A 288,358-nucleotide genomic window follows, 5' to 3' on the forward strand; every position below is an offset into this window, starting at 1 on the left:
TAAGTATTTGAACACACTGCTATATTGCAAGTTCTCCCACATAGAAATCATGTAGGGGTCGAGAGTTTTCTCTTATTATTATGTCTCTCACAGTAGACATGCACTGAGGATGAAAATTTCAGAACCCCTGCATGATTTCTAAGTGGGAGAACTTGCAATATAGCAGGGTGTTCCAAAACTTGTTTTCTTCACTGTCGGTTTGGTGTTTTAAATTTCTTTACTGGCCGTCAGCTATTTTCAGATACTATAAGTCTGCATCCAGCTTGTTTCCAGCCTTACCTTCTTCTTCTTTTGAATTTAATCCATAGGTTATATAAAGTTGAGTTACCTGTCTTATCATCCTTCATGTTGAGACTCATGTTCGTCTATGGCTCAATATAGCAGCCCAATTTTACAGGTTCTTTGGAAGGATTGTTTGGTCATACATAGATGTCATCTTTCAGTGTGGCACCATTTTTCTTCCACATTTCTTGTTCTGCTTTTAGACTCTGTTGTTGCATTTCATTTAGTATGCCTTTTTCTAGATTTGTAATTGTGTCAATTATCTTGGTTTGAGTTTTTCCCAATGCAGCTTCCTTTGATATTCTAGCAGCGAAAGCATTTCCCAATTAAATTATTTCTATGTTGGATGTGTATGTGGCACATTTGCATACAACAACACTTTTTGGCAGTTGTATTGCATTTAGTAATTCACCCAACAATTTTGCATATGTTACTTCTTTGTCTGTGGATAAAATAATTCCTTTATTTTCCAAGTACTGCCCAAAACATGCACCATTGCAAAGGCATATTGGCTTTCTGTATAAATCGTTAATTTTTTTTCCTTTCATTATTTTACATCCCTCAGTTAGTGCTACTTACTTCTTTTTTTTTTTTGCATTTTTTTCTGCCAGTTCTTGACAATCATGTTTTGTTCTATCTTACGGAAGTGGCAACAATGTTGCTGGGGTTAGAGGAAAAACAACACTCGATTGTAACATATTGTTATAATGTGATTGTGATAGCAGCATTACCATGCTGGCAATAGAAATGTCACGTTTGTCTGCATGAGCAGTGCCGAGACTGCATAAGGAACACGCAGCACCAGAGAGTGGAACAAAGCAATTGGTGCACTAGCCTCCACAGCCATTGATTGCGCTATGACTGCTCTCACAGAATGAAGTGCACACGCTACACGGGCTAATTTGGAGGATAGATAAAATATTGGTTTCATTTCATCCCCATGTCTTTGGGTCAAAACCGAGATCATAAAATGACCTTTACAATCAACCATTTGAGAAATAACCATATCATAATTTGGCAAAGCCAAGACAGTGATTCTCACTAATACTTGCTTTATGTCGCAAAATATTTTCAGCTTTGGCTGGCAATTTCAACAATTATGTAATTTTTAAGTCTTCCTCATCCATCATTTTGTGTAATGGAGTTGTTATTTTTGCATAATTTGGTACGCAAATTCAGCAGTCATTTGTCAGTCCCAAAAATGACTATTTGTTTCTTTGCAGTTTTGGAGCTTGTAGAATCACCATTTTTCCGTTTTATTTTTTATATTTTTATAATTTATTTTTTCCACACTTTTATGTACAGAGAAAGAAAGGAAGAAAAAAGAAAAGAAAAAAGGGAGAAACAAAGAAAAAATACAATTAATTTACATTCATTAACAGTGGCATAATAATACCGTTATAAATGACAGAATAGGAGGGTTTCTCTCATCTCCAATTATCTGATCTAGTCGGTCATCCTCAACCAAGTTCATACCTGGAAATGAGCAAAGAAATTAACCTTAAAGGAAAAATATACCAATAATCATAGTAGTCAAAAAAGAAGAAAAATGATACTGTACCACCTCAAAGCACCTTACAACAAATGTTCCAAAAACTATGTACAATGATTTACATATTTGCTTCAAGTAAGAAAAAAAAATGTTAGGTTTCAAATTTTCTTGGTATTGGAACCCTTGACACCTGTTCTGACTACAAGACAAGATGCAATAATGAGTTTTTTAAAAAACAACACGCTAAGAAAAAGGAAAGATAATAATAACGACAATAACAATAGCAATAAGTGGTGGGAACCAATGAACAAAATTAAGATAAACTTGATTTCATGTTATATAGAAACATCTTTTGATGTTATGGCATTTTTTGTCCAGGTCTCATTGTTGCCTCAAGATGAAAGTTAACTTCTCCATTTTAAAGATATCTTGAACCACTTTATTCCAATCCTCAACTGTGGTAGTATTCTTGATCAAGCATTTCCTTGTAATAGCTTTTTTGCTGGGTGGTGATAAAATACTGTATATATATTAATTTTCTGGACCCTTAATAGTGTCTTGTCTTAATCCCAAGCATAAGGTTTCAAATTTTAAAGGAATCCTGACTTTCATAATCATCTCCACATTTAGTTGAATGTCTTTCCAGTATTTTAAAGTGATTGGACAGTCCCAGAACACATGAAAATGTGTCATCTTATTCTCTCCATAATCTCTCCAGTAAGAGGTACTTGCATCCGGCGAGATCCTCAGAGCTGGAACTTTAAAAAAATCTAACTACATGTTTCCACCCAAATTCTCTCCAGGATAGAACGGAAGACCTTTTCCTCTGGTTGGAGATTATCTTTTCTCCAAGTTTCCAATTGCAGTTTAACGTTACTTTCCTTTTCCCATTTCTCTTTTATATTATGGAATCATCACCGTCTAATTCCTGTAATAGTCTATAAATCTTTGATATGTGTCCACTCCCTGGGTCTGACTTATAAACAAGAAGGAATATCTGAACTACACACAGATTAGTTTGAGATTCTTCTTTTTTCCATTATTTTCTCTAGGTAATGTCATTGCAAAAATCACAAAAGTCTTGATTGGTATATCTAAACTGATTCTTTAGTTCTTGGAATTGTCTAAGTGCACCCCTTCATAAAGATCACTGTGTATGATGAGCCCCTTTTCTGCCCATTATTTGAATCTTATGTCAAACCCGTTGGGTAGAAAATCTGAAGCACATCCGATCCATTTTGTTATCCAATATGGTTTCTTATGCTTGTTTTCATTAATTATTCTATGCAAAATCTTGATGGACACTTTTATTAATGGGTTGGTGTCTTTTAAAAACTTAACCAGGCCTGTGTCCCCTATAATTGCTTGTAATGGAATATCACTTGATATCATAGAAGAAGAAGAGGAGGAAACCGGATCCGTCATCAGAAGAAAAAGAGGAATGCACAGAGCCTACAACTGAGTGCAGGGACTTTGAATGTTGGAACTATGACAGGAAAAGCTCAGGAGTTGTTTGACATGATGAGGAGGAGAAAGGTTGATATGCTGTGCATCCAAGAGAGCAGGTGGAAAGACAGGAAGGCTAGAAGTTTAGAAGCAGGGTTTAAATTATTCTACCACGGAGTAGATGGGAAGAGAAATGTAGTAGGGGTTATTTTGACGGAAGTGCTGGCTAAGAATGTCTTGCAGGTGAAAAGACTATCAGATAGAGTGATAAGACTAAAATTTGAAAAAGGGGGTTTTGTATATTTTGGTTAGCGGCTATGCCCCACAGGTAGGATGTAACCTAGAGTTGAAAGAGAAATTCTGGAAGGAACTAGATGAAGTAGTTCTGAGCATCCCAGACAGACAGCGAGAGAGTTGTGATTGGTGCAGATTGTAATGGACATATTGGTAAAGGAAACAGGAGCGATGAAGAAGTGATGGGTAAGTACGGCATCCAGGAAAAGAACCTTGAGGGACAGATGGTGGTGGACTTTGCAAAAAGGATGGACATGGCTGTAGTGAACACTTATTTCCAGAAGAGGGAGGAACATATAGTGACCTACAAGAGCCAAGGTAGAAGCACGCAGGTGGAATATATTTTGTGCAGACGATGTAATCTGAAGGAGGTTACTGATTGTAAAGTAGTGGTAGGGGAGAGTGTAGCTCAACAGCATAGGATGGTGGCGTGTAGGATGACTCTGGTGGTGGGTAGGAAGATTAAGAAGACAAAGGTAGACCAGAGAACCATGTAGTAGAAGCTGAGAAAGGAAGAATGTTGTGCGGCGTTTCGGAAAGAGGTGAGACCGGCTCTCGATGGACAGCAGAAGCTCCTGGTAGACTGGACTACAACAGCCAAGGTAATCAGAGAGACAGGCAGGAGAGTACTTGGTGTGTCTTTTGGTAGGAAAGGGGAGAAGGAGACTTGGTGGTGGAACCCCAAAATACAGGGAGTCATACAAGGAAAGAGATGAGCGAAGAAAAAGTGGGACACTGAGAGGACTGAGGAGAGGTGAAAGGAGTACATCGAGATCTGACGTAGGGCAAAGGTAGAGGTGGCAAAGGCTAAACAAGAGGCATATGAAGACATGTAAACCAGGTTGGACACGAAAGAAGGAGAAAAGGATCTCTACAGGTTGGCCACACAGAGGAAAAGAGATGGGGAGGATGTGCAGCAGGTAAGGGTTATTAAGGGTATAGATGGAAATGTGTTGACTGGTGCCAGTAGTGTGCTAAATAGATGGAAAGAATACTTTGAGATGTTGATGAATGAATGAATGAGAGAGAAGGAAGAGTTGAAGAGTCAAGTGTGAAGGACCAGGAAGTGGCAATGATTCGTAAAGGGGAAGTCAGAAAGGCACTACAAAGGATGAAAAATGGAAAGGCAGTTGGTCCTGATGACATACTGGTGGAGGTATGGAAGCAATTTGGAGAGATCGCTGTGGAGTTATTATTACTTATTACTTATTGAACAGAATACTAGCGGGTGAAAAGATGCCTGAAGAATTGAGGAAAAGTGTTCTATTTCCCATTTTTAAGAACAAAGGCGATGTTCAGAGCTGTGGGAATTATAGAGGGATAAAGTTGATGAGCCACAGAATGAAGTTATGGGAAAGAGTAATGGAGGCTAGACTCAGGACAGAAGTAAGTATCTGCGAGCAACAGTATGGTTTCATGCCTAGAAAGAGTACGACAGACACATTATTTGCCTTGAGGATGCTAGTGGAAAAGTACAGAGAAGGTCAGAAAGAGCTACATTGTGTCTTTGTGGATCTAGAGAAAGCCTATGACAGAGTACCAAGAGAGAAACTGTGGTACTGCATGCGTGAGTCTGGTGTGGCAGAGAAGTATGTTAAAATAGTAAAGGACATGTATGATGGCAGCAGAACCATGGTGAGGTGTGCCTTAGGTGTGACAGAAGAATTTAAGGTGGAGGTGGGACTGCATCAGGTATCAGATCTGAGCCCCTTCCTGTTTGCAGTGGTAATGGATAGGCTGACGGATGAGATTAGACTGGAATCCCCTTGGACCATGATGTTCACAAATGATATTGTGATATGCAGTGAAAGCAGGGAGCATGCAGAGGAACAATTAGAAAAATGGAGACATGCACTGGAAAGGAGAGGAACGAAGATTAGCCGAAGTAAAACAGAATATATGTGCATGAATGAGAGGTGGAGGGGGAAGAGTGAGGCTAAAGGGAGAAGACATCGCGAGGGTGGAGGACTTCAAATATTTAGGGTCAACAATCCAGAGCAACGGTGAGTGTGGTAAGGAAATGAAGAAACGGGACCAAGCAGGATGGAACAGCTGGCGGAAGGTGTCTGGTGTGTTATCTGACAGAAGAGTCTCTGCTAGGATGAAGGGCAAAGTTTACAAAACAGTGGTGAGGCCGGCCATGATGTATGGATTAGAGACGGTGGCACTGAAGAAACAACAGGAAGCAGAACTGGAGGTAGCAGAAATGAAGATGTTGAGGTTCTCGCTCGGAGTGAGCAGGTCGGATAGGATTAGAAATGAGCTCATTAGAGGGACAGCCAAAGTTGGATGTTTTGGAGACAAGATTCGAAAGAGCAGACTTCGATGGTTTGGACATGTTCAGAGGCAAGAGAGTGAGTATATTGGTGGAAGGGTGCTGAGGATGGAGCTGCCAGGCAAAAGAGCGAGAGGAAGACCAAAGAGAAGGTTTATGGATGTGGTGAGGGAAGACATGAGGGCAGTTGGGGTTAGAGCGGAAGATGTAGAAGATGGACTAAGATGGAAAAAGATGACATGCTGTGGCGACCCCTAACGAGACAAGCCAAAAGGAAAAGAAGAAGAAAAAGATTATACATTCCATATCTTTCCATTTTGCTTTGGAGAAAGGGTTACAAATGTCGACTGAAGTTCGTAATTTTTAATGTTTGGGAGAGCAAGGTCTTTTGATACAACTGGAGAGTCTTATAACGAATTCTTGATCCCTTGCTTTGCCAAATAAATCTTGATATGAAGTTGTCTAATTCTCAAAATGTCCCTTTTGGGATCTTAACTGGTATATTTTGGAGCAGAGAGAGTAATCTAGGTAGCACGTTATTTTTATTGTTCCACCCTCTGTCCTAATCCTTAAAAAGGAATCAGATTCCATCTGGTAAAATGGGATTTAATTTTAGAGATTAAGGGGTCGTAGTTCCCTGAGTTGGTTTCCAGACCCCGTTCTGGTAACAACAAATCGAGGAGGTGGAGGTGGGCTTCGCAAATAGGGTGGAATTGGTAGTGGTGAACACTTATTTCCAGAAGAGACAGGAACATAGAGTGACCTAGAAGAGTGGAGGTAGAAGCATGCATGTGGATTATATTTTGTGCAGACTGTAATCTAAAGGAGGTTACCGACTGTAAGGTAGTGGTGGGGGAGAGTGTAGCTCGACAGCATAGGATGCTGGTGTGTAGGATGACTCTGCTAGTGGGTCGGAAGACTAAGAAGACAAAGATAGACCAGAAAATCAGGTGGTGGAAGTTGAGAAAGGAAGAATGTTGTGTGGCTTTTCGGAAAGAGGTGAGACAGGCTCTAGATGGACAGGAAGAGCTCCCAGAAGACTGGAATACTACTGCCAAGGTATTCAGAGAGGCAGGCAGGAGAGTACTTGGGGTGTCTTCTGGTAGGAAAGAGGAGAAGGAGACTTGGTGGTGGAACCCCAAAATACAGGGAGTCATCCAAGGAAAGAGATGAGCGAAGAAGGCGTGGGACACGGAGAGGACTGAGGAGAGGCGAAAGGAAAACATTGAGATGCGTCGTAGGGCAAAGGTGGAGGTGGCGAAGGCTAGACAAGAGGCATAAGACGACATGTACACCAGGTTAGATACAAAAGAAGGAGAAAAGGATCTCTACAGGTTGGCCAGAGGGATAGAAATGGGAAGGATGTGCAGCAAGTAAAGGTGATTACGGATCATGATGGAAATATGTTGACTGGTGCCAGTAGTGTGCTAAGTAGATGGAAAGAGTACTTTGAGAAGTTAATGAATGAAGAAAGGTAAGGGGGAAGTTAGAAAGGCACTGAACAGAATGAAAAATGGAAAGACAGTTAGTCCCGATGACATACCAATGGAGGTATGGAAGCAATTTTGTCAGGTGGCTGTGGAGTTTTTGACTAACTTATTTAATTGAATAAAAGCGGGAGAGAAGATGCCAGAAGAATGGAGGAAAAGTGTGCTAGTCCCCATTTTTAACAACAAAGGCGATCTGTGGAAACTAAAGATGATGAGCCCCACAGTGAAGTTAGACTCAGGACAGAAGTACGGTAAGTATCTGCGAGCAACAGTATGGTTTCATGCCTAGAAAGAGTACCACAGATGCATTATTTGCCTTGAGAATCCTCATGGAAACGTACAAAGAAGGTCAGAAGGAGCTACATTGCGTTTTTGTAGACCGAGAGAAAGCCTTTGACCAAGTACCAAGAGAGGAACTGTGGTACTGCATGTGCAAGTCTGGTGTGGCGGAGAGATATGTTGGAATAGTACAGGACATGTATGAGGGCAGCAGAACGGCGGTGAGATGTGCCATAGGTGTATCAGAAGGATTTAAGGTGGAGGTGGGACTGCATCAGGGATCCGCGCCGACTCCCTTCCTGTTTGCGGTAGGAATGGAGAAGGCTGACAAATCCGGTTAGATTGGAATCCCCTAGGACCATGATGGTGGAATTCCCTTAGACCATGATGTTTGCAGATGATATTGTGATCTGCAGCGAAAGCAGCGAACAGGCGGAAGAACAAGTAGAAAGATGGAGGTACATACTGAAAAGGAGAGGAAGTAAAACAGAATATATGTGCGTGAATGAAAGAGGCGGAGGAGGAAGAGTGAAGCTCCAGGGAGAAGAGATTGCGAGGGTGGACGACTTCAAATACTTGGGGTCAACAATACAGAGCCATGGTGAGTGTGGTAAGGAAGTGAAGAAACAGGTCCAAGCGGGATGGAACTGCTGGCGAAAGGTGTCTGGTGTTGTATGTGACAGAAGAGTGTCCGATAGGATGAAGGGCAAAGTTTATAAAACAGTTTATAAAACATCCATGATCTACGGATTAGAGACGGTTATACTGAAGAGACTATAGGAAGCAAAACTGGAGGTAGCAGAAATGAAGATGCTGAGGTTCTCGCTTGGTGTGAGCAGGTTGGATAGGATTAGAAATGATCTCATTTGAGGGATAGCAAAAATTGAATGTTTTGGGGAAAAGGTTCGAGAGAGCAGACTACAATGGTTTGGACATGTTTAGAGGCGAGAGAGTGAGTATACTGGTAGAAGAATGCTGAGGATGGAGCTGCTAGGCAAAAGAGCGAGAGGAAGACCAAAGAAAAGGTTGATAGATGTTGTGAGGGAGGACATGAGGACAGTGGGTGTTCGAGAGCAGGATTCACAAGATAGGCTTAGATGGAAAAAGATGACATGCTGTGGCGACCCCTAACGGGACAAGCCGAAAGAAAAAGAAGAATAAGAAAATAATAAAGTACAGGTACAAGTTCTCAAGGCATCCGGACAACATCAGCGTCGGTCCACTGTCTATCTGGACTTCGTAGAAACGTGGATCATCTTCCTCCTGCACATGTCCAGTTTGCTTCCATGTGACTGGAACAGTCTCTGAGATCCTCAAAATCTCCAGGCTTCAGAATGGGCAGATGTTTCGCTGTTCGATCATGCCACTGTCTCTGTTTCGCCTTTTGGTCCTCCTTTGCCCTTCTGATTCTGGATGCATCTTTGGGTGTCAGCAGGTCTTCATTTATGGGCAGGTCAGAGCGGATGCGCCTACCCATCAGCATTTGTGCGGGCGAAGGGCCGGCCCATTTGGAAAGGTGCACTCCAGTTGATTAGTGGACTCTTTTGGAAGTAAGTAATTGGTCTGTGACTTTTTTAACAGGTTTTTATAGAGCTTTCTGCCAAACCGTTACATTTGGGATATGCTGGACTCGACGTGGTGTGTTTAAATCCCCATTCATTGACAAAAGCAGCAAACTCACAGCTCGAAAACTGAGGCTCATTGTCTGAAAACACTTCACACGGGACTCTGTGGGTAGGTAGCTTATAACTGCTTTGCTCGATGTGGACTGCAGTATTCCAACTTCAGGAAAGTTTCAGAAATAGTCAGTGACCACTATGTAACGCTTTCCCTCCCAGTCAAACAGATCTTTTCGGACTTTGTAGTCATGTCAGTGGGGCACTGGAAGGGTCATCAGGGGCTCTGCTTGTTGTTTTGGTCTGTAGGTGCGGCATAGTTCACATGATACCGTTGGTGGGCTAATGTCTTGGTTTATTCTCGGCCACCACATTACCTCTCTCGCCCTCTGTTTGCATTTTACTTCTCCAAGGTGGTCTTCATGTATTTTTTTCAACATCTGTTTACGTAGAGAGAGAGGAATAACAGGTTTACTTCCTTTTATTGTGTCATCCACCACTGTGAGCTCATTTCTACAATTCCAATAGTCTTGTATTTTGACAGGGCAATATTTTTTATTCCCACGCCATCATTTCAGTAATGTACTCTTAAATTCTTTCATTGTTACATCTGAGATGGTCTCGCTTTGTATTTGCTCTCTTCTGTCTTCGGTTACAGGCAGAGACGTCACAATCCTGTCCACATATGCCTGTATTTCTGCACTTTCCTACTTGGCTGCACTTTCGTTCTTATCCACTGCTCTGGACAGAGTGTAGGCTGTGTACATGTACTTACCTTGAGTGTACACCATCTGATTAGCATGCTCTTGATCCTTACAGGACATTTAATAATTTGTTCATAATGGACACCAAAGGTTTTTGATCAGTTTCCACTTCGAACATCTGACCATAAACGTACTGATCGAAATGCTCACATGTATATAAACTTGCCAACAACTCTTTTTCGATTTGAGTGTACTTGGACTCGGCGCTCGTCAAGGCTCAGCATGGTAACAGGTAATCACTGATCTTCATTTTGCTGCAGCACCACACCTGCCAAGCCGTATTGCGATGCACCCGCCGAAATCCTGTTGCTCTTCTTTGGGTTGTGGAACTTCAACACTGGTTCCTTTGTCAGTGTCTCTTTCAGTTTTAGGAACTATCCAAGCTCGTGAGACCAGATCCATATCTTCTTTTGCTCAAGCAGACTCCTAAGAGGTGCTGACTTGGTTGACAGTTGTGGGACAAAAACTTGCTAGGTAGGTGACAATCCCCTTGCTAGGTATGTGACCATGCCCAGAAACCATCTGACCTCGTCTTTGCCATTTGGTCTCTCCATGTTGTTGATGGCTGAGATTTTTCTAGGGTCAGGTTTCACCCCTCTTTACTCACAAGATCTCAGACAAAGGTAAGTGATTTTACTGCAAACTCACATTTGTCTATGTTAAACTTCAGTTTTGTCTCCCTTGTTTTGTCCAACAGTTGTCTCAATCTTATGTCATGTTCTTCTCGAGTTGAGCCCCAAACAATGATGTGATCCGTCATCGTCTCTATTTCAGGAAAGTGTTCAAAAATCATGTGTGTGATGTTGTAGTAGAACTCAGGTGCCAACACAATACCGTATGGCAAATGAAAAAATCTAAACCTTCCCTCTGAAGTGTTGAATGTGCACAATCGGGAACTCTCATTAATCCTCATCTGCCAGAATCCTGATGAAGCATCTAATTTACTGAACCATTTAGCTCCAGCAAATTGTGCCAAGATTTCTTCTCTGGTTGGCAACTGAAAATGTTCTCTTTTGATAGCTTTATTTAGATCCCTTGAATCTAGGCATATTCTCAGGGCACCTGTTCTCTTTTGTAGAACAACGACCCATTCCGTTGGCTCATTGACTTTCTTGATGACTTCTACTTTTTCCATGCATGCCAGTTTGCTTTTCAGTTTTTCTCACAATGCAAATGGAATTTTTCTGCAAGGATGCACAACTGGAAGCAGACTTTTATCGACATTTATTTTATGGAGACATCCAAGTCCTTCGAAACAGTCTTCGTATTCCTCCATGTGTGAATCATGAACAGTTGCAGAGTGTGATGATGTCACCACAAACACTCTTTTGACAAGATTGAGCTCTATGCAAGCACTGACACTCAGGATTGGGTGTACACTCATATCCACGATCAATAGTTGTGCTCTTATCTTTCAAATTTTGTGTTTGAAGGTTGCAATACTTATTTTTTTCCTTTCGGCTTTTCACGTTTAGGGGTCGCCACAGCGTGTCATCTTTTTCCATCTAGGCCTATCTTGTGCATCCTCCTCTCTAACACCCACTGTCTTCATGCAGTACCACAGTTCCTCTCTTGGTACTCTGATAGGCTTTCTCTAGGTCTACAATGACACAATGTAGCTCCTTCTGACCTTCTCTATACTTTTCCACGAGCATCCCCAAGCAAATAAATCAACTGTGGTACTCTCTCTAGGCATGAAACCATACTGTTGCTCGCAGATACTTCTGACCTGAGTCTAGCCTCCACTAATCTTTCCCATAACTTCATTGTGTGACTCATCATCTTTATTCTTCTACAGTTTCCACGGCTTTTGTTCTTAAAAATGGGGACACACTTTACCGCCATTCTTCTGGCATTTTCTCTACTGCTAGTATTCTATTGAATAAGCAGGTCAAAAATTCCACAGCCACCTCTCCAAATTGCTTCCATACCTCCACTGGTATGTCATCAGGACCAACTGTCTTTCCATTTTGCTACAATCTCCCTCACCACTACCATACAGTCAGTAACCTCCTTCAAACGACATCGTCTGCACAAAATATAATCCACCTGCGTGCTTCTACATCACCTCTTGTAGGTCACTGTATATTCCTGTCTCTTCTGGAAATAAGTGTTCACCACTGCCAATTCCATCCGTTTTGCATCGACTACCATCTGACCCTCAAAGTTCCTTTGCTGGATGCCGTACTTACGCATCACTTCTTCGTCGCCCCTGTTTCCTTCGCCAACATGTCCATTGAACTCTCTCTCTGACTGGGATGCATAGGACTACTTCGTCTAGTTGTCGCCACGACAGGTACCAACCACCTTACGGCCACGGGTTCGGCCGACCGCCTTAGCTATGGAGGCGCGGAACATCGTCGACTCGGACTCAATGCCCACCGCCTCCCCCAGAACGTGAGCAAAGTTCCTTTGGAGGTCGGAGTTGAAATTCCTTCTGACAGGGGTATCTGCCAGCCATTCCCAGCAGACCCTCAGAATACGTTTGGGCCTGGCACGTCGGACCGGCATCTTCCCCCACCATCATAGCCAACTTGTCAAGAGCAAGGCTGAACCACTGCCAAGAGGGGCGTGGCCTGTCCACTCTTGGCGGTGCCACTTCTGGCACTCATCACAGCTGTTGCGCATTCGGCACTCTAATTGACCATGTATTTAAGTTTGGAGTTTTGTCACTGGCAGTTTCCAGTTCGTTGCCTTGTGTTGTGTTCACTGCCAGTAAGATTCTCCACCATTGAGAGTAATTGTACTGTTGAGCTATCCTTGTCACAGCGATTCTGTGCCATTTTGTTAATCACGTCCCATTATGCTCATTAGCTTGCCCCAAAGTCATCAGACCTTGCTTTACATCTTTTGGATCCTGCCTAGCCGAGTGTACCTGTACCTCTGCCTTGTTTTGGACTGCTTTTGGAAATCTACCAGGTTTCGAAATGAAACCACGCCTCACATCATGGCCTCGTCTTGAAGTCCAACATTTGGTTCCGTCCCCGCACAGTTGGTTCGTGATAGAATGACACTGGCCAGAACAGAACCCATGAGGAAAGGTGAGGCATCGCCGGGCACGACATCGAGGACGACCCTGCCCAAATTGAATTGCCTGAATCGATATGATCGGCTGCCTGATTCCAACTCGGACAATGACTTTGAATTTACTGTCTCAGTGATCTGTCCCAGCCAGTTTGTGTTGCCGCCCCACGCTTCCAGCCCCCGTGTGCCTTCGTCTCGTCCCTCACATTGCTCAATAACCAAGCCACAGTCAATTTCCGCCTGCACCTCGTCGGCAACTACCCAGCCCCTGTGTGAACCTGTGAAGAACGGTTTGTTTGACTGGCACTTGCGGCCAGTGACGTGATTTGATGATTTAGGTGCATGAGCTCTATAGAGGAATAAATTTGGTGAGCCACAAAATGGCGTTATGGGAAAGAATAGTGGAGGCTAGACTCGGGGCAGAAGTGTCTGCGAGCAACACTATGGTTTCATCCCGAGAAAGAGTACCCCAGATCCATTATTTGCCTTGAGGGATGCAAGTGGAAAAGTACAGAGAAGGTCAGAGGGAGATTGTGTCTTTGTGGATCTTGAGAAAGCTTATGGCAGAGTACCAAGAGAGGAACTGTGGTACTGCATGCGTGAGTCTGGTATGTCGGAAAAATGTTAGAATGGTACAGGATATGTATGAGGGCAGCAGTTAAGTGGTGAGGTGTGCAGTAGGTGTGACAGAATAATTTAAGGTGGAGGTGGGACTGCATCAGGTATCAGATCTGAGCCCCTTCCTGTTTGCAGTGGTAATGGATAGGCTGACGGATGAGATTAGACTGGAATCCCCTTGGACCATGATGTTCACAAATGATATTGTGATATGCAGTGAAAGCAGGGAGCATGCAGAGGAACAATTAGAAAAATGGAGACATGCACTGGAAAGGAGAGGAACGAAGATTAGCCGAAGTAAAACAGAATATATGTGCATGAATGAGAGGTGGAGGGGGAAGAGTGAGGCTAAAGGGAGAAGACATCGCGAGGGTGGAGGACTTCAAATATTTAGGGTCAACAATCCAGAGCAACGGTGAGTGTGGTAAGGAAATGAAGAAACGGGACCAAGCAGGATGGAACAGCTGGCGGAAGGTGTCTGGTGTGTTATCTGACAGAAGAGTCTCTGCTAGGATGAAGGGCAAAGTTTACAAAACAGTGGTGAGGCCGGCCATGATGTATGGATTAGAGACGGTGGCACTGAAGAAACAACAGGAAGCAGAACTGGAGGTAGCAGAAATGAAGATGTTGAGGTTCTCGCTCGGAGTGAGCAGGTCGGATAGGATTAGAAATGAGCTCATTAGAGGGACAGCCAAAGTTGGATGTTTTGGAGACAAGATTCGAAAGAGCAGACTTCGATGGTTTGGACATGTTCAGAGGCAAGAGAGTGAGTATATTGGTGGAAGGGTGCTGAGGATGGAGCTGCCAGGCAAAAGAGCGAGAGGAAGACCAAAGCCCGCTCGTCTTTATTGTGGTAATGGATAGGGTTAGATGAGGTTAAACTGGAATCCCATTGGACCATGATGTTCACAGATTATATTGTGAAAGCAGGGTGCAGGAGGAGGGACAATTAGAAAGATGGAAGCATGCACTAGAAAAGAGACGAATGAAGATTAGCCGACGTAAAACAAAATAAATGTGCATGAATTAGAGGAGTTGAGGGGGAAGAGTAAGGCTCCAGGTAGAAAAGATATCAAGGGTGGACAACTTCAAATACTTGCGGTCACCATTCCAGAGCAATGGTGAATGTGGTAAGGAAGTGAAGAAATGGGTCCAAGCAGGTTGGAACAGCCAGCGGAAGGTATCTTATGTGACAGAAGAGTCTCTGTTAGGATGAAGGGCAAAGTTAATAAATCACTGGCCTGGCATAATGTACAGATTAGAAACTGTGGCATTGAAGACACAACAGAAAGCAGAAATGGAGGCAGCAGAAATGAAGATGTTGAGTTTCTCGCAAGGAGTGAACAAGTTGGATAGGATTAGAAATAAGCTCTTTAGTGGAACAGCCGCTGTTGGATGTTTTTGAGACAAAGTTTGAGAGAGCAGACTTCGATGGTTTGGACGCGTCCAGAGGTGAGAGAGTGAGTTTATTGGTCGAAAGGTGTTGAGGATGGAGCTGCCAGGCAAAAGAGCGAAAGGAAGACCAAAGAGAAGGTTGATGGATGTTGTCAAGAAAGGCATGAGGGCAGTTGGTGTTCGAGAGGATGATGCAGGCTTAGATGGGAAAAGATTGCACATTGTGGTGACCCCTCATGGTACATGCTGAAAGGAAAAGAAGATACTCTGTGGTCTTGAGGCCGACAACACGTGGTTTGCATCACGTGACATACGCGTTGTCCCACTCAGCACCTCTGCATAGCCTGCTGCACACTCGTCAAAATTATTTTGTTGCGCAGTGAGCGCTGTGGAGCTGATCTCTCGTGATTGGACCATTGAGTCACATGCTGTACTGACATACTAACTATTCCGCCCAGCTCCTGATACCACCTCCCTCACCGCCGACTTGATCCCTTTTTGCAAGGCCTCGGGGGTTGACGAGATTCGCCCAGAGTTCATAGTCAGAATCGGCTTTAATGCCCAAGTGTGTATAAACACACAAGGAACTTTTGTCAGGCAGTCCGTGCTGCCCTGGTACGACAGAGCAAAGAACAAGAGACATTTCTGTTTATAGGAACTATTCCTTATAAGTCATACAAGATGCAAATCTTCATTTAGAACAGGTGAAGAGATAAGTATGATAACGTCATACATTCTGTTAAGCTTGTACAAAGTGCCTTTATCTGTTCGCTGTTCTGGACAATGTTGTGGTGCTGTCCTGGTTGACACGCCTCTGCAATATTGCATGGACATAGGGGACAGTGTTTCTGGATTGGCACGCTGGGGTGGTGGTCCTCCTTCTTAAGAAAGGGGACCGGACGGTGTGATCCAACTACAAGGGGGACCACACTCCAGCCTCCCTAGTAAGGTCTGTTCGGTAGTGCTGGAGAGGTGGGTCCGTGGGGAAGTCGAATATCAGATTCAGGAGAATAAATGTGGTTTTCATCCTGGTCGCAGAAGAGTGAACCAGCTTTACATCTTCGGCAGGATCCTTGAGGGTGCATGGGAGTTTGCCCAACCAGTTTACTTGTTTTGTGGACTCAGAGAAGAAGAAACAGTGTTCCTTGGGGAGTCCCGTCCGGGGTCCTTCGGCGTATGGGGCACCAAACCCCCTGATAAGTCGGACTCGTTTCCAGTGAGAGTTGGACTCCACCAAGGCTGCCCTTTCGTCACTAATTTTGTTCAGAACTGTGATGGACAGAATCTTTCGGCGTAGCCAAGGCGCAGAGGGGGTCCAATTTGGTATCCTCAGCATTGCTTCTCTGCTCTTTGCAGATGATGTGGTTCTGTTGGCTTCATCAAGCCATGATCACTACCGCTCACTGAAGCGGTTCTCAGCCTGCCTAGTGTAATGTGGCAGGGAGTAGAATCAGCACCTTCAAATATGAGACCATGGTCCTCATTCGAAAGAGGGTGCCGTGCCCTCTCTGGGTCGGAGATGTGATCCTGCACCAAGTGGAGGAGTGCAATTATCTTGGCGTCTGGTTCATGAGTGAGGGAAGATCGACAAGCGCATCGGTGCAACGTCTGCAGTGATCAGTGTATCAGTCTGTTGTGGTAAAGCAGGAGCTAAGTTAAAAGATGAAGCTCTCAATTTACCAGTCAATATACGTTCCTACCCTCACCTATGGTCATGAGCTGTGTGTCATGACCGAAAGAACAAGATCCTGGATACAAGCGGCCAAAATGAATTTCCTCTGCAGGGTGTCCATGCGCTCCCTAAGAGATAGGGTGAGAAGCTCGGTCATCCAGCAGAGGCTCAGTGTCGAGCCGCTGCTCCTCGCCATGAAAGGAGCAAGATTAGGTTTCTGGGGCATCTGATTTGGATGCCTCCCAGACGCCTCCCAGGTGAGGTGTTCCATGCACGTCGCAATGGAAAGAGACCCCGGGGATGACTCAGGACATGCTGGAGAGATTACGTCTCTTGGCTGTCTTGGGAGCGCCTTGGGATCCCCCTGGACAGCGATGAGAATTTTCCGCCGATCGGTGGATTTCCGACCTTTGCACACCAAAATGACCATTCTCGAGATAAGCTCAAATCCGTTGAGAAAATTTCAGGGGGGTAGGGTATCGTCCGCCTGCCTCTCAGTGGTGGGCTCCGAGCTGCAAATTCAGCTTAGTGCGAGCACAAGCACGACTATCATATGGCGTTCTAACTTGCTCGGTAGTCTAAATATTTGCGTTTTGCGACATAAACATTAAAATTTGTTTGCGGCAGATTACTCGATTGGACAACAGACTTATACAGTATAACGATCCAATCGTCTTGGTGGTTAATCGAGTTTCACCATTGCCATGTACATGTGTTCTCGGTTCTCAGAAATCGCAGTGTAACTTGTTAGTTAGCCAAGTAATGGCACATGGGACTTAGCGCAAATTGAGCGACAGTGTGTTAAAAGTTTTACGATGGCGAAAGTGTTGGAAAAAAAGGATGAATATCGAGCAAGGGCAATTGACAAGGATGCTGGAATCAAAAACTGTTTCAGACGGGCATGGCTTGAAAAAAGGACCGAAAACGGTATCAACGTCTCACCGAACACATACAAAAAGTGGACATTCCCGGCAAAGTGCTGTGCACTCGGTGTTCTGATAGGAGCAAAAAATATCAACAACCCCTCTCCCCCAATCGACAGACATTTTCAGTGTTTTTCCAAATTGGTCATTCTCATCCCTGCACCGGAAGAGCTGTATGTAGTGGCTGGGGAAAGTGAAGTCTCCGCATCCCTGGTAAAGCTACTGACCCTGCGACCCGACTAAAAGCGGTAGAAGATGGATGGATGGACAGTTCGGGGTCTACCCCCCTTGAGAGGAATCCGGAATACCCAGAGAAAACCCACAAAGCCACTGGGGGGATATTGCAAGCGCCACACAGGAAAGCTAGAGCACATCTGGCTCACAGTTATGAGGACAGGTGTTTAAATCCCAGCCCTGTCTGTGTGGAGTTTGCGTGTTCTCTCCTTGCTTGCATGGTACACCGGTTTCCTCCCACATCCCAAAAACGTGCATGATAGGTTGATTGAAAACTTAAATTGTCTGTAGACGTTTATGTCTGTGCGCGATTGTTTTTTTTGTTTGCGATTGGCTGGTGACCGGTTCAGGGTATATTCCGCCTCTCACCCAAAGATAGCTGAGATAAACTCCAGCATGCCTGCAACCCTTGTGAAGATTGATACATAAAATGGATGGATGAATCGTTTGTTTCAGAGGATATTTAAATCGTTATTTTGGTCTTCACCGCTGATGATAAATATTTTATCCATTTCATTGATTTGAGCCAGTGTTGCTCTGGACTTATTCAAATAAAAGAATTAAGTCAATTGAGACAATTTGTATTGAGACATTAATGACGTATTGCACTGGGACTTCATATCAACAGATACTGAAATTCGCTAAGATTACACAAAAAATTATGATCGGTCCCCTCACAATAAATTCTGCAATCAACTGTCAATTACTATGCCATAATCCTACCTCATACACAAGCATACAAAGTATATGTGTATATGTTATTGTTATGCTAAGCTTTGATTCAAAGTTGAAAAGTTTAATTTCGAAATATCTCATCAGATGTCTGACACAGCAACAGAAGATGAGATACAATATCTTCAAGGCCAACTGAGAATAAAGGAGGAGCAAGTCCAGCAAGCTGCCCATGCTGGCTTGGATCTGCTTAATCAGTTAACAGAAACGGAAACCAGGCATGAGGAACAGAGACTGGAGATGACGTTTGTGTTGGAGGTGTGTCATTTTAACTCTATCCAGTCATTTTCTCCTGTTTATACATTTCGACCCCAGTGAGCTGAAGCCGATCCCAGTTGACTAGGTTGGAGAAGTAGGGTACACCATATTTAATCACACACATTCAATGCATCTAAAAAATTTTCAGGGTGCAATTTTTTATGTCGCATACCTTGGTTGAAATAAAAACATTTATTTGGAAAGATATATGAAGAAAGGTAAACGCCTGCCTTCGCTTCCAGGTTATGGCCCCATTTACTCTTAAATGTGAAAATCAAACTAATTTGTCTCACAGAGGGGCACCACATCACCTTTTATATGTATAGAATTTAGCACTAAGCTGTGACATACGTTTTATCAGTCTCATCGTAAGGTTGGACAGAGACTTACTTAAATTCAAAACCCACAAACACAACCAAGAGTGGAATCTTACAGAATAGTAATTGAAATCTACAAGGGATCTAGAGGAAAACATAAAGAGGACGAAAATCATACTGATATAGGTCAAGGCAGGAAAAAAATCTAGGCACATATGATAGGACATTGTGTGCTGTTAGGCTAAAAATGTGAATGTGACCTTTTAATGGGTTGAATCAGAGTGAGAGATATTTGGGATTTTGTGTGAAACTAGTAATTTACCTCAGATTAAGAAGGCACTAATCTTTACTCTCTACACAGTCATGGCATCGGCCATCATTTTAGCATTTTATGCTGATCGTTTTTGTCACAATTCACTGATCTGGTCAATGATGTCATTGATGGCCTCGACAAGACAATTACTCCACGTTGCCAATGTGAAAGGTATAGTTGAATCCAAAAGCTAGTTTATGTTTAGCCTTGTCCTACATCTTTTGACATAGTGCTGACGACCCAAAAAGTTATGGGGGGGCTGGCTGTGTAGGATAGCAAGGCAAAACTAGTTTTTACCTTATCGTACCTCTACATACGAACGTCTCTAGTAATGACAAATTCAGGTTACAAAAAGCTTTCTTGGAAAAATATTCTCTAGTTATAAAAGAAAATTGAGTATACGAAAGGAAAAAATAGGCACTGGATTCGCAGCCCCCAAGTTCCACAGAACGTAAACATCCTGTATCTTGGTGTGTGTGGCATGATAGAACTGCTCTCCCATTGGCTATCGCCGTAGCATCTTCCTGGCATCCCATTGGCAAGGAGGGACGTCAATCTTGACCCATGATGCTTTTTGTTTCCCTTGGGCTTTCGACTGTCACCGAATCACGCCAGAGCTTTCATACGCTTTCACACCCTAGTGCACATTGGGAAAGTACAACTTTTTCATGAGTTTTTGGTTTGTGATTCTTGCAAGTATATTAATCTTTATTCACCATGGGCATCAATAAATTTTAGTGCAATTAAGTTGTCTGCGTGCGTACATTCATATGTAAGTTTTCTCTCTGTCTAACGTTTGCATCCTCTAGCCTCTCCCACATTGCCTTTTGCTCGGCACTCACCCTTCGCACAAAAAAATGAACATAGTTTTTATTATTTTAGACATAATGTATTTTTTTTTAGGGGGGAGGATGCTGGGGCTTGGAACGGATTAGGGTATTTACATGTAAATGCTTTTACTTAGGGGAAAATTCATGTTACGAAAAAAGTTCTGGAACAAATTAATTTCGTAAGTTGAGGTACCACTGTGCCGCATTCCATACACAAGGTAACTCATTGTGCTTTACATGACCTTCAAAGCATTTGAATACAAAAAAATAAAACATTTAAAAGAAGGAAAAAAAACAGAAACAAAAAAAGAAAAAAGTACAATTAAAAACAGTGTACAGTGCAAAGATATCAAAAAGTGGAAATACTCTCAAAATCAGGGGTGTCCAAACTTTTTGCAAAGAGGGCCAGATTTGGTAAGGTGAAAATGTGTGGGGGGCCGACTATTTAGCCTGACAGTCTTTGAACCATTAACATTAAATACAAATTAACTTTTTGGGATTTTTTTTAATTTAATTACAAATGGCATACTTTTATTTTTACATTTTTTTTTTACATTTAGGTTTTTACCGAAATCACAAACCACAAAAAATTAAGAAAACTATAAAGGATATCTAAGTTCATGTGAAACATTACGTATTATTCACTATTATATGCTCACTGTACGAAAAGTGCTGAAAACAAAACAATGATCACTGCATATTCAAACTGTGATTTTGACCATCACAAAAAAATTAATTAACTGAGATTTAAGAATTTATTCAACTCAGAGGACTTAAGGTCTTGCCTGCACTAATGTGAAGGGTGATACTGGGATCTTGACTGCAGTATGTAGTCCATGTCTGGCTCAAGAGCAGTGGTTTTGATGCGCAAGACGTCACGCAGGTGAGAGTCACTCAGTCTCGTCCTCATGCGGCTCTTGTTAATGTTCATAACGGAGAATGTCTTCTCGCACATGTATGTGGAGCCAAACAAGCTCAGCATTTTCTTAGCAAATGTCCGAATTGCTTGGAACCTGCCTTCATCCAGCTGGCGGTAGAAGTTGACAAGAGGGAGCTGTTGGTGCCGACTGCGATGCTCGGCGTCACACTGCAGCTCAATGAGCTCCAGTTGCAGGTGGTCTGGAGCGTCATCAGGGTCCACGGAGAAAGGAGAGGAGAAAAGCGTGATCTCCTTTTCAATAGCTGCAAAGTCCCGAAAGCGCTGCTGAAACTCCTCAACCAGAGATGAGATGTCTGCTGCATACTTTGTCATTTGCGCACTGATATTGATCTGTGGGAAACTGGTCACAATTTCCTGCAGCGACGGGAAATGTGCGGTATTGGGCTGCGCCTGTGACAGGTGTCTTTGGAAAAGTAGCAGCTTGGTCCGAAAGGCTTTGATGTGTGAATACAGTTGGCTTACCACTGCATTTTGCCCTTGAAGGCTTGTGTTCAGCGCATTCAGATGTCGCGTTATGTCAACTAAAAATCCCAAATCAGCCAGCCAAACAGGATCATTTAATTGTGGCATGGGTTGTCCCTTTTTAGTCAAGAATTGTCCAATTTCCTCCCTGAGAGAGAAGAAGCGCTGCAGCGCAGACCCCCGACTGAGCCACCTTACGTCGGTGTGATACAAAACATCTCCGTATTCAGCCTGGATGTCGAGAAGAAACTGTTGAAACTGGCGGTGGCACAGCGCTTTGGAGCGAATATAATTAATAGTCTTTATCACCGGTTTCATAACATGATCATATTTCATATATTTGGCACGGAGAACTTCTTGATGAATAATACTTCTTCTTTTCCTTTCGGCTTGTCCCGTTAGGGGTCGCCACAGCGTGTCATCTTTTGCCATCTTAGCCTATCTCCTGCATCTTCCTCTCTAACCCCAACTGCCCTCATGTCTTCCCTCACCACATCCATAAACCTTCTCTTTGGTCTTCCTCTCGCTCTTTTGCCTGGGAGCTCCATCCTCAGCATCCTTCTACCAATATACTCACTCTCTCGCCTCTGAACATGTCCAAACCATCGAAGTCTGCTCTCTCGAATCTTGTCTCCAAAACATCCAGCTTTGGCTGTCCCTCTAATGAGCTCATTTCTAATCCTATCCAACCTGGTCACTCCGAGCGAGAACCTCAACATCTTCATTTCTGCCACCTCCAGTTCAGCTTCCTGTTGTTTCTTCAGTGCCACTGTCTCTAATCCGTACATCATGGCCGGCCTCACCACTGTTTTGTAAACTTTGCCCTTCATCCTAGCAGACACTCTTCTGTCACATAACACACCAGACACCTTTCGCCAGCTGTTCCAACCTGCTTGGACGCGTTTCTTCACTTCCTTACCACAATCACCATTGCTTTGGATTATTGACCCTTAATATTTGAAGTCGTCCACCCTCGCGATCTCTTCTCCTTGTAGCCTCACTCTTCCCCCTTCACACAAATTCTGTCCATAAAAGTAATGAACAAAATCGGTGACAAACGGCAGCCTTGGCGGAGTCCAACTCTTACCGGAAATGAGTCCGACTTCTTCCCGGCAATCCGGACCAAACTCTGACAGCGGTCAGACACCGAACAGGTTGTATCAGGGGGTTCGGTACCCAATACTCCCGGAGAACCCCCCACGGGACTCCCTGAAGGTCATGGGCAAATCCCTTCTCCATATCCACAAAACACATGTAGACTGGTTGGGACAAATTCGATGCACCCTCGAGGATGCTGCCGAGGGTGTAGAGCTGGTCCACTGTTACATGGCCAGGACGAAAACCACATTTCTCCCCCTGAATCCGAGACTCGACTTCCTGACGGACCCTCCTCTCCACTATCTCCTGAGTAGATCTTATCAGGGAGGCTGAGGAGTGTCATCCATCTATAGTTGGAACATAGCCTCCGGTCACACTTCTTGAAAAGGGGGACCACCATCCCAGTCTGCCAATCCAGAGGCACCGTCCCCAATGTCCACGCGATGTTGCAGAGGCGTGTCAACCACGACAATCCCTTTAGGAACTCTGGGCGAAACTCATCCTGCTCTGTCACCAAGGAGCTTTTTAACCACCTCAGTGACCTCAACTCCAGAGATATAAGTGCCCGTCTCAGGGCACCCAGAATCGGCTTCCTTGTGGGAAGGCATGTTGATGGAATTGAGGAGGTCTTCGAAGTATTCTCCCAACCGACTCACAACACCCCGAGTTGAGGTCTGCAACGCCCCGTTCCACTATACACAGTGTTGGCGGTGCACTGCTTCCCCCTCCTGAGACGCCGGACGCTGGACCAGAATTTCCTTGAAGCCGTCCTGAAGTCGTTCTCCATAGCCTCACCGAACTCTTCCCACGCCGGGGTTTTGCAACAGCAACCACCGAAGCTGCATTCCACTTGGCCAGCGGCACTTATCAGCTGCCGCGGGCGTCCCACAGGCCAGAAATGTCCGATAGGACTCCTTCTTCAGCTAGACCGCATCCCTCATTGTTGGTGTCCACCATCGTGTTCGTGGGTTGTCGCCACGACAGGCACCAACCACCTTACAGCCACAGCTTCAGTCGGCTGCTTCGGCAATGGAGGTACGGAACATCGTCCACTCGGACTTAATGTTCCCCACCTCCTCCAGGATGTAAGCAAAGTTCTTTCGGAGGTGGGAGTTGAAATTCCTTCTGATAGGGGAATCTTCCAGCTGTTCCCAGCAGACCCTCAGAATACGCCTGGGTCTGCCACGTCGGACTGGCATCTTCCCCCACCATCGGAGCCAACTCACCACCAGATGGTGATTGGTTGACAGCTCCTCCCCGCTCTTCACCCAAGTGTCCAAGACATGCAGTTGCAAGTCCGATGACCACAAAGTCGACCATCGAACTGCGACCTAGGGTGTCCTGGTGCCAGGTGGACATGTGAACACCCTTTGCCTGAACAGTGTGTTTGTTATGGACAATCTGTGATGAGCACAGAAGCCCAGTAACAGAACACCACTCAAGTTCTGATCGGGGGGGCGTTCTTTCCAATCATGCCCCTCCAGGTTTCACTGTCATGCCCACGTAGGCAGCAGAACAATGGAGTTGCCAGAGGGGGCGATCTCCAGCACTCCCTCTAAGGATTCCAAAAAAGGTGGGTACTCTGCACTGCTTTTTGGTCCATAAGCACAAACAACAGTCAGAACACATCCCCCTGCCTGCATGTGGAGGGAGGCTACCCTCTCATCCACCAGGGTAAACCCCAATGTACAGGCACCAAGCTGGGGGTCAATAAGTATATCCACACCTGCCCGGCGTCTCTACCCGTGGGCAACTCCAGAGTGGAACAGAGTCCATCCCCTCTCAAGAGGAGAAGTGCCAGAGCCCAAGCTGTGCGTAAAGGCGAGTCCGACTATGTCTAGTCAGAACCTCTCGACCTTATGCACCAACTCGGGCTTCTTTACCGCCCAAGAGGTGACATTCCATGTCCCTAGAGCTAGTTTCTGTTGCCGGGGATCGGATCGCCTTTGGGCATCACCAAGCTCATATTGCACCCGACCCCTATGGCCCCTCTCACAGGTGGTGAGCCCATGGGAAGGACGACCGATGTTACCCTTTCAGACTGTGCCCAGCCAAGCCGCATGGGTGCAGGCCCAGACACCAGGTGCTCGCCTTCGAGCTCCACCTCCAGGCTTGGTTCCAGAGGGGGCCCTGGTGACCCGCGTCCGGGCAAGGGAAACCAAGATCCAATTTTTATAGTCATCATTGGAATTTTGGAGTCGTACTTTGTATGGACCCTCACCTGTTTCCCATGGATGACCCGACCAGGGGCATGAAGCCCCAGACAACTTAGCTCCTAGGCTCATCGGCACACACAAACCCCTGCACCACGATAAGGTGACGGCTCGAGGAAGGGGTATTCACAGCATTCGGTCCAAATTCAGCAGGATTTATTTATTGTACGATCGGATTGGCCGCAGCCTCCTCTTTTTCGCTGCCACCAGATCTGGGACCGGAAGCAGAAGTGGTGTGTTTCACTTTAACCATCATAATTAATTGTTATAATTATGTTCTTCTGTTCCTTTCGGCTTGTCCCGTTAGGGGTCACCACAGCGTGTCATCTTAAATGAACGCACGAATTTGGAAAATATATCATTACAATATTATGAAGTTCTATATATGTGTCAACGTATCTTTTAAACCTTCCTGGGCATGCTGCAAATGTTTAGATGATATTCATGTCTCTCAGGACCCAAAATATCCCAAGTATATAGATTTATCGCATCGTTTTCCATAACAACGTGTGTATGTTTACCGTGCTTGTTGTTCATGTGTGTATCAAAAAACTCTTTTCAACTGACGTCACACACCTTCCGATTTATAACGCGGACGCCATCTTGGTTTGGTGAATTCACGTAAACACATGTAACTAACCAGGAATCATTTCAGAAAGGCATATGAATGGCGGTGCACTGCTATGTTATTGATTGCTCAAAAGGGCGTTGTAAAGCGTCTTTCTTTCAACTGCCAGCTGTGATCAAGAACCAGTGCGAGAAAATGGAGCAGTGATCAACCAAACTGCGACAACTGTGGCTGTCTTGTATTCGCAGAGCTGATAGCAGCGAAGCACAATCCCGTGTGAGAATGCAATGCACCTCTCCAAAATCTGTATTTTCTGTTTCATGACGTGGTCTAAAACCGTCTTTAATAACAACGCGAGGCAGCTTTGAAAGCTCAGTACTCCTTCTCTTTAGTCACAGCTCTGCACATACCAATCCCGCGCTTCCGTATACGCTACTGGAACAAACCATTGAGCAGGGTGTGGACACTACCATTCCTAACACTGCCCTGACTGGAACCAATGTTGGATGCAGAGTGCGCAGTCTAGTTCTACGTCATTGGAACTGAGTGACAGAATGTTTCAACAGCTCCTTTTCATTTCTCAGTCGACTCGCTTGCCTTGCAGGGGCGGGCGGCAGCCAAGCAAAAGGAACATATCAGTCTATCAACTTTTTCTATTCTGTTCCTTCACTAAAAAGTACGGTGGCTTGGAAGTGCAAACACAAAAACCGTTGTTGTTTGAAAGAATCGTTCACGAACGTCACAAGATTCTTTGTCAAACGGCGATCACTTGTGGGGGTAAAGAAGAGAGTTGGTGGAAGCAGAAGTGAACAAACGTATTTTTAAAAGAATAAAATCTACTCAACACTTAAGAAATTAAGCTGTTTCGGTTTAAAATGAAAAGTTAATTTATTTAATTTGCTGCTGCGTTAATATACTCCGATCCACACGAGCACACTAGGTGGCGGTAATATATCCTGAGCGTTCGATCTCACCCACTAACAAACAAATATAATATTAATACTATAAATGAACTTTGTGAGTACAAGTGGCTCAGAAAATGGATGATAATAATGATACTACTACGACTCCTACTACTACTAATAATAATAAGAATCATAATAGAAGAAGAAGATGCCGAGGAGAAGGCTGAAGAGAAGAAGAGGGGAAAAAGAAGAAGGCTGAAGAACGCTGAAGAGTAGAAGAAGACGACGAAAGGGTGATTGAAGGCTTCATCGTCACAAGTTTATCGTGAGTTTAACTTGTTTTCTGTACATAATCGCCCCAAATTGAGACCGTAAGAGATAACCGGTAAACGCTGCAAATATTTTTTGACACATGTTGGTTTAGAACTTTCGAAGAATTTCCCTGGGTTATCATTTAAAGCGTTGCAACACAGAACCATGTAACTATCATACATTTTCTCTTGATCTGTGTTTTTTTTTTTCGTGGAACCAGAAGATTTTTTTTTTTTTTACTGGACGACACACGACGATTATAACGATAAATCGTAGTTTTCGCCGTGTCGTATTCTCGTTTAAATTTGTAATGCATTAACGACTGTCGTGTTCCGTTTTTGTCTGTGTACATAATACTTCATCAGACTTATTAAATATTCATCAGTTATCATTACCGCTTTTCCTAGGGTGGCGGACGTGCTACCGCCTGTTTTAGCTGATTTCGTCTATTACGCTACCTTCCATGTTTTGGGAAAGTAATCCGGAATACCCGGAGAAAAACGCAACGCGGGAGATTTGAACCTCGGTCATGAGAACTGTGTGGCAGACGTGCTAATCAATCATCGACCGTCCCGCCCTTAATAAATATGTGCATACATTTTCAAAGGCATGACACCATTATTATGAGACAGATCTTTTAAAGACAATTTTAAAGGTTTTAATATAATTTCCCTGTGAAAAAGTTGGGTGATTCTTACGAATGTCTAGCATGAAAAGTTTTAAAATGCCGTTGAAGAAAATTTAGCTTTTACCTTTTTTTTTTATACAAAGTTAATAGTCTGAACTACTTGTGTACATATTTTCTTGTATGTTTTAAACATTTCCTGTGTATTCTTTTTAAAAAAATTTCAAAGTCTGTGAAAAAAATCTCCTGACCGCAACATTCCATGCATCCATCCATTTTCTGAGGCGCTTATCCTCAAAAGGGTCGCGGGAGTCCTGGAGCCTTTGCCAGCTGTCATTGGGCAGGAGGCGGTGTACACGCTGAACTTGTTGCCAGCCAATCGCAGGGCACATAGAGACAGACAAGTCACATTCGCGATCACACCGAGGGGCAACTTAGAGTCTCCAATAAATGCACGTTTTAAGTTATGTGGGAGGAAACCGGAGTACCTGGAGAAAACCCATGCAGGCACGGGGGAGAACATGCAAACTCCACACAGGGGGTGGCTGGGATTTGAACCACAGACCTCAGAACTGTGAGGCCAACACTCTTCAGCTGCACCAGCGTAACATTGCATACATTCAATACATGGTAAAAATTTGATTTTTTTTTTTTTTGGGGACAATGTTAAAAGTATAGCCTTATTCAGGCCACTTTATACTTCATGATTGTACTACTGTCAACGCCCACATCGCATCAAGTTACATTACTGGAACATTGCATTACATTAAATAAATGGTTCAGAATGTGCAATTTTTTTTCTTGGGCAATGTCAAAGTATAGACTACTTATACTCTGTGGTCGGAATGCAGCACTATGGGGGCACAAGCCAGTGCAATCAGGAGGTCCGTTCCAAACCCGGATAAATGCAGAGGGTTGTGTCAGAAAGGGCATCCAGCCGAAAACTGTGCCAAACAAATCTGAGTGTTCATCTAAAGAATACTATATTGAATCGGTCGTGGCCTGGCTCAACAATGGCTGCCCCCGGCACCGTTAAGATGCAGGGCATCAGTGGAAATTCAGCTACTGTGGGTTGAACACAAGGAAGAGGAGGAAAGCGGATTCGTTGGCAGAAGAAGAGCCTACAACTGAATGAAGGGACATTGAATGTTGGGACTGTGACAAGATATATATAGTTCAGTTGTTTTACTATGGGAGTGGATTAAAAGACTTATGGAGTAGGAGTTATTTTAAAGGAAGAACTGGCTAAGAATGTCTTGGAGGTGAAAAAAGTATCAGATTGGGTGATGAGTGTGAACGCAAATGATCTCACCTAGGCGAAGATAGTTGTATATGTTCACCTGTACCATAAAATACATAACCTTTTCGATGTTTTTACTAAAAAATACAAGTGTTTACGAATTAAAGTCTGAAATTTTTGACCGAGTTTCTGGGGTCTAAAAACGCGTGTGTCTGACCTCTGACGGCACTACCGGTAGACACATCATACTGCAGATAGTTTCTCATTACAAGCACTGGCAGATCCATCGTGCTGTACAATGGACGGCCAGGTGGTCGCATATCTATTTACTAAATATATGGCGTTTGCATAATCTTAAAACAAGACCGAAAATTTGTATATACATTCAGGATATCGAAGCCTTTACTATTTATCAGTTTATGACTTACTAAACCAAACAAGAACTTCACAAATGCTTACTGGTCTTTGTTTCCAACATGAGCCATATCCTGCTCCCTGCGTGCTCGGCACTTCCTTCATGGTCAATCATTTTGTCTGCATTTGAACGAGTATGCTGTCTAATTGCCTCAAATTGATAACCTTTAATGCCTTTTATAAAACTCGTATTCTTCACCGTCTTCGTGGGACCCTTCAGAATAGTATTCATTGCTCAAAATACCGAAAAATTAATTGTCGTTCTTACAATGTATTCCAATGCTCGCCATTGTTGTCATCGGTTCTGATGTCACGTTCCTACTCGACTGTTTCTGCTTCGTTTTCGTCTTTTTCTGGCGAATCCAGCAATGTGCGCTAATTTTTTGCCGATAATCGTAAAATACAATTTATTTCCTTCATAACATATTTCAGATTCAAATTCTGCGGAAAAACACTTATTAACAAATTATATTATTATTAAATTATTTGAGCAAAAAGGTGCATAGAGGACCTTCCATGCACTTTAAGAAGACAAAGAGCAGAGAACTATGTATGGAAGCTGAGAAAGAAATGTGCGGCCTTTCGGAAAGAGGTGAGACAGGCTCTCGGACACGTGGTGCTCCCGGAAGACTGGACTACTACAGCCAAGGTGATCAGAGAGACAGGCAGGCGAGTACTTGGTGTGTCTTCTGGTTGGAAAGGGGAGAATGAGACTTGGTGGTGGAAACCCACAATACAGGAAGTCATACAAGAAAAGAGGTGAACGAAGAAGTGGGCCACGGAGAGGGCTGAGGAGAGGCGAAAGGAATACATTGAGATGTGATGTAGGGTAATGGGAGAGGTGGCAAAGGCTTAACAAGAGGCATATAACGACATGTACACCGGGTTGGACACAAAAGAATGAGAATAGGATCTCTACAGGTTGGCCAGACAGAGGGATAGAGATGGGAAGGATGTTCAGCAGGTAAGGGTGATTAAGGATCAAGATGGAAATGTGTTGACTGGTGGAAGTAGTGTGCTAAATAGATGGAAAGAATACTTTGAGAAGTTGAAGAAGAAAATGAGAGAAGGAAGAGTAGAAGAGGCAAATGTGAAGGACCAGGATTTGCCAATGATTAGTAAGGGGGAAGTTAGAAAAGCACTGAAGAGGATGAAAAACTGAAAGGCAGTTGGTCCTGCTGACATAGACATGGAGGTATGAAAACAATTTGGAGAGATGGCTGTGGAGGTTTTAACAGAATACTAGCGGGCGTGAAGATGCCTGAAGAATGGAGGAAAAGTGTGCTAGTTCCCATTTTTAAGAACAAAGGCGATTTGCAGAGCTGTGGGAACTCTTGAGCTTGTGCATGTGATGTCACCATTTTCACGGCGCCGGTCAAAAAGAGCTGCTCGACAGTCTGGGGGCGTTGAACCGGAGCAGAATATTAACAATGCCCGAACCAGAGCAGAATATTAACAATGGCCGAGACTTGTTGTGTTGTTGGTTGTTACAACAGACATGACAGAAAGAGGTCATTCTATAGAATACCAGCTGAAAAGACTAGAAAATATCGATGGATTTCGGCAATTAAACATGATGGATGGTGGCCAACCAAAATACGCACACGCCTGTTAATGATCACTTCATGTCAGGTAGGAATTATCCTTTTCAATCTCAAATTCCCAATCTCAAATTAAGTATTTATAATTAAGTTGTCTTATTTAAGAACAATGCACTTACACACACACACAAAAAAACCAACAATAGGCAGTCATCTCCAACGTACACAAAGCGTGTTGCGGCCACACGTTAATCTTTGGTAAACCTCTCCCCGACAAACTTATTTTTTTTTTTTCAAATATGCATTGTTCTCAAATTATTCCAATGCATATTAAAAAAAAAAAAAACCCTCTGTCATGGAGAGGTTTAACGTGTGGCCGCGACACGATTCGTGTACGGAGAAACCGAATCAGTCTTATTTTTTTTTTTAAGGCATTGTTCTCAAATGAGCCAACTTGGCATTATAAATACTTCTTGGGAAATGTATGGAGGAGCCGACGTGCTTCCCCTCATTTTTTTTTTTCCCCAATCATAGTTAATCAATGCGAGTTTGTGTATAACCAGGGGTTTTATATTTAAATATTGGTATTTGTTTTGAAAAAATCTGAGGGGCTCCATCACTTTGTGGGATTTATTCTTGACTGAGAACAGATCCAGCATGGAAGTATTTGTACGCATCCAGACTTTTCAACGGTTGCTAACTCTTCCATGTAAAACTCAGGGACTTACTCACCAGATACATGTGTAAATCCAGTTGTCCAAGACAAGCGAAAATGGGTTAACAGTCCAATTTCTTATCGGTGAAAACATCGACTTCGGCATTAAATATGGGTCCACTATGCCAAGTGTCTCATTTTTCCACATACCTTGGTTTATTATCACCTTCTAAATGTTTAACGCTATCTGACAAAACTCTGGGCGTTGTGCTATAATACGTATTTTCGCGTTGTCTCCAACCGACTAAGCATTGAAGAACGGTTTGTTTGACTGGCACTTGCGGCCAGTGACGTGATTTGATGATTTAGGTGCATGAGCTCTATAGAGGAATAAATTTGGTGAGCCACAAAATGGCGTTATGGGAAAGAATAGTGGAGGCTAGACTCGGGGCAGAAGTGTCTGCGAGCAACACTATGGTTTCATCCCGAGAAAGAGTACCCCAGATCCATTATTTGCCTTGAGGGATGCAAGTGGAAAAGTACAGAGAAGGTCAGAGGGAGATTGTGTCTTTGTGGATCTTGAGAAAGCTTATGGCAGAGTACCAAGAGAGGAACTGTGGTACTGCATGCGTGAGTCTGGTATGTCGGAAAAATGTTAGAATGGTACAGGATATGTATGAGGGCAGCAGTTAAGTGGTGAGGTGTGCAGTAGGTGTGACAGAATAATTTAAGGTGGAGGTGGGACTGCATCAGGGATCAGCTCTGAGCCCGCTCGTCTTTATTGTGGTAATGGATAGGGTTAGATGAGGTTAAACTGGAATCCCATTGGACCATGATGTTCACAGATTATATTGTGAAAGCAGGGTGCAGGAGGAGGGACAATTAGAAAGATGGAAGCATGCACTAGAAAAGAGACGAATGAAGATTAGCCGACGTAAAACAAAATAAATGTGCATGAATTAGAGGAGTTGAGGGGGAAGAGTAAGGCTCCAGGTAGAAAAGATATCAAGGGTGGACAACTTCAAATACTTGCGGTCACCATTCCAGAGCAATGGTGAATGTGGTAAGGAAGTGAAGAAATGGGTCCAAGCAGGTTGGAACAGCCAGCGGAAGGTATCTTATGTGACAGAAGAGTCTCTGTTAGGATGAAGGGCAAAGTTAATAAATCACTGGCCTGGCATAATGTACAGATTAGAAACTGTGGCATTGAAGACACAACAGAAAGCAGAAATGGAGGCAGCAGAAATGAAGATGTTGAGTTTCTCGCAAGGAGTGAACAAGTTGGATAGGATTAGAAATAAGCTCTTTAGTGGAACAGCCGCTGTTGGATGTTTTTGAGACAAAGTTTGAGAGAGCAGACTTCGATGGTTTGGACGCGTCCAGAGGTGAGAGAGTGAGTTTATTGGTCGAAAGGTGTTGAGGATGGAGCTGCCAGGCAAAAGAGCGAAAGGAAGACCAAAGAGAAGGTTGATGGATGTTGTCAAGAAAGGCATGAGGGCAGTTGGTGTTCGAGAGGATGATGCAGGCTTAGATGGGAAAAGATTGCACATTGTGGTGACCCCTCATGGTACATGCTGAAAGGAAAAGAAGATACTCTGTGGTCTTGAGGCCGACAACACGTGGTTTGCATCACGTGACATACGCGTTGTCCCACTCAGCACCTCTGCATAGCCTGCTGCACACTCGTCAAAATTATTTTGTTGCGCAGTGAGCGCTGTGGAGCTGATCTCTCGTGATTGGACCATTGAGTCACATGCTGTACTGACATACTAACTATTCCGCCCAGCTCCTGATACCACCTCCCTCACCGCCGACTTGATCCCTTTTTGCAAGGCCTCGGGGGTTGACGAGATTCGCCCAGAGTTCATAGTCAGAATCGGCTTTAATGCCCAAGTGTGTATAAACACACAAGGAACTTTTGTCAGGCAGTCCGTGCTGCCCTGGTACGACAGAGCAAAGAACAAGAGACATTTCTGTTTATAGGAACTATTCCTTATAAGTCATACAAGATGCAAATCTTCATTTAGAACAGGTGAAGAGATAAGTATGATAACGTCATACATTCTGTTAAGCTTGTACAAAGTGCCTTTATCTGTTCGCTGTTCTGGACAATGTTGTGGTGCTGTCCTGGTTGACACGCCTCTGCAATATTGCATGGACAAGGGGACAGTGTTTCTGGATTGGCACGCTGGGGTGGTGGTCCTCCTTCTTAAGAAAGGGGACCGGACGGTGTGATCCAACTACAAGGGGGACCACACTCCAGCCTCCCTAGTAAGGTCTGTTCGGTAGTGCTGGAGAGGTGGGTCCGTGGGGAAGTCGAATATCAGATTCAGGAGAATAAATGTGGTTTTCATCCTGGTCGCAGAAGAGTGAACCAGCTTTACATCTTCGGCAGGATCCTTGAGGGTGCATGGGAGTTTGCCCAACCAGTTTACTTGTTTTGTGGACTCAGAGAAGAAGAAACAGTGTTCCTTGGGGAGTCCCGTCCGGGGTCCTTCGGCGTATGGGGCACCAAACCCCCTGATAAGTCGGACTCGTTTCCAGTGAGAGTTGGACTCCACCAAGGCTGCCCTTTCGTCACTAATTTTGTTCAGAACTGTGATGGACAGAATCTTTCGGCGTAGCCAAGGCGCAGAGGGGGTCCAATTTGGTATCCTCAGCATTGCTTCTCTGCTCTTTGCAGATGATGTGGTTCTGTTGGCTTCATCAAGCCATGATCACTACCGCTCACTGAAGCGGTTCTCAGCCTGCCTAGTGTAATGTGGCAGGGAGTAGAATCAGCACCTTCAAATATGAGACCATGGTCCTCATTCGAAAGAGGGTGCCGTGCCCTCTCTGGGTCGGAGATGTGATCCTGCACCAAGTGGAGGAGTGCAATTATCTTGGCGTCTGGTTCATGAGTGAGGGAAGATCGACAAGCGCATCGGTGCAACGTCTGCAGTGATCAGTGTATCAGTCTGTTGTGGTAAAGCAGGAGCTAAGTTAAAAGATGAAGCTCTCAATTTACCAGTCAATATACGTTCCTACCCTCACCTATGGTCATGAGCTGTGTGTCATGACCGAAAGAACAAGATCCTGGATACAAGCGGCCAAAATGAATTTCCTCTGCAGGGTGTCCATGCGCTCCCTAAGAGATAGGGTGAGAAGCTCGGTCATCCAGCAGAGGCTCAGTGTCGAGCCGCTGCTCCTCGCCATGAAAGGAGCAAGATTAGGTTTCTGGGGCATCTGATTTGGATGCCTCCCAGACGCCTCCCAGGTGAGGTGTTCCATGCACGTCGCAATGGAAAGAGACCCCGGGGATGACTCAGGACATGCTGGAGAGATTACGTCTCTTGGCTGTCTTGGGAGCGCCTTGGGATCCCCCTGGACAGCGATGAGAATTTTCCGCCGATCGGTGGATTTCCGACCTTTGCACACCAAAATGACCATTCTCGAGATAAGCTCAAATCCGTTGAGAAAATTTCAGGGGGGTAGGGTATCGTCCGCCTGCCTCTCAGTGGTGGGCTCCGAGCTGCAAATTCAGCTTAGTGCGAGCACAAGCACGACTATCATATGGCGTTCTAACTTGCTCGGTAGTCTAAATATTTGCGTTTTGCGACATAAACATTAAAATTTGTTTGCGGCAGATTACTCGATTGGACAACAGACTTATACAGTATAACGATCCAATCGTCTTGGTGGTTAATCGAGTTTCACCATTGCCATGTACATGTGTTCTCGGTTCTCAGAAATCGCAGTGTAACTTGTTAGTTAGCCAAGTAATGGCACATGGGACTTAGCGCAAATTGAGCGACAGTGTGTTAAAAGTTTTACGATGGCGAAAGTGTTAGAAAAAAAGGATGAATATCGAGCAAGGGCAATTGACAAGGATGCTGGAATCAAAAACTGTTTCAGACGGGCATGGCTTGAAAAAAGGACCGAAAACGGTATCAACGTCTCACCGAACACATACAAAAAGTGGACATTCCCGGCAAAGTGCTGTGCACTCGGTGTTCTGATAGGAGCAAAAAATATCAACAACCCCTCTCCCCCAATCGACAGACATTTTCAGTGTTTTTCCAAATTGGTCATTCTCATCCCTGCACCGGAAGAGCTGTATGTAGTGGCTGGGGAAAGTGAAGTCTCCGCATCCCTGGTAAAGCTACTGACCCTGCGACCCGACTAAAAGCGGTAGAAGATGGATGGATGGACAGTTCGGGGTCTACCCCCCTTGAGAGGAATCCGGAATACCCAGAGAAAACCCACAAAGCCACTGGGGGGATATTGCAAGCGCCACACAGGAAAGCTAGAGCACATCTGGCTCACAGTTATGAGGACAGGTGTTTAAATCCCAGCCCTGTCTGTGTGGAGTTTGCGTGTTCTCTCCTTGCTTGCATGGTACACCGGTTTCCTCCCACATCCCAAAAACGTGCATGATAGGTTGATTGAAAACTTAAATTGTCTGTAGACGTTTATGTCTGTGCGCGATTGTTTTTTTTGTTTGCGATTGGCTGGTGACCGGTTCAGGGTATATTCCGCCTCTCACCCAAAGATAGCTGAGATAAACTCCAGCATGCCTGCAACCCTTGTGAAGATTGATACATAAAATGGATGGATGAATCGTTTGTTTCAGAGGATATTTAAATCGTTATTTTGGTCTTCACCGCTGATGATAAATATTTTATCCATTTCATTGATTTGAGCCAGTGTTGCTCTGGACTTATTCAAATAAAAGAATTAAGTCAATTGAGACAATTTGTATTGAGACATTAATGACGTATTGCACTGGGACTTCATATCAACAGATACTGAAATTCGCTAAGATTACACAAAAAATTATGATCGGTCCCCTCACAATAAATTCTGCAATCAACTGTCAATTACTATGCCATAATCCTACCTCATACACAAGCATACAAAGTATATGTGTATATGTTATTGTTATGCTAAGCTTTGATTCAAAGTTGAAAAGTTTAATTTCGAAATATCTCATCAGATGTCTGACACAGCAACAGAAGATGAGATACAATATCTTCAAGGCCAACTGAGAATAAAGGAGGAGCAAGTCCAGCAAGCTGCCCATGCTGGCTTGGATCTGCTTAATCAGTTAACAGAAACGGAAACCAGGCATGAGGAACAGAGACTGGAGATGACGTTTGTGTTGGAGGTGTGTCATTTTAACTCTATCCAGTCATTTTCTCCTGTTTATACATTTCGACCCCAGTGAGCTGAAGCCGATCCCAGTTGACTAGGTTGGAGAAGTAGGGTACACCATATTTAATCACACACATTCAATGCATCTAAAAAATTTTCAGGGTGCAATTTTTTATGTCGCATACCTTGGTTGAAATAAAAACATTTATTTGGAAAGATATATGAAGAAAGGTAAACGCCTGCCTTCGCTTCCAGGTTATGGCCCCATTTACTCTTAAATGTGAAAATCAAACTAATTTGTCTCACAGAGGGGCACCACATCACCTTTTATATGTATAGAATTTAGCACTAAGCTGTGACATACGTTTTATCAGTCTCATCGTAAGGTTGGACAGAGACTTACTTAAATTCAAAACCCACAAACACAACCAAGAGTGGAATCTTACAGAATAGTAATTGAAATCTACAAGGGATCTAGAGGAAAACATAAAGAGGACGAAAATCATACTGATATAGGTCAAGGCAGGAAAAAAATCTAGGCACATATGATAGGACATTGTGTGCTGTTAGGCTAAAAATGTGAATGTGACCTTTTAATGGGTTGAATCAGAGTGAGAGATATTTGGGATTTTGTGTGAAACTAGTAATTTACCTCAGATTAAGAAGGCACTAATCTTTACTCTCTACACAGTCATGGCATCGGCCATCATTTTAGCATTTTATGCTGATCGTTTTTGTCACAATTCACTGATCTGGTCAATGATGTCATTGATGGCCTCGACAAGACAATTACTCCACGTTGCCAATGTGAAAGGTATAGTTGAATCCAAAAGCTAGTTTATGTTTAGCCTTGTCCTACATCTTTTGACATAGTGCTGACGACCCAAAAAGTTATGGGGGGGCTGGCTGTGTAGGATAGCAAGGCAAAACTAGTTTTTACCTTATCGTACCTCTACATACGAACGTCTCTAGTAATGACAAATTCAGGTTACAAAAAGCTTTCTTGGAAAAATATTCTCTAGTTATAAAAGAAAATTGAGTATACGAAAGGAAAAAATAGGCACTGGATTCGCAGCCCCCAAGTTCCACAGAACGTAAACATCCTGTATCTTGGTGTGTGTGGCATGATAGAACTGCTCTCCCATTGGCTATCGCCGTAGCATCTTCCTGGCATCCCATTGGCAAGGAGGGACGTCAATCTTGACCCATGATGCTTTTTGTTTCCCTTGGGCTTTCGACTGTCACCGAATCACGCTAGAGCTTTCACACCCTAGTGCACATTGGGAAAGTACAACTTTTTCATGAGTTTTTGGTTTGTGATTCTTGCAAGTATATTAATCTTTATTCACCATGGGCATCAATAAATTTTAGTGCAATTAAGTTGTCTGCGTGCGTACATTCATATGTAAGTTTTCTCTCTGTCTAACGTTTGCATCCTCTAGCCTCTCCCACATTGCCTTTTGCTCGGCACTCACCCTTCGCACAAAAAAATGAACATAGTTTTTATTATTTTAGACATAATGTATTTTTTTTAGGGGGGAGGATGCTGGGGCTTGGAACGGATTAGGGTATTTACATGTAAATGCTTTTACTTAGGGGAAAATTCATGTTACGAAAAAAGTTCTGGAACAAATTAATTTCGTAAGTTGAGGTACCACTGTGCCGCATTCCATACACAAGGTAACTCATTGTGCTTTACATGACCTTCAAAGCATTTGAATACAAAAAAAAAACATTTAAAAGAAGGAAAAAAAACAGAAACAAAAAAAGAAAAAAGTACAATTAAAAACAGTGTACAGTGCAAAGATATCAAAAAGTGGAAATACTCTCAAAATCAGGGGTGTCCAAACTTTTTGCAAAGAGGGCCAGATTTGGTAAGGTGAAAATGTGTGGGGGGCCGACTATTTAGCCTGACAGTCTTTGAACCATTAATATTAAATACAAATTAACTTTTTGGGATTTTTTTTAATTTAATTACAAATGGCATACTTTTACTTTTACATTTTTTTTTTTACATTTAGGTTTTTACCGAAATCACAAACCACAAAAAATTAAGAAAACTATAAAGGATATCTAAGTTCATGTGAAACATTACGTATTATTCACTATTATATGCTCACTGTAGGAAAAGTGCTGAAAACAAAACAATGATCACTGCATATTCAAACTGTGATTTTGACCATCACAAAAAAAATAATTAACTGAGATTTAAGAATTTATTCAACTCAGAGGACTTAAGGTCTTGCCTGCACTAATGTGAAGGGTGATACTGGGATCTTGACTGCAGTATGTAGTCCATGTCTGGCTCAAGAGCAGTGGTTTTGATGCGCAAGACGTCACGCAGGTGAGAGTCACTCAGTCTCGTCCTCATGCGGCTCTTGTTAATGTTCATAACGGAGAATGTCTTCTCGCACATGTATGTGGAGCCAAACAAGCTCAGCATTTTCTTAGCAAATGTCCGAATTGCTTGGAACCTGCCTTCATCCAGCTGGCGGTAGAAGTTGACAAGAGGGAGCTGTTGGTGCCGACTGCGATGCTCGGCGTCACACTGCAGCTCAATGAGCTCCAGTTGCAGGTGGTCTGGAGCGTCATCAGGGTCCACGGAGAAAGGAGAGGAGAAAAGCGTGATCTCCTTTTCAATAGCTGCAAAGTCCCGAAAGCGCTGCTGAAACTCCTCAACCAGAGATGAGATGTCTGCCTATCCATTACCACTGCAAACAGGAAGGGGCTCAGAGCTGATCCCTGATGCAGTCCCACCTCCACCTTAAATTCCTCTGTTACACCTAAGGCACACCTCACTCATTGTTCTGCTGCCATCATACATGTCCTGTACTATTTTAACATACTTCTCTGCCACACCAGACTTACGCATGCAGTACCACAGTTCCTCTCTTGGTACTCTGTCATAGGCTTTCTCTAGGTCCACAAAGACGCAATGTAGCTACTTCTGACCTTCTCTGTACTTTTCCACGAGCATCCTCAAGGCAAATAATGCATCTGTGGTACTCTTTCTAGGCATGAAACCATACTGTTGCTCGCAGATACTTACTTCTGTCCTGAGTCTAGCCTCCACTACTCTTTCCCATAACTTCATTGTGTGGCTCATCAACTTTATTCCTCTATAGTTCCCACAGCTCTGAACATCCCCTTTGTTCTTAAAAATGGGAACTAGAACACTTTTCCTCCATTCTTCAGGCATCTTTTCGCCCGCTAGTATTCTGTTGAATAAGTTGGTCAAAAACTCCACAGCCATCTCTCCAAATTGCTTCCATACCTCTACCGGTATGTCATCAGGACCAACTGCCTTTCCAGTTTTCATCCTTTGTAGTGCCTTTCTGACTTCCCCCTTAGTAATCATTTCCACTTCCTGGTCCTTCACTCTTGCCTCTTCAACTCTTCCTTCTCTCATTTTCTTCATTCATCAACTTCTCAAAGTATTCTTTCCATCTATTTAGTACACTACCGGCACCAGTCAGCACATTTCCATCTCTATCCTTAATCACCCTGACCTGCTGCACATCCTTCCCATCTCTATCCCTCTGTCTGGCCAACCTGTAGAGATCCTTTTCTCCTTCTTTCGTGTCCAACCTGGTGTACATGTCTTCATATGCCTCTTGTTTAGCCTCTGCCACCTCTACCTTTGCCCTACGTCGCATCTCGATGTACTCCTTTCGCCTCTCCTCAGTCCTCTCAGTATCCCACTTCTTCTTCGCTAATCTCTTTCCTTATATGACTCCCTGTATTTTGGGGTTCCACCACCAAATCTCCTTCTCCCCTTTCCTACCAGATGACACACCAAGTACTCTCCTGCCTGTCTCTCTGATCACCTTGGCTGTCGTCGTCCAGTCTTCCGGGAGCTTCGGTTGTCCATCGAGAGCCTGTCTCACCTCTTTCCGGAAGGCCGCACAACATTCTTCCTTTCTCAGCTTCCACCACATGGTTCTCTGCTCTACCTTTGTCTTCTTAATCTTCCTACCCACCACCAGAGTCATCCTACACACTACCATCCTATGCTGTCGAGCTACACTCTCCCCTACCACTACTTTACAGTCAGTAACCTCCTTCAGATTACATTGTCTGTACAAAATATAATCTACCTGCGTGGTTCTACCTCCGCTCTTGTAGGTCACTATGTGTTCCTCCCTCTTCTGGAAATAAGTGTTCACTACAGCCATCTCCATCCTTTTTGCAAAGTCCACCACCATCTGCCCTTCAAAGTTCCTTTCCTGGATGCCGTACTTACCCATCACTTCTTCATCGCCCCTGTTTCCTTTACCAATATGTCCATTACAATCTGCACCAATCACAACTGTCTCGCTGTCTGGGATGCTCAGAACTACTTCATCTAGTTCCTTCCAGAATTTCTCTTTCAACTCCAGGTCACATCCTACCTGTGGTGCATAGCCGCTAACCACATTATACATAACACCCTCAATTTCAAATTTTAGTCTCATCACTCGATCTGATACTCTTTTCACCTCCAAGACATTCTTAGCCAGCTCTTCCTTTAAAATAACCCCTACTCCATTTCTCTTCCCATCTACTCCGTGGTAGAATAATTTAAACCCTGCTCCCAAACTTCTAGCCTTACTACTACCTTTCCACCTGCTCTCTTGGATGCACAGAATATCAACCTTTCTCCTAATCATCATGTCAACCAACTCCTGTGCTTTTCCTGTCATAGTCCCAACATTCAAAGTCCCTACACTCAGTTGTAGGCTCTGTGCATTCCTCTTTTTCTTCTGACGCTGGATCCGGTTTCCTCCTCTTCTTTGTCTTCGACCCACAGTAGCTGAATTTCCACCGACGCCCTGCAGGTTAGCAGTGCCGGGGGCGGGCGTTGTTAACCCGGGCCACGACCGATCCGGTATGGGATTCTTTAGATGAACGCTCATATTTGTTTGGCACAGTTTTTACGCCGGATGCCCTTCCTGACGCAACCCTCTGCATTTATCCGGGCTTGGGACCGGCCTACAGATTGCACTGGTTTGTGCCCCCATAGAGCTGCATTTCTTGATGAATAATACAGTGGAGTTTAATAGCGCTGCCTCCTTCTTCGCTGACTTTGTTACAGACAAGGCTTGATAATCCACTCCGCTCGCCAGCCATGGCAGGTGCGCCGTCCGTAATAATCCCGGTGACTTTATTCCACTGTAGTTTCATGTCATCTACGGTGGAACAAACAGAAACAAATAAATCCGTTCCTCTTGTTTGGCCCTTCAGACTCTGGAGGTCCAGAAGCTCTTCAGTCATGTTCATGTCATTGTCCACTCCTCTTAAAAAGATCAGTAACTGAGTGGTGTCGGACGCATCCGTGCTTTCATCGCACGCTAACGAGAAAAAGTCAAACTCAGTTCCTTTTGCCTCTAACTGTCTCTTTAATATCTAATGAAACGTCTTCAATTCTCCGTACCACAGTATTACGAGCCAGGCAAATATTGGCAAACTCTTGCTTCTTCGCGGGACAAATTTTCTCAACCATTTTCATTACACAGTCTTTAATAAATTCACCCTCTGTGAAAGGTTTGCAGTGCTTTGCAATCAGCGTTGCCACTTCGTAGCTTGCCTTTGTGGCATTTTCATTTGACTCACGGACTCTTGTGAAAAAGCTTTGCTGTGCCGTTAAAACAGCTTCCAGTTGCTTCACTTTTTCACCGCGTTTGTTCCCAGTTAGCTTGTCGTAGCTAGCATGTTTCGTCTGGTAGTGCCTCTTGATGTTGAATTCCTTGAAAACAGCCACAGTCTCTTGGCAAATTAGGCAGACACAGTTGTTTCGTATTTCAGTGAAAAAATACTCAAATTTCCACTTGTCCTGGAAGCGGCGGCCCTCGCAGTCAACTTTCCTTTTTTTGTTTACAGACGCCATGTTAGAAATGGGCTGGGCTGAAACGATCACGCAAGGTCAAGGGTCACGGCGGCCAGAGTGCGGCCACAGGGCTACTGCCATCTTCTGGTGAAATCAAAAATATGAAAAATAGCTTTTTGTACACATGTATTTTATACTGTGGTCAACAGTGCTGGCGGGCCGCATATTATTGATTTCATGATAGAGGCCGCGGGCCGGTAAAAATTTGTCCACGGGCCGCAATTGGCCCGGGGGCCGGACTTTGGACATGTCTGCTCAAAATAATGAGGGGAAAAAAGTGGTGCTCATTCGAGATAGATCTATGTGCCTGCACCACGCCTCTCCACCCCTGGAGTCGCCCAACCTCTTGAACCCCCAAGTACGAATGGTCATCGACTCGACAACAACATTGTCGATAAATGCCCATTGTGTAACATCACCCTCCAGGATACGCATCATCTCTTCAACTGTGCTCAAAAACCGCCCACGCTGATGGTGGAACATCTGTGGGGCGCCCCAACCGATCTGGCTACCTTTCTGGACCTTGATACAGAATAACGACTGTCGAACTTGGCGACAACGACAACAGGAAAAAGGTAGTTTTCAACCTGGATTTAAAAAATTCACACTTGGAGCTGATGTCACCTCTGTTGGCAATTTATTCTATTTAACTCCAGCATAATAGCTAAATGCTGCTTCACCATGTTTGCTTTGGACTCTACGCTCCACTATTTTACCAAAGTCTGTTGATCTTAGTGTCCGACTGGGTTTGTCTTCCATTATTAGCATTTCTTTCATGTATTCAGGACCTAAACCATTTAGTGATTTATAGACCAGGAGCAGAACTTTAAAATATATTCTAAAGCTGACTGGAAGCTAGTGTAAGGACTTTAGAATTGGAATTATGTGCTCTGACCTCTTTGTTCTAGCAGCAACCCGAGCTGCAGCATTCTGAAAGAGCTGGAGGTGTTTAATGCTCCTTTTGGGGAGTCCAGGGAGAAGACCATTAAAATCATCACATCTACTTGAGATAAAAGCATGAATGAGGTTTTCATGGTCTGCTTGACACACACGGTCCTTCACTCTAGATATGTTCTTCTTATGGTCAAAGGCAGTTTTTGTGAGTGATTTGACATACCTGTTGAAAGTCACGTCGGAATCTATCAAAACACCAAGGTTTCAGACCTCAGTCTTTCGTTTTTAAAGATAGTGAGTCCAGGTATTTACAAACAGAAATTCTTTACTTTATTGCCGAAAACAATGGACCTTCCCGACCTGTCAATCACTTGTACAATAATAGCCAATCAGATAGCCGCATTGTTTTAACCCCTGGTTTGACACGCCCCTCTCGCCGTAAACAAGCAATGCTGGTTGTCAATAGCATGTGCTTGGAAAAGTTAATGTTACAGAAGAAAATGGTCCTCAGATGTGCTTGGGGAATGTGTACTTCTGTATCTTGTCTCAGTTTCATTTAATTATCATCAGTGCTTTATACATTGCAGGAGAACAACTTTCACTTTGTTAGTGAATCACTGACGTGCATGAAGTGTGAATGAAGGGTTCATGATACGTAAATGCACGTCATGCAAGGGAAAGTCTATTTGCCCATTTGTATCACATCAGACTTTTAAGAGAGCATTGGGTTCGATTACGAACCAAGTCAAAGTTTTTCATCTGGTGACAACGGGACTGAGTTAATCACCATTTTTTAAATGCACTTGTAGAAAATCGAATCTAACTCACGTATGAAGGCTACAATGATGATATTACTCATGATCTTTCCAAGTAAAAATGACTCACCCTGCTTTACATGTGCAGTACAATTCCACTATTTTATACTGTTGCATTTCAATGTGAAGTTTGTGAGGCGTCAAACTTTTTTGCATCGATCACCAATGTTTCCCTGTAACTCTGACATTGCGTGCTGCTCCGTCCAAAATCTTAATTCCATGTATATATCCTTGCGTGAAATAGTTGAGACCTCTCCGTAGAACTGTCTTGAACAAGTCTGACGCATTTGGCAAAAACATACCGCAATATTATCTGGAATACGCGTTAGCGAATCAACTTCAAACCTGCTCTGTTCAGTCACCATTTTGGAAGCTTGTGGGACATGGCAAATGTAGCTAAGGGGGGTGGAGCACAAGATTGCCAGTCCGAAAGGTCCATTGTCTCAGTTTTGTTGTGGTTTTGTTGAAGAAAATGTTGGCTCAAAAACAAAAATTTGCTCTTTCACAATTGTGATGTGACAGTACAGCAACGAAATCTTCCATCACATCCTGTTTTTTAAAATCATTGGATCATTTATCTTGTCAACTCAAATGCGACTGGATAGACTTGTTACCGTGCTGACGAGAATGTGGCGAGATCAATCTGACTGTATTATAAAAAGAAAATGGGGAGAAATGTGTGCTGGTGGTCACCCATGCTTGGGAGAGGACTTCCATACAAAAAGCTTGATTGGGGTATTATGAAAGCTATTGTACATCAGTGATAAACACACACACGCTGGGATTGGTTCCAGAACTCCGTCACAGGAGTTGTAAGCACAGATATACTTGCCCACACGCATATTGACCATGACTGTACTACGGCACACTTTTGTACTTCTTTCATACTCTTCATATTATGCAATGCAGCCCTACTTTGGGCACAAACCAGTGCAAAATGTAGGCCAGTCCCAAACCTGGAAAAATGCATAGAGTTGCGTTAGGAAGGGCATCTGGCAAAAACTTTGCCAAACAAATATGAGTGTTCATATAAAGAATCCTTTACCGGATCTGTCATGGCCCGTTTAACAACGTCTGCCACGTTAACCTGCAGGACATTGGTGGAAATGCAGCTACTGTGGGTTGAAGACAAAGAAGAATAGGAGAGTGGATTCTTTGGCAGAAGGAAAAGAAGAAAGCACAGAGTCTTCAACTGTGTAAGGACTTTGAATGTTAGAACTATGACAGGAAAAGCTCTGGAGATGTTTGACATGATGATGAGGAGAAAGGTTGATATATTGTTCATCCAAGAGAGCAGGTGGAAAGACAGCAAGATTGTTATGTGGCTTCGACCTGAAAGTGAATTGGAAAGAACTAGAGTTAGTAGAAGTAGTTCTAAGCATCCCAGATAAAGAGCGAGTTGTGATTAGTCCAATGGATATGTTAGTGAAGGAAATAGGGGTGTAATCATAGTTATGTGTAAGTATGGCATCCAGGACAGGAATATCGAAGGACAGATGATGGTAGACTTTGCAAAAAGGATGGAAATGGCAGTAGTGAACACTTTTTTCCAGAAGAGAACATAGGGTGACCTACAAGAGCAGAGGTAGAAGGTTGATTGGATTTTGTTCAGACGATGTAATCTCAAAGAAGTGACTGACTGTAAAGTCGGGGAGGGGAGAGTTAAGCCAGACAACATAGGATGGTAGTGGGGAGTAAGATTAAGAAATCAAAGGTAGAGCAGAGAACCATGTGGCGGAAGCTGAGACCTTTCTCAAGAGTGCTGCGCAGCCTTTCCGAAAGAGGTGAGACAGGCTATCGGTGGACAGGGAGATACTGGAAGACTGAACTACTACAGCCAAGGTGATCTGAGAGACAGTCAGGATATTACTTGGTGCATCTTCTCTTAGGCAAGGGGAGAAGGAGAGTTGGTAGTTGAACCTCAAAGTACAGGAAGTCATACCAGGAAAGCGGTTTGCAAAGAAGAAGTGGAACACTGAGATGACCAAGGAGAGGAGAAAGGAATACATTGAGATGCAACGGGCAAAAGTAGAGGTGGGGAAATCCAAACGAAGTATATGAGGGTATGGAGGACCAGGTTGGACACTAAAGAAAACGAAAATGATCTCTACACAATGGCCAAAAAGAGGGATAAACTTGGAAAGGATATGCAGTAGTTTAGGGTGATTAAGCACCGAGATGAAAATGTTTTGACTGGTCCCAGTACTGAGCTAAATACAGTCACTGTGATTTGACGACCATGGTCATGCTCACGCACCATCGCGCTCGCAAATCTCCACAGTCAAGCATGAAAAATCACGCACGTAAAATTTGAGTAGAAAAAATAGACATTGAAAGATGTCGCTTATTTTGTGTCATCTTGACATTGATTTACGTTTTTATTTCATAAATGTGAACTAAACAAGCCTGCTCCTAAACAATCAGTATTCACCCAGAAACAGGAAATGCAAGTTAACCGTAGTGAACATGTCCCGAAGTGATGCCAAAAGCGCATGTTCCGAGCTGCTTCACGGACTGCAAGCAGATTTATGTGGAAAGTCCTCAACATAATGTGCCATGGCAAAGGAAATTCAGTTACACCAGGGGTGCTCAATGCGTCGATCGTGAGGCAGTTTTGGTTTGTGTGACTGCATGTCCAAAAAAAAAAAAAAAAAAAATACGTCGAGCGCATTCTGGCATGCCAGCCTCCTATTTACGGCAGTCGTGGGGATGCGTGCAGCCCCCCCAAACAATGCATGACGATTGCCGACAGGAACTTTGTTACAATGTATTGCTAGCTTCTTGCCATTAACCCCGATTATGTTGAACTAAACTTTCAGCATTTTCAAAACATTGCGGGTATAGACTGTTCGTGTTTGTTCCTTGACAGGGCAGTGAATTTAACTTTTCTTCAGATAAACCTTGTCAGATCGAGAATTTTTATTGATTAAATATTTTAAATACCGTTTTATCATTTTCTACTAATATCAGTTGAAATTGGAAATTAGCATTTCTGAGTTTGACATTTTTGTTTTCCATTTTAGTTACGTATTTGTTTATTTTATTTTTACTTTACAGTTATATTATTTATCCAGTAAGTTATTTTAAGGTCTTGAGATTCCTTCCCTAATCACACCCGCAACTTTTTCTGCGTGCCTGACTGACCACACCCGTACATTTTTCAAATGTGAGTGACTGTGAATAAATGGAAATTAAAATTTGAGAAGTGCATGAATGGAAAAAAGTGAGAAGGAAGAGTAGAAGAAACGGGTATGGTGGATCTCGAAGTTGCAATCATTAGAATCAGAATCATTTTTTGGCCAAGTCTGTAAAAACATACAAGGAATTTTTCCTCTGACAGTTGGTGTTGCCCTGGTACAACATTCAGAACAAAGAACAACAAAGCAACAAGAAAAAGACATTTTTGTTTGTAGGAACTTTTTCCTTATAAGACTCGTGCAAGATTTTTATTTAGAACAGGTAAGAGATAAGTGTGTCAACGTCCTACATTCTGTTAAGCTTGTGCAGAGTGCCTTTACCCGTTCACGGTTAACATAGACCAGTGCAATGACAATTGTGCAAAGGGAGCAGATTAAAGCAACTAACCATGCGATAGTCTACAAAATATATTACTAATACTAACAATAGCACAAGGCAGAAAATGGTATGTTCACTGATCGAGAATTTAATGACTTATTTGCCAGAGCGAAAAAAAGGTTTCGAATACTTGCTAGTTTTGACTTTCATTGATCTGTAGCACTTTCCCGACGAAAGGAGCTGGAATAGCTGGTGGCCACAATTTGGAGGATCCTGAAGGATCCTGCCTGCTCTGGAACTAGTTTGCGTTGCGTCCAAGTCCTCAAGAGTGGGTTGCGTGGTGCCAACAATCCGTTCAGTGGTTTTGATTGTCTGTTGCAATCGGACTTTGTTCTTTTTTGTGGCGGCCCCAAACCAGACTATGATGGATGCGATGGACTGGATGACCGCTGTGTAGAACTGTCTCAGCAGCTCTTGTGACAGGCCGTGCTTCCTCAGAAGCTGCAAGAAGTACAGTGCCTTGTGAAAGTACTCGGCCCCCTTGAACTTTTCAACCTTTCTCCACGTTTCACGCTTCAAACATGAAGATATATATATATATATATATATATATATATATATATATATATATATTTTGTCAAGAATCAGCGACAAGTGGGACACATTCGTGAAGTGGAACGGAATTTTTGGGCTATTTTAAACTTTTTAACAAATAAAAGCCTGAAAAGTGGGGCGTGCAAATGTTATTCGGCCCCCTCGCATTAATACTTTGTAGCGCCATCTTTTGCTGCAATTACAGCTGCAAGTCACTTGGGGTATGTCTCTGTTTTGCACATGGAGAGACTGTAATTCTTGCCCATTCTTCCTTTCAAAACAGCTTGAGCTGAGTGAGGTTGGATGGAGAGCGTGAACAGCAATCTTAAACTCTGCCCACAGATTCTCGATTGGATTCAGGTCTGGATTTTGACTTGGCCATTCTAACACCTGGATACGTTTATTTGTGAACCATTCCATTGTAGATTTGGCTTTATGTTTTGGATCATTGTCCTATTGGAAGCTAAATCTCCGTCCCAGTCTCAGGTCTTTTGCAGACTCCAGACTGTATTTGGCTCCATTCTTCTTCCCATCAATTTTAACCATCGTCAATGTCTCTGCTGAAGAAAAGAAGGCCCAAAACCATGAGGCTACCACCACCATTTTTGTCAGTGTGGATGGTGTGTTCAGGGTGATGAGCTGTGTTGCTTTTACGCCAAACATATTGTTGTGCTTTGAGGTCAAAAAGTTGGATTTTGGTTTCATCTGACCAGACCACCTTCTTAGACACATTTGGTCTGTCTCCCAGGTGCTTGTAGAAAACTTTAAATGGGACTTTTTATGGATATCTTTGAGAAATTGCTGTCTTTTTGCCACTCTTCTACAAAGGCTAGATTTGTGCAATGTACGGCTGATAGTTGTTCAGACTCTCCCACATCAGCTGTAGATCTCTGCAGTTCATCCAGAGTAATCATGGGCCTCTTGGCTGGATCTCTGATCACTCTTCTCCTTGTTCGAGGTGAAAGTTTAGAGGGAGGGCCACGTCATGGTCGATTTCCAGTGGTCTGATACTCCTTCCATTTCAATATGAATGCTTGCACAGTGCTCCTTGAGATCTTTTAAGGTTTGGAAATCTTTTTGTATAGAAATTCTGCTTTAAACCTCTCCACAACAGTATCTTACACCTGCCTGGTGTGTTCCTTGGTCTTCATGATGCTATCTGCACTTTAAACAGAACCCTGAGACTATCACAGAGCAGATGCATTTATACGGAGACTTGATTACACAAAAGTGGATTCTATTTATCATCAGTCAACATTGGATCATTCAGAGATTCTCTCTGAACTTCTGGAGTGAGTTCTCTGCACTGAAATTAAAGGGGCCGAATAATATTGCATGCCCCACTTTTCGGTTTTTTATTTGTTAAAAAAGGTTAAAATACCCAATAAAATTTGTTCCATTTTGCGATTGTGTTCCACTTGTTGATTATTGACAAAAAAATGAAAATTTCATATCTTCATGTTTGAAGCCTGAAATGTGGCGATAGGTTATAAAGTTCAAGGCGGCTGTATACTTTCACAAGACATTGTACATCCTTTGCTGGGCTTTTTTTGAGGATGGAGTTAATGTTCGTCTCCTACTTCAGGTCCTCTGAGGTCTCGACGGTTGACACAAAACATTTTTACAGCATCAGGGGCAGCTGTGGTGAAGGATGCCTCCCGAAGTCCACAATCATCTCTACAGTCTTTTGAGTGTTCAATGCCAGGTTGTGTTGACTGCATCAAATCTCCAGTCTCTTCATTTCCTGTTGATATGCAGACTCGTCGCAATCTTTGCTGAGGCCGATGACCGTGGTGTCATCAGATGTTTGACAGTCGGATGCCACGAGGTGCAGTCATTCATGTAGAGCGAGAAGAGCAGATGGGAGAGGACACAACCTTGGGGTCCACCGGTGCTGGTAGTGCGTGTGGATGGGGTGGTGTCCCCAAGCCTCACCTGCTGCGTCCTGCTCGTCAGGAAGTTGTAGTTAGACCGGGAGATGGCAGGCGAGATGCTGAGCTGGAGATGTTTGGAGGAGAGGAGTTCAGGAATGATGGTGTTAACCGCCAAGCTGAAGTCCATGAACAGGATCCTCGCATAGGTACCCTTGCTGTCAAGATGGTTCAAGGATGAAGTGCAGACCCATGTTGACGGCATCATCCGCAGAATTGTTAGCTCGATTGGCAAACTGTAGTGGGTCCAGATGAGGACCTGTGACCCTCTTGAGGTGGTCCAGCACAAGGCGTTCAAAGGACTTTGACTATAGATGTCAAGGCAATAGGCCTGTAGTCATTAAGACCTGAGACTGCTTCTTTTTTCGGGACCGATATAATGGTGGAGCATTTGAAGGAGGTTGGTACTTCACAAAGTTTTAGAGACCCATCGAAGATCTTTGGGAAGTCAGGACCAAGTTGGTCTGTGCAGAATTTGAGGCAGGATGGGGACACAAGGTCTGCGCCCGCTGCTTTGTTCTCTTTTGTTGTTTGAAAATCTGTCTGTCACTTTTCCTGGATGTTAAATTGTGGAGTGGAAGGTGGTATGGTTTGTGGTGCGGCTTGGTGGGTGCGTGGTGTGTAAATGTCAATTTCAAATCCGCAGTAAAGGCTATTTAGGATGTCGTCGGCTAGCCCGCTCTTGTATTCTACCGGGGGAGAACATCGCTTGTAATTAAGGAGCGATTGTAATCCGTTCCAAACTGATTTGGAGTCATTTGCGCTGAAATGTTTTCCATTTTAACTGCATAGTCCTTCTTTGCAATGTTAATTTATTTCGTGAGCTAGTTTCTAGTGCGATTGCAGAGGGCCCTGCCCCCAGTACGCTATGCAATCTCTTTAGACTGGTGGAGTTGCCGAAGTCTGGCTGAAAACCATGGCTTGTTGTTTCGTTAGGGGGCAAGTTAGGAAGGCACAAGAGAGGATGAATAATGGAAAGGCTGTTGGTCCTGATGACATACCCGTAAAGGTATTGAAACATTTTGGAGAAGTGGCTGTTGAATTTTTGACAGATTTGTGGGTGAGACGCTGTCTGAAGCAGTGTGCTAGTTCCCAGTTATAAGAACAAAGACAATGTGCAGAGCTGTGGGGACTAAAGAGAATGAATAAGAATCAGCTGGCCAAGTATTTAAGAACACACAATTTTTCTCTTGCACTCGGTGCCGGCCTGCTATGACATTAAGAACAAAATTGATGAGCCGCACAATGACGTTATGAGAGAGAGGACTGCAGGGCTAGACTCGGGACAGAAATAATAACAGTGAGGGATGCTGTCAAGCTGAAGAAGGAGTCATATCGGGAGTTTTTGGCCTGTAGGACTCCTGAAGCAGCTGATAGGTACCGGCTCGCCAAGCGGAATGCAGCTTCGTTGGTCACTGAGGCAAAAACCTGGGCATGAGAGGAGTTCGGTGAGGCCATGGAGAATTCACTGGCATCTCAGGAGGGGGAAGCAGTGCACTGTCAACACTGTGTCTAGTGAGGATGGGTCGCTGCTGACCTCAACTCGGGATGTTGTGAGGCGGTGGGGAGAATACGTCGAAGACCCCAATTTCAACAACATGCTTTCCCATGAGGAAGCTGAGTCTGGGTTCTCTGAGGCTGGGTCTTCTATATCTGGGGTTGAGGTAACCAAGGCGGTTAAAAAGCTAATTGGTGGCAGGTGGTAGATGAGGTTGGCCTGGAGTTGCGAAAGGCTCTGGATGTTGCGGGGCTGTCCTGTTTGACACGCTTCTGCAACATCGCATGGACATCGGGGACAGTGCCTCTGGATTTGTAGCCTGGGTTGATGGTCCCCCTTTTAAAGAAGGGGGACTGGAGGGTGTGTTCCAACTATAGAGGGATCACACTCCTCAGCCTCCCTGGTAAGGTCCATTCATGGATCCTGGAGAGGAAGGTCCATTGGGAAGTCAAATCTCGGATTCATGATCCTTCAACAGGATCCTTGAGGGTGCATGGGAGTTCGCCCAACCAGTCTACATGTGTTTTGTGGACTTGGAGAAGGCGTTCAACCATATCCCTAAGTGAGTCTTGTGGTGAGTTCTTCGGGAGTGTGGGGTATGGAACCCCCTGATACGGGCTGTTCGGTCCCTGTACGACCACTGTCAGAGTTTGGTCCACATTGCTAGCAATAAGTCGGACTTGTTTCCGGTGAGAGTTGGATTCTGGCAAGGCTGCCCTTTGTTACCGATTTAGTTCATAACTTTTATGGACATCGGAGGTATCAAGTGTGTCCGGTTTGGTGGCCTCAGCATCGCATCTGTGGTCTTTGCAGATGATTTGTTTCTGTTGGCTTCATCAAGCCATGATCTCCGAGTCTCACTGGAGCAGTTCGCAGCCGAGTATGAATCGGCTGGGATGATAATGAGCACCTCCAAATTTGGTTCTCAGTCGGAAATGGGTGGCATGCCCTCTCCGGGTCAGGGAAGAGATCCTGCCCCAAGTGGAAGAGTTCAAGTATCTTGGGTCTTGTTCACGAGTGAGGGGAAAAATGGAGCGGGAGATCAACAGATGGATTGGTGCAGCGTCTGCAGTGATGCGGACTTTATATCGGTCTGTTGTGGTAAAGAGGGAGCTAAGGCGAAGCTCTCAATTTACCAGTCCATCTACGTTCCAACCCTCACCTATGGGCACGAGCTGTAGGTCATGACAAAAAACAAGATCTCAGATACAAGCAGCCAAAACGAGTTTCCTCCGCATGGTCTCCGGGCTCTCCCTTCAAGATAGGGTGAAGGCTCTGTCATCTGCGAGGAGCTAACTGTCGAGCCGCTGCTCCTCTGCATTGAGAGAAGCCAACTGAGGTGGCTGGGGCATCTGATGCCTACCGGACGCCTCCCTGGTGAGGTGTTTTGGGCATGTCCCACCAGAAAGAGACCCCGGGGACGACCCAGGACACGCTGGAGAGACTATATCGCTCAGCTGGCCTGGGAATGCCTCGGGATCCCCCCCCAGTCAAGCCAGAAGAAGTGGCTGGGGAAAGGGAACTCTGTGTATCCCTGCTGAAGCTACTGTATTTACCCAGCGACCTGACCACAGAAGTGGTAGAAAATGGATGGATGGATGGATCAATGGATGGAAGGAAGGAACTAAAGCAGCCATTCAAATAGCTCCATGTGTGCCTGAGCCTTACACTTTGTGAATACATTCAGAATCACAGTTGAACGTGGCTTCTGTCTGAAAAGTTGGAAATGTTTTCACAGTCTTTGTGACACTTCTGCAAAGGGAGGGCTCCCGGCTGTCCATAGCTGGAGCCGAACTGATAGGATAAATTAGTGAGTCAGGCAATTACTGTCGAGCTAATTGTAAGTCATACTGACATCATCCTCTTCGTCCCTGTGCTGTTGCTGGAGGCATGACAGCTTTGTCTCCAGGACTGTTGGACTCTGTCTTGAGCTTGTAGAACTATTCCATCTCTTTGCAGCGGTCTGCTTTGAGCATTGTGGTGCGTTTGCTGAGCTGTTGCATGTCGCCGGGGGTTTGATGCAGTAGAAGAGTTGCTCACTGTTGCTTGCTTCAGCCCATAATTCAAGCAATTGGTCATTAGACGGTCGGTTGGCTAAGTCTACAAATTTAGCTCTTACGTGGGCAATTTCAGCATAAGTGTCTTGTAGTTTTTGTAGTATTTTGTTGAGCTCTGAAAGTTAGTTTGTTAGAAAGAGGGACCTTGGTTGATTTATCATCGTCACAGTTTAATTCACAATTGTGCAGCATCAGCTGCAGCTGTAAGATCGGCTGTCCGAGTCTTCACATCATCATGTTGCATTACACCATCCAGCCATGTTTAAATGTCCAGCAGTACCTGTCAATTGTGTAGTTAACCGGATTTGTTTCTGCTTTTCAGCTTCTAGTCTGACCTCCACTTGAGCGTCCTCTCTGTTTCTCCATTTGAGTTGCAACACCACAGAGGAAAGGAGATTTTTAACTTTTAAAGTTTTGCACTCGTCGTCACTCCCAAGTTGTGCGATGTTTTCAGTGAGGACTAGGCCAGCATTTTTGACTGATCATGCATAGCTCAGGACCAGGTCCCAGGTTAAATTACTGACAAGCTCTTCAAGTGTGTCAAAATTGTTGTATTGACTGGGACTTTTTGAATGTTTCCCCATGATTGCTTTGTGTGTGCATTGGCTATACTTGTAAGCTCGTTTGGGCAGTGCGTATAGAAGAAAATCAGGACAATATAAGCGTTGTCATTAATTGTGAAATACCATTTGCAAATTATGGTGTGAGGTTTCCATTTTTCTACTGCTTCTCCGGGTTGGGTCGTGTGGAAGTAGCTTCAGCAGGGATACCCAGACTTCCATTTCCCCGGTGGTGACCAATTGACCGCTCCGCCCCTATCTTTACTCGAGTGACCAAGACATACAGTCGCAGATGACATGACTACAAAGTCGATCCATCGAACTGCGGCGTAAGGTGTCCTGGTGCCTGGTGCACATGTGGACACCCTTATGCCTGAACATGGTGTTCGTTATGGACAATCCGTGACGAACACAGAACTCCAATAACAGAACACTCGGGTTGTGATTGGGGGGGGGGGTCTTCCTAAACACGCCCTTCCAGGTTTCACTGTCACTGACATGACCATTGAAGTCCCCCAGCAAAATGAAGGAGTCCCCAGAGGGAGTACTCTCTATCACTCCCCCTAAGCACCCCAAAAAGGGTGGGTACTCTGAACTGCTGTTTGGTGCATTAGTACAAACAACAGTCAGGACCCGTCCCCCTACCTGAAGGTGGAGGGAGGCTACCCTCTCATCCACCGGGGTAAACCTCAACATACAAGCCCCGAACTAAGGGGCAATGAGTATATCCACACGTGCTCGGCGTCTCTAACCTTGGGCAACTCCAGAGTATAAGAGTCCAACCCCTATATATATATCTATATATATATAGTCGGAACATCTTGACCTCACGCACAAACTCGGGCTCCTTTCCTGCCAAAGAGGTGGTATTCCATGGTCTTAGAGCTAGTTTCTGTACCCAGGGATTGGATCGTCAAGGTAGTGAGCCATGGGAAGGGGGCACCCATGTTACCTTTTCGGGCGATGCCCGGCCGAGCCCCACGGGTGCATCCCCGACCACCAGGTGCTCACCTTCAAACCCCACTTCCATGCCTGGCTCCAGAGCGGGGCCCCAGTGACCCGCGTCCGGGCAAAGGCCCCTAACCTAGGACCTTGCCATAGGTGACCCTACCAGGAGCGTGAAGCCCCAGACAACTTAGCTCCTGGGATCATCAAAACACACAAACTCATCCAGCACGATAAAGTGATAGAACGAAGAGGGGGTGAAGTTTAACACGTAACTTTAAAGATTTTCGAATGTGCAGAGAATTAAGTGTTGGTTATTTTAAACATGCTCACACTGAGGAGAGACAGAAGCAAAAATTATATTTTGAGTCAGTTACTTTTCAAAGTGAGAGCATCTCCAAGAAAAAGCACCATGTTTCTCTCTCCCAAGTTCTCTGGGGTGTTTGTCTTGACCTAAAAAAATCAGGAAAACCCTTCTACCAATGTTTAATGCGCACCACTAATTTCCTGCGATCATATGCTCAAGCTATTCGGAATGGCCTGTTTCTATTTTGGTAGGTTTGTACTTTTATTGTTTGTTCTTGTATTTTTAAAAAAATTGTCTGTACAACAATCATTCATAAAAATCTTTGTGCATGTGCTGATGTAGCAGTAATAATTATCTCTGGACAAGCCACAGGATTGGCTTGTCCTGGTCCCTGTAATTCTCAGAACAGAATCCCTCAACCAACTAAAATGAATGCTCAATGACGGCATAACATTTTATTAATGCCGTTGACAGGACAAGCCAAAAGAAGATAATGCGTATTACAGTCTTAAACTATTTAACACTGTTTATTTAAAAAAAAAAAGAATATTTGTGCATATTGCAGCTTATCCATTACATGACACATCCTTTGCCAGGACTTCAAAACAAGCATCTGACTCATCTCTAGTCTGAAAAATATCCATAGTAGCTTCCTTTGATGCATTGCTCTCGAACTCATCGATGACTTTTTGCGGTGCCTCCTGCATTGCATCATGAGCAGTGCTCCCACAGCCTGTCATCCTCTGTGCCATCCATGGCGTTTGTGAGGAAACATTTTTTGAAACCCAAGAGTTTTGGTTCTGCAGCACAGCCACTTGCCCTCTGTTTGACTACAAATTATAGAAGCTCTTCTCTCGCGTCAGGTCGCTATCAAAACGAGAGCTCAAACTACATAGGAGTGTAATGGGCACATTTAAAAAAAAAATAAATAAAAAAAAATAACAAAAAAGAGTACTTCACGTGTCCGCTCTCCCATTTTATTTTTTAAATGTGCCCAATGTGTAGGTTTCCAATGACGTTACCACAGTAACAGGATTCCCTTCGAGCAATGGGATGAATTAACGATGGAAAAAAAATTCACGCTTCACCTATCACCTGTGTTCTCTGAACTCTGTGACACACAAGATGGCATAATTGGAAAGCTATCTATACGCTTGTACTACGTAGTTTAAGATCACGTTGTTTTGAATGCGACGTGACACCTTAAGAGCTCTCGTTGTTTTGAAATGTCGCATTGCCCCCGGGTTGCCTAGTACGGCAGGAGTACTGACACTTTTCTTTTAAAACGGGCTGCATAACTACCCCTTGTAATCGACATTTTTTTTTTTATCTTAGTTGACATTAAATCAGACTCATGGACACCCATTTCTGATGTGTGGTGCAGTAGGATTAAATATGCTAAGCTAATAATCATAAAATTCCAAAATCCCAGGAAGCGGTCAGAGAGCTCAGGTTGGTGACACACATTACCATAATACATATAAATGTGCAACATAAGACATTGAATGAGTGTGTTTCTTTCGGCTATATATATATGTATATATATGTATATGTATATATATGTATATGTATATATATGTATATGTATATATGTATGTATATGTATATATATGTATATATATGTATATGTATATGTATATATGTATATGTATATATATGTATATGTATGTATATGTATATATATGTATATGTATATTATGTATATGTATATGTATGTATATGTATACGTATATACATATACATATATATATACATATATACATATACATTCATATATACATACATATAATGCAGCCCTATGGGGGCACAAACCAGTGCAATCTGTAGGCCGGTCCCAAGCCCGGATAAATGCAGAGGGTTGCGTCAGGAAGGGCATCCGGCGTAAAAACTGTGCCAAACAAATATGAGCGTTCATCTAAAGAATCCCATACCGGATCGGTCGTGGCCCGGGTTAACAACGCCCGCCCCCGGCACTGCTAACCTGCAGGGCGTCGGTGGAAATTCAGCTACTGTGGGTCGAAGACAAAGAAGAGGAGGAAACCGGATCCAGCGTCAGAAGAAAAAGAGGAATGCACAGAGCCTACAACTGAGTGTAGGGACTTTGAATGTTGGGACTATGACAGGAAAAGCACAGGAGTTGGTTGACATGATGATTAGGAGAAAGGTTGATATTCTGTGCATCCAAGAGAGCAGGTGGAAAGGTAGTAAGGCTAGAAGTTTGGGAGCAGGGTTTAAATTATTCTACCACGGAGTAGATGGGAAGAGAAATGGAGTAGGGGTTATTTTAAAGGAAGAGCTGGCTAAGAATGTCTTGGAGGTGAAAAGAGTATCAGATCGAGTGATGAGACTAAAATTTGAAATTGAGGGTGTTATGTATAATGTGGTTAGCGGCTATGCACCACAGGTAGGATGTGACCTAGAGTTGAAAGAGAAATTCTGGAAGGAACTAGATGAAGTAGTTCTGAGCATCCCAGACAGCGAGAGAGTTGTGATTGGTGCAGATTGTAATGGACATATTGGTAAAGGAAACAGGGGCGATGAAGAAGTGATGGGTAAGTACGGCATCCATGAAAGGAACTTTGAAGGGCAGATGGTGGTGGACTTTGCAAAAAGGATGGAGATGGCTGTAGTGAACACTTATTTCCAGAAGAGGGAGGAACATATAGTGACCTACAAGAGCGGAGGTAGAACCACGCAGGTAGATTATATTTTGTGCAGACGATGTAATCTGAAGGAGGTTACTGACTGTAAAGTAGTGGTAGGGGAGAGTGTAGCTCGACAGCATAGGATGGTAGTGTGTAGGATGACTCTGGTGGTGGGTAGGAAGATTAAGAAGACAAAGGTAGAGCAGAGAACCATGTGGTGGAAGCTGAGAAAGGAAGAATGTTGTGCGGCCTTCCGGAAAGAGGTGAGACAGGCTCTCGATGGACAACCGAAGCTCCCGGAAGACTGGACGACGACAGCCAAGGTGATCAGAGAGACAGGCAGGAGAGTACTTGGTGTGTCATCTGGTAGGAAAGGGGAGAAGGAGACTTGGTGGTGGAACCCCAAAATACAGGGAGTCATACAAGGAAAGAGATTAGCGAAGAAGAAGTGGGATACTGAGAGGACTGAGGAGAGGCGAAAGGAGTACATCGAGATGCGACGTAGGGCAAAGGTAGAGGTGGCAAAGGCTAAACAAGAGGCATATGAAGACATGTACACCAGGTTGGACACGAAAGAAGGAGAAAAGGATCTCTACAGGTTGGCCAGACAGAGGGATAGAGATGGGAAGGATGTGCAGCAGGTAAGGGTGATTAAGGATAGAGATGGAAATGTGTTGACTGGTGCCGGTAGTGTACTAAATAGATGGAAAGAATACTTTGAGAAGTTGATGAATGAAGAAAATGAGAGAGAAGGAAGAGTTGAAGAGGCAAGAGTGAAGGACCAGGAAGTGGAAATGATTATAAGGGGGAAGTCAGAAAGGCACTACAAAGGATGAAAAATGGAAAGGCAGTTGGTCCTGATGACATACCGGTAGAGGAATGGAAGGAATTTGGAGAGATGGCTGTGGAGTTTTTGACCAACTTATTCAACAGAATACTAGCAGACGAAAAGATGCCTGAAGAATGGAGGAAAAGTGTTCTAGTTCCCATTTTTAAGAACAAAGGGGATGTTCAGAGCTGTGGGAACTATAGAGGAATAAAGTTGATGAGCCACACAATGAAGTTATGGGAAAGAGTAGTGGAGGCTAGACTCAGGACAGAAGTAAGTATCTGCGAGCAACAGTATGGTTTCATGCCTAGAAAGAGTACCACAGATGCATTATTTGCCTTGAGGATGCTCGTGGAAAAGTACAGAGAAGGTCAGAAGGAGCTACATTGTGTCTTTGTGGATCTAGAGAAAGCCTATGACAGAGTACCAAGAGAGGAACTGTGGTACTGCATGCGTAAGTCTGGTGTGGCAGAGAAGTATGTTAAAATAGTACAGGACATGTATGATGAAACTGTGTTTCTCAGCGACAGCCCAGAAACCTGTCTGCTCCAGAGAAGATCTGTGTGGAGGAGTGGGCCAAAATCCCTCCTGCAGTGTGTGCAAACCTGGTGAACAACTACAGGAAATGTTTGACCTCTGTAATAGCAAACAAAGGCTAGTGTACCAAATAACAGTTTTCTCAGGTGTTCAAATACTTATTGGCAGCTGTATCACACAAATCGTTAAAAAAAATTATACATTGTGATTTGTGGCTATTTTTTTTATTATGTCTCTCACATTGGACATGCAGCTATGATGAAAATTTCAGACCCCTCCATGATTTCTTCGTGGGAGAACTTGCAATATAGCAGGGTGTTCAAATACTTGTTTTCTTCACTGGTGTGGTCTTGGTAGTCTGGAGGAGTCATTTTTTTCTCTTGTTGGTGCGTGACATTTAAAATAAATCTGGCTGAGGAAATGTATATGTGTGAGGAGGGAATGATTTTCATGTGTATGATGTAGCTCTTTCATTTTTGTAAAAAAAAACTTCACGATTGGCGACAGGAATGTTTGTTACAATGTATCACTAGCTTGTTGCCACGAACGCCATTGGGGTTATAGACCGACCGTTCATGTTTATTCCTTGACAGGCCAGTGGATTTAAGTTTGCTTCAGATAAAGTTTGTCAGATCAAGAATTTTTATTGATGAAAAATTTTAAATACCGTTTTTTATCATGTTCTACTAATATCAGTTGAAATTGGAACTTATCATTATCATTGAGTTTGAAATTTTTGTTTTCTATTTTAGTTATGAATTTGTGGGGTGGGGGGGGTGAAGCCCAAGGGAGAAGAGATAACGAGGGTAAATGACTTCAAAAACTTGGGGTCAACATTCCAAAGCAATAGTAAGTGTGGTAAGGATGTGAAGAAACTGGTCCAAACAGGTTGGAACAGCTGGCGGATGGTGTCTGGTGTGTTATGTGACGGATGATTCTCTGCTAGGATGAATGGCAAAGTTTATAAAATAATGGTGAGGCTGGCCATGATGTACAGAGTAGAGATTGTGGCACTGAATAGACAACAGGAAGCAGAGCTGGAGGTGGCAGAAATTTAGATGTTGAGGTTCTCGCTAGGAGTGAGCAAGTTGGATAGGATTAGAAATTAACTCATTAGAGGGACAGTCAAAATTGGAAAATGAGACACAATCGTGAAGTGTAACGAAATTATTGGATATTTTATACTTTTTTAACTCTCTCTGGACCAAATAAAATTTTGCAGAGAGAAAAATCTGATACTTTCAGAAAATTATACTCTGGACTTAAAATTTTCGATTATATTAATCCTGTTGCAAATTTGCAACCCCTGCCCGGAAAGGTTTAACAAATAAAAAAAACTGAAAAGTGGGACGCGCAAGATTGTCCGGCCCTTTTACTTTCAGTGCAGCAAACTCACTCCAGAAGTTCAGCGCAGATCTCTGAATAATCCAATGTTGACTAAGTTTATTTCGGCTTGTCCCGTTAGTGGTCGCCACAGCGCTCACATTTGTTTGGCAGTTTTTACACCGGATGCCACTTCCTGACGCAAGTTGGAGGCCCCAGTGAGATATGAACATGCGACTCCTGGTTTACCAACCAATGCTCTAACCACTGAGCCATGGGGCCTCAAACAGATAACTGGGCCATACAGGCATCGAACCCACGACCTTGGCATTATTAGCACCACGATTGAACCAGCTGAGCTAACCAGCCCAATGATGATAATGATGATGATAAATAGAACCCACCTGTGTTTAATCAAGTCTCCGTATGAATGCATCTGCTTTGTGATAGTCTCAGGGTTCTGTTTAAAGTGCAGAGAACATCATGAAGACCAAGAAACATACCAGGCACGTCCAAGTTGTTGTTGTGGAGAGGTTTAAAGCCAGATTTGTATACAAAAAAAAATCCCAAGCTTTAAACATCTCAAATGGCACTGTGGAAGCAATCTTATAGAAATGCAATGAGTATCAGACCACTGCGAATCTCCCAAGACCGGGGCGTCCCTCTAAACCTTCACCTTGAACAAGGAGAAGACTGATCAGAGAGGCAGCCAAGAGGCCCATGATCACTCTGGATGAACTGCAGAGATCTAAAGCTCAGGTGGGAGCGTCTGTCCATCTGACAACAATTAGTTGTACACTGCACAAATCTGGCCTTTATAGAAGAGTGGCAAGAAGAAACCCATTCTCAAAGATATCCATAAAAAGTCTCTTGAAGTTTGCCACAAGCCACCTGGGAGACACACCAAATGTTGTAGAAGGTGCTCTGGTCAGATGAAACCAAAATCCAACTTTTTGGCCACAATGCATAATGATGTTTGGTGTAAAAGCAACACAGCTCATCACCCTGAACACACCATCCCCACTTTCAAACATGGTGATGGCAGCCTCATGGTTTGGGGCTGCTTTTCTTCAGCAGGACAGGGAAGATGGTCAAAATTGATAGGAAGATGAATTGAGCTATTTACAGGACCATTCTGGAAGAACCTGTTGGAGTCTGCAAAAGACCCAAGACTGGGACGGAGATTTAGCTTCCAACAGGACAATGATCCAAAACATAAAGCCAAATACTTGCACAAGGCACTATACCATTTAAGGTTTTTTTTTTCAGGACACACAATTTCATCCCTGAAATCTGAATAAAGAGTATTTCCACTTTTTAATGATATTTCTTGCACTGTATGCTGTTTTTAAATTTTACTTTTGTACTGTAAATGTCACACAGTCCCACAGAACGAAGACCATAGACCAGTTATTTTTAACAATTACCTCTGTGTGCACTGTTTCACAAACAAATTCACGGTTCAATATTCAGTTCATGTCCACAAACAAAAATGTAATTTACAATTTCATTACTTTTATGACCATGCAAGTTGCTTTGTGGGACTCTTGGAATTCCTTACTCTTATGTAAAGGTTTTGTTTCAACGTAGTTTGTCTTTGTCTCCAATGCATGTCCAAGGATCTTAAGCAAGACAAGTATACGCTGCAGAGGGAAGTGGCGCTCAAGACCCGGCTAATTGAATCATTGCATTCAGAGGTCGACAGTTTGAAGAAACTACATCGACAGAAGATGGATGAGCAAAAGGAAAAACTAGAGAGGAGTCACTTCACCGCCATTACTGAACTAAACAACAAGGTACAATGAGTTCAACTATAAAATACAATTTAAGAATCATGACATTTAAAGAGAAGATAATACCATACTTTCTTTTGTATAATTTGCTCACAGATTTAATGCACGCCCTCAAAGTTGACTCCAGAAAACAAGACATTTTCCAGTCATGTACATTTGAGGACAAAAGTTTACACACACTGCAAAAACCCACATTTCATTTTTTGTCTCACTGTATAAAGTCAAATCAGACTAAACTTCTCCCGTCTAAAGTGTATTTAATGTCAATTTTTGAGCGCAAGTTATCTTACCTAAACGAAAATATATGTTTAACTGTACCATAAAATGCATATCTTGTTCGATGTTTCTACCGAAAAATATAAGTATTTATGAATTAAAGTCTGAGAAGTTTGACCTAGTTTCCCCTATCTGACAAATGCCCCCTTTCGTGATGGTTTACCTCTGACGTGACAACTAGGCGACCTGTTGTGTCACGCCCAGTCAGCAGTCTGTCATATACAGGTGAACATTTCATCCTGCACACTTTTACTGGTGGACTCATCGCTGAGATGGGTTTTAAATTTAAAAAAATCTTCCAACCTTGATCAGTGCCTACCATACAGCCACTTACGACACCTGAACAGATTGGTGTTGCTTAAAGGACCAAACAGGAACTTTATTCAGCCGCTGAACCTGGACCCGGTTTGACAAGTTCAGAAGCGCCCCCCCCTGCAGAAAGTACCAAAACTGTGAAGAGCTTTTTTGAAAAGACAAGGTGGGGAGGTATGTTCATAGTCTTTTATTTCCTGAAAACTTTAAACACTGTTGACATGGTTGATGAAAGCAGCATATGTCGATCTTGAAAAAAATGTTTTATGACAGCAAGTGGTTTGACCATTCTCAACTAGAAAAACAGAAAAATATTGTACCCAAACCTTTTTTTCTTATTTAACAACTTAATGAGTTTTGCCAAATGTAAAGAAACAATGCCCGTGACCCAACCCCAAACAAACAGTATCACAAGGAAGTACTGTATACAGTGAAGAAAATAATTATTTGAACACCTCGCTCGATTGCAAGTTATCCCACTTAGAAATCATGGAGGGGTTCTGAAATTTCTATCGTACGTACATGTCCACTGTGAAAGAGAGACAATCTAAAAAAAAAAAAAAAAAATCCAGAAATCACAATGTATGATTTTTTTTTTTAACAATTTATTTGTGTCATACAGCTGCAAATAAGTATTTGAACACCCTAGAAAAACAATGTTAATATTTGGTACAGTAGACTTTGTTTGCAATTACAGAGGTCAAACGTTTCCTAGTTGTTCTCTAGGTTTACACACATTGCAAGAGGGATTTTGGCTCACTCCTCCACACAGATCAGACAGGTTTCTGGGCTGTCGCTGAGAAGCATGAAGTTTCAGATCCCTCCAAAGAATTTCTATTGAGTTTAGGTCTGGAGACTGGTGAGGCCACACCAAAACCTTGATATAATTCTTACGGAGCCACTCCTTGGTTTTCCTGACTGTGTGCTTTGGGTCATTGTCATGTTGAGTGACCCAGTCACGACCCATCTTCAATGCTCTTACTGAGGGGAAGAAGTTGTTCCCCAAAATCTCACAGTACGTTGTTGCGGTCATCCTCTCCTTGATACAGTGCACTCGTCCTGTCCCTTGTGCAGAAAAACACCCCGAAAGCATGATGCTACCACCCCCATGCTTCACAGTAGGGATGGTGTTCTTTGGATAGAACTTATCATTCGTCTTCCTCCAAACACAGTTTGTGGAATTATGACCATAAAGTTCAATTTTGGTCTCATCTGACCACAAAACCTTCTCCCATGACTCCTCTGCATCATCCAAATGGTCCCTGGCAAACTTAAGACGGGTCTTGAGATGTGCTGATTGAAACTCAAAGTACAGGAAGTCAAGAAGTGGGACAACAAGAGGACCGAGAAGAGTAGAAAAGAATACAGATGCAATTGAGAGCAAAGTTAGAGGTAGCGAAGGCTAAACAAGGGGCTTATGAGGACATGTACTCCACGTTGGCCACAAAAAAAGGAGAAAAGGATCTCTACAGGTTGCCCAGACAAAGGGGGAGATGGGAATAATGTCTGCAGCAGGTTAGGGTGACTTAGGATAGAGATGGAAATGTATTGACTGGTGCCCTTTGTGTGGAAAATAGATGGAAATATTACTTTGAGATGTTGAATGAAAAAAAGAGAAAAAAGTACAAGTGTGGTGGACCAGAAAGTGGCAATTATTAGTACGGTCCAAGTAAGAAACTCACGAAAAAGGATAAAAATGGAAAGGCAGTTGGTCCTGATGATATACCTGTGGCGGTATGGAAGCTTTTTGGAGAGGTGGCTGTGGACTTTTTGACCAACTTGTTCAAATAAATACGAGAGAGCGAGAAGAGGCCTGAGGAATGGGGAAAAATGTTACCAGTTCCCATTTTTAAGAACAAAGGCGATTTGCAAAGGTGTGGGAACTAGAGAGGAATAAAGTTGATGAGTCACACAATGAAGTTATGGGAAAGATAAGTATAGAGGAGACTCAGGAGAGATGTATCTGTGAGCAACAGTATGGGTTCGTACCAAGAAAGAGTACCACAGATGCATTGTATGCCTTGAGGATGCAAGTGGAAAAGTACACAGAAGGTCAGAAGGTGCTCCATTGTGTCATTGTGGATCTAAAGAAAGACCCTAACAGCGTATCAAGAGAGGAACTATGGTACCCCATGAAGATATCTGGAGTGACAGAGAAGTGTGTTAGAATAGTCTAAAACGTATGAGGCACCAGAAAAGTGGTGTGCCGTTGTTGTGACAGAAGAATTTAAAGTGGAGTTAAGACTGCATCAGGGATCAGCTCTGAGCTCTGGCAATGAAGAGGGTGATATGATATTAGACTGGAATCCCCTTGGACCATAATGTTTCGCAGACGCCATTGTCATCTGCAGTGATAGTAGGGAGGAGGTGGAGGAACAACTAGAAAAGTGGAGGCATGCCCTGAAAGGGAGAGGAATGGAGATTAGCCAAAGTAAAACACAATATACAGTGAAGAAAATAAGTCTTTGAACACCTTGCTCTTTTGCAAGTTCTCCCTCTTAGAAATCGTCGAGGGGTCTGAAATGTTCATCGTAGGTGCATGTCCACTGTGAGAGACATAATTGAAAAAGAAATATCTAGAAATCACAATGTATGATTTTTTTTTAACAATTTATTTGTGTGATACAGCTGCAAATAAGTATTTGAACACCTGAGAAAACCAATATTAATATTTGGTACATTAGCCTTTGTTTGCAATTACAGAGGTTGAACGTTTCCTGTAGTTGTTGACAAGGTTTACACACACTGTAGGAGGGATTTTGGCCCGCTCCTCCATAAAGACACACAGATCTTCTTTCGATCAGACAGGTTTCTGGGCTGTCGCTGAGAAGCACGGAGTTTCAGCTCCCTCCAAAGATTTTCTATTGGGTTTCGGCCTAGAGACTGGCTAGGCCACGGCAGAACCTTGATATGCTTCTTACGGAGCCACTCCGTGGTTGTCCTGGCTTTGTGCTTTGGGTCATTTTTCATGTTGAAAGACCCAGCCACGACCCATCTTCAATGCTCTGACTGAGGGAAAGAGGTTGTTGCCAAAAATCTCACAATACACGGCCGCGGTCATCCTCTCCTTAATACAGTGCAGTCGTCCTGTCCCATGTGTAGCAAAACACCCCCAAAGCATGATACTACCACCCCCATGCTTCACAGCAGAGATGGTGTTCTTGGGATGGAACTTATCATTCGTCTTCTTCCAAACACAGTTTGTGGAATATGACCAAAAAGTTCAATTTTGGTCTCACCTGACCACAAAAATTTCTCCCATGACTCCTCTGCATCATCCAAATGGTCCCTGGCAAACTTAAGACGGGTCTTGAGATGTGCTGATTGAAGCTGGGGATGTATGATTTCAAACTATGGCGTCTTAGTGTATTGCCAACAGTCACTTTGGAAACGGTGGTCCCAGCTCTTTTTAGGTCATTGACCAAGTCCTGTAGTGTAGTCCTGGGCTGATTCCTCACTTTTCCAAGAATCATTGAGACCCCATGAGGTGATATCTTGCATGGGGCTCCACACTGATTGAGATTCACAGTCATGTTTAGGTTCTTCCATTTTTTAATGACTGCTCCAACAGTGGACCTTTTTTCACCAAGCTGCTTGGAAATTTCTTCGTACCCCTTTCCAGCAGTGTGGAGTTGTACAATTTTGTCTCTGGTGTCTTTGGACTATTCTTTGGTCCAGGCCATGTTACAAGTTTGAGTCTTACTGATTGTATGGAGTGGATAGGTGTATTTATCCAGCTAATGACCTCTCACAGGTGCATCTGATTCAGGATAATACATGGAGTGGAGGTGGACTTTAAAAACAGACTAACGTGTCTTTTAGGGTCAGAATTTTAGCTGATAGACAGATGTTCAAATACTTTTTTGCATCTGTACCACACAAATATTTTTTTCTTTTTAGATTATCTCTCTCACAGTGGATATACACTTAGATGAAAAATTCAGACCCCTCCATGATTTCTAATTGGATACTGGATATTGGACAATACTTGCAATATAGCAGGGTGTTCAAATACTTATTTTCTTCACTGTGTCTGGCTTTATACAAGTGCAGGCAAGTTTATGTTCTGATATGTGAAGGGTTTATAATTTTAATAAAATACTACGTAGAATTAAAACGAGCAGTATTACATACTAGTCACTCAGAATAGTTTAACTGCTAACTAATGTAAATTCTCTGAGCCGCAGATTTGATTGGATACTCCCTTGGGAAACTTGGTTGTCGAGTAACCAAAAACTGCGACAGTTCCCAGCATCAAGTGGATTTACAGTGCCCTCCATAATTATTGGCACCCCCGGTTTACATGTGTTAAAAGCCTTAAAATAAATTCAGTGTCTATTGCAGAAAAATACTGTCACACTGAAAATTTTCGGAAAATGTAACCTTCAACTCAAATGAATTGGAAGAAAATAAAAAAAATCTGACTAAAAAATAATTATCTTTCATTAAATCACCTGTTCCACAATTATTGGCACCCTTAACAATTCCCAGGAAATAAATGTAATTGAAGCATTTCTGTCATTTCTACAGTAGTTTACAACGTTTACCAGAGAATGTACGAACATTTAATTAGTAATTCATCACTTCTTGTTTCCCTGGGGTATAAATATGACATGACACAAGGCCATTTCTCTTATCCAGTCTTAAACATGGGAAAGACAAAGGAACACAGTATACAAGTAAGGCTGATGTGCGTCGACCTTCACAGGTCAGGCAGAGGCTACAAAAAGATTGCCACTCAACTGCAGCTGCCCATATCCACTGTGAGAGGAATAATTAAGAAGTTCAAAACAACTGGAACACTGGTAAACGAGCCTGGAGGAGGACCCAGGTTTATTTTGCCACCACGCAAAGTGAGGAGGATGGAAAGAGAAATCAAAAGATCTCCAAAGCTCACTTTTACAAAATTACAACATATGGTTGCATCCTTGGGTCCCAAAGTCTCCAAATCAACCATCAGGTGCTGTCTACATGCCAACAAGCTGTTTGAGAAGCATGCACGGAGAAAACCTTTCCTCACTCACAATCATAAACGCAAACGTCTGGAGTTCGTCAAGCGGTATTAGGGCTTCAACTGGGACCGTGTGATTTGGTCAGATGAGGCCCAAGATTGAGCTTTTTAGCAACAAACACTCTAAGTGGGTCCGGCCTTCCACGAAAGATGCGGATGCTGAAAAGCACCTCATACCCACTGTGAAGTATGGGGGTGGGTCAGTGATGCTGTGGGGCTGTTTCGCTTCCAAAGGTCTTGAGAACCTTGTTAGGTGCATGGCATCATGAATGCTTTGAAATACCAGGACATTTTAAATCAAAATCTGTTGCCCTCTGCCCGATAGCTGAAGATGGGTCGTCCATGGTTTCTTTGAGCAAGACAATGACCCTAAACCTATGTCCAAATCTACACAGAAATGGTTCACCAGACACAAAATCAAGCTCCTCCCATGGCCATCTCAGTCCCCAGACCTCAACCCCATTGAAAACCTGCGGGGTGAGCTGAAGAGGAGAGGACCCAGGTGTCTGAATGATTTAGAGAGATTCTGCAAAGAGGAATGGCTGAAGATCCCTCTTTCTGTCTTTTCCCATCTTGTGAAACATTCTAGGAGAAGATTAAGTGGTGTTTTGTTGGCAAAAGGGGGTTGTACAAACTATTAACACCAGGGGTGCTAATAATTGTGACACACATTATTTGATGTCAAATAATTTCTTTATGTGGGATTTTTTTCCCCACTGAATAAATGCACTTGTATTGAAGGTTGGATTTTTCTCTTTTTTTCCATTAAGGTCCCATATTATTTAGAAAAAAAAAAAATATTAGAAGGTAAAAAACACATCTTAACCAGGGGTGCCAATAATAGGTGTAGGTGGGAGAAAATAGTATTTGTAATACTTTGAATTAGATCAACCAATAAAACTCTTTCCTTTGTTACCATATTGTCATTAGGAGATTTTATCAACATATGCTGCTTTAAAACGTCATCCAAACACAAAGCAAGGGCTGATTAAAGTGAACTGTGCCCCCCAGGAGACCTGTTTTCACCTCATCAAAAATAATTTGTGCACCATGAAATAGATTGAAATAAAGCTGTGCTTTATCGCTACATTTTTTTCCCATCTTATCAACTTTTAACCTTATTTTTCTATATTTATTACAGATGTTGCAGGAAGCATCTTCTACACAAGAGGTTGACATCAAACTACCAGATGATGAATTTGGTACTTTCCAAAAGTTGCCAGAGTGATGACATACCTGATCATGAGAAAGGAACATGGATATCTTTCCTGAAGTGCCATACTCATTCCAAATGTATCAATGTAGCCATGCAAACTGGTTGATAAAAGTACCCAAAATGACAGTACCCCCACAGACAGTTGGAACGCAGACTGATCCCATTGGGTTTTTTTCATTTGGTGAAAATGCTTCTAGTACTCCCCGAAAGCAGAACCAGAATACTGCAATATCATTGTTTAGTCCAATAAAACCACTGGATCGAAGTGAAGATACAAACCTGAATGATGCAAAGGACACAGAATATCAACCTCTGAATATTTCATTACAGGATACAGAGAAGGAAGTTATGTATGACAAAACCGAAGCGGAAAAAGAAAAACCACCGCCGTTGGACCCTGTCACTGAAAGGAACTACATATTTTTGAGAAACATTTGTTGAATCTGTTTGATATATGTCCACTATGTACTTGCTAAAGTCAAGGTCACATCAAAAAAAAAAACCTGACTGTGGATATGGAACAATGATACGCATTAAACAGAAATGCACAAGCTGCTCCTTTTCCAGAACATGGGACAGTCAACTAATGTTGAACAAGATTCCAGTTGGTAACCTAATGTTGTCGGCAACCGTTCTATATTCTGGTTGTCAGATAAGTCCTATATTATGTATGCTGCAAATAATGAACGTTTTATCCAATAGCAGACAAACATTTCAGTGCAAATGTGATGAAACATCTATACAAAATGTAAGCATGCAGTTCAATAACAATGCTATGATTCTAGTTCTGTGGTGTATGTTTACGTCATATACTAATATGCATCAACATTTACACAAAGACAAACAAAATCAGGATGTTGACTATTTAAATCCTGTGTACTCTTGGCCTTCTGAATTAGGAAGGTGTCATGAATCTCAGACACACAGCAGGTTGGAAGTGTCACATGGTTATTTGTGCCAACAATTCCCCAACACCATCTCACAAGCTGCCTATAAGCAGTATGTCGCATTAACCTGAAAATAAGAAAATGTACTCATAAGACAATTTTCCAGAATGGGACTTTGTTTGAACAAGCATTGTTTGGACAAATGCTGCTAATCTTTATTTTGAAAAATATGAATATAAATGGCAAAAGTCTGCCTGATTAGGAGAACTATTAATAGTAATTATTTTTAAAATAGCTCCCACTCGGGTTGTGGAAAATCCAGTCAATGCTGATACTGTTGCCTGAATTGGAGAGATGCAACCTCAAGTACCCTTGCATTTAGACAGCTGGCAATAAATCCTGAGTGTTCTGTCATGCACTGCAGAGGATGGTCTGGATAATCTGCCATTTTTTGGTGAATATGTTGACTCTCACGGCAACAAAAACTTTATTCTGTTGTTTCGATGGGTATTTAGCATTTACACGCACACCTGTGGATATAATACAAAATAAAGTCTGTTTACATTCACAAACTTAAAAAAGAAGAATTCATGGTGTTGCGGAGGGGTCTGAGAACAAGTCCATGTTGATTATGATGTGAAAGAACATTTGCAGTTGCCATACAGCGAAGATCTGAGGATCAAATACGCTCACTGTGCACTGCGACCAAGATTAGCCAAAGTAAAACAGAATATATGTATGTGAATGAGATGGGTGGAGGGGGAAGAGTAAGGCTCCAGGGAGAAAAGATAGCGAGGGTGTTAGACTTGAAATATTTGGTCAACAATCCAGAGCAATGGTGAGTGTGGGAAGTGAAGAAACTGGTCTTAGCAACTTGGAACAGCTGGCAGAAGGTGACTGGTGTGTAATGTGACAGAAGAGTGTCTGCTAGGATGGAGTGCAAAGTTCATAAATTTGTGGTGAGGCCACCCATGCTGTACGGATTAGAGACGGTGGCACTGAAGAAACAACAGGAAGCAAAGCTGGGGGTGGCAGAAATGAAGACGTTGGGGTTCCCTCTGGGAGTGAGCAGGTTCGATAGAATAAGAAATGAGATCATTAGAGGGACAGACAAAGTTATATTTTTTGGAGACAATGTTTGAGAGAGCAGACTACGATGGTTTGGACATGTCCAGAGGCGAGAGAGTGAGTATATTGGTAGAAGGGTGCTGAGGTGGAGCTGCCAGGCAAAAAAGCAAGACGAAGACCAAAGAGAGTGTTGATGGATGTTGTGAGGGAAGACATGAGGGCAGTTTGTGTTAGAGCGAGAGATGCAGGAGATAGGCTTACATCGAAAAAGATGACGTGCTGTGGCGACCCCTCACGGGACAAGCCGAAAGGGGGGGGGGGGGACGATGACGATTGTGAAAATATGGTGGAAATAAAACAAGTTGTCGACGCCATGAACGGTGAACCGTGAATGTGCAAGAGCATACTGTACTCCCACAGACCGCGGCCAACAACGCCTGCATTGCAGCACGTGATCTACTCATTGCCCTGCACAGCACCTTTGCATAACCCATTTAATAGAAAAAGTTGCTTCACGTGAAAAGCTGTGGAACTCATCCCTCGAGATTGGCCCTTTTTAGTCACATGCTGTGATGACTTACTCACCGTGAATCCCGGCTCTTCGTATTACCTATGCTAATGCCTTTTCCATCTATTTTTCAGAATAATTAAAAGTATCATCTGGTCATTGAGATCCCATTTATTCAAGCAGACACGCTTCCATGGTCACCAGTTGCATTTTTCTTTGTTACGAAAAAGAAAGTAAAAACGGGTGTCGGAAATGACAAAAATGTGCTGAGGAAACCCAACCTTATGATATCTATCATATCCAGTGTTCCCTTGTTACTCGCTGGGGTTAGGTTCCTTACACCCCCCTGAACCCCAAAGCAACGAAATGCCGCGAATAATCGATGCAGTATTAAAATACCCACGTACAGTGAAGAAAATAGGTATTTTAACACCCTGATATATTGCAAGTTCTCCCACTTAGAAATCATGGAAGGTTGTGAAATTTTAATCGTAGGTCCATGTCCACTGTGAGAGAGTGAATCGAAAAAGAAAAATCCAGAACTCACAATGTATGATTTGTGTGATACACCTGCAAATAAGTGTTTGAAGACCTCTCTATCAGCGAGAATTCTGACCCCAAAGACCTGTTAGTCCGCCTTTAAAAGTCCACCTCCACTCCATGTATTATCCTGAATGAAATGCACCTGTGTGAGGTCATTAGCTGCATAAAGACACCTGTCCACTCCATACAATCAGTAAGACTTAAACTTGTAACATGGTCAAGACCAAAGAGGTGTCCAAAGACACCATAGACAAAATTGTACAACTCCACACGGCTCGAAAGGGCTATGGAGAAATTGCCAAGCAGCTTGGTAAAAAAAGATCCACTGTTGGAGCAATCATTAGACAATGGAAGAAGCTAAACATGACAGTCAATCTCAATTGGAGTAGAGCCCCATGCAAGATATCACTTCGTGGGGTCTCAATGATCCTTAGAAAGGTGAGGAATCAGCCCAGGACGACACGACAAGACTTGGTCAATGACCTAAAAAGAGCTGGGACCACCGTTTCCAAGGTGACTGTTGGCAATACACTAAGACGCCATAGTTTGAAATCATACATGGCACGGAAGGTTCCCCAGCTTCAATCAGCACATCTCAAGACCCGTCTTAAGTTTGCCAGGGACCATTTGGATGATGCAGAGGAGTCATGGGAGAAATTTTTGTGGTCAGATGAGACCAAAATTGAACTTTTTTCCATCCCAAGAACACCATCTCTACTGTGAAGCATGGGGGTGGTAGTATCATGCTTTGGGGGTGTTTTGCTGCACATGGGACAGGACGACTGCACTGTATTAAGGAGAGGATGACCGCGGCCGTGTCTTGTGAGATTTTTGGCAACAACCTCTTTCCCTCAGTCAGAGCATTGAAGATGGGTCGTGGCTGGGTCTTTCAACATGAAAAATGACCCAAAGCATAAAGCCAGGACAACCACGGAGTGGCTCCGTAAGAAGCATATCAAGGTTCTGCCGTGGCCTAGCCAGTCTCCAGGCCGAAATCCAATAGAAAATCTTTGGAGGGAGCTGAAACTCCGTGCTTCTCAGCGACAGCCCAGAAACCTGTCTGATCTAAAGATCTGTGTGTCTTTGTGGAGGAGCGGGCCAAAATCCCTCCTACAGTGTGTGTAAACCTTGTCAACAACTACAGGAAACGTTCAACCTCTGTAATTGCAAACAAAGGCTAATGTACCAAATATTAACATTGGTTTTCTCAGGTGTTCAAATACTTATTTGCAGCTGTATCACACAAATAAATTGTTAAAAAAAATCATACATTGTGATTTCTAGATATTTCTTTTTCAATTATGTCTCTCACAGTGGACATGCACCTACGATGAACATTTCAGACCCCTCCACGATTTCTAAGAGGGAGAACTTGCAAAAGAGCAAGGTGTTCAAAGACTTATTTTCTTCACTGTATATTGTGTTTTACTTTGGCTAATCTCCATTCCTCTCCCTTCCAGGGCATGCCTCCACTTTTCTAGTTGTTCCTCCACCTGCTCCCTACTATCACTGCAGATGACAATGGCGTCTGCGAAACATTATGGTCCAAGGGGATTCCAGTCTAATATCATATCACCCTCTTCATTGCCAGAGCTCAGAGCTGATCCCTGATGCAGTCTTAACTCCACTTTAAATTCTTCTGTCACAACAACGGCACACCACTTTTCTGGTGCCTCATATGTTTTAGACTATTCTAACACACTTCTCTGTCAGTCCAGATATCTTCATGGGGTACCACAGTTCCTCTCTTGACACGCTGTTTCTTACTTCGACCGTACTAATAATTGCCACTTTCTGGTCCACCACACTTGTACTTTTTTCTCTTTTTTTCATTCAACATCTCAAAGTAATATTTCCATCTATTTTCCACACAAAGGGCACCAGTCAATACATTTCCATCTCTATCCTAAGTCACCCTAACCTGCTGCAGACATTATTCCCATCTCCCCCTTTGTCTGGGCAACCTGTAGAGATCCTTTTCTCCTTTTTTTGTGGCCAACGTGGAGTAAGCCCCTTGTTTAGCCTTCGCTACCTCTAACTTTGCTCTCAATTGCATCTGTATTCTTTTCTACTCTTCTCGCTCCTCTTGTTGTCCCACTTCTTGACTTCCTGTACTTTGAGTTTCCACCACCAAGAATCCTTCTGCCCTCTCCTACCAGAAGATACACCAAGTAATCTCCTGCCTGTCTCTCTGAGCTCCTCTTGTATACCAATAACCTTTCTCACCTCTATCTGATTCCACAACATGGTTCTCTGCTCTCACTTTCTCTTCTTAAACTTCCAACCCACCACCAGAGGTATCACACTTACCACCATCCCATGCTGTCTAGCTACACTCTCCCTAAAACTACCACACAGTCAACAACAAAGTCTAATCCACCTGTATGTGTCTCCTTCCAATCTTCCAGGTCACCCTCTGTTCAATATTGCCATTTCCATCATTTTTGCAAAGTTTATCAGGATTTGTCTCTCAACATTCCTTTCTTGGATGCCGTACTTACCCGAAACGTCTTCATCACGCCTGCAACGTGGCCTGGACCAAAGAATTGTCCAAAGACACCAGAGACAAAATTGTACAACTCCACACGGCTCGAAAGGGCTACGGAGAAATTGGCAAGCAGCTTGGTTAAAAAAAAGATCCACCTTTGGAGCAATCATTAGAAAATGAAAGAAGCTAAACATGACAGTCATTCTCAATCGGAGTAGAGCCCCATGCAAGATATCACCTCGTGGGGTCTCAATGATCCTTAGAAAGGTGAGGAATCACCCCAGGACTATACGACATAACTTGGTCAATCACCTGAAAAGACCTGGGACCACAGTTTCCAAGGTGACTGTTGGTGATACACAAAGACATCATGGTTTGAAGTCATCCATGGCACGGATGGTTCCCCTGCTTGCATCAGCACATGTCAAGGCCCATCTTCAGTTTGCCAATCACCATTTGGATGATACAGAGGAGTCATGGGAGAAGGTTTTTGACACCAAAATGGAACGTTTTGGTCATAATTCCACTAACTTTGTTTGTAGTAAGACAACGGATAAGTTCCTTCCCAAGAACACAATTTTCTGTGAAGCATGGGGGTGGTTGCATCACTGCACTGTATTAAGGAGAGGATGACCTCAGCCTTGTGTTGTGAGAATTTGGGGAACAACCTCTTCCTCAGTCAGAGCATTGAAGATGGGTCGTGGCTGGGTCTTTCAACATGACAATGACCCAAAGCACAAAGCCAGGACAACCAAGGAGTGGCTCCAGTCTCCAGACCTAAACCCAATAGAAAATCTTTGGAGGGAGCAAAAGAATGACTGAAAAAATAATTGACACAAAGCATGCCCTTTTTATGATATATACATGCTCCCAGGATACTCACACTCGTACACACACACACACACACACACACACACACACACACACACACACACACACACAAACTACTATGTAATTTTTCACTAAACTGTGGTTGAAAACTTGCTGTAAGTTTCATGCATGTGTATAATATAAATCTTTACCCACCCCAAAACATCTTTGTCATGTGATCTGGAAGCATATTAACAGAGAGAAAGTTGGTGAGAATTAAGTTGAAGCCAGAAGTTTACATACACTGTGCGAAAACATTTAATTTTTTGTTTCACTGTCTTTCATCAAATCAGACTAAATCTCTCATGTTTTCAGGTCAGAAAGGATCAACAAAATTAATTATATATCCCTCCTCCCTGACCTGTTGCCTTATCGTGGTGGAGGGGTTTGTGTGTCCCAATGATTTTCGGAACTAAGGTTGTCGAGGGCTTCATGACCCTTGTAGGGCTCAACCTAGGCAAACAGGTCCTAGGTAGGGGACCAGACAAAGCACAGCTCCATAAACGCCTATGATGAATAAAAATAATGGATATAGGTTTCGCTTGCCCAGATGAGGGTCACCGGGGTCCCACTCTGGACTAAAGCCTGGCGGTGGGGCTCAGCCGGGCACAGCCCAATAATACGTGGGTTCCCCTTCCCATGGGCTCACTATGGGACAGGATATAGGGGTCGGGTGCCGTGTGAGCTGAAAAGTAGCCAGATGTGGGGACCTTGGCAATCTGATCCCTGGTCTCTTGGGAAGTGAATATCAGATTCAGGAACAGCAATGTGGTTTTCGTCCGAGCCATGGAAAAGTAGACCAGAGCATCACCCTCGGCAGGGTCCTCTCGGGTGCATCACAGTTTGCCCAACTAGTCTACCTATGTTTTGTGGACTTGGAGAAGGTGTTCGACCCTGTCTCTTGGGGGGAGTCATGTGAGGGGTCCTTCGGGAGTATAGGGTACAGAGTTTAGAAAGATGGGCTGTTGGCTCCCTGTACGACCGATGTCAGAGTTTGTTCTGCATTGCTGGCAGTAAGTCGGACGAGTTTCCGGTGACACTCGGACTCCGCCAAAGCTTCCCTTTGTCACAGATTCTGATCAGATCTTTTATGGTCAGAATCTCTAAGTGCAGCCGAGGCGTGGAGGCGATCTTGTTTGGCGCCCTCACTATTGCATCTCTGCTTTTTGCAGATGATGTGCTGCTTTTGGCTTTATCAAGCCGTTATCTCCAATTCTCACAGGAGCGCTCAGTGTGAAGCAGCAGGAATGAGAATCAGCACCTCTAACTGTGAGACCATTGTCCTTTGTCAGAAAAGAATGGTGTGCCCTCTCAAGGTCAGGCATGAGATCCTGCCCCAAGTGTAGGAGTTCAAATATCTCGGCGTCTTGTTTACAAGTAAGGGAAGAATTAACCAGGGATCGACAGGCTGATCGGTGCAGCATCTGCAATGTTGCAGACTTTGTATCGGTCCGATGTGGTAAAGAGGGAGCTAAGGGGACGCTCTCAATTTACCAATTGATCTTCGTTTCTACCCTCACCGATGGTGACGAGCTGTGGGTCGTGATCGAAACCCTTTACCTCTGTATCCAATACTTTACATATTTCTCAAAGAGACTCACAGAGTTGGAAATGATTGGTAGTATACTTTACACTGATTTGATCACTATTGGCCCATAATTAGCATTTTATGCTGATTGCTTTGTCATTTACCAATCATTGATTGCCTCCGTAAAAGATGTTCACTCTGTGTTGTCCTCATGTACAGGTTGTCAATCACGATCGGACTATGTAAGACAACTGCAATAAAATCCTATCCAGCGTTCTTTTATTGGCTGGGGTTGCATTCCTTACACCGCTGTGAATAATGGGTGCAGTATTAATACACACTGATTGTACTCTAAGGATGTATGTCAGCACGTGTTTCAGCGTGTATGTAAGCTACCATAGGATGGTGCTCACAAGGCAGTGAGGAGCAATTGCATTCTGCATCAGTAACAAGAAGAAACTTACATTGCCTTATATAGTGCCTGTGTAGGCAGGCCATTACTGATGACGTTGTACACACTCATGGTGTCACATCGAAACTAAAATTATCATACTGTGGCAAACAGAATAGCATAAGTAGTAAATAATAAAACAAAAGAATTACTCAAATTATCAACACAAAACATGCAGTTTGAATGCTGTTTACATTCTCCCACCATGCTTTGCAGCACAAAGAATTTCTTTAGTGGTGCACCAGGATGCCGCAAAGCAACAGTTCAGGCCATCTTCTCTTTGGTCCAGTTGAAACACTTCTTACGGCGGTCGACACAGCCCCAGAATTTGGCTTGACCTGAGGAACCAGATGTTCATGGATATTGTGGCTGCTTCTCAATGTGATGTTTTGTGAAGCTGTAACTCCCACCTCTTTTCACTCTTTCTGGACTTTGCTAGATTCTTGAATCTTCTCTGTTTGACACTCATCTGAAACTCATGGTCATTTCTTTTGCTGGTGCATCTTCTCCTGCCACATTTTGCCCTTCCACTAGACTTTCCATTGTCATGCTTGGACATAGCACTATGTGAACAGCCAGCCTTTTGAAAATCTTTTTGAATGGAATTATGGAAATAAATAACCTTTCTGCGGTGTTGCGAACGAACGAATGGTTAGAACGTCTAACTCACAGTTCTGAAGACTGGAGTTCAAATTTTGGCCCAGCCTGTGTGGAGTTTGCCTGTTCTCACTGTGGGTTTTCTATGGGCACTGTGGTTTTCTCCCACAACCTAAAAACATGCATGGTAGGTTAATTGAAGACTCTAAATTGCCTGTAGGGGTACATGTGAGTGTGACTGTTGTTTATTTATTTGTACCTTGCGATTGGCTGGCAACCAGTACAGTATGTACCCCGCCTTCTGCCCAAAGATAGCTGGGATAGGTTCCGGCACTCCAGCGAGCCTTGAGGATAAGTGGCTCAGATGATGGATGGATGGATGGATGGATGGATGGATGGATGGATGGATGGACGGATGAAGAGTGAACTTTTCCATGCTATTCAATTTTATTTTTTTTTGGAAAGGGTCTGTGTATGTATTTGTGTGCGAGTGTGTGTGCGAAAGAGATTGACTGTGATGTTCCTAGGTTTTGTGCACATTTACATTTTCAGAATTTTTTTCTTCAGAAATGTGAGCTAACATACCACATGTTCACATGGACATGAAAATAAATATTTTACCTCTGTATTTGTTGTGAGATGCCTGATTATCCCTAACTGGATAAATAGTGTCTTTGCCTCTTAATCTAATCTGATCTACAGTGAAGTGACATTTTTTTCCTCTTAAATTTGTTTGATTATTATTGTATTTGTTTTTGTAGATTATGCTTTTACAACCTACTCTGGATGAGTTACGGTTGGTTGAGAAACAACTGAAAGAAAAACTTGAATTCCAGACCAAAGTGATGAATAATAAGATGGAGGATCTTCGGGTTCTCAATGAAGACGTGCATAGTTCAACAACGTCAGAGTTACTGGATGTGCAGAAAATAGTTCTGGAGTTGGAGAATGTCAAGGTAAAGGAGAAATTTTGGCACTCTGCAGTTTCACATGTAGTGTATCTGGGGGTTCAACAAAAAAGTAAGTAATTTAGGAGAAAAGATGAATCCGGAAGCGATGCCTGTGTTACTTCTGGTTTAGCCTAATTTTAAGTTTATAATCATTAAAATCAAACTCATCTGTCTTGTAAGGGGCACCAAGTGACTGTTTATACGTATGCAATTTAGGGAAAGTTATGATAAACCTTTCTCTGAGTCTTGTAATCTCAAGGTTGGTAAATTTATATGAAATTTAGAGTTCTAAATGACAAGTTTACTTACTTTGAAGACATAAAATACAACTAAGAGGAGAGCTTTATAGTAAACTGTATTTGACAAGTGATCTAGAGTGAAACATGCAAAGGGGTCTAAACTAAAGTAAGAAAATAAATAATATTGGTTAAAAAAAGGAAAATAAGCAGACAAATAGGGAAATAGAACATTGTGTTCAGGAGTTGGTTGACATGATGATTGGGATAAAGGCTGATATATTGTGCATCCAAGAGAGCAGGTGAACAGGTACTAATGCTAGAAGTGTGGATGGAGTAGATGGGAACAGAAATGGAGTAGGGGTTATTTTAATGGAATACTCCGCTGAACGATGAAAAGCCTTAATACAATAGGTCATGTCATTATGTACTCTACTGTGAAAATTTGAGGTTAATCATTCAATGGTGTTTTGAGAAGATTTTCGTTGGCAATTACGAATATTCATGGACTCTGCCATTTTGGCGAGTCACAAGACTTAAAAAAACAGGAAGTGATGTATCCAGTGAGCAAACAAATAAATACACAATCAAGGGACAGCGCTGACTTCTCGGATTTATCCTCATCTGCTGAAGAAATGGCATCGGTTGATCGGGAAGACGGAGGAATACGGCCATACAGATTTCAACCTGTGGCTGTTAATAATGTATGAATATTTGGATGGATTTTTGGACGAGAATGACTTGAAGTTTGACTAACTGCAGGGGCAGAACAGTTGAAGATTGATTGTGTGGAACAATAATTATGGAAAATGACAAAGGTCGCTCAAAGAAAAAAACGAGGGGTACCGACGTTTTCAACAACAATGGACAGCCCTTGTGTAAAGGGAGGGTTCTGCTGTGTGTTTAAATTCACAGATGCAGGAAGTATGCCAGAGCATTCGTACTCAACGTTGAGAATCAAAATGTTGCCAACTTAGCATAAAGACAAGATAATCAAATGATTAAAAGACATGCCTTTTTTGGGAAGAACTGTTCACCATCGTACCAGCATGAAGGCAAAACAAATTGAATGCGATTAACGGATGGAAGTCTCAACGCCTGCGTAACGTATGAAATCACCAAAAGTCGTATAAATGGTAAGAAGTACTTTTGTCATCATTGGTTAGCAACATCATAACAATCTTATCTAATAGAATTCAGAGACTTATTGTACTCTTGAAGTGTTGGTCTTAAATGCGCAAATACACCTGTAGCCACTGGGTCCTTAAATTTTTCTTTATCTTACTGGACAAAATATACCACCCAGCCTCTGATTATTTCTATCCGAATGATTGCAAGATTTCACGATACAGTAGAGCATTTTCACGTGTCCGATGGTAGTGGTAATGCTTGTGATTCCACTACAAATCGGCCATGATTTCTTTGTTTATGAACAGAATACGTCACATCCGCGCAAGTAGTTCATGTGCCTTGCCAAAATGGCCGCACCCGTGAAAATTCATAATTGCTGATTAAAAACACCATTAAATGATATTGGATTAACCTCAAATTTTCAAGGTACAATACATATGCCATGACCTATCGGATTAAGGCTTTTAAATGTTCAGGAGATTATTCCTTTAAAGGAAGAGCTGGCTAAGAATGTCTTGGACGTGAAAAGAGTATGAGATCGAGTGTTGCGGCTGAAATTTGAAATTGAGGGTGTTATTTAAAATGTTATTAGAAAGACAGAGACATGCACTGGAAAGGAGAAGAATGAAGATTACCTCAAGTAAAATAGAATATATGTACGTGAACGAGAAGAGTAGAGGGGGGAAGAGTGAGGCCCAAGGGAGAAGAGATAGCGAGGGTGGATGACTTTAAATACTTAGGGTCAACAATCCAGAGCAATGGTGAGTGTGGTAAGGAAGTGAAGAAATGAGCCCAAGCAGGTTGGAACAGCTGGCGGAAGGTTTCTGTTGTGTTATGTGACAGAAGAGAGGATGAAGGGCAAAGTTTATAAAACAGCGGTGAGGCAAGCCATGACGTACAGATTAGAGACGGTGGCACTGAAGAGACACCAGGAAGCAAAACTGGAGGTGGCAGAATTGAAGATGTTGAGGTTCTCACGTGGAGTGAGCAGGTTGGATAGGATTAGAAATGAGCTCATTAGATGGACAGCCAAAGATTGATATTTTTGAGACAAGGTTAGAGAGAGCAGCCTTTGATGGTTTGGACATGTCCAGAGACGAGAGAGTGAATACATTGGGAGAAGGTTGCTGGGGTTGGCGCTGCCAGGCAAAAGAGTGAGAGGAAGACCAAAGAGAAGGTTGATGGATGTTGTGAGGGAAGACATGAGGGCAGTAGGTGTTAGAGGGGAGGATGTAGGACATAGGCTTAGATGGAAAAAGATGATACGCTGTGGCGATCCTTAACGGGATAAGCCGAAAGGAAAAGAGGAAGAAAAAGGTAATAGCTGCCCTGATCACTTTGTGTTGGCTCACGGATAGGCTGGAAAGCAGAGTCTCCACGCCCATGGCCCCAAGCCGTGTACCCGAAGAAAGAAAGGGCCAAGGGGGGGTCCAAGGCCAAGCTGACTGTTCAAGATGGGGGGCACAAGAGTTGGGGTTAAGTACCCGTGTCAGAGGACGAAAAGAATACATTCCTCAGCTTGTCTACAGAGTTGATGAAATTGGATGAAAATAATATATGAAAATAAAAGAACCAACTTGTTTCTGTTTACTCATAGGTCAAGCACATGGAATGGTTATACAGTAATCCCACGTTTTTCATGGTTAATTGGGACCAGAACCACCCGCGAAAAGTGAAAAACCACGAAGTAGTAGGGAATGTACTGGATATCTCGGTACGAGAAGGTTTAAAATAAGTAAACAGTATTTGTAATTTGCATACTTGTGACAAAAATTACAGCAGTACAAGTGTCTAATTTAACAATAAATTAAATATTTTTATTGCGGTACATATAGTCACGAACAAGGCCAACGCTTTATGTCTTCTCCGTAGCACCAAATCTCCGTGACAAACTGTTGCGACGTAACTTACGACGTGTTGCTGTTACATCACTTAAGTTTGAAGTAGTTTAAGGTCTATGTTATACTCTCTGTGAACGTCACGCTCCCTCTCCAACATGTCTATGTGTATTCTGGCAATGGCGGGAGTAGTAATAAAATGGTGCATCGACTCGCTGTTATGCACACAACACTTCCCGGCTCGTATTTACAGCGATGCACATGCACACCCCTCCAACCCACTACCACACCAACCAACCCCCCCCCCCCCCAAACACAAACATACAGACAACACCACACTGCTGCAGGGAATCGTGAGAGGCTGGCTGCTTGAAAAGTAGATCTTGGGGTAAAAACGTCTGGCCACCCATGGTGTATATTCTCTACATCTAAACCAACTCCTCAGAAAACAAACAAATCTCTGCGGTACATATAATGGGATTATTGTCTGTCATCAATATCACGCCCCTTTGCAACACGTCAAGTTCGCCCGTGTTTATTCTGGCTCAAACGCACTGGCTTGAACATTGTACATTATGCAATTTTTGATTTGTTCGTTTGTAAGTAATTTTCACAAAAATCGGCCACAAAATGCCAGATAGTGGACGTTCTCTGTTCGGTGAAACATATTCACGAGCAACGGGGGGGTCAGAACAGCAAACACTGCAGGCGTGGCAAACGCTGATCGGCTGTCAATTTTCTAGATGGGCTCATTGCAATTTGAGCAAGAGAGGAATTTCGATAACACTTTTCCAATTCAAAGATGTCTCTTGGTGAAATCTGTGGATAAACGCTGGCATTAAAAGTAACACTGAACCCTCATCTACTAACTTTTAATGTGTGCTCCCATTCCTATAATTTTGGGGAGAGTCTTCCTTTAAGGTCCATTGAAACTCTCCTTGTGGGAATCTCACACCAGTTTAGTCATTGTGTCACCTCAGTTTGCGGGAAGCATGTCTGGTTCATATACAAAATGGGTATGTATGTTATGTCAGATATGCTTGGTCCATATTATAGTTCTTGTTTTGCAGTTGGAGTTGGAACTAACAAAAAAGGAATCACAGTACAGAGAACAGCAGCTGCAATTGACTAATACCAGCTTACAGCACAATCTCAAGCAAGCTACAGACGAGAGAAACAAAGAAGCTGCTACCTGGTATGCAGCATTAGAGGTAAATATTTTGTCATCCTGATTTGTTGAGTCTTCAGAGGATAGGGTTTTATCAGCACTCAAAAATGAAATGGCAAGAGCATGTTCTGTGACACATATGGTTGGGAATAATATTGATGTGACAGGATATCTGTTCATAAAGCCAAGATAGTGCCTTGTAAAAGTATTCGGCCCCCTTGAAATTTTCAACGTTTCCCCACATTTCAGGCTTCAAACAATATCTTTTATATAATATATATATAAATATATATATATATATGTATATATATATGTATGTATATGTATATATGTATGTATATGTATATATGTATGTATATGTATATATGTATGTATATGTATATATGTATGTATATATATGTATGTATATGTATATATGTATGTATATGTATATATGTATGTATATATATGTATGTATGTATGTGTATGTATATATGTATGTATGTGTATGTATATATATGTATGTATATTATATATGTATGTATGTATGTATGTATGTATGTATATATATATATATATAAAGAGAGAGAGAGAAAATTTTTTGCAAGAATCAACAACAAGTGGAACACAATTGTAAAATGGAACGAAATTTATTGGATATTTTATACTTTTTTTAACAAATAAAAACCTGAAAAGTGGGGCATGCAATATTATTCGGCCCCTTTACTTTCAGTACAGCAAATTCACTCCAGAAGTTCAGTGAGGATCTCTGAATGATCCAATGTTGACTGATAATGATAAATAGAATCCACCTGTGTGTAATCATGACTCTGTATAAATGCACCTCCTCTGTGATTTTCTCAGGGTTTTGTTTAAATTGCAGAGAGCATCATGAAGACCAGGGAACACACCAGGCAGGTCAGATATACTGTTGTGGAGAGGTTTAAAGCAGAATTTGGATACAAAAAGATTTCCCAAACTTTAAACATCTCAAGGAGCCCTGTGCAAGCAATCGTATTGAACTCGAAGGAGAATCAGACCACTGCAAATCTCCCAAGACTTCCTTCTAAATTTTCACCTTGAACAAGGAGAAGACTTATCAGAGATGGAGGCAAGGGGCCCATGATCACTCTGGATGAACTGCAGAGATCTACAGCTGAAGTGGGAGAGTCTGTCCATCGGAATCCTGCACAAATCTGGCCTTAATGTAAGAGTGGCAAGAAGAAAGCCATTTCTAAAAGATCCAAAAAAAGTCAAGTTTAAAGTTCACCACAAGCCACCTGGGAGACACACCAAACATGGAAGGAGGTTCTCTGGTCAGATGAAACCAAAATCAACCTTTTTGGCCACAATGCAAAACGATACGTTTGGCGTAAAATCAACACAGCTCATCACCCTGAACACACCATCTCCACTGTCAAACATGATGGTGGCAGCCTCGTGGTTTGGGCTTGCTTTTCTTCAGCAGGGACAGGGAAGATGGTTAAAATTGATGGGAAGATGATTGGAGCCAAATACAGGACCATTCTGGAAGAAAATCTGTTGGAGTCTGCAAAGGACCTGAGACTGGGATGGAGATTTATCCAAGACAACGATTCAAAACATAAAGCCAAATCTACAATGGAAGGGTTCCCAAAATACTTATCCAGGTGTCAGAATAGCCAAGTAAAAGTCCAGACCTGAATCCGATCGAGAATCTGTGGGCAGAGCTGAAGACTGCTGTTCACAAACGCTCTCCATCCAACTTCACGCCCCACTTCTCAGTTTATTTGTTAAAAAAGGTTAAAAAAAATTTTTTTTACTCTTTTGTCTTCCAGATTGCTTAATTTATGCAAAAATCTCAAAAAATGTCAACAGGGTTTTGGGGGATGCCCCTGACTCCTTCATTATTTTTTTTAGTCACCTTCTTCATAACTTTTATTGTTGCATCTCTGGTGCAAGCTGTGGATCAAAAACTGTGCTGGGAAAAAAATGACTCCAATTTTGGAATCAACGTACCAATTTCATTAACAAACTCAACTTTTTTTTTTCCAATTGTTTCCCAGTGTTATCAAAATTGACTGCAAAGCAAATGTATTTGTAGAGCACATTTCATACACAAGGTAATTGTGTGCTTTACACGAGTAAAAAGGTTTGAATACAAAGAGATAAAACATTTAGGACAAAAACAATAAAAATGACAACAAAATATATAGATTAAAAACAAAAGTACAATTTAAAACAGCATACAGTGGAAGAAATATTAAGATTGGAAATACTCTAAAAAGCATGAGAATACCTGGATTTGGGACACTTGGGACTAACATCACATCTGAATATTCGAAAAAGGAAAATAGGGATCCCATCAAGATATTTTTTTAAATAGAATCTTTACCTTTTTATCAGGAGGGATCTCAATTGATGTCAATCACATGTCTTGAAAAAAATAATTAGGGATGCATAAATTTAATGCAGCCCTATGGTGGTACATGCCAGTGCAACCTGTAGGCCGCACGGATAAATGCAGAGGGTTGCGTCAGGAAGGGCATCCGGGGTAAAACTGACCCAAACAAATATGAGCATTCATCTAAAGAATTCCATACCGGATCGGTTGTTCCCCATGTTAACAACACCCACCCCTGGCACAGTTATCCTGCAGGCCATCGATGGAAATTTAGCTACTGTGGGTTGAAGACAAAGAAAAGGAGGAAACTGGAAGCATGGCCAGAAGAAAGAGTAATGCACAGAGCCAACAACTGAGTGCAGGGACTTTAAATGTTGGGACTCGGAAAAGCTCAGGAGTTGATTGACCTGATGATTAGGAGAAAGGTTGATATATTGTGCATCCAAGAGAGCAGGTGGAAAGGTAGTTAGGCTAGAAGTTTAGGAGCAGCGTTTAAATTATTTTACCATGGAGTAGATGGGAAGAGATAGGGAGTAGGGGTTATTTTAAAGGCATGCTCCAGTCATTCACTGAAAAATTAAAAGCCTTAATACGATAGGTCATGTGATATGGACTGTACCTTGTACATGGGAGGAAATCCGACATCATTTTATGGTGTTTTAAGAAAATTTTTATCGGCAATTATGAATCTTCATGGGCGCTGCCATTTTGGAGAGTCACATGACCTACTTGTGCAGATGTGACGTATTCTGTGTAAACAAAGAAATCATGGCCGATTTGTAGTGTCATCACATGCATTACCACCATCATCGGACACTCGAAAATGCCCTACTGTATCGTGAAATTTTGCCAAAATTCAGATCCAAATAATCCGAGGAAGGCTCAGTGGCATATTCTGCCCAGTAAGAAAAAGAAACATTTAAGGAGCCAGTGGCTCACGAAGTGTGGTCCCCCTGAGCTGTACGACTGAGCTGTATGAAAGAGATTAGCGAAGACGAAGTGGGACACTGAGAGGACTGAGGAGCGGCGAAAGGAATACATTGAGATATGTCACAGAGCAAAGGTCGAGGTGGCGAAGGCTAAACGAGGCATATGACGACATGTACACCAAGTTAAATACGAACGAAGGAGAAAAGGATCTCTCCAGGTTGGCCAAACAGAGGGATAGAGATGGGAAGGATTTGCAGCAAGTAAAAGTGATTAAGGATAGCGATGGAAATATGTGGTGCCACTAGTGTGTTAAGTAGATGGAAAGAGTACTTTGAGAAGCTGATGAATGAAGAAAATGGGAGAGAAGGGAGGAGAAAAGGCAAGCATGAATGACTGGGAAGTGGCATTGATCAGTAAGGGAGAAGTTAGGCAGAATTCCTCATGCAGGTCATCCAGTGTTTTCCTTCATTTTTTTTCACATGTAGCAGGGCCTCTTTTAATGTAGCCAGTGTAGGGAAATGAGCAAATGACTTGTCTGACATTTGCTTCGAAAATAAAACCAGCTTGGTTTTGAAGGCTCTGACGTTTGCTTGCATTTCATGAACAAAGTGGTGTTTCCCTTGTAGCTTCAAATTCAGCTCGTTCATGTGTGTCAGTATGTCCACAGTAAAAACTACATCACAATCTGTGTCATTCAGCTCAGGGAAATTGTCAGTATTCTCAAGTAGCTTCAAAAATGAAATAATATCCTGTTTTAAGCTCCCACACACATTGACATACTTTTCCCAAACTTAACCAGCGTACATTAGAATGGTAAAGTAAGTCCGTCAGCATCAGTTTCTTCAAGAAAATTAATAAACTGACGATGGTGAAGTCCCTTTACTCGAATAAAGTTAAGTTTCACAACCGGCTTCACTACGTGGTCAAGCTGCTACACGGATTTACACGGTGCTTCTTTGTGAATTATGCAGTGTAGGAAAATTTACCTCCTGCTTAGGGTTGTCCTCTTTCACCGTGTCCTGAATTCTCTTGAGCATACCAACATTTTTTTCCTGTCAGTTTTGGTGATCCATCTGTGGTAACGTTGGCGAGCATACTCCACGGTACCTTGTGCTTCTCTATGACCGCTGACACGCTGTTAAATAAATCTTCTCCACGTGTTTTTCCTTTCAGGGGTTCCATACCCAGAAACTCCTCCGTTATCTCGAAATTCTCATTAATCCCTCTGATAAAAATTAAAAGCTGAGCGGTGTCCTTTATATGATGGCTTTTGTCCAGTTTCAAAGAATATAATGTAAATAACGCTTTTTTGTTTAGCTTGCTAGTTAAGTGTTCGTCAATTATTTCAATACAGCGAGTCACCGCCCTGCGTGATAAGCTAATTTTTTCAAATTTGTTCTTGCTCTTAGGACATATAATACTTGCTGTCTCTACCATGCACTCCTTAAGAAACTCCCCTTTGGAGAAAGGCTTGCTGGCTTTTGCTAGTTTGAATGCCAGTAAATAACTTGTGTTCGTGCTTTCTTCTTGGATGGAAGTTGCTCGAATAAAGGTGTTTTGCTGAGCCTGCAAGCTACAGTGTAGCGAACCAACCTGTCAGCGGTAGCCGTACCTTCTTGTGTTGAAAGGTTGCTGGCGTAATTCGCATGCTTGGTGGTAAAGTGACGGCTGATGTTGTACTCTTTTAAAAACGGTTTCTTGGCAAATAAGACATAGAGCCTTGGACTTCAGTAAAAAGTACTTAGGCGTTCATTCTTTGTTAAACACCCGGCACTCACTGTCGACTTTTCTTTTCTTTGACATTGCTGTAGATGGGATATGACCAGTAGAAGAAGAGCGATTACTGGAAATGGCTCGGGCTCCGTAAAATCAAGACACTGCGCCTACTGCGCAACCTGGTGTTGAAATGCCTGTCATTACAAGTCAAATGAAATAAATGCAATCATTCACATCAAACCTTAATTCTGTACAAATCTTCGGCTGGCCTGATTAAAAAGACCAACGGGCCGGATGTGGCCTGCGGGCCCTAGTTTGCCCACCCCCTTATCATAATATATAGGCACTCCTCGGCGCATTCCAGAATTCCGCATCACAAACGTCATAACTTAAAAGTATTGGTCGATTTGCTGAGCAGGACAAAGGGACACAACAACTTCTACTGCTGGGAAGCACCCCTGCCAGTTGTGCATATAATAGTAATAGTTCAAGTACAAAGCGACGCAGGGCAAGCTATGCACCTTGAAGTGGTTTAATATGTCACACATAAATAAGTTCCTCAATACTGAAATTTTTTCTGACTTCACCATCATCATGTTAACACTTAACTTCCACCAAGCCAAAGATCACTTCATTATCATTTGGACCCCAGCCACCCTGTTGGCTGGAACAGCAACAGGTTCAAATCTGTATGGACCTCTTCCATGTCTTCCCGATCAACCGAGAAATCAGCGGTGTGATTGTGTAGGAATTGATCTGTAACCAAGCCTTTGTTTATGCACGATACATCACTTCCTGTTTTTTAATTCATGTATAGTTTGTTTCGGCCTGTAATGCAGCCCTATGGGGGCACAAACCCGTGCAATCTGTAGGCCGGTCCCAAGCCCGGATAAATGCAGAGGGTTGCGTCAGGAAGGGTATTCGGCGTAAAAACTGTGCCAAACAAATATGAGCGTTCATCTAAAGAATCCCATACCGGATCGGTCGTGGCCCGGGTTAACAACGCCCGCCCCCGGCACTGCTAACCTGCAGGGCGTCGGTGGAAATTCAGCTACTGTGGGTCGAAGACAAAGAAGAGGAGGAAACCGGATCCAGCGTCAGAAGAAAAAAGGAATGCACAGAGCCTACAACTGAGTGTAGGGACTTTAAATGTTGTGACTATGACAGGAAAAGCTCCGGAGTTGGTTGACATGATGATTAGGAGAAAGGTTGATATTCTGTGCATCCAAGAGAGCAGGTGGAAAGGTAGTAAGGCTAGAAGTTTGGGAGCAGGGTTTAAATTATTCTACCACGGAGTAGATGGGAAGAGAAATGGAGTAGGGGTTATTTTAAAGGAAGAGCTGGCTAAGAATGTCTTGGAGGTGAAAAGAGTATCAGATCGAGTGATGAGACTAAAATTTGAAATTGAGGGTGTTATGTATAATGTGGTTAGCGGCTATGCACCACAGGTAGGATGTGACCTAGAGTTGAAAGAGAAATTCTGGAAGGAACTAGATGAAGTAGTTCTGAGCATCCCAGACAGCGAGAGAGTTGTGATTGGTGCAGATTGTAATGGACATATTGGTAAAGGAAACAGGGGCGATGAAGAAGTGATGGGTAAGTACGGCATCCATGAAAGGAACTTTGAAGGGCAGATGGTGGTGGACTTTGCAAAAAGGATGGAGATGGCTGTAGTGAACACTTATTTCCAGAAGAGGGAGGAACATATAGTGACCTACAAGAGCGGAGGTAGAACCACGCAGGTAGATTATATTTTGTGCAGACGATGGAATTTGAAGGAGATTACTGACTGTAAAGTAGTGGTAGGGGAGAGTGTAGCTCAACAGCATAGGATGGTGGTGTGTAGGATGACTGGTGGTGGGTAGGAAGATTAAGAAGACAAAGGTAGAGCAGAGAACCATGTGGTGGAAATTGAGAAAGGAAGAATGTTGTGGAGCCTTCCGGAAAGAGGTGAGACAGGCTCTCGATGGACAACCGAAGCTCCCGGAAGACTGGACGACGACAGCCAAGGTGATCAGAGAGACAGGCAGGAGAGTACTTGGTGTGTCATCTGGTAGGAAAGGGGAGAAGGAGACTTGGTGGTGGAACCCCAAAATACAGGGAGTCATACAAGGAAAGAGATTAGCGAAGAAGAAGTGGGATACTGAGAGGACTGAGGAGAGGCGAAAGAGTACATCGAGATTGCGACGTAGGGCAAAGGTAGAGGTGGCAAAGGCTAAACAAGAGGCATATGAAGACATGTACACCAGGTTGGACACGAAAGAAGGAGAAAAGGATCTCTACAGGTTGGCCAGACAGAGGGATAGAGATGGGAAGGATGTGCAGCAGGTAAGGGTGATTAAGGATAGAGATGGAAATGTGTTGACTGGTGCCGGTAGTGTACTAAATAGATGGAAAGAATACTTTGAGAAGTTGATGAATGAAGAAAATGAGAGAGAAGGAAGAGTTGAAGAGGCAAGAGTGAAGGACCAGGAAGTGGAAATGATTACTAAGGGGGAAGTCAGAAAGGCACTACAAAGGATGAAAAATGGAAAGGCAGTTGGTCCTGATGACATACCGGTAGAGGTATGGAAGCAATTTGGAGAGATGGCTGTGGAGTTTTTGACCAACTTATTCAACAGAATACTAGCGGGCGAAAAGATGCCTGAAGAATGGAGGAAAAGTGTTCTAGTTCCCATTTTTAAGAACAAAGGGGATGTTCAGAGATGTGGGAACTATAGAGGAATAAAGTTGATGAGCCACATAATGAAGTTATGGGAAAGAGTAGTGGAGGCTAGACTCAGGACAGAAGTAAGTATCTGCGAGCAACAGTATGGTTTCATGCCTAGAAAGAGTACCACAGATGCATTATTTGCCTTGAGGATGCTCGTGGAAAAGTACAGAGAAGGTCAGAAGGAGCTACATTGTGTCTTTGTGGATCTAGAGAAAGCCTATGACAGAGTACCAAGAGAGGAACTGTGGTACTGCATGCGTAAGTCTGGTGTGGCAGAGAAGTATGTTAAAATAGTACAGGACATGTATGATGGCAGCAGAACAATGGTGAGGTGTGCCTTAGGTGTGACAGAGGAATTTAAGGTGGAGGTGGGAATGCATCAGGGATCAGCTCTGAGCCCCTTCCTGTTTGCAGTGGTAATGGATAGGCTGACAGATGAGGTTAGACTGGAATCCCCTTGGACCATGATGTTCGCAGATGATATTGTCATATGCAGTGAAAGCAGGGAGCATGCAGAGGAACAATTGGAAAGATGGAGACATGCACTGGAAAGGAGAGGAATGAAGATTAGCCGAAGTAAAACAGAATATATGTGCGTGAATGAGAAAAGTGGAGGGGGAAGAGTGAGGCTACAGGGAGAAGAGATAGCGAGGGTGGACGACTTCAAATACTTGGGGTCAACAATACAGAGCAATGGAGAGTGTGGTCAGGAAGTGAAGAAACGGGTCCAAGCAGGTTGGAACAGCTGGCGAAAGGTGTCTGGTGTGTTATGTGACAGAAGAGTGTCTGCTAGGATGAAGGGCAAAGTTACAAAACAGTGGTGAGGCCGGCCATGATGTACGGATTAGAGACGGTGGCACTGAAGAAACAACAGGAAGCTGAAATGGAGGTGGCAGAAATGAAGATGTTGAGGTTCTCGCTCGGAGTGACCAGGTTGGATAGGATTAGAAATGAGCTCATTCGAGGGACGGCCAAAGCTGGATGTTTTGGAGACAAGATTCGAGAGAGCAGACTTCGATGGTTTGGACATGTTCAGAGGCGAGAGAGTGAGTATATTGGTAGAAGGATGCTGAGGATGGAGCTGCCAGGCAAAAGAGCGAGAGGAAGACCAAAGAGAAGGTTTATGGATGTGGTGAGGGAAGACATGAGGGCAGTTGGGGTTAGAGAGGAAAATGCAGGAGATAGGCTCAGATGGCAAAAGATGACACGCTGTGGCGACCCCTAACGGGACAAGTCGAAAGGAAAAGAAGAAGAGTTTGTTTCGGCTTGTCCCTTTCGGGGTCGCCACAGCGTGTCATCTCAGATGAACGCACATATATGTTTGGCACAATTTTTATGCTGGATGCCCTTCCTGACGCAACCCTTCTCAGGGAGTGGAGGTCCTAGTGGGATATGAACCCACAACCCCTGGTTTACCAACGCAGTGCTCTAACCACTGAGCTATGGGGCCTCTATTTTTTAATTCATGTGATCTCGTAAAAATAGTCAAAATGGTACTGACCATACAAACATTTTATTACTTGGATAAAAGAGCGCATTAAAGCCCAAGTGACTTGCCTATAAACATTGTTATAATGTAATAATGTTATAATAGATGAGGGGAGAGCATGTGCGAAGTTGCGGAAGTCTTACTCGACATCAAAGTGGGAGCCTGATTGCCTACAATGTCATCAGCAGATGTCACACTGGGACATTCACCATTGAAAACACATAGTGGCACCTACAATGGGAGAGGAACAACAGAGATTTTAGGATTTTTCTGACCCCCCCGAGACATGGAAGCTGTTTTCGAAGAAGAGATCTCACAATCGAGGGAAGTGACCGGGGCAATATCACCTTATCATTTCGAGCCATATTTAGATGATATGCGGATCACTTCTAACGAACAGCCGACTCCCTGACAGTATGTAGCGTACTCAGCCGTGAGCGAGAACAACACTGAAATTTCGTCGAGAACAGAAACCACGAAGAGTGCATGTGTGGACACAAAAGGCAGATTAATCATTACATGTCGAGTATTTGAATAGCGTTTTGTGTCAACTAATTCATGCGTGATCGGCCAGGTAAGGCCCCAGCGCAATATTCAAACAGGTAGACAGGAAGGCTGACATACGTGCAATAGACGCGAGTGTTAGGAACACGTTCCAGTGCTCATGGCTTGAGGATTTTTTGCCTGACTACATAGAAAGGTCGACAAACGTGGTAAGTCAGTTAAAATCGCGCGCGCACACACACACACACACACACACACACATATATATATATATATATATATATATATATATATATATATAATATATATATATATTATATATATATATATATATTAAAGGCAACTCATTATACTATTAGTATATTACTAGATCTACATCTAAGAATGTGAGCAATGTGGTCGAGTGTATCAGTGTATCTATGACATGTATAATGTTGGGAAAAGGCCACTTTTAGCTGTCTTTACTGAATAGTTCACTTAATTCATTTGTATTGAGATAAGATTGCATATTTTAATGACAAATGTGATTTTGTGCTATCCAGTGATAGGAGGAAGGGGGCAGAAAATTCTGGGCTTGGCCCTTGGTGAACTTTTGATAAATTTTTTTTTTTGGTCAAGACTTTTTGTCAGAATTTTGTTCAAATTAACATTTTTTTTATTAAAAACATACTAAAAAACATGCATTTCATGTCAGTGGAGCTTTAAAGTTATTTGCAATTTTTTTACTAGAATTTTTCTGGATATGTTTATATTTATAATGAATTAACAAGATAATTGGCATTTCGTCAAGGTAAGCAATGACTGGAGCATTCCTTTAAACGAAGTTCTGGCTAAGAATGTCTTGGAGGTGAAAAGAGTATCAGATCGAGTGATGAGGCTGAAATTTGGAGTTGAGGGTGTTATGTAAAATGTGATTAACTGCTATGCCCCAGAGATAGGATGTGACCTAGAGTTGAAAGAGAAATTCTGAAAGAAATTAGACAAAGTAGTTCTGAGCATCCGAGACAGAGAGAGAGTTGTGATTGGTGCAGACTGTAACGGACATGTTGGTGAAGGAAACAGGGGCGATGAAGACGTGGTGGGTAAGTACGGCATCCAGGAAAGGAACTTTGAGGAACAGATGGTTTTGGATTTTGCAAAAAGGATGGAAATGGCAGTAGTGAACACTTATTTCCAGAAGAGGCAGGAACATAGTGACCTACAAGGACGGAGGTAGAAGCACCCAGATGGATTATATTTTGTGCAGATGATGTAATCTGAAGGAGGTTACTGACTGTGGCTGCGGGGGTTTTGTCTGGGTACTCCACTTCCTCCAACATCCCAAAAACATGCGAAATAGATGGAAGACTAAATTTTCACAAATGTTCATTTCAGTGTGAATGTTTGTTTGTTCAAATGGGCCCTGCGATTGGCTGTCGACCAGTTCAGAGTGTATCCAGGTCCTCGTCCAAAGAAAGCTATGTACCAGTGCACCCACAACCCTAGTGGCAATAAGTGGTATGGAAAATTAATGGATGGATGTTGGAGAACTATCGCCATGTGAATGGTATCTTCCTTTACAAATATATTTATCCATCCATTCTCTTAGCTGTTTATCTTTATTTGGACCAATGGAGTACTGGAGCCTACCCCAGCTGTCATCGGGCAGGAGATAGGGTACACCCTGAACTGGTTGCCAGCCAATCGCAGAGCACTTAGAGACAGACAACAGTCACAATCACACTTAGGGACAATTAATGTTGCATGTTTATGGGGTGTGGGAGGAAACCGGAATACTCGGAGAAAACCTATGCAGGCATGGAGAACATGCAAACCCGACACAGCCGGCACTCGGATTGAACTCTGGACCGCACAACTGTGAGGCCAGCACTTTTCAACTGCGCCAACGTACTGTCCCAAATATCTCCACATTTTTTTCAATTCAGCCACTCTGTTATTTTCAATGTAGGCTCCTGTATGTTTTAGGTAGTCATTTATGTTAAAATCCTTCTTCAAATACAAATTCCAAATATACTACTGGAGATTTTGTTCTAAAATTTACTCAGATTTTTGAATTGTTCACTCTCATTTCTTTGTTTCATGAGCTATTTTACATTTTTCTTCCACATCAAAACATACAACATATGTCTTTTCTTGGTCTCTCTTCTATGCTACAGAAATCTCGTGAGGTGAACCGTGAACTCCAGGACCATTTGGAAACTGTCCTACAACATTCCCAGGATCCAAACAGCAAAGGCAATTCTCTTTTCGCTGAGGTAAATGACAGAAATCTGCACAATTGTCACTACAAGATTATCAGTCATTTCAAACTCGGCTGAATTGCTGGAGGACAGTCCATCATTGGCACAATTGTCATTGTATCACCACATTACCAGCCACATTACATTACTAAGCAACTTGTGGGTCCGTAGTGTTTGTCTGTTTTTTTTTTATTGTCAGTTGATTATGTCAAAGGAGCTGACTATTGTCGTACGTTGACACATTGCCTGGAGACACTGCACCCTTTGCCTTATTTGTTTGTTTTCGCAAAATTTATATTTAGTATATTGTATATATTGCATTTATCTATCAATTATTTTTGCTTATTTTCAACTTGTTTGAGAAATTTAAACCTATGATATTGTGTGTGTGTTTCTTTCAGCTTGTCCCATTAGGGGTCGCCACAGTAAAACACTCATATTTGTTTGGCACAGTTTTCATGCCGGATGCACTTCTCGATGCAATCCCTCTCGGGGAGTGGAGGCCCAAGTGGGATACGAATTCACAACCCCTAGTTTACCAAACTAACGCTCTAACCACTGAGCTTTGGGGCTAATCAATTATTGAAATAGATTCAGAATCGTTAAAATCCAGATTTAAATGGCAGTTGTTTCTCCAACCCCGATCTGAATTTCCATTAAGAAAAAAAAAAAGATAATTCAAAATTTTGGGGGAGGGAAATCATGTTTTTTTTTTTTTTTTTTTTTTTTTTTTTTATATTGTCTTTTGTAGGAATCTTAGCACCATGTCACATGTGGCTAAAGCATAGCCTCCATGCAAGCCCATGTTGAAATTAAAATCAAAAATATTTTGGCTTTTGAGGTTGGGGTGGGCATAGATAGCAAGATTGTTTTTTTTAGAGTAATCGTGGGTTGTCCTGACAGTGTAATAATTCCATCAGTGAGTTTACAAAAATGAGAGTAATTATTTGAAAAGCCCAATGAAATAGAGAACAGTAGTCCCTCATTTTTCATGGTGAATTGGGACAAGTGAAACCCTTGGAAAGTGGAAAAACTGCAAAGTAGTGGGGATATATGTTTGTGTATGTGTGAATGCACAGAGCCTACAACTAGTGTAGGGACTTTGAATGCTTCACGGACTGCGAGCACATTTACGTCAAAGGTCATCAACATCATGAGCCATGTCAAAGGAAATTCAGTTACACCAGGGTTTCTCATTGTGTCGATCGCGAGGCAGTGTGACGACGTGCCCCTCCCCCAAAAAAAGACGTTAGACTATCATCTACCCCGTCGCTTGATTCAGGTGTGGCCAATGGGTAGGTTTCCGATGACGTCACCACAGCCACAAGAACCCTTGTCCGCCATTTTGAGTGTCTGAAGCAAGTTCGCGTCCATGTCAAAATAGCAAGCAAGCCCCGTTCGTTCAATAATATGGGCCACACATGCCTAGTTTGTGGCTGTACTAACCGCGCTGAATCTGGGCAAACAAAGAGGTGGCATTTTGAAGTAAAACTAAGCGACTGTCGACAGAAAGACGGAACCTGTAGTTGTCGAGGATCAACCGAGCAGGATTTCTTCCTGATCCAACAAAGAGACACTATAAAGTTTGCTCGGCTAATTTCGTAATGCGTAACGTTTTCAATTAAATACTTGAGGTAACAAGGAATAAAGAGGGAAAAAAAATCCACTTACATTTTTAACTGCAGAGGGGGGTAACCAGTAAGATCTTCTATAAGTGTCTTGCTATCCCGTAATTTGACTGAAGCCTCGACTGCAAAAAGAAGGGCAGCCACGTGTGAACACACTCCAAGACCGCCCATAAGTACAATGACTGGAGAGAACGCAGCCATCTTTTTGGGATATGATCCAGGGACATAGTTGTGGATCGGTAGACCTCTGAGAATGTCTTACTCAAGCTGCCATTACACCCTGATTATCGATCACCCGTTGCCGTACATCTTGAACCCACCCACTTACAAAGTCATTTTAGGCTTGTAGAGCCTTTCGTTCATCAAGGGTATATGTGCTTTCAGAATTCACAAGATAATTAAAGATATCGGATATGTAATGTCAGGGTAGCCTTCCGCAACGTCATTCCAGTCGCTTGCTTGAAATTCATATGGATCTTTGCCGCTGATGTCCTTCAATTTCTCCAAGTATGAAATGAAATGAAAAACAGGAGCTCAGGAGTTAGTTGACATGATGATGAGAAAGGTTGATATATTGTGCATCCAAGAGAGCAAGTGGAAAGGGAGTAAGACTAGAAGTTTAGGTGCAGGGTTTAAATTATTTTATCATGGAGTAGATGGGAAGAGAAATTATCTTCAGCCCGTTGGGCAGCACATTATTGTGCTACCTGTCGGCTGGTCCCAAGCCCGGATAAATCCGGTTGCGTCAGGAAGGGCATCCGGCGTAAAATTGTGCCAAACATATATGAGCGTTCATCATACGAATTCTACAACAATTGGGTCGTGGCCCGGGCATCCTACACCTGCACCCGGAAATGTTAATCTACAAGGCGTAGGTAGAAATCCAGATAATGTAGGTCGAAGACAAAAAAGAGGAGGAGAGCGGGTTAGTCGGAAGAAGAAGAAGAGGAATGCACAAACCCTACAGCTGTATGTAGGTACTTTGAATGTTGGGACTATGACAGGGAAAGCTCAGGAGTTAGTTGAGATGATGATTAGGAAAAAGGTGTATATATTGTGAATCCAAGAGAGCAAGTGGAAAGGAAGTAAGGCTAGAACTTTAGGTGCAGGGTTTAAATTATTTTATCATGAAGTTGATGGGAAGAGAAATGGAGTAGTGGTTATTTTAAAAGAAGAGCTGACTAAGAATGTCTTGGAGGTGAAAAGAGTATCAAATCGTATGATGAGGCTGAAACTTGAAATTGAAGGTATTGTGTATAGTGTGATTAGCGGCTATGCCCCACAGGTAGGATGTGACCTCGAGTTGAAAGAGAAATTATGGAAGGAACTAGACAAAGTAGTCCTGAGCACCCCAGAGAGAGAGTTGTGATTCAATGGACATGTTGGTGAAGGGAACAGGGGCGATGAAGAAGTGATGGGTAAGTACGGCATTCAGCAAAGGAACTTTGAGGGGCAGATGGTGGTGGACTTCGCAAAAAGAATGGAATTGGCAGTCGTGAACACTTATTTCCAGAAGAGAGTGGAACATGGATTGACGTACAAGAGCGGAGATAGAAGCACAGAGGTGGATTGTATTTTGTGCAGACGGTGTAATTTGAAGGAGGTTTCCGACTGTAAGGTTGTGGTGGGGGAGAGTGTACCTGGACAGCATAGGATGGTGGTGTGTAGGATGACTCTGGTAGTGGGTAGGAAGACTAAGAAGACAAAGGTAGAGCAGAGAATAAGGTGGTGGAAGTTTAGAAAGGAATAATCTTGTGTGGCCTTTAGGAAAGAGGTGAGATAGGCTCTAGATGGAGAGGAAGAGCTCCCAGAAGACTGGAATACTACTGCCAAGGTATTCAAAGAAGCAGGCAGGAGAGTACTTGGGGTGTCTTCTGGTAGGAAAGGGGAGAAGGAGACTTGGTGGTGAACGCCAAAATATAGACAAAAGAGCGCGAGGAAGACCAAAGAAAAGGTTGACAGATGTTGTGAGGGAGGACATAGGACAGTGGGTGTTGGAGAGGAGGATCCACGAGATAGGCTTGGATAGAAAAAGATGGCACGCTGTGGCAACCCCTAACGGGACAAGCCGAAAGAAGAAGAAGTGAAAACAGGAGCAAATTGGTCTGCACTGACTTTGCGGCAGACCTGTAAGCTCGATAGGCTGCTGCTTTTTTGGGGACCGGTATGATAGCGGAAGACGTGAAAAAGTTTGGTACTTCACACAGTTTGAGAGACCTGTTGAAGATTTTTGTGAAAACAGGAGCAAGTTCGTCTAGCAAGTTCCATGCCGTGAAAAAGTATTCGCCCCCTTCGCCTTTTTTTTTCTTTTGCATATTACACACACAGGTTTCAAATCCTCAAACCATTTTTAATGTCACTCACAAACAAGACCAAGAAATAAAAATTTCAGTTTTCAAATGCCAATTCAAGTTTTTAAGCACAAAAAAATCCAAACCTTTCTGACCCTCTGTGAAAAAGTACCTAGAACCTAATAATGGGTTATGCCACCTTTGGCAGCAGTAACTGAAATCATTAGTTTGTGATAATTGATGATGAGTCTTTCACATAGCTCTGGTGGAATTTTGTTCTACTCTCCTTTGCAGAATGGTTTTAACCATGTTCCATGTTGGAGTGTGTTTAAGCATGAACTGCCCTTTAAGATCACACCACAGCATCTCAATTGGAAGTAAATAGAAATCCATGAATCAGAGCAAGTTCTCCTGGTCCTGAGGTGGCAGAGCAGCCCCAGATCATCAGACTGCCACCACCATGGTTCACTGTTGGTATAATGTTCTTATCATCAAACGCTGTGCCATTTTTATGCCAGTTGTAACGAACCGCACACCTTCCAAAAAGTTCAGTTAGTCAACAGAATGTTTCTCCAAAGGTCTTGAGGGAAATCAAGATGTTTTGGGGCAAATGAGACAAGCCTTTGTATTCTTTGCTGACCTGCATGGGTTTTCTCCTTGGAACACAGGGTCAGAAAGGTTTGGATCAGGGGTGTCAAAATCCCTTTGGTCTGCGGGCCGAATACAGCTTAATTTGAGATCAAGCGGGCCGGACCAGTAAACTCATTGCAAAATTACATAGAACTAACAATAAGCCCACTTTTTTCCTTTGTATTAGTCACTAATACTAATAATTAGTGCAAAGAATGAGTAAATTGTCAAAATGTTTATTAACAGAATTTTCCTTTTACATTATGAACAATATATTATGAACAAGAGAATAACATAAGAACATAAAGTATGTGCAATTTTAACAACACTTTTACACAGTTAAACATATATTTAAGTGTGTTGTACATAAAACTGATCACAGAAATAGTAACAATGTTCCAAAAACATTTAGTACCAGCCTTGTGGAACTTAAAAACACTGTTTTTCAACATCTGGAAAGCAATTTGAACAAATGAATAACTTTCACAGCAATTATTCGTCTTGCTTGGAATTTGCCCTTGAAAGTTGACATCGTTTATCCTGCACAAGTGCATCAATATGAGGCATCATGTCTTGAGAAGCAGCCAATTTCAGAATCTCATTCAAATGCTTATGTGTGAGCTTTGAGCGCAGCTTTGTTTTATTAATGTTCATTAGTGAGAAAACTTGCTCACAAAGGTAGGTTGTCCCAAACATGCACAATGTTTTAGCAGCTAGTGCTGTCAATGCGGGATAGCCTGGTAGGAGGTACTTGTAAAATGTGTCCAAGCTTACAGAGGCAAATCTGTCCTTCAGTTCTACATCACACTGCAAATCAATGATTTCAAGTTGCATGGCAACGGGCAAATCAGAAGCTTTGACTGTGAATGGTGAGCGAAAAACTGCAAAATCTGTTTCGAGTTCGCTAAAAACCTGAAATCTTTTCTCAAACTCCATCAACAGCCCTGAAATCTTCTCTTTGTACCGTTTCACGTCAGAATTAACGCTTGCTGCGCACATATCTTTTAAACAGGGAAAATGAGCAGGGTCACCGCTTGCCACCTGCGTCTCCCATAACCCGAGCTTTAACTTGAATGCACGTATGCTGTCATAATACTGTGTTACGATTTTTTTGCGTCCCTGCAACATTTTGTTAAGAATATTCAAGTGCTCAGTGATGTCAACCATAAACGCAAGGTCCTGCAGCCACAGATGGCACTGTAATTCCTTAACAGGTTTACCTTTTTTCTCCATGAATTGTCCGATTTCATCACGTAAATCAAAGAAGCGCTTTAGCACAGCACCTCTGCTTAACCATCGTACGTTCGTGTGATAAGGCACACCATGGGTAATGTTACAGTCACTGAGAAAGCTGTCAAACTGATAATGATTGAGACCTCTGGCTCGGATGAAATTAACAGTTCGGACAACCACCTCCATGACGTGATCCATTCTTAGCGATTTGCTGCATAATGCCTCGTGATGCAAAATGCAATGAAATGTCCAAAAATTACCTCCCCCATTTGCGGCTTGTACTTTATCTCTGAACTTTGTCACAACACCTGCCTTTTTACCGATCAATGACGGCGCACCATCAGTAGCCAGGCTTACGGCGCGTGACCAGTCCGCTCCGACTCCAGCGCTCCAACGACGGAGCTGAAAATGTCCTCAGCTGTTGTGGTGTCGATCATCGGCACCAGCTCGAGAAACTCCTCTGTGACATTCAAAGTCTTGTCAACTCCACGAATGAATATGGCCAGTTGAGCGACGTCCGTGATATCAGTACTCTCATCAATCGCAACAGAAAATGCCACAAATGACCGCTCTTTGCGTTTTTGTTGGTGGTCCAAATCTGCAGAGAGTTCCGAAATCCTGTCTGCCACGATATTTCTTGTCACGCTTATATTGGCGAAAGCATGTCGCTTCTCAGGACACACAATTTCAGCAGCCGTCAGCAAGCAGTTTTTGATGAACTCTCCATCACTGTACGGCTTTGATGCTATTGCTATTTGGCTCGCAATTAGGTAGCTGGCTTTCACCGCAGCATTACTGGCTTCTCTGCTCCGGGTGAAAACAGTTTGCTGTTTCTTCAGACGCGCCATCATTTCATTTACCTTCTGTTTTCTCAATTCTCCATGCAAACTGTTGTATTTTTCACCATGCTGAGTTTTGTAATGGCGCCGAATATTGTATTCTTTAAGCACCGAAACTTGCTGCTGGCACACCAGGCACACGGGTTTCCCGTTCACCTCCGTGGACATATAAGAACATGTCCATTTTTCTTGAAAAGTCCGACACTCTGTGTCTACTTTTCTCCTTTTTGACAAAGACATTTTGCTGATGAGGGTGCGAGGCAAACGGAAAAGTAGATAATGCAATTGTCGCCAATAGACGCTGTACAGACGTTCAATTTTACCAGGTCAAGGTGGTCCTAGTTCCGCCGCAGTGTTGCTTTCATGTTGTCTGCACGTACTAAAACACTGCGCCCCCTAGCGGATAATACAAGAACTACAAATTTTAAAGAAAATTCATATTTTTTTTATACAATGCAGCTTTCTTCCCCGGGCCGTACCAAACCACCAGACGGGCCGGAACCGGCCCGCGGGCCGTATGTTTGACACTCCTGGTTTTTTATGCTTTAGTAATTTAGAATTTTTATTTGAAAATACCATTTCGTATTTCCTTGGGTTGTCTCTGAGTGATATTAAAATGTTCATGAAGATTTGAAACCTTTGTGAGATAAGCATCATTGCTCCATGAATTAGTCTTGGGCACTGTCCAGTCAATGCCAAGGGTATGACGCCTCAGCCACAGCAACCCAAGAACGACGGGAACCCAAACGGAAGAGAGTACATGAAAACTTAGACACTCAAGATGGTTACCTGATTTAAAAAATTAAAAAAATAACGGAAGCAGTCTGTCTGAATTTTACAAGCCACACCCGAACCTGATTACACCATACTTGTTGAATCAAGAAATCACTTAGGGTATGGAACATCAATTTTCAAGCGCAAGTTATCTTGTCTAGATGAAAATACATGTTCAACTGCGCCATAAAATACACATCTTGTTGTATGTTTTTATTTGTGAATACAAATACCCTAACTTTGACCGAATTTCTCCCAGACATGGCAAACACCGGATATTTATTGTGATCACAGTGCCAAGGAATTTGACTATGAAACTTGGACTTCAGGATTCTGGAGTGTAGCAGGTTGGCAGAGTGGAAAGACAGATTGTCAGTGAGTCCCAGGAGATTATCATTGAGTTGGAGGGATCCAGAGCAGATAAAAAACTGAAGACACAAAAGATTACAATGAGGCATTGAACATGTCTTAAAGCGTGTCAGGGAAAGAGGTGGCTTGGCGATAAATGTGACAAGGTGACTGGCGCTTAGTTCTCGTCCCACAGCGTCAGGATCAGTCCTCTTCTATACTCTATTTATACATATGACTGCATACCAGCCCATCCCAGTAACTCCGTCATCAAGTTTGCTGATGACTCCACCTTGATCAGCCGCATCTCAATAGGATCTGTTTTTACAGAGATGATATTGCTAGTCTGTCAAAGTGGTGTTCCGCAAACCACCTCATACTAAATACCACAAAAATGAAGCAAATCATCCTGGACTTCCAGAAGTGCAGCATAGACACGGTCCCACTGTTTATCCATGGGGATTGCGTGGAAAGGATCCACTCCTTCAGATTTCTGGGAGTCTACATCACAGATAAGATCACTTGGACTGTAAATACCATAGCAGTGGTGATAAAGGCTCAGCAGTGGCGCCACTTCCTGAGAGTACTCAGGAAGAATGATGATATGAATGATAAGCTTCTTCTGGCTTTCAACAGAACCACCGTTGGAGACCCTCTACTCATAGTGCATCACAGTGTGGTATATTGGATGTACAACAGTGGACAGGAAATCTCTGCAAAGAGTGATCAACAATGCCCAGAAGATCATTGGCTGCTCTCTGCTCTCCCTAGAGGACATTGCCAGCTCATGCTATCACAGCAGAGCTACTATTATCGTCCAGGACTCTTCCCAATCCTGGTCACCACCTATTTAACCTGCTGCCTTCGGGCTGGCGTAACAGGTCCCACAAAACACGGACAAGCAGATTCAAAGACAGCTTGACCTTGAATTTAAGACCACAAAATAAAAATAGCACTGTGCTCTAAAATTATGAAACTGTACTTTCTTGTTTTTTTTTCTTAATTTTCTGAGCAACACGGGAGTACAAATAGGAAATAATAAATAAGACTGAAAGAGACACTATATATTTATTAATAATTTTGTTAAAGTTCTTGGAGCAATAACTGTGCCTTTGTGTAAAGATTATTTATCTGAGTTACCTTGCCTCATATTTAAGATGTTCTATTTTGTTTTTTTGGTTCTGGCACCTTGTTGAGAAGTGCTCGTTGTCTCATTGTATGCACATCCATAGAGTAACAATAAAGGGCTTTGGTTTGATTTGATTAATTTGGTGTAATTAGGCTGACAAGCGACAGTTGCTGGACTCCTACACGTCATTCCTGCAAAGAACACTGACATACACACTGGAGCAGCGGCCCGGACAGTGTCCCTCAGAAGAGTGTTTTTGTACACTGAGTTGTACACTAATAATATTAAAATTTGAACAAAGTTGAAAGTTAGTTCATTGGTGCTGCCCCATGAAAAGATAAAATATTTCCAAAGTTTGACAGATACTGTATTTCTTTTTCACCAAAATTATGTCTTTAATATTTTCACTTTTGATATGCATTTCAGTTGGAGGATAAACGTGCTGCAATGGAGAGAAAGTTTGTCAGCATGAAAGACCAGTACGATACACTTCAAACACAATACGCCTTCAACAAACAGCAATTGCAACGTATGAAGGTATTTAGGGGTCGCCACAGCGTATCATCTTTTTCCATGTCTCCTGCATATTTCTCTGTAACACCAACTGCCCTCATGTCTTCCCTCACAACATTTGTCAACCTTCTCTTTGGTCTTCCTCTCGCTCTTTTGCCTGACAGCTCAATCCTCAGCACCCTTCTTCCAATATACTCACTCTCTCGTCTCTGGACATGTCCAAACCATCAAAGTCTGCTCTCTCTAACCTTGTCTCAAAAATATCAATCTTTGGCTGTCCATCTAATGAGCTCATTTCTAATCCTATCCAACCTGCTCACTCCACGTGAGAACCGCAACATCTTCGATTCTGCCACCTCCAAACCATTGAAGTCTGCTCGATCGAACCTTGTCTCAGAAAAATCCAACTTTGGCTGTCCCCTAATAAGTTAATTTCTAATCCTATCCAACCTGCTCACTCCTAGTAGTAAGCTCAACATCTTCATTTCTGCCACCTCCAGTTCTGCTTCCTGTTGTTTCTTCAGCGCCACAGTCTCTAATCCGTACATCATGGCTGACCTGACCACTGTTTTATAAACCTAGCCTTGGTTGGTCCCGTTTATTCTCTTCCTTACCACACTCAAGATTGCTCTGGATTGTTTTACCCCAAGTATTTGAAGTCATCCATCCTCGCTATCTCCTCTCCATGTAGCCTCACCGTTCCCCCTGCACTCTTATCATTCACGCACATGTTCTCTTTTACTTGGGCTAATCTTCATTCCACTCCTTTCCAGTGCATGCCCCATCTTTCTAATTCTTCCTCCACCTTCTCCCTGCTTCCACTGCATATTGCAATATCATGTGCGGACATCATAGTACAAGGGAATTCCATTCTAACCTCATCTGTCAGCCTATCCATGACCACAGCAAAGAGGAAGGGGCTCAGAGCTGATCCCCGATGCAGTCCCACCTCACTTTAAATTCTACGGCACACCTCACCACTGTTCTGCTGCCTTCATACATATCCTATACTATTCTAACATATTTCTCAGCCACACCAGACTTACGCATGCAGTACCACAGTTCCTCTCTTGGTACTCTGTCATGAAACCATACTGTTGTTCGCAGATACTTCCTTCTGTCCTGAGTCTCTATTAGCCTCCATGACTCTTTCCCATAATTTCATTGCGTGGGCCATAATCTTTATTCCTCTGTAGTTCCCACAGCTCTGCACATCGGCTTTGTTCTTAAAAATGGCAACTAGCACACTTTTCCTCTATTCGTCAGGCATCTTCTCATATACTAGTATTCTGTTGAATAAGTTGGTCAAAAACTCCACAGCCACTTCTCCTAATTGCTTCCTCACCTCCACAGTTATGTCATCAGGACTAACTGCCTTTCCATTTTTCATCCTCTTTAGTGCCTTTCTAATTTCCCCCTTACAAATTATTGCCATTTCCTGGTCTTTCACACTTGCCTCTTCTACTCTTCCTTCTCTCTCATTTTCTTCATTCATCAACTTCTCGAAGTAATCTTTCCATCTATTTAGCACACTACTGGCACCTGTAACCTTCCTTCCTTCCAGAATTTCTCTTTCAACTTCAGGTCACATCCTATCTGTAGGGCAAAGCAACAAAACAAACATAAACTTCTCAAAGTATTCTTTCCATCTATTCAGCCCTACTGGCACCAGTCAACGGATTTCCATCTCAGTCCTTAATCACCCTTACCTGCTGCACATCATTCCCATCTCTATCTCTCTGTCTGGCCAACCTGTAGATATCCTTTTCTCCTTCTTTCATGTCCAACCTGGTGTGCATGTCATCATATGTCTCTTGCTTAGACTTCACCACCTCTACCTTTGCTCTATGTCGCATCTCAATGTATTCCTTTCGCCTCTCCTCAGTCCTCTGCGTCCCACTTCTTCGCTAATGTCTATCCTTGTATGACTTCCTGTATTTTGGGGTTCTAGCACCAAGTCTCTTTCTCCCCTTTCCTACCAGAAGACACACCAGGTACTCTCCTGCCGGTTTCTCTGATCACCTTGGTTATAGTAGTCCAGTCTTCCGGGAGCTCCTCCTGTCCATTGAAAGCTTGTCTCACCGCTTTCCTTTCTCAGCTTCCACCACATGGTTCTCTGCTCTACCTTTTTTTTTAATCTTCCTGCCCACCACCAGTCATCTTCCACGCCACCATCCTATGCTGTTGATCTACATTCTCCCCAACCACTCATTCAGATGACATCGTCTGCACAAAATATAATTGACCTGCGTGCCTCTATCTCCGCTCTTATAGGTCACTCTATGTTCCTGCCTCTTCTGGAAAAAAGTTTTCACTACTGCCATTTCCATCCTTTTTGCAAAGTCCACCAGCATCTGTGCCTCAAAGTTCCTTTCTTGGGTGCCATACTTACCCATCACTTCTTTGTCGCACTTTTCCTTCATGAACATGTCCATTACAATTTGCACCAATCACAACTCTCTCTCTATCTGGGATGCTCAGAACTACTTTATCTACTTTCCAAAATTTCTCTTTCAACTCTAGGTCACATCCTACCTGTGGGGCACAACCGCTCGTCACTTAATACATACCCTCAATTTCAAATTTCAGCCTCATCAGTCTATCTGATACTCTTTTCAACTCCAACACGTTCTTAGCCAGCTCTTCCTTTAAAATGACCCCTACTCCATTTCTCTTCCCATCTACTCCATGGTAAAATCATTTAAACACTGCTCCTAAACTTCTAGCCTTACTACCTTTCTACCTGGTCTCTTGTATCCACAATATATCAACCTTTCTCCTAATCATCATGTCAACCAACTCCTGACCTTTTCCTGTCATAGTCCCAACATTCAAAATCCTGACACTCAGTAGGCTCTGTACATTCCTCTTCTTCTGTCGACGAATCCGCTTTCGTCCTCTTCTTTGTCTTCAAACCACAGTCGCTGAATTTCCACCAACACCCTGCAGGTTAACGGTGCCGGGGGCTGGCGTTGTTAACTCGGGCTACGACCCATCCGGTATGGTATTCTTTAGTTGAATGCTCATATTTGTTTGGCACAGTTTTACGCCTGATGCCCTTACTGACGCAGCCCTCTGCGTTTATCCCTGCTTGGGACCGGTTTACAGATTGCACTGGCTTCTTCCCCCGCAGATCTGCATTCATGTCTGGCATTAAAAATGTTGACTTTGTTTATCGTTGTCTATTTACATTTGTTATCCAGGTTTTATTGTTGTCTATTTACATTTGTTTGGTAATCGTAGTGGGGAAACGATGCAAGAAAAAAAAGTAAGAATTTGAGAGCAGAAAATCATTTATAATGTTACTTTATAAGTCCTGCACTCCACATATCTGGCCTTTATGGAAGAGTGGTAAGAAGAAAACCATTATTGGAGGGAAAAAAGCCATAGAAAGTCCTGTTTGTAGTTTGACACATCAGAGAGAGGCCAAGGTTGATTTTTTTTTTTTTTTTTTTTTTTTTTGTTTTTTGTGTGTGTGGCCTAAATGCAAAGTGGTATTTGTGATGGAGGTGGTGTGATGGAATGGCTCATCAGGTTTTGTCTCTCATATTGTATAAATTAGTGATTCCCAACCTATATTAAGCCATGGCACAAAAATTCTCACAGAACACCACCAAAGTGTCACAAAAAGTCACAAGTCACTTGTACACGTTCTACCATCAAATATAAGTAATTGTTGTCTCTTCATATGCTGCTACCATAGGTATTGGAACAAAGACATTAGTTGTTGGAAATAATATTTTGACCAATTATGAAACTTAAAAATTTCCTCCAGCATACCAGATGAGCTCTCACGGCAGACTGGTTGAGAACCACTGGTATAAACATAATGTGAGACTTATAAAACAGTGCTTATGTGTAGAAAAAATGGTCTCAAGCGATGGCTGGGCAAATGAGTTTGGGAAAATTTCATTCAGTCCATTTGTATTGCTAAATATTAAAATGTCAGAATAAACACCATCCAAAATTGTTTTTCAGGTACACATTGGCACTCTGATGCAACTTCAATGTTCAAGGGCTGATCCCTCTCAACTGGACAGACTCCAGTCTGTGTTGTCAGAGAAAAATGATGAGATTCACTATTTAATGAATAAAATAGAGAGACTGGAGAAGGCTGAGGTGAGTGTTTGTGGAAATTGCGTGTTGTATACCTGAATAAAGTTGACCCCCGCCCACCTCTCCACCAACCTTTTTGGGGAAGTCCTTTTTGCTACTGATACACCAATTGATGAATAAAATACAGAGACTGGAGAAGGGTGAGATGAGTGTTTGTGGAAATTGTGTGTTGTATAGCTGAATAAAGTTGACCCCCACCCGCCTCCCCACCAACCTTTTTGGGGAAGTCCTTTTTGCAACTGCTACTTAGACCCCATAGCTCAGTGGTTAGAACAATGGTTTGGTAAACCAGGGGTCATGAGTTTGTATCTCAGTGGGGCCTCTACTCCCCCTCCCTAAGTGGTGTTGTGTCGAAAGAAACTATATGTTTTTGCTCCCAAATTGTTTTTCACTGACTAAATGTTTGTACGTCATTGCGTTACCTCAGCCATACTTTATATCTAAATGTAGCCAAATTTTCTCATTCCTTAATGTCGATTTTGTGCCGATTTGTGCAGTTACATTTTTCAAATGTCCTCTTTGACATGTGAAATCCAGTAATAACTATAAAACCATGTTGGTTTTATAGTTATTACTAGATTTCAGGAGAGGATGCCATCCACCCCCACCATAAATTGATCCAGAATTTTGTTTTGGTTTGTGCAATTTTGTACATTAATCATTTTGATTCATGTTATGTTTCAAAGATATAACAAGACGAAGACCCAGTCCCCGAATCCCTTATTTCCCTTGGTTTGCATGTGCACAAAACAAAGGAGTCCCCAAGTTGTCCAATAGGTCATGGCAAAATCAAGTTTTGTAGAGCCCTATCTTGGATGATGGGACTTCGCTCCTGATGACTGTCAGAAGAATTTAAGGTGGAGGTGGGACTGCATCAGGGTTCCACATTGAGCCCCTTCATGTTTGCGGTAGGAATAGGTAGGCTGACAGACAAGGTTAGACTGGAATCCCCTAACCCATGATGTTCGCAGATGATATTGTGATCTGCAGTGAAAGTCGGGAACAGGCTCAGGAACACTTAGAAAGATGGAGGTACGCACTGGAAGGGAGAGGAATGAAGATTAGCTGAAGTAAAACAGAATATATGTACATGAATGAGAGGGGCGGAGGAGGAAGAGTGAAGCTCCAGGGAGAACAGATAGCGAGGGTGGGCGACTTCAAATACTTTGGGTCAACAATACAGAGCAACAGTGAGTATGGTAAGGAAGTGAAGAAACTGGTCCAAGCGGGATGGAACAGCTGGCAGAAGGTATCTGATGTTCTATGTGTCAGAAGAGTATCCGCTACGATGAAGGGCAATGTTTATAAAACAGTGGTGAGGCCAGCCATTATGTACGGATTAGAGATTGTGGCTCTAAAGAAACAATGGGAAGCAGAATGGGAGGTAGCAGAAATGAAGATGCTGAGGTTCTCGCTTGGTGTGGACAGGCTGGATAGGATAAGAAATGAGCTCATTAGAGGGACAGCCAAAATTGGATGTTTTGAAGACAAGGTTAGCGAGAGCAGACTTCGATGGTTTGGACATGTTCAGAGGCGAGAGAGTGAGTATATTGGCAGAAGGGTGCTGAGGATGGAGCTGCCAGGCAAAAGAGCGGGACGAAGACCAAAGAAAAGGTTGATGGATGTTGTGAGGGAGGACATGAGGACAGAAAAAGAAGGAGATTCTCGAGTGATGCTGTTCTGTTTGCTGTGGAGTTATCATTCATTTTTTATGTGACAGTGTGTGAACGAGATATTGACTAATCCGGGAATGTAAGCTTCTGGTTAGAAATGTAAAATTGCAATTTTCCTCACTGCCTCGTGAACCCCACCCTGTGGTAGCATAGATGCATGCTAACACATAGTCTCATTTGCATGCATGCTATCTATGTAACCAACATGTTTGGTTGTATATGAATGAATGTGTCACACCAAAACTAGTTACAGAATTTTAAACTTGGTGCACACATAAGACTCACTGTATATTTTGGAACAAATTTAAGACTTAAGTACATTTTATTGTCACGAAATACAGTACACATATTACATAGCCATTTTAATGCTGCGTCGATTATTGCAGATTTTCGGGATTCGCTGGGGGGAAAGAGCGAGTACTGAGGGAACCCTGTATATGTAAAACAAATCTGCCAACACAAGGCTTTAAATTATTTTACCATTGAGTAGATGAGAAGAGAAATGGAGTAGGGATTATTTTAAAGCAAGCGTAAGTGAAAATTGTCTTTGAGGTGAAAAAAGTATCAGATTGAGTAGTGAGGCTGAAACTTGAAATTGAGGGTGTAATGTTTCAGGTGATTTGCATCTATGCCCCACATGTAGGATGTGACCGAAAGGTGAAAGAGAAATTCTAGAACGAAGTAGATGAAGTAATTCTGAGCATCCTAGACAGAGGGAATTGTTATTGGTGCAGATTATAATGGACATGTTGGTGAAGGAAACAGGCGTGATGAAGACGTTTTGGTTAAGTGAACGACAGATCCTGATAAACTTTGCAAAAAGGAGGGAAATGGCAATATTGAACAGAGGGTGACCTGGAATATTGGAAGGAGACAAACGCAGGTGGAATACACTTTGTTCAGATGATGTAAGGTGAAAGAGGTTACTGACTGTGAGGTAGTTGTAGGGAGAGTGTAGGTAGACAGTATGGGATGGTGGTAAGTGTGATACCTCTGGTGGTGTGTTGTAAGTTTAAGAAGATAAAGTGAGAGCAGAGAACCATGTTTTTGGAATCTGAGAAAGGAAGAGTGTTGTGCGGCCTTTCAGATAGATGTGAGCGAGGCTCTCGTTCTACAAGAGGAGCTCAGAAAGACAGGCAGGAGATTACTTGGTGTATCTTCTGGTAGGAAAAGGCAGAAGGAATCTTGGTGGTGGAAACTCGTACAGGAAGTCAAGAAGTGGGACACCCAAGGACCGAGGAGAGTAGAAAAGAATATAGATGGAATTGAGAGCAAAGTTAGAGGTAGCGAAGGCTAATCAAGGAGCATATGAGGACATGTACCCCTCGTTCGACACAAAAGAAGGAGAAAAGTATCTCTACGGGTTGCCGAGAAAAAAGGGGGGATGGGAATGATGTCTGCAGCAGGTTAGGGTGATTTAGGATAGAGATGGAAATGTATTGACTGGTGCCCTTTGTGTGCCAAATAGATGTAAATATATCTTTGAGATGTTGAATGAAAAAAAGAGAGAAAAAAGTAGAAGTGTGGTGGACCAGAAAGTGGCAATGATTAGTATGGGCGAAGTAAGAAACTCACAAAAAAGGATGAAAAATTGGCCCGCTCCTCCACACAGATCTTCTCAAGATCAGACAGGTTTCTGGGCTGTCGCTGAAAAACACAGAGTTTCAGCTCCCTTGGAGAATGGCTAGGCCACGCCAGAACCTTGATATGCTTCTTACGGAGCCACTCCTTGGTAGTCCTGGCTGTGTGCTTCGGGTCATTGTCATGTTGAAAGACCCAGCCACGACCCATCTTCAATGCTCTGACTGAGCGAAAGATGTTCCCCAAAATCTCACAATACACGGCCGCGGTCATCCTATCCTTAATACAGTGCAGTCGTCCTGTCCCATGTGCAGAAAAACACCCCCAAAGCATCATTCTACCACCCCTTTGCTTCACAGTAGGGATGGTGTTCTTGGGATGGAACTCATCATTTGACTTCCTCCAAACATGCTTAGTGGAATTTTGATCAAAAAGTTCAATTTTGGTCTCATCTGACCACAAAACCTTCTCCCATGACTCCTCTGCATCATCCAAATGGTCCCTGGCAAACTTAAGACGGGCCTTGTTATGTGCTGATTAACGCTGGGGAACCTTCCGTGCCATGCATGATTTCAAAGTATAAGATCTTAGTGTATTACTAACAGTCAACTTGGAAACAGTGGTCCCACCTCTTTTCAGGCCATTGACCAAGTCCTGTCGTGTAGTTCTGCCCTGATTCCTCACCTTTCTAAAGATCATTGAGATGCCACAAGGTATCTTGCATGGGGCTCCACTCTGATTGAGATTGGCTGTCATGTTTAGCTTCTTCCATTTTCTAATGATTGCTCCAACAGTGGACCTTTTTTCACCAAGCTGCTTGGCAATTTCTCCGTAGCCCTTTCCAGCCATGTGGAGTTGTACAATTTTATCTCTGGTGTCTTTGGACACCTCTTTGGTCTTGGCCATGTTACAAGTTTGAGTCTTACTGATTGTATGGAGTGGACAGGTGTCTTTAAGCTGCTACCGACCTCAAACAGGTTCACCTGATTCAGGATAATACATGGAGTGGAGGTGGACTTTTAAAGGCAGACTAACAGGTCTTTTAGGGTCAGAATTGTAGCTGATACACAGGTGTTCGAATACTTATTTGCAGATGTATCACACAAATCATTAAAAAAATCATACATTGTCATTTTTGGATTTTTCTTTTTAGATTCTCTCACAGTGGACATGCACATACGATGAAAATTTCAGAGCCCTCCATGATTTCTAAGTGGGAAACCTTGCAATAGCAGGGTGTTCAAATACTTATTTTTTTAACTGTAGTTCCTTCCAGAATTTGTCTTTCAACCCAGGGTCACATCGTACCTGTGGGGCATAGCCGCAAATCACATTAAAATAATCCGTCTTTTCCTATAATTGCGACCAGAACCACCCACGAAAAGTGAAAAAACACGAAGTTGCGGACACATATGTTTATTTGGGTACCAGAATGTTTAAAATATGTAAACAGTATTTGTACTTGGCATATTTTAGACAGAAACAGATCTTTAGTTAAATCCTTTATGATAAAACCTCATAAATATATCAAGTAATATAGATTTATAATATAAATATGCATTATAAAGCTCTGACTGTATTATATTTCTGTATAGTGACCACTCACTTATTCAACTTATTTAACTTTAAAGCGGAAATTACAGAAGAATAAAGATGATGAGCCACACAATTAATTTATGGGAAAGAGTAGTGGAGGCTAGACTCAAGACAGAAGTATCTGCGAGCAACAGTATGGTTTCATGCCTAAAAAGAGTACCACAGATGCATTATTTGCCTTGAGGATGCGAGTGGAAAAGTACAGAGAAGGTCAGAAGGAGCTACATAGTGTCTTCGTGGATCTAGAGAAAGCCTTTGACAGAGTACCAAGAGAGGAACTTTGGTACTGCATGCGCAAGTCTGGTGTGGCAGAGAAATATGTTAGAATTGTACAGGACATATACGATGGCAGCAGAATAATGGTGAGGTGGTGTTCTATGTGACAGAAAGGTCTCTGTTAGGATGAAGGGCAAAGTTTATAAAACAGTGGTGAGGCCGGCCATGATGTACGGATTAGAGACAGTGGCACTGAAGAAACAACAGGAAGCATAACTGGAGGTAGCAGAAATGAAGATGTTGAGGTTCTCGCTCGGAGTGAGCAGGTTGGATAGGATTAGAAATGAGCTCATTAGAGGGACAGCCAAAGTTGGATGTTTTGGAGACAAGGTTAGAGAGAGCAGACTTTGATGGTTTGGACATGTTCAGAGGCGAGAGAGTGAGTATATTGGTAGAAGGTTGCTGAGGATGGAGCTGCCAGGGAAAAGAGCGAGAGGAAGACCAAAGAGAAGGTTGATGGATATTGTGAGGTTAGAGGGGAAGATGCAGGAGATAGGCTTAGATGGAAAAAGATGAAACGCTGTGGCAACCCCTAACGGGACAAGCCGAAAGGAAAAGAAGAAGAAGATAGTTACCATTCACACCTTTCAGACTCTTATGTACGAGGCATTGGTGATGTAGCTGAGTTTTCTACCTTTGCGATTAGATTTTTCAGTTTTTGTGTATTTGGTTAATCAATATGTGTAAAATGTCAACAGTAAAGTACGTATTTATACTTGCATATTTGAGACGTTTTCAATAGAACACGTGTCTAGTTAAATTTTTATTTATTAAAACCTTGTGCTACACTAACATTTTTACTGCAGTTCCTACGTAATTAACATTCTTCACATGAAAAATCATCTGCTGGACATGCTGACGGTGGAACTGAGGTTTTTATCTTTGAAAAATATGATCGGAACTTGTTTTTTCTTCTGCTTCAAAATTCCCTTGTAGAAGGACATAACCCCATCAACACAATTCCTCAACTCGACAGCTCATACCATATTGTTGTCAATGTCTTGTGCAAATTCTTCCTCCACATAACGACAAGCAGCATCATTGTCGGCAGAGGAAGCCTTACCATACAGAGGCATGATTCTGAGGCCGGAATGCTTTTGAAATTCAAACCAACATTTGGTTGCTGAAAAGTGTCGTCCTTGAGGGGGTCAATCCCTCCTGGTAGCTTGAGGTTCGTCAGTACTTTGTTCCGCCTCTTCATCATCGTCACCTGGCCGTTTTTCTGCAATCCGCTATCCACAAAACTTAAGTGGCTTCCATTTGAACGATCCTCTTATTTCGTGTTATCACCACACTGTTCGCTTCCTTATTAAATTATTGAAGCGGTTTTACAGATTTTATCTCACACATCGTGGATTAAATCACTCCAGAATGGCGCGAAGCAAAGGGGTGGTAGCATCATGCTTTGGGGGTATTTTTCTGCACATGGGACACGACGACTGCATTGTATTAGGGAGAGGATGACCGTGGCCATGTATTGTGAGATTTTGGGGGACAATGTCTTTCCCTCAGTCAGAGCAGGCTGGGTCTTTCAACATGACAATGACCTGAAGCACACAGCCAGAAAAACCAAGGGGTGGCTCCGTAAGAAGAATATCAAGGTTCTGGCTTGGCCTAGCCAGTCTCCTGACCTAAACCCAATAGAAAATCTTTGGAGGGAGCTGAAACTCCGTGTTTCTCAGTGACAGTCCAGAAACCTGTCTGATCTAGAGATCTTTGTGGAGGAGTGGGCCAAAATCCCTCCTGCAGTGTGTGCAAACCTGGTCAACAACAACAGGAAACGTTTGACGTCTGTAATTGCAAACAAAGGCTACTGTAGCAAATATTAACATTGTTTTTCTCAGCTGTTCAAATACTTATTTGCAGGTGTATCACACAGATAAATCGTTGAAACAAAATCACACAGTGATTTCTAGATTTTTCTTTTTCAATTATCTCTTTCACAGGACATGCACCTACGATGAAAATTTCAGACCCCTCCATGATTTGTAAGTGGGGTAACTTGCAATATAGCAGGGTGTTCAAATACCTTTTTTTATTCACTGTAACTTCATCATCAGAAAATGTTCTTGCCAAAAAAAGTTATCACGAGCACAAGACTAAGATACAGTACATATGTGAGCCGGTCAACAGCGTGGATGAGACAACGCGCACAAGGAAATGGGTGCGAGAAGGGTTGCTGTGTGAGGCTTTGATGCTTGCGTGACCAATAGAGCTCGTGCACGTGACATTACCATTTTCACGGCATCATATTGCCGGTCAAAAACAGTTGCTCGACAGTGTGGGGGACATTGAACAGGAGTATGGGGGGGTCATTGTACTGGAACAGAAGATTCACAATGCCCGAGACTTATGATTTTTAGTTACAACAGACGAGAAAGATATTCAAAGAGGTCATTCTGTAGAATACCAGCTGAAAAGCCCAGAAAAGAGCAGCAGAATTCAGCAATTAAAAGTGATGGATGGTGCCAAATACACACGACTGTGAAGCAATGACTTCATTTCAGGTCGGAATTATTCTTCTCAATCTCAAATTCCCAAGAAGTATTTATAATGCCAAGTTGGCTCATTTCAGAACAATGCGTTTAAAAAAAAAAAAAAAGACATGCAGGGAGTCGTCTCCAACTTGCTGTCTTTTTTTTTTTTTTTCAATCACAGGTAATTAATACAAATTTTTGTAAAACCAGGGGATCTGTATTTACATATTGGTATGTGTTTTGAAAAAATCTGAGTGGCTCTATCACTACGTGGAATTTGTTCTTGATTGAGAACAAATCCAGCAACGAAGTATTTGTATGCGTCCAGACTTTTATACGCTTTCAAACTCTTCTGTGTAAATCTCAACTTAGTCACCAGATACATGTGTATATCCAGTTGTCTGATACAAGCGGAAGCTCGTTAACAGTCCACTTTCTCATCGCCGAAAACATCGGCCGGTATTAGAATGTGTCCTCTATGCCAAGTGTCTCTAATTTTTCCACGTAGCTTCATTTATTATCACCTTCTAAATGTTTAACGGTATCAGACAAAACTCTGGGGGTCGTGCTATAAGACATATTTTTGTTTCGTCTCAACGGACTTAGCATTAAACAATGCTTTGTTTGACCGGCAAATGGGCATTCATGTGATTTCGGTGACGTGGGTGCAAGAACTCTATAAGCTTATGGGGTAAAGCCAATCGTGCTCTCATTGGTCGATGTCACGCCGGGACCCAATAAATAAAAAACAAAAAAAAATTCTTCAGTGTTCCACATGTTCCACTGATGACATGGCTTGTATCGATCTACATTGTATCAATGTGCTTGACGTATTATAGTGCGTACTGTAAGCAGATCTGGATTTCCTTTTTTGGGGGGGGGGGTGATGCACTGAATCCACAATAGGTGAAGCCCGAAGTAGAGAGGGATTAATGTATTTTTTACTCATATTTTGAAATTCACAGCCCTAGTTTTATTTAGTAAATGAGAAAACACAAAGTTCTGCCCATACATTTGATTGATTACCCAGGCACAATTTGTAAGAGGTATAATCCTTTTGGAAAACACCAAGGTGAGAATGTGAGTCCGAATGATTGATGTGCCCTGCGATGGCTGGCAACAGGTTCAGGGTCTACCACCTCCTGCCCGAAGATAGCTGGGATAGGCTTCAACATCCCCATGACCCTTGCAAGGATAAGCGGCTCAAATAATGGATGGATGGATGAATGAAATTCTTTAAACAGCAGAAAAGCATTGTCACTAAATAAAACATAACCATAAAGAAATGAATAATGGTTGTTGTTCAGTGTCAGTTGTTTTAAAAAAAAAAAAAATCATAAACTTCTGAGAAAAACTGTACATAGAGTATATGCAGTCAAACCCTACCCCTGTCGTATTGAAATGAAAGTTTAGGCTACACCTTTTTTCCTTACCTCTGGTTGGTGGTGTTATATTAGAATATAAGTGTATGCCTTTCTCATAACTTCTAGGTGGCAGCGGTATATTAGAATGACAGTGCACATTTTTTAATTTTTTAAACTCTGGATGGTGTTCTACATTTATGATTTTTTGTATATATGCATTGTCTTTTTCATTTTCATTTCAACTATTGACAGTTTTTTGGGGGTGGAATGTGCATTATGCATGACAGATTACAGTACTTCACATCTCACTAGTGGTTGACAAATGAGTTTAATTTCTTTCACCATTCAAGCCGTGGGAAAATGAACAAAAACTTTCAACTGCCAGAAAAATTGAATAACGAGGTACTTATAGTGCTTATATAACCATAAAATGGTAGGTGGATCAAATTTAGCATTGCTGTATGCCTTTTTGCATCAAATGGAGTTGCTAAAATAGCAAACTTTGCTTCCACCATTTTCTTAATAACCCTAAACTTCTAGCACTTGAGGCTGTTACCTTGTGCAAGTACTCTGTTAATTCAATTTACAAAGTGAAGCCAATCCCTCTCTCCCTCTTGATTTGTGCTGTGAGTTCATTTGAAACACTTTTTTTATTATTCTACTTTTCAAAGATGACATATTACTTATATGAACAGCCTGGAGACATTTCTTGGAGCATTATCTTTTGACATGCTTTTTACATGCTTACTTGCTCCACAGATAACAGGATGACAAAAACATGAATGGCATAAAAATTTGTTGTTACATTAAACCTGGTAGTGCCTTGGTTCGTGCTTTAATAAAGAACACGTTTGTTTTGGTTAAGAAGCTGGATAAAAGTGCACAGACCACCTCTTATTTACTCATCCTATATTAAATGAGTAGTAACTTTTATACTAATGCACTGTTTGTATGCAGGTAATGCTGAAGAGCCGCGAGAGTAATCCAGTGCCATCAGAAATTGGTAATGGCTGTGATGAAACATTTTATACTGACCTTCTCAAATTGAAACTCAATAATGCAGTGTGAGTAAAATTTATTTTTTTATGATGATGAGCAATGTAGTAAACTGGTTCCCAGTTCCCATTTCCTTTGAGCATGTTGTTGTGTTAACCATTCAAGTCTGGTCTACACTCTGCCATAAACACAAGCAAGACTCTTTGCCCCTCAGAAGTCATCGTTGTGTGTGTGTGTGTGTGTGTGTGTGTGTGTGTGGTGTGTGTGTGTGTGTGTGTGTGTGTGTGTGTGTGTGTGTGTGTGTGAGAGTGAGAGAGAGAGAGAGACAGAGAGCCAGAGCGAGAGAGAACGTGAGAGGGAACTGCACAGGTGTGTCGCCGTGAGAGAGAGAAGGGATAGAAACGCAGCGCGAGCAGTTGGTAGTGGATACAGTTTACAAGTTTAGAGAGAGCGACCAGGGAGGAGTAGTTTTGGAGCGGACACATTGATGCCGAGTGCTTAAAGTGCCCCTGACAGCAAAGTATACATTTTAAAATAGGTATTATCAAAATATGCAGCAATTTTGTTGGACAGATGATGGTGGACTTTGCAAAAGGGATGGAGATGGCTGTAGTGAACACTTATTTTCAGAAGAGGGAGGAACATATAATGACCTACAAGAGCGGAGGTAGAAGCACGCAGGTGGATTATATTTTGTGCAGACGATGGAATTTGAAGGAGATTACTGACTGTAAAGTAGTGGTAGGGGAGAGTGTAGCTCAACAGCATAGGATGGTGGTGTGTAGGATGACTGGTGGTGGGTAGGAAGATTAAGAAGACAAAGGTAGAGCAGAGAACCATGTGGTGGAAATTGAGAAAGGAAGAATGTTGTGGAGCCTTTCGGAAAGAGGTGAGACAGGCTCTCGATGGACAGCAGAATGTCCCGGAAGACTGGACTACAACAGCCAAGGTAATCAGAGAGACAGGCAGGAGAGTACTTGGTGTGTCTTCTGGTAGGAAAGGGGAGGAGACTTGGTGGTGGAACCCCAAAATACAGGGAGTCATACAAGGAAAGAGATTAGCAAAGAAGAAGTGGGACATTGAGAGGACTGAGGAGAGGCAAAAGGAGTACATTGAGATGCGACGTAGGGCAAAAGTAGAGGTGGCAAAGGCTAAACAAGAGGCATATGAGGACATGTACACCAGGTTGGACACGACAGAAGGAGAAAAGTATCTCGACAGGTTGGCCAGACAGAGGTATAGAGATGGGAAGGATGTGCAGCAGGTAAGGGTGATTAAGGATAGAGATGGAAATCCGTTGACTGGTGCCAGTGGTGTGCTAAATAGATGGAAAGAATACTTTGAGATGTTGATGAATGAATGAATGAGAGAGAAGGAAGAGTTGAAGAGGCAAGTGTGAAGGACCAGGAAGTGGCAATGATTAGTAAGGGGGAAGTCAGAAAGGCACTCCAAAGGATGAAAAATGGAAAGGCATTTGGTCCTGATGACATACCGGTGGAGGTATGGAAGCAATTTGGAGAGATGGCTGTGGAGTTTGTGACCAACTTATTCAACAGAATACTAGCGGGCGAAAAGATGCCTGAATGATGGTAGAAAAGTGTACTAGTTCCCATTTTTAAGAACAAAGGCGATGTTCAGAGTTGTGGGAATTATAGAGGAATAAAGTTGATGAGCCACATAATGAAGTTATGGGAAAGAGTCGTGGAGGTTAGACTCAGGACATAAGTATCTGTGAGCAACAGTACGGTTTCATGCCTAGAAAGAGTACCATAGATGCATTATCTGCCTTGAGGATGCTAGTGGAAAATTACAGAGAAGGTCAGAAGGAGCTACATTGTGTCTTTTTTGGATCTAGAGAAAGTCTATGACAGACTACCAAGAGAGGAACTGTGGTACTGCATGCGTAAGTCTGGTGTGGCAGAGAAGTATGTTAAAATAGTAAAGGACATGTATGATGGCAGCAGAACCATGGTGAGGTGTGCCTTAGGTGTGACAGAAGAATTTCAGGTGGAGGTGGGACTGCATCAGGGATCAGCTCTGAGCCCCTTCCTGTTTGCAATGGTAATGGATAAGCTGACAGATGAGGTTAGACTGGAATCCCCTTGGACCATGATGTTCGCAGATGATATTGTGATCTGCAGCGAAAGCAGGGAGCATGCAGAGGAACAATTAGAAAGATGGAGACATGCACTGGAAAGGAGAGGAATGAAGATTAGCCGAAGTAAAACAGAATATATGTGCGTGAATGAGAAAAATGGAGGGGGAGGAGTGAGGCTACAGGGAGAAGAGATAGCGAGGGTGGAGGACTTCAAATATTTAGGGTCAATAATCCAGAGCAATGGTGAGTGTGGCAAGGAAGTGAAGAAACGGGCCCAAGCAGGTTGGAACTGCTGGCGGAAGGTGTCTGGTGTGTTATGTGACAGAAGAGTCTCTGCTTGGATGTAGGGCAACGTTTACAAAACAGTGGTGAGGCCGGCCATGATGTACAGATTAGAGACGGTGGCACTGAAGAAACAACAAGAAGCAGAACTGGTGGTAGAAGAAATGTAGATGTTGAGGTTCTCGGTCAGAGTGAGCAGGTTGGATAGGATTAGAAATGAGCTCATTAGAGGGACAGCCAAAGTTGGATGTTTTGGAGACAAAATTCAAGAGAGTAGACTTCGATGGTTTGGACATGTTCAGAGGCGAGAGAGTGAGTATATTGGTAGAAGGGGGCTGAGTATGGAGCTGCGAGGCAAAAGAGCGAGAGGAAGACCAAAGAGAAGGTTTATGGATGTGGTGAGAGAAGACATGAGAGCAGTTGGGGTTAGAGAGGAAGATACAGGAGATAGGCTAAGATGAAAAAAGATGACACGCTGTGGCAACCCCTAACGGGTCAAGCCGAAAGGAAAAGAAGATTATCAAAACTACATATAATATTCATCACTTTGATGATAACACGAGTCAGAAATAGCTGGGAGCATTTTATTAAAGTCCAAAGTTGCAAAAGTATGACTCAATATCCCAGTGGCGGGCATATTGTCTGTGACATCTCGTACAGGCATCACACTGGGCCAATCGTCATTGACAAAACGCTGTCCCAACTGCAATGGTGGATAAACAAGACAATTTTTTTGGATTTTTCTGATGCCCCTTCTGAGATTGACGCTCTTTTTGAAGAAGAGAACATCTCAGAAGCAAGTGAAGTGACCGGGGCCATTTACCATATCGTTTCAAGCCATATTAAGATGGTATGCAGATCACTTTCAACTAAAAAACAGACTCCCCGGGAGACAGATGAGGAGGACGAGGACCTGATGAAATATTCAAAATGACTGGCCCATAATTGTTCAATTTCCTAAAGGAGTACATCATGAACTGTTTGACAGCCAATCGCAGGGCACACAGAGACAAACAACAGTCTCACTCACAATCACTCCTCTGGACAATTTAGAGCAGGGTGTCAAACATACGGCCCGTCTGGTGGTTTGGTACGGCCCGGGGAAGAAAGCTGCATTGTATAAAAAAAATATGAATTTTCTTTAAAATTTGTAGTTCTTGTATTATCCGCTAGAGGGCGCAGTGTTTTAGTACGTGCAGACAACATGAAAGCAACACTGCGGCAGAACTAGGACCACCTTGACCTGGTAAAATTGAATGTCTGTACAGCATCTATTGGCGACAATTGCATTTTCCACTTTTCCGTTTGCCTCGCACCCTCATCAGCAAAATGTCTTTGTCAAAAAGGAGAAAAGTAGACACAGAGTGTCGGACTTTTCAAGAAAAATGGACATGTTCTTATATGTCCACGGAGGGAGAGGCCTCATAGCTCAGTGGTTAGAGCACTGGTTTGGAAAACCAGCGGTTGTGGGTTCGTATCCCACTGGGGCCTCCACTCCCTGAGAAGGGTTGCGTCAGGAAGGGCATCCGGCGTAAAAATTGTGCCAAACATATGTGCGTTCATCTGAGATGACACGCTGTGGCGACCCCGAAAGGGACAAGCCGAAAGAAACTCTCTCTCTCTTATATGTCCACGGAGGTGAATGGGAAACCCGTGTGCCTGGTGTGCCAGCAGCAAGTTTCAGTGCTTAAAGAATACAATATTCGGCGCCATTACAAAACTCAGCATGGTGAAAAATACAACAGTTTGCATGGAGAATTGAGAAAACAGAAGGTAAATGAAATGATGGCGCGTCTGAAGAAACAGCAAACTGTTTTCACCCGGAGCCGAGAAGCCAGTGATGCTGCGGTGAAAGCCAGCTACCTAATTGTGAGCCAAATAGCAATGGCATCAAAGCCGTACAATGATGGAGAGTTCATCAAAAACTGCTTGCTGACGGCTGCTGAAATTGTGTGTCCTGAGAAGCAACATGCTTTCGCCAATATAAGCGTGACAAGAAATATCGTGGCAGACAGGATTTCGGAACTCTCTGCAGATTTGGACCACCAACAAAAACGCAAAGAGCGGTCATTTGTGGCATTTTCTGTTGCGATTGATGAGAGTACTGATATCACGGACGTCGCTCAACTGGCCATATTCATTCGTGGAGTTGACAAGACTGAATGTCACAGAGGAGTTTCTCGAGCTGGTGCCGATGATCGACACCACAACAGCTGAGGACATTTTCAGCTCCGTCGTTGGAGCGCTGGACAGAGTCAGAGCGGACTGGTCACGCGCCGTAAGCCTGGCTACTGATGGTGCGCCGTCAATGATCGGTAAAAAGGCAGGTGTTGTGACAAAGTTCAGAGATAAAGTACAAGCCGCAAATGGGGGAGGTAATTTTTGGACATTTCATTGCATTTTGCATCAGGAGGCATTATGCAGCAAATCGCTAAGAATGGATCACGTCATGGAGGTGGTTGTCCGAACTGTTAATTTCATCCGAGCCAGAGGTCTCAATCATTGTCAATTTGACAGCTTTCTCAGTGACTGTAACATTATCCATGGTGTGCCTTATCACACGAACGTACGATGGTTAAGCAGAGGTGCTGTGCTAAAGCGCTTCTTTGATTTACGTGATGAAATCGGACAATTCATGGAGAAAAAAGGTAAACCTGTTAAGGAATTACAGTGCCATCTGTGGCTGCAGGACCTTGCGTTTATGGTTGACATCACTGAGCACTTGAATATGTTGCAGGGACGCAAAAAAATCGTAACACAGTATTATGACAGCATACGTGCATTCAAGTTAAAGCTCGGGTTATGGGAGACGCAGGTGGCAAGCGGTGACCCTGCTCATTTTCCCTGTTTAAAAGAAATGTGCGCAGCAAGCGTTAATTCTGACGTGAAACGGTACAAAGAGAAGATTTCAGGGCTGTTGATGGAGTTTGAGAAAAGATTTCAGGTTTTTAGCGAACTCGAAACAGATTTTGCAGTTTTTCGCTCACCATTCACAGTCAAAGCTTCTGATTTGCCCGTTGCCATGCAACTTGAAATCATTGATTTGCAGTGTGATGTAGAACTGAAGGACAGATTTGCCTCTGTAAGCTTGGACACATTTTACAAGTACCTCCTACCAGGCTATCCCGCATTGACTGCACTAGCTGCTAAAACATTGTGCATGTTTGGGACAACCTACCTTTGTGAGCAAGTTTTCTCACTAATGAACATTAATAAAACAAAGCTGCGCTCAAAGCTCACACATAAGCATTTGAATGAGATTCTGAAATTGGCTGCTTCTCAGGACATGATGCCTCATATTGATGCACTTGTGCAGGATAAACGATGTCAAGTTTCAAGGGCAAATTCCAAGCAAGACAAATAATTGCTGTGAAAGTTATTCATTTGTTCAAATTGCTTTCCAGATGTTGAAAAACAGTGTTTTTAAGTTCCACAAGGCCGGTACTAAATGTTTTTGGAACATTGTTACTATTTCTGTGATCAGTTTTATGTTCAACACACTTAAATATATGTTTAACTGTGTAAAAGTGTTGTTAAAATTGCACATACTTTATTTATGTTCTTATGTTATTCTCTTGTTCATAATATATTGTTCATAATGTAAAAGGAAAATTCTGTTAATAAACATTTTGATAATTTACTCATTCTTTCCACTAATTATTAGTATTAGTGACTAATACAAAGGAAAAAAGTGGGCTTATTGTTAGTTCTATGTAATTTTGCAATGAGTTTACTGGTCCGGCCCGCTTGATCTCAAATTAAGCTGTATTCGGCCCGCAGACCAAAGGTAGTTTGACACCCCTGATTTAGAGTCTCCAATTAATGCATGTTTTGGGGATGTGGGAGGAAACCGGAGTACCCGGAGATAACCCACGCGGGTACGGGCATAACATGCAACAGTGATGAAAGTCCTCCGGATTTTCCCGGAATTCTGGATTTTTTAATTTTCATGAAAATTGCTGTATGGGGAAAAAGGACAATTTTTTACTGAATGGTTCACGTAATTCATTTGTCTTGAGATAAGCTGTCGTATTTTAAGCATATTTTTATGGCAAATGTGATTTTGTGCTATCCAGTGATAGGGCGATGGGTGGCAAAAAATCTGGGCTTCTACCTTGGGGAACTTCTGCCCAATTTTTTTTTTTTTTGGGTCAGGACTTACAAATTTTACTTTCAATTTTTGTCTGAATTTTGAATTCAGATATTGCCAGAATGGACCACAGGCATCCATGTTTTGAAAAATTTAAAGGGTGGGAGGGAGTTTTGGGCATGCAAGACAAAATTTTCCTGGGAGCCTTTTCGTAATCGAAATCTTTCATTGTAGAGACTTTCGTAAGTAGAGGTAGCACTGTATCAAGCATTAAAAAAATGCCACAGAGCTGTAATTTCAAAATTTAGTTTTGAACATCTTAATTTAAAATGGCACAACGGGTCAATTTTTTTCATTCCAAATAAAAGTCGATATGTATATTGGAGGTCCTAAGACAACCCCCTTCCCATTGACTCCCATTGCAACACATTTTTTTTTACTATACTGTAAACGTCTTATACATTTCCTGTGACTGCCACATTTACCTAAACTATTTTTTCCAAAAATGTTTTGTGTGTAATCACAATATACGAGTGGCATGGTGGAGCAGCTGGAAAGCGTTGGGGTCACCTGTGCCTGTGTGCAGTTTGCATGTTCTCCTCGTGCCTGCATGGGTTTTTCTTCAGGCACTCCGGTTTCCTCCCACATGCAACATTAATTGGACACTCGGTGTGATTGTGAGTGCGGCTGTTTGTCTCACTATGCCCTGCGATTGCCTGGCAACCAGTTCAGGGTGTACCCTGCCTCCTGCCCGTTGACAGCTGGGATAGGTTCCGGCACTCCCGTGACCCTTGTAAGGATAAGCAGCTACGTTCCTGGCTACGACGACAGATGATAAGGTTTATTCAGGGTCTGTTGGTAAATCCAATCTCAGATTCAGGAGCAATGTGGTTTTTGTCCTGGGCGTGGAACATTGGACTAGCTCCCCGCGCGAGTGCATGGGAGTTCACCCAACCAGTTTACAAGTGTTTTGTGGACTTCGAGAAGGCATTCTACTGTGTCCCTAGCAGAGTCTTGTGGGGGGCGCTTTCGGAGTATGGAGTACCGAATCCCCGAACACGGGCTGTTCAGTCCCTCTACCACCAATCACTGATTCTGTTAAACTTTTATGGACATGGACTGAATCTCTAGGTGGTACCGAGGAGTAGACAGGGTTCGGTTTGGTGACCTATGTGGTTCTGTTGGCTTCATCAAGCCGTGACCTCCAACTCTCACTGGAGCAATTCTCAGCCAAGTTTTTTTTCGTGATTTTCACCTTTTATGTCCAAGTCTTTTAGTCCATCTTCGTCATGTCTACATTTTCCAAGACACTGATACACTCATGAGCTTCTGCTTAACATCAACATTACTACTTTTACTGAGTCAAACTCTTCTTGAAGTGCTACTGAACTGCGTTCTGTTCCACAAGAACTCCAAGCCCCACTCCTGCATTGTGCAGTGTGTAGCCATCACAGAAGGCCAAGGAGGAAGCAAAAACGGAGCAACCATGGAGGTATTCGAGTTAGGCTAGTAGCTAAGCCACACAAGCTGGTTATTCCCTCCATCATCTTAGCCAATGGACAGTTTTGGCAAATTTTTTCTGACACCATGAAATCATCCATCACCAACAAACATGTTCATCATTCAAGAAATCTGAGATTTTAACAAAGGGACAAACCAACACTGTATGGAAAAGACGACAAGCAACAAGACACAAACTATAAGTGCAAAGCAACACAACCATGCTTGCCACCCAGGTCGAGACAACCAATATGAATTGGGCAGGTCCTCACGTGCCACAACATAGCAAAGTGTAGTGAGATTTTTTTATGTCTCTGGCTACGATGCCTGTTTCGCCAGCATTGTATGTGTTTTTTAGGTAGGACTATATGTGCAACAAGGTTTGGTTCAAGAGAGGACAAACTCCACCTTGACAAGCCAATAAAAGATCAAGTGTCATTTGATTTTGGATTGCCATTTCATGAATTTGTTAAATTTCAACCCGTGAAGCCCAAAGTATTGCCAGGGTAGTCTTTATGAAGCTAGAAAAATGATAATTTCAAGTTTTCTTTTGTAACATTAAAACCCCTCACCGAATTCAAGGAAATGTTGAGCATCATATTTCTCGACCATAATACTTTGGTACCTGTACTCCAAACCTAGAGCTCTGTGAGGACATTAATGCCCCAGGACTGATCATGTTCCTTAAACTGGGCTTGTCTACGACAACAGGAACTTGTAGTAAAGAAAATGTATGAATGGTCTGTTAAACCAATATGAGCACACCAACCTGACCAATCTGGAACGTGACTACTGTAGACACTGTTTCAACAAAACCAGTACTGTACACCCCCTCAAAAGGCAACATGCCCAACTGGTCCGTTGCTGACATGTAGGTAGGGGTAGTAGCATCAGAAAGAAAGGAGGAATTTGAGACAAGGATTGTGTACGGTACAGATATAAACTGCTAGTCAGCTTTTGGTACCTGGCTGCCCAGTAGAACAACTGGTGAAAGCGTTGGCCCCACAGTTCTAAATATTTTTCCCTTGAAATGAAATTTCATTTGGCTTGTTTATTCCATTTGAGTTGTTTAAATGGAACATTTTGTTGACATTGGGCTTCTCACCCATTTCTACTGTGAAAAAGACTTCATGTCGACTAGGCTAGAAACAGTTGGACATGTACATTCAAAATTTTAATGATGGTCGTGTTTCATTCACATGATACTTTATTTATGGTTCATCCTGAAATGTATCCCGAAAGGGAACAAAATACGAGGGCCGTTCATTAAAGATTTCCCTTGACCCATTTCCAATGAGCTGAGAGAATTGAATCTTGGCACAAATATTAGTCTTTCTCTACATAGGCTCTTGCAAGGGAGACAGACTTCTCCCATCGCTTTATGTAGTTTTGTAGACCTCTTCTGTAGAACTCAGCAGGTTGTGCCTGAAGCCATGCATTGACTTCAGAAATGAGGCTTTCATTGTTTTTGAAACGCTTTCCTTTTAAAAATGACTTCATGGATGGAAGTCCACACTTGAACTGACGATGCCAGTATTTGACGTCATATGATGGGGCATCCTCCCCATAAACGTCTTTCATCTCATCAAATGCCTCCGTCAAAGTGCGACCTTTCAAATACAGGAACCTGATGACTGCTCTGGACTCAACTTGCTCCATCACGCTACCTTACTTTACTTCAGCACCTGAAAATGAGAAATGAATTATGTATCAGAGCTGCAAATTACCATGTGACCTGATAGAGGTGTAAGGTAATGTCCGTGTACAATTTCAACTTCCTACCTTAACCAAAAGTAGGTCAGGGGAAATCTTTAATGAACGCCCCTCGTACATACCTAACTTTATCATTAGACTGTATGCCATTTATAGTCAGATGAGCTTGGATCTTTTGTTCTTTTGCTTTGATTTAACTCTGTGCATGTTTTTTCTTGTCCACGTGTGCAGTAAAGATGTGGAACGTTTAGGAGCTGAACTTTCTCTGCAAAGGATGAAGTCTTTGTCAGAAAGCCAGAAAGCTCTGGATCTCGAAAGGAAACTCTTCACCGAGGAACGTCTTCTCAAACAGGTCCCGGCTTCATAAGCTAATATTTCAACCATCAGTGTGCTGTGCCTTCTTGTGTGTCAGCCTTGGTCACCAAAACGTACAAGTGTATAGTATAGTCATGCAGACAAACGAAGAAGAAAAAACTTGTTGACTTGAACTGCTGTTCTGCCACTCGGTAAGATGGTGTAATTTTCGGCATTTTTTTAGACGATGACTAAAATATACCAGAGTAAAATTCCATCATGTCTGTTATTCCACCATATGCATTACAAATCTCCATTTCTTAAAGTGCCACTGACACCAAAATATACATTTTAAAATAGGTATTGTTATCAAAACTACATACAATATTAATCACTTTGATGATAATACGAGTCGGAAAAAGTGATCTGGGAGCGTTTTATGAAAGCGCAAAGTTGCGAAAGTATGACTCGACATCCCAGTAGCAGCCATATTGTCTGTGACGTCTCCCTGCAGGCATCACACAGGGGCAGTCGCCATGGACAACAAACTGTGCCGAATGCAATGGGAGATGAACGAGCAATTTTTAGATTTTTCTGGCGCCCCTTTTGAGACTGAAGCTGTTTTTGAGGAAGACAACATCTCAGAAGCGACTGAAGCGACCAGAGCCATTTTACCATATTGTTTCGAGTCATATTTAGATGATATGCAGATCACTTCTAACTAACAATAGACTCCTAGACAGACAGACGAGGAGGACGAGGAACCTGATGAAATATTCAAAATGACTGGCCCATAATTGCTTGATTTCCCAACCCTTTTACAAGTCTTGTGTATGTAGCGTACTCAGGAGGACCCATGCCAGGCGAAGTAAATACATCGGGAGTGCCCAGACACCGTTGGCCAGTGGGGGAGGAGAGCTCCTTTCTCCTACCCTCCCCTGGTGCGACTGCAGCCCACCTCCTTGTCGGCGTAAATGGTGGCCCACGCCAACGCTAACTGCGTCCCGCGCCATCGCTAATGGCGGTTCGCACGCATCGACACATTTAGCACCCATTACTTATGTACTTTATTCAGTTATGACGACGCGGATCTTTTACTATGTTCTGAGAGAAGGAGTACGTCGCCGGACACGGATTTGTAGAATGTTCCTATAAGGACGAGGATGGCTGTCGATGGAGGTTTTTATTAATACTGCTGTTTTTTTACAAGTACCCATGTACACGGATGCCACACTGCCTTTTTGACATCTTCGGAATATTCACTGGAAATAACATTTGCCTATTTGGAACATTGGATTCGACTATAGTGACTATACGTCGTTTGGTTAGTGAGCTCGTGTTACACTGCCATCTGTGTTTGTACTTGTGTTTTGTTATTGTTTTGTCTTGCACTGTATTGTGTGTGATTAAATTGCCTTAAACGCAATACAAGTGCTTTGTTATATTTTGCTGGTTTGACCAAGGGGATTTATTCTAAATTCACACGTAAGATGCTATAAACCGTGAGACATTTTAGTTCCCCCTCCCCGCAATTATTATTATTTTTTTTAATAGCCATATACACACACATACTTGTCATTTGGAACCCATAAAGCTCTTGTCCTTTGTACCTGTGCAATCCATTTTCACGACGAATCGGGTCTTTTGGAAACGTGTGAAGAGTGAATTCATCCCCCTGAGTGTTTGGGCAAAACCCAGAAAGACATCAAGGCGGCATTTTGGTTAACGCAGAAGAAACTGATAATTTCAAGAGGTAAAGACACTCGACCCTGCTGCTGTAGGTTTCTGCAAAAAACGTCACTTCCTGGTTCTTCAACTCAAAACAGTCAAGTGAATTTTCATGGCGGGAGATGAAAAAAATCGATATTTGCTGTGAACGAACAGATGATTCCATACCGGCTGATTTTTTTTTATTTAATTTTTTTGGGGTGGGGGTTAACAACATACTACATTTCATGTTTTAGGTGTCAGTGGCACTTTAAAGGGCTCTGAAACTGCTCGTCGATTCTGTTCAGTTGTCAGTGGCCTTTTCCATTTATTTGGTCATTTGTTAGCATTATGCTAAGGGATCTTCATCGAGCAACGTGCAATTCTGTTTATTTAATGCTTAGTTTGAAAATAAATGACAACTGGGAATGACATTAAATTGCTTAAAGCTTTTCTTTTTGATTATTCACCGTTTATTAAAGGGGAAATCCAGTGCTTTGCATGAACACTGTATCCAATAGGTCATGTAACATGTACCTTATTTTGATAATGTGATGTTAAATCGTTTCTCATTTAATAGTTTTGAGAAGATTTTTATCGACAATTATGAATTTGCCTTTTTCGCAAGTCATATGACCATTTATGCCCAGCACCGATTTTCATATTTATCCTCATCTGATGAAGAAATAGCAGTATCGGAAGCCTGGCTGTGACCTCCTGCGGCAGTGGAGGCCTTTCGCCGATTTTCGGTGGCGACAGAGGCTTTTAGCCTAGCTTCGGCGTCCATGGCTAACGGCCTCCACCGCCCGAAAGCTCAGCTTGCGGCCTGCCGCCGGAGCTTGCTCGTCAGACTCCGCGTCATACCTGTCGGAAGAACCATCCGAATATTCAACATTAATCACAGCCACAGGTTCAAATCTTTATGGAAGTATTCCTCCGTCTTCCCGATCAACCAACAGTGCTATTTCTTCATCAGATGAGGATAAATACAAGAAATCCGCGCTGGGCATAAATGGTGTCGCATGTAATTGAGCCTTTTTTGCACCACGGCACACGTCACATCCGCGCACGTAGGCCATGTGACTCAGGAAAATGGCAGCGTTCCTGAATTTGGTAAAAAAATCTTCTCAAAACACTATGAAATGAGAGAGGATTTAACATTACATTGTCAAAATAGGGTAGATATTAGATGACCGATTGGATACACAATGTCCATGCAAAGCACTGGATTTCCCTTAAAGTGGTGCTTCTTGTGAAGTGAGTTGAATTGAATTGACTGCTTCCATAAAACTCTCATAACTTAAGTTTGCGCTCTCATTCAAAGCAAAAATATGACCAAATGACCACTCATATCCTGAAAAAAATGTAAATTGTCACTCATTTCTCAAGGGACCACTAGATGTACATTTTATTTTATTAGCACTTCATTCTGTAAAAATTTACAGGACGAACATTTAAAAACGAAAGTGGCTAATGAGTGGTTTTTAAAAGTTGAAGGACTTCAGGTATTTTTTTGAAGGCATCCATGGCCTAGTGCAGGGGTGCTCAATGTGTCGATTATGATCGACTGAGGCAGTTTTGGTTGATCGCGTCAGCGCAGTGTTAGGAAAAAACCATCAGCTGTATTTTTCTGACCTTTAAATCACTGCCCATGTGCAAACAATGACAGTACAGAAAAACACTCTAGTCATCTAGTTCCCCCCAATTTTATGCCCTCGCTTAAGACATCTTATCAAACATGAGTATGGATGCTGGAGAAAAGAAGACAAAAACGTATCACTTTCATACGGAATGTGAGGTGGACTTTTTTTTTCACGATGTCATTTTGAAAGAGCGTTTGCCTCATCTGCCAGTGTCGTGAAATGTGTCGCGGCATTTTCGAACTGTTAATAGAAAATACGACACCGACATTCCGCCGTAAAGCAAGCGGAGAATGAGAAAAGTGAACGAACTAAAATCCCAATGAGACGCACAGCAGTCACTTTTCACACAACATACAAGACCGAAAGCCGCCACCGAAGCATCGTTCGGGTTCCTCACATCATCATTAATAACAAGAAGTCTTTCCAAGACAGAGATATGGTGAAAGATCTTTTAAAAATGCCAAGGCGGAAATATTATGTGCAGCTGTAAAGGAGTACAGTTACACGGTGCTGTGAAGCAATACCTGATGTGTGGGAGGACATCGGCAATTGTATTTCTCACTGCAGTTGGACGAATCCACTGACGTGAGGGACACAACCCAGATGTGCATTTTCATTCGTATGGTGTTAAGTGATCATCATCGTGAAGTCAGATAATTACAAAAAATGTTCATGGTTCACTATGTTGTCTTTTGCAATATTAGCTCATGCGGTTATGCAAGGCACACAAACATGCATTTACACATAAAGAATCCTCAATATACTTTAAAATTAATGTTTTGCATTTTTGTAGTGCAGCCCTATGGGGGGACAAACCAGTGCAATCTGTAAGCCGGTCCCAAGCCCGGATAAATACAGAGGGTTTCGTCAGGAAGGGCATCCGGCGTAAAAACTGTGCCAAACAAATATGAGCGTTCATCTAAAGAATCCCATACCGGATCAGTCATGGCCCGTGTTAACAACGCCCGCCCCCGGCACTGCTAACCTGCAGGCGTGGTTTGAAATTCAGCTACTGTCGAAGACAAAGAAGAGGAGGAAACCGGATCTATCGTCAGAAGAAAAAGAGGAATGCACAGAGCCTACAACTGAGTGTAGGGACTATGAATGTTGGGACTATGACAGGAAAGCCTCAGGAGTTGGTTGACATGATGATTAGGAGAAAGGTTGATATTCTGTGCATCCAAGAGAGCAGTTGGAAAGGTAGTAAGGCTAGAAGTTTAGGAGCAGGGTTTAAATTATTCTACCACTGAGTAGATGGGAAGAGAAATGGAGTAGGGGTTATTTTAAAGGAAGAGCTGGCTCAGAATGTCTTGGAGGTGAATCGAGTATCAGATCGAGTGATAAGACTAAAATTTGAAATTGAGTGTGTTATGTATAATGTGGTTAGCGGCTATCCCCAACAGGTATGATGTGACCTAGAGTTGAAAGAGAAATTCTAGAAGGAACTAGATGAAGTAGTTCTGAGCATCCCAGACGGCGAGAGTGTTGTGATTGGTGCAGATTGTTATGGACATATTGGTAAAGGAAACAGGGGTGATGAACAAGTGATGGGTAAGTGCAGCATCCAGGAAAGGAACTTTGAGGGACAGATGGTGGTGGACTTTGCAAAAAGGATGGACATGGCTGTAGTGAACACTTATTTCCAGAAGAGGGAAGAACATATAGTGACCTGCAAGAGCGGAGGTAGAAGCACGCAGGTGGATTATATTATGTGCAGACTATGTAATCTAAAGGAGATTACTGACTGTAAAGTAGTGGTAGGGGAGAATTTAGCTCAACAGCATTGGATGGTGGTGTGTAGGATAACTCTGGTGGTGGGTAGGAAGATTAAGAAGACAAAGGTAGAGCAGAGAACCATGTGGTGGAAGCTGAGAAAGGAAGAATGTTGTGCGGCCTTTCGGAAAGAGGTAAGACAGGCTCTCGATGGACAGAAGAAGCTCCCGGAAGACTGGACAACGACAGCCAAGGTAATCAGAGAGACAGGCAGGAGAGTACTTGGTGTGTCTTCTGGTAGGAAAGGGGAGAAGGAAACCGAGTGGTGGAACGCCAAAATACAGGAAGTCATACAAGTAAAGAGATTAGCGAAGAAGTGGGACACTTAGAGGACTGAGGAGAGGCGGAAGGAGTACATCGAGATGCGATGAAGGGCAAAGGTAGAGGTGGCAAAGGCTAAACAAGAGGCATATGAAGACTCGGCAGGTTGGCCAGACAGAGGGATAAAGATGGGAAGGATGTGCAGCAGGTAAGGGTGATTAAGGATAGAGATGGAAATGTGTTGATTGGTGCCAGTAGTGTGCTAAATAGATGGAAAGAATACTTTGAGATGTTGATGAATGAATGAATGAGAGAGAAGGAAGAGTTGAAGAGGCAAGTGTGAAGGACCAGGAAGTGGCAATGATTATTAAGGGGGAAGTCAGAAAGGCAGTACAAAGGATGAAAAATGGAAAGGCAGTTGGTCCTGATGACATACCGGTGGAGGTATGGAAGCAATTTGGAGAGCAGGGAGCATGCAGAGGAACAATTAGAAAGATGGAGACATGCACTGGAAAGGAGAGGAATGAGGATTAGCCGAAGTAAAACAGAATGTGCGTGAATGAGAAAGGTGGAGGGGAAAGAGTGAGACTACAAGGAGAACAGATAGCGAGGGTGGAGGGCTTCAAATATTTAGGGTCAACAATCCAGAGAAATGGTGAGTGTGGTAAGGAAGTGAAGAAACGGGTCCAAGCAGGTTGGAACAGCTGGCGGAAGGTGTCTGGTGTTCGATGTTACAGAAGAGTCTCTACTAGGATAAAGGGCAAAGTTTACAAAAGAATGGTGAGGCCGGCCATGATGTACGGATTAGAGACGGTGGCACTGAAGAAACAACAGGAAGCAGACTGGAGGGAGTAGAAATGAAGATGTTGAGGTTCTCGCTCGGAGTGAGCAGGTTGGATAGGATTAGAAATGAGCTCATTAGAGGGACAGCCAAAGTTGGATGTTTTGGAGACGATATTCGAGAGAGCAGACTTCGATGGTTTGGACATGTTCAGAGGCGAGAGAGTGAGTATATTGGTGGAAGGGTGCTGAGGATGGAGCTGCCAGGCAAAAGAGCGAGAGGAAGACCAAAGAAAAGGTTTATGGCTGTGGTGAGGGAAGAGATGAGGGCAGTTGGGGTTATAGAGAGGAAGATGCAGAAGATAGGCTAAGATAGAAAAAGATGACACGCTGTGGCAACCCTTAACGGGACAAGCCGAAAGGAAAAGAAGAGGTAATGGGTCGATCTTTGCCGTTGATCATTCCATTTCATTATTGGTCGTTCTCAAAAAAAAAAAAAAAAAAAAGAGAGAGAGAGACGTCAGCCACCCCCCGTCAATTGCGAGAGGCTGGCTGCTTAAAAAGTAGATCTTGTGGTAAAAAACTGTCTGGGCACACCTGGCCTAGTGGATCCTAAGGTGGGTGGGTAGGGAAATCCACAGATGTGGTGTATTGGCGCTGAAGCCCCACCCATTGTCCGGCGCTTGGTTCTGGGATTCTGGAGAAAGTTTTTCTCTGCAGAGCTCAAGTTCAAGTAATTTTATTGTCAGATGTGATATACGTATATAACATACAGCATAACTGAAATGGCATTCCTCTCAGACTACGGTGCTGTAATCAATAACAAAGGTAAACAGTTAAAAAAACTAATAAATGAACTGCTCTGTCTAAAATATACATTGTGTTACACTGTAAACGTTATAAACAATATGGTCAATTCGAATAAGTTAAAAGAGGAATTGCAATTGTCATATATACATACTGTATTTTCTGGACTATAACTGGCTAGTACAAATCGCACCAACCACAAGTGCATAATAAAGAAGGGAAAAAACGTCACACTAGGGTATACAGCGCCATGAAAAGGTATTTGGCCCCCTCTGGAGTTCTGTTTATTATTTCCATACTCAACCCAAGAAATACAAAATGCAGTTTTCTACTAATTTTTTTAAGGAACAAAAAAATCCAAACCTTTCAGACCCTGTGTTAAAAAGTAATTGCAACCTCGTTTTAAATTACAGTCACTGTGACTAACCAGAAATTTGGGATAGCTGAATTCCATTTCACAAGCGACACCCAAACCATGACAACCATGCATGTTGAATCAAGAAATCACTCAAATAGAATCTGTTAGAGAGTGTGAAGTTGGCCAAAAGATCTCAAGAATTAATGCATCATACCACAATCCAAAGAAATTCAAAAACATGTGATTTTAAAAAAGCGATTGAAATCCATCAGTCATTTGCAAGGCTTTGGGGTTCCTGCGATCTACTGTCAGAGCCATTATCCACAAATGGAGAAAACTGGGAACAGTAGAAAACCTTCCCAGGAGTAGAGTATCAGCTAAAATTTCTCCAAGAATGCAATGACGACTCATCCAGGAGGTTACAGAAGACCTTTGAACATCTAAAGACCTGCAGGCCTCGGTGGCTTCAGTTAACAGCCTCAACAGCTCCTGAGGTAGCCTGTGCTTTCTCAGAAACTGCAGGAAGTGCATCCTTTGCTGGGCCTTCTTGAAGATGGAGTTGATAATGACCTTCCACATCATGTCCTGAGAGCCTATTTCCCAGGAAGTTGAAGGTCTCTACGGTTGACACAGGGCAGTTGGACAGTGGCAGCTGTATTGAAGGATGGCTCCTAAAAGTGACACTGACACCTAAAACATAAAATTTAGTATCTTTTTAACCAAAATGCGACTTTGAATGTTGGGACTATGACAGGAAAAGCTCAGGAGTTAGTTGACATGATGATGAGGAGAAAGGTTGATGATGTATTGTGCATCCAAGAGAGCAAGTGGAAAGGGAGTAAGGCTAGAAGCTTGGGACCAGGGTTTAAATTATTTTATCATGAAGTTGATGGGAAGAGAAATGGAGTAGTGGTTATTTTAAAAGAAGAGCTGACTAAGAATGTCTTGGCGGAGAAAAGAGTATCAGATCGAGTGATGAGCCTGAAATTTAAAATTGAGGGTATTGTGTGATTAGCGGCTATGCCCCACAAGTAGGATGTGACCTTGAGTTGAAAGAGACATTTTGGAAGGAACTAGATGAAGTAGTCTCGAGCATCCCAGAGAAAGAGCGTTGTGATTGGTGCAGATTTCAATGGACATGTTGGTGAAGGAAATGGGGGCGATGAAGAAGTGATGGGTAAGTACGGGATTCAGCAAAGGAACTTTGAGGGTCAGATGGTGGTGGACTTTGCAAAAAGGATGGAATTGGCATTGGTGAACATGTATTTCCAGAAGAGACAGGAACATAGAGTGACCAACAAGAGCGGAGGTAGGAGCACGCAGGTGGACTATATTTTGTGCAGACGATGTAATCTAAACAAGGTTACTGATTGTAAGGTTGTGGTGGGAGAGCGTGTAGCTTGACAGCATAGGATGTCATTGTGTAGGATGACTCTGGTAGCAGGTAAGAAGATTAAGAAGACAAAGGTAGAGCAGAGAATCAAGTGGTGTAAGTTGAGGAAGGAAGAATGTCGTGTGACCTTTCAGAAAGAGATGAGACAGGCTCTAGAAGGACAGGAAGAGCTCCTGGAAGCCTGGAATACAACTGCCAAGGTCCTCAGAGAGGCAGGCAGGAGAGTACTTGGGGTGCCTTCTGGTAGGAAAGGGGAGAAGGAGACTTGGTGGTGGAACCCCAAAATACAGGAAGTCACCCAAGGAGCGAAGAAGTGGGACATGGAGAGGACTGAGGAGAGGCGGAAGGAATACATTGAGATGCGACGTAGGGCAAAGGGTGAGGTGGTGAAGGCTAAACAAGAGGCATATGACGACATGTACACCAGGTTGGATATGAAAGAGGGAGAAAAGGATCTCTACAGGTTGGCCACACAGAGGGATAGAGATGCGAAGGATGTGCAGCAAGTAAAGGTGATCAAGGAGAGCGATGAAAATATGTTGACTGGTGCCAGTAGTGTGCCAAGTAGAGTACTTTGAGAAGTTAATGAATGAAGCGAATTGGAGAGAAGGTAGAGTTGAAGAGGCAAGCGTGAATGACCAGGAAGTGGCAATGATTAGTAAGGGTGAAGTTAGAAAGGCACTGAACAGAATTAAAAATTGAAAGGCAGTTGGTCCTGATGACATAGACATGGAGGTATGGAAGCTATTTGGAGAGGTGGCTGTGGAGTTTTTGACCAACTTATTCAATAGAATATTAGCAGGAGAGAAGATCCCAGAAGAATGGCGGAAAAGTGTGCTATTCCACATTTTTAAGAACAAAGCCGATGTTCAGAGCTGTGGAAACTATAGAGGAATAAAGATTGATGAGCCACACAATGACGGTATGGGAAAGAGTAGTGGAGGCTAGACTCAGGACAGAAGTATCTACAAGAAACAGTATGGTTTCATGGCTAGAAAGAGTACCACAATGTATTATTTGCCTTGAGGATGCTCGTGGAAATGTACAGAGGACCGAAGGAGCTACATTGTGTCTTTGTAGACCTAGAGAAAGCCTATGACAAAGTACCAAGAGAGGAACTGTGCTACTGCATGCACAAGTCTGGTGTGGCGGAGAAATATGTTAGAATAGTACAGAACATGTATGAGGGCAGCAGAACAGCGTTGAGGTGTGCCGTTGGAGTGTCAGAAGAATTTAAGGTGGAGGTGAGACTGCATCAGAGATCCGTGCTGAGTCCCTTCCTGTTTACGGTAGTAAAAGATAAGCTGACAGATGAGGTGAGACTGGAATCCCCTTGGGCAATGATGTTTGCAGATGATATTGTGATCTACAATGAAAATAGAGAGCAGATGGAGGAACAATTAGAAGGGTGGAGGCACACACTGGAAAGGAGAGGAATGAAGATTAGCCAAAGTAAAACAAAACATTTGTGCACGAATGTGAGGGGTGAAGGAGGAGAGATACCGAGGGTGGATGACTTCAAATTCTTGGGGTCAACAATACAGAGCAATGGACAGTGTGGTAACGAAGTGAAGAAACTGGTCTCAGCTGGGTAGAATAGTTGGCAGAAGGTGTCTGGTGTTCTATATGACAGAGTCTGCGCTAGGATGAAGGGCGAAGTTTTTAAAACAGTGGTGAGGCTGGCCATGATATACGGGTTAGAGACGGTGGCACTAAAGAAACAACAGGAAGCAGAAATGGAGGTAGCAGAAATGAAGATGCTGAGGTTCTTTCTTGGAGTGAACAGGTTGGATAAGATTAGAAATGAGCTCATTAGAGGAACAGCCAAACATGTTCAGAGGCGAGAGAGTGAGTATATAGGTAGAAGGGTGCTAAGGATGGAGCTGCCAGGCAAAAGAACGGGAGGAAGACCAAAGAAAAGGTGGATGGATGTTGTGAGGGTGGACATGAGGACAATGGGTGTTCGAGAGGAGGATGCATGTGGTAGGCTTAGATGGAAAAAGATGACACGCTCTGGCGACCTGTAAAGGGACAAGCTAAAAGGAAAAGATGTTTTTAACCAAAAACAATCATACGGCATTTTTCAAAGCAAGTCAGAATGTTGCAGTATATCGTTTTTTTTTCATCTCCTGCCAGGGAAAGTCTCTCGGATTTTCCATAGATGGGTACTTTCTCTTTTGAGCACAGATCTGTTTCCTGTTGAATTGCTAAACAAAGCTCTATAGCAAAGCATTTCTTCAATGCAGTGAAGCACTTTAATCACTGCACAGCATTTACAATTATTCCAAAACACGGCCTGTCACATTAGCTCCTGAGACAGTTCCATACAGTGGTCATTGAATCAGTACTCTGTACCTCAATCGCTGTCTGGTTTGGGGCTGACACAAAAAAGGACAAACTCTGACTGCAAAGGACAATCAAAACCGCTGAATGGATTGTCGGCACCACCCTGCCCGCCCTTGAGTACTTGCACGCCACGCGAACTAGGACTAGAGCGGGCCGGATCCTTTCAGACCCTCGACATCCTGGCCACCAGCTCTTCCAGCTCCTTCCTTTAGGCAGGCACTACCAATCAATTCAGATCAAAACTAGCAGGCATTCAGTTTTTTCCCCTCTTGCAATTAGGTCATTAAATTCTTAATCAGCGAACCTACTCGTTTCTTTCTTGCGCCGTTGTTGGTACATATCCTCATATCCTTCTGGTGGTCCAGTCAGTATTAGTAATATATATTGTAGACTATCTCACAATTTGTCACTTTAAACTGCTTCCTTTGCACAATTGTCGTTCCATTGGTCTATCACGGTGAATCGCCAACGTTGTAAGTGCACTCTGTATAAGCTTAACATAATGTGGGGTGTTGAGGCACTCTTAACTCCTGTAAATGTTTGAAGACTGCATATTGCACAATTGTGACTCTTATGAGGAATAGTTCCTATTAATTCAATGTCTGTTGTTCTTTGTTCTCGATACTTTGTTTGTTCTTCTCAGTACTCAACATGGATGCCGTACCAGGGTGACACCGACTGCCGGAGACAAATTCCTTGTGTGTTTTTACATACTTGGCCATTAAATCTGATTCTGATTTGTGTGGTTGAAAATTACATCTTTTTACATCTTAAGCAGTTGGCTGAAGTCAAGCTTCTTCTTTCACAACAGCACTTAATGAACCTTTTTGCTAATATTCTACAGTTTTTTTTATCCAGAATTCTAATCTGAAATCTGTTATGAAGGAAACATTTTTATTTTTCGATTATCAGCAAAAAAAATTTGCATGTTGCTGGATTCGCCGGAAAAAGACGGAAACGAAGCGTAAACAGCCGAGCGGGGATGCAACGTCAGAACCGTTGACAACATGAGCGAGCATTGGAATACATTGTAAGAACGTTGAGGAATTTTGCAATATTCAAAGCGACGAACACTATTCTGAAGGTTCACACGAAGATGAAGAATACGAGCTTTATAAAGGCCTTAAAGGTTATCAATTTGAGCCATTAGACAGCAAACACGTTCGAATGAAGGTGAAATAGCTGACCATGAAGAAAATGCCAAGCATACAGGGAGCAGGATATGCCTTGTGTTGGAAACAAATCTGGTAAATATTTGTGAAGTTCTTATTAGGTTTCGTTAGTCATAAAACTGATAAATAGCAAAGGCTTCGATATCCTGAATATACAGTGAAGAAAATAAGTACTTGAACAACCAGCTATATTGCAAGTTCTCCCACTTAGAAATCATGGATGGGTCTGAAATTTTCATCGTAGGTGCATGCCCACTGTCTTCTTGTTTTCCTTTCGGCTTATCCCGTTAGGGGTTTCCACAGTGTGTCATCTTAGATGAACGCATATTTGTTTGGCACAGTTTTACGCCGGATGCCTTTCCTGACGGAACCCTTCTGCATTTAGCTGTGGAGAGAAGCTTACAGCACCTGGTATTCCCAGGCGCTCTCCCATCCAAGTACTAACCAGGGCCAAACCCGCTTAGTTTCCGAGATCTGACGAGATCGGGCGTTCTCAGGGTACCATGGCTGTCCACTGTGAGAGAGATAATCTAAAAAGAAAAATCCAGAAATCACAATGTATTATTTTTTTTAATGATTTGTGATACAGCTGCAAATACGTATTTGAAGACCTGTCTATCAGCGAGAATTCTGACCCCAAAGACCTGTTAGTCCGCCTTTAAAAGTCCCCCTCCACTCCATGTATTATCCTGAATGAAATGCACCTGTGTGAGGTCATTAGCTGCATAAAGACACCTGTCCACTCCATACAATCAGAAAGGCTCAAACTTGTAACATGGCCAAGACAAAAGAGCTGTCCAAAGAAACCAGAGACAGAATTGTACAACTCCACACGGCTATGAAGGGCTACGGAGAAATTGCCTAGCAGCTTGGTGAAAAAAGGTCCACTGTTTGAGCAATCAATAGAAAGTGGAAGAAGCTAAACATGACGGTAAATCTCAATCGGAGTGGAGCTCCATGCAAGATATCACCTTTTGGGGTCTCAATGATCCGGCGAAAGGTGAGGAATCAGCCCAGGATTTGGTCAATGACCTGAAAAGAGCTGGGACCACCATTTCCAAAGTGACTGTTGGTAATACACGAAGACGTCATGGTTTGAAATCATGCATGGCATGGAAGGTTCCCTTTCTTAAACCAGCACTTGTCAAGTCCCGTCTTGAGTTTGCCAATGACCATTTGGATGATACAGAGGGGTCATGGGAGAAAGTTTTGTGGCCAGATGAGACCAAAATTGAACTTTTGGGACATAATTCCACTAGCCGTGTTTGGTGGAGGAGGAATGAGTTCCATCCCAAGAACATCATCCCTTCGGTGAAGCATGGTGGCGCTACAGGGTTCGCACACGGCCCTAAAAGTCCCTAAAAACCCCTACATTTTCAAAAGTGCATTTCGGGGCTCCAAAAAGTCCTTAAAAATCCGCGAAAACTGGTCAAGCCCCTAAAAAGGCCTTAAATTAAAAAAAAAAAAAAAAAATCAAAGGGAGGACCTCTACCGCCAAAATTCTCCCTAAAAAAAATAATTAATCTTTTATTTTTAAAAAATAGCGATCCGTCTAGCCTCCAAAACAGCCTGATATTGTCAACGGAAGTCACCATGTTGAACACTCGTCGCAATCTTGTCGATATTCCATTGTTTGTTTCCGTGAGTAGGCATTTCACTTCGTCTTCGTTACGACGTAGTGTAGTTCTTTCATCGATCCAACTTGTATTATGGGGAAGTGCATTTTTCAATATGCCTGGGTTGAAAGTAAGGAGTTTGGGAGTTGGGTTCGTCGAGATCCAAAAGATCGCCACATGTTTTACTGCCATCTGTGCAAGGAGAGTTATCAGCTTGAAAAGATTGGCGTCAAAGCGCTGGAGTCGCACCGGAAAAACAGGAGACACGCTGATTTGGCGAAGACTCTCTCATCTTCCGTTGGTATGAATCTGTTTCTAAAATATCAAGATAGTAAAGCATCAACTTCAGGCAGTGGTACTAGCAGTGCATGCGCACCTACAGTTGTCCAGTCATCGACTTCAACCAGCCGGAAGTCAGGCTTTATGAACGTAGTTCAATACACGAAGACGGACTCGTTAAAGGCAGAGATCGTGTGGACTTTAAAAGTGACCTGCACAGGCATGAGCATTTCACGGAAACGATTGTTCCGTTACCATGTCGTTACCCAGCCTGAGAAAACACGGAACCGAAAGTCCGTTTCCCAGATCTCTGGGCTTACTTTTAATAAAATTCGCCCATGTGTGGAATGTAAAACCAGTTCTCAACGAAATACAACAATCTGTATAAAACGAACCTACATGAACCCCTTTATTTTTAATGATTAAAACGCCCCGCTTTGTCAGTGTGGTTTACAAACAGCACCGGTTTCCGCTTCTGCGCTACCATGCGCAACGTCGAGTTATTCATATCCGGGTCTCTCAAACGCTAGTCAAACGTGTCGGTTGCTAAGCGTAAAAGACAAAATGCTCATGCCTGCTAAGGCTTTATTTTGAAGTACATGTAAAAACCGGTTCCCATGAGCATTATCAATGGGAACCGAAAAATCGTTTCCCACCGTTTCCCAGGACAAAAATCAACGGAACCGAAAGATCGGTTACCATATTTGCCGAAATCCTCATACCTGCTGCAGCCATTACAGTTACAAATCTTGTGAAAATAATTCAAAAGTGTTTGCAGTCATGTTCCCAGACAGTGACATTGCTAAAAACTACCACTGTGGGGAAAGGAAGACTTCGTACCTGGCTACATTTGGCATCGCTGCCCACTTTTCATCTCTACTGCCTCAAAGCCAAAAAAGCCAGAATAGAGACTGACATATCTACGCTTATTGATAAGGCTGACAGGCTGTGTGAGGAGGCAGAAGAAAAGAGGAATCTGAGGTTTATCACTGAGGCCAATGCACCCAGAGGCAGAGCAAAGGACAAGAGAGCCACTTTGGCACCTCTGCAGCAACAAATAGAGGAGGCACTAGGTAGGCTCAAGGATCTAGACTCGTAGGGGTGCTGAGACAGACATCAGTAGAAGACATTTTTGTATATAGTTGCAATTGTAGTTAGAATCTGTTTTTCTGTAGACTGTTATGTGAAGACATTGACAATGGTCATATCAATGAGAACTACCACAAGCGGCGACAGGTGATCACTGTCAGAGGTACTGAGGTACTGGAACATTTGATGAACCAAGAACAGTTGATGGCACCATTGGGTGAGTCTTTTTTTCCTTACTGTTGATTTCCCACGATGGCCCTAAATTTTTCGTGTCGGCCCGAAATTTTTTCTGTGTCAGCCCTAAATTTTTCGTGTCAACCCCTAAGAATGCCCCTAAAAAGCCCTTAATTTTTTTTGGTCAGACTGAGTATGAACCCTGTGGTAGCACCATGCTTTGGGGGTGTTTTTCTGCACATGGGACAGGACGACTGAACTGTATTAAGGAGAGGATGATCGCAGCTATGTATTGTGAGATTTTGGGGAACAATCTCTTTCCCTGAGTTAGAGCATAGAAGATGGGTCGTGGCTGGGTCTTTCAACATGACAATGGCCCGAAGCACACAGCCAGGAAAACCAAGGAGTGGCTCCGTAAGAAGCATATCAAGGTTCTGGCGTGGCCTAGCCAGTCTCCAGACCTAAGCCCAATAAAAAATCTTTGGAGGGAGCTGAAACTCCGTGTTTCTCACCGACAGACCAGAAACCTGTCTGATCTAGAGAAGATCTGTGTGGAGGAATGGGCCAAAATTCCTCCTGTAGTGTGTGGAAACATTTTCAACAATTTCAGGAAACGTTTGACCTCTAATTGCAAACAAAGGCTACTGTACCAAATATTAACATTGGCTTTCGCAGGTGTTCAAATACTTATTTGCATCTGTATCACAGAAATAAATCGCTAAAAAAAAAATCATACATTGTGATTTCTGGATTTTTCTTTTTCGATTATCTCTTTCACAGTGGACAAGCAGCTATGATGAAAATGTCAGACCCCTGCATGATTTCTAAGAGGGAGAACTTGCAATATAGCAGTGTGTTCAAATAATTTCTTTACTATATATACGAAGTTTTCGGTCCTATTTTAAAATTATGCAAGCACCGTTTAGTAAATAGATACGCAACCATCCGGCCGTTCGTTGCAGTACGATGTTTAGTTGTAGTGACGTCAGAGGTCAACCACACGCATTTTTCAGACACTGGAAAGTAGGTCAAAGTTCGCAGATTTTAAGCCATAAACAATTATGTTTGGTAAAAACCTTGAAAAAGTTATGCATTTTATGGTACAGTTCAATACATATTTTTGTCTAGATAAGATAATTTGTATTAGAAATTAGACATTCTCTACACTTTAAAAACTGTTTACTGGATTACTGTTGTGTACTTTATTTTGGAGTACACTAGTTCCTTCTCAGGTGTCTCCAGTTGGCTCAAAATGCTGGTGCTTCCTGGAGTTTATAGCTGGGAACACATTACCAAAATTCTGGGCTCCCTTTACTGGCTTCCTCTTCATTTTGGAGTCATTTTTTTTTATTACATTTGTTTTCTCAGACCTGTAACGTCTCATTGAAATGGCTCTTTTTGTTACCTGTTTTAATGGCCCCTGTTTGAACTCATCAGGAAAAAAAAATCACATATCCACAATCTCAAACAACACTTCAAATGCCTCTATTGTAAACATCAAAAAGCTGTCAAAGGACACCTGAAACAAAATGGTAGACCTGCACCAGGGTGGGAAGACTGGATCTGTAATGAGTAACCATCTTGGTGTGAAGAATTTGACTGTTCGAAGCAATTATCCAAAAATGGAAGACATCCAAGACCACTGATAATCTCACTTAATCTGGGGCTCCATCCAGGATCTAACCCCTTTGGGATCAAAATGATCTAAAAAAACATTGAGCAAATATCCCAGTACCATTCAGGGGACGTAGTGAATGACCTGCAAGGAGCCTGGACCAAAGAAACAAAAGTTCCCATTAGTAATACACTACGCCGCCAGGGACCACCTGCTTAAGATAGTCCACATTCAGGCCCGTCTGAATTTCAAGAGCAATGATTGAAGAGCATTTGAATGATTCAGATGAGGAGTGAGGGAATTTCACATGTTCAGAAGAGGCTAGAATAAAACTTTTTGGCAAAAAGCTGTTTTTGGAGGAGAAAGAATGATTAGTTGCATCCAAAGAAAACCATACCTCCTGTAAAGCATGAGGGTGGAAACATCATGCTTTTGGAGCTGTTTTTCTGCAAAGGGACCAGGAAGACTCATTTCAAAGAAAATATTCAATGGGGTGCATATTTCTTGAGATTTTGAGTGAAAACCTTCCATTAGCAAGGACAGTGAAGATGAAACAATAGCTGGGTCTTTCAGCATGACAGTGATACCAAACACACTGGCTGTGCAACAAATGTGTGGCTTTGTAAGCAGCATTTCAAGATCCTGGAGTGGCTAATCAGTCTCTAGTTCCTATCTTTCTATTTCTTCTTTCTCACTTACCTAATATTCTGGTGTTAAATTCAGAAGTAACTGCTCTTGGGTTTTTTTTTTTTTTTTTTTAATACTATGCTGAATTCTTCCTCGTTATTTTTTTTTTATTAGTATTTGACAAATCCTGTTGCTTTCAGTTTACCTAGATGGGGAAAAAGTCAATGTATTTGTCAGTGAAATGATTCAGATTTTTAAAAAAGTTTCAAAGGCATCTCCAAATGAAACATCCTTTACTTCAGAACAAGAGTGCAAAGTATGTTGTTCGCCTTCGTGCACACGCAGAGGAAGAGGCAATCTTCTTCTTCTTTTCCTTTCGGCTTGTCCCGTTAGGGGTCGCCACAGCGTGTCATCTTTTGCCATCTTAGCCTATCTCCTGCATCTTCCTCTCTAACCCCAACTGCCCTCATGTCTTCCCTCACCACATCCATAAACCTTCTCTTTGGTCTTCCTCTCGCTCTTTTGCCTGGCAGCTCCATCCTCAGCATCCTTCTACCAATATACTCACTCTCTCGCCTCTGAACATGTCCAAACCATCGAAGTCTGCTCTCTCGAATCTTGTCTCCAAAACATCCAGCTTTGGCCGTCCCTCGAATGAGCTCATTTCTAATCCTATCCAACCTGGTCACTCCGAGCGAGAACCTCAACATCTTCATTTCTGCCACCTCCATTTCAGCTTCCTGTTGTTTCTTCAGTGCCACCGTCTCTAATCCGTACATCATGGCCGGCCTCACCACTGTTTTGTAAACTTTGCCCTTCATCCTAGCAGACACTCTTCTGTCACATAACACACCAGACACCTTTCGCCAGCTGTTCCAACCTGCTTGGACCCGTTTCTTCACTTCCTGACCACACTCTCCATTGCTCTGTATTGTTGACCCCAAGTATTTGAAGTCGTCCACCCTCGCTATCTCTTCTCCCTGTAGCCTCACTCTTCCCCCTCTACTTTTCTCATTCACGCACATATATATAAGAGACAATATTGATGATAAAAAACAGAAAGATAGACGAGCAAGCCCTTAAAGCTAGTTATCACATGACTGAACTTGTAGGCAAATTCAAGAAGTCACACACTGTGGCAGAGACATTAATATTTCCCTTCCCGTGTGTAAAGCCACTCTAAATGAGATGCTTGGACCTTAAAATGGCTAAATAAAATAGCCAAAGTCCAGCTTTCATTTAACACAATTTCCAGAAGTATTGGTGACTTGTCTGCAGAAATTGAAAGTTTAGTTTTGGAAAAGATGCATATCAGTAGTAAGTTTGCATTGCAACTTGAACTTAGTGGACATCCTGGCCAATCTGCAGTTTTTGGATAGGTATGCAATAAGAGAACTTTTTTTGCCAGCAATTGCAACAACAAACAAAAAACAACAGGAGAGGAAAATTTTCAGGTCCAGTCTGAATATCTTGAACAAAGTAGGCTTGAATGGGAAAACTACACGGGTGTTTGCACTGATGGAGCAGTAAGGCTTTGTAAGCATCTTGAGGACCTCGTATCCAAGACATTACCAGCAGACCTAGTTCCTGTGTTGGATGATGCTGTGTGTATGGTGAACGTTTTAAAATCGTGACCAGTGAGAAAGCTCAAATTTGCATCTATATGTGAGGAAATGGTCACGGAACATAAAGCCTTATTATTTCGTACGTCGGTCTGGTTGTTGTCCCGTGGGAAGGTACTGGCCCTTGTTGATGAACTGCTAGAGGAAATAAGTGTTTCTAACAAATGACAGGTCTGATTACGCAAAACTGCTTGCAACTGTTGAGTGCTGTGCAAACATCACATATCTGGCTGACATTTTTCATCATCTGAATGAACTGAACAAAAGCATGCAAGGCTGAAATGAAAACCTATGTACAAGCACAGATTGAATAGATGGGTTCCGCTCAAAACTGCAACTCTAAAAATAACGCAGAAAATGGAAATCTTGAAATGTTTATACCAAGCAATGGCAAAATAAAAAACCCTCACCACAGCAGCATTATATGAGATAATGGTGAAATATTTAAAAACACTTGAGAAGATTCCATTTAATTCCTTGACTGGGTGAGGGACCCATACAGTTAACTTCGGTTGGTGGAAAGGTCATGACTTTACAGGAACAGGAGGAACTACCTGAACTGAGACAAGATCGTAGTTTAAAGCCAAGCTTTGCTGATATGCCTTTGGACAGTTTTTGGTTGGTTGCCGTTAGCCGCCGTTTCACACAACGCGGAGGCGGGTTGGGCCGGGAGGCTGGCTGCCTTGTGCTGTCCACCACTGGTGGGGAGTAGAAAGGAGCCCCCAACCACCGGTCACTGGTATCTGGGCACCCCTGAAGTAGTTACTTCGCCCAGCCTATATAGGTTTCTCCTGAGTACACTACATACAAAAGACTTGTAAAAGAGTTGGGAAATGGAACAATTATAGGCCCGTCATTTTTAGTATTTCATCGGGTTCCTCGTCCATCTGTCAGGGAGTGTTGTTAGTTCGAAGTGATCCGCATATCACCTAGATATGGCTCATTTCACTCGATTCTGAGATTCTGTTCTGTTCTTCGAAATGAGCTTCAGTCTTAGATGGGGCGTCAGAACAATCTGAAAATCTCTCTTGTTCATCTCCCATTGCTGGCGGCACTGTGTTTTTTCAATGGCAACTGTCCCAGTGTGACATCTGCAAATGACGTTGCAAGCATTATGGCCGCCATTGGGATGTCAAGTGAGACTGCAACTTTGTGCATTAATGACACCCTCTCCACCCATTATTTTTTATTTGTATAAACATTGAAGTAAATAATGTAGTTATCGTAATATTTTAAAATGTATATTTGGTGTCTGTGGCACTTTAAGTCCACAATCATCTCTAGAGTCTTGCGCGTGTTCAGATTTAGGTTGTGTCCACTGCACTACAGCTCCGGTTGCTCCACTTGCTGTCGTTACATCAATTCCTCACCATCTCTGAGACCAATGACTTTGCCATTGTGTGCTAACTCCATGAGTTTGAAAATTGTTGAGGTGCATCCTGTTTTCAGTTGTGTGTTTTGTTTTTCACCTAAACAGCTTATCGTAGTATAGTATGAGGAGAAACGCACTCCTGCATGCAAGAACAGGATTTGCACACATGTGTTTTGGTCCCAGCACTCGCAGACCCTGGAGCTTCTTGAGAGTGGGTGGGTGTCTTATACTCGAGTGGGTTTTCCAATCGACCCATCCAGCCTGCTGTCTGGGACATTGTTCGGTGACCTGGCATTACCTCTGTCACCTTGACAGTAGTCATCAAGCAGGTGAACAAGCGGTAAATATTTTTACATTTTTGTCCACAGGGCAACTCAGACTCGTGACCCTCTGCTTCAAAGCCCAAGTCCTTACAGATGGACTTCTTCAGTTTACCCCTCAGCTAAAAATATGCTACGCAAAGGCTGTGTTCAAGCTTGTAAAAACGGAGGAATTGATACATTCCATTTTTCATAAGACATTTGGACCCCAGTCATTTAACATTCAACAAGTTACATCCAGAGTACACACACAACAAAATTACAAAAGAGCATCTCTAATGTCTGTTGTCATAAAAATGCTTTGATTTTATTTCTGTTTTCTTCTTACAGGCCCAGTCCGAAAAAATCAGACTGCAGCTTCAAGTGGAGGAGCTACAACACAAATATGAACCTAAAAGTAATTTCATAGATCAAAACATTGTTTGGAAGCTGTTTTTAAAGACCATGAAAAGTGAATTAAGAGGTTGTTTTTTTCTGAGACCGGCTAAAACAAAGCCGAAGTACCCAATTGGACTTTCTGGTATGAGTTGTCTCTCCCCTACAATATAAAGTACTGAGCGCCTTCATTCCATCATTGGCTCTCCTGTGCTATTGCAAGTTAGCTATGACAAGTTGAGCCATCGTCTTCAGGATAGGAGTTGAAGAGCCTCAGAAAGTCTCCATCACACATCATTTCAGTCTCTGTCGATCTCAATCTCATTTTCATCTCGAGTTACTGCTGAAGTTGTGCTGTTCTCCTCACATAGCAGCCCAGTCGTTTTATCTGTTGATGTTTGATTCTTTCACGGTCCTCCACACTTTTAAGATCCACTCGCAGACTTCAGAAAAGGATGGCCTTCGCATGCAGCAAATTTTTGTGGAAGATTTTAAATTAGTTAAATTAAAAATCTATATTTTGTGTTTGTGTTTGTTGTGCGGCATTTTGTTATCTGCGTGAAACAACTAGCGCCATTTTATTCTACGCGCGCTAAAGGCAAATTCTTACATGCACACTTATGGCAGAGTCTTTTTCTACACAATGGAGACATCTTTGCATGCTCAAACATGAGTGCATTACAGGGAACGGCCATGTTTTAACCATTACGTTCGAACAAGTTTTTGTTGTACATTTAAACTTCACACATCGTTAAATTTGCCGCAGGTTTCACAGCATTGGATTAAAAAAAAAAAAAAAGTAGCAGCTTGTAGTCCAGAAAATACTGTAATCATTAGAATTTTATGGCTGCAACACATGCCAATAGAGCTGGGATACATGGTCATGTTTACCACGGTTACGTCACCTTTTCTTTGATCAACATTCGATAAATGTTTGGTCGCTGAATTGTTGAAGCTTTGTAGGGGGATTTTTTTTTTTTTCCCCATTCTTGCTTGATGTACTGTACAACCTAATCTGTTCAACAGTCTGGGGTCTCTGTTGTATTCTTCATAATCAAGCAGATATTTGATGAGCATTCCTCAACTATGTTTTTTGCCAACTGTCCCAGCTTTTTTGGAACATGTTCCACCTAATAAAATTCTAAGTTAATGGTTATTTGCTAAAAACAAAGTTCCAGTTTGAACATTTAATACTGTTTATTATCTTTGCAGTGTAGTCTTTGTGTGCCGTTGTGTTTAACAAACAGTTAACTTTCCCTGAAGAGTCTCTATTAAGTGGACCAACACTCGCTTTCGCATGGAAAAGACCTAGGACAACTCATGGGATACTGTATGTTCCAGCCATCAAAAGCTTTAAGCAGATATATTTACGTGGCTCATACATATAGGAATTGTGGGCATTTCCTGGACATACAATTGTTTGACAGCAAAAAGTTTAGTGAGGTGTGTTTTGAGTTTCACTTTACAAGGACTTTAAACTCGTTCGCTTACTATTTCAAGTAATATATTAAACATTACTGCCTTTTGTCATTTGGTCTGTAGAGACAACTGATTTATTCCTGAGGAGAAAGAAAGAAAAAATACCTGCAGATACTGGATCATCATTTGAAGGAATTGGACTTGATGAGGGCAAGCAGAATTCAAAGGAAGCAGACATCACTGATACTATGGATCTTCACCGTGAGACAGACAAGTGTCCAACTGGTGAGACAGCATATCTACGACAAGGTGTGTTTTGGATGTATTTTTCCAGTTCTGCTGTCTATTGTTATCGTAACATACAGCACAGTAAATTATTCTTGTTTTTTAGGATTTGAGGTGGGGCCAAAATCAGACAAACATGTCAAGATCTGTGAGGTTGACCCTGTTTTGATCCCCAATCCCAGGTCAGAAATAGCAGTGTGATCAATAGTATTCATGTATTCATACAGGCCTTAAAAGAAAAAGTCACACCATTAGGATAAATCTACCCCCTTCAGAATTTTACGAATAACACCATTTCTTGTCTTCCTGTTCTCTTCATTAGTTCTTAAACTGTTAAAAACATTTTACAGGCAGAAATTTTCCAGTCACTCGGTCAACTCTAAAAGATGTGACATCATGTTATAAAAAATATATATACAATTGTGGAATCCTTGATCTCATTTTAATGTACCTGTATAAAGTTGATCATGAAGTAATCTTCGGTTTGTAATCTACATAGATTCTATCGTGGCATAATGACTCATCTTGTTTGTTGAAGACTATTCGCCTATAATCCCAAAGGCTTCTACAGTTCTAAATTTGAAGTGTGGCGGAGTTTCCCTGTTAATGCCCAAGTCGCTGTTTCCCAGAGCTTTCACGGCTATACAGCTTTGGGGGACAGCTATAAAAAAATCATCCATCCATCATTAACACTGCTTATCCTGGTTGGGGTCGCGGGGTACTGGAGCCTATCCCAGCTGACTCTGGGCAAACAGCAGACTATACAGTAAAAGTGAAAAAGTGTACATATTTATCACACACACACACTGGTTTCAAATCATCAAACCAATTTTAATTAGGCTGGGGCAAATACTTTTTTGCTGCACTGTGTAGACACGAGAACCATTTACACTCACATTCACACCGTCACTGAGTGGGAAGTGAACCCAAGCTGGCTGCACCAAAGTTGGATGAGTTTACCACTACACCTTCAGTTACATCACAGAAATCCCTTAACACTAAGTTGTTACGGCCAGAACGCTGATACCTCCTAATTACAATATCATAGGTTTAGAGGCCCCGTAGCTCAGTGGTTAGAGCACTGGTTTGGTAAACCAGGGGTTGTGGGTTTGTATCCCACTGGGGCCTCCACTCCCTGAGAAGGGTTGCGTCAGGAAGGGCATCCGGCGTAAAAATTGTGCCAAACATATATATGCGTTCATCTGAGATGATACGCTGTGGCGACCCCGAAAGGGACAAGCCGAAAGAAACACACACACAATATAATAGGTTTAAATTTCTCAGAAACAAGTTGAAAATAAGCAAAAATAATTGATAGATAAATGCAATATGCTGTACACAGTGCTTTTAAACACGACAAAGTTACTTGAACTTAGCTTCAACTTGAAAGTTGTAATAAAGTTGAAAGGGATTTTTTTTTAATACACATAAAACAGGCATAAAACAATTATGGTACCCTTTAAAAGAATGAAAATAATTTGACTTTTGTGATAAGGTGAAAAAGGTATATCCTCTAATTATCAAAACAGCTGTCTTCAAACTTTTAATCAGTCAGTTGACCTATTTAAATGGAAACAAGTTATCATTGTCCTATTTGGTGATGTGGTTTGTATTACACTACACTGACCAGAGAAAGCGATTTGGTACTCCAAAGGGTGATGTCCTAGACTTGACTTGACCCCCAACCCAGAATGAAGTTTTTTTTCTCACAACACCTGAGAGGTCTCTGCTTATGTTAATAAATATTATCTTAGAAGCCATCTTAAATATTATCACCTCAATGCCACTAAAGACCCTGAACCATCAGTGATGTCAGCTTCTGTACGTACAGCAACATGTAAATAGAGCTCACACCTGCACCTTTACATTTCTTACATTAGGGGGGGGTGTTAGTCACATTTCCAATTAGTATCCATAAGATTAAAAGAGGCTTCTTACCAAGGTGTGTCAAGCAGAAAAAACGGTGAGTGATACAAATCACAAGGAATTCATTTACCTATGACTATGGGAAGTGATCCTTTCGAAACAACAGTAGTTTCCAACAATAACAACAACAATATCAAATACATCTTAATTTTTCAATCTGACTACTTTGAGAGAGATGACTGCACATACGCAGTCTACTTCTTCTTTTCCTTTCGGCTTGTCCTGTTAGGGGGTCGCCACAGCGTGTCAGCTTTTTCCATCTAAGCCTATTTCCTGCATCTTCCTCTCTAACAACTGCCTTCATGTCTTCCCTCACAACATCCCTCAACCTACTCTCTGATCATCCTCTCGCTCTTTTGCCAGGGAGCTCCATCCTCAGCCCCCTTCTACCAATATACTCATTCTCTCACCCTCTCACCTCTGGACATTTTCAAATCATGCAAGTTTGCTCTCTCGAACCCTTGTCTCCAAAAAATCCAACTTTGGCTGTTGCTCAAATGAGCTAATTTCTAATCCTGCAACCTGTTCACGACAGTATGATATTGCATTTTTTTAAACAAAACCGATGAATGAAGTAAAATACAATCACTTTACAAAATGTTCAAATATTTAAAATGTTTACATGTTCATCATTAAACAGGGGTTGGGGTTTTTCTTAGTTTCAACCATTCGCAATTTACAGCACAGGAGTATTGCTACATTGAGACGATTCTTTTTATTCCAGTATAATCTAACAATATTAAAAAAAAACATGTTATACTAACATTTCTAGTACATCCCTTTTACTTCAAATCAATATCTTGACAGATTCTACGAATTGCCATTACATGGTACATTGTAATAGAATGATGAAAAGTACTGTCAAGAGTTATTGTTTATCATTCGCTCACGAGTCTCTTCAGATCAATTCATTACTACAGTGGGATATTATTGTCAAAATATTGCCACAATAATGTTTGCGCACAATTTAGCCTCTTTAGTTCTCACAATGAGTGAAATACATTCACAATATTTTATTCACACAACTTAATTTGTTCTCACTGTATGATTGTCTTAGCATCAAGCTGTTGCTTTACAAAAAGTATCAAAAAACCAACAAAAACGAAAAACATTAACATGTTGTGATGGTGCTCTTTATATAAAACTGGTAAAGGATCCAACGGAGTGGTGATATGTCAATGGCTGCAGGGGCATGACTGAGTGGTTCTTCCGCCTTGTAATAAAGTCTTTGCTAGAGATTGTCTTCTTATCTATAGAGATCGTGCACGTGATGTCACCGTTTTTATGGCGCCATATTGCCGGTAAAACAAAGCTGCTCGGCAGTGCGGGAGTCATTGAACCGGAGCACATTTTTCACAATGCCTGAGACCTGTTGTGCTGTTGGTTGTCACAATAGACGAGACAGTTCTTCAAAGATATTCTATAGAATACCATCTGAAAAAAACAGAAAAGATTGATGGATTTCGGCAATTAAACAGGATGGATGGTGCCCAATGAAAAACTAAATGAGATGGAAGTTGCCCAACGAAATACACGCCAATGTAATGATCATTTTATTTCAGGTAGGAATTATTCTCAATTCCAAATTATTAAGAAGTATTTATAATGCCAAGTTGCTCATTTGAGAATAATGCATATTTTAAAAAATAATAATAAACCATCTGTCACAGCGAGGTTTACGGAGGTAAACGTGTGGCCGCAATACACTTCCGTGTACGGAAGAGACGACTCCTTGTCCTAATTTTTTTTTCTCCACAAACGGGATATGGATGATTATAGTGTTTCAAAAACGGCAGCATCAGTCTATGAATACTTTTTGCTTCATTACAGGCATAATCAAGTCTGAGCTTCAAACACTCCAGTTAGATTTGTCGTCAGTTGTAAAAAATTTTGAGACCTTCTATATCGGCAATAACGTAGTCCAAAATCATACCTAGATTGAATACCCTGATTTATGCAATTTGGATTACACTATTGTACAGTAAATATAGATTACAAGATCTAGTATTGCAAGTTGCAATTTAACTTTGCCATCACAAGATGAGACTTATTTCGTTCAATTCTACAGGACACGACATCTAAGACCCATCCAGCAAGAAATTATTTGTATGTGTTGCAACTTTTATACACTTTCAAACTCTTCTGTCTAAATTTCAAAGACTTATTCACAAGATACATGTGTATATTTAGCTGTGCAAGATAGGGAAGCGAATTAACTGTCAATGGAGAAAACGTTGACTTCAGCATTAAAATTGAATCCTCTATGCCAAATGTCCCTAATTTTTCCACGTACCTTTGTTTATTATCACCTTCTAAATGTTTAACGTTATCGAACAAAACTCTGGGTGTCATGCTGGCAGACATATTTTTGTTTGGTCCTAACGGAATTAATATTCAACAATGCCTTGTTTGACCGGCAGTTTGGCGCTGTCACTGAAAATCACGTGATATTATGACGTACGCACATTCCCTTTATCCATTCATCCATTTTCTTCACCCCTTATCCTCACGACGGTCGCGGGGAGTGTTGGAGGCCATCCCATCTCAACGGGCACAAGGTGGGATACACCCTGAACTCGTTGCCAGCCAATCGCAGGCCACATAGAGACAAACAGCCGCACCCACAATCACACCTAGGGGCAATTTAGAGTGTCCAATTAATGTTGCATGTTTTTGGGATGTGGGAGGAAACCGGAGTGCCCGGAGGAAAGCCACGCAGGCATGGGGAGAGCATGCAAACTCCACACAGGCGGTCTGGGATTGAACCCAGGACCTCAGAAGTGTGAGGCCAACGCTTTATCAGCTGCTCCACCGTGCCGCCCCATTCCCTCTAGTGACGTAATATTTCACAAACATAAACCACAATGTGTAATAGTTACCACCATGGAACAGACTTTATCATTTCGGGAAAAAAAATGCAGGCTTATATGTAGAACAAAATAATTGAATCCGATTTTCAGTAGAACTTTAAGATCCATAACTTCTCAACTGAAACCTAAGAGAACATGATTCTTCAAGTATTTTATTTAAGCGTCGGTTTTCTAATATTTACTGAGGAGGAAAACATAAAACGCTAGTATCTACATGCCCTGCAAAACCTACGTATCGTATACAACGAGGATAGTAAGTACTCATAAGGAGTTGGGCGAGTGGGAACGTCAACTTAACTTGCTTATCGGCCTAGTATTCCATAGCTTAGCTTGTTAACAACAATACACGTTTGCAATCAATTCGTGGATGTTGAAGAAACATTGAACATGAGTAACTTCATAACTTGTACAACGAGGGCCATGAAGACTTGGAGGAAATTGAACAAGTCTTATTCTTAGTACATATTAGTACCCACATTTGTGACATATCATTCGCGCTGAAGCTGCTCGGCCCAAGTTTGCTGAGCGTGCCAACAACATTACCTACGTAGAGTATACAACGAGGACCAAACGTCAATTGTGGACTCAACCTTCAACTACTAGAGTGAGGGCCATTGTGGTTTAGAATCCCTTCCATTCACATATCCTTTAAATCTCCATATCCTTTATATTTTTAACACAGGTAGTATACTTCTAGTATGTGATTAGTATACCTTATGTAATGACTGTGTTTATGTGATTGCTTTCATTTGACCTTAACTTTAACATAGATTAGGTAGTATGTGAATTGTATATCTTATGTGCTGCTTTATTTTATTGCTTCTTCTTTTTGACTATCTGCAGCCCGTTGGGCAGCACAATATTGTGCTACCTGTCGGCTCGTCCCAAGCCCGGAAAAATGCAGAGTTGCATCAGGAAGCATATCCAGCGTAAAACGGAGCCAAACATATGAGTGTTCGTTATACAAATTCCATAAAGGTTAGGTCGTGGCACGGGCTTCCAACGCCCGCCCTCGGAAATGTTAATATGCAAGGCGTATGTAGAAATTCAGATAATGTAGGTTGAAGACAAAAAAGAGGAGGAAAGCGGCTTCGTCGGCAGAAGAAGAGGAAAACACAGACCATACAGCTGTGTGTAGGGACTTCGAATGTTGGGACTATGACAGGAAAAGCTCAGGAGTTAGTTGACATGATGATTAGGAGAAAGGTTGATATGTTGTGCATCCCAGAGAGCAAGTAGAAAGGGAGTAAGGCTAGAGGTTTAGGTGCAGGGTTGAAATAATTTTATCATGGAGTAGATGGGAAGAGAAATGGAGAAGAGGTTATTTAAAAAAAAAGAGCTGGCTAAGAATGTCTTGAAGCTGAAAAGCGTATCAGATCGAGTGATGATGATGAAACTTGAAATTGAGGGTGTTATGTATAATGTGGTGAGCGGCTATGCCCCAGTGGTAGGATGTGACCGCGAGTTGAAAGAGAAATTAAGGAAGGAACTAGACGAAGTAGTCCGGAGCATTCTAGACGGCTAAAGAGTTGTGATTGGTGCAGATTGCAATGGACATGTTGGTGAAGGAAACAGGGGCGATGAAGAAGTGATGGGTAAGTACTAGGGATCGCAACCGGTTACAAATAACCGGTTATAACCAGTTTTCAGTTTTTAAAAACGAAACCGTAATCAGACTTTGGAAATAATCGGTTAAAATTTCCAATCATTTCTTCCAGTTCCTGTACTCCACATTGCGCTATTTTTTCAACATCATTTCCAATTTTTTCAAGTTTTGCTGTTAGAGTAAAGTTGTCCTGATATTCAAGTAACTTGAGTCATAGGTTTTTTTGCAAGATATGACCCTTCATTCAGCTATTTTGCTTTGACATCCAGGCGTCAATTTGAGATCGCAATGTCGGGTGGCAGTAAACTCGATCGAACTCACTTCACAATCAGCACCACTTTAACAAATGGTGATTCGCCAACTCAAAAGAACATTCAGTTAAATCAAAGAAACATCAAACATGGCATTGAGGAAACGCTCGGTATACTTTCATGCCCTTTCTGAAAGTCCGAAAGAAGAATTTTAACATTAAAAATAACAAAAATGTAATTTACACGAGTGCGTTGTTGAAAGCATCATTCAATAAGCTTGTTTGTCAATATTGCATACAAACTACCCCATTACTGCGGAGTAAATTAACGATCGATGGTGTAGCACCAGAGACAAGGAGTCGGAGGCGGAGTGTCGGACACAGGAACAAAACTTGTTTTATTGGCAAACATCAAAACACTACTCGCATAACGGGGGGAACTGTGAACTCGTCGCTCTGGAAGAGCAACAACAAAAACAGTCTGTGCGGAACCCCACACCCCAACTCGAGGTCCCGCGGGTGAATTATGTAAACACCAAAATGGTCTTCTTCTTCTTTTCCTTTCGGCTTGTCCCGTTAGGGGTCGCCACAGCGTGTCATCTTTTGCCATCTTAGCCTATCTCCTGCATCTTCCTCTCTAACCCCAACTGCCCTCATGTCTTCCCTCACCACATCCATAAACCTTCTCTTTGGTCTTTCTCTCACTCTTTTGCCTGGCAGCTCCATCCTCAGCACCCTACCACCAATATACTCACTCTCTCGCCTCTGAACATGTCCAAACCATCGAAGTCTGCTCTCGAACCTAACCCTAAATTTGGCTGTCCCTCTAATGAGCTAATTTCTAATCCTATCCAACCTGGTCACTCCGAGCGAGAACCTCAACATCTTCATTTCTGCTACCTCCAGTTATGCTTCCTGTTGTTTCTTCAGTGCCACCGTCTCTAATCCATACATTCTTTAGATGAACACTCATATTTGTTTGGCACAGTTTTTACGCCGGATGCCCTTCCTGACGCAACCCTCTGCATTTATCTGGGCTTGGGACCGGCTAGAGATTGCACTGGTTTGTGCCCCCATAGGGATGCATTGTAAACACCACAATGGTACAATGGTACCGGTTTTAAAACCGGTTAATCGTTTTTTTTTTTTTTACTGAGAAGACTGAGGAAAGGCGTAAGGAATACATTGAGATGTGTCGTAGGAAAAAGGTAAGAGGTGGCAAAGGCTAAACAAGAGGCATATGAAGACATGTACACCAGGTTAGACATGACAGAAGGAGAAAAGTATCTCAACAGGTTGGCCAGACAGAGGGATAGAGATGGGAAGGATGTGCAGCAAGTAAAGTTGATTAAGGGAAATATGTTGACTGGTGCCAGTAGTGTGCTAAGTATCTGGAAAGAGGACTTAATGAATGAAGAAAATGAGAGAGAAGGTAGAGGAGAAGAGGCAAGTGTGAATGACCGGGAAGTGACAATGATTAGTAAGGGAGAAGTTACAAAGGCACTGAACAGAATGCAAAATGGAAAGACAGTTGGTCCCGATGACATACCAGTGAAGGTCTGGAATTAATTTGGTGGGGTGGCTGTGGAGTTTTTGACCAAGTTATTTAATAGAATACTAGCGGGAGAGAGGATGCCAGAAGAATGGAGGGAAAGTGTGCTAGTCCCCATTTTTAAGAACAAAGGGGATGTTCAGAGCTGTGAGAACTATAGAGGAATAAAGTTGATTAGCCACACAATTAAGTTATGGGAAAGAGTAGTAGAGGCTAAACTCAGGACAGAAGTAAGTATCTGCGAGCAACAGTATGGTTTCATGCCTAGAAAGAGTATCACAGATGCATTATTTGCCTGGAGGATGCTCATGGAAAAGTACAGAGAAGGTCAGAAGGAGCTACATTATATCTTTGTAGACCTAGAGAAAGCCTATGACAGAGTACCAAGAGAGGAACTGTGGTACTGCATGCGCAAGTCTGGTGTGGAGGCACGCACTGGAAAAGAGAGGAATGAAGTCTCCGAAATATAACAGAATGTATGTGCGTGAATGAGAGGGCGGAGGAGGAAGAGTGAAGCTCCAGGGAGAAGAGATAGCGAGGGTGGACGACTTCAAATACTTGGGGTGAACAATCCAGAGCAATCGTCAGTGTGGTAAGGAAATGAGGAAGCGGGTCCAAGCGGGATGGAACAGTTGGCGGGTAAGGGTGTCTGGTGTTCTGTGTGACAGAAGAGTATCCGTTAAGATGAAGGGCAAAGTTTATAAAACAGTGGTGATGTACGGATGAGAGACGGTGGCTCTGAAGAAACAACAAGAAGCAGAACTTGAGATAGCAGAAATGAAGATGCTAAGGTTGTCGCTTGGTGTGAACAGGTTGGATAGGATTAGAAATGAACTCATTAGAGGGACAGCCAGAGTTGGATGTTTTGGAGACAAGGTTAGAGACAGAGCAGACTTCGATGGTTTGGACATGTTCAGAGGCGAGAGAGTGAGTATTTTGGTAGAAGGATGTTGAGGATGGAGCTCCCAGGCATAAGAGCGAGAGGAAGAGGTTGATGGATGTTGTGCGGGAGGACATGAGGACAGTGGGTGTTAGAGAGGAGGATGCAAGAGATAGGTTTAGATTGAATAAGATGCCACGCTGTGGCGACCCCTAACGGGATAAGCCGAAAGAAAAAGATTTCATTTAAGACAATTTAATCACACACAATACAATACCAAACTAACACAAAATAGAGGTACAAAGACAGTTTAGATTTGTGTAACAAAAGTAAAAGCTAACGAGCCAAATGACGTATGGTCACCACTGTCCAAACCAATGTCCAAGTAGGTGAATGTTATTTCCAGTGAATGTTCCATAGAAGTCCAAAAGATGAGAGGCAGAAGCCAGGGTGGTGGAAAGCGAGTCGTTACATGCCAAAGCAGCGGTGGTTGTATGAAGCCCCGTTGAAAGCCATCTCGTCTTTAAATTGGCACTTCTCGAACGTTCCACAAAGATCCACTTCCGACGACTTAGAGTCCCCTTCTTTCGGAACGTAATACAAAAGGTCCGCGAAAGATGACTTAACAAAGAAAGTACGTAAGAAAGAAAAATAAAGTGAATAAAGAATGAATAACTAAAAATATAGACACTCATAACTCTCCCCTTTTACGAAAAGAAAGTTACAAAAAACTTTGTTGCAATATAACTCAGCAATACTTCAAACGTTGAAACATAAAATACAGCAATGGAAATACAGAAAGCAGCAATTTTACACTTTGGAAAGTGCGTCAGCACAAACATTGTCTCTACCTTTAATGTGCTTGATCACACGATTAAACCCTTGCAAACTCAAACTCCACCTCGTAAGTCTCAGATTTTTGTTCTTCATTTTGTGACGAAAAGTCTAGGGATTGTGATCAATAAAGACTTCAATGGGAAATGTTGTCGTACCTAAGTACACTTGAAAATGCTACAAAGCTAATAAAAGACTCAGTTTCCTTATCAATGTTTGAATAGTTTCTTTGGTGCTTATCATACTTTTTGGAAAAGTAACACACTGGATGATCAAGACCTGAGTCATCTTCTTGCATCAGGACACCACTTGCACCTCCATCACTTGCCTCAATTTAAATGCTTTCTCAAAGTTAGGTGCCTGCAACAGTGGAGAATTCATGAGTATGGCTTTGATTTTTTTCAAATGCAGTTTGACAACTGCTATCCCACCAAAATCTAACCCGTTTCCCTAAAAAGTTAGTAAGTGGAGATAAAATAGCAGAGAATTTTGAAAATAAATAAATAAATAGTTTCAAAAATCTTACATTATTTTCTGGATTTTTTTTTTAGATTATCTCTCACAGTGGACATGCACCTACAATGAAAATTTCAGACCCCTCAATAACTTCTAAGAGGGACAACTTGCAATATAGCATGGTGTTCAAATACTTATTTTGCTCACTGTAATCCACCTGCGTGCTTCTACCTCCACTCTTGTAGGTCACGATTTGTTCCTGTATGTACTGTAAATACAGTAATCCCTAATTTTTCACACTTAATTGGGACCAGAACCACCCACGAAAAGTGAAGTAGCGGGAGATGTGTTTATCTGGGTACCAGAACTTTTAAATATTTGGACTTTGCATATTTGAGACAAAAAGAGGTATTTAGTGAAATCTTTAACTATAAAACACTTACTGTATTATATTACAATGAGTCCCCGGTCTACGACTGAGATGCGTTCCGACACGAGCGATTTAACTCGAATTTCGACTTCAGTTGGATTTCACCATTAAACTTAAAATTTACGACGAGTGCTGTGAATGGCTTCAGCATTCCCATGACCCTCGTGAGGATAAGCAGCTCAAAAAAATGGATGGGTGTTGGTACTATATTAAAATAAAAAATATAAGTTACTTCAATTACCGTGACTGCGAGAGGTGGCTCACGAAGAAAGAAGGGAGGCTGGGATAGCGAAGAATGAAGGAAGCCTATGCTTAGCTATTGCTAAGGAAGCAAGTGCAGGTAGCCCTTGCTAACACTAAAGTCCTCCTCAGCGTCCTTGCCTTTTTGCTCATTCAAAGTTAGAAAAATATGCTGTGCCTTTTCCCCACATGACTATTAGGCTGATTTTAAGGCTACTTTGATTCTGATCCTCGATCCATAACGGAAGCGATCTTTCCATCTCAGCAACGATCAATTTTTCTTCACAATAAAAGTTGCTTCGTGATCACTGTAATCCCTCATTGGGGCAAAACCCTTCACGTGTGCTAAAATACGGGCTTAGTCCTTTATAATAATCACCACAGTCGTCCGACTGAAGCCCAAGTCTCTATCTCCATCGGTGTTAATGCGTTCTCAGATTTTTTTTTTTTTTTTTTTATGTTAAGATTAATTTGACCAAAGGACCAGCATTGCTTAAAAAACAAACAAAACTTTTGGGACATAATTTATAAAAAGGTGGGCAAAAAGCTCCCAGCACACAAACACAGATAAGCAATATGCATGAGCTAAGCAGAAACACTACAGTGCTGGGGCCATAATGGTGGACAAGACTCGAGTGTAGTAAAGTTTCAAGTGGAGACAGTTTTAGCCTGAGAACTCCCTGTATTTACTAATTATCAGCTGGAGGCGCTGGCGATGGAGTTTTGAGATGGGGAGTTGTTGTTTTTGTGTGTGTGTGCGTGTGTGTGGGGGGGGGCTTGCATATGTGCGTGCGTGCACACAAAAATTACAACAATACAAGTGTCTTAAGTGTTAAACTAATAAACATTTTTATTACAGTACAGAATTAATATTATGCGGTTTTAAACTTCTGCTGGAGGTGCAAGCGGTGTAGCTTTAAGATGGGGACTTTTGCGTGAGTGTGTATTTGTACCAGAATGCTTAAAATATGTCAACAGTACAGAATCTCTCGGCGCAACCGAGGTGTAGAGTGTGTTTGGTGGCCTCAGCATCGCATCTCTGCTCTTTGCAGATGATGTGGTTCTGTTGGCTTCATAAAGCCGTGATCTCCAATTCTCACTGGAGCGGTTCACATCTGAGTGTGAAGCGGCTGGGATAAGAATCAACACCTCCAAATCTGAGACCATAGTCCTCAGTCGGAAAAGGGTGGCGTGCCTTCTCAGGGTTGGGGATGAGATCCTCCCCCAAGTGGAGGAGTTCAAGTATCTTGTGGTCTCATTCGCATGTGAGGGAAGAATGGAGCGGGAGATCGACAGACAGATCAGTGCAGTATCTGCAGTGATGCGGACTTTCTATTGGTCCGTTGTGTTAAAGATGGAGCTAAATTGAAAGGCGAAGCTCTCAATTTACCAGTCGATCTACGTTCCTACCCTCACCTATGGGCACGACCTATGGGCAAACTGCCATGCACCCTTGAGGATCCTGCCGGGGGTGTAGAGGCTGTCCACTTTTCCATGGCCGGGACAAAAACCACATTGGTCTTCCTGAATCCGAGATCTGACGGACCCTGCTCTCTAGCACCTCTGAAAGGACCTGACCAGATCTCCCACGCCCGGGTTTTTATCTGAATGACCACCGAAGCTGCATTCCACTTGGCCAGCCAGCACCGATCAGCTGCCTCGGGAGTCCCACAGGTCAGAAATGCCCGATATGACTCTTTCTTCAGCTTGACAGCATCCCTCACTGTTGGTGTCCACCAACGTTATGTGTTCGGGGGTTGCCGCCACAACAGGCAACGAACACCTTACGGTCACAGCTCTGGTTGGCCATCTCAGCAATGGAGGCGCGGAACATCGTCCACTGGGATTCAAGTTTCCCCGACTCCCCTGTAACGTGAGCAAAGTTCTCCTGGAGGTGGGATTTGAAATTCCTTCTAGAGGGGAATCTAACAGCCGTTTCCAGCAGACCTTCACAATAAGTTCGGGCCTGCCACGTCGGACCAGCATCTTCCCCCACCATCAGAGCCAATTCACCACCAGGTGGTGATCAATTGACAGCTCCGCGCCTCTCTTCACCTGAGTGTCCAAGACATGCAGTAGCAACTCCGATGACACCACCATAGTCAATCATTGAAATGCGACCAATGGGGTTCTTGTATCAGGTGCACATGGACACCCTTATGCCTGAACATGGTGTTCGTAACAGACAATAGGTAATGAGCACGGATTTCCAGTAACAGATCATTACTTGGGTTCTTCCCAATAACGCCCTTCCAGGTCTCACTGTCATTCCCCACGTGGGCATTGAAGTCTCAAAGCAGAATGATGGAGTCCCCTGAAGGAGCACTCTCCAGCACTTCCTCTAAGGACTCCAAAAAGAGTGGGTACTCTGAACTGCTGTTTGGTGTATAGGCACAAACAACAGTCAGGACCCGTCCCCTACCTGTAGGCGGAGGGAGGCTACCCTCTCATCCACCGGGGGGGCAATAAGTATACCCACACTTGCTCGGCGTCTCTCACCGTGGGCAACTCCAGAGTGGAGCAGAGTCCAACCCCCCTCTCAAGAGGAGTGGTACCAGAGCCCAAACGGTGCGTAGGAGCGAGTCCGACTAGTCTAGTCGGAACTTCTCGACCTCACACACCAACTCAGGGTCCTTCTTGCCAAAGAGGTGACATTCTATGTCCCTAGAGCTAGTTTCTGTAGCCGGGGATCAGATCTCCATGGTGCCTGCCTTTAAGCCACCACAAAACTCACATCGCCCCAAACCCTATGGCCCCTCTCACAGATTGTGAGCCCATGGGAAAAAGCCCCGATGTTACCCAAGTCCGAGGGGTGCAGGCTTGGCCACCAGGCCCTCGCCTTTGAGCCCCTCCTCCAGGCCTGGCTCCAGCGGGGGGCCCTGGTGACTCGCGTCTGGGCAAGGCAAACAGAGATCCAATTTTTCCACTAGTGATCGGGGTTTGGCAGTCGTACTTTGTCTGGTCCCTCACCTAGGACCTTTTTGCCATGGGTGACCCTACCAGCGGCGTGAAGCCCCAGACAACTTAGTTCCTAGGATCATTGGGACACATAAAACCCTCCACCGTGATAAGGAGGGGATTGTTATTGTGATTGTTTTTTATTCTTTTATACCCATTTGAAGTCTTTTGTGGCAGCTCATAATGGTTTGAATTACTGTTTTTATTGTCCTCTAAATGTCAAAGCCTTACACCTGTCAAAATAAGACCATCTATGTCAAACTGCAAAATCCATCTCTATTAAAAGTTTCAGGGATCACTGATCGTGTGCCCGTGACAGTGTGATGACATTTCTTCCCCCAAAGATAGCTTCATTCGATTGGAAGAGTGGCCCTAACTAGCTTGCTTTTCCACAAAATAAGTGACTGACTCAATGGTTTGCAGGACAGTTGTTTCACTAACCAAGCAGGGCAACAACAAGGCTTGATTGTTGAACATTCTCAGGGGACACAGCCACTGAGGCACTGAAGCATCGTAGCGTAAGCATTTTTTTAACATAAAAAGCCTTTTGGAATGAAAGTGACTTATACGACCTTCTTTCTTCTTCCTTCTCAGCTCTCATGTGACCACCTGCAATGACCTGCAAAAGGAGGAGCACCACAAGCAGAAGGAAACTGAGAAAAAGAAAAAAAAACTTGAGATGATGCATGTCTGCTCTAAAAGCAATATGGAAACCCAGTGTTCTCCACAGTAGAGACATTCTAGATACATGGGCACAGGATCTCTACGAATATATTGAAACAGTTGTATCAATGGTTTACATTTTCATTTTTTTCCTTATATTCAAATAGCTACCCCATCCTGTTGCAAAATGCAGTCAAAGTAGAACCATTTCCCTATTCAACAACACAATACACATTATCTCCAATAAAAAGTTAATTTACTACAGTATCAAATATGCACTGTAATTTATGGGACTTTGGCTTTTTAAAAGGCATGGAATTTAAAATTTGGTGTGAACAATTTGTATTTAATGAGTTGTTTCTATGTTCTGTGTCCACACTCTAAACTCCATCTATCCATTTTCTGAGCTGCTTATCCTCACAAGGGTCATGGGTGTGCTGGAGCCTATCTCAGCTGTCATTGTGCAGGAGGCAGGGTATACCCTGAACTGGTTCCCAGCCTGTTGCAGGGCATATAGAGATAAACAACAGTCACTCAAAATCACACCTAAGGGCAATTTCCAGTCTCCAATTGATTACTCTTAACTCAAATTACTTATTCCAACTCATCTTTCCACATGGAAATGAATGGAATTGTCGTTTGTTTCAGCCTCCCTGTTTTGTAAGGAATAATAGCACTATATAATAGTGGCGCATTTGTAGAATGTTGGCCACACGGTTCTGCGGACCGGGGTTCTAATTTTGGCCCCACGTGTGTGGAATTTGCATGTTCTCCCCATGCCTGAGTGGGTTTTCTCCAGGCACTCCAGTTTCTTCCGACGTCCCAAAAACATCCATTAATTGGAGACTGCCCCTGTGTGTGATTGTGAGTGCTACTGTTGTCTGTCTCGATGTGCCCTACGATGGGCTGACAACCACTTCAGTGTGTATCCACCTCCTGCCCAATGACAGCTGGGATTGTCTCCAGTACTCAAGTGACCCTCTTGTGGATAAGCAGTTCAGTGGATCGATAATACTATATTTTGGACAAGGAAAATTATAAAATATAATGTAAGTCAGAAAACAGTTTCTGTGTCTTAAGCTAATGTTTCATCTGTCAGTGTGTGGGGCCATTTTGATGTGCCATCAAGAGGAGTATTGTTTAGTACAGTCATGCAGACAGACAAAGAAAAGACTTCCTCTGTCGTTCTACCACTTAGTAAGTTGCTATAATACTAGTCACTTTTTTGGCAATGATGAATGTCTGTGAGTTCCCCCATTATGTGTTCAAATATGTCTCAAGAGTTACAAAACAGTGACGATTGAGGCTGTTATCATATCAATTACTTTTTTCATTCATTTGGCCGTTCTTTATTAGCATTAAGCTAGTGGACGCATCTACAGCACATGTTGTTGTTCTACACACAGTTTGTAGTTGTCTTAATTTTATGCTTACTTTGACCATAAATTTCAACTGGGAGTAGCATTAAACAATTTGAAACCTTTTTTTTAATGAAATCTTCACTATTTGCTGTGATTGGCTGACGTCCAATTCAGGGTGTACTCCGCTTCTTCCACGAAGTCATATGAAATAGTCGCTAGCACACCACAAGTGAGGATAAGCGATTGAAAAGGGATGGCGAATCACCATTTGTTAAAGTGGTGCTGATTGTGAAGTGAGTTCGATCGAGTTTACTGCCACCCGACATTGCGATCTCAAATTGACGCCTGGATGTCAAAGCAAAATAGCTGAATGAAGGGTCATATCTTGCAAAAAAACCTATGACTCAAGTTACTTGAATATCAGGACAACACTGTACCTTGGACTCCACCTTTCATGGACTTCACCGAAAGACTTCCTGTCTGCTCAAGAACGCATAACATTTTAGTTCATCTGGAAGCTGCAACGTGCCAGACTGGGGCGCCATGTCTTGAGGAGAATGGTGGAGAATGTCTTCAGCACGAGCATGATTATGTGGCACAGAAGCTGCTCAGCTGCAGAGAGGAAGGCAATACAAAGGGCAGTAAATGGTAAGTCAAGCTTATTGGTATAGCCATTCCATGTTGTGAAAGGTTTTGCCCACCCCCACCTTCTGATTATTATTTTTTGCATACCTATCACACAGGTTTCAAATCATCAAACATTTGTAATATCACTCAGAGACAACCCAAAGAAATACAAAATGAAGTTTTCAAATAAATGTATGGAGGAACTAGAAATTCCAAACCTTTCTGCCCCTCTTCAAAAAAGTAATTTCCCCCGTGTTTAATCACAAAGTCACTATGAATAACCACAAATTTGGGAGAGGTGAGTTCATTTTCAAAATTTCACACTACACGCCATTATCTACAAATGGAGACCACTGGGAACAGTGGCAAACCATGAACTACTAAAATTACTCCAAGACTGCGACGACGACTCATCCAGGTCACAAAAGAATCTCAAACAACATCTAAAGACCTGCAGGCCTTGCTGGGCTCGGTTAAGGTCACAGAGTTCATGACTCTACTATAAGAAAGATTGGACAAAAATGGCATCCATGAGAGAGTTCCCAAGCAAAAACACCTGCTGTGTCTGAAAAGAATACAAAGGCTTGTCTCACATTTGCCAAAAACATTTTGATGATTCTCAAGACTTTTGGAGAAATATTCTGTGGACTAACAGGTCAAAAATTGCTCTTCATTGATGATATTAGCAATAGAGAGACCTCAGCTTTAGCATTAGCATCCAGTGGGATGCAAACAGTTGCGATGATGGCAATAGGTCCCTTGCTCGCACATGGAAATAAAAGAAGTGGTCTGTTATAAAGGTGGAGGTGAAGCAGAACAAAACAGGCAGAACGGGTGCGGTGGGGCTCACTCGTTTGAGCAGAGTAGTTGCAATCATGGGTGATACCAATCTCTCAGGTGGTGGGAGCACATGGCTTATTCTGGTTATCCCTGAGGTAAATACCATGTATTTTTAAAACTCACAACAAATATGTTCATACAGTGACCTACACTCAACTCTTTGAGGAAAAAAAGTTCATGCATAAATGCACGGTGCCATGAAAAAGTATTCACCCACTTCCTCTTTATATATCATTCGGACAGAGGTGAGACAGGCTCTCGATAGATGGGAGGGGCTCCTGGAAGTCTGGACTATACAGACAAGCTGATCAGAGAGACAGGCAGGGGAATACTTGGTGTGTCTTCTGGTGGGAAAGGTGAGAAGGAGACTTGGTGGTGGAACCCCAAAATACTGGAAGTACCAAGAGAGGAGCTGTGGTATTGCATGCGTAGGTCTGGTGTGGCGGAGAAATATTTTGGAACAGTCCAGGACATGTATGAGGGCAGTAAAACAATGGTGAGCTGTGCCATAGATGTGACAGAAGAATTTAAGGTGGAAGTAGGACTGCATCAGAGATCAGTTCTGAACCATTTCCTGTTTACTGTGATAATTAATAGGCTGATAGATGTTAGACTGGAATCCCCTTTGACCATGATGTTCGCAGATGACATTACAATCAACAGTGAAAGCAGGGAGCAGGTAGAGAAACATTTAGAAAGATGGAGAGGAATGAAGATGAGCCGATGTAAAACAGAATAGAGTAAATCTGCGGGAATGAGAGGGGTGGGGGGAGAAAAGTGAGGATCCAGAGGAAAGAGATAACAAGGGTGGATGACTTAAAATACTTGGGGTCAACAATCCAGAGCAATAGTGAGTGTGGTTAGGAAGAGAAGAAACATGTCCAAGCAGGTTGGAACAGTTAATGGAAGGTGTCTGGTGTGTTATATGACAGAAGAGTCTGCTAGGCTGAAGGGCAAAATTTATCAAACAGTAGTGATTGAAGCCATGATGTTTGGATTAGAGACAGTGGCACTGAGGAGACAACAGGAAGCTAAACTGGAGGTGGCAGAAATTAAGATGTTGAGAAGTCTGCAGATTGGATGAGAAATGAGCTCATTAGAGGGGCAGCCAAAAGTTAGATGTTTTGGAGACAAGGTTCAAGAGAGTCGACTTCGATGGTTTGGATATGTCCATAGGCGGGAGAGTGAGCATATTGGTAGAGAGTGCTCAGGATAGAGCTGCCAGCCAAAAGAGTGAGAGGAAGACAAAAGAGATTGATGGATGTTGCGAGGGATGACATGAGGGCAGTTGGTGTCAGAGGAGGATGGAGCTGCCAAGCATATGAGCGAGAGGAAGATCAAAGAAAAGGTTGATGGATGTTGTGAGGGAGGAGATGAGGGCAAGATGCAGGAGATAGGTTTACATGGAAAAAGATGATGCGCTGTGGCGACCCCTAATTGGACAAGCCAAAAAAGAAAAGAAGTTGCTGTCTTGCACTGACTAACACTTGGATAAAATTCCGAAGAAACTGTCTGTCGAGGTCATAGTAAGTTTGGAGTTTAGTTTTTCTCCACTTACATTCTGCTTTCCTACACTTTGAGCGATTGACTGTGCTTGTGCTCCTCCATGGTGCTTGAGGTCACCTCAATATGGTCTTAGTTTTAACAGGAGTGACAGCATTCTTGGCATTTAAGATTTGCAAGGTGAAAATCAACATTAAGTGAGTGGTCCCACACCCAGTGAAAGAGTCCCAGGTTTGTGTGCCCACGGACACATGCAAGTGAATTGTGACATACAAATGTCCATTCATCTGACATGACGCGCTGCGGCGACCCTTCACGGGATAAGCCGAAAGGAAAACAAGAAGATTGTAACTAGACTCTGCATTGATGCTCCCACTTTAAGAACTTGGCATGACTGTGTACTTAGGAAAGACATGACAATCATGTCAGCTTTTTTGGTTACATACATTCACCACTACTTTTGAGTGCACCTCTTACAGTATTAATGTTTTCTCCATTTCCTTTATGTAGCATGTTCAGAATATTGTAACTGCTATATTTGTTTTCACAGCACATGCAGCTGCAAACGCACATGGTGTACCTTCCCCACATCCTAAAGCATCCTCACTTTTCAAAACTGTCTTTGCTGACAACATTTTAATAGTTTAAACCAGGGGTCACCAACGCGGTGCCCGCCGGTGAATGGTAGCCCGCGAGTATGTTCTAAAATATAGTATCAATATCTTCTTTTTAATCGATACCTGTACCATGCACAGTCCTTGTCTCTTTCCTTTCTTATGCTACCCCTTTTCCCGAAATGTCAGCACCGGACCTGTTGGGCATGTTCCCTTTGGTCAGATCAGTGTGCTCCTATTGCTTTAACTCAGTGATTCCCAAACAGTGTGCCGGGGTACATTAGTGTGCCATGAGCACTCTTCAGGTGTGCTGTGGGAACTTATCCAATTTTATGTAATTGCTAAAAAAAAAAATATTCCAATGAATAATGTATCTTTATTCATCTGTTTATGCCAATGATGCACAATGACAGACAGAACAAAAAAAATTACAATTTTCATGAAAATTGCTCCGGAAAATTTAGGAAAAATTGCCTAAAATTAATCTGGATATTAGTTGACAACATTGAACGAACATGCGTTTGAGTTCGTTTTTTTCCTTAACAGAAACCATCAGTGAACAGGACCCTGCCGTTAGTCAAAGGTTGGACAGAGAGATCTGCACGTGGACAAAGAGAATCTGTAGAATAGAAGAACAATGCTCCGAAGACATAGTGGATCCTTTAGAGGACACCATTCTGCCCAAGAAGGTCACCGATTTGTGAAAACACTGAAGCTTTTTTCTGGAAGCTTTGAATCCCAGCTCATGCAGACGAAGCAAAACAAGTTTAGTTAGAGACAAACACAACTCTGCTGTTGGGGCTGCCAAAAGGAGATCATCCAACATACTTCAGGAGTTTACATCCGTCTGGGAGATCTAGATCCTGCAGCAATGATTTCAAACATTGATTAAAATGTCCAGGTGAATTTTTGAAGCCTTGTGGCAACCTGGTGTATTGCAAATTGTGTCCATGATATCTGAATGCAAACAAGTGTCTACACTCGAGTGCGAGTGGGACACCGAAGAATGCATTTGCCAAATCAATTGCTATCAAGTATTTCAGATGTGATGGTAGACAACATTGTGTGGGGGTCTGGTAGAGGTAACAATGGTGTGGTCGTTACATCATTAATGGCTCTCAAATCATGGGCCATACGATAAGTGTTACCATCTGCTTTTAAAACTGGCCTGAGTGGTGTACACCACGAGGAGGTGGATGTTTCCAGGACTCCAGAATTCCACAGGCCAGTGAGAGTGTCCTCCATCCCCTGGTTAGCAGTTGTGGGCCAAGGATATTTAGGTCTGTAAACATGAGATCCTGGAAAAACGGTGATTTTAATGTCTGGTGTCTTTGTACAATATCCAACATCAAAGGGGCCAGAGAACCAAGCTAATTTAGGCAGTTTGTTTAACAATGACTCTGCGTCGTCACGGTCAGAGTAGTCACGTCCGTGTTCTCTAGTTAGGGTCTGGTGTTCTAATATCGTAATATTAGTTGTCAAAGGTGCGTCAGGAACATTGATGTGGTATGCATCTGCAGATTTGGAGATCTGTATGTTAGGGAGTGGTGTGTCTTCCCAGTCAGTCATTTGAGTCAGTCGTTTCACCATAGGTCCCAGGTGCCGGGCCTCGTGTCCTGGAGACAGAACGAGTGAAATCTGGGCTACTAACTCTTCCTGCATTTTGAACCATGCCATGTGATCTGTTGTAAGAGAGCGATGCCGCTACACCTTCTCTTGCTGCGTATATATGTGTGGATGTAATGTCCCAAGCATCACCTTGTATGCATGCGGTCGTTAAATAGTATGCAATGGTATGGATCTAGTGGAGGCAGGTAAGCCCTAAGAGTGTTTAACCAGGGCTTCCACAGCAGAAATTGATGTACGAGACCAGGTTTGAGCTGTGTTTCTGGTTCAAATCGTCCCCAATAAATGTCCACAGTTGGAGTTGGTTCACTCACATGTCATTGTCCAGAGTGGCAGACGGTGTCAGCTGCCATTGGTGTTTGTGGTGAATATTCAAATGAATGGTGGAAGGTCTGTCCAGCCAAGATTGTCGGTCGGGATTGAGTCCATTGCAAGGCCTGTTGAGTCCCTGAGAAGCCCATCAATTGCACAGTGTGTTGTGACAATAAAGTGTCCGGGAGCGAGATGTTGAGTGAGGAGTGTGTTGCCCCTGTGTCAACGAGAGTGTTCACTTTTTGCCCCACAACAGAGATGGGGATCATGGCACCTGCATCGCCGGAACCCTGGCTTCCTGGGCACCCCTAGTGGTACTGTCCAACCTGCTGCTTTCTGCCTCTGCCTTGCCCCCCCCTCGGTTGTTGGACCAGCCACCATGCCCTTGCATTGGACCTTGAGGTGGAGAACCTGTAAGACAGTCTTTAATCCAGTGATCGAGAGAACCACAACCAAAACATCCTTGATCACATTGATGTTGTTGCACTCTCCCCGGCCCTCTCCACACATTCCTGCGTATTCCTCCAAAACCAACTAACCTAACTAACACTAACCCTAACCCAACCCTAGGTGGTTGTCTGCCAAAAAATTTCGTCTGGTGTGGTTTTGGACCTTTAGGTCCTGTGTTATTTGTAATTTAGGAAGTTGTTTTTGGAGTTTAGTAACTTCATTATTACGCTTTTTTTGGCTTAAATTAATTTTGAGGTGATGCACTAAGTGTTGTCTAAATCTAGGCTAATCTCCGGACAGGAGGTCAGGGTCAGCTTTAAGTGTGGTCTGTACTGGTTCAGGGAGACCTGCCAGGATCGCAGTCCTGAACATAGCCTCCCCCGAACCAGACTGTCCAGGGTGACGTCCAGTTGATTCAGTCCAAAGTTTTGTGAACTTTGTCAAGTGCTCAAGTGGGTCGTTTAACATAGGGGAAAGAAGTGGGTGCGCTTGTAACAGGAGTGAGGAACCTCTCTCTGACAGCTGCGGCCAGACGCTCAAAGTGTGCTCTCAACATTCTCCAGAGCTAAACCCAATAGAAAATCTTTGGAGGGAGTTGAAACTCTGTGTTCCCTCAGTGACAGCCCAGAAACCTGTCTGATCTAGAGAAGATCTGTGTGGAAGAGTGGGCCAAAATCCCTCCTTTAGTGTGTGCAAACCTGGTGAACAACTACAGGAAATGTTTGACCTCTGTAATTGCAAACAAGGGCTACTGTACCAAATATTAACATTGGTTTTCTCATGTGTTCAAATACTTATTTGCAGGTGTATCACACAAATAAATGGTGGAAAAAAATCATACATTGTGATTTCTGGATTTTTCTTTTTAGATTATCTCTCTCACAGTGGACATGCACCTACGATGAAAATTTCAAACCCCTCCATGATTTCTCAGTGGGAGAACTTGCAATATAGCAGGGTGTTCAAATACTTGTTTTCTTCACTGTAGCATAAAAGTTACAGGAGAGGTGGATTAGCACCTGCGCCGAGGTGCATCCCTCCAAACCCACACTCACATACACACATGCAGGATGCAGGAAAAGCTGCACGGTAAGCCTTGGCCAATAAAGCGATTCTGTTTCTGGTTCTGAAAATCTCTATCCTTCTGTCTGACCAACCTCGAGAGATGTTTTTCTCCTTTCGTGTCCAACCTGGTGTACATGTCATCATATACCTCTTGTTTAACATGGCACCTCTATCTTTGCCCTCTGTTGCAGCTCAATGTATTCCTTTAGCCTCTCCTCGGTCCTCTCAATGTCCCACTTCTTCACTAACCTCTTTCCTTGTATGACTAGATTCCTGTATTTTGGGGTTCCACCACCAAATCGCCTTCTCCCCTTTCCTACCGTAGGACACATCAAGTACTCTCCTTACTGTCTCTCTGATCACCTTGGTTGGAGTTGTCTCGTCTTCTGGGAACTCCTCCTGTCCATCGAGAGCCAATCTTACCCGAAAGGCTGCACAGCATTCTTCCTTTTTTTACTTTCACCACATGGTTCTCTGCTCTACCTTTGTCTTCATCTTCTTTCCCAACACCAGAGTCATCCTACACACCACCATCGTATGCTGTCAAGATTCACGCTCCCCCACCACTATCTTACAGTCATTAACCTCCTTCAGATTACATCATCTGCACAAAAATCCACCTGCGTGCTTCTACCTCCACTCTTGTAGGTCACCCTATGTTCCTGCCTCTTCTGGAAAAAAGTGTTCACTACTGACATTTCCATCCTTTTTGCAAAGTCCACCACCATCTGTCCCTCAAAGTTCCTTTCCTGGATGCGGTACTTACTCATCACTTCTGCATCGCCCCTGTTTCTTTCCCCAACATTTCCATTACAATCTGCACCAATCACAACTCTACCTTTTTCTTGGATGCTCAGAACTACTTCATCTAGTTGCTTCTAGTTGAATTTCTCTTTCAACTCTGATACATGTGGGGGCATCGGGTTAGGACTCTGTGCATTCCTCTTCTTCTTCCGCCAACGAATCTTTCCTCCCTCTTCTTTGTCTTCGACCCACAGTCGCTGAATTATCACTGACGCCCTGCAGGTTAACAGTGCCGGGGGCGGGTATTGTTAACCCAGGCCTCGAACGATCTGGTACGGTATTCTTTAGAGCAGTGGTTCCCAAAGTCAACCTGGTCCCGGACCCCCAGTGAGTCATTCAAAAAGCTCCCGGACCCCCAACCTCAACTTTCATCAATAATGTAGTGCTCGACACAGCTATGCCATTTTGGTACAAAGAAATACTCAATGTTGGGCTGGGGCGTAGCGCTGCCTGAATCACTCATCTGGGCTAGGCTCAAAATAGGATAGATAGGATGTGAGACATAGCGAGACAGAAGAAAAACTTTTTTTTTGTTCTTTTCTTCAGAAAAATATTTTATGATTACTCTCTCTCAGACATCGTGTCGCGGACCCCTGGAAAGATGTTTTTAACCCACTGGGGCTCCATGGACCCCACTTTGGGAACCACTGCTTTAGAGGAATGCTCATATTTTTTTTGCCACAGTTTTACACCGGATGCCCTTCTTGACGCAACCCTCTGCATTTATCTGGGCTTGGGACTAGCCAACAGATTGCACTGGCGTGTGCCCCCATAGGGCTATGTTAAACATAATACATTTAATTATCATATTTTACCCACTCAAGAAGAAGAGGAGGAAACCGGATCCAGCGTCAGAAGAAAAAGAGGAATGCACAGAGCCTACAACTGAGTGTAGGGACTTTGAATGTTGGGACTATGACAGGAAAAGACAGGAGTTGGTTGACATGATGATGAGGAGAAAGCTTGATATTCTGTGCATCCAAGAGAGCAGGTGGAAAGGTAGTAAGGCTAGAAGTTTGGGAGCAGGGTTTAAATTATTCTACCACGGAGTAGATGGGAAGAGAAATGGAGTAGGGGTTATTTTAAAGGAAGAGCTGGCTAAGAATGTCTTGGAGGTGAAAAGAGTATCAGATCGAGTGATGAGACTAAAATTTGAAATTGAGGGTGTTATGTATAATGTGGTTAGCGGCTATGCACCACAGGTAGGATGTGACCTAGAGTTGAAAGAGAAATTCTGGAAGGAACTAGATGAAGTAGTTCTGAGCATCCCAGACAGCGAGAGAGTTGTGATTGGTGCAGATTGTAATGGACATATTGGTAAAGGAAACATGGGCGATGAAGAAGTGATGGGTAAGTACGGCATCCATGAAAGGAACTTTGAAGGGCAGATGGTGGTGGACTTTGCAAAAAGGATGGAGATGGCTGTAGTGAACACTTATTTCCAGAAGAGGGAGGAACATATAGTGACCTACAAGAGCGGAGGTAGAACCACGCAGGTAGATTATATTTTGTGCAGACGATGTAATCTGAAGGAGGTTACTGACTGTAAAGTAGTGGTAGGGGAGAGTGTAGCTCGACAGCATAGGATGGTAGTATGTAGGATGATTCTGGTGGTGGGTAGGAAGATTAAGAAGACAAAGGTAGAGCAGAGAACCATGTGGTGGAAGCTGAGAAAGGAAGAATGTTGTGCGGCCTTCCGAAAGAGGTGAGACAGGCTCTCGATGGACAACCGAAGCTCCCGGAAGACTGGACGACGACAGCCAAGGTGATCAGAGAGACAGGCAGGAGAGTACTTGGTGTGTCATCTGGTAGGAAAGGGGAGAAGGAGACTTGGTGGTGGAACCCCAAAATACAGGGAGTCATACAAGGAAAGAGATTAGCGAAGAAGAAGTGGGATACTGAGAGGACTGAGGAGAGGCGAAAGGAGTACATCGAGATGCGACGTAGGGCAAAGGTAGAGGTGGCAAAGGCTAAACAAGAGGCATATGAAGACATGTACACCAGGTTGGACACGAAAGAAGGAGAAAAGGATCTCTACAGGTTGGCCAGACAGAGGGATAGAGATGGGAAGGATGTGCAGCAGGTAAGGGTGATTAAGGATAGAGATGGAAATGTGTTGACTGGTGCCGGTAGTGTACTAAATAGATGGAAAGAATACTTTGAGAAGTTGATGAATGAAGAAAATGAGAGAGAAGGAAGAGTTGAAGAGGCAAGAGTGAAGGACCAGGAAGTGGAAATGATTACTAAGGGGGAAGTCAGAAAGGCACTACAAAGGATGAAAAATGGAAAGGCAGTTGGTCCTGATGACATACCGGTAGAGGTATGGAAGCAATTTGGAGAGATGGCTGTGGAGTTTTTGACCAACTTATTCAACAGAATACTAGCGGGCGAAAAGATGCCTGAAGAATGGAGGAAAAGTGTTCTAGTTCCCATTTTTAAGAACAAAGGGGATGTTCAGAGATGTGGGAACTATAGAGGAATAAAGTTGATGAGCCACATAATGAAGTTATGGGAAAGAGTAGTGGAGGCTAGACTCAGGACAGAAGTAAGTATCTGCGAGCAACAGTATGGTTTCATGCCTAGAAAGAGTACCACAGATGCATTATTTGCCTTGAGGATGCTCGTGGAAAAGTACAGAGAAGGTCAGAAGGAGCTACATTGTGTCTTTGTGGATCTAGAGAAAGCCTATGACAGAGTACCAAGAGAGGAACTGTGGTACTGCATGCGTAAGTCTGGTGTGGCAGAGAAGTATGTTAAAATAGTACAGGACATGTATGATGGCAGCAGAACAATGGTGAGGTGTGCCTTAGGTGTGACAGAGGAATTTAAGGTGGAGGTGGGAATGCATCAGGGATCAGCTCTGAGCCCCTTCCTGTTTGCAGTGGTAATGGATAGGCTGACAGATGAGGTTAGACTGGAATCCCCTTGGACCATGATGTTCGCAGATGATATTGTCATATGCAGTGAAAGCAGGGAGCATGCAGAGGAACAATTGGAAAGATGGAGACATGCACTGGAAAGGAGAGGAATGAAGATTAGCCGAAGTAAAACAGAATATATGTGCGTGAATGAGAAAAGTGGAGGGGGAAGAGTGAGGCTACAGGGAGAAGAGATAGCGAGGGTGGACGACTTCAAATACTTGGGGTCACAATACAGAGCAATGGAGAGTGTGGTCAGGAAGTGAAGAAACGGGTCCAAGCAGGTTGGAACAGCTGGCGAAAGGTGTCTGGTGTGTTATGTGACAGAAGAGTGTCTGCTAGGATGAAGGGCAAAGTTTACAAAACAGTGGTGAGGCCGGCCATGATGTACGGATTAGAGACGGTGGCACTGAAGAAACAACAGGAAGCTGAAATGGAGGTGGCAGAAATGAAGATGTTGAGGTTCTCGCTCGGAGTGACCAGGTTGGATAGGATTAGAAATGAGCTCATTCGAGGGACGGCCAAAGCTGGATGTTTTGGAGACAAGATCCGAGAGAGCAGACTTCGATGGTTTGGACATGTTCAGAGGCGAGAGAGTGAGTATATTGGTAGAAGGATGCTGAGGATGGCGCTCCCAGGCAAAAGAGCGAGAGGAAGACCAAAGAGAAGGTTTATGGATGTGGTGAGGGAAGACATGAGGGCAGTTGGGGTTAGAGAGGAAGATGCAGGAGATAGGCTAAGATGGCAAAAGATGACACGCTGTGGCGACCCCTAACGGGACAAGCCGAAAGGAAAAGAAGAAGAAGAAGATTTTACCCACTCAATGAAACACTTGGGCCTTTTTGGATGAAGATAGAGTTGATATTCTCCCCAGGAATCGATTCAAGACAAAGCTCCCAGTCTTTCAATTTACTTTTTTCATAGTGTTTGTGTTTTTAAATGTTTCACTATTATCTCACATAATGTTGCTGTGAAGACATTTTGCCAATGTTTGGAATGAACATTTCAAGATTTGCATTTTCCACATTGTTTCCAAGCATGTCATCTTTTTCCATCTGAGCCAATCTCGTGCATCTTCCTCTGTAACACCACTGTCCTCATGTCTATTCCTTACAACATCCATCAACCTTCTCTTTGGTATTCCTCTCACTCTTTTGCCTGGCAGCTCCATCCTTAGCACCCTTCTACCAATATACTCACTCTATCACCTCTGGACATGTCCAAACCTCTAAGTCTACACTCTCTAACCTTGTCTCCAAAACATCCAACTTTGGCTGTCCCTCTAAGGAGCTCATATCTAATCCTATCCAACCTGCTCACTCCGAGCGAGAACCTCAACATCTTCATTTCTGCCACCTCCAGCTCTGCTTCCTGTTGTCACGTCATTGCCACCGTCTCTAATCCGTACATCATGGCTGGCCTCACCATTGTTTTCGAAACTTTGCCCTTCATCCTAGCAGAGACTCTTCTGTCACATAACACTCCAGAGATATTATTTCTTGCACTGTACGCTGTTTTTGATTGTACTTTTACTTTTTGTTAATATTCTTCTTCTTCTTCTTTTCCTTTCGGCTTGTCCCGTTAGGGGTCGCCACAGCGTGTCATCTTTTGCCATCTTAGCCTATCTCCTGCATCTTCCTCTCTAACCCCAACTGCCCTCATGTCTTCCCTCACCACATCCATAAACCTTCTCTTTGGTCTTCCTCTCGCTCTTTTGCCTGGGAGCTCCATCCTCAGCATCCTTCTACCAATATACTCACTCTCTCGCCTCTGAACATGTCCAAACCATCGAAGTCTGCTCTCTCGAATCTTGTCTCCAAAACATCCAGCTTTGGCTGTCCCTCTAATGAGCTCATTTCTAATCCTATCCAACCTGGTCACTCCGAGCGAGAACCTCAACATCTTCATTTCTGCCACCTCCAGTTCAGATTCCTGTTGTTTCTTCAGTGCCACTGTCTCTAATCCGTACATCATGGCCGGCCTCACCACTGTTTTGTAAACTTTGCCCTTCATCCTAGCAGACACTCTTCTGTCACATAACACACCAGACACCTTTCGCCAGCTGTTCCAACCTGCTTGGACCCGTTTCTTCACTTCCTGACCACACTCTCCATTGCTCTGTATTGTTGACCCCCAGTATTTGAAGTCGTCGACCCTCGCTATCTCTTCTCCTGTAGCCTCACTCTTCCCCCTCCACTTTTCTCATTCACGCACATATATTCTGTTTTACTTCTGCTAATCTTCATTCCTCTCCTTTCCAGTGCATGTCTCCATCTTTCCAATTGTTCCTCTGCATGCTCCCTGCTTTCACTGCACATGACAATATCATCTGCGAACATCATGGTCCAAGGGGATTCCAGTCTAACCTCATCTGTCAGCCTATCCATTACCACTGCAAACAGGAAGGGGCTCAGAGCTGATCCCTGATGCAGTCCCACCTCCACCTTAAATTCCTCTGTCACACCTAAGGCACCCTCACCATTGTTCTGCTGCCATCATACATGTCCTGTACTATTTTAACATACTTCTCTGCCACACCAGACTTACGCATGCAGTACCACAGTTCCTCTCTTGGTACTCTGTCATAGGCTTCTCTAGATCCACAAAGACGCAATGTAGCTCCTTCTGACCTTCTCTGTACTTTTCCACGAGCATCCTCAAGGCAAATAATGCATCTGTGGTACTCTTTCTAGGCATGAAACCATACTGTTGCTCGCAGATACTTACTTCTGTCCTGAGTCTAGCCTCCACTACTCTTTCCCATAACTTCATTGTGTGGCTCATCAACTTTATTCCTCTATAGTTCCCACAGCTCTGAACATCCCCTTTGTTCTTAAAAATGGGAACTAGAACACTTTTCCTCCATTCTTCAGGCATCTTTTCGCCCGCTAGTATTCTGTTGAATAAGTTGGTCAAAAACTCCACAGCCATCTCTCCAAATTGCTTCCATACCTCTACCGGTATGTCATCAGGACCAACTGCTTTCCAGTTTTCATCCTTTGTAGTGCCTTTCTGACTTCCCCCTTAGTAATCATTTCCACTTCCTGGTCCTTCACTCTTGCCTCTTCAACTCTTCCTTCTCTCTCATTTTCTTCATTCATCAACTTCTCAAAGTATTCTTTCCATCTATTTAGTACACTACCGGCACCAGTCAACACATTTCCATCTCTATCCTTAATCACCCTGACCTGCTGCACATCCTTCCCATCTCTATCCCTCTGTCTGGCCACCTGTAGAGATCCTTTTCTCCTTCTTTCGTGTCCAACCTGGTGTACATGTCTTCATATGCCTCTTGTTTAGCCTTTGCCACCTCTACCTTTGCCCTACGTCGCATCTCGATGTACTCCTTTCGCCTCTCCTCAGTCCTCTCAGTATCCCACTTCTTCTTCGCTAATCTCTTTCCTTGTATGACTCCCTGTATTTTGGGGTTCCACCACCAGTCTCCTTCTCCCCTTTCCTACCAGATGAACACACCAAGTACTCTCCTGCCTGTCTCTCTGATCACCTTGGCTGTCGTCGTCCAGTCTTCCGGGAGCTTCGGTTGTCCATCGAGAGCCTGTCTCACCTCTTTCCGGAAGGCTGCACAACATTCTTCCTTTTTCAGCTTCCACCACATGGTTCTCTGCTCTACCTTTGTCTTCTTAATCTTCCTACCCACCACCAGAATCATCCTACATACTACCATCCTATGCTGTCGAGCTACACTCTCCCCTACCACTACTTTACAGTCAGTAACCTCCTTCAGATTACATCGTCTGCACAAAATATAATCTACCTGCGTGGTTCTACCTCCGCTCTTGTAGGTCACTATATGTTCCTCCCTCTTCTGGAAATAAGTGTTCACTACAGCCATCTCCATCCTTTTTTGCAAAGTCCACCACCATCTGCCCTTCAAAGTTCCTTTCCTGGATGCCGTACTTACCCATCACTTCTTCATCGCCCCTGTTTCCTTTACCAATATGTCCATTACAATCTGCACCAATCACAACTCTCTCGCTGTCTGGGATGCTCAGAACTACTTCATCTAGTTCCTTCCAGAATTTCTCTTTCAACTCTAGGTCACATCCTACCTGTGGTGCATAGCCGCTAACCACATTATACATAACACCCTCAATTTCAAATTTTAGTCTCATCACTCGATCTGATACTCTTTTCACCTCCAAGACATTCTTAGCCAGCTCTTCCTTTAAAATAACCCCTACTCCATTTCTCTTCCCATCTACTCCGTGGTAGAATAATTTAAACCCTGCTCCCAAACTTCTAGCCTTACTACCTTTCCACCTGCTCTCTTGGATGCACAGAATATCAACCTTTCTCCTAATCATCATGTCAACCAACTCCTGTGCTTTTCCTGTCATAGTCCCAACATTCAAAGTCCCTACACTCAGTTGTAGGCTCTGTGCATTCCTCTTTTTCTTCTGACGCTGGATCCGTTTTCTTCCTCTTCTTTGTCTTCGACCCACAGTAGCTGAATTTCCACCGACGCCCTGCAGGTTAGCAGTGCCGGGGGCGGGCGTTGTTAACCCGGGCCACGACCGATCCGGTATGGGATTCTTTAGATGAACGCTCATATTTGTTTGGCACAGTTTTTACGCCGGATGCCCTTCCTGACGCAACCCTCTGCATTTATCCGGGCTTGGGACCGGCCTACAGATTGCACTGGTTTGTGCCCCCATAGGGCTGCATTTTTTTTTTTTGTTAATATATATATTGTCTTTTTTTTCCTCCCGTTTTAAATGTTTCATCTCTGGATTCAAATACTTTTAATCATGTGTTTTGCCAAATTCTTTTCTGACATCATAATCAAGGTGACAATCTTGTCTTTTTCTTACAAAAGAAAGGAAAATCTTTGCAAAGAGAGGAAACCGTATCAGTGTTGTGATTTGTCAACCCTTCCACTAAAAATCAGTCTAAAAGTCCTTTGGTTATATGAGAGACAGAGACAGAAAGACAGTGGAAGAGACAGAAAGAAAAAAAAAAATCAAGACAAAATAAGACAGTTGCCGTAATTTCTTGAATATAATGCGAAAAATGTTTCCCAAAATATTTTCAAAAAGTCAATAGAGCGCATTAAATTTAGGGATGGATGAAAAATTTAAAAATATAATCACATTGCATAGTCGTATACAGGTACATAGAATGGTTAAAAAAAAGGTATACATATACACTTCTATATAATATTCGATCTCTTATGTTACACATTTATATATACACGGAGTCCTTGGTCTACGACTAAGATCCGTTCCTACAGTAGCGACTTAACTCAAATTTCGACTTAAGTCGGATTCCACCATTAAAGTCAGAATTTATGTCAAAATACTTTGTATAAAAAACAAATATATTGAAATAAGATGTGTACTTAGCATTACTGCTGAGAGGTGGATGGAGAAGAAGAGGAGGCTGTGCTTAGCTATTGCATAGGAACCTGGTCCTCAATCAAAAGTATTAAATAATCATGTTTTGTTATCATTGTAACCGACATTGGAACGGAACCCTTCACATGCGCTAAAATACAGGCTTTGTCTTTAATAACTGTCACCACGGTCAACCGACTGAAGCCTTGGTGGTGTTGGTGTCTTTCCTTTCTCCAATCTTTTTATGATCTTGAGCTTCGTTTGCATGGTAAGAGATTTTCTTTTGTCTGCAGAAGCATTGCTAAAAGACACAGGTTTCTTCTTTGGGGCAATAATGTCTAAAAAGGAGGGCATAAAATGTGAAGATTCTCCCGGCTCACAAGCATTAGCCAGACAAAATGGCGTACGGGGGATGGGCGATGTAAAGCCGAAACATCTTAGGTCGAGACGGTCTTAAACCGAGGACTCCCTGTATTATGGTAATGTGTGCCACCAACCTGAGCTCTCTGACCTCCTCGGGGGAGCTTGGGATTTTACAATCGAAAGCGTAGCAGATTTGTTGCAACTGCACCAAACATCAGAAACGACTGCCCATGAGTTTGTTTTAACTTAAACGAAGACAAAAAATGTCGACTATAAGGGCTAGTGCTGGAGCTTGTCCCAGCTGTCAACGGGCAGGAGGAAGGGTACACCCTAACTGGTTGCCAGCCAATCGCCGGGCACACGGAGACAAACTACAGTCCCACTCACAATCACACCAAGGGGCAATTTAGAGTGTTCAATTACTCCACACAGGTGGGGCCGGGATTGAACCTGGGTCCTCAGAACTGTTAGGCCAACACTTTAACAGCTCATCCACCGTGCCCCCTGTTATCAACAGTATTAATAAAATGTTGTGCCATCATTGAGCATTTATTTTGGTTGAGAGATTCTGTTCTGACAATTAGAGGGACAAGGACAAGCGTGTCCTGAGATATATATTACCGCTGCATCAATACATGCACAAAGGTTATTATTAACGATTGTTGTATAGACAATTTTTTTAAAAATACAAGTACAAAAAAAATAAAAGTACAAACATAGTAAAATAGAAATGCAGTTCATTCCTAATATTTTGAGTATATGGATATGGTTAGAGCATTGGTTTGATAAACCATGGGTCGTGAGTTCGTATCTCACTGGGGCCTCTACTTCCCAAGAGGGGTTGCGTCAGGAAGGGCAGCCGGCGTTAAAACTGTGCCAAACAAATATGAGCTTTCATCTGAGATATCACGCTGTGGCGACCCCTAACAGGACAAGCTGAAAGAAACTTTTATTTTGAGCATATGGATAGCAGCAAAGTGGTGATGCGCATTGTAGATTGGTAGAAGGGTTTTCGTGATTTTTTTTTTTTTAGGTCAACTTTGGGGGTGTGCATTATACTTCAGAATGCATTATACACAAGAAATTACTGTATGTATTTCAAGCTGTTTACACATTACGGCAATAAAAACAACATCACATGAGGAACCGCCGAACTGGGAGAACTAGGACTCTTAGGATAAAACCTGTTAAAGTTTAAGGTAGAACTAATAACTAATATTTGGTATATATGCAAAACATGAATCTGTTTCCCCCCTTTTAATTAATTCATCCTAATCAATCAGTAAACTCTACCGATTAAAATCATCAGCGGGTCGTTGTCAAGTATGTAGCAGATTTTGGATGAGGAAATTGAACCCTCTTCAGGATTTGTACACTTGCAGAGAATCAAAATTCCATGACTAATATTGGATTGTCTGATTGTGGTAGACAGCAATATTTCATCTTAAACAATAAGCGCCAAAGCTTACGAGTGTAGTAGATTATTATTTCCCAGTATTATGATGCCCATCATAATGACAGGGAAATTTAGGGTCATTAAAAATATAATTACATGGATAAAAGTATTGTTGATAAGAAACTCCTTGGCCTTGCGTGTAATCAGCAGGGACATGGGCATGCTTTTACAAAGTCATTCCCCATTGGACAACTTCATATGACTTTGCATGCACCTACTCCAGGCATGTGATTTGACTGAATGAATAAAAAGCATGAAAAATAGCAGGCAGTCTGGGGGCTGCAAGCATGATCAAAGGATGATCACCAAATTTAACATGCAATATTATATGCAGAATATTTATAAATTGTATTATGAATGAAATATATCTAGTACATCTATAAATAAATGCTATTCTGTTTTAAAAATGTACACAATATTCATTATTTACCCCCAAAAAATTACAAATTCAAATATTCAACAAAGTAAACTACTAGAAGTGAAACTATATTGAATTCAGTTTTGCATCATGGCATGCAAGCATGCTTTCATAGGGTGTAATTGTATCCATTCAAAAACGATTTAATTTCTTATTTTTGTCAATGATTGAAACGCATGAACTTGACAACAATTATTAACATCATGTTTCATTAGCAGTAAATAGTACAGACATTTTTACAAACAATTGCTTCTGAACTCTCACCTCATTATTGACTTCCCTGTCTGCAACTGGGGTTGGTTGTTTCGGTGGATCTTGCCTCTCAATAACGGTAGTAGTGGACGTAAACAAGGAATAGTTTGTTGGCCTTGGTTTGACATCCGAATGTACCAGCTATGGAAAAGTTTTCCTTGCTTCCAGTTGTTTGACGTGTTTTTGTCGTTTCGCTTGAACTTCCAATGCCTTGAAACCTCGCTTAAGAGAAAGAAACCTTCTTCTCAACTGTATCGACAATTTCTCGTTCAATCCAGTCCCATCAGAACTCATTTTTGAAATATCTATTTTATCAATTTCTTTCACTCGAGAGGCGTCTTTCCTCTCTACCACCGCCTGTCTGTTCATTTGCAAATGGCCCCATAAACTGCCTCATATACAACGAGCCTTTTCATTGTTCAATTGTGGAATGTGAACACGTTCAACCAATCAACAGACGTGTATGAAATTTTCCGCCTTGCTTGCAAAAGTCGGATCGGAAATTGAACGAGTGTGGATTCTAGCACGGGTTACGGTCGGAATATTGCAGAAAAATGGAAAATATTTTTTTTATCTATGCAATTTTAAAAGACGGAATTCCGCCTATAAACGGAAAAAACACATCTGCTTCTCCCATGTTAGACAAGTCAATGCGTTTACCCCATGTAGAACATTTCACTGTAGCCAGCCACCTACAGGATGACTCATCCTCTAACCTTGTGTCGTTAAACCGGCATTTTCTCGGCATATCCATCAGTGGAACCTTTGTTTGTTTAACTGAGTTCAGCTGGACACAATCTCCACGCTTGGATGAACTGAACAAAATTACGTCACTTCGAGAAATTTCGAGAAACCGAAAACGTGCAAGAGTTATGGGTCTTCGCTTGACCGGTTTGTTTTAATTAAAACACATGAAAAACAATATTTTGAGCTGCAACAACAAAATTCCATGACATTCCCTGACCCAAGCCAAATACTTTTTATTTCCCTGACTTTCCTGGGCCTGGAAAAGGCAATGTTTTTCCATGATGTTCAAGAAATTCCCTAACCCGTACAAACCCTGCCTGTTCAGAGAGGATACTCAGCCTTTATAGGCCGACTTTTATGATCTTGATGACCTTTATGGTCAATCGCTGTAGAAGATGAGAGTTGACAATTCAGGACCATCAGAGAGGCTGGGAGCTTCACAGTGTGATGCATGAACCCATGTAGCCCTTTTAGCAACCTTCACCGCAGTGTTGGTCAGAAGAAGAACTTGAAAAGGGCCCAGCCGGTGCTGATGCCTACACATTTTCCGCTGGAAGTTCTTTATCAGCACCAAGTCACCAGGTTTGACATCATGCAAGGGTCCATCTGCCGCCGTTGGTAGTTTCCTGACATCAGAGAACAGGTTAGTCAAAGATGTGCAATACCTGATTATGTTGTTCTCACAAAGGTGTGTGTCCATCAGCAACCCTGGTGGATGCAGTCCCAACATTCTGAGGGCCTGGAAACGGGATCTCAAACTGTGACTGATTTTGCCTCGGATACACGCATCCTCATCTACAAGACAATTGGGAGACTCTTGATCAAATTTTAACTTCGGCTCCACATTTTCTCAATTTAGCTTTTAGAATCCCATTTTCTTTTCTCCTGCACTACTGGACTGTGGATGTTAACTGCAATGTGTTTAGAGACCAAGTTGTAGAAAGCTCCCCTTTTGAAACATGGTCCAACCCATTGGCATTTTAGCATAAAAGACGTTAGGGGAGCAAGGCTTACCAGCAGGGCCTATCCAAATGCAATTCTCGAAAGTTGCCCCGCACCAGCACATTCAGCTGGAGTAGATACGAGTGAAGGTCAGTGAGAGAAAGAAGGGGGTGGGGCGAGGCAGAATGAAGGAACAAAAAGGAAGGAAAAATGACTTTTTTTTGGAGTGGTTTGGGTGGACCATGATGTTTTCAGATGATATTCTGATCTGCAGTGAAAGCAAGGAGCAGGCAGAGGAACAATTAGAAAGATGGAGGCATGCACTGGAAAGGAGAGGAATGAAGATTAGCCGACGTAAAACAATATATGTGCATGAACGAGAGGGGCAGAGGGGGAAGAGTGAAGCTCCAGCGAGAAGCGATAGCAAGGGTGGATGACTTCAAATACTTGGGGTAAACAATACAGAGCAATGGAAGGAAGTGAAGAAACGGGTCCAAGCAGGGTGGAACAGCTGGCAGAAAGTGTCTGGTGTTCTATGTGACACGAGAGTCTCTGCTCGGATGAAGGGCAAAGTTTATAAAACAGTGGTAAGGCTGGCCGTGATGTCGGGATTAGAGATGGTGGCATTGAAGAGACAACAAGAAGCAGAACGTTGAAGATGTTGCGGTTCTCACTCGGAGTGAGCAGGTTGGATAGGATTAGAAAGGATCTCATTAGAGGGACAGCTAAAGTTGGATGTTTTGGAGACAAGGTTAGAGAGAGCAGACTTTGATGGTTTGGACATTTCGAGAGGCGAGAGAGTGAGTACATTGGTGGAAGGGTGCTTAGGATGGAGCTTTCAGGCAAAAGAGCGAGAAGACCAAATAAAAGGTTGGAAGATGTTGTGAGGGAGGACATGAGGACAGTGGCTGTTCGAGTGGGATATGCACGAGATAGGCTTAGTTGGAAAAAGATGACACGCTGTGACGACCCCTAATGGGACAAGCCGAAAGGAAAAGAAGACAGTGGGTGCGGTTGTTGCTCCCTGTCCTGTCCTTTTCATTTCTTCACTTGCTTGTTCTTTCCTTTCGACTTCCTCCACCTCCATCTTCAATTTAGCTCTCTCCCTCTATTCTGCAATAATTATCCAGAACTGTGTCGTCATACCTGTTTTTATCCATTTTCTTTCGGTTATTCTTGCGTATCGTTTTGATTTTATCCTGCAGGTGCATTATTTTCAGTGTTCAGCTGGCCAGCAAAATCATATTTTGTACTCCACAAATTTAAATGTTTTATTTTAGAAGGACATTGGCTCTCTATAACCTTCCAATCTTTACATGTTAACGTTTGTTTGGGATCCTCTTTGTTTTCGGCCTTAACTTCCCCACATGCCAAATTTAGAAGTCAGCAGTTCACCTGTCATGACTATGCTCACCTTACCCTTGAACAGGGTGACAATTACTTTCTGGCTGAGGTCATTCTCAAGCTTCTACCACAATTGGTGCAGAATTCTTGCCTTTGTGTCCTCAGCGCAGTTGCCACAAAAATGGCCTGTTCAATTTGAGGTCGCGAACCTTCACTCACTCTTTAGAGTAAGCACATGCAGGACACCGTCGCCTTTTTCACAGTTTTTATGAGTAGTCTGTCGAAGTTACCTGACAGTGACTCGTATTCTCAGGGTTTTATTTCTGCCAGTCACCTAGATGTGCAAGTCACTCACCCCTTGTGAGTGTGTGAATATCTTACTCACCAACAAGTTGTTCTCCTCCTTGGTTACACGTCAACCTTTCGCTCCCAGACGCAGAGCTGAGGCCCAGTCCCTGGAAAAGGGTCTTCAATGCAGTGGCCACGGTCTTTACCTGGATGTCGGCTCAATCTCTGGAAGCCTAAGGTATCTTGGGATCCGGCTCCAGACCAAAATAAATGTCAGGTTCAATCAGTGACATTTAGTTCAACCCGTTTAAAATAAGGAGACACTCATCACCAGTTTGCTTGCATTCAAGGAGAACTACACCCCACAATCCCTCCATCATGCTCTGGAGCCTCTTATTTTTATTTGCATTCACAATTACAACCTCCCCAAAAAGGGGGAAGGTCAGCATATGTCAGACGAGTAAATGAAAAATAACATTCATAAGCGTTTTAGAATTAGTAAGTATGGCAAAAGTCATTTCCAAATCATCCTGCAGGAGCCCTCAATCAGTCTGGATCTGTCTGGTCTTCTGCAGCCAGCGACTTCCTCTTTTGAGCACAGATCTGTTTCCTGTTGAAATGCTGAATAAAGTTCTATAGCAGAGTATTTCTTCATTGTACCAAAGAACTTCCTTTATGGCACAGCAAATGTATGATAACTATATTTACAATTATTCCAACAGGTATGGAAACTCGGGCTCTTTCCCTTTCAAAGAGGTCTCTAGAGCTACTTTCTGTAGCCAGGGACCAGATCGCCAAGGTCCCCACCTTTGCCACTGCCCAGCTCTCATTGCAGCCGACCCCTATGTCCCCCCTCACAGGTGGTGAGCCCACGGGAAGGGGGACCCATGTTACCCTTTCAGGCTGAAAAAAATTGAATCTTACTTCACCATTAATATAATTTCATGTGGTAAACTGATGCCATAACCAGACACTACCCAGACCATCCAAAACTCATTTTAGTCACAATTTTCCCAAGATGTCATGAGCAAAACTGTAAAACTTTGTACTGAAAGCTGTAAATCTTGTGGTTTTGTTTGGGCACTAAATGCTTAAAATACAAATGTAAATTGGGTGGATGGTTCTGTTTACTGGACTGATATGGGTCTTTGAGCTGTAAAAGTTTGTGAATGTGAATAGATTATTTTTTTCTTATATCCACAGGTGTGCATGGAAATGCTGCATACCTAAGCAAACAGGAGAATTTTTGCTGCCATGAGAGTCAACATATTCACCAGAAAATGGCAGATTATCCAGACCATCTGTTGCAGTGGATGAGGGAGCACCCAGGATTTATTGCCAGCTTTACAAACGCATCGGAGGTTTCCTTTTTACAATTCATTCAACAGTTTCGGCAGTGACTGAATTTTCCACAGCACGAGTAAGAGCTATTTTAAAAATTATTATTCCTCCCAATCAGCCCAGCTTTTTGACATTTACATTCATCCATTCATTTTCTTCATAGCTTATCCTCACAAAAATGTGAGAGTGCAGGAGCTTATCCCAGCTGTCATCAAGCAGAAGGAACTGGAGATCCAGGAGAAAACGCACGCAGGCACGGGGCGAACATGCAAACTCCACACAGGTGATGCCAGGATTGAATTTGGGGACTCATAATTGTGTGGGTGATCTCTGACGCCACTCCAGGTAAACACATTGTACTACAGTTTCTCATAGAAGCACAGGCAGATCCATCGCACTGTACAATGAACGGCTGGGTGGTCGCGTACCGATTTACTAAATACACGGCGCTTGCATAATTTTAAAACAAGACCGAAAACTTTGTATATACATTCATGATATCGAAGCCTTTACTATTTGTCAATTCATGACTAACTAAACCAAACAAGAACTTCATAAATGCTTATCCAGTCTTTGTGTACAACACGAGGCATATCCTGCTCCCTGCGTGCTGGGCACTTTCTTCATGGCCAGCTATTTCGTCTGCATTCGAACATGTACGCTGTCTAACTGGGTCGAATTGATAACCTTTAACACCTTTATAAAGCTCGTATTCTTCACCGTCTTGGTGGGACCCTTCAGAATAGTGTTCATCGTTCAAAATATCGTTAAATTCATCATCGTTCTTACAATGTATTCCGATGCTCGCCATTGTTAACGGTTCTGACGTCATGTTCCTACTCGGCTGTTTCCGCTTTGTTTCAAGTCTTTTTCCAGCGAATCCAGCAATGTGCGATCATTTTTGGCCGATAATAATTGTAAAATAAAAATGTTTCCTTCGTGACGGATTTCAGATTCAAATTCGGCATTAAAAAAACTAAAAAATATTAGCCAAAGGGTGCATTGAGGACCTTCCTTACACTTTAAAGATGACCAGGTCTAAGATGTGACCTTGCGTGTGAGTTGGACTCTTAATATGTTGAGAGTTACTTATATGGGAACACATTGGCCTGAGGTTCAATTTGTCACAGGAGTTGACGAGACCAGACAAAAAAAAAAAAAAAACCACTTGTGCTCCTTCTGGTGTAAGTAATAGTACTTTTACTTAAAGGGCTACTGTCATGAAATGGATGATTTTTAGGAAGTTATTAATGAAAAAACGGCAGCCAATATGGGCCCATGCGTTTTGTCACCACAAAACGTGATTTTGACGTATACAGCTTTTTGTACTCCCGTATTGAAAATCATCTCGCGGGATTTGATTTCGAGAATAAGCAGGAAGTGACGAAAAGGACGGTGGCGCCCCCAAGTGGACTCGCTTGTTTCTTAGTTTTAGTTTTACCTCCAGGAAGGTAGCTCGTTGTTCCTTCGTGTTAGCCAAAATGCCAGCTTGTTGCATTGATGGACATTGCTTGAACACTCGGGAAAATTGATTCGTCGTGAAAAATGGATTGCATGGGTGCAAAGGACGAGAGCTTCGTGGGTTCCAAATAACAGGTAAGTGTGTATACAGCTACTAAAAAAATAAGTTTGGGGTGGACCACGTAATCGGTCTCTCATAACGTAAAAGATCCGCGTACGAAATATGTCGATGTGCACGTCGGACTGCTGTGTGGACGGCGGCGAATCTGAAGAACCCAGCCAAGAATGCCTCACTCAGCGCCTCGGCTTGACGGTGTTCATCGCGTACTGCGAACAACCCCCTAAAAGCAGCTCGGCTCCATTATATGCAACCACGGCGCCGAAAAATCAGCCACACCGGCTGAGGCGCCGCGTTCGGCGGTCACGGCTTCTGCGAAGGCTGCACGTCGGGCTTTGCAGACGAGGGCGGCTCTGAAGAACCCAGCCGAGAATGCCTCACTCAGCCGCATGCAGGCAGTTAAGCGCCCCGGCTCGACTGTGTTGTTCATCGCGTACTCCGGCGTCTATGAACAACCCCCTAAAGCAGCACCACTCGGCTTCGTCATAAGCTACACTGGCCGGCTGCAATGAGCTCGCGATGGCTCATCTCTGCCGCGGAAGTGGATCGGATGGGGATGCAGTTTGGCCATGATCGCATATCATCTGAATATGGCTCAAAACAATAGTGTAATATTGCCCTGCGGGCTCGAAATAATGTAAAAGATTTGTGTAATATTGCCCCAGTAACTTCACTCGGTTGTGTGGTGTTTTCCTTTTCGAAAACAGCTTCCGTGTCAGAAGGGGCGCGTTTGTCTCCCATAGTTAGGGTACACCGCGTGTTTTCATTGGCGAATGTCCGGGTGACGTCACGGACGGAGGATGCAGCCAAGATGGCGACCACTTAGATATTGTAGAATGACACTTCTGCAACTTTTCGCATGGATGATGCACTCTCCGCTTTATTTTTTCGTATAGACATTGAAGTGAATAATATATGTATTTTTAATTACAATATCCATTTTAGAATGTTTATAGGGATGGCACTTGGGCTTTAATTACAATGATTTAAATGCTCCTTGCTATGTTAATTTATCGATTTCGTAAAAGAGTTATGCATCGGGCGCTTTTTGCGCCAGTCCAGTTTAAACATCACTGAGGCTTCTTAATATGTTGAGAGAGATCAAATGTGTATGGAAGAGTTCTTTTTTATTTCCATGTTTTTGTCTACATGTTAAAATGTTTTGCGGTTGCGGAGAGCGGTTTTGAAAAATCTTCTCCAAAAAAATCCATTATATCTGAGAGGTCTATAATTTAGAACAATCTTTGGATAACTTTAGCTGTATAAAAAAAAAAAAAAAAAGATATTCAAAGGAGGTAAAATCACCCAGTATAATTTCTTTACACTGAAATAATGACTTAGAAATAACAGCAATACCACTGCCTTTTCCCTCATTTTACACTTGTTCATAAAATTAAAATTTACTGCTGTTACCACATTTAAAATGCTACTATAGCTACTTTCTGTTAACCATCCAGCCATTTCTTTTGCCGCTTATCCTCACTAGGTTCGTGGGGAGTGCTGGAGCCTATCCCAGCTGTCAATGGGCAGGAGGCAGGGTACACCCTGAATTGGTTGCCAGCCAATCGTAGGGCACATTGAGACAAACAGCCACACTCACAATCACACCTAGGGGCTATTTAGAGTGTCCAATTCATGTTGCACGTTTTTAGGATGTGGGAGGAAACCGGAATTCCCAGAGAAAACCCACGCAGGCACAGGGAGAACATGCAAACTCCACACAGGTGGGGCCGGGATCGAACAGTTGTCCTCAGAACTGTGAGGCCAATGGTTTACCAGCTGAGTCACTGCGCCGCCCTGTTAACCATTTTTCATTTAATAACAATGGGTCGGTTGTAATGATGCCATTAGTCAACATTGATGATCCAGTGACCTGACACTAAAAAGAGATAGTCTCGCAGAGAAAACTGGAGACAATGGTGTGAATGATTCACATTTTATTCTCGTTAAGTTTGAAGTACAACTTTTTTTATGCTATAACTCTAGCTTTCTCTCCCCGGTAATTACACAAATGAAAAATGCCTGATTGCCATAAAGTTCAGAGTTATTCTGGAAAGGACCATGCATATGTCAGTCATATTCTCAGATAAGATTCTTTATGGGTGGAGGAGGGGCCTTTGGTGGGTGGTGGTTTCAGGTGAGGGGGATGGGAGGTGGATCTTGGTTTGGTGTAGCCTGGAGTCCAACACTGACAATATCCTTACCCTATCCGTCAGACCTAACATTGTATTTGGGCTAGTAGAGAGTGAGTTTTGCATCGGGCTTGGCTCCAATGGGGCAGGGAGAGGTGCAGGATATTGAAAGTACTGGCTCATTTTATTTGTCATTTACTCCTCCGATTGCTTGGATGACCTTAATGAGTTGGGTCTAAACCTTGTTTTGCCTTTTGTTCCTCTGATTGCGTGTACACAGTTTTAGTTGTGTACACTTTTCTACAATTTTCTTTTTACAGTAAAACCTTAGGTTCTTGTCTATTTAGACACAAACTGTCTGCATTGTTAAGATGTGTGCGCTGCCAAAAAGTGGAGAAATGGTCAATAAAACTCATGGATAGTGCAATACACACTTTGCCTAAAGACCAACTGACACCAAAATATAGATCTTAAATTAGGTATTGTTATCTAAATTTCATATTAATCGCTTTGATGATAATACGAGTCCAAAAACATGAGGGGAGAGCGTTTTATTAAAGCTCAAAGTTGCGAAAGTCTCACTTGACATCTCAGTGGCGGCCATATTGCCTGCGATGTCATTTGCAGATGTCGCACTGGGACAGTTGGATCGAAAACATGCTGTGCCACCTGCTATGGCAGATGAACAAGAGATTTTCAGATTTTTCTGATATCCCTTCTTAGACTGAAGCTCTTTTCGAAGAGGAGAACATCTCAGAAGCAAGTGAAGTAACCAGGGCAATGTTACCCTATCATTTCGAGCCGTATCAGATATGTGGATCACTTCTAACTGGCACCAGACTCCCCGACAGACAGACGAGGAGGATGAGGAACCCGATCAAATATTCAAAATAATTGTTCAAATTCCCAACCCTTTTACAATTCTTGTGTATGAAGCTAATGGCGGCTACCAGCAAACAGTGGCCCGCCCGCATCAACACATTTAGCACCCCTCACTTACGTAGTTATTATGACGTGGATCTTTTGTTACATTCTGAGAGAAGGATTATGTCATCGGACGCTGACAGAGCTTTTTATTAATACTGCTGCTTTTGGACAAGTACACAGAGACCACACTGCCTTCCTGCAACATTCCCTGGAAATAACATTTGTTCGAGTTTGGTGACAATACGTTGTCTGGCTCGTTAGCTCGTGTTACACCATACTAAACTGTCTTTGTACTTCTATTTTGTTGTTGTTTTGTATTGTGTGTGACAAAATTATCTGAAGCGCAATAGTGATTTGTTATAGTTTACTGGTTTGACCAAGGGGATTTATTCTGAATTATCACATAACATATGCTATAAACTGTTAGACATATTAGTCCCCCCCCAACTATTATTTTTTTAATAGCTCGATACACACCAACCTGTCGCTTGTGTAGGGATGTGCAAGTTTGGACCTTACACGTGTTCACGAATTGAGGAAGATATGACCAATGATTAGAAAAAGTTAACAGCAAAGGGATTATAACAAAGGAATGTGCAATACAGACGTCCGGGTCTTATCTAGGTATCTGCCGCACGCGAGACGTGACTCTTCTGGCAGGATAGCCAAAGAAGAAGAAAAGAGCTGCCCGGTAAAACAAGGTTTTTATATGTATGGGTCCATGGTAAAAATGGCAGCCCCCCCGCAACCTGGTCCTGGGCCGGGATGGTAACTTTCCGCTCCTTATCTGGTGTCGTTCATCTCAACGGCAACGCCTGGGAGAGGAGGATGCCACCAGCCGGTTTTCTGCGTACAAAGTTCAAGGACAACCACCGGCTCCGCAACACACCCTTGTCTGATTAGCAAATGGACAACACTATCTGTTGATTAAATGCATAAGGTCATATTTAAGCAAATCATGAAAGTGCAATAAAAGTAAAATCGTCTTCATTCCCTCTATTGATCTATGAAATAGATCACAAAAGCAATCATGAAAATCCCAAAAGAAACACTTCAAGAAATATGGAAAGCATAAAACTCTCCCTTATCGTCCAAACATACCTTTTAACAAGTGCATACTCTCATGATTCAAAACGTCTGTAAGCTTTAAACCTGCAGGACAGTACTAAACAACTCAAAAACAGCAAAACATTTCTAAAAAAAAGTAGTATCACGCAAAAAGAATCAGTAGAACAGAAGGGCAAGGGCAATTCAATCACAGGACATGTCGCCATTATAATAATCAGGAAGCGGTGTAAGTTCAACATCATTTTCAAGGGGAGCGATAGCAACAGTAAAATCATCTTGAGGAGTGTGTCAGGGTGGGGTCGAATGACTACATAATTACCGCAGCCATCAGCTGTGGCACCAGTCTTCTCAATCAGGCAGGTTAAAAGAACAGATACAAGGAATGCAACAGCGTCCACAGAGGGTGAGAATAGAGACGACAGCCAGAGAGATGAAGATTGATTAAATTACACCCATTTACCAAACACATTCATCCAGTTATCCCGCATACAGGGTTCATACTCAGTCTGATAAAAAAAAAAGAAAAAAATTAAGGGCGTTTTAGGCACATTCTTACGGGCTGACACCAAAACAATTTAGGGCCGACACGGAAAAATTTTAGGGCCATCGTGGGAAATCTCGAGTGAGGAAAAGAGACTCACCCAATGGTGCCATCAACTGTTCTTGGTTCATCAAATGTTCCAGTACCTCAGTACCTGTGATAGTGATCACCTGTCGCCCCTTGTGGTAGTTCTCAGTGATATGACCATTGTCAATGTCTTCACATAGTCTACAGAAAAACTGATTCTAACTACAATTGCAACTATATACACAAATTTCTTCTACTGATGTCTGTCTCAGCACCCCGACGAGTCTAGCTCTTGAGCCTACCCAGTGCCTCCTCTATTTGTTGCTGCAGAGTGCCAAAGTGGTTCTCTTGTCCTTTGCTCTGCCTCTGAGTGCATTGGCCTCTGTGATAAACCTCAGATTCCTCTTTTCTTCTGCCTCCTCACACAGCCTGTTAGCCTTCTCAATAAGCGTAGATATGTCAGTCTCTATTCTGGCTTTTTTGGCTTTGAGGCAGTAGAGATGAAAAGTGGGCAGCGATGCCAAATGTAGCCAGGTACGAAGTCTTCCTTTCCCCACAGTGGTAGTTTTTTGCAATGCCACTGTCTGGGAACATGACTGCAAACACTTTTGAATTATTTTCACCAGATTTGTAACTGCAATGGCTGCAGATCACTTTTAAAGCCCACACGATCTCTGCCTTTAACGAGTCCGCCTTCGTGTATTGAACTACCGTTCATAAAGCCTGACTTCTGGCTGGTTGAAGTCGATGACTGGACAACTTTAGGTGCGCATGCACTGGCAGTATCACTGCCTGAAGTTGATGCTTCACTATCTTGATATTTTAGAAACAGATTCATACCAACAGAAGATGACAGAGTCTTCACCAAATTAGCGTGTCTCCTGTTTTTCCGGTGCGACTCCAGCGCTTTGACGCCCATCTTTTCAAGCTGGTAACTCTCTAAATCTGCTTGCACAGATGCCAGTAAAACATGTGCCGATCTTTTGGATCTCGACGAACCCAACTCCCAAACTCCTTACTTTCAACCCAAGCATATTGAAAAATGCACTTCCCCATGATACAAGTTGGATCGATGAAAGAACTATGCTACGTCGTAACGAAGACGAAGTGAATTGCCTACTCACGGAAAGAAACAATGGAATATCGACAAGATGGCGACTAGCTGTCAACACGGTGACTTCCGTTGACAATTTCCGGCTGTTTTGGATGTCAGATGATCGCTATTTTTTTAAAATAAAATATTATTTTTTTTTTTTAGGGAGAATTTTTGCGGTAGAGGTCCTCCCTTTGATTTTTTTTTTTTTTAATTTAAGGCCTTTTTAGGGGCTTGACCGGTTTTCGCGGATTTTTAAGGACTTTTAGGAGCCCCTAAATGCACTTTTGAAAATTTTGGAGTTTTTAGGGCCGCATGCGAACCCTGCACATAGACATGTCAACACCAGAGTGATCTTTTATTTTCTTAGCAAGGGTTTTAAGTCCATCTATGGGCTTAGTGAGGCGTCCGTCAGGTTGGGCGTTATTCGGCAAACCCCTCATTTGTCGGCCAACATTGCATCCAATGCGATTCTATTTTGGAAAGTCATAATACATCCAGCCTTAAGTTGCTCATGTACAGCTTCAAGTCCTTGAAGGGTGAAGTTGCCCAAACGTTGCACATTATAATGTATAGAATTGATACGGTCGACATTTTCGTTAGGAGTAACGGGTAAAAGAGCAGAAATTACAGGTATATTTTCAAAACCGGGAACTACCTGATCAGCCAGTTTATACTCATCTGAGACACCATGGGGGACGCCAATAGCGTCATTGTCGGTGGGATCGTGAGCACCGAGCCAAGTAGGTTTGGACCTACGTTTAACGGTGTAATAGGCAGAGGGTTTCCTTGAAGTGTTTAGGAGGAACCGAAAAGATCCTCTGGGGTGACAGTAACGGTGGGTATGGGTAAAAGTAAAGTTACTAATGTACATTTTGTTGTACTGTTGCATGGGAGGCGGTCGAAGAGACGGGTCCCCTCCGCATGTTGGAAGAAAGGTGCTTCCTGGATCTCCACACACTGATCAGAGATATTGCCAATTGGGGCACCATTACCTTTAAGGAAAATACAGCTGAAATTTTGGCACGCCACAGCACGATTAAACAGGTTTGTTCTTTTGGGCTGGTGTTACCGGGGGGACAGTATCCCAAATTTTGCATTCATTTTTAGTCAGCATATAATTTTTCACACGATCTAGAACACAGGTGGAGTTAACAGAAGAGGAAGCAACATGTAACAAAGGTCTAGGTCCCATGCATACAACACAGTCTTACACAGTCACAGGTTTTATTATCCGCTTGTTCTGCCATTAGTAACCAATGATTGTTTACTGCGCTAATGCCTGTCAAAACCCTAAACCTCTCATCAACAGAGATGATTATAATACAACTCTTCTCTGTAATAAATATTTCCCAGGTGGGTTGTGCTAACAGCTGGTTAGGGTTAGATGTGATGATGTGGGTATGGAGTATTTTTGAGCGAGTTCCCTGATCAAAATACAAAGAACAACAATAACACCAATAATAAGAATGCCATCGATTCCTGCACTCACTCTCTTGGTCCAAAAAGCAATCGGACCATCTATATGAATCATGGTTAACAATAAAACAACAAACAACAAAATAAAAGTGCAATTAATAGTCTGTAGCAGGGTGTAGTATAGAATAATGAAACCACTCAGTTCCTCTTGCCTCCAAGTGGACAGCTTTGGAGGTACGAACAGTAACCTTGTGTGGGCCAGACCAACGCGCTTCTGACCACTTACGAGAGAGTCGTTTAAGACAGATCACCACTCAGGAAGATTCAGTGTAGGAGGTGGTGATGGAAGAGAGTCCTGGATCTATGAAGGGAAAATAGAAGGAAAAGAATGCAGTTGTGTCCAAAACAGTTGTGGGAAGTGCTGGAGCCAATCCCAGCTGTCAATGGACAGGAGGTGGGGTACACCCTGAACTGGTTGCCAGCCAATTGCAGGCCACATAGAGATTGACAACAGTCACACTCACAATCACATCTAGGGGCATTTATTTTTTTTTTTTGTTTTAGGAATGTTGGAGGAAACCCACGCAGGCACGGGGGGAACATGGAAACTCCACTCAGGCGGGTCCGGGATTGAACCCGGGACCTCAGAACTGTGACGCTAATGCTTTAACCGCTGCTCCACCATGCTGCCATAATAGAACATATAATAATAATAATAATAATAATAGCAGGCACGGGGGGAACATGGAAACTCCACTCAGGCGGGTCCGGGATTGAACCCGGGACTTCAGAACTGTGAGGCTAATGCTTTAACAGCTGCTCCACCATGCTGCCATAATAGAACATATAATAATAATATAATAGTCATCGTGTTATTTCTGATGTGAGAGGACGCTTCACATCAAATCAACAAGACAGTTTTCAGTAACCCCCCCCCCCCTTCAGCATCTTTCGCTTCCTCTGTGTGTGTGGTGTACTTACGCGTGATTCAGGGCGCGTGTGTTCGATATGCCTCCTTCCTCATTTTTGCGGTCCTTCCCTCGTGTCCACATATCAAATACACTTTTTTTTTTTCCATTTACTTTACCTTCGTTTGACTTACCATTACTATTTTTCTTCAATGTTAGCATCAACGTCACCGTCACCATCATTAAATGCGCAGCGCGCCTTTCTGTTTACCTCTTTAAATTCCATGAGCCCTTGTTTCGTCTTTCATATTGTTTTACATTTATATTATATTTACAGTCTGTCAATTTCCTATAACTTTGTCAGTTTGCCCTAATCGCGAATTTTACCCAAATTGTACTATTGCCATTATTTAATGCGCGCTTCCTTTCTTTATCTTGTTTATTTTTGTTAACTTTAGGCATCATTTGCCGCTCGTTTTCAATGCACATTTCATCTTTAGTTGGATTATATTCAGCACATTCATGATCAAATTCACCATCCATGATTTATTTGAGTGATCACTCCGACTAAACCCAACCGAATTCCTATTGCGAAACAAATTAGCCTATACTATTCGTTTTTATCGTACGCCACCTTGCGACGTCCCAGGCTCAAACCAACGGCAAACCCTTTGTTATTAAGAGATCCCATCCCCCTTAGGTGTAACAGGTAAACCTCACAGTGCAATTGTACGTCTACAATATAATACGACAGGATATACAATTTCTCTTATTGACTATATCTCTTCTCAATAACTCATATGAGGCATGAACAATCTGATACCAATGACTTTCAATATGCAGAATTCGATAGTAAACAGGCTTCTGCTTACCTTTTGATTTTGGTTCCAACCTGGAGAAGTCATAAGTACAGACTACCACCCTCAACTTGTCCGTATAACACTCCTGTGTTTCTCCTATGTCTCTCTTTATCTCATGTGTCGATGGCCAACGTCTGTCTACCTCCCTCGACTTACGGTCGGGGTCACCAAATTGTAGGGATTTGCGAGTTTGAACCCTACGCGTGTTCACAAATCGAGGAAGATATGACCAATGATTAGAAAAATTTAACAGCAAATGGATTTATTACAAAGGAATGTGCAATACAGATGTCCGGGTCTTATCTAGGTATTTGCCGCACGCAAGACGTGTGTCTTCTGGCAGGATAGCCAAAGAAGAAGACAAGAGCTGCCTGGTAACACAAGGTTTTTATATGTATGGGTCCATGGTAAAAATGCCTGCCCCCCGCAGCCTGGTCCTGGGCCGGGATGGTAACTTTCCGCTCCATTTCTGGTGTCATTCATCTCCACGGCAACGTCTGGGAGAGGAGGATGCCACCAGCCGGTTTTCTGCGTACAAAGATCAAGGACAACCACCGGCTCCACAACACGTCCTTGTCTGATTAGCAAATAACACTTTACCTGTTGATTGAATGTATAAAGTCATATTTAAGCAAATAATGAAAGTGCAATAAAAGTAAAATAGTCTTCACTTGGAACACATAAAGCTCTTGTCCTTTGCACCTGTGCAATCCATTTTTAAGAACGAATTGGGTCTTTTGGAAACGTGTCAAGAGTGAATCCATCCTCCCGAGTGTTTAAGCAAAATCTATCAATACAACGAGTTGGCATTTTAGCTAACATGCATAAAAAACTGGTAATTTCTCAGTGGTACAATAAGTATAAACACTCAACCCTGCTACTGCAAAAAAACGTCACTTCCTGGTTCTTCTTCAACACAAAATCCTAGACTTTTCAAAGCGGGATATGGAAAAAAAATAAATAAATCAATATACGGCAACATTCTGATGTGCTGTGAACAAATGGCTGATTTTATTTTGCTTAAAAACATAAAATTTTATGTTTTAGGTGTCAGTGGCACTTTCAACTTGACACTTGTACTGTTCTAATGTATGTCTCAAGTATGCAATGAATCAATGCTGTACTGTTGATTAAACATTCTGATACCTACACGGCAGCTCAAGAATGGAAGTGATGTAACGGCATGCTGGAAGGTACATGACAACATGGCATCACGGATATTCAGTGCTACACGAGACGACATTACGCGTTTGCTTTGTTTGTGACTTTATGTAGTGCAATAAAAATGTTTGTTTTTGTTTATGTCTCAAGTATGTAATGTATCAATGCTGTACTGTTGATTAAACATTCTGGTACCCAAACGGCAGCCCGAGCAGAACGAAAGTGATGTCACAGCAGCGCACCAGAAGTTACGTCACAAAGGGCATATTCGGTGCTACACGAGAAGACACCACACGTTTTCTGTTTGTGACTTTCTGCACTGCAATAAAAATGTTATTTTATTGTGATTGTTTAGTCACGTAGTGTAATTTTTGTCTCAAGTGGAAAAGTATAAATGCTGGACTGTTGATTAAACATTCTGGTACCCACACGGCAGCTTCACCAGAAGTCTTTGCGTGATGAATGGTAACTATACAATAATACAATACAGTAAGTGATTTATAATTTATATTTCTATTATAAATTTATAATACTGTATATATTATAAGTTTGGTAAGTAAAGATTTAACTAAATACCTCTTTTTGTCACAAATATGTACAGGATCTTGTGAAAGTGTTCTTCCCACTTGAACTTTTCAACCTTTCGCCACGTTTCACACAATCGTTAAGTGGAGCGAAATTTATTGGATATTTTAAACTTTTTTAACAAACAAAAACCTGAAAAGTGGGGCGTGCAATATTATTCGGCCCCCTTGCATTAATACTTTATAGCGCCACCTTTTGCTGCAATTACAGCTGCAAGTCGCTTGGGGAATGTCTATCAGTTTTGCACATCGAGAGACTAAAATTCTTGCCCATTCTCTCTGCAAAACAGCTCGAGCTCAGTGAAATTGGAGATCATTTGTGAACAGCAGTCTTCAGCTCTGCCCAATTATTCTCAAATGGATTCATGTCTGGACTTTGACTTGGCCATTCTAACACCTGGACACGTTTGTGAACCATTCCATTGTAGATTTGGCTTTATGTTTTGGATCATTTTCCTATTGGAAAATAAATCTGTCCCAGTCTCAGGTCTTTCGCAGACTCCAACACGTTTTCTTCCAGAATGGTCCTGTATTTGGCTCCATTCATCATCCCATCAATTTTAACCATCTTTTAACCATCTTCCCTGTTGAAGAAAAGCAGGCCCAAACCGTGAGGCTGCCACCACTATGTTTGACAGTGGGGATGGTGTGTTCAGGGTGATGAGCTGTGTTGCTTTTACGCCAAACATATCGTTTTGCATTGTGGCCAAAGAGTTAGATTTTGGTTTCATCTGACCAGAGTACATCCTTACATATTTGGTGTCTCCCCCAGGTGGCTTGTGGCAAACTTAAAATGAAACTTTTTATGGATATATTTGAGAAATGGCTTTATTCTTGCCGCTCTTCCATAGAGGCCAGATTTGTGCAGTGTACGAATGATTGTTGATTGTTGTTTAACGGGACGGCCGGGTCTTGGTAGATTTGCAGTGGTCTGATACTCCTTCCATTTCAATATGAATGCTTGTACAATGCTCCTTGAAATGTTTATAGCTTGGGAAATCTTTTTGTATCCAAATCTGGCTTTAAACTTCTCCACAACAGTATCTCGGATCTGCCTGGTGTGTTCCTTGGTCTTCATTATGCTCTCTCCGCTTTAAACATAACCCTGAGACTATCACAGAGCAGCTGCATTTGTACGGAGACTTGATTACACACAGGTGGATTTTATTTATCATCATATGTCAACATTGGATCATTCAGAGATCCTCACTGAACGCCTGGAGTGAGTTTGCATCACTGAACGTAAAGTGGCTCAATAATATTACACACCGCACTATTTTTATTCGTCAAAAAAGTATAAAATATCCAATAAATTTCATTCCACTTCACGATTGTTTCCCATTTGTTGATTCTTGACAAAAAATTTTTATTTTATATCTAGCCTCAAATGTGGCGAAAGGTTGAAAAGTTCAAGGGGGCCAAATACTTTCACAAGGCACTGTAAAGTACAAATACTGTTTGGATATTGTAAACATTCTGGTACCTACAAAAAACATACTTCACGGTTTTTCACTTTTCACGGGTGGTTCTGGCACTAAATAACCACGAAAAGTGAGGAATTCCTGTACTTTGGTATTTTTCTCGCCGCAAAAATGTTTCATATCCTTGACAGCTGCATCACCAATTGTTATTGTTTGGGGTCCCAATTTTTCCCATAATGATTCAATTTCATACCTTTCAGTGATGGTGGGGGATGAAGATTCTTGGCATGGGTCTTGTAAAAGTGGCTCAAATCTATTTGTAAGTCTAATGTCAAAGTTTTGCAGTGACTCACCTTTTTCGATGCTCTTCACCATGGCCACTCACTCGGAGTTAAGGTGGCCAGCAACGCAGGCCAGCCGTATTCCTGCTGTTGTGCTCCCTTCTAGATATCCAATATCATTGGGATTTCCTCCCAATGAATTCCGGGGAAAATTGTTGGATAATCTGTTATTGATTCCACAGTCCACATCTGTCCTCGTTGTTGAGCTAAGTGGCTGTTAGCACACCTCTGCCAACCATTTTGAGTGTGTGGTTTCATTTTCGACATCCACATACATTCAGGACAGTGGATCTTCGTTTCTAGAATTAACACCCTCTGTAGTATTTATTGTGATCCTCAATTAAAAAGGGAGGCATCTTTACAGGTAATCTTGTTGTAAATTCCAGGCTTGTGCTAACCCTAACCGCTCACAAGGTGTATCCAAGCCAGCAGAGAGACATCGTCAATGCAGTCTGTCCCAGGATCTCATTCTGGTGAGACATGTCTGAAACGCTTCACCAAGAAGGTGTCAAGGAGGCATCCAAATCAGATGCCCCAGCCACCTCATCCAGCTCCTCTGAATGTGGAGGAAGAGGGATTTCTGGAAGACTGAGCTTCTCACCCTCTCTCTAGGGCAGAGGCTGGACACCCTGTGGTGGAAACTCATTTTGGCCGTTTGTCTTGTTCTTTCGATATTGACCCACAGCTCGTGACCATAGTGGAGGGTAGGAACATAACCAGTTGGCTGCAATGATAAATTCTTTCCATAAAAGTTATGAACAGAATCAGTGACTATGGGCACACTTGGCGGAGTCCAACTCACACTGAAAATAAGTGTGACTTACTACCATGCAATGCAGACCAAACTCTGACACCGGTCGTATCGGGACCGAACAGCCAATATCAGGGGGTTTGATTCTCCATACTGCCGAAGGACCCCACCATAGGACTTCGCGAGGGACACGGCTTGAATACCTTCTCAAAATCCACAAAATTCTGTGGCTGAGCGAATTCCCATGCACTCTCGAGGATCCTGCCAAGGATGTAGAGCTGGTCCATTGTTCCACAGCTAGGACAGTTGGAATGCCCCCGATCTCCAAGTGATGTTGTAGCTGCGTGTCAACCAGGACAGCCCCACAACATTCAAAGCCATTAGGAACTCCGGGTATATCTCATCCACTACCGGGGCCTTGCCACAGAGGAGCTTTTTAACCACCACAGTGACCTAAAACCCAGAGTTTGGAGAGCCCGCATCAGAGAACTCAGATTCTGCTTCCTCATGGGAAGGCGTACTGGTGTTAATCAAGGAGGTCTTAAAAGTGTTCACCCCAAAGACTCACAATGGTGTGAGTGAGCAGCTCCCCATCCACACTACACACAGTGTGGATGGTGCACTGCTTCTCTCTCTTGAGGCGCTGGAACGTGGACCAGAATTTCTTTGAAGCTCTTTGGAAGTCTTTCTCCATGGAGTCACCAAACTCCTCCCACACCCGAGTTTTTGCTTCACCGACTACCAAAGATGCATTCCGTTTGGCCAGCCAGTACCCATCAGCTAAATCAGGAGTCCCATAGGCCAAAAATGCCCAATAGGACTCCTTCTACAGTTAGACAGCATCCCTCCGTGTTCGGTGATTGCTGCCACAGTAACTGTGGTTTGACAGGCGTGTATGCGCCCACGCTCCATCACACTCGCAAATCTGCACAGGCAAGCACGAAAAATCACACGCGTAAAATTTGTTACAAGTCGAAATACATGGATATTGACAGACATCACTTATTTTGTGTAATCTTGCGCCACTGTGCAATTGCGCAGTTGCCGCACACTCAGCGCACATGAAAACCGATCTCATGCAGTGAACCACAACCTGTCTTTTTTTTTTTGTTTTTTTTTTTAAACATGGAAGCACATGGGAGCTGCTGCTCAGCCTACTTCCTAGTTTACCTAACAACATCCCCACCTCCGCTCTAAAAGGGGTACACTCATAATTACAAACAGAACACACACCCGCAACTTTATATCTGCGGCAGGACCCAAAAAATTTAAGGGCTTTTTAGGGGCATTCTTAGGGGCTGACACGAAAAATTTAGGGCTGACACGGAAAAAATTTAGGGCCGACACGAAAAATTTAGGGCCATCGTAGGAAATCAAGAGTAAGGAAAAAAGACACTCAATGGTGCCATCGGCTGTTCTTGGTTCATCAAAGGTTCCAGTACTTCAGTACCTGTGACAGTGATCACCTGATTCTAACTACAATTGCAACTATATACACAAATGTCTTCTACTGATGTCTGTCTCAGCACCCCTACTCTAGCTCCTTGAGTCTAGCCAGTGCCTCCTTTATTTATTGCTGCAGAGGTGCCAAAGTGGCTCTCTTGTCCTTTGCTCTGCCTCCGAGTGCATTGGCCTTGGTGATAAACCTCAGCTTCCTCTTTTCTTCTGCCTCCTCATACAGCCTGTCAGCCTTCTCAATAAGCATAGCTATGTCAGTCTCAAGTCTGGCTTTTTTGGCTTTGAGGCTGTCTATCTCTGCCTTAGCTGCCTTCCTCTTCTCTGCCTGTTTTGATGCATCCTTCTTCTTCTTTTCCTCCTCTAGATGCTGGACGTAAATACTTCTGGCAGAAGACGCAGCGACCAACAGCTCCCTTGTGATAGGCACCATGTCAGGCCCTCCATATTGCTGGACCACCTCCACTATTTGCCTCCGAGCAATCAGTGACTCCTTACTTAGGTTGTCCTCGGTGACCTCCTTGTTTGTGGAGAAGCCTCTTTCCACAGATGCCTGTGCATGGGACAGGAGCAGCAGCTGCTTTATGACGCCTCATAGCTCCTGGAACTGCTGGCTTTCCTGCTGATGCAGAATGGAGTGGAAGAGCGTGTCCAGCCTGTCCTTAGAGATGTTGAAGTCAGAGAAAGCAACCCTAATCTCCTCATCTTCTTGGATCTTTTCACTCAGTCTGGAATACTGGAACAGAATCCTGTCACAATTGCTTTCCTCCACCCTTCTGTGATCCACCATGATGTTTGAGGTTTTTTGGAGATTTTTGTTGTTGTTCTCCTTTTCATCTTTCATGGCAATATGCCAAGGGTCTATCCAGCTTAGTAGGCGGACTAAACTGTATATGATGGGGGCCTTCTCCAGCAACTTTTTCATGTTTACCAGGAAAGTTTGGCAACTCATTCTGAATTCCTGCTTTACACGGTCGGTTGCAATGCCAGATTTCAGAAGCAGTCTCTCAGCAGCAAAGCCTATGGCTACTTTCGACCCAGTGTGACTTGTCACCCACATTAATCTTGACAAGGCTGGTGAGGGAGGCTGCCTTTTCGTTAAGGACTTCAGGCTTGATGAACTTTTCCATCAGAGTCTAGATGAGGGTGCCCATGTCCTTTGCGATGAAGGGAAGCATAGGCTTGTCAGTCTGGTACAATTTCAGGAATGGTTCCACCAGCCTGGCGCACATGAGAAAGAAGTGAAGCTTGGCAACAAAGATGGGGTCCTGTGCTGCTTTCTGAACAACAGTGAAGGAGCTATTGTTGGGCAGGCCACCTTCTTCGTCCTTGCTGCCTCGCAATAATCTTGCACGTGTGGCATCAGGGTGATGGCTCTCTCTGCCACATTGTTTTCAAGCCATCTGTGCTTGCAGAACATAAGAGGGAGAGTGTCGGATCCAGTGACTTGTTGAAAGTCCTCGCGCCTGGCAGGTGCATCGCGAAACAAGTTGTAGATGCTGGACAGAAAATCTTCCACCCCCTCATCCAGCTGCCTGGCAACCAATTCGAAATGCGTTATGGAGGATGTGTAGACCGCAGCTTCCAGTCTGCAGCATACGGCGGGTGGTCATCTTTTCTATTTGTTCTTCAATTGATTTGTACAGCTTCCAATTAATATAGGGGGCATCCATCGAGAGCTGGAGCAGCTTTTGGTGACCGAAGTCACACACAATAGGGTCCAGACGCTCCTGAAGATCAGTTGCTGCTGAATGTCCCAGGAATTCAGAGGTGAGGTAGCAAGTGCGGACCCGGTCATCAATCCACAATCGCATATGAATGTCCAGCTGCTTCTCTTACATCTCATGATTTAGAGACTCATCAAAGAGGAGGACATACTCTGCCTCTGAGTGCATTGGCCTCGGTGATAAACCTCAGATTCCTCTTTTCTTCTGCCTCCTCACACAGCCTGTCAGCCATCTCAATAAGCGTAGATGTGTCAGTCTCTATTCTGGCTTTTTTGGCTTTGAGGCAGTAGCGATGAAAAGTGGGCAGCGATGCCAAATGTAGCCAGGTATGAAGTCTTCCTTTCCCCACAGTGGTAGTTTTTAGCAATGTCACTGTCTGGGAACATGACTGCAAACCCTTTCAAATTACTTTCGCAAGATTTGTAACTGTAATGGCTGCAGATCATTTTTAAAGTCCACACGATCTCTGCCTTTAACGAGTCCGCCTTCGTGTATTGAACTACATTCATGAAGCCTGACTTCTGGCTGGTTGAAGTCGATGGCTGAACAACTGTAGGTGCGCATGCACTGCTAGTACCACTGCCTGAAGTTGATGCTTCACTATTTTTATATTTTACAAACATATTCATACCAACGGAAGATGAGAGAGTCTTCGCCAAATCAGCATGTCTCCTTTTTTTCCGGTGCGACTCCAGCGCTTTGACGCCCATCTTTCCAAGCTGGTAACTCTGCTTGCACAGATGGCAGTAAAACATGTGCCGATGTTTTGGATGTCGACGAACCCAGATTCCAAACTCCTTACTTTCAACCCAAGCATCTTGAAAAATGCACTTCCCCGTGATACAAGTTGGATCGATGAAAGACGTAATGAAGACGAAGTGAAATGCCGACTCACGGAAACGAACAATGGAATATCGACGACAAGAGGGCGACTAGCTGTCAACACGGTGACTTCCGTTGACAATTTCCGGCTGTTTTAGATGCCAGACGGATCGCTATTTTTTTAAAATAAAAGATAATTTTTTTCCGGAGAATTTTGCCGGTAGAGGTCCTCCCTTTGATTTTTTATAATTTAAGGCCTTTTTAGGGGCTTGACCGGTTTTCGCGGATTTTAAGGACTTTTAGGACCCCCTAAATGCACCTTCGAAAATTTAGGGGTTTTTAGGGACTTCTAGGGCTGCGGGCGAACCCTGTGCGGGCATGACTGGTGGACCACACCCGTCCATAACTTTATATGTGCGGGCATGACTGGTGGACAACACCGGTAACTTTATATCTGCGGGCATGGTGATCAGTTTACAGCTCCGCCCCTCTCTTCAACCAAGTGTTCTTTATTTCTTTGGGCTTTTCCCGTTAGGGGTTGCCACAGCGTGTCATCTCAGATGAACGCTCATATTTGTTTGGCACAGTTTTTACACCGGATGCCCTTCCTGACGCAACCCCTTTTGGGGAGTGGAGACCCCAGTGAGAAACAAACTCGCAAATCTGATGAAACAAACAAAAGGCTTTCATCGAACTGGCACCCAGGGTATCTTGGTACCAAGAGCATGTGTAGACATCCTTACGCTTAAACATGATGTTCGTTACCGAAATTTTGCGATAACCACAGAACTACAGAAACAGAACACAACTAGAGTTCAGATCGGGGGTCATTCTTCCCAGTTATGCCTTTCCAGGTCTAACTGTTATTGCCCATGTGAGCGTTGAAGTACCCCAGTAAAATGATGGAGTCCCCATTGGGAACGCTCTCAAGCACTTCCTCTCAGGACTCCAAAAAGGGTGGGTACTCTGAACAGTTTTGTACAAAGGCATAAACAACATCAGGATCCCTATCCTAAAGGTAGAGAAAAGCTACCCTGTTGAGCAACGCGGTGAAGCCCAATGTACCGCCGCTGAGCAATAATCATATCTACACCTGCTCAATGCTAATCAACATAGGCAACTCTAGAATGGACGAAAGAACAACCCCTCTTAAGAGTATTGGTACGAGAGCCCAAGCAGTGTGTGGAAGCAATCCCAACTTCCCTTTCCCCAGCCACTTCATCCAGCTCTTCTGGAAGGATCCTGAGCCGTTCCCAGGCCACCTGAGAGATGTAGTCTCTCCAGCGTGTCCTGTCTCTTCCCAGTGGGACATGCCCAGAACAACTCACAAGGGAGGCATCCAGATCAGCCATCTCATCTGGCTCCTCTCAAGGCGGAGGAGCAGCGGACTGACACTGAGCCCCTCCCGCATGACTGACCTTCTCACCCCACCTCTAAGAGAGAGCCCCGACACCTTGCGGAGGAGGCTCGAGGAGGTGGAAATATTCATGATTTTATATTTAATTCATCCCAAAATTTCTTTCGTACTCAGGGAGCATTGTGCACTCATGAATTTGTTCCTTTCTATGTCTATAATTAAAACTTTTCACAATGCTAAATTATGAAAAATGGACATACATTTTCTGGATTTGCACCACACCTAATAGATGCCTTTTTCTAGTATCATGCCACAAACAATTAACATAAAGACAAAACATTTTTCTTTTTTTGACAGCACATTTTTTGTAAAACTGATCGTACAAGAAATACTATATTATTCTTCATTTGTGGAGCACACATCTACTTTTAATGTGGATATAGACATCTTTTCACTCCCTTTTAAAATTGCAGTAAAAAAATGCAGTTTTTAACAGTGCATGGGAAGAATAGAAGTCTTCAGACAAGAACAAAGATGTAAAACAAAAAACTGAACAAATAAAACCTCAGAGAAGAAAACAATCCTACTGCGTATCAAAATGTTCTGTACATTTACTTTCCATTAATAAAGTCTTTGCTGGGAGTTTACATACTGTTTGATTGCAAATGTGAATGGTTTCATTTACAATCTAAGGCTACTCTTTGACATTAATTTCATTCCATTTATGAGAGGATTCAATTTGCCCACAGTTAATGCAGTCTGTGGCAGTCAAAGAGTGTTCTTTAGTCGGGACGAAAAGTGGGTGAGATATAACTAGGCTTAGTCTGCAGGTTTTACAGTCTGTCATTTCCCACAACTCCAACCCAACTTAGGTTTGACTTCTCAGGAGGCTGGGCTTTCTTCTGGCGCTGCTGGTTGACTGGAGAGGTTTGGGACCTCTGATTCTTCTTCCTCTGGCTGACTGCTGCAGGGCTTCTTTAGTAGGGTGGGATTTTGGACATGTTGGAAAGAGAGCTGTGGTTTGGCAAGGATAAGCTGGGGCACTGGTGTGCCTGAGGCTAGAGGGACAGTAGGGGTTGTCGCTGACTTTGTGACAGCTTGAGCTACATGTGTAGTGACAGGTTTTGCCTGTATGAGCTGGGTCACCTGGGCTGAAGGATTTGCCTGCATGAGTGTGGCAAGCTGGTTGGCTGGGATAGTGATGATTGTTATTTTCTCACCTGTTTTTGAACCAGATTGCAGCATGCTGGGCAGCGTTTGGATGACCAATTTCGGAGGTGTACTAGCACTACCTACTGTAACTGGGGCTCCTGCCGTGTTGGTTAGGACTGAGGAAGAGTTTAATGTCACTTGACCAAGTGAGTTAGTCATTACCAAAGGCATTGCACGAATGGGCCTGTTGAAGAAGGAAAAACAAGAATCATGAAAGCAGTACCCAACATTTAGACAAATTAATGTCTGGCATTCAGATGAACGCTTCCAACAGTATTTGATCACTTCAAGAGAACAACAAAAAGACTAAGATGGCCAACATAAATTGTGTAAGTGGAAAGTCTCAACCATCATATGGGTCATTTTCATATAATTTCATCAGCAGTGAGGAAGGGAGGGGCCCACTGAAGTTCCTTTTTATGAAAAAGATGAATGATAAATCAAGGGATCATAATTGTTTTTCAGGAAAAAATAAAGTACCGTATTTTGCGGACTATAAGTCCCAGTAGTTTTTTTTTTTTTTTTTTTTTTTTTTTTTCATAGTTTGGCCGGGGTGCGACTTATTCTCCAGAGCGACTTGTATGTGAAATTAACATTATTACATCCATCAATCCATTTTTAGTCACATATCTGTTATTTTCACAATCAATACCATAAGAGGGCGCTCTGGGCCCCTGTCTCTGATGATGGATGGAGAGCACAGCTACCGGGTGAATCAGCCATGCAACTTCCCAGGAAGTCAATGGATGGCTCAACAAAGTATGGGCTTCCGGGACAACAAAAACCATCCTGTCAGGATTCAGAAAGGCTGGAATAGGCTAGTTGTAACTGCCATTGACGATGAGTCTGACGTAAGCGACGTAGAAGGAGTTGGCAGACTTGTTTAGAAGTGACACCGAGGATAAAGATTTAATTGGATTTTATTTACTGGACATGAGAGTGACACGGATGGTTTTGGTAAACTTCTTAGTATGTTATTTATGCTATAGTTATCGGAATAACTCTTAATGTTAACATACTAGGCACGTTCTCAGTTGTGCCATGTGATGTAAGCATACCGTTCAGCCTGTTGTTGCCTCTATTCTATTTTTTTGCCATTTAAATTTTAAATGACACGTCTGTTCTTGGTGTTGGATTTATTAAATTTCCCCCAATTATTCAAATTTATACTCCAGTGCGACTTATACATGTTTATATCTTTGTGTTTATGGACTTAATGGTTGCGACTTGTACTCCGGAATGACCTGTAGTCTGGAAAATACGGCAATATTTTTCAAACTGTTAATTCCAAAATGTCATTACAGTTTGCGGTCTGAAATCTAGTTTCATGATTTGTAATGTTTTCTGAAGATGCTAATTAGATTTTTGGACAGATACACGTTTTATATATTCTGTGGAAATGCTTGTATCACAAAACACTAGTATCACAAAACTCATTTACCCATTAAAAAGAATGGAAATGCAAGTAATCTGTTCCAGTCCCCACAACCCCTGATGAAAAAATTAAACATTCATTTTTAGAAACGCAGGTAGCAGTATAATGTATAGCCATAAACACATGATCGAAGAGAACATAAAAACTGTGGTCATGTAATCAGGCTAAAAGTCTCTCACACCACACGGTGAGTATTCATTTGCGTTCCTGTATCTTGAGAACATGCAGTCTCTCTCTCGTAGAACTATCTTAGCAGCTCTTGTGACAAGCAGTGCTTCCTCAGAAGCCGCAAGAATTGCATCGTTTGCTAGGTTTTTTTGAGGAGGGAGTTTATGTTCATCTCCCTCTTTAGGTCCTGAGAGACTGTAAATCCCAAAAACCTGAGGGTCTTAACGGTGACAAGACGGTGGGGAGTGTGAGGGGCAGCTGTAGTGAAGGATGCCTCGTGAAGTCCACAATCATTTCTACAGTCTTTAAATTGTTCAATGCCATGTTGTGTTGGCCACACCAAAGCTCTAGTCTCGCCACTTCCTGTTGATACGCAGACTCACAGCCGTCTTGATGAGGCCAATGACTGCGGTGTCACCTGCGAACTTCAGGAGTTCGCGAGTCGGGTGCCTCGAGGTGCAGTCGTTTGTGTGTGGCGAGAAAAGCAGAGGGGAGAGTACCCAACCTTGGGGTGCCAAGGTGCTGGTAGTGCATTTGGATGTGGTGGTGTCCCCCAGCCTCACCTGCTGTGTCATGCCCGTCAGGAAGTTGTAGATCCACTGGGAGATTGTGAGCGAGACGGTGAGCTGGAGAAGTTGGAATAGAGGAGTTCAGGGAAGTTCGTGTTAAATGCAGAGTTCAAATCCATGAACAGGATCCTTGCGTAGGTACCCTCACTGTCGAGATGTTCAACGATGAAGTGCTTGTTGACAGTATCATCCCCATACCTGTTAGCTCAATTGGCAAATTGCAGTGAGTCGAGCTGGGGACCTGTGACACTCTTGAGGTGGTCCAATACAATGCGTTCAAAGGACTTCATGACAACAGATGTCAAGGCAACAGCCCTGTAGTCATTAAGACAGAGACTGCTGCTTTTTGGGGGACCAGTATGATGGTTTAGTGTTTGAATGGATGGTTTCTAATGCGATTGTAGAGGGCCCTATCCCCACTATAATATGAAACCTCTTGAAAAATTGGTGTAGCTTATGGTCGTGAAAATACGGTTACCCAAACCAAGTGGTAAATTACATTTTTTTTTTTTTTTGCAAGGGTCTGAATTGTTGATTAAATTGTATGAAAATGACCAATATAGGGAGTCCTCAGTCTACGACTGAGATCCGTTCTTACAGTAGGAACTTAACTCGAATTACAACTTAAGTCGGATTCCACCATTATTAAAAGACAGCTTCCTTCTTTGGGGCGACAATGTCTAAAAAGGAGGGCGAAAAATGCAAAGATACTCCTGGCGCAAAAACACAGACAAGCATGAGCCAGACTAAATGGCGGGAAGGGGACGGGTGTTGTAAAGTTGAAACGTCTTAGGTCGAGACAGTCCTAACCCGAGGACTCCCTGTATAATGACTAAATAATAAATCTTCATTTTAGAAGCTATCAGTCTGGTTTATGAAAAAAATCAAAGGGAAATTCAAAAAGTGCACTAAAGTGTGAAAACCTGGTGGTGGTGGTGTTGGGGATGATTGTGACATAGGTTTGCTGAGTGTGGTAGGCAGCAGAGGTGGTGGTGCCCAGGATTTCAGGACCCTGCTGACTGGACCACATGCCTTCGATCTCTTCCCCTTCATCATTATCCTCAATTACCCGAATGTTCTTTGGCATGTCTTTGAATTGGTAAGCCAACCTCTGACCTTCCACCTTTGCAAGTATGCCACGCTGGTAATAATATCTGCTTGAAAAAGAAATTCTATATTACATGGTTAAATGTGATGCTTTGCTTTGCTTTGCTTGAGATTTTAAACAAATTACTGAAATTTTTGTTTGTGTAAAACAGCTGACCTTAAGGCTCGGCCCATTGTTTCGTAGTTCATATCGGGCTTATTCTTGTGTTTTCCCCAAAGTTTGGACACAGCCTTGGAGTCGACCAATTTGAAGATTCCTTTTTCTCTCTGCATCCATTTAATGTATCTAGGACATGTGTTTTTGTCCTGCAACAACTCCAGCAAAAATTCCCACAGGTAGGTGGTATTGCCTAGAACAAAAACACAGAATGTCATGTCATCTTCTGGTAAATGTGTACCCAAAAAGTAATTGCATACAATAATCACTCGCTATATTGTGGTTCACCAATTCAGATTTACTGCATGAAATACATATATTTTTTATAGGTCAGTTTAGTGTAGTTACTGGCCTGGACGTCTCTAACACTGATTGCGTTATTGGGTATTTCATATTAATGTAGTAGCAGCAATTCTCTCAAGTTTTATTGGGTTTTTGTTCGTAGCAGAAAAAGAAATGCTACCGAGTCATCTGAACTCATACATTTGGTAGGTCATAAAATTGCTTGAGGATAAAAAGAACACGACCCAAAGGCCATTGTTTAAAAAAAGCCAATCAGTGTGCAATAACCCACTGGTATACAAATTTGATATATGGTGTTATGTTAAGTTAAAAAATAAAAAAAATCCAACAGGCAGGAATTAAATCAACAAAAAAACCAACCTTTTCCTTCCCTTTGTTTCTTCTTAATCCCCAGGTCAAAGGAGCCATTAGATGTTGGTTGGTGCATCTTCTTACGTCCACCTAAATTAAAATAAATAAATAGGCCTCCTTATATACATCCCTGGACAACAAACAGTCTGCTAATCACAATTGACTGAAGATACAACAACTGTATCTCAGATTTGGGGTTTATGCTGGAATCAATCTCACGGTACAATAATTGCAATTTCATGGGAAAAATCATGGTATTAGAATGTTCATGGTACAAGTTAGGTGAAGAGGTCAAAGCAGGAGAACCAAAAGAGCTATTTTTTTTAGCCTGCTGCTTCTTGATAGCCTTTACTAGTTCCTGTGTGATTTCCAATAGGTTTTTGGGAGGATGACATCTTCAAATCATAGCCAGTGGATCCTCGATTTAACGGACTAATGGGGGTGGGGTCATCTGTTAGAACCAATTGTCTGTTAAACTGAAGCACTTTTTTTCATGCCTTATTTTATATAAAAGCATTGAGTCCAGAATGGTTCTAAAAATGTTCTCAATCACAATGCAGTACAAAATTACCATCAATATAAAAAAAGTCCTTCCTCTTGGATTTGACCCTCAATTGCCGTTTTCAAGAACGTGAAGAGCCAGCGCGTGAGCACATGCTTAATTTACTTAGATCCTGGTGCTGCAAATTCACCAAGTGGCTCATACTGCCAGTCTCTTACCTATGACAGTTACATTGCAGTTCATTAAAACAAAGTTAATCTGTATTATCGTGTACTTCTATCCCTTTCCAGCCCTATACGTTCAAAATGCCATTATTGTTGCAGTAAGTCATGCTATGCTGCCCACTGGGAAATTGTCTTTTCCCTAATTTAAAATTTTTAGTCACATTTTTTTATTTATAACATTACTAACAGGAAACTGCCTACTAACTGATTTTTTATTTTTTTTTTTTGAGTGGGAAAATAAGTAAAATCTGAAGCGGATGAACATTCAACAACACACAGCATGTTTAGAAACAAATTAAACAAATAAATCATGGGACTTTTGTTTCTGTTCATCCGCTTTGTGATATTGTGAGATTATTTATCTTTCTGAGCGGCCTCTCTAATCTTTTAATTTGAAATGTGGGCAATTCAAATTTGGGATCAGAGTTTGATACTACGTGTTCACCACTAACTAAGGCTAACTGAAACATGATGACATTGTCCACATTAGCCAAGATGGCAAATCAAAACTGGCTGCATCAAAGGTTTTGTTGATAACTTTGTGCGCTGATTCTGTCTTGTGTGAACAATTCATTTTTTCCCCCCAGTACTTCGCAAATAATTCAATCAACTGTCGACCTGCACCTGTCAAAAACAGTCAGGCTCGCTAAGGGGAACGGCGCATCATGGAAGACAAGGCACAATGCCAATTCGCACTGAATTGTTACATGGAAATTAGTGACACATATATGAAGTGCTGGTCAATGTGTCATGGAATTCACACTACTTCTCGCAGACAGCTAGCTGCTTTCTTCACCAATGCACAAGGTGCAAATCTCACTCTGGTTGTCATACTAAGATGGAGCGAGACTGGCTCGATGCAAGGACATAACTAGTTATTTTGGGCCCAAGGTAAACACACATGACCCCCACCAACTCCCCATCACTTAGTCCAGTGTTTAAAATCTGTGACAATTGTCTGACAGCTAAAGTCACCGTAGTAATATTTAACTCCCAAATTTAACGCTGACTGATGTCTATTTGTACAGAGTAGACCTATTGTGTTGTTTTGGGGACTAATGGCGTGCATTAGCAGAGGGATACGATGTAATAGGGAGTTAGAATCTATACACACTCCCCGTGCGTTGTTCTTTCACCCACGTTTTAGCTAAAAACTCATTAGAACACCACTAACAAGTTTTATTGTGACACTATGCTTGATTAATGTGGCGGGTCATCTGTTCATCAAGTGCTGCTTCTCAGGAACGGCTGCCGCAGCCAGAGACACAGGCTAACCCCACTGGTGTCCTACCCTAATGGAAGGCATCGGGACCATGGTATATTTGCTGAGACAGAGGCCGGTGTAACCCCGGAACCCAATCGATTACAGAGTGACGCTCATACGGTTGACTTGGGGCTTTAAGTTGCAGTGATTTTGGATCACTCTAAACGCAGTCTTTAGGCCACATGAGCCACTCATCCAGTCAATATGTTTCTCTTGACGTAAACACATTGGTTCCGCATCCAATCATGTGCATTTTCACTTAAATGAAGCGAAGTGATGTAGCGGCCTGGCTATGTGGCTCAAAACGACTGCCAAGCACAACGGCTCATTATTTTCTACAGAGACAAGATCATAACGATATCAAGGCACTTTTCATTTCATTATATCGTTAATATTTTGAACATCCCTACATCTTACTAAATGAAAAATCAAGATGTCGATGTAGTACCACTCCAGTAATTTAACACTGACCTGCTTTCTTCTTTTTGGTAACAGTTTCACAATCAGGTGGGATGGGGAAAGATTCCTCCTCCTCAATGGGTCCACACTCTGTCGAAACCTCCACTACTGTCTCCATCATCACATCTTCTGTTGTGCCCGAAAAAAAAATACTGTTATCTCATCAATTCTTTTCTTCCATATCAAACCTTCCAGATGGCCAATCACTTATTTCCCCTTCTTTTTATACATTATTTTGAAACAATTCCCTGTTCTATCCTTTAGGGTTTGCAAAACAAACATCTCATCCTTCAGAAAATGAGTTCAAATTTTATTGGACATGAAACCACAGAGATGGTTTTATTTAGTTTTCCTTCTATTTTTTTCTTTCACTTCTCATGGACTTGATAGGACTAAGCTGGAACTATTAACCATCTTTTTTAATTTGCTTTTGAGTCCCATCTGCTTGTGTTGTCTAAGAACAAAACATTAAGTTAGGATTTTGATTTTTATGTAGCATCTTGCACTAGAAACCCCAATAATGTTTTTAGTTCTTTGACCTGACAGTTAAACAGTACAAACCAAACATCACGAAAACAAAACGGGAAATAAAAACAGTGAGGCCCCAGGAAATGAAGCCCAGAGGAGAGAAAAAAAGTTTGCACAACTGACACGAAGACGGTAAATATGGAAAAGATAAAGTAAATCTAAAAACACCAAAAAAGGATAGCCATCCATTTTCTTTACCGCTTATCCTCACAAGGGTCACAGGAGTGCTGGAGCTTATCCCAGATTTCTTCAGGCATGAGGACACCCTGAATTGGTTGCCAGCCAATTGCAGAGGATTACACCCATCCATCAATTTTTTTCCCGCTTATTTGAGGTTGGGTCGCCTGTGCAGTAGATTAAGGAGAGAAGCCCAGACTTCCCTCTCCCTGGTCATTTCATGCATAAAGACCCAGACAATTTAGCTCCTAGTTTCACTGGGACACATTAATCCCTCCATAAGGATAAACTGACAAGAAACGGACGGGATTATATAAAATCCATTCATATATTAATGAATAAAATACTATAATTTCTCGTGCATAACGCATCTTGAAGTATAATCCACACCCCCAAAATTGATCTCCAGAAAAAAAAAAAAAAAAAAAAAAAAAAATCAGGAAACCCCTTATACCAATGTACAATGCGCATCACCAATTCGATGCGATCCATATGCTCAAAATATTAAGAATAATCCGTATTTCAATTTTGCTAGGTTTGTACTTGTATTGTTTTTCAATCAGCTGATGTACCATTAAACTATATCTAAAGACAGGCGACAGTACACGCTTGTCCTGGTCCCTGAAATTCGCGGAACAGAGTCCCTCAAACAACTAAAATAAATGCTCAATGTCATAACATTTTATTAATACTGTTGATAACACACATTACAGTCTTAAATAAACTAGCGCGGTATAACTTGAACTTTGTGCAGAAACTTTTTTTTGCATTAAATGTGTGTGCATAAAACGTTTGGGCATAGTGCAGTTTATGCACTACATTACACATCCTTGGCCAAGCCTTCAAAAGAAGTGTCTGACTCATGTCCAAACTGAAAAAGATCCACAGTAGCTACCTTTAATGCATCTCGGTCGAACTCATCATTGATGACTTGGCCCAGTTCCTGTGCCTCCTGCATTGCATCATGAACAGTGATCCCATCTTACTCACACAGCATACCATCCTATGTGCCATCCATGGCATTTGTGAGGAAACAGTTTTTTTAAATCCTAAGAGTCTTGGTTCCCTTTATTCCTCATTATTGCCAGTGCTTTGAGGTGAAGGTCCACAGTGCTTACAGTGCAGCCTCTTGCCCTTTGTTTGGCTAGACTCTGTAGCAGTTCTTCATAGAATGAGGTCGCTAACAAAAGAATGAGAGCTCAACCTATGTAGAAACAAGTGTAATGGGCGCATTAAAAAAAAAGCGAGCATTTTAATTGTGTGCAGCCTCCCATTTTTTTAAGGTGTAATAAATACCAATTTGACCCCTTGTCAATGCAATTGACTATCAAATCAGACCTAACAATTACCAAGGTGTGAGTCCAGACACATCTCATAAAACAGTGCCTTGTGAAAGTATTCGGCCCCCTTGAACTTTTCAACCTTTCGCCAGATTTCAGGCTTTAAACATAAAGATGTAATTTTTTTTTGTCAAGAATCAACAAGAAGTGGGACACAATCGTGAAGTGGAATGAGATTTAGTGGATATTTTATACTTTTTTTAAACAAATAAACTGAAAAGTGGGGCGTGCAATATTATTCGGCCCCTTTACTTTCAGTGCAGCAAACTCACTCCAGAGGTCCAGTGAGGATCTCTGAATGAGCCAATGTTGACTGATGAAGATAAATAGAATCCACCTGTGTGTAATCAAGACTCTGTATAAATGCACCTCCTCTGTGATTTTCTCAGGGTTTTGTTTAAATTGCAGAGAGCATCATGAAGACCAAGGAACACACCAGGCATGTCCGAGATATTGTTGTGGCAAAGTTTAAAGCCAGATTTGGATACAAAAAGATTTCCAAATCTTTAAACATCTCAGAAATGAAACAGAGATTTATCTTCCAACAGGACAATGATCCAAAACATAAAGCCAAATCTACAATGGAGTGGTTCACAAATAACCGTATCCAGGTGTTAGAATGGCTAAGTCAATGTCGAAATCTGAATCCAATTGAGAATCTGTGGGTAGAGCTAAAGACTGCTGTTCACAAACGCTCTCAATCCAACTTCAGTGAGCTCGAGTTGTTTTGCAAGGAAGAATGGGCAGGTATTTCAGTCTCAAAACTGATAGAGACATACCCCAAGCGAATTGCAGCTGTAATTGGAGCAAAAGGTGGCGCTACAATGTATTAATCCAAGGGGGCCGATTAATATTGCACGCCCCACTTTTCAGTTATTTGTTAAAAAAAAGTTCAAGGTACCCAATAAATTTCGTTCCACTTCACAGCTGTGTCCCACTTGTTGATTCTTGACAAAAGTTGAATTTTATATCTTTCCGTTCGAAGCCTGAAATGTGGTCAAAGGTTGAACACTTCAAGGGGGCCGAATACTTTCACAAGGCACTGTAGGTAGGAGCTTAGAGCTGCCTCAAGACCATCGCAAACTAATTGTTACAAAACATAACGACACTGGTTACAGGCGCATATCTAAGCTTTTGAATGTTGCATTGAGCACAGTTGGGCCTATAATATGTAAGTGGAAAGGCAATCTTACCATCAAAAATTTGCCTCGACGAGGTGATCCTCACCAAATTTCTCAAAGACTACTGTAAAGAATAACCAGAAAACATGTAAAAGATTCAAGGACCACCTGTTCAGCATTTTTGGCCTGTGTGATTCCTGAGGGAGTGAATGGATATTTGCTTGCCTATCGGAATGTAAATTTAGTGGTTGCAATAAAAACTCAAGTGTGGGAGGAAATCTGTGAGGCCAGTGAGAAAGACGTCTATGAGGTTTCGAAGAAATTCTGGTTCAACATTTGGATTCTCAGGAGGGTGAAGCAGTGCACCGTCAATACTGTCTAAAGCACCGGTGTCAAGGTCCAGACCCGGGCCATATCTTGCCTGCCACATGATTTTATGTGCCCCATAAAGGCAAATCATGTGTCAACTTCCATGATTGCTGTAAAAATCTGAACCAAAATTTCAAAATGTCATATATCATAAATGCTAACATCGAAATATGAGAAATTGTGAATAGACGTTACACAGCTCAGCACACACTGTAACAAGCTTTTGGAGTCGTTCTTGAACTCTAAGTAGTTTTACTTCCACCATGAATTCGCCTCTTTCATTACACCCCAAGCTAGACTGAAAGCATTACTGCTAACGCTCACCGAGAAAATAAACGAGATTGAGAAAAATATCTATACTGTGCCCTGCGATTGGCTGGCAACCAATTCAGGGCGTACCCTGCCTCATGCCCGTTGACAGCTAGGATAGGCTCCAGCACTCCCCACGACCCTAGTGAGGATAAGCGGCAACGAAAATGGATGGATGGATGGATGGATGGACATTTCTGGGATATAACAGATAATGTTTCAGTATGTAACTATAATAAATATGAGAATGTGATTTACTTTGACTTGATCTAAATTCTAATGTTAGACTAGTCTGTCCACATATCTAACTGAGAACAGTCATTTTCCCCATATCTTGAAGTTGAAAACTTTTCCCTTTACATGCTTTAGGAAGATATAGATCTAATGCTAGCGTTCAATGGATTGACAATAGATGCCGCCGTAAATTAAGGTAGATTACAACAATAAATCACGATTGCCGACAAGAATGTTTGTTACAATGTATCGCTACCTTGTTGCCAATAACGCCGATTATGTTGATCTTAACTTTGAGCATTTTCAGAACATTGCAGGTATAGACCGTTAGTGTTTATTCCTTGACAGGCCGGTGCATGACAGACCACACCCATACATCTTTGAAATGTGAGTGACTGAATTAAATCACGTATATTGCGCAATTCCCCGCGGTCCCCTAGACTCCTCTGATCATTGCTTAATCTACTTAATTACCTATATACAGCCAAGTACTGAAGAGCGCAAAGCCTTTTGTGAAATCAATTGAAAAGTGGACCAATGAGGTAAAATTAAAACAAAGCTGCTTTGACTGCACTGACTGGAGTGTCTTTGAAAATTCAGTGAGCAGCCTATGTATTCACAGATATTGTTACTGCTTTATGTCAGTTTCTGTGAGGAGCTGTGTGTACCAAGAAAAAACTTTTCACATGTTCACTTACAACAAGCTGTGGTTTACAGCAACACTGAGGCAACTCTACCAGGCTAAAGAGGTCGGATGTCGTATTAGGGAAAGACCCTCTACAATAGCGCTAGAACCCATTTGATTAAAGAAATTAACATTGTAAAGAGGCATTATGCAGGAAAACTGGAAAAAGATTTCCGACCCGATCTTAAAGATCCGAGGAAAATAAGAGATTAAAAGCATGCATGAAAACTCGATGGGAAGAGAAGGTGAGAAAGGGAAAGTTGAGATGGAATTAAGTAAGTTGAAAATTTGGGAAGACCAGTGTGTTAAAAGGCAGAGAGATATAAAAAAAAAAAAAGAACGGAAAAAAAAGGAGAGACGAGAAAGGCAAACAGGGGGGTTGATTGCTGCCCTTGGCATCAAGCCAGATGAAGAAACAACCGCGCCACAGAGAAGATCAGCAACAGGAAACGCACACCAGCAAGCTGCAAGCGCAAGAGGAAGTGAAACCACCCTAGCAGTGAGCCAAAGCCCAGCAGAAGGCGGGGCTGAAGATTGGAGAGAGGCAACGGATCCTGCAGCCCCTGCATTCTCGCCGATCACCACCAGAGGGGGACGCCGGAGGGCTGATGAGACAAAAGTGAAGATCTACCCCAGCTTATCTGATTGGCAGGAGCAGACCCCAGCAAGGACACAACGCCACCCAGAGGGGCCAAGTGGAACTACAAGTGGAGCTGCAGAGATGTACCCACTGTATGCTGTTGCCAATCCTCATTATGGGATGGATGGAGATAACGAACCCACCATCCTAGTGCCAAGACCATGGACAGCAACTGAATGTTCTGAAGCCTGTACAGGCCTGGGGGATCCAGAGACAGACCCAACTTCCTGGTGTTCTAATTTCAGAGAACTAAAAAGCTCTTTTCATCTTAATGGGACTGAAGTGGAGACAGCATTCAAGACAGCGCTGAAACATCGTTGGGGAAGAGTGAGAGGAAATTTTAACCCCCGTGGAGGAAACAATGGACCAAGATGAGGGTGATGAGCCAGAAGAACCACCAGACCCGGAGGAAGCATCATCAATCCAAGTTTTTGACCTCTCCATCTTAAATCTGGAAGACTGCTTAAGACCCAAACCATTTCGGTGGCTCAAAGTTGGGCCATTTAAAAAACCAACAAAATTTTTATGTGACACTGGAGCAGACCATTCAGTCGTGATAGATCCAGTTAAAGGAGTAAAAGCTTCCAGAAGACAAATCATAGTGATAGGAGCTGGAGGCCTAGCACAACGCGAACTTATGGTCTCACCCGGTGTTGGTAGAGGATGAAGATGGCCAACAAATTGAAACCAAGTTTGTTATGAGCAACACCTGCCCTGTGAATCTAATGGGCAGAGACCTATTGACAGCACTGAGAATAAACCTGATTGCCACGGAAGATGGGATCAAACCAATCAAAACTATGGAACAGATGGACGTCTGTGTCAGCCAAGGAAACGGACCACCGGATGAATTTTATTCACTGGACCTTGACAACGTTGGTCCAACCTCAGTTGTCCGTGACCTAGAAAGAACTGCAACACAGATGCTCACGTCAAAACTGGGAATTCCACAAGTGAAATGGCCACTCCATGTTACTCTCAAGTATTTCAAGGAAAAAAAAACAAGTGCAGATTGGGTCAAGAGGTTCAACCAACTTGGACCCACCAAGATCATCATAAATCACATAGTAGCCACAGATGAAGGACAAGCATGGGCAGTAGTCTCAATTCCTCCAAAAGCTGAAAGCCTGAATCCCAGAAAGTTGTACCATGTCTCCCTATCTTGGAGTCCAGGAATGAGCTGGAAAAGCATGGCTGGACTGGCCCTCACGTTCCAATACCCAGGCCTTCAGAATTGGAAGGATCATGGAGGAGGGTATTTCACTTGCACGACCTATCCCATGGGAGAAGTGAGACTAAGAAAGCTCTACTGGCAAACCTCGGCCACTCCAACCAAACATCTCAATGCATGACAGGAGGCAGTGATGGCTAATTATGCCGCAACGGACTTCCCAGCAGTGCCATCCCAATTGTGGGCCTCATCCAAAACTGATGTTGGTTTGATGACAACTGCCATACCAGCAGAGATAGAACCAAAAACGACCTACAGACCACGGGTGAGACAATATCCATTGAAACCAGATGCTAAAGAAGGAATCAGACCAGTCATTCAGAATATGTTGACAGCAGGGATCTTGATTGAAGACGACACAGCAGAGGGCAACACACCAATATTCCCTGTGAAAAAGGCTGACTCACAATCATGGAGACTGGTCCAAGATCTAAGACAAGTGAATGCGGCTGTCAAGTCAAGGGCTCCTTGTGTGCCAGATCCACACAGCCTGTTAAAACGAACTAAAGCCAAATCAAGAGTTCTTCACAGTTATTGACCTCAGCAATGCATTCTTCTCAATCCCACTGCATCCATCTGCTAGAGGCTGCTTTGGCTTCACTTTCGATGGGGTGAAGTACACTTACACCAGGTTGCCACAAGGATTTTGTGACAGCCCCACGATCTTCTCCACCGAAATCACCAGATGTGTCAATTTGCATCCACACGCACCAACTACTCAAATCCTTATCTATGTGGATGACATCCTCATTGCTAGCCCCACAGCGGAAGAGAACCAGCAGCAATCACTGGCATTGTTCAAACATTTAGCAACTACTGGAAACAAAGCATTGCTTCCAAAACTCCAATTCTGTCTCAAGGAAGTCACATTCCTGGGACACAGACTTTCTAAGCATGGCAAGAGACTCACGGATGACAGACGAAGAACAGTTCAAGAGGCTCCAAAACCAACCACAAAGAGACAAATGATGATATTCCTCGGTTTGACCAATTACTGTCGAAGTTGGATTCCAAACTATGCATCAATGACTCAACCACTTCAGGACCTCATCTATGCTCACGAGATGGAACTCAAAGCTCCAATAACGTGGACACCACAAGCAGAAGAAGCTTTCAGTGAACTCAAACAGCACATCACCAGTTCCGGGGTGTTAGCCCTCCCGAACTATGACAAACCATTTATCCAAACCGCAGACTGCAGAGAAGGATTCATGACCTCCGTGCTGCTACAAGATCATGGTGGGAAAACACGCCCTGTGGGATTCTATTCCAAGAGACTAGACCCCTCCGCTTCTGCACTGCCACCATGTGTTCAAGCAGTTTGTGCAGCAGCAATGGCAGTACAAGCTTCAGCGGAAATAGTCCTGTTTCATCCACTCACTTTGAAAGTCAGCCACGCGGTGGACATCCTGCTCACTCAGTCCAAGATGTCATTTCTGTCACCAGCTAGACACTTCAGCATTACTGCTACATTACTCTCACAACCACATCTGACCATACAGCGATGCAACACTCTCAACCCTGCAACCCTGTTGCCAACTCCAGAAGATGGAGACCCGCACAGCTGCACAGACAAAACTGAAGTCTGCTGCAAGCCACGCCCAGATCTCAGAGACACTCCATTGGGAGTAGGTCACGTCGTCTATGTTGATGGGTCCTCATCCAAGACACCTAATGGAAAGAACAATACAGGCTATGCAGTGGTAACAGAAGAGGCAATACTCAAAGCGGGAAAGCTCCCTGGCAACTGGTCAGCGCAGGCAGCAGAAATCGTGGCACTCACAGAAGCATGCAAACTCTTCCAAGGTCAAGAGGTCACGATATATACGGACAGCCAATATGCCTATTCAACGCTCCACGTCTTTGCTGCACAATGGGCCAGGAGAGGCATGCAAACATCAAGTGGAAAACCAGTCCAGCATGCTGACCTGCTCAAAGCCTTACTCCAAGTAGTTCTACTCCCAAGGAGAATTGCTGTCTGTAAGTGCAAAGCCCACACGAAAGCCACAGATCCAGTCTCCCAAGGGAATGCTCAAGCTGACCAAGCAGCAAAACAAGCAGTGATGGGAACCAGCCACACCCATGTTCAAGAAGAAGCAGACAGCACAGATGAAGATAAGTGTGAACGAACGACACATCCTTCGCAGAAGCAAGACATCATCCCTCTCCAAGTTCTGAAGGACATGCAGGACAATGCCCCGCCGAATGAAAAGCAACAGTGGACTGCAGCAGGAGCAAAAATGGACGGCCTTGGCATTTACAGAGTTTTGGACAAACCCTGCCTCCCTCGGAGTCTTTTTCAAGCAGTGGCTAAATTGAGTCATGGGCCAAGCCATGTCTCAACAGGGGGGATGGTGGGGATAGTAGAAAATAACTTCTTACTGTACCAAAAGCCTCATTACCTATTTTAAAAATTTTTGCAGATCGTGCCTCACATGCTGCAAACACAATGCTCAGGGAAATGTCAGACCTACAAGAGGGAAGTGCCCACAAGGGTCTTACCCATTTGAAATCATCCACATGGATTTCATAGAACTGAACAGATCCGGTCCACACAAATACTGCTTAGTAATAGTGGACTCATTCTCAAAATGGGTAGAAATCTTCCCAGCAAAAAAGCCAGATGCACTGACAATAGCAAAAGCTATATGTAAAAACATCATCCCAGATCACGGTATTCCAAGAGTTATTTGGAGTGACAATGGGTCACATTTTGTTAACCAAATTATTGGAGAAATGGCCCAACATCTAGGGATCAGCCTAAAACATCACTGTGCTTATCATCCACAGAGTGCAGGACGAGTGGAGAAACCTAATGGCACTATCAAACTTAGACTCAAAAAGACCATGGAAGAAACAGGGAAACCATGGCCAGAGTGTTTGCCCTTAGTCAAAACATACATGAGAATAGTTCCAACAGTAACAGGCATCACACCTTTTGAAGCAGTAAAAGAAAGACCTTTTCATCTTCCATTATGGGAAGCGTCAAGGAGTACAGGAGGGAAAAGGGGAACTTGACCCCATGACAGACTGGCTGCTTAGACTTTTCCAAAATGACAGCGTGAAAAGAGCAAATGATCTGCCAGGTCCTTCTCTCCCTTCCACACAGGAATCGCTGACTCCAGGAGACCAGGTGCTGATAAAGGTCATCAAGAGGAAGTGCTGGTCCAGCCCGAGGTGGGAAGGCCCATTCACAGTGCTCCTGACCACACCCACAGCTGTCAAAATCGCGGAGAGAGAGACGTGGATTCACCAGTCCCACACCAAAAAGGTCCATCCTGTCACTTAAAGCAGCTACTATGGGTTCCAGTGTGAGAGTTACAGTTGCAGCTGTAGCAACCGTCCTCCTGATCAGTGTAGGGACACTGATCTGGTTTAGTGGGGAAGGCCCCGAAGCATCGCATGACGAGACTACCATGGCCCTGACGGCCCTGGAGAGGAGGGCTCTCCACGAACCTGACGACCCAACTCACATGTTCCAACAGAACTCATGGTGGAGGTACAGTAACTTCACAGCACGTGAGAAGAACATGACTAACTGCTATGTGTGTGCGCATATGCCAGTGTCAACCACACACCATGGAGGCCGAGCCCACGCCCTCCACATCAATCTACCTCTGTGTTGCTCAAAGCTCTGCTCCCAATACTTGTCATACTGATCACGTTCTGCTGTTTCTGTATGTGCGTCGTACCACTGGCTCGTCGGTGTGTGGAACGAGCGGTGATAGGCGTGGTTCAGGTTCAGTATCATCAGCTGCAGCAGAAGGATGATGTGCACTTCCTGATCTTTTCCCTGACCCGGACTATGGTGACGACCCGGTATAAATACTGACTGATTTCCTACTGTCTACGGGTGCGGTACTGAGAACCAAACCCCACCGGTGAGGACATGTGCTAGTAACCTCTGTCCTCCACTTTCTTTCCCTCTTTATTTAGGTTTACTGTGTTCTCTGCCATTTTTTATTTGATTCCCTTCTCAGTCAGGCCATGAGGCTGTCGCTCCAAGCGGAGGGCAGGGGAGGAATTTTTCCCTATTAAGAGGGTTTTCGCCTCCCCCTGACTGGGTACCTATGTAGTGCATTATTATGATGTTGTGCTCTAAAACCTGTTATAGGACTGAGCTCAATTGATGTTCCAAAAATCCACAACAGGGGGGAAATGTAAGATAAGCTTACACATTTCACAGAGGCCTGTGAAATGCATCACCTCATGTGTCATAAATCTCTTTTAATGACTCTGTTGCTGTGCAGGGATGCGTGTGTGTGCTGTTTGTCTATGAGAAGTTTAAGAGCTCAAGGTGACTGCAAATTTACGATAGCTGCATTCTTGTGGGTTTTTATAATAGGAAGAACTGTCTAATCAGAGGACACCGGCCTTGAGAAGATTAACTGTCTCTGTATAACAACTTTACTTGTCTTGAGAAACCTGCTCTCCCCCACCCTATGTGTGAAGCTCAATAAAATGTGTGGTTTTGGAGGGGCTCAGAGAGAGTCTTACGTGCGGGTGTGGAGGATATGTTCTTCTCTTCTAAGCTCTCCCCAAACTGCAGTTTGGTAAAAAATAACTCTGCCTCTGTCTCAATCATTCTATCCTGGTGCCGGAGCCTCTGGGTCCACATTGAGTGAGAAGTCCGTGCTTTGGACCTAACAACACCCACCAGGTCGCACCACCATCCACTTCAACAATTTCAACATCTCCGCTCCACCATTAAACTTCCTTGAATGGGACGTGAGGCAGCGCTTCAAACAACGAAAGATAAACATGGCGCGGGCCCACACCTCGTGGCCCTATCATGCATCAAATCTGTACAGACCAACTTGCTCCAGTCTTCACAAAGTTCCTCAACAGGTCTCAAGAGCTGTGTGAAGTACCGCTACCCCAAAAAGCAGCAGTCATAGTTCCTAATGACGACAGGCCTATTGCCTTGACATTTGTGGTGATTTAGTCCTTTGAACGCCTTGTGCTGGACCACCTCAATGACATCACAGGTCACCAGCTGGACTGACTGCAGTTTGCCTCTCGAGCTAACAGGTCTGTGGATGATGCTGTCAACAGGTGTGCACTTCATGTTGACAGCGAGGGAACGCATGCATGGATCCTGTTTGTGGATTTCATCTGTGTTTAACGTCATCATCCCTGAACTCTCCCCCAAGCTTTTCCAGCTCAGCATCTCGCCTGCTATCTACCAGTGGATCTAGAGCATCCTGATGGCCAGAACACAGCACGTGAGGCTGGGGAACACCACCTCATTCACGCACACGGTCAGCACTGCAGCACCCCAAGGTTGTGTCCTTTCCCCTCTGCTCTTCTCGCTCTACACAAACAACTGCACCTCAAAGCACCTGGTTGTCAAACTTCTGAAACTGGTAGATGACACGCCAGTCATCTGCCTCATCAAAGACGGCGACGAGTTTGCGTATCGACAAGAAGTGGCGGGACTGGAGCTTTAGTGTGGCCAACACAACCTGGCATTGAACACTTTTAAGATTGCGCAAATGATTGTGGACTTCAGGAGGCACCCTTCACCACAACTGTCTTGTGTCAACTGTCAAGACCTTCAAGTTCTTGGGAATTATAGTCTCACAGGACCTGAAGTGGGAGACAAACATCAAATCCACCCTCAAAAAACCCCAGCAAAGGATGCTTCGGAGGAAGCAAACCTACTATTTTCTGCCTTACGCCGTTGTTGAGACACACCCTCACATCCTGCTGGTCCAATCTGTACAACTAACACAAAGTGCAGACTCGCACGATTTGTCACTTTAAACAGCACTCTTTGCACAATTGTCATTGCACTGGTCAAAATTGGTGAACCGTGAATGGGTAGCGCCACTAGCTTAACATAATGTGGGGCCTTGACGCACTAACTGCTCTAAATGCTAGAAGACTCTGGATCTTTGCACAACTGTGACTCTTAGAAGAAACAGGTCTCTACTAATGGAATGTCTACTGTTCTTCGTTTTTGTTTGTTCGTCTTCTCAGTACTCAACATACAGTGGCAAAGTTCAAGGGGGCCGAATACTTTCACAAGGCACTGTAAATGTTGTAGTAGGGCAGCACCGACTGTCGGAGACAAATTCCTTGTGTGTTATTACATACTTGGCCACTAAAGCTGATTCTGATTCTCTTTTCAAAACTAGTTCATAATTTGCATGCACCTGAAGATTGGCTGGTAACCAGATCAGAGTGTACACTGCTTCCTGCCAAACACAGGCAACATCACACCCGTGAACCCAGTGAGGAGAAGTGGCAGATAAAATGGATGATTGGATGTTTTGGATGTTCTAGGTACTTCTGGATCATCTTTACAAAAATAATCAAGACAAGACCCAGTCAGTGTATTATGGAGGGAATCACAATACATGTAGACATTTAAGATAAAGCAAGTACAGTTACCCGTGTGGCGGTCATGCAACCCTCCAGGAGACTCCATATGCAGAAGAGCTTCAGCTGCTTCAAAAGTTTTATCAAAACACGCCATGTCGTGACTCGACATTTCCACTGAAAGAGATGGAATTGTGTAAGCACACATACAAAGGGCATTAAAACAATATGATTAGAACGCCATAATAAATGGGTCGTATTAAAAAGCATTTTTTCCCTTCAAAGGGCTGCTTTAATACTAACACTAGATGACTGTTTAGATGGTAGTTCACTTAAGGATCATAAAGAAATGTTGGGTACATGGGATATTCTAAAAATAAAAATCCACAATTTGTATGGAAAGAATTCACAAAAATGGCATTCATGAAAAAATATAATTTCAGTCAGAGGAGAAAATGCAACAGAAAAATTGATGACTGTGATCTGCCTGTGTAATTGTATTCACACTTTAGTTGCTTTCAGGTTTGACTTTTAAGAGTTACACAACTATTAACCTACAGGTGTGTGTCAAGCAGACCAGGAAAACCACATCCATACTTTTATCTCAAGTTGACTTGACTTTTGTAATGGTCTTCTTCTTTTCCTGTCAATGTCCTAACATTCAAAGTCCCTACACACAGCTGTATGGTCTGCGCTTTCCTCTTCTTCTGCAGACGAAGCTGCTTTCCTCCTCTTTTTTTTGTCTTCGACGTGGATTATCTTAATTTCTACCTACACCTTGCAGATTAACATTTCCGGGGGCGGGCATAGGAAGCCTGGGCCACGACCTAGCCATTATGGGATTCGTATGATGAATGCTGATATACGTTTGGCACAGTTTTACGCCGGATACCCTTCCTGGCACAACCCTCTGCATTTATCCGGGCTTGGACTGGCCGACAGATAGCACAATATTGTTCTGCCCAACAGGCTGCAGATAGTCAAAAAGAGGAAACAATCAAAGTCAGCACATAAGATACCCAATTCACATACTACCTAACCTATGTTAAACTTGAGATCAAATGAGAGCAATCACATGAAGTCAGCATATAAGGTACACAAATCACATACTACCTGTGTTAAAATATAAAGGATATGTCGATGGAAGGGTTTCAAACCACAATGGCCCTTACTCTAGTAGTTGAAGCTTGATCCCTCGTTCGAGGATTGGTCCTCGTGTACTCTAGTAGGTAATGTTAGCGCACTAGGCTAGCTTTGGTTGAGCAGCTTCAACACAAACGATACGGCACCAATTTTAGTACTCAGATGTACTAAGACAAGACTCATTAAATTTCCTATAAGTCCTCACAGCCCACGTCGTACAAGTTATGAAGTTGCTTACGTTCGATGTCTCTTCAACATCCACGAATTGATCACAAAGGCGTCTCGTTGTTAGCAAGCTAATTTGACATTGCTACTTGCCCAACTTCTTATGAGTACTCACGATCCTCGTTGTATACGATAGGTAGGTTTTGCAGGACGTGAAGATATTAGAGTTTGATGTTTTCCTCCTCAGTAAATATTAGAAAAAAAGACACGTTTTGTTGTTAGGGGTCTAGTCTAGGCTAACCTAGGCTGAGCAGCTTCAACATGAACGATACGGCTCCAATTTGGGTACTAAGATTGCACAGATGGTGATTTTAGTACACTGAAGTCGTCGCCAGACAACATTCGGTCCAAATTCAGCAGGATTTATTGAATTACGATCGGGCTGGCCAAGAGCCTCCTGTTTAAGATGCTAACAGTTTGATGACCTTCCTATCTTTTACATAGTAAAATAACTTAAACCCTGCCCAACCTCTAGCCTTACTACCTTTCCATCTGTTCTCTTGGATTCACAATATATCAACCTCTTTTTTTTTTTTTTTTTTTAATCATCATCAGAATCAGCTTTACTGGCCAATTGTGTAAAAACAAGGAATTTTTCTCCGGCAGTCGGTGCTGCCCTGGTACGACATACAGAACAAGAACAACGAAGCAACAAAAACAAAGAACAAGAGACATTTGTATTTATAGTCGTGCAAGATGTAAAATAAGCTTTTCCTTTCATAGTCCCAACATTCAAAGTCCCTACACTGTGTTGAAGGGTCTGTGCTCTTCTTTGTGTTCGACCCACAATAGCTAAATTTCCAGCGAAATTCGATGTAGGGTGATGGTGCCGGGGGCGGGCGTTGTTCACCCAGGCCATGATCGATCCATTATGGGATTCTTTGGATGAACGCTCATTATATGATAGCTTTCATTCACGCTAAAACACGTGCTGGCATGCATGCTTACAGTGTAACAAGTGTGTATTAATGCAGATTTTGGTAATGAACGTAACCCCAGTGAATAATGGGGGAAGACTGTATATACTACTCAAAGTTAAGGTTATTTAACTTTGAGGTGAAATTTCATGATCATTGTAAAATGCACAATCTTTACAGGTAAAGTTAAATTAGCATTTATCAAACTTTTGTACCAACATGCACGATTCTTCAATGTGCAGTACATTGTGTGCTGTTCTCTACCAAAGATGAATTCAAGCATACTTTAGGCTCCAATGAGGCTCTGTGGGATGTTCAATTCAGTAATGGCACCCTACGGGTTATCTAGTGGGCTTCTTTCCGTCATCAAGTGTTTTGCTGATATAGTCCATAACACTCTCGAGAGGGTTCTGCATTGAATCCCAGTGTCCCAAGTTCAGCCCTGAGGTGCCATCAATTCTCTTGAAGGCCCAAGAGGGGTCTTTTCTCTTTTTCCACAGCCACAGCCTGGCCTTTTCCACCGCCTTGGAGAGATCTCTGACTGCCTGTCAGTGGGCCTCCCCTCGGACTCCCATCTCTCTGGATGTTCAGAAGGCTGTAAACACTCTGCAGCCTACTTACACTGGCGTACCTCTGCTCTCCAGCCTTACTGCTGCACTTTGGCCGCAGGTCCTGGATACCTCAGCCTCTTCCACTCGTACGACTCCTCGACTGCCCCCTCCAGGGCCCTGTGAGCTTGATGATGAAGACTGAAGCACAGTATCAAGTCATCGGGTGGTCGCTGCAATTTTACCTGGAAAGCAGAGCTTCTTGTCCAGGTCTGCGAACACCTTCCAGTCTTATGCACTGCCCAGATGTCCACTGTCTGGTGGCTTCCTAGTGTGGCTGGTTTGACCCCCCCCCCCCCTTAAACAAACAGCCTTGGCTGCCATTTGGCTGACAAGGGTGGAAAGCCATTCACTCTCAACCACTAGTTCACCAGAACACCAGCAAGACACTTCAGCAATTGGTTGTGCTGCCAGGTTTAACAGGCTTGTCTAAGGCTGGTCTTGCATTCAACCAGGATGGCATTCAGTGTTGCGGGACTTGGGCATAACAGGCACTTAGGGTCTTCGGTATACCACCTGTTTAGGTTTGTGGGAGAAGGAAAGATGTCATATACATCTATGATGGTCAAGCTTGCTCTGAATGCCTCCATCTCCCACTGCTGTTTTCAGGTGATCTTTCTTGCCTCCACTCCTTCCCAGGCCAACCACTACCTTTGCTTGGGCTGTGACATAGCTTTGGCACACCTTTTTTCTTCCTCTTCCCTTTGTACCTCCTGGACCACCACATTGCACCTCTCAGCAGTAGTGGCTTTGCTCCATATTGGTCTGCTGGCCCCAAGCCCACTCTTCCCCTCCTGCACTCAGCCAACCATGTCCTTCTGCCTGAGTGCTGCCTTTGCCTGTTCAATTGTAGCCAGTGGAGTCCAATTGCAGTCCGGAGTCCAAGCAGTTTACTGGAATCCAGTCGCATATTTATTTACTTGTACTCCTCTACTTGGCTGGAAATGGGCAGGTGTAACATCCCTTTGCCGTAGAGCCCAATGCAGCTAAGGCACCTCGGAAGGCCGAGCTCCTTCTTCACAAACAAGCGGACCAGTCTCTCCAGCTTTTCCACCTTTGAGAGCGGGATTACTCATAGAGGATTAGTGGCCAAAGGAGTCAAGGAAGTAACCCGAACTGCAAGCACCAGAACTTCAACTTCCCAGAAAGCAGGGTTCTGTCGAAGATTCCCAGCCCACTGGTCTCCTCCTTTGTGAGCTGCTCTACTTGCTCTTTGTCCTTTATAGAGGCATGATACCACAGGCCTAAGCTTTTCACAGGCTTCTGGGAGACCATTGGAATTGGTTACTCAACAGTGTGAAAATGGTGTTTTGACAATTTCCCTTGACGATGAAGATGCTTCTAGACTTGGCTTGATCTTAATGCGAGCCAGCTTGATGTTTTCCTGGAGCTTATTTAATAATTGTGCAGTCCAGGCCTTGGTTGAGGTAAGTGTGGTTAAGTCATCCATGTTGGCTCTGATGAGGCAGCCTCACACCAGGTATTATTTGTTGTGCACCAACCACCCAACGAACGCCCCAGATGATGACCTCCACGGCCGGGGTGAATAGCAGCAGGGAGATGGCATGGCACTTCCAGGTGCTGCCATGCGGTTGGTGTACTCTGGTGTTTTAACACAGAGCTGGACATCCTTGAAGTAGGCTCCAATCAGGTTTGTGAACGCTGCAAGGACGTTGAAATAGTCGAGCACTGTCAACAGAAGATTATAAGGGACTAAATAAAAAGGGCTTGTTCACGCCAGGAACACCACATGAAGGTGTCTTCCCTCCTTTTTGGCAACCTGGGTATTATGCCAGATGACACTAGCAAGTTCTATGCATCAATCAATTGGTGACATATAAGGTGGGAGCATGAATTCTTCATGAAAGCAGTCATCTGTGTAGGAATTTTTTGTTCTTCCATGTTGGCCTTCGTCACTTCTGCTCTTCTCCTTTTTTCTTCTCCTTCTCCTTCCTCCAAAACATGATTTTGACATATATGGCTTTTTGTAACTCCCGACATGAAAATCGTCTTGAGGGATTTGTTTACGAGAAGAAGCAGGAAGTGGCAGAGGGCAGTAGCGCACTCAAGGGGTCTCGTCTGTTTATAGTAGTTATACCTGCTGGAAGGTAGCTCGTTGTTTCTTTGCGTTAGCCAAAATGGTGGCTTGTTGTATTGCTGGATGTTGCTCGAGCACTCGGGAGGATGGATTCACTCTTCATACCTTTCCAAAAGACCTGGTTTGTCGTGAAAAATGGATTGCACAGGTGCAAAGGACGAGAGCTTCGTGGGTTCCAAATTACAGGTAGGTGCGTATACAACGACTAAAAAAAAAAAATACTGGGGGGGGGCATATTCCGTAAATCAGTGGTGCTAAATGTGTCGATGTGCCACCCCGGCTGAAGCCGTGATTGGCGGATGCGCCGCCGCCGGGATGGCTCATCTTGGCCCGCGGAGGTGGATCGGATAGGGAGGCAGTGTGGCCGCGGCGTCATCGTCACTCGCGGACAGCGTTGTTTTCATCACCGCCGCGCGCAGGTGGATCGGGCGGGGAGGTGGTTTGGCTGCATGTGGTTTGGCCGTGAGCCGCATATCATCTAAATATGGCTCGAAATGATAGGTCACGTCACTGTTGTGAGATGTTCTCTTCTTTGAAAAGAACTTCCATGTCAGAAGGGGCATGTTCCGTCTCCCGTAGGAGGTGGCACAGGTGTTTTCAATAGCGAATGTCCCAGTGTGACGTCACTTGGTGTCAAATGAGACTTGCGCAACTCTGCACATATATGACGCGTTCTCCACTGATATTTTTTCGTATAGACATTAAAGTGAATAATGTTATATGTATTTTTCATTAAAGTATCTATTTTGGAATGTTTATAGGGATGACACTTGACTTTTAAAATTCCCAGGGAATGATCCATAAAAAAAAACAAAAAATGCCCTATACACTATAATAACCCTAACCACCAATTTGCTGCTACCCATATACTCAATATATTGGGAATTATCTTTATTTATATTTTGTAAGGTTTGTACTCGTATTGTTTTTCAAAAAAATGTCTGTACAAAAATCATTAATAATAATCACTGTGCATGTGCTGATGTAGCCGTAATATAATCTCGGGACAGGCCACAGGACACGCTTGTCCTGGTCCCTGTAACTGTCAGAACAGAATCAACCAATTAAAACAAATGCGATATCATTACATTTTATCAACACTGTTGATAACACATAGTCTTAAATATTGAACACTGACTTAAATATTTTTTGCATTAAATATTTGTGCATAGTGCGGTTTATCCTCTACATGGCTCAAGACTTCAAAAGCAACATCTGACTCATCTCTAATCTGAAAAATATCCATCATAGCTACCTATGGTGACTTGTTTCAGTTCTGGTGCCTCCTGCATTCATGAACAATGATCCTATTTTAATCCTACAGCATGTCATCCTCTGTGCCATCCATGGCGTTTGTGGGGAATCCCCAGATTTTTGGTTCCGCAGAACAACCTCTCGCCCACCTGACGCCTACAGCTATCAAAACGTGAGCTAAAACTATGTAGAAACAAGGGTAATGGGCAAATTAAAAAAAAAAAAAAGACAATTTCAATTGTGTGCCCGCACCAGTTTTTTTTTTTTTTTTTTTTTATGTGCCTGATGCTCATATTCCGTAGTTTGAGCTCACGTTGTTTTTATACCCACCTGAACCCATTGCGGCAAGCTATTGTTGTTTCGGACTGTGGCGCGACCTCCGGGTCGGAGGCGTCATTGGCACGAGTGATGACACGTTTCTTTTAAAAGCAGCTGCTAGAGTCGACATTTTTTGTCTTGCCTTAAGTTAAAACAAACTCATGTAAAGTTGTTTCTGATCTTTGGTGCAGTAGCAACAAACATTCTATGCCAACGATCATAAAATGCAAGCTCCCTGAGGAAGTCATAGAGTTCAGGTTGGGGGCGTACATTACCGTAATAAAAGTGAATGTGTAACATACGACATCGAATATCATATCAAAATGTATACCTTTTTTACCACTATGGAGAGTGAAGAAAATAAGTATTTGAACACCCTGCTATACTGCAAGTTCTCCTACTTAAAAATCATGGAGGCGTCTGAAATTTTCATCGTAGGTGGATGTTCACTGTGAGAAATAATCTAAAAAGAACAATCCAGAAATCACAATGAATGATTTTTTTAACAATTTATTTGTGTGATACAACTGCGTATAAGTATTTGACCACCGGAGAGAACCAATGTTAATATTTGGTACAGTAGCCATTGTTTGTAATCACAGAGGTCAAACATTTCCTGTAGGTTTGCACACACTGCAGGACAGATTTTGGCCCACTCCTCCACACAGATCTTCTCTAGATCAGACAGCTTTCTGGGCTGTTGCTGAGAAACACGGAGTTTCAGCTCCCTCAAAATATTTTCTATTGGGTGTAGGTCTGGAGACTGGCGTGGCCACGCCAGAACCTTGATATGCTTCGTACTGAGCCACTCCTTGGTTTTCCTGGCAGTGAAGCAATGACTGTGTGCAATGAAGCCTTTAAGGATAAGAACAGCCTGCCAAGAGTCAAGCATGATGGAACAATCATGCTGTTGGGCTGCATTACTACATCTTATACTGGGCCGCTTGATAAATCACGGGTAGAATGAAGTATTTAATTATAAAGGGATTTAAGAGTGAATTGTCTTACCCTGTGCACTATTACATGTTCAAGCTGAAAAAAATTCCTTTCTTAAATTACTTTGGATCTCTGATTAAAGATCCTGATATAAGTTTGCTACATTAAATTTTCCATTCCATTTCTGAAGATATACAGTTTATGCAAAAATGAAGGGGTACAATCGCAGTGCTACAAGAAAGTATTCACACCCAATCACGTTTTCCAAATTTTTATGTTAGTCTTATTCTAAAGTTTATGTCAGTATAGATTAAAAAAAAAGTCTAAACATTCTCTGACGTGTACATTTACTTAAAAAAATTAAACATTAAAACTTAATAAACTAAGTACATAAGTATCCACATACTTTGCAATGACTGAGCATGCATGGTCTGACTCAAACATTTGCTCAGATGCCTCTGACCTCCAGTGATTATTCTTGAGATGCTTCCAAAATTAGAGTCCACTTGTGCTAAATTCTGTTAATTGAACATTTCAAATGCCAAACAAGTGTCTATCAAAGATCTCAGTTGGCAGTGCATATAAAAGCAGAAACCAAGCAATTAAGTCTAAGGAATTTTCTGCAGACCTCCAAGACCGGATTGCTTCAAAGCAGAAATCTGGGGAAGGACACTAAAAACTTTCAAGCACCATTCAAGGTCCCAAAAAACCCTGTGGTCTTGATTATTCAGAAATGGAACAAGATTGGAACCACGAGGACCCTTACTAGATCTGGCCGTCAGACCAAGCTGAGTAACCAGTGAAGAAGGGCCTTGGTCAGAGAGGTGAACAAGAACCCTATGGTTCCAGCTCCAGTGTTCCCTTGCAGAGAAATACCCAGAAGTGTTTTTTTTTTTTTCCCAAACAAGATGGCAGTGCGGCTCTTCTCTCTTCGTACAAAATGGAGTTTCATGTTTTTTCTGTATGGGAACTGAGTGTTTCTGTCGCACACTGACAACCCATAACACACGTACTCCAAAGCGTTTCTCCTTGACATTCCCAGGTTGTTATTTTTGGACATAAATCCAGCGATTGCGGAAGTGCTACGCGACTCCGGTCTGCTCCAGAAACAAGTGCAATCCCTGACCCCGAATCCTACACCCAGCCCACAGTGGAAGCACCAAGGGCGGAATAGAAGGAAGAGGAAGAGAGACAAGCGTGGAGGTGTCCAAGCGAGATTATAGCAGCTCGCCCATACCGGCCAGCTCTCCCTTCAATCACCCTGGCCAACGTACACCCGCTGAACAACTAAATGGACTATATCAGTTTACACTGGATATCAACAAAAAGCGTGAGTGAGTGCTGTCTGTACCTTTGCTTTTGTGGAAACAGGGCTCAACAATAGCGTCCCAGACCAGCGCCATTGAGCTAGGCTGGCTAACAGAAAGAGCTAAAGAAAAAACACTTGTGAAGGGAGGGAAGACTAGCGGCGGGGTACTGTGTGTTTAAATCAGCAATGCCTGGGTGCTGCAACGTTGCAGTGGTTTGTAAACAATGTTCACCGCTGCAGGAGTTGATGATTGTCAGGTGCCAGCCTTTTTACCTGCTGAGGGAATTTACTGCTGTTCTGCTGGCAGTCATTGACATCCCTCCCAGCTCAACCAACAAAAGGAGCAAGCCACTGTACAAACTCCACGGGATGATCAGTGAGCAGCAGACATCACACCCTGATGCCTTCCTCATCCTGGATGAGCATCTGTTATCTTAAACATGTTAAAACAGTCAATCGCCTAACACGACATCACAGACCACATGGACAATGTTACGGTCTCCAGAACCATCTCCATCGGCACCAATCGAAAGCCATGGTTGACAGGGGAAGTCCACAGGCTCCTGAAGGCCAGGAAAGCTCCCTTCAGAGCTGAGGACGAAGTGAGTCTGAGGAGAGGACAGCTAGGGCCAACCTATCATGTGGCATCAGAGAACCTAAGAGGCAGTACTTCAGGAAGAGGAAGTACTCCCAGGGATGAGAATGACCAATTTGGAAAAAAAATGAAAATAATCTGCCTTCCTTCAGGGGTGGGGGATACGGGTGGGTCCAAAAGGGGGTGCGCCCCCCTTTGGTCACTTTTTTTTTTTTTTTTTTTAACAAAACACACTGTTAAATGGTGACCGCTGGTTACTTCTAACACTGTAAATACAAGGCAATCATAATATTTTGAAAACTTAAAATATGAGTCCAAACAACCAAAATAATTTTGCCAAACTTCAGACATAAAAATGCAGACAGTGATATATCAAATAGGCTACTGCACTTATAAGTTATACTTCAGAAATAAGTACACAACTAATTTGTTTATATGAGAGAGAGATCATGAAATATAAAAGTGAGCGATAAAATGCGTGATATACAGGGCCAGTGCTACAGATACAGCTGTCAATTATATAATATTTGAAAAATTTACGTCCAACTTACCTTTGTGTTTCCTGGTTTGGATATGCTCCTGGATATTTTTTGCTCCTATCGGAACACAGAGTAGACAGCACTTTGTCGGGAATGTCCACTTTTGTATGTTTGGTTAGACATATTGATACAGTTTTTTCCACCTGCACGGTTACACTTTTTTCAAGCTATGCCCATCTGAAACGTTTTTTTTATCCCGTGGTTTTTATCAATTTCCTTGGCACGATCTTCATCTTTTCGCTCTAAAACTTTCGCCATACTGAAAAACATGCAGATCACTAGATAACATATGCGTACCTATGTCTATAAGTGATAACTATGCCGTAGTAAACAGAATGCTTCTCTATTAAATGTTAACATCAGAGTGAAAATACTGCCGAAATATCCCCAAAATGGTGCCGGAAATCAGAATGTTGTCAATATTATAAACAATTTTAATGCAAACATAGCAATGCCGTGAACAGATAGCAATGCCGTTTTCCGCGATCCCACCTGTGACTAATTTCACGATGAGCGTTGCCAATAGATGCTGGCGGACGCTCTTGATCACAGCCTCCCCCGCGTCAAGCCGTACCCCCCCGCACCCAGATTTTCTCAACGAATTCACACGTTTCACAAAAACGACAATTTCAGCTGGAAAAACTCGGAATTCTGACAATCCGCGGAAAATTCTCATCCCTGTACTCCCCACCACCACCACCGAGCTGCGACTACTCCTCATCGGTGCTGGATCAGCTTAATGACTTCTTTGTTAACATTGAGGAAGACAACACTACCCAAACCAGAAGATCCTCTGCCTCCCAATGACTGGGTGCTGCTGCTGTCTCCAGACAGCGTGCGGAGAGCACTCAGAAGGACTAACCCAAGGAAGGCCTCGAGACAGGATGACATTTCTGGTGGTGTCCTGTGAGATTCTGCAGATGAACTCACAGATGTCCTCACAGACATATTTAACACCTTACTGAGTCAAGCCATCATTCCGACCTGCCTCAAAGCCACTACCATCATCTCAGTCCACAAGAATCTTTATTTGGCAAGTGTGTTTTAAAAAAAAAAAAAAAATGAATTTGTCTCTGGTAGTTTGACCAAATCTAGCACGACAACAGTCAATTGATAGAGAATACTTTTGAGACAAAACACAGAAAACAGTCACAGGACAATAACATTACCAGTTATGTGGTTATTCCAGTTTAAAAAAACATCTTTACAATTGTATAGAAAGATGCCGTCCTCCAGCAATTAGCTTCACAGATGAGATTTTGTTTTGGATCACAAGGAAACCATTTACATTCTCCATACACCTTTCGACAGACTTTGGTCGAAGTTAATTTTAAGCGATAACATTTATTGATTATGGAGTTACAATACCACCGTAGCATTGTGGCCCAGCAAAAGCATCCTCCGTAGCGCCCGAGAGATGGTGACTCGTTATGACTGAAAAGTGCAGTTACTCTTTTAGGGATCCAGCAGTAGGAATGGGGTCCTATTTGGGACCACTTTTATCCTTTTTGGCATCCAGCGGGAGGCTACAGACAGGGCAGTTTTCTCCTTGTTGGACCGTGCATTGTGATTCGCCCCCTCTAGGATGAGGCTTTTTCCCAGCAAAGGTTGGTTTGAAAAAAATGTTAAAAATACAGCCTCAGAGATGTGCCTCTGTATGATCCTGCTCATCGTTACGTGGAGGAAGAGTTTCCTAACCTCATCAGTAAAGGATAGCAGGCGCAAGTTTTTAACATGGAAGAAACAGGCCTTTTTTGGAAGAAGATACCTGCATGTACATCTTCAAGGACTGTGTTTACAATCACCATGTGACAATGCTGCAGGTGAGTGAATTTAAAGCCTCTATGAGGCTTACCCTCACCGTGTGTGAGTTTGTGTGTGTGTGGGGGGGGGGGGGTCTTTACGGTTTTTCACATTTCCCGGGATGTTCTGGTCTCCATTAACTGTGAAAAATAAGGGATTACTGTACCTACAACCCTGCCCTGTGGTGGTTGACAAAGACGTCAATGACTGCTGTCTTCTGGTGTTTCTTCATAGCTTTCAAAATGATTCTATTGTCAACTACTGTTGATACCCTTGGCTGACCTGTTTTGTCTGTTGCTCAGTAAATGTGTAGTTTCTCTCTTTCTGAACATTTCAAATTATTGTATTGGCTGTTTGTGCAAGAGCTCTGATTGATTTTTCCTCTTCTCTCAGAGATTCAAAATTGGTTGCTTTTCCTCTCATAGCCAGCATTCTGGTCTTCCTATTTGCTTAACACATAAATGTACTTTTTACAGGTGACACCCAAAGCCAAAAACAAGCACTAAGATGTCGCTGAGGGATTTAAGTTTCATGACAATGGTGTTGTCTCTAAACCTGTGGGTGAGAGCATTATCCTCTTCCCCCAGGAATACTCAAATCTCATCCAGCAGTTCAAACACCCAGGGTAAAAAAAAAACTCTACCCCATGACAGCCACAGAGACTCATTGTGGACCAAACCTACTGTGTGATCATAGCTCAAAATGCGTAAAAAAAAAAAAAAAAAAAATCCATGCTTGGATGGGTCTTATTTTCATGTAATTGTGGCAATAATGCCTGTCATTACATAACTCAGTTCTGCGCTCCAGCTGTTTGGACGCAAGCGCTTCTCTATGGATAACCCACTGAGTCCACTGCGCATCGGGAGAAACGTGCTTGACAAGCGCTTGCAGCCCTTCTCGTTTCACGGCAATTACCTGAGCCCCATCTGTGCAGGCGCCCACACAGTCCTTCTAGTTCAGCTCAGCCTTTTTCAAGTATCCATTTTCCTGCAATTTTAAAAAAATCGTCCGCAGTTGCTGTCGGTTCCAAGTTTGCAAAAAAGCAAAACCTCCTTCAGGGCGTCATTATCAATTAATCTGATGTACGTTATCAACAAACAATCTTTGTTAGTGTCAGTCGCTTCATCAATCTGCAGAACAAAATGGCTTACTTGCTCACTCGTCATCTGCTTTGTGTTTAATGTCACTGACAAGGTTGTTTATGGTATTAGTTAAGTTTGTTCCCATATATATATATATAATATATATATATATATAATATATATATATATATATATATATATATATATTTCCCCTTTTTTTTTTTTTTAAACAGCTCACTTTTGGTGGTGTTAAGTTGCCCGGTAGTACAATTAGCTCCATCTGCTTGGTGTAAGAATTATTTTCCATTTAGTCACACTGTAACTCAATGCAAAGTGTGTTAGACCCACGGCCCCACAGTCATAATGCCACACCCCCATTGAGGCGAGTGCCCCAGTTTGAGTTTGTTCAACACATCTAGATGCAAACACAATGAATTAAAAACTAGATTTCTGAACTCATTGTTGTCTTTTGATCTGAAACCCAATGTCTTCAGTTTACAACAAAAAGGAATTGAGTTTGCAATACTAATAATTTTTGAGGGGACTCTACATGCCACTACACTGAATTGGTGTTATTTGCATCCCAAAAAAATAAAATGTAGAAATGCACCATGAAATTATTGAGTATCCTGCAGACTGACTGGAGATAGTCTTTTTGACATCCTGTACTTGGCAAAAACGTTCCGATCTGTAATTTTCTTAATTAACATCCTTTTACCATATATATGTGATATATATACAGTGCTGTGAAAAAGTATTTGTCCTAATCCTGATTTCATTTTTTTTTCTAGAATATCACAAAGGTTTTAAAACATCAAACCAACTTTAATATCACTGAGACAGTCTACAACTTATACAAAAAAAGAAATATGTATTTGCAATACAATATTGGCATACCTAATTAAGGTACAAGTTTGTTCCAAGTTAACTCACACACACTAAACCCGTTGTGCATAATGTCAGGAATAGGCTTGCAAATGAGGCAATGAAGTCACAAGCTGCTTTGTCACATATAGTCCAAGCACGCAGCATTAAAAGACGAGTTTTTGTTTTTTTTACAAGAAAATTTTTTTTTTGTTCAAACCATCATGTTATCAACCGTATTTATCCTAGTTATGGCAGCATTTACGGGGGTCTGCTACCAGTTTATTGGGGTTAGTCACGTGACACTGACAATGCAAATGCCAGACGTAATGTTAATTTTGGTTGATTGTGATCTTACCAAACGTTGCATAAAAAATGGTGAATTCATAGGATTCTATTCCACAAATGCAATATCCAATAGAATACTATGATTAGAGTAGTGGTGCCAGTTTAATTCCACTTGAAAATCTATTACAGAGGAAAACAATTAAAATGTTCAAAAATATATATTTTACCTGCAGTGCATTATTCAGCTCACAATTTCCAATAAAATTGAATATAAACGATTATTATGCAATATTATATTGTCTCACCAGTCTCGGCTATTTCTGTGACAACCTCCTGCTCCTCAGCCACATCCTGCATCAGGTAAGTGCCGTCATCATAGACCAGAACCTGTGCAGAGTAACACTCCTCCACTTGGGCACTGGTTACCTCCTCCACGATCACAGCAGGACAGCCATCTTCCTGCATTACCACACCTCCCATCTCCTCGACCTCTTCACTTCCTTCCACAATTACTGCCTCTACCTCATGCTGTATTCCTTCATCCTCCTCCCCCTCCTCACCTCCTCCCATAATCACCGCACCTACATCCTGCTGAATTACTTCATCATCGTCCTCCTCAGTGGGCTGCTGCTCACACTGTAGTTTGGAAAGATGCAAAAAGGAAGAGGTAAAGGGAGTAGGTTAATAAGCTTTAGTCGACAGAATTCTTCAATGGTTTTCCTAACCTCATTCGGAATGGACAATTTCTTTCAAGAAATGAAAAGAAAAAAAGTCACTAGTTCTAATTCTGTTAAGTTAGACTTAAGGTATAAAATTATTTTGGGGACCATAAAATGTTAAACATTGACAACAACTGATATGGTACATGGCTAGAAATATTTTTTTTTTTTTTGAAGCGTAGTTCTGCTCATGATTTTTTTCATCTGAGAAGCAACTTTATAAATTTGCTGAGCATTATTTTTCCCCAGACTAAACACACAGCAAAGTAAAGCTAATTTATTTGTATAGCGCATTTCATACATGAGGTAACGCATTGTGCTTTACATGATTAAAGCCATTTGAAAACAAAGAGATAAAACATTTAAAACGGCATTAAAAAATATAAATGACATAAAAAACCGCATACAATGCAAGTAATATGATCAAAAAGTGGATATATTCTAAAAAGCATGAGAAAGAAGAGTTTTCAACCTGCATTTAAAAACATTCACACTTGGGGCTGACCTCACCTCTGTTGGCAACTTATTCAATTTCTGTGCAGTGTAATAGCTAAATGCTGCTTCACCATGTTTGCTTTGGATTCTACGCTCCAGTATTTGACCTGAGTCAGTCCATATCAGCGCTCCACAGGGTTTGTATTCCGTAAGCATTTCTTTCATGTATTCAGGACCTAAATCCTTTAGTGATTTATAGACCAGTAACAGAACTGACCCTTGAGGGACCCCATAGGTCATTCCCATTCACTAAGACCGAGCACCTCCAATGGTCACAAAGTAGCTCCTTTCCTCCAGGTAGGACCTAATCCATTTGAGGACCGTTCCATTTAGTCCTACCCACGTTTCCAACCCGTTTAGCAGTATACTTTGATCTACCATATCAAAAGTCGTGCTGAGGTCCAACAAGACCAAAATTGACACCTTTCCTGAGTCAGTATTCAACCTTATATTTGATCGGAGGAGATTCCGTGCTGTGATGAGTTCGGAAACCTGATTGAAATTTGTGAAAAGTCCAGAGGACCGAAACCGGTTTAATTAAGCAACAAGATATGACAATATAACAGGGCAGGTGAATGTAACTGCTGCAGCTATCAAATATTTTAGTATTAGCCTACGGAATAACAATCAAGTATTTGGGGAAACTATTTTTGCTTTGTGAAAGAGTATAATTCCAAAAGAGAAAATCTGAACTCTGACAACAAAGAATGATTGATTTTTTTTTTTTTAACAGAAGTTATTTCTTAAATTGACACTGTGCATACAACAAGGCATTTTCAAAATGTGTCAGCATTTGTGAATTAGCAGCTAGCAATATATAAGGTTAATGGCTGTTCATTTATAAGTTTAGACGAGGAATGTCAAACTCAATTTTGTTGCGGGCCACATTGTAGTTATGGTTTCCATCAGAGGGCCACAATGACAGTGAATCCATATCGATGTATAATTTTTTTTTATTATGTATACACTATAAAAAGATACAGGAGTTTTTAAATCACAAGTCAGTAAATAGCTTGAGCCACTTATCCTCACAAGGACCGTGGGAGTGCTGGAGCCTATTCCAGCTATCATCGGAAAGGAGGCTGGGTACACCCTAAATTAGTCACCAGGCAATCACAGGGCCCACCTAGGGGCTATTTAGAATCTTCATTTAATGCATGTTTTTGGGATGTGGGTGGAAACCGGTGTGCCCTGAAAAACCTCCGGAGGCACGGGGAAAACATGCAAACTCCACAGAGGTGGGCCCGGGATCAACTGATGCTCAGAACTGTGAGGCAAAGACGCTAACCAGTTGCTCCAACGTGCCACCATTCAATTATTATTTTGAAAAGGCCTTTGGTCACAAGAAATGTTTGATATTCATAAAATAAAGACAATTTTTAGGTCAAGGCAATTTTCCATTTTGGTATTTCACGAAAAAAAGTTGATTTTTTTTTTTGGGTTGGTTTTTGCTGGCCTCATTAGATGATGTGGCGGTCCAGATCTGGCCTCTGGACCTTGAGTTTGACAACTACGTCTAAGACCAGGGGCGCTCAGTGCATCAATCATGATCAACTGAAGGTAGTGTTGGTCGATCGCATGATCATGTGATGATAACAACAACAAAAAAGACATCATCCTAGTATCCATCCCATCGCTTGATTCAGGTGTGCCCAACACAATCACATCGCGTTAATTTTCTGTTCTTTTGACCAATTGTCCCCTTCTAAAGTTTCACTGCGTATGTGGACATAACACCGAAAGAAGAGTTGATCTCCAATTTATGTCTTCTAAACTTAAAGGTAAGAGAGGAGTAGGTGAGGTGGACCAAGTTAAAAGACAAACATACAAAACAAAATATCAAGAACCCTCAACCAAGTACATTGCAGGAGGGTGGGCTTGTTGAAAATTAGATCTTGGGGAAAAATGTTTGGGCACCCCTGGCTAAGAGCATCTGACTAAGAATAAGAAATATTACCATTGTTTGAAAGTGGCAAAGTTAAATAAAGACACATTGAGAGAAAACTTTTTTTCTTCACCTGACTTCACCCAAACCTGCTGTTTGGTTACAGCAGAATCAGAATCCTCTAAATTAGCCAAATATATTAAAACAAGGAATTTGTCTCCCGTAGTTGGAGCCGCTCTAGTACGACATACATGACGACAACTGATAGACGTTCAATTGAAACAAATAGTTTGTGAGAACATTCACGAAGCATTAAAGGCTACTAGTAATCTGGCAATGATGGATCAATTTTTTTTTATAATTGCGGAAAGGATGCAGACACCTCAAACATTCAGAGCAGTGCCTTATAGAGCAATAGTCCAGTGGAATGAACCATTGCGCAAAGGGCATCAAGACTCAAGTAAAGTATGTAGTTTAAAGTGAGTTATGGTGGACTAATCTGGGACAATGTCAATTGTACAAGTATTTCAGATTTTCTCTGTTGATTGTGAAAGTGCAGCAGATGGTACTCAGATGCGAGAGGCTAGTATTGGTCAAAAACAAACGTGTAGATGGTACAGTAAGACTATTACAATGAGTGTATGAGTCATGTATGAGTAATGTATGATCTATTATAATAATTATAATAATAATTGGCCTGGCAGATTGTGACAAATTCAAGACAAAAAATTGACAGCATGCTGAAGTCAAATTTTAACTTAGCTGTTTAATTTGAAATAACTTAATTATGAGGGGGAAGAAGCTGTTGTAATGTCTGCTAGTTTTGGTTTGTGTTGCTCGGTAGGACCTACCAGAGGGAAGGAGTTGGAAGAGTTGGTGGGCATGATGTGGAAGGTCTGATAGGATCCTGACCTCTTGTCCTAGTTCGGGTAGCATGCAAGTTTCCGAGGGTGGTCATCAAGATAGCGCCTACCAGTGTGGCTGCCTTCGGTACATGATCCTTGGTACCCTTTATGTTTGTTTGTGTGATCCAGTACGCGAATTAAAACTCCGCAGGAGGGGAGACACAGACTGGAATGAATCTATAGTCCCTAGCAGACAAAATGGATGAACTTCAACTTCTGATCAAGACCTGTATAGACTTTGGACGTTGTGCTGCCCTGTGCTTCAAAGAGACTTGACTTTGTGGACGCATTCCAAGCAGAGCAGTTACACTACCTGGCTTTCATCTTTATCTGGCAGGCCGTATTGCTGAGCTAGCCCGGAAATCGAAAAGCAGTGGAATATCCTTCTATATCAATGAGAAACGGTGCAGACGTTACACAGCTCAACATACACTGCAGCCTGCTTTTGGAGTTGATGTTCTTGAACTGTAAACCGTTTTACTCAATGTGTGAATTCGCCTCTTTCATTTTCGTGGGCGTTTACATTCCCCCCCCCAAGTTAGCATGAACGCAGCACTGCTAACCCTTGCCAAGCAGGTAAACGAGATTGAGGAAAAAAAGACCCAGAATCACCCCTCATTGTTCAAAAAAAGATTTTAACAGAACTGAATTGAATGAATTCCCAAAATATAAGCACCATGTAAAATGTCCGACGAGATTAAATAACACTCGAGACCACAGCTATACCACAAATAAACACGCATATCGCGCAATTCCCCGTGCTCCCCAGGTGACGTACCATCCTGCTTCAAACGCTTCACCATCATACAGGTCCCAACAAAGCCACAGTCTCAGGTCTTAATAGCTAAAGGCCTGTTGATTGGACATCTTTGGTCATGAAGTCCTTTGAACACCTTGTGGTGGACCTCCTCAAGAGCGTCACAGGTCCCCAGATGGACCCACTACAGTTTGCCTCTCAAGTTAATAGGTCTGCTGATGATGCCGTCAACATGGGTCTGCATTTCACCCTAAACATTTCGACAGCGAGGGAACCAATGCGAGGATCCAGTTTGTGGACTTCAGGTCTGTGGTTAACACCAAGCTTCTCCAGTTTAGCATCTCGCCTCCCATCTCCCAGTGGATCTACAACTTCCTGACGGGCAGCACACACGAGGTGAGGCTGGGACACACTCGGGCACATTCTCAGATTATGTTCTCTCCCCTGTGGTCTTTTTGCTCTACACAAACGACTGCACCTCAAGGCCCCCAGCTGTTAAACTCCTTAAATTCACAAATGGCACCAGTCATTGGCCTCATCGAGATGGTGGTGTGTCTGCGTATCAACAGGAAGTGGCGAGACTGGAGCTTCAGTATGCCAAACACAACCTGGTGTTGAACAATCTGGAGACTGTAGAAATGACTGGACTTCAGGAGGTATCCTTCACCACAGCTGCCCCTCAGGCTGTCCAACTGTCTTGTTGACCATCGAGTTCTTCACGACCTTGGGAATTCCAGTCTCACAGGACCTGAAGTGGGTGACGAACATTAACACCATCCTCAAAAAGCCCTCCAAAGGTTGTTCTGCAGTTTCTGAGGAAGCATGGCCTGTCAAAACAGCTGCTGGAATGGCTCTACACAGCGGTCATCGAATCAGTACTGTGTATCTCCAGCACTGTCTGATTTGGGGCAGCCACCAAATCTCCAACAGCAACCGACAGTCAAATCCGGTGAACGGATTGTTGGCATCACTGTTGGGTAGGCGCTAGTAAGTACGTTTCTTTCAGCTTGTCCCGTTAGGGGTCGCCACAGCGTGTCATCTCAGATGAACGCTCATATTTGTTTGCTACAGTTTTTACGCCGGATGCCCTTCCTGACACAACCCCTCTCGAGGAGTGGCGGCCCCAGTGGGATACGAACTCACGAACCCTGGTTTACCAATCTAATGCTCTAACCACTACTATGGGGCCTCCTCGGGTAGGCGCTACCAATGAATGCAAATCACACCTAGCAGGCATCCAAAGAGTTTTGCAATTAAGTAATTAAATTCTTGATCAGCGAACCTACTATTTTCTGCCTTGCGCCGTGGTTGGGACACACCTTCACATCATGTTGGTCTATATGAGTATTAGTAATATATACTGTAGACTATTGCACGATTCATCACTTTAAAGACTCCATCTTTGCACAACTGTGACTCATACAGTTACTCATACAGGAAGTTTCCTATTCATTGAATGTCTTTTGTTCTTCATTCGTGTTAGTTTGTTGTTCTCAGTACTCAACATGAATGTCGTACCAGGGCAGAACTGACGGCTGGAGTCAAAGTCTTTGTGTGCTGTGACATTCTCTGCTATTAAATCTGATTCGTATTGTCTGTTGGAGTGGGAGTTTGTCCATTTTTGGTGGCAACATTAATGGAGGTACACAGTTCTGATTTGATAACCAGTGTGTCAAACTGTCTTAGCAGCTCTCGTGGAAGGCCATGTTTCCTAAGGAACCACAGGAAGTGCATCCTCTGCTGGGCCTTTTTGAGGATGGACTTGATGTTAATTTTCTTTCAGATCCTGTGAGACTAATTCCGAGGAACTTAATGGTCTCGACGGTTGACAGTACAGTTAGACAGTGTGAGGGGTAGCTGTGGTGAAGGATGCCTCCTGATGTCCTCAATCATCTCTACAATCTTCAGTGCATTCAGCTCCAGGTTATCGGCCACACCAAAGCTCCAGTCACTCCACTTCCTGCAGATACGCAGACTCGTCAGTCTTTGATGAGCCTGATTACTTTGATGTCATTCGCAAACTTCAGGAGTTTGACAGCTGGCGGCTGAGGTGCAGTCGTTTGTGTAAAGAGAGAAGAGCAGTGAGGAGAGAACACAACCATGGGGTGCTCCAGTGCTGAGGGTACAGTATGTGTGGAAGAAGTGGGGACTCCCAGGCTTATCTTCTTTTTGCTAGACCTGATGACGATTTTTGTAAAGACTGGAGTAAGTTGGTTTGCGCAGACTTTGAGGCAAACACAAAGTCTGAGCCCGCCGCTTTGTTAATCTTTTGTTGTGTGAAGATGCATGTCAGGTCCTGTTCCTGGAAGGTCAATGCAACAGTCAAAGGTGTTGAAGTGGTCAGTGCTTCACCATGGTGGGTGTGGGGTGTTAAACTGTCCTTTTTGAGTCTGCGGTAAAAGCTGTTCAGGTCATCGGTTAGCCTATTATTTTTTTCCACATGGGGAGAACGTCACTTGTAAATGGTGAGAGATTTAATGAATGCCAGACTGATTTGGAGTCATTGCACTAAACTGTTTTTCCACCTTTGCTTTTACCTTGGTGTCTTGCTTACAAGTAAGGGAAGAATGGAATGGGAGATCGACATGCGGATTGCTGCACCGTATGGAGTGATACGGACTTTGTATCGGTCTGCTGTGGTAAAGGAGCCCAGCAAAAAATTCCATCATTGCCAAATTACGAGCAACCCTGATTGCTCTGTGACAGTTAGCACAATGTCCTGATGTGTCAAAAGTATTCTCAGTCAATTGACTGTCTGTCTGCCTTCATACTAAACATTTATGTCATATGAAGCTGGCTCCCAACAACCGGAGACAAAACCCTTGTGTGTTATTGACATACTTGGCCGATGATGTTGCTGATCGTCATTCTAAGGCGCAAAGTGAATCTCTTATTTTACCGGTTAATCTACGTTCCTGTCCTCACTATCGTCATGAGCTGTGGGCTGTGACTGAAAGAACAAGATCTCTGATACAAGTAGCCATAATGAGTTTCTTCTACAGGGTGTCCAGGCACTCCCTGAGAGAGAGGGTCAGAAGCATTGTTACCCGGCAGAACCTTAGAGGAAAGCCCCTGCTCCTCCACATTGAGCGGAATCAGGTGACGTTATTTGGGGATCTAATGCTGATTCCTCCTGGACAACCAGGGAGGCATTCTGGGCACATCCCACCAGGAGACCCCGGGAACAACCCAGGACACGCTGGAGAGAAAACCTCTCGGCTGGTCTGGGTACGCTTCGAGATCCCTCCCGGAAAAGCTTGATGAAGTGGCTTGGGAGAGGGAAGTATGGGCGGCCCTGCTAAAGCTATTGCCCCCTCAACCAGAACTCAAATAAGCGATAGATAACTGATTAATGAAGCGATGGTTTGCCACAGATAATTGTACACGTAGGAAAACCCTGGTCTTGTGTCAGAGTCTGGGTGTTAGAATTCACATTTTGCGCTTTAAAAAAAAAACTACAGTAGAAGCCAGGCGTTTATTTTCTTCAACGTCAAACGTATACATATTTCCTGAGTATTGAGCAGCATTTCCGTTGAACTGCGTGACTCGAATCAAACATTTTGAATAACCATCTGCAAGCTTCTGACAGTACTCTGCTGGAATCTGAGCCCATTTCTCCTGACAGAATTGGTTTGACTGAGTCAGGTTTGTTGCCTTTCTTGCACGCGGCTTTTCACCTCTGCCGAAAAATTTTCAATGAAAGTCACATCTGGGCTTTATGTGAGCCGTGCCAAAAAAATTGACTTTTTTTTCGCCAAGCCACTTTTTTTATGTTAAACTTTTAAATGGAAAATAACAGACATATCATTGTATTTCAAGTATTGACCTAGAAATTGAGAAAAACAAAGGGGGGAAAAATAGTTTACAGAAAATCAAGTGTACAATTTAAATTGACAAAAAATAAACCCTGACCGAATCCGATGTAGTTGGTCATCCTCAACCAAGGTCAGGGACCAGACAAAGTATCACTCCAAGATCCCGATGTAAATGTTGGGTCTTGGTTTCCCTTACCCGGACGCGGGATTTTTGTCCTGGGAAACGGTGGGAAACGATTTTTCGGTTCCCATTGATAATGCTCATGGGAACCGGTTTTTACATGTACTTCAAAATAAAGCCTTAGCAGGCATGAGCATTTTGTCTTTTACGCTTAGCAACCGACACGTTTGACTAGCGTTTGAGAGACCCGGATATGAATAACTCGACGTTGCGCATGGTAGCGCAGAAGCGGAAACCGGTGCTGTTTGTAAACCACACTGACAAAGCGTTTTAATCATTAAAAATAAAGGGGTTCATGTAGGTTCGTTTTATACAGATTGTTGTATTTCGTTGAGAACTGGTTTTACATTCCACACATGGGCGAATTTTATTAAAAGTAAGCCCAGAGATCTGGGAAACGGACTTTCGGTTCCGTGTTTTCTCAGGCTGGGTAACGACATGGTAACGGAACAATCGTTTCTGTGAAATGCTCATGCCTGTGCAGATCACTTTTAAAGTCCACACGATCTCTGCCTTTAACGAGTCCGTCTTCGTGTATTGAACTACGTTCATAAAGCCTGACTTCCGGCTGGTTGAAGTCGATGACTGGACAACTGTAGGTGCGCATGCACTGCTAGTACCCCTGCCTGAAGTTGATGCTTCACTATCTTGATATTTTAGAAACAGATTCATACCAACGGAAGATGAGAGAGTCTTCGCCAAATCAGCGTGTCTCCTGTTTTTCCGGTGCGACTCCAGCGCTTTGACGCCCATCTTTTCAAGCTGGTAACTCTGCTTGCACAGATGGCAGTAAAACATGTGCCGATCTTTTGGATCTCGACGAACCCAGCTCCCGAACTCCTTACTTTCAACCCAAGCATATTGAAAAATGCAATTCCCCATGATACAAGTTGGGTCGATGAAAGAACTACGCTGCGTCGTAACGAAGACGAAGTGAAATGCCTACTCACGGAAACAAGGTCGAGAAGTTCTGACTAGATAAAGTTGGACACGCCTCTAGACACCTCTTGGGCTCTGGTACCACTCCTCATGGGAGGTTTTTCGACTCTGTTCCACTCTGGAGTTGCCCAAGGTAAGAGACACCAAACAGGTGTGGGTATACTTATTGCCCCTCGCCTTAGAGCCTGTACGTTGGGGTTTAACCAAGTGGATAGGAGGGTAGCCTCCCTCCGCCTTCAGGTAGGGGGACAGGTCCTGACTGTTTCTGCCAAACATATATATACATATATATATATATATATATATATATATACACACACACACACACACACACCAAACACCAGTTCAGAGTACCCACCCTTTTTGGAGTCCTTTGAGGGAGTACTGCTCTAACTCCATCATTCTGCTGGGGGACTTCAATGCCCACGTGGGCAACGACAGAGAGACCTGTAAGGGTGTGATTGGGAAGAACCCCCCCCCCCCCCTGATCAAAACCCGAGTGGTGCTCTGTTAATGGACTTCAGTGCTGATCACGGAGGGTATCCAAATGTGCACCTGGCACTAGGACACCCTAGGTCGCATTTTGCTGATGGACTTCGTAGTCGTGTCGTTTGCAAACTTACAATGAAAACGTCAACAAACAAAAAAATACACTGCAAACCAAACCAACCTGTAACTATAACTATGAAAGATCGCTTCTGTAGGAATAATTGTGAATATACTTATTATACATCTGCTTCCAATAAAGAAATGTTTTGCTCTGCTCTAGATAACGTGGCACCCACCTAGCAGAAGATAGCAAGAACAAAAACATCTAAGCATCAGAACTGTTAAAACGAGGAGCGCCTGCTGCCTGTGAAAGAAATTATCACCACACATGTACTCAGCAATGTTCCACACACATGCGCACACACACAAACAAGTACACTGTTTCCAACTGTTTTGCTTGCTGTCTCCTTTTTGTAACATCCATGTAAATAAGGGGGGTCTTAAAACTAAATAGAGGTGCAGAGGAGAAGATAATCAGAATGCAGTGGTGAATTGTACGAGACAGTTCCTCTCCTCTCTCCTCGCGAGACTTGAACTGGTGTCTTTGCTTCCTTTTTGTCAAGTTTAATGAATGTCTACTTGTTAAACCTGCCATTTACCAACTTTGTTTCAATTTTTTTGTTTAACCTACAATGATATCCCCGTCTGTTTTTCTTGGTGTAAAACTGAATTACTGCTTGCAGAATATCTTTAGCAATGCATGTTGAAAGCTGAATGATGCTTCCAAACACTTTAAAGGTTAATGTTATGTTGCCTCCAATATTTAAATACAGAATTAGCTTTTTGTGCACTGTATTGTCTGTGCTTTCATCCTCGATCAGGCTGTGCCAAGGTGTAATTTTAACATTATACACCATCTCATCCTGTACTTTCTACTTTGGTTTCAGACCAGACCTTTTTTATTAAAAATAAAAAAAGAGAGAATCTCATCCAGTTTTGCCACTTTTTCTTCTCATATTCACATACCAACATTCATTAAAGCAACAGCACTTTTTTTTTTAAATTTTTACCATTATTATCGAGCGAAAAAACAAGCAGCATGTCTCTTTTTGATCTACGTTGCCCAGACTGTGTGGGTGGACGGTGTTTGTAATTATGAGTGTACGCCTTTATAGCCGAAGGAGGGCGAAGTCAGGTAAACTAGCAGGAGACCGTATGCTTCCGTGTTAAAAAAATAATAATAATAAAGCCAGGCTGTGGTTCACTACGCTGGATTGGTTTTCATGTGAGCTGAGAATGTCTATTTCTACTGAGAACAAATTCTATGCGCTTCATTTTTCGTGCGATGGCACGCACCCGTCAAATCACAGTGACTGTAAATGCTGTAATCTGAATCTTTGAATGAGTCATGTGACTTCAATGGATGACACTGAGCTGACCACACTGCATACGTCTGATACTGCTCATAGTGTTCAAAGGGGACGCTCACGGGCTTCGTGTGTTTGCTCAGAGACGTAAAAAATTAGAGGGAACATTAGTCTTGACATTTATTTACTGGTTAATTTCATAAATGTTGGTAACGAAACAAGCCTGATCCTAAACAATCAGTCTTCACCCGGAAACAGGAATGCAAGTTAACTGTACTTAGCATGTTCCGAATCGATACCAAAAGCTCATGTTCCGAGCTGCTTCACGTACTGCGAGCGCATTTACATCGAAAGTCATCAACATCATGAGCCATGTCAAACTAAATTCAGTTACACTGAAAACATTTCTGGGCTATAACACAGGTAATGTTTCAGTATCTAACTATAATAAGTATGAGATTGTGATTTACTTTGACTTGATCTAAGTTCTAACATTAGACAGGCCATTTTCTCCTGTGGTCTCGCGTTATCCTGAAGTTGAAAACTTTTCCCCACTACATGCTTTAGGAAGATATAGATCATCGACTGCTAGCTTTCATCAATGGATTGACAATAGATACCACTGTAAATTCCGCTAGATAACAATACATCATGATGAAATAAAATAATTTGATTATATGAATACTTAAGTTTTGAAATTGAATGCCGATAGACAGCTTTAAAAATGTCTGTCTCAGTCCGTGCAGTGTCAAATTATGATTATAGTATTAGGTAACAACTACATACTCGGGTAAAACAACTCAGTAATTTATTTTAAGGTCTTGAGATTCCATCCCTAATCACACACACAACTTTCTATCTGCGGGTTAGAGCTATCTCTGTACATTTTTCAAATGTGAGTGACTGGGGTACCGAACACCCTGATACGGGCTGTTCGGCCCTGTACGACCGCTGTCGGAGTTTGGTCCGCATAGCCGGCAATATGTCAGACTAGTTTCTGGTGAGAGTTGCACTTCACTAAGGCTGCCCTTTTTCACCGATTTTGTTCATAACTTTTATGGAGAGAATCACTAGGGGCACCCAAAACGTTGAGGTTGTCCGGTTTGGTGGCCTCAGTATCGCAGCCATGTTTTTTGCAGATGATGTGGTTCTGTTGGCTTTATGAAGCTGTGATCACCAACGCTCACTGGAGCTATTCGCAGCTGAGTGTGAAGCAGCTGGGATCAGAATCACAGGCATGTGATTTGCTGAATGAAAAAAAGCCAGGGGTCTGGGGGCTGCAGGCATGATCAAAGGATTATGAAGTTTTAAAAATTTTATTATCGTAGGAATAATTGTGATTATAATTATCATATATCTGCTTCCAATAAAGAAATGCTTTGCTCTGCTCTAGATAACGTGGCAGCCGCCTAGCAGAAGATAGCCAGAACAAAAAACATCTAATCATCAGAACTGTTACAACTGCTGCCTGTTAAAGAAATGCTGACAAGACAGTCACCAATCTTCCACACATGCACACGCACATGAACAAACATGTACACTTTGTTTCCAACTGTTTTGCTTGCAGTCTTTTTGTAACATCCATGTAAATAAAGGGCGTCGAAAAACTAAATAGAGGTGCTGAGAAGAGGATAATGAGAGAGTGCAGTGGTAAATTGTATGAGACAGTTGCTCTCCTCGCGAGACTTGAACTCATGTCTTTGCTTTCTTTTTGTCCAGTTTAATGAATGTCTAATTGGTAAGCCTGACAATTATGAATGAAATATATCTAGTACATCTACAAATAAATGCTATTCTGTTTTCAAAATGAACAAAATATGATCGTTCTATACTTAGGTGCATACCTTTACCCCCAAAAATTACAAATTCAAATAAGTAAACTACAAGAAGTGAAACTAAATTGAATTCAGATTTGAATCATGGCATTCAAGCGTGCTTGCATAGCATGTATATTGTATCAATTCAAAAACGTTTTAATTTGTTTTTGTAAATTAGGAAACGCATGAATTTGACAACAATTATTAACGTCATGTTTCGTTATCAGTAAATAATAACATTTTTTAGATATAAGTATAAGATAGATATAATTGCTTCTGAATTCTCACTTCGTATCCGAGCAAACACACTAGACCCGTGAGCACCCCCTTCAACCACTGTGAGCAACATCAGACGTTTGCACTGTGGTCAGATCAGTGTCATCCATTGAAGCTACATGGCTCATTAAAGATTCAGATTACAGCATTTACATTCCCTTCAGAACATTTTAAAGGGGAAATCCAGTGCTTTGCATGAATAGTGTGTCAATAGGTCATGTAATGTTGGACCCTATTTTGAGAATGTGATGTTAAATCCGCTCTCATTTAGTAGTGTACTGAGAAGATTATCGACAATGACGAATTTTCAGGGGCACTGCCATTTTTGCGAGTCACACGATCTACATGGGCGTATGTGACGTATACCGTGCCATTCCAAACGCTGGATTACATGGGACACTATTTCTGAAAATGAAGGGGGCTGTGTCAGGAGCACTAGGAAGTGGTGTGGCCAAGCAGCAGCTCTTTGTGAGAGGCAGTGTGCTGACATGTTTAAAATGAAAAATAAAAAAAACTGTAGTTCACTGCACTGGATCTGTTTTCCTCTCCGCTGAGAATTGCAAAACAGATGTGCACCTTAGAGGGATCATTGGACGTAAGACATATCTTCAAACAACTAAAATCAACAAAGCAGCAGACCTTGTGTCACCATTCTGCCTCAAAATTTGCGCAAACCAACCTCCTGTCTTCACAAAGATCTTCAACAGGTCTCTAGAACTCGTACCAACCTGCTTCAAACGCTCCATCATCATCAGGTCTTAATGACTACAGGCCTTTTGCCCTGACATCTGTGGTCAAAAAGTCCTTTGAACACCTTGTGTTGGACCACCTCAAGAGCGTCACAGGTCCCCAGGTGGAACCACTCCAGTTTGCCTATCGCGGTTTGCCGATAACAGGTCTGCAGGTAATACCGTCATCATGGGTCTGCACTTCATCCTGAACATCTCAACTGCAAGTGAACCTATGCGAGCATTCTGATCGTGGACTTGAGCTCTGCGCTTAACACAATCATTCCTGAACTCCCCTACTCCAAACTTCTCCAGATCAGTGTCTCGCCTGCCATCTCCCAGGAGGTCTACAACTTCCTTACGGGCAGAACACAGCAGGTGAGGCTGGGGGACACCACCTAATCCATCCGCACTATCAGCACTGGGGCACCCCAAGGTTGTGTCTTCTTTCTGCTCTTCCTGCTCGACACAAACGACTGCACCTCGAGGCACCAGGCTGTCAAACTCCTGAAATTCGCAGATGACACCACAGTCATCAGCCTCATCAAAGACTGGGACAAGTCTGCTTATCGACAGGAGGCAAGACTGGAGTTTTGGTGTGGCCAACATAACCTGGCGTTGAACACTCTAAACACTGTAGAAATGATTGTGGACTTCAGGAGGCATCCTTCACCACAGCTGCCCCTCATGCTGTGTCAACCGTCGAGACCTTCATTTCTTTGGAATTACAGCCTCACATAACGAAGTGGGAGACGAACATCAACTCCATCCTCAAAAAAGCCCACCAAAGAATCGACATATTTCACCCAATGATGGTCAGAATATTAACTAGCCACACGCCTCACTGGCCAGGACATCATCTTCCAACTCTTCCAATTCTTCGAATGCTGCGATGAGGCCCTCCACAAAGATCTATCCAGGCGCAACACCCTCACATCATATGACGAGACCACTCTTCTCTTCTTAAGTCCCTGACATTCTGTCAAGAGAATGTGACGGTGGTCCGACTAAGACTTCAGAAAATGCAGCAGGACAGAGATGAACCCACGAGAAGTTTCTCTGCACACATTAAAGGCCAAGCAAAAGTGTGTTGGTACAACATCTGATGCGTCAGTGTGGAGGCCAGCTATCATTTTGCGATCAAATGATCAGAGACACCCTTACAGTAGGCCTTGCGGATGATGATAACCGCCTCGGCGTGCTCGGCCAGGCCAATCAAGAGCTGTCCCTTTCTGAAACCATCCACTTCATTGAGGCCAAAGGAAGCGGGGAGTGATTGGCCGGACGAATCCATCCCAATCCCACAGCTGTGCCCAAGGCAATCGATGCAGCAAGCAGCACACACAGGCAGATGGAGAGAAAACAACTTCAGGGCCGACCGCCAGACAGAAAATGAGTGCTCAAACTCAAACACAACCATGTGGCTACTGTGGCAAAGAAGGACATAGCAGTAGGAAGCAAGAACGTACAAATTATTGCCCTGACTTCAACATACTTCCACCAACTGCAATATCCCACACCACTGCAAAAGTCTCTGCCATAAACCAAGACAGAGGCTGCACACCAATCAAAATAACTGCAACGGCAGTCTTCGAGGCCCTCTGCTTAATTGAACAACTCGCCAAAACAATCATACTTGACCATCATGTGTATGATTCCGTGTGACATGTAGAAAAAACATGCATCCGCACTTCAAACGACGATCAACATCAAGATTCAGGCCCTCCCATTAGACGCCAAAGACTTGGGAATTGAATCCACTCTCCGGAGTCCCAGTGGAAAAGCTACCATACTGGCAGTCACAGACACATGCTGCCAATCGTGTCTTGCAGAACTTCCTTCCTGCGTCAGCTCGGTTTGAACACCTCCCACCTCACTGAAGATGAGGGCCGCAAACCAGGACCCAATTGGAATTGTGAGCGCCCTAGTCCTATAGAGCTCATGCTCCCACATCACCGAAGTCACTTGACTGGCCATATTGACGGTCTAGCGAAGCATTCGTCAATGATAAGTTGGTTGGCTAAGCACGAAAATATGTCTTATAGCACGACGCCCAGAGTAGACCCAAAGGACAGGCACCTGACAACCTTCATCTAACCCAGAGGCCAGTACAGGTATCGAGTGTGCCATCAGGGATACAAAGCATCTGGAGACACACCAAGCGATTTGATGAAATCATTAGTGACATTGGCAAAAAAACAAAGGTCACTGATGGGACAATTATGTGGTCTCCCTCCATTGAGGACAGCTTCTTCCAAGCGGCAAATTCATTGGGTACATGTGGCCGAAATGGCATTATCCTCAACCCATCAAAATTCTCAATTGGCAAAGAAACCGCCAATTTCGCACACTTTGAAATCACCCCCACAACTGTCCGTCCATGCCACCAGGTTCTGGAGGCGATCAAGTGATTCCCCAAACCTTGCACCATCACTGACGTCCGATGCTGGTTTGGACTTGGAAACCAAATAGCATATACAGCATCAGCATCAGCACAGAGAATGCTACCCTTTCACGCACTGCTACAACCCAACACACCATTCAAGTGGATTGAACCTTGGACAACCTGTTTGAAGAACCCAAGACCATCATGATCCAGGAAATACAAAAAAAATGAAGAACGTGGAAATATTTGACAAAAGAAAGCCAACATGCCTTGCAACACACTTCACGCCGGACACCACTACTTGGTGATCGCCGACAGGTACAGCAACTGGACCATCATGGAAAGTGCGCACGGGGGATCCAAAGGCCTCATATCTAGCCTCAGCCAACATTCACAACATTTGGTATCAGTGACGAGCTCTCATCTGACGGTGGTTCGGAGTTTACATCCACAGCCACATTGGCATTAATGCACAACCGGGGAATTCATTACCGCCTCTTGTCTGTAGCATTCCCTCAGAGCAACAGGAGGGCGGAAATTAGTGTGAAGATCATAAAGAGGATGATCACCGACAACATCTGTTGCGACGGTAGCCTCGACACATGCGTTTCAACGCGCCATCCTCCAATACCACAACACACCAGACCGAGACACACAGTTATCCCCAGCGAGGTGCATCTTCGGACAGCCAATCCGGGACTTCATCACAATCCACCCAGTCAAGTACCTACCCCAGAAGAGGTGGCAATGGTTAGGGTTAGCCCTAACCCCGTGGCAAGAGACTTTGAACAACAGAGAAAAGGCTCTTAGGAATCACCACATAAGGGATGCTGGAAAGACTGTCAGCTAAAACTCGCATCTTACCCCCCGTAGTGGTCGAAGACTGTGTCTGCATCCAAAAACAAACCAGACCACACCCCACAAAGTGGGACAAAACAGGACTCATTATAGACGTCCATCAGTTTGACCAATATGTAGTGAGAGTTGATGGGTTGGGAAGGGTGGCTGTGCGAAACAGGAGATTCCTGTGCCAATACCATCCAATGATAGCCAGAGCCCCATTGGCCACACTAGCCTCACCTGCTCCCACGGTGGAAAGTAATATGCCCATGTTCTCGACAACATCAGAGACGCCTACTCCCCCGACAGACCATGAACCATTCAAAACCCTTGAGGTGGCCAAGCCTGGACCACCACCTCCTGACAAACAACCCAATGACGGCTTCATCATCGATCCTGCGGTTCACTCTGAACAATCCAACATACCAAAGGCTCCAACCAGGGAAGCGGATAAGTCTCCAACCCAAAGAGACAACCTAGATACCTCATGCTTTCAGAGCTCTACAGGCCAACAGCAAACCTGGTCTGAAGGAGACCTTACTACCTGAGATATGTTCAAGGAACAAATGACTTTAATTTTCTACATAAATTAGAGCCTAGCCGGCTTTCCTAGTTCCAGTTTGTTAAAGCTACAACTTAGTTTGTTATCCTTGATTTACATAAATAGCATGTTATATGATTACTCTATCTCATCGGCAATGATTGTCCATTGTTAGCCTTTCAATTACCCCTACCAAACGGAGGCCTACTTAGTTCTCAGCCTTTGAACTTTTCGTTTCTCCTAAGCTTATCAAACAGACATCATCCAAAGGCTTGGGGGGGGGCGGGGGGCATAGAGGATATTTAACTGTTCTATGTTAGATGTTATGTATTTGCAGGTACCTATGTCAAGCGTGATTCTGTATTGTTGAAGAAATAAAGATCTTGAGTTCTGAAACAAAGACTTTCAAATAGTTATCTACTGAGTAAGCACGTTCTGTTCTACACAGCGGTCATCTAATCAGTGATGTGTACCTCCATCACAGCCTGGTTTATGGCTACCACAAAAGAGGGCAGACTCCGACTGCAACGGACAATCAAAACTGCTGAACGGATGGTCGGCACTGACCTACACACTTGAAGACTTACACGCCACTCGAACTTGGTCCACAGAGGGCAGGATCCTTTCAGACCCTCCACATCTAAGGCCACCAGCTCTTCCAGCTCCTCCCGTTGGGTAGGCGCTACAGATCAATGCAAATCAAAACTAGAAGGCATTCAAAGAATTTTTCCCTCTTGCAATTAAGTTATTAAATTCTTGATCAGCGAACCTACTATTTTCTACCTTGCACCGTTGTTGGGACACAGCCTGAAATTCTTCTGGTCCATTCAGTATTAGTAATATATACGGTAGACTATTGCACGATTCGTCACTTTAAACTGCTTCCTTTGCACAATTGTCTGTAACGAGAACCACAAATGGGTAAAGGCACTCTGTACAAACTAAACACAATGTGGGACGTTATCATACTTATCTCTTAACCTGTTCTAAATTATTTTAAATCTTGCACGACTTATAAGGACTAGTTCCTATAAACAGAAATGCCTATTGTTCTTTGTTGTTGTTGCTATGTTGTTCCTTGTTCTGAATGTCGTACCAGGCCAGCACTGACTGCGGGAGAAAAATTCCTTGTGTGTTTTTACACACTTGACCATGAACGTAGATTCTGATTGTCATTACACTGGTCTAGAACGGTGAACTGCGACTGGGTCAGGGCACTCTGCATAAGCTTAACATAATGTGGGGCGTTGACGCACTCTTAACTGCTCTAAATAAATATGACTGCATCTTGCATAACTGTGACTCTGATAAGGAATAGTTCCTATTAACAGAGTGTTTCTTGTTTTTTGCTCGTTTTTCATTCTGTCATACTAGGAAGGCACTGACTTGCGTGTTGTTGCATACCTGGCCATTAAAGCTGACTGATTCTGATCCAGTGACATTTTTTCATGTTGTGGTAAACTTCCAGTTTTACCAATGTCTTTAAAGCTTGTCTTGTTCTCGCCTCAGAATTAAAGTTCTCAATTTTAAAGATATATTGGAACACTTTAATCCAATCCTCAACTGTTTCAATTTACCAACTAACACTGTGATAGCTTTTTTGCTTGTATGTAACAAAATACTACACTTGCATATGTATTGGTTAGCTGGTCCCTTTACAGTGTCCAGTATTAATCCCAAGCATAAAGTTTCACATTTTAATGGAAACATGACTTTCATAATTTGTTTGTCTTTCCAGTATTTTGAAATGACTGGACTGTAAGATAAGCTTACACATTTCACAGAGGCCTGTGAAATGTATCACCTCATGTGTCATAAATCTCTTTTAATAACTCTGTTACTGTGCAAAGATGCGTGTGTGTACTGTTTGTCTATGGGAAGTTTAAGAGCTCAAAGTGACTGCAAATTTATGATAGCTGCATTCTTGTAAGCTTAAGAGCTCAAGGTGACTGCAAATTTATGATAGCTGCATTCTTGTGGGTTTTTGTAACAGGAAGAACTGTGTCTAATCAGAGGACACCCGGCCTTGAGAAGATTAACTGTCTCTGCAAAACAACCTTGCTTGTCTTGTGAAACCTGCTCTCCCCCACCCTATGTGTGAAGCTCAATAAAATGTGTGGTTTTGGAGGGGCTCGGAGAGAGTCTTACATGCGGGCTGAAGAATATGTTCTTCTTCCCCGAGTTCTCCCCAAACTGCAGTTTGGTAAAAAAATAACTCTGCCTCTGTCTCAATCATTCTATCCTGGTGCCGGAGCCTCTGGGTCCACATTGAGTGAGAAGTCCGTGCTTTGGACCTAACATGGACAGTCACAGAACAGGTGGAAATGTGTCGCCTTATTCTCTACACAAGAGCTTCAGCAGGAGGTACTTGCTCCCGAGGAGATCCTCCGAGCTGGAACTTTAAAAAAAAAATCCAATTACACGTTCCCAACCATATTCTCTCCATGATAAAGCTCATGCGCTATTCCACTGGGTAGAGATTTTTTTCCCGAAGTTTCCACACGTAGTTTAATGTGACTTTCCTTTTCCCATTTCTCTTTTATATAAATAGAATCCTCACCTTCTAACTCCTGTTCTATAAATCTTGTATATGTTGCCACCTCCTGGGTCTGACCTATAAGCAAGAAGGAATATCTTAACCATACACAGATTAGTTTGCGATTCCTTTTTTTTCATTGTTTTCTCAAGGTAATGTCTAAGGTGCAAGAATCTATAAATCTTGGTTGGTTAAGATTATTTTTTAGATCCTATAATGATCACTGTGTTTGATGAGCCCCTTTTCAGCCAATTGTTTAAATCGTATGTCAAACCCATTGGGTGGGAAATCAGTCATATCCGATCCACTTTGTAATCCAGAATGGTTCCTTATCTTTGTTTTCATTCATTATTCTCTGCCAAATATTGATGGACAATTTTATTAATGGCTTTTAAAAACTTGACCAAGCCTGTGTCCCCAATCATAGCTTATAATGGAAAAATCACTTAATATTGCACATTCTATCTCTTTCCATTTTGCTCTGTAGGAAGGGTTGCAAATGGTCACTAGCATTTGTATCTGCACCGAGTGATAATTTTTAATATTTGTGAGAGCGAGGCCTCCCTTGTCTTTTGCTAGCTGGAGAGTCTTGTAACGAAATCTATGCCTCTTGCCCTGCCAAATAAGTCTTCATATTAATTACTCTACTTCTCGAAATGTCCCCTTTGGAGCTCTACTGCTATGTTTTGGAATAGTCTGGGGAGCACATTCATTTTTATTGTTTCCACCCTCTGTCCTAATCCTAGAAAAAGAAGCAGGTTCCACTTGGTTACATCAGATTTAATTTTATAAATTAAGGGGTTGTAGTTGTCTGATATAATTGTCTCCAGATTTGTAGGAATTTTCACCCCTAATTACAGTGAAGAAAATACATATTTGAACACCCTGTTATATTGCAAGTTCTCCCAATTATAAATCATGGAGGGGTCTGAAATTTTCATTGTAAGTGCATGTCCACTGTGAGAGATAATCTAAAATTAAAAAATTCAGAAATCACAATGTATGATTTTTAACGATTTGTATGATACAGCTGCAAATAAGTATTTAAACACCTGAGAAAAGCATTGTTAATATTTGATACAGTAGCCTTTGTTTGTAATTACAAAGGTCAAACCTTTCCTGTAGTTGTTCACCAGGTTTACACACACTGCAGGAGGGATTTTGGCACACTCCTCTACACAGATCTTCTCTAGATCAGACATGTTTCTGGGCTGTGGCTGAGAAACATGGAGTTTCAGCTCCCTCCAAAGATTTTCTCTTGGGTTTAGATCTGGAGACAGGCTAGGCCACGCCAGAACCTTGATATGCTTCTTACGGAGCCACTCCCTGGTACCCCTGGCTGTGCCCTTCCGGTCATTGTCATGTTGAAAGCAGTCACTTTCATTTGAAAAATGTATGGGTCTGGTCAGTCATGCCCGCAGATAAAGTTGCGGGTGCGATTAGGGATGGAATCTCAAGACCTTAAAATAACTTACTGAGTTGTTACAAGGTAAGTATGTAGTTGTCACCTAATACCAAAATCATAATTTATTGACATTGTACTGAGACAGACATTTTTAAAGAGGTCAATAGACATTCAATTTCAAAACTAAGTATTCATATAATCAAATCATTTAATTTCATCATCATGTATTGTTATAATCTAGCATAATTTACGGCGGCATCTATTGTCAATCCATTGATGAAACTAGCAGTAGATCTATATCTTCCTAAATCATTTAGAGGGGAAAATTTTTCAACTTCAAGATAATGTCGTACCACGAAAGAAAATGACAGCTCCATTTAGTTATATGGACAGATCAGTCTAATGTTAGAATTTAGATCAAGTCAAAGTAAATCACAATCTCATACTTATTTTAGTTAGATACTGAAACATTACCTGTGTTATAGCCCAGAAATGTTTTCAGTGTAACTGAATTTAGTTTGACATGGCTCATGATGTTGATGACTTTCGATGTAAATGCGCTCGCAGTATGTGAAGCAGCTCGGAACATGAGCTTTTGGTATCGATTCGGAACATGCTAAGTACAGTTAACTTGCATTCCTGTTTCCGGGTGAATACTCATTGTTTAGGATCAGGCTTGGTTCGTTACCAACGTTTCTGAAATAAACCAGTAAATAAATGTCAAGACTAATGTTCCCTCTAATATTTCACGTGTCTGAGCAAACACACGAAGCCCGTGAGCGCCCCCTTTCACCACTGTGTGGAACATCAGACGTAGGCAGTGTGGTCAGATTAGTGTCATCCATTGAAGTTACATGGTTCATTCAAGGATTCAGAATACGGCATTTACATTCCCATTAGAACATTTCTAAGAACAATTTTGTTTTTGAAAACAATGAAAATGTCAACAAACAAAAGAAAAAATACATTGCTAACTAAACTAAGCCAACTATAAACTATAAATTTGAAAGGTCGCTTGCAGCTTCGTTTCATTTTTTTTTTTAACCCACAATGATATCCCTGTCTGTTTTTCTTGGTATAAAACTGAATTATTGCTTTCAGAATATCTTGAGCATCGCATGTTGAAAGCTGAATGATGCTCCCAAACAGTTTTAAGGTTAATGTTATGTTGCCTCCTATATTTAAAATACAGAATTAGCTTTTTGTGCACTGTATTGTCTGTGCTGTCATCCTCAATCAGGCTGTGCCAAGGTGGAATTTAACAATTGACACCATCTCATTCTGTACATTCTATAGCTTCAGACCAGACCTTTTTTACTAAAAAAAAAAAAAATCTCGTCCAGTTTCACTACTTTTTAATTCTATTATTCACATACCACGACATTCATTAAAGCAACAGCACTTTTTTTTTTTTTACTTTTACCATTATTACCGAGAGTAAACATAAGCAGCATGTCTAACTCTCTTTGCTCTACCCTGCCCAGACTGTGTGGGTGGACCGTGTTTGTAATGAGTGTACCCCTTTAAGAGCCGAAGGGGGGCGAAGTCAGGTAAACGAGCAGGAGACCATGTGCTTTGTGTTTATTTAAAAAAAGAAAAAATAGAGAGGCTAAAGTTCACTGCGCTGGATTGGTTTTCGTGTGCGCTGAGAATGTCTATGTATTTCAACTCAGAATTTTTACGTACATGATTAAACGTGCTCGATTTAGCAGATTTGCGAGTGCGATGGCGCGCCAGTCAAATCACAGTGACTGTAAAAGACCCAGCCACGACCCATCTTATATGCGGAAAGAGAGGGAAAGAGGTTGTTCCCCAAAATCTCACAATACATGGCCACAATCATCCTCTCCTTAATAGAGTGCAGTCATCCTGTTCCAAGTGCAGAAAAACAACCCCAAAGCATGATTCTACCACCCCCATGCTTCACAGTAGGGATGGTGTTCTTGGGATGGAACTCATCATTTGTCTTCCCCCAAACACGGTTAGTGGAATTATGACCAAAAAGTTCAATTTTGGTCTCATCTGACCACAAAACTTTCTCCCATGACTCCTCTGTATCACTCAAATGGTCATTGGCAAACTTAAGACGGGCCTTGACATGTGCTGGTTTAAGCAGGTGAACCTTCCATGCCATGCATGATTTCAAATCATGACGTCTTAGTGTATTACCAACAGTCACCTTGGAAACGGTGGTCCCAGCTCTTTTCGTGTAGTCCTGAGCTGATTCCTCGCCTTTCTAAGGATCAGTGAGACACCATGAGGTGATATCTTCCATGGTGCTCCACTCCGACTGCGATTGACAGTCATGTTTAGCTTCTTTCATTTTCTGGACTCAAGACTTTTTTTTCCCCCCACCAAGCTTGGCAATTTCTCTGTAGCCCTTTCCAGCTGTGTGGAGTTGTACAATTTTGTTTCTGGTGTCTTTGGACAGCTCCTTGGTCTTGGCCATGTTACAAGTTTGAGTCTTACTGATTGTATGGAGTGGACAGGTGCCTTTATGCAGCCAACGACCTCACACAGGTGTATCTGATTCAGGATAATACATGGAGTGGAGGTGGACTTTTAAAGGTGGACTAACAGGTCTTTGAGAGTCAATTCTATCTGATAGACAGGTGTTCAAATACTTATTTGCAGCTGTATCAGAAAAATCATTAAAAATCATACGCTGTGATTTATGAATTTTTCTTTTCTTTTCTCTCTCAGTAGACATGCACCTACAATGAAAATTTCAGACCCCTCCATGATTTTTAAGTGGGAGAACTTGCAATATAAGAGGGTGTTCAAATACTTGTTTTTTTTCCCACTGTATTTGATTGTTTTTGAATCCCAAATGACATTAAATTCTTCCCTGACGGACTGGCTAGGGGAGTTGTGATGACAAAATTTGTGTTTTGTGCATATTCAGCTTGTAACCTGATACTACAGCATGTTTTCTAAGAGTTGAGAAATATCAGAATACCATCAGCAAACAGAGCAACCTTATTCCCCCTTCCCCCCCATCGGTTACCTTGATGCCCTTAATCCTCATTCTGTTTAATCCACTGACTCAGTGGCTCTATAAAAAGAGCAAATAACAGCAGTGACAAAGGGCAACCCTGACAACAAACCCTCTCTAGTTCAAAGCTATTCGATTATTTTCTGTTGAGCCGTATTTTTGCAGTGGGTTTATATAAAGGCTCGTATTGTCTTAGTAGAATTACTGGAACTGGAATCTCTAGTATCTTTGATAAGAAAAGCCAACCGACGGAATGAAATGCTTTTCTCTGTAATAGGAGAGCATCAAATTTGTACTTATTTATCTGATTAATTCCTGTAGTGTTCTCCTGACATTGTCTTGTGCTTGTCATGACCCATCGATACAGAGGGAGGACCAAAATGCAGGACTCGGGAGACGCAGAGGTAATTCGGGAAAAACGTTTATTGTTCCAAGGTCGGGGATCAGCCAGGCAGTCAGATGCAGCAGCGGTAGTCAGGATGTCAGGCGTAGAGAGCAGGTCCGCGGGCAAGCAGGAGTCGGTACACGGGAGATCGATCAAAGAAGGCAGGAGTGTCAAAGGAGTCAGGCTTACGGGGTCAATCGGAGAAGAGGTGGAGGTCGGTACACACGGCTTCACGATCAGAGATACGGGAGTGCAGGAAAGAGGCAGGGTCCTATATACACCGGGGCCAATCAGCCAGCATGAGGCGCAGGTGTGCGCCACCCAATCAGCGCGGCCACACGGAAACCCGGACAGCCAGGGGTGGACCGGCAGGACCATGACAGTGCTTGCCTTGGTTTGATAAAACCGGTTGGATCCAACTGAAAATTATCTGGGAGTATTATTTCAAGGCATTTCGGTAAAATTGAAGTGAAGAGTTTGTCAACATTCAAACTTTTGGCTTTTGAAGTTCACCTGTAGATGCATCAGCCAATCATGTTTTATTCTTGTCTTCTATGATTGTTGGGATACTGTGTGGGAGAACCAGAGATTCAGGTGGTTATCCCTTTTACAGTCCATCTGTGTGTAGTTTTTGGTAATACTTTTCAAACCTATTATTAATAGCCCGATATTTGTCTTTTGTATTATAGTTGGATCTTTAATTTTGTGTGTTGCGCATTCTGCTTGTTTTCTCAATCAATATCTCAAAATTATGGCTGTTTTACTTAATATCCATTTTAAAAAGGTGAGGGTTTTCTGAATCTCTGTCGTAAATTTCCGTAATATTTGTAACTTTCCCTGATTCGCTGACTAGACTCCCATTTGAATATCGGTTTATGTTTTTTTTCCAGGTCTTCCAACTCTTTTCAATTTTTCTTGTTTTAACCTCGTGAAGTTCCATTTAGCAATTATGTTCCCTCTCAAGACAGCTTTATCTGCATCCCAAATCATGAGAGGGGAGACACCCCATTATCATTCTCTGATGGGTATAATTTGTCTTCTTGGAATTCATCTTTCATTTTCTCTTCAAGTACATTTAAATGAAGCTTTGAAGAAAACTTTTTTTTTTTTTAAGTTTAAGTCCAAATAAACTAGGCTGTGGTCTGAAAGATCCATTCACTCGATTTAACATGACCTGACAAAACGATCTGGTAAACCATGGTAAAGATTTTTACCATCTTCTTTTCCTTCCGGTTTATCTCGTAAGGGGTCGCCTCAGCGTGTCATCTTTTTCCACCTGAGCCTATCTTCTGCATCTTTCTCTCTAACACCAACTGCGCTCATGTCTTCCCTCACAACATCCATCAACATTTTCTTTCATCTTCCTCTTGCTCTCTTTCTTAGGTATCTCCATCTTCAGCAACTTTCTACCAATATACTCATTCCCTCGCCTCAGGACATGTTCAAAGCATCGAAGTCTGCTCTCTCCAACCTTATCTCCAAAACATCCAACGTTGGCTGTCCCTCTAGTGGGTTCATTTCTAATCCTATCCAACCTGCTCACTCCTAGCGAGAACCTCAACATCTTCATTTTTGACACCTCCAGTTCTGCTTCCTGCCTTTTCAGCGCCACAGTCTCTAATCCGTACCTCATGGCCGGCCTCACCACTGTTTTATAAACTTTGCCCTTCATCCTACCACAGACTCTTTTGTCACATAACACACCACACATCTTCCGCCAGCTGTTCCAACCTAATTGGACCTGTTTCTTCACTTCCTTACCACACTCAACATTGCTCTGGATTGTTGTCCCCAAGTATTAGAAGTCATCCAACCTCGCTCTCTTCACCCTGGAGCCTCACTTTTCCCCCTCCGCCCCTCTCATTCATGCACATATATTCAGTTTTACTTTGGCTAATCTTCATTCCTCTCATTTCCAGTGCATGCCTCCATCTTGTTGTGTTGTTATTGTTTCTCCACCTGCTCCCTGCTTTCACTGCAGATCATGTCATCTGCGAACATCATGGTCGAAGGAGAACCTAGTCTAACATCTGTCAGCCTATTAATTAACACAGCAAATGTGAAAGGGGTTCAGAACTGATCCCTGATGCAGTCCCACTTCCACCTTAAATTATACACCACAGCTCACAATTGCTTTGCTGGCCTCATACATGTCCTGGACTGTTCCAAAATATTTCTCCACCACACCAGACTTACGCATGCAGTACCACAGTTCCTCTCTTGGTACTCTGTCATAGGCGTCTCGATCCACAAAGACACAATGTCAAACTATATCATTACTATACATCAGAAAAATAATCAATTCTCAAATGTTTTGTGTGGTGGTGAATAAAAGGTGTAATCTCTGACCGTGGAGTTTAACTCCTTCCAGACATCACAAATACCCATGTCTCTTGTAAATTTTTCCACTAATTTGGGTATGGTGTTGTTTTGTGTCTCAATTAATCTTGATACATTCCATTTTGTATTCAATCTCAGATTAAAGTCACCACCACAAATCACAATTCCTAGCGCTTTTGTAATCATTAAATCAAAGATTTATCTGTAAAATTTACATGTTGCACCCAGGGGATGCATAAATGAGTAGTTTCTGTCCCTTCCAACCTCCCCACAACCATATTATATCTCCCTTCCTTATCTATGACTTCTGGAATCTTTTCAAAAAACCTCCTCTCGAGAAAGTGATGAGAACCCCATCTGTGTCCTGTTTTATATGATGATTATCAGACCTGACAAAAGCCCTGTCTATTAAATTTAGGGTGCTCTGTATCAGTTAAAAGGGTCTCCTGCAGGAGTAGCACATCAGTCCTATCTTTTTTTCATTTTGCCCAGTATTTTATTAAGTACATCCTTCACGTTATAAGAGGCTATCCTTATTGATGTTGGGCTTCCCATCATAATTCAAATATCACTTCTGAAATTATTCCCCATCCACTAAAACTCAGTAATGATTGGAAAAAATATGAGAAAAAACGGATAGAACAGTAGAATATTGTGAATTGTAAACATTTCTCAAATTTAACTAAGTGTTTTGAAGTCATTTTTATGACCATATAAGGAGCTACAATGTTTTATCAGCTCAGAGGGGAAGACGTGACACGTCTTCAACTGTAGCAGTCAGAGTCTTCCTCAATCGTATGTTTTGTTCATAGTATTCATAGCTATAGTGATTAATATTTTGTTTTTTAAATTTCAATTTCTATTTATAAAGTGTGTCCCCAAATCGCCATTACCTTGCCTCCTTACATAAACATTTCTTTGTCCCAACTAAAATCTACCGGTCAGTCCGTCTGAAGGTGTGCATTTTCTTTTAAAGCCCTCCCGTGGCGCCTCAGCTTGCAGTAGTCCTTGTCTCGGAAATAGGGGTTTGCTCCACATCAGGTTGTAGACTGTGTCACCCCAGCTTGCTGAAGGTTGATATTGCCACGGAAAGGCCTCTCTTCACTATGTCTTTCGTACTCCTCTGCTGAGATGTAAGAGCATGTCTCTCCCTCATAATACACACCCATTCTAGCCTGGAAAGGAGTTTGAAACCAGATATTGTTCACCTTAAGCACCCTCTTCTCCTCCGCATACTCCCGACTTCGACATGGAATTGTTCTCCGACCCCTCCTCTACGCCATTATAATTTCCTTTCTCGCTTTTCCCTCTTGGTCAGTTAGTTTATCTTGCAACTTAGTCTGTATCTTTAGCAGCTCCCTCATAGCTTCCTCCAGTCCCTGCACGGTTTCCTCTGTGTCTGCAATTCTCTGTTCAGTTTCATCAATTCTGTTATTTGTAACATTGATGTCCTCTCGTATTCCTCAGAATCTCGGCATTTTCACTCCAAAACTCTCAGTTCTTGCAGTACGGTGAGCAGGTTAGTCATTCCGTCGTCTTTTTGTCACGTTAGCTCCTTTGGGTCTGAAGGAATAGTGCTAGTTACATCGCTGTCGACCTGTTCTTCCTCGGCTGAAGAGGTCTCTTGTGTCATCTGTGGGACAACGTTCTTCTTTTTTTGGGGCTTATTATAAACGCCTCTGCCTTCTTTACTTCATGGACTCAAAAAAAAACAAAGTATATGGCGTCTATCAACAAAATTCTATTATTTTGCTGCCTTCTGCATGGTTGATCAAATGTAGGTCCTCAACACACTTTTTAACCATTTCGGCAGTATGCTTGGTGTCATTGTCCATTTGGAAGACCCATTTGCGCCCAGGTTTTAGCTTCTTGGTTATTGTCTTGAAATGTTACCTTAATATCTCCATGTAATGTTCTTTTTTCATGATACCATCTATTTTACAAAGAGCTCCAGTTCTGGCTGTAGCAAAACAGCTCCACTACATGATGCTGCCACCTCCATGCTTCACTGTCCGTAGAAGAAGACGACGCATCTACCTTCATGCACGCATAAGATGAAGCTTCCTCAAGGGTGTAGAAAAAGGTGAAGATGATGATTATTGGTGCGCTTGGAGCAAAATAGCAGGAAATGCATGAATGCAAAATAGTTTTTATCTTTCACACATTCATTATGGAGAATCCAAGAAGAAAAGCATATGAGGCAGCTGGATCTATTTTGCATTGATGCGTTTCCTGCTATTTCGCTCCAAGCGCACCAATAATTATCATCATCTTCTATACCCTCGAGGAAGCTTCATCTTTTACGCGCATGAAGATAGATTCATCGTCTTCTACGGATGGGAGGCATATGTCCATGCTCATAATCTTATAGGGAATTGCCATTTTTAAGCATTACACTCAAGTTTTTGTTGTACATTTATTGATAGCTGGTCGTGAAGAAAAAAAATATATATTTTAGCCACATCATTAAAGGTGAAATCCAGTGCTTGCATTAAGAGTGTATCCAATAGGTCATGTAATATGTACCCCATTTTGACAATGTGATGTTAAATCCTCTCATTTAATAGTGTTTTGATAAGAATTCCAAATTTTCAGGGGCGCTGCCATTTTCGCGAGTCACATGATCTACGTGGGCGTATGTGACGTGTACCGTGCCGTCCAAAACCATTATGCCCAGCACTGATTTCTCGGCTCTATCCTCATCGAAAGAAGAAATAGCAGTATCGGTTGATAGGGAAGACGGAGGAATACTTACATGCAGATTTGAACCTGTGGCTGTAATTAATGTTGAATATTCAGATAGTTCTTCAGGCAGAATGACGTTGAGTCTGACTACTGAGGCCAATGTGCGACATAAGTGCGTAAACAAAGCCCTACGCGCCGGCAGCCGCGGATGGTTTTTCAGACGGATGGATTGATGGGTGGTTAATTCATTCACTAGGTGTTCGTTTAATCAACACTCCACACATCCCGGTCTGATGGTCTGAGCGTTCCCCCATGCTGAAAAATCTCCTTTTGATTAATGAGCATGTGTTACAAACGGGAATACTGGGTACATAGCAGACACTTACTGTCTCATAGTTCCCCTTCTTTTACATAGAGGTAGCTAACATACCTTATATCCTAACCCTAACTCAAACCTAACTTTAAAACAAAAGTGGATAAAAAGATATACACATATGTACGTTTGCTGTGTTTGTCTTTCTGAGATGTCCATAGCGAACATGAACACCCGGCGACAACCTGTCGAATGGCACATGTTGAAGCATGGATGAGGATGTTTCAGACAGGCCGGAAGTTTACAAAATATACGCGCATGCGCATTAATATACATGCATGTGCATTTATCACAAGGAGACTTTTCAGCTCCGGGAGCGCTCAGACCATCACACTGCTCCACTGTGTTTTTCCTAAGTAGGTACGAACACAAATAAGAGTAGCTCTTCCTATTGTCTTTACATTATCTCTCCACAGAGAAACCTCACTTCCCTTAATATTTAGACAACATTTAATAAAGTCAAAATATTAGTAAATTATTTGTAGCTAAATATTTTGGAGTGGCATCAGTTTGACAATTGAATAAAGTAATTTTACATTATTTCTGTGAGCTAAGTCAACCAGCATCACTGAAGTGTATTTTTGATTTCCCATTGTACCCTAAGCTCAGTAAAAATGTTTCAGTTTTTTTTTTTTAACTTTAAAACGACATTGAGCAGAATTTAGTTTTTCTGCTATCAATCAACAATTGACATTTTTCCAGCACCATAACTGAATCTCATCACATTAGTTGTGGTGACTGTCATACTTGTTGCGGCTCCTCCACCATAGTGACATACTCCACTACATTCCCTCCTCCATCGGACACCACCACAGAGGTCATCACTCATTCCTAGGAAAACAATAGAACTAAGTTCAAGTTGATGAAGACAACTACAGTCATGGAAAAAAATTATTACATCATTCTTGTTTCTTCAATTTCTTGTTCATTTTAATTCCATGGTAAATTTTGGGACAAATATGTTATCAAAAAAAAGCTTAGTTTAAGTTAAGATCTAATTTCTGACCATTTTCCATGGTTTTCTTGTTGATCAAAATCACTAGGAATAAAATTCAATAATTAATCAAATCAAAAGCCTTATGTCATTATATGAAAAAGAAATAATGACCGCTTATCCGCAAGGTGCTTGGATAAATAAAAAACAGAACATCTGTTAGGTATGAGTTAAAATAAAAAAAAAAATACAATCAAAGCACAGTTATTGCTAAAAGAACTTGAAAATAAATGCATAAAGTGTATTTTTCAGCCCCAATCCCCCAGTCCAGGCCTTGGTAAGATTATTCAAATCAAGAAAAGCAAACAACAAAGGCAGTTGCATAATTTTAGATTACAGTACTGTTATCTTGAGTGGTTTTACGTTCAAGGAGTTGATGGCTCTAGCGAAGAAGCTGTCTTTGAGTCTGGTTGTCCGTGTTTTGAGGGACATTTAATGCCTGCCAGAGAGCAGCAGGTTAAACAAGTGGTGACCAGGATGGGAAGGGTCCTTTACGATGTTAGTAGGTCTCTTAGGATGGAAAGAGTTGGCAATGTCCTCTAGGGAGGGCAGAGAGCAGCAAGGGATTTTTTGGGCGCTGTTGTACATTCAGCATACCGCAGTGTGATGCGGTATGTGAGGATGCTCTCCATGGCGGTTCTATGGACAGCCAGCAGTTGCTTAGTTTCCAGATTGTTCTTCCTGAGCACTCTCAGGAAGTGGAGTCGCTACTGTGCCTTTTTCACCACCGCCGTGATATTTAAAGTTCAGGTGAGTTTACCTGTGATGTAGACTCTCAGAAATCTGAAGGAGTGGACACTCTCCAGACACTCCCCATTGATGAACAGTTGGACCGGGTCCATAGCACACTTTTGGAGGTCCAGCATAATTTCCTTTGTTTTTGTGGTATTTAGCGTGAGGATGTTTGCCGAACATCACTTTGATAGATTTACAATCTCATCTCAGTAGGTAGACACATCTTTTGAGATGAGCCCGATCACAGTGGTATCATCAGCAAACTTGATGACAGAGTGGGTTGGATGGGCTGGTATGCAGTCATATGTACAAAGTCAGTCCACAACCTTGAGGGACCCAGTGCTGAGGATGATTGAGGAAGAGAGGTGTGGGCCAAGTCTGACAGACTCCGGACGATTTGTCAGAAAGTCTTTAATGCAGCAGATAGAAGGAGAAAGTCAGAGGAGGGAGAGTTTGTCAACCAAAATACCTGAGATGATGGAATTAAAGGCTGAGCTAAATTCTATCAAAACCATCCTCACATAGTTCCCTTGGAGTTCCAGGTGGCAGTAGAGTGTGAAGAGCTATTGCGATAGCATCCTTGGTGGACCGGTTTCCTCTGTAGGCAAACTGGTTGGGGTCGAGTGAGGGAGGGAGTGAGCCCCTTATGTGCAACTAGCCTCTCAAAGCACTTCATGATCACAGGTGTGAGTGCAACAAACCTGTAATATTTTAGACTGTCAATAGATGTTTTGGTTTTTTTTGGGGGGGGGTGATTGTTGCCAATTTTAGGCAGAAGGGAATGGTTGATTCTTGCAAGGAACTGTTGAAGATTTTTGTAAAAATACAGCTAATCAGCACAGGCTTTCAGTACTTTTCCCAACACTCTATCTGGGTCAGCACTCTTCCTGGTGTTTACTGTCCCAAGCACACTTCTCAGTTTATGATCCTGAAGCGGTAGTGTGTTAGTGATGGGAGGTGGTGGTGTTGAGAGTGAATTTGATCTGTCGGTCTCTGCCAGAGACGTTCGTGTTTCTGGCAAACATCTGGTTATTTTTGTTGTAGTTTAAGTGTATCAAGACGAAAACAAGGGCAACAAAAGCTAAAACACAAAAACAAAAAAGTTATGTGGGCTTCCATAGATCCCAGGAAATGCCTGATTTCCTAAATGCCAAAGAAAAGCGATTCTTAAACAAGTATTGATCACATCCGTATTTTCAAAGATTTAATGTGACCCTAATTTCTCTTTCCCCCCCAAAAAAAAAATTGAGATGTAAATGTTGATTTCATCACAGTATTCAGATTTTTTTAAGTCCTAATTTTGTGGGTTTTAGGAATTGGAAGTATAAATTATGTCAAAACAATTGACTTAACGATTGTTGAAAATTACAGATCCTGAATCTATAAACTATGAAAGTAGAAACTTTTTGATTTATGGAAATAAAGTTTTTCATCCATTCATTTTCCAAGCCGCTTATCCTCACAAGGGTCATGGAAGTGCTGGACCCTATCATAGCAAACTTCAGGCAAAATGACTACACCAGGAACAGGTCGCTAGTCGCATGGCACATATTGACACCATAACTGAGTTGGATTCGATATCCTGCTGCTTTGTAAAATCCCAACTACCATTCTGATCCCTTTTGGTGATGAATATTTGTATCTTGTGGATCTGTCTATCTTGCCTGTGTATTTCTTTTCTCCAAGTCTTCATTTGACTTCTATTTGATTTACTAGTTCACCGAGCATTAGCAGTGCAACGTTCATGCTAGCATCAGGAGAAATGTCTACATTGGCGATGATGAAAGTGGTGAAGTCGCACATCACCTAGAATGACTTACAGTTCAAAAACAGAAACTCTAAGTCCAGATTGCAACATGTGCAGAGCCCCATGATGTCAGTAAACATTTTTATAGTACATACTAGCGTCTTTTGTTTTCCCCAATAACTCCGTGACATTGTCTGGCCGGTGTAGATGGAACCCCTGAAACATATTATGGCGCCATCAGGGACGCATTCACAACGTCACATGTCTGTGAAAACCCCGTGCTCGCCTCCTGTGGCCCACCTACAACCTGACCTCCCATTCTATCTGCTTGGTCCACATTGAAACTCTGGAAATCCCAAATCTGGTATCTTGAGTTCTTTGGTTCACTTCCTGTTCAATAAACATTCATTCACAACTTCACCTCCCTGTCTATTCTGCATTTGGGTCCATCTGGGCAACCGGAGCTGTGACAGTCCTAAGTCCTTGCTGGTCTTTGGGAGAAGATGAAGCTTATACATTTTGTTGAGGAGGCACTGTAGATTTAAGAGGCAACAAGAGTGGTATTCAGAATCCTCTGACATGGTGATTGGCCTGCACTCTGGGTTGTTCCACCTATGCCATCATCTTTGTCTCTGTGCTCCATTAACCACGGCCACCCCTTCAGTCATTAACGTATAAAAAAATTGTATTTGTGAAAGTTGGTGAAATAGCGTCCAGGGTAACTCCATAATGTTAAGCTAGACTTCCTCCATGTTCAATGTTTCCAAAGACAACAAAGACAATACTAGAAACCACGTAACTGAGGTGACGATACGGTTATGGGCTTCTTTGGTATTTGTAGTTGGGTTTAGGTGACTTCTGAAGGAAAATGATTATACTAGATTGCATTTCGGTTCATCAACGTACAGGTGTTGATTGTAAATGCACAACCCACTTTTTAGAATTATACTGGATTAAAATTATATATTTTTTCCCACCTCACTATCATGTGCTACTTTGTGTTTGTCCATTAGAGAATTTAAAAAAAAATATGTTTGTATTTGGAAGTTCACCAAATATAAAAATGTTTCAGGGATAGGAAAATATTTTCAAGGCACTATTACAGTTGAAGTCAGAAATTCACAAACACTTTTAAAGAACACTATTTTTTTGTCAAATCAGACTAAACCTCTCCTGTTTAAGTTCAGTCAGGATTTTGTTAAGCGCCACAACAATGAAAGAATTTCTGAGGGAATTCATAGGTCAAAAGGTTTACATACACAAAAAGTACTATGTCCTTTAAGAACATGAGGAAGCCCAGATGATGTGGTCATGTCTTTGAAAAAGCCTGATAAGTTAACGTGAGTTAATGGACGGCACACCAGGGTATGTTTAAGGCCACATCTCGAACATTCTGCTTCCTTGATTGAAATCATGGGAAAAATCAAATGAAATCAGCCAGGAAATTAGAGAAAGATTCATGGAGCTCCACAATTCTGGCACATCCTTGGTTGGGTACAATGGGAAAGTTTGTACCATATCTTCCTGGCTCAGGTTTTAAGATGTCTTAATATCTCAATTTAATGTTCTTTCTTTATGAAGCCGTCTATTTTATGAAGAGCTACAGTTCCTGCTGCAGCCAAATAGCCCCACAACCTAATGCTGCCACATCTATGTTTCACAGCTGGTGTGGTGTTCTCAGGTCTACAAGCTTCCCCGTTTTCCTCCAGATTAACGGTGGTCCTGATGGCCAAACAGCTCCACTAGTTTCATCAGACCACAGGACGTGTCTCCAGATGTTAAATTCTTAGTCTTGGCGTCTTTTTCCAAACTGTGTTTTGTTGTTGTTGTTTCTTTTGGAGTAATGTCTTCATTCTCAGTGAGGACTCGTTTCATAATGGATAATGACACTTTCCTACCAGCATCTTCACAAGGTCTTTGGCATTTTTTCTGGGGTTGATTTGCACATGTCGGACCAAAACACCTTCACCTTTGGGTCACAGACCACATCTCCTTCCTGAGCGGTGTGATGACTGGACTTTCCCATGATGTTCAAACGTGCATATAATTGTTTGAACAGATGAACGTGGCACCTTGTGGCACCTTCAAGCATCTGTAAATTGCACCCAAGGGTGAGCCATACTTGTGGCACTCCACAAGTCTTTCACTAATTTCCTGGCCGATTTCATTTTATTCTTTCATCATTTCAAACAAGGAAGTAGAGAGGTTGAAGTGTGGGCTTAAATACATCTCCATGTGTGCCATCAATTTACATCATTTTACCTATCAGGAGCTTCCAAAGCAAAGACCTCATCATCTGGGCTTCCCCATGTTGAAAGACATAGCACTTTTAGTGTATGTACATTTTTGCAGACTTAACTTTTGAAGGGTTAGGGTTAAACTTCTCTAAGAAATTCTCGCCTTATTGTGGCATTCAACAAAATTAAATAATTTCAGTGATCCTGATTGACTGGAAACGGGAGCAGTTTTGTCTGATTTAATTTCTGAAAGTAAGAAAAAAGGAATGTGTGTTTTTGCACAGTGTATGTAAACTTCTGGTTTCATCTGTATGCATGTTTTGTGTTTTTGGACAATGTTTACATAGAACACAAAATTTCATCTGTACCCATGTTTTGTGTTTTTGGACAATGTATCATAGAACACAAAATTTCATCTGTACCCATTTATCATTGGAGTTCCTTTCTTGCTTTTGAGGGAAACCTGTAGTTTGCTTTTCTCCACTAAGTAATTGCGTGAACTGAGCAGTACTTACTTTTTCTGTGAATTAATTTACAGCACAGCACACAACCAACAAAGCATCCATGTATCTACTGTACTAGTGAGCAATATCCATCTACACGACTATATTCTCTTTTTCAGTCCATCTACAGTTGAAACCACAAGTTAAAAATTCTTTAACAAATTCTCTCTCTCATTATTGTGGCATTTAACAAAATTAATTTTGATGATCCTGACTGACTTGAAACAGATTTTTTGTGTATGTTAACTTATGGATTCAACTGCACATATGTATAACTATACTCTATACATTTCCATGGTATCCTAAATTTTAGACTGGAAAAACAGGCAATCAGAACACGCTGCCAGTCTTGTGGAAACAACTTCTGAAACAGCTCTTTATTAGCACTCTTACAAGATAAATGATTGGCATATTTAATGTTACTTAAAGCACTGTATTTATTAGAATACTCTGTATTTGATTGTATTCTTTGAAAAGGTTGTACTACCAGATATTTTCAAAATTAATTTGGCTAATGAATGCTTGATTTTTTTTCCATTTTATTTAGTGGTCCATTTTAAATGTATTTTATATTCAAATAGACAAGACCACGGATAATTACCATTTATTTTATGCAATTTGATAAGCTAGAACACAATGTTGGTATATATATCGTGACTGGGGTATACATTTTTGGCCACATGGTATAACCCTAATGTACGCATAAATGTGTGTAGCTCTGAGAGTTCCCAATACTGTACATTCAACGGTAATTTGCCGATACGAATTTCTAGTAAAAAAGTAATTTGAATGTAATTCTGTCAGCTAAAATATATAATTCACAACTGATTGTGACTGTTGTCCACAGTCAACAGTTATTTACCAACATGAGTTTAGCATTAAACTATACAAATTCATCAGCACTAAATTGATTAAAACTAAAGCGTCTACAGGCTGTTGACTTTCCGGGATGGCTCTGAAGCCTGCTGCTACCAGAAACTGATCCGACATGAGCAACTACTAAGCAAACATGAAACGATGAATTGTCAACGAAGCTATGAGACTAAAACTCTACAACCTACTTGACTGCTTGAATATATTTTAAGTTATACATTGGTTTTCAGGATGCATTTCTACAGATAGCACAGAACATAGCTCATTTAGCCTTAGCGATGAGCGACCTACACGCAATTTACCCTTGTACACGAAAGCAGCCCTTGGTTCGCGAGGGCAGTAAAATTATCAGTTTTATGTAATTGAAATTAAGAATCGCACCCTATGATGAGCTATTAGTTTAATCTTACCTTGCTTTTCAGTGCAAACAAAAGGAGAGCTCCACAGCTAACACTACTTGGGCCTGACTTAGCCGGAAATTGACAGGGCAAAATATTTAAATTTCACTTGACCATAAAGTGTTTCACCAATCCTCTGTCCTCCAAACTTTTTACAGACGATCCTAAAAACACAGTTTCAATCCGGATTACAAAGTCGTCCGCAAGAATTACTTCTGTTTTTATATGTGTCGGTTCTTTCCGAGCAAATAGCTCTCCGGCGCGTATCCTCGTCGCCAAACAGGTCATAGCGTCGACTGCTATGACGTCACGTGGACAAACCACATGAACGATGATATCGCAGTTACTAAAATATTATCAACAAGCCTCATTACCGTGGAAATTGTGTAATGGACATAGCTTTTAATATTACCTTTAGAAACAAAACTACACAATAACAGCTGGATTAAAATTATTTTATTTCAGATTTATTTTCAGGTAATGGCCATCTTTAGTTATTAAAATATACTAAAACAACCCGTACCACAAAACTGAGTTTTCTTTTTTTAGAAATTAATCTTCTACCACTTTTGCATGTCGGGTCGCAGGGGCAGTAGCTTTTGCAGGGATGCCAAGACTTCCCTTTCCCCAGCCACTTCTTCCAGGTCTTCCAGAGGTATCCGGAGGCATTCCCAGGCCAGCTGAGGGACGTATAGTCTCTCTAACGTGACCAGGGTTTTCCGGGGGTCTCTTTCCGGTGGGACATGTACAGAACACCTCACCAGGAAGGGGTCTGGAAGGGATCTGGATCAGGTGCCCCAGCCACCTCATATGTCTCCTCTCGATGCGGAGGAGCAGCGGCTCGACACTGAGCCCCTCCTGAATGACAAAGCATCTCACCCTATCTCGAAGGGAGAGCGGGAACACTCTGTGGAGAAAACTAATTTCTGCCGCTTGTATCCGGGATCTTGTTCTTTCGGTCACAACCCACAGCTCGTGACCATAGGTGAGGGTAAATCGACTGGTAAATTGAGAGCATAGGCTTTCAATTTAGCTCCCTCTTGACCAGAACGGACTGAAACAAAGTCCGCAAACACTGCAGATGCTCCACCGATCCACCTGTCGATCTCCCACTCTATTCGTCCCTCAATTGTGAAGACCCCAAGATAGTAGAATTCCTGCACGTGGGGCAGGATCTCATCCCCAAACCGGAGAGGGGACACTACTCTTTCTTGACTGAGGACCATGGTTTCAGATTTGGAGATGCTGATTCTCATCCCAGCCACTTCACACTCAGCTGCGAACCGTTACAGTGACCAAAGGAGATCACAGCTTGATGAAGCGACCAGAGCCCCATCATCTGCAAAGAGAAATATCCATCCATTCTGAACCGCTTATCCCCATGAGGGTCGTGGGAGTGCTAGAGGCAATCCGAGCTGTCATCAGGCAGGAGGCAGAGTACACCCTCAACTGGTTGCCAGCCAATACCAGGGCACACGGAGGCAGACAACAGTCCCTGACCCACCCTGTAAGATAGTGGTGGTGCCCTCTTACGGTCCACCGCGGTCTTGTAGGAGCCCCACTTGGGCAGTTGCATCCATCGGGCTCGCAGCCAGGTTCTCTTGCAGAGCCTCACAACGGCCAACGCAGATGGCACCAAGAGTCTACTGATGGAAGGAGGGTGGATAACTGTGCACAATGTGAAGAGGCAACAACCCAGTGGACGCCGAGCGAAGAGAATTTTCCGTATTCCACCCAGATTAGCTGTTGCCTTCGAGAGCGTTTGTCACAAGAAGCAAGACACCAGAGCCCTATCTGCAGGTCCTGGTTTATGCGCTTGGTCTGGCCGTTGGTTTCTGGGTGATATCCCGAGGAAAGGCTGATGGTGACACATTAGTGGACAAAGCTCCTTCCAAACCCACGATATGAACTGGGGCCCCGTGTCAGAAAGTATGTCAGTGGGAAGACCATGCAACCTGAATATGTTAGTCATCATTAGCTCAGCCGCCTGTTTTGCGGATGGGACTTCAGGCAGCACAATGAAGTGTACCATTTTGGAAAAACAGTCCACCACTGTGACAACAGTGGTGTGACTCTGCGAAGGTGGCAACCTAGTCATGAAGTTGAGAGAAATATATGACCATGGCCATCGAAGGACAGACAGAGGTCGTAACTCCCATGAGGGGCGTTGATGTACTGTAACTATATGTTTTTTTATATTTGGCCACCAAAACCATTGCTCTACTACTGACTCCATTTGGCCAATGCCTGCATGGCAAACTGTACGACTGTTGTGGGGCCATTCAATTGTTCTACTCCTCACCGGGCAGACGACATACAACCAGTCATCGGGACACCCTTAGGACCAGGAGAGTCCTTTAGAGCATCTTTAACATGTGTTTCAATTTCCCAGGTGAAAACCGAGACGAAACAAACTTCGGGGAGGATAGGCATGAGTTCGGATCAGTTTTCTCTCTCTCATGAACCCGCAAAAGAGCATCAGGTTTCCCGTTCTTGGTTCCCGGCAGGACATGACAAAGCCAAAACGCTTGAAGAAGATTGCCTGTCTATCTTGCCTGGCATTAAGCCTTTTGGGTGACTCAGGATATTCCAGGTTTTTGTGGTCGGTTAACACCAGGAACGGAACCTGACCCCCCTTTAACCAGTTTATTCATTCAGACGCTGCTTTAATTGCTAAAGCTCTTGGTTCCCAATGTCATAATTTCGTTCTGCTGAGGTCAGTTTTGTGGGATACAAACACGCAGGGCTGCATTGCGACTTCTCTGTGAGAGGACCGCCCCTATCCCCGAATCCCCATCAACCTCTATGACAAAATGTTGATCGGGATCTGGCAAGGTGAGAATCGGAGTGTAGGTAAAGATGGCCTTGAGGTTACGGAAGCCCACCTGACATGCTGGGTTCCAATCAAAGGAACTGTCGGCTGAGGCTAGTGTATGTAATGGGTCTGCGACCGCACTTAGGTTCCGTATGAATTTCCGAATTTAGAAGTTTGCGAACCCCATACACCTCTACACCTCCTTGCGAGTAGTAGGAGTGGGCCAATGAAGAACGGCCTCGACCTTGAGGGGATCCATGTGGATGTCACTCTCCACCAAGATGAAGCCCAAGAATGATACCGAGGGTTGGTGGAACTCACACTTTTTTTGCCTAGACATATAGGTCATGACGCAGCAACTGCAGTACCACAGCTTGAACATGCCTGACATGGGATTTTTCTTATCCAGGTGAAAGGAGTGTTAATTAGTGATGCTTCCCATAACCGTCGAATACCCGAATGTATTGTGCAACCATGGTTATATAAATTATTTTTCACTCACCTGTTTTCATATCTCACTTGTTTTTCTGGTCAAGACGTCTTGACCGTTTCACTCTCACTTGTTTTACTAACATTGTTGTGGGATATCTTGACTGTTATGTTTCTCAGAGCCTGAAGGACACACTTAGGTGTCAATAGTAAATTGGCTACAATTGTTGCGGCGCCAGGTGGGACGACGGGTAGGCCACCCGTCCTTTCTTTGCGTGTCGTCTTTGTCTCCTAAGCGCCGACCAGCACCGATCCTTTCAATAAAACACCAGGCAGAAAATCAGAATGTCGTCTAGGTACACAAAGACACATATGTTGAGCATTTTGCGCAAAACATTATTGACAAAATTCTGAAACACTGCAGGGGTGTTCGTGAATCCAAAAGGTATCACCAAATATTCATATCAATATTATGGCCATGTTGAATGCAATTTTCCACTCGTGCCCCTCTGGTATCCACACTAGGTGGTATCCACTCCTTAATTCCAACTTGGTAAAATCCTTGGCCTTCTTCAAGAATTCAAAGGCTGAGGCAATGAGGGGTAGAGGGTACCTGTTCTTTATTGTGATGCTGTTCAGTC

The 288,358-nt window shown here is 42.7% G+C and overlaps 2 protein-coding genes, 1 long non-coding RNA gene, 1 other non-coding gene and 1 pseudogene across 14 annotated transcripts; 3 read left to right on the forward strand and 2 right to left on the reverse strand.

Moving 5' to 3' along the window:
* The first annotated feature begins 26,549 nt into the window (after positions 1-26,549).
* Positions 26,550-166,908, forward strand: spdl1 (spindle apparatus coiled-coil protein 1). The gene is made up of 14 exons (XM_061834071.1): positions 26,550-26,765; positions 36,203-36,373; positions 62,297-62,473; positions 78,987-79,181; positions 83,451-83,591; positions 95,419-95,517; positions 104,801-104,911; positions 108,866-109,006; positions 118,928-119,034; positions 128,881-129,001; positions 150,228-150,294; positions 151,815-152,000; positions 152,083-152,158; positions 166,573-166,908. The coding sequence occupies exons 2-14, from the start codon at positions 36,203-36,205 to the stop codon at positions 166,709-166,711; spliced, it is 1,731 nt and encodes a 576-aa protein (XP_061690055.1). The 5' UTR covers positions 26,550-26,765; the 3' UTR covers positions 166,712-166,908.
* Positions 62,942-70,069, forward strand: LOC133508286 (uncharacterized). Its single transcript, XR_009797017.1, has 3 exons — positions 62,942-62,971; positions 63,059-63,232; positions 69,211-70,069. It is a non-coding gene; the product is annotated as an uncharacterized LOC133508286 (long non-coding RNA).
* On the forward strand, positions 122,765-122,837 carry trnas-gga (transfer RNA serine (anticodon GGA)). Its single transcript has one exon. It is a non-coding gene; the product is annotated as a tRNA-Ser (tRNA).
* Positions 141,580-141,698, reverse strand: LOC133509291 (5S ribosomal RNA; annotated as a pseudogene).
* Positions 166,909-202,060: 35,152 nt separating the features above from the next.
* On the reverse strand, positions 202,061-284,779 carry LOC133509078 (ETS-related transcription factor Elf-2-like). Of its 11 annotated transcripts, XM_061835757.1 has the most exons (13): positions 284,486-284,779; positions 277,734-277,817; positions 266,828-266,881; positions 264,855-264,949; positions 246,433-246,763; positions 242,103-242,147; positions 232,221-232,325; positions 219,203-219,319; positions 216,751-216,831; positions 216,088-216,280; positions 215,747-215,977; positions 212,660-212,835; positions 202,061-212,590 (listed from the first exon to the last, which is right to left on the reverse strand). In XM_061835757.1, the coding sequence occupies exons 2-13, from the start codon at positions 277,813-277,815 to the stop codon at positions 212,322-212,324; spliced, it is 1,779 nt and encodes a 592-aa protein (XP_061691741.1). In that variant the 5' UTR covers positions 277,816-277,817; positions 284,486-284,779; the 3' UTR covers positions 202,061-212,321. The 11 variants fall into 11 exon arrangements, with proteins under 11 accessions (XP_061691741.1, XP_061691739.1, XP_061691749.1 ...); XM_061835755.1 differs by having other exon boundaries at positions 202,061-212,835; XM_061835765.1 differs by lacking the exon at positions 284,486-284,779 and adding an exon at positions 265,051-265,166 and having other exon boundaries at positions 202,061-212,835; positions 277,734-277,819.
* Between the last annotated feature and the right edge of the window lie 3,579 nt (positions 284,780-288,358).

Source organism: Syngnathoides biaculeatus, chromosome 11, assembly GCF_019802595.1.
Source record: "Syngnathoides biaculeatus isolate LvHL_M chromosome 11, ASM1980259v1, whole genome shotgun sequence".
Lineage (NCBI taxonomy): Eukaryota > Metazoa > Chordata > Actinopteri > Syngnathiformes > Syngnathidae > Syngnathoides > Syngnathoides biaculeatus.

Excerpts from the sequence above, each read along its gene's own strand:
- spdl1 (XM_061834071.1), top strand. The coding sequence starts at position 36,203 with ATGTCTGACACAGCAACAGAAGATGAGATACAATATCTTCAAGGCCAA. Across the intron at positions 83,592-95,418 it reads CCTGGTATGCAGCATTAGAG|AAATCTCGTGAGGTGAACCG; the intron begins GTAAATATTTTG and ends TCTATGCTACAG. Across the intron at positions 104,912-108,865 it reads AGCAATTGCAACGTATGAAG|GTACACATTGGCACTCTGAT; the intron begins GTATTTAGGGGT and ends ATTGTTTTTCAG.
- LOC133509078 (XM_061835755.1), bottom strand. The coding sequence starts at position 277,815 with ATGAGTGATGACCTCTGTGGTGGTGTCCGATGGAGGAGGGAATGTAGT. Across the intron at positions 246,764-264,854 it reads GGACCAAGTTCGAGTGGCGT|TGTGAGCAGCAGCCCACTGA; the intron begins GTAAGTCTTCAA and ends TCCAAACTACAG. Across the intron at positions 219,320-232,220 it reads GTTGCATGACCGCCACACGG|AAGATGTGATGATGGAGACA; the intron begins GTAACTGTACTT and ends CGGGCACAACAG.